This window comes from Archocentrus centrarchus, chromosome 13 (genome assembly GCF_007364275.1).
Source record: "Archocentrus centrarchus isolate MPI-CPG fArcCen1 chromosome 13, fArcCen1, whole genome shotgun sequence".
In the NCBI taxonomy this organism is placed as follows: Eukaryota; Metazoa; Chordata; class Actinopteri; order Cichliformes; family Cichlidae; genus Archocentrus; species Archocentrus centrarchus.
In genome coordinates, this window is record NC_044358.1 from 17,568,721 (window position 1) to 17,841,708 (window position 272,988).

General features: G+C 42.5%; 1 protein-coding gene across 8 annotated transcripts; it reads left to right on the forward strand.

The window, feature by feature from the left end:
• Positions 1-70,303: 70,303 nt before the first annotated feature.
• Positions 70,304-241,355, forward strand: robo2 (roundabout, axon guidance receptor, homolog 2 (Drosophila)). Of its 8 annotated transcripts, none has more exons than XM_030743916.1 (31): positions 70,304-71,020; positions 83,831-84,157; positions 175,423-175,580; positions 175,862-175,982; positions 176,465-176,603; positions 189,927-190,063; positions 191,224-191,235; positions 195,586-195,710; positions 197,243-197,414; positions 201,165-201,370; positions 202,297-202,378; positions 202,481-202,646; positions 202,757-202,923; positions 204,193-204,314; positions 205,812-206,043; positions 208,906-209,030; positions 209,116-209,287; positions 210,268-210,456; positions 211,350-211,376; positions 214,160-214,202; positions 219,282-219,409; positions 220,142-220,414; positions 221,439-221,564; positions 226,793-226,952; positions 229,352-229,615; positions 230,563-230,780; positions 234,742-234,924; positions 235,432-235,590; positions 236,017-236,283; positions 237,742-237,930; positions 238,396-241,355. In XM_030743916.1, coding segments are annotated over exons 1-31 (4,746 nt in total). In that variant the 5' UTR covers positions 70,304-70,965; the 3' UTR covers positions 238,398-241,355. The 8 variants fall into 8 exon arrangements, with proteins under 8 accessions (XP_030599776.1, XP_030599775.1, XP_030599777.1 ...); XM_030743915.1 differs by having other exon boundaries at positions 70,306-71,020; positions 237,739-237,930; XM_030743917.1 differs by lacking the exon at positions 191,224-191,235 and having other exon boundaries at positions 70,306-71,020; positions 237,739-237,930.
• Positions 241,356-272,988: the final 31,633 nt, after the last annotated feature.

A 272,988-nucleotide genomic window follows, 5' to 3' on the forward strand; every position in this document is an offset into this window, starting at 1 on the left:
ATGGACTAAACCACAGTCTCTATTTAAAGATGCTATTTGGAAGATGTAAACCCTGCCTTTGTGGACACATTTTCAATATATAGAGGTAGCAAAGCTCTGTATAAATACCCACTTAAGCTGCTTCTCAGGATATTTGCACCCATGTGGTGTGTCTCCTAATCACTCAGCGATCAGGCCAACCCCACTATTCCAACTTTTTTTTTTTACCCAAGGACAGTGGCAATTTAGCGGTGTCTGTTCCTGACGCTGTGCCAAGCCATGCTCTTCTTTGTTGTCTTATTTTTCATAACACCACTTTCTTCCAGGGCTAAACAATAACAGAAGGGAGGGACTTTAATAAGCCTCCATCTCAGCACTGTGCAGCTCAGGGGCGTGTGGCAACAGTAACTGTGTGTATTTATTATTGATGGCTGGCACCTTGGCCCTATGTTTGCAGTGGAGGAATGGAACAGCAGAGAAACCAGGTCATCTACTGCACTATGGAGAAAGTGCCGGAGGCCCAGCTGAGTCACCCAACCAACATTATTGCATTATTATTGCATTTCTTTCATTACTGCTATCACTTGCTTTTTCAATACCCCTGGCTTGGAGTCACAGTTCCCAAAGAGTTTACCTTATGGCCTTACGGAGAGTCACTCCTCACGAATACACCTGTTCTGCTACACACACAGATGCCCTACTGTTTCTGCTCTATCTCAACAGCCCCCTTTCTTTTTCTTTCCTCCCTTCTGTGAAGTTTTTTTTTTTCCAAATGTTAGAAGAAGCGCAATAATCTGCCTTGGAAACGCATCGCTTCTATTCAATTCTGTTAAGTTGCTTCAAGGTATAATTTGCTGGACCAGAAATGTTTTGCTGCAAATATTTAAACAGTGTTTTACTCTAGGGTAATATTTCAGCCTAGTAGACGGTTATTTGCTGTTTATTAGCCTGGTTTTACACGTGCATTTGTGTTATGGGATGCAATTAGGATGGACAAAATGTTGTTGTTCAGAATTATGTTTTGAGGTCAAAAGCGCAGTAAACACCTCAGATATATCACACTGACCCTCTGAGTGTTTTTTTGTTGTTGTTGTTTGTTTTAGAGGGCTGCATTAATTTGTGCTGCTGAAATTATATTGCACTACATGTAACACCCACATGTTTAAAGTGAAGTAATTGTAATTTGTGGGTTGAGCAGAATGGTCACGGAGTTTGTAAACACTGATGCAGAGCATTTGTATCTTAGTCATATTGCTCTTTCTGTCTCCAAGAAGGCAGCCGTGGGTGTTTGATCTCATTAATGTGGTGATTAAGTGTTCATTGTCTCATATTTCTCTACTAGAAAAGATTCGACTCTCTTTATGCGCCTGTGAATTGTAAATGTAATGGGACTAAATGATACCATCACGTCCTTCATGAGCCATTACTGTTTCAGGGTAAATGTGTTTCCCAGAATTAGCAGTAGGTCAGCCCATTGTATTATCACACCTAGTGATCGTGGGGGTGAATGCTGCAATGAAATGTTTTATTCAAATGGTTAAAATACACAAAACTGTGTAACTGCAACTTGATTCAGTAAAGTATTCAGTTACTGTCCCCATCAGCCTTGATATTTATATGTACAGTACATCATATACTCTATGTCTGTAGTAGGGATGTCACGAGAGCCCAAATTTAGTAGTCAGCACCAATACCAGAGAATTACATAATTCTAACAAAATGATTATCGCAAATAAACTCTAACCATTTTAAATCACTGACATGGTGGTGACACTGTTAACGAGTAGACTGAAATGTTGGTTGCCGAGTCATCTGCTAACATTACAATGAGGTATAACATTAGTTACATTATGTTAAGCATTTACCGTATTTTTCGGACTATAAGCCGCTACTTTTTTCCCACGTTTTGAACCATGCGGCTTATAGCCCGGTGCGGCGTTTCTGTGGATTTTTCTTTAACCACCAGGGGGCTCTTTAGCAGGATATGAATCATGGGACGTCAAAGTTGGAAATCAAAGAAGAAAGCGCCAACAAGTGCTAGCAGCAGGCACAAAAGAGATTTTTTTCAAACTCCCTCATCATGGAAACCACAAAAAGAACTTCCTATGATGCCGCTTTTAAGTTGAGGGCTATCGACCTGGCACTACAGGAGGGAAATAGAGCCGCTGCACGTAAGCTCGGCGTGAACGAATCAATGGTGAATTGACTTGTTATAACTCAAATTTGGGGTTGTCTGTCCCCCTCTGCTGAGTGCCGAGTAATTGTGGAAAACCGAGAGCGGCGGAGATACCAGCGGCTTATAGCCCGGTGCGGCTTATATATGTACGTTTCCAGTTTTTTCCAAAAAATTTGTAGGTGCGGCTTATAGTATGGTGCGCTCTATAGTCCGGAAAATACGGTAATGTTGGCCACATTGTTGATGTTGTTGGATTTCAAATTGAAACTCAGTTTCACCTCGAATTCTTTGAATATGTGTCGGTGTCAGCCTTTTAGGTGCTTCGCTAAATTGAAGTATTTCCTCCCTTGGTTTGAAAAGCATGATAGCATTGTTCACATATTTCTAAGCAGTTATTACCCAACTCTTACTGCATTTTTTTTTTTTTTTTTTTAACAGCAAGTCAGGGTGGAGCTGCACTAGTCACCATCTTCCACGTGTAGTTTTTGCCTGTGCTTGTGGGCATCTTTCGTCTTCTTCAATATGTAAAGAGAGACCAGAACACTTTCAGGTATAAGGTGCCCTGTTCAGTTCCAGAAGAACTGCAGCCTAACTATGGACAGTACCCATGGTGCCTACATTACTAAAAAAAACCAAACCAAAACATTGGCATTGTAACATTTTTAGAATTTTGGCATTGTACTGCTGCCATCCTGTGTGACATCATCAATGAAGATTAATGAGCTCATCTCAGAAACCATGCAGGCCCAAGCCATGACATTACTTCCACTGTGTGTCACAGATGAGCTCGTATGTTTGTGATGAAGAGCCGATCCTTTCCATCACATTGGAAAGGCTAAAGTTAAAAAAAAAATAATGATAAAGGTTAATCTTTGTCTCATCAGTCCATAAAACTTTGTCCCAGAAATTCTGAAGATGTCCAGGCTGGCAAATTCCATCATTTTTAAAAAATGATTTGCTGCTTTTCATTGTTTAACATTCCCGTGTACTGAATATCTTCACAGTTTAAAAAAAAAAAAAAATGCAACATTGTGAAAGTGGGATATTTCCTATTTTCTGATGTTTGATGGACTATTATTTTTTTTATTATGCTCTGGCTTTGCCGAGGTAGTGGCTGCTTTCTTTTATTTATTTTTATACTGTGTGTGTGTGTGTGTGTGTGTGTGTGTGTGTGCGCTCTGTCAGACACACCATTGCTGGCCTTGTTTAATGGAAGGGTCACTAGAGGCCATTCAGGGCCAGAGCTGACCATTGGCCACAGATTCCTTGGGTTCCTCATAATTACCCGGCCCGCAGCCCGGGGCGGCACCATAAAAATAAGATAGGCTGTCTCAATCTCCACTCTTCTTGACCAAGCTTTTTTCTGCACTATTTTTAAGTGTGTTCAGTGACCCCCAACAAAATACTTCCATAAACCACAAAGAAGTGTCCCTGGGCTGTCAGTCATGTTTTTCTATTTTTTTTTTTAAGCTTTATCAGATATGATGTCGGAAGTTGTATATCAGCCCTGTTCTTTAAATTATATGGACATCTGCTGAATATGGATTGTTTTAGTAGTTGTGTATAGTGCTCTTCATCTTTATTAGAAACCTGCATAGCTCACTAATAATTGATAGCATCAAGGCAGGGTTCTATCAGAGGAATAGCAATGAGCATTATATAATACAAGCACTGTGTCTTACACCTTTTATGGGGCGGTAAGTGCTCAGGAGATGTGTTGTTTTGCATTTGATCATTAGGGCTATGATGAGCTCTGCACAGCAGATAGGGTGGGGTTTGTTTTTTTTTTTTAATAGTTTTCATTTACAGCAGCCAAACAAAAGGATCTAGTACAATAAATTGGGTAGACAAATAGCTGCAAAAAGGTAGATGCAGAGGATAATTATGTGTTTTACATGTCAGAAAATGTAACTGAAGTTAAAATAAACATCTGTGTTGGTGGATCAGGGCGGCGAGACTTCAATATAATGGTAGACCGATCCACATCTTCAACTTTACATTCAAGACTTCAGATATTTCATGAGACTATAGTTGATTTTTCCTCAAGTACATAATTTTCTTTTCAAATCTTCGGCTCTTTGTTGTCTCGTTCTGACTCGTTCCCCAAATGTCATTTTCTGTGTGTCTTGCTATGCTCGTCATCTATCTTCAGGCTCCCATAAAATTCAGACAGTGATTTCTTTTATGGCTATTATTAGGAATGGTGTCTGTCTTCAGAAGCTTGCACAAAAGTGTGAGTGGTCCCTTGTGCACTGTTTCATATCAAGGTTAACTTGTAGTGATTAGAATAAGGAGATGAGTAGTTGCCATGGGGATGAAGGAAATGGTAGTGGAGAGGATGATAAGCTTCGAGTGTCAGAAGTCTGATGTTTGTGTTGCATTGCAAACAAAGCTGATCTTAGTGCTGTTCATATGTATCATATGTACTTTTTCTTTTGCGTTGTTATCCCTGGTGTGATGACATAACAGATTCCTCTTACATAATTATGATTAAAGTTAAACCGTAGTCTCTAATATGTGATTTTGTATTTTTTATACTTGAGATGGTGGGATTTATTTCAAGTTTAGACAGACAAAACATAGTGTTAATCCTTTTATGAGGGCTGGTGAGTAATCAAATTTTGTTTTATATTATAAATGCTGGTTTCCAGTGATGATAAAACCAAGATAATTAAGAGCAAACAGTTATTGTACTGCATTTGTTTGCACAATGATGCTCTCATTTTGTCTCGTTACGAATCCTGTGCACACTTTTTCTTCGCTGTAATGCACAAAAACAGTCGAACCTCCTGCTTTGTAGGCTGTGCAGCACACTGATTCAAACCCCCCCCCCAATAATCCAGTTACATGATTTTCAGTTAAACTCGAAGAACATCTGATGCTATAAAGAAAACGTTCAAACCAAAGATCAGTAAATGGATAATGTTTCTAATGTTGAGCAATTATAATTAAATAAATTATCATGATCTTAATATTTACTGTAATTGTGATGATGACTGTGGCCATAATTGAGCAAAGCCAGCTCATAACGCTTCCCATTAACTGATTAGTTTTAGTTCGCCATCTGAACTGTTGCTTTGGGAATTCTGACATCTGTTGTTAGCCTTTTGCTCTAGAACAGTTTTACTTGGATTCTAGCTCTACATTAACTTTTTGAAGAGTGCTGTGTGATCAGTAGTGGAAAGAGTGGAAAGGTCAGTAATCTACAGCCTGTCTTGGATGAAGGTTTTTGGTTCTTTGACTTATTTTTAGTAACTATTTAGGGGTCTTTATAGAAAATCCCCTTGAAATCATAATCCCAAATTATGCAAAAATTCTAATCCCAATCTGTTGCTATCAATTGGGTCATCTTCAGTCATTACAAAAATGTGCCTTTAGTGAATTTAAGTCTCAAAGTTGTGTTCATTTTATCAGAAAGAGTGCATAATACGTGATTTTGACCATTTATATAGCACTGTGGCACCCACTTCTTCTATGGAGTTGAGACAAAATCCTCTTCAGTGTACGTTTCCCTTGGCAGTGCCTTGAACACTCAATCTATAATCCTTGGAGGAAAGGGCTAATGCCCCATGATCGCCCCCATGAGAGGCACTATCCTCACATCCCTAATGCGGCGCTCTCTCTTCTCCCTGCCGCTGTCCCCAACAACACAATAATTAATGAGCTCAAACAGCCTATCACTGTACAAACCTCCTCGCCCAATCTCAATTATCCACATCATGCAATGATAATTTGACTTACGTAGGTGCTAATTTCATATAAGTTAAAAGGCAATTAGGAAAATCTGTCTTTTTGACGGGCAGAGGGATTAAGGCTAAGCTGTGATGCCAGCAGTCTTCAGAGGCTGCAGGCTTATACTGGGTGTGGAGGCCCCTGCTTGGCAACACCATTATCGGTCATCACATTAATAACCCCATATTTCACATCTCCATTTGATGTGCTACATTTAATTAAAATGTGAGGTTGTGTGACGAATTAATGCCTAATTGGAAAGCACCTTTTGAACATTCCCTTTTCCTTATTCCAGATGTGGTTAGTTATGTGGTGAGATAAGTCTTTTTTTGTGTGTGTGTGTCCAAGGCTAAAATGTATCCTCCTGGACACATTTTATATAAGCACATGTTTATTTTGATACATTACTACAGGATGTCACCTGCAGTATGCACAGCTGTTACAGGAACTAAGTATTTCAGAAACAGTAGATGCCGTCAGTGATGTAGTTATACACAGGATTGTGTTTGTGTGTGTGTGTTAGAAGGTTGGTGCATACAGGATTATCAGCTACACAGGCACCGCTCACCTGTCAGCTGAAATTAAAGGTAAAAGGTCTGCATGCATTGATAGCACACATTATTGAAAATGTGGACAACTGGACCCCATCTCCTGTTTAGAAACCTCAAACATCAGCTATTCCACATCATAGTTACAGTGTAAATCTCATAAAAATGTAAATCTGCCATAAGTTGGAGGAGAGCGCGTAGAAGATGATTTATAAATACCTCAGACATTCTGTGTATTTTCCTTGCATATATTTCTCTCTTTGAAGGTTGGTGGATGGGAATTGGAGCTAATCTGACATTTCATACACCTCCGACTATTTTTGGGAGATATTTGAAGATAGCGGTTTTCTCTCCTACCTCGGCGTTCCCAGAATGGAGGAAGGATGATTATTGTGGTTTTGCATAGAAGTGTTGTTAACGAGTTTACTCACACTGTTTAGACTCTAAAAAGCAATTTTCACCTAGGCTTTAACCATGCAGGATATTGAAGTATGATCTATGCGCGGTGGAATCTCGTGGTTCTGCTTATTCCTGAGGACATTTTGGCTGTTGTTACTCTCTTTAGATCCAGTTTTCCGGCCCAGACCGTTTGTCTCGTGTGCGTTCTGCTCTAAAGGAGACCTAACAAATTGAATTTGTTTAAGAGTGGCAGACAAATAACTCGCATTACAAACAAGTTAGCCCCATTTACCCTTTGCCTTGTTTCAAATTAAAGCATCAATGTTACACTTGAGCTTGTCAGTCCACTGGACTCCTTCCTGCTGCACATCATGCAGGTTTTTATTGTTTCATTGTGTAGTTGTTTATCTTTACAGCATGTTATGTTTTCGTGCCTGCGTGTTTTTCATCATTTGTACCTCACACTGTAGTAATGGCTCCCAGGAACTTGATTAATTCAAGTATTGATTTCGTTGTTAAATGCATGGACTCCAGTGTTGTTCATCAAAATGCAGCCGCATATAATTAAATTGTCTCTTTATATTTAAGGGCTCTACACAATTATAAATTATTAAAACTCACGTTGGTATTATTTTACACAGGATAATGATGCTGTCTGTGAATATGTGTGCTGTTAGAAATGTAGTGAAGGTTCATCTGAAAGCTAAATATAAGCAGATGGTCTCATTTTAGATGCCTGGTGCTGCAGGGGGCATTCAGGGCTACATGAACATAGTAAAAATGACAGGTAGGAAGATCAGCATTGAAAATGTTTACGTAAAATAAGTCTCTTTATTATTCAAGTGGAGCTTCTTCAGCATTTTTTTTTTTCAGGTGGCCTGGTGGATATTTTTATATTACTCTCCCTTTTTAATATACAAGCGCTCAAACTGTTTTGAGGAAGAGGGGACGTCACTGGGACCAGATTAAAGTTTAACGTGACATTTTTTTTTATTGCATATTAACAAAAGTATTTTCCTTAAGAACACAGTCTTTAGGAGCATTATAATATAACCCAAGCTGAATTTGTAAAATAAAAGATAATAGAAACTACATCATATTTAGAGTCAGCTGTTCTTTTTTTTCTCCAAGTGAGTCACCTGATCCACTTTCCTTTTCCTGATACCCTTTTTCTACTCGTACTACTCTCTCCCTTGTCCATCATCCCTACTATAGCTATAAAAAAAAAAAAATCCCACACATATCCACCCCCACACATTCAGACACCATTTCTGGGTACTGGGATTATGGACTGTGTCCCAATGCATCCATATTTCAGAGTTGTATCTCTAGTGTCACTCCACATCTCGTCTGTGGAAGCAACAAGGATTCAGCTTGTGTTTAAGCATGTTTATGTTGCTGACCCAGTTACTGAATTCTTGCAGTGTTAGATATGTGGGCAGGGTGGGGCAGAACGTAGGCATTATTTAGTTCAGTTTAGCTTTGCATTGTAATAGAGGGTTACACATGAGCACCAATGTATGCCAATACATAGACTTTCAATGGTGAACACACACATACACGCTTTCTAAATTATGTGACAAGCGCTCGATCACTTGACCAGTCCTTGAACTTTATGTGAGTCACATTATTGTTATTAGAAAAAGCACAAGTACAGAGCTTCTTCAGATGCTTTAGAGCAGCTACATTGTAAAAATACAAATTGGCTCCCAGTGGATGGGTAATGGAATACCTACACTGTACAGAGAAAATGTTTAGATAACCAGGGGAACGCAAAACCATGTGGAATGCTTTAGAGTTTCATTTAAAATCCAAGGTATTCAATAATGTAGGGGAGAACTTTGAAAGCTCAGTCGAGTATTCAGGCACAGAGGATGCCAACAATGTTGGGAAAGTTAAAGGTACAGCTTGTTCTGAGCAACGACTGTGGTGGGTGTGTAAGCCTGTGTGTGACGAAGATGCAGACACAGAGAAGAGTGTGTGGGAGCGGGGACTTTGTTATGATATGGTGAAATGACATGAAACACCAATCTAGCATACTCTCATGCACAAGTTTTCTGGCATTTCAGTCGCGCTGCCTGCACTCAGTTTAAACCAGTGGATCTTATGATGTCATGTTTACCAGAATTACTGCTCCATCCGTGTAGTCGGCTTGTTATTCAAAGATTCCAGGCATAAAGTCACACAGAGCTCTTATTGAGTCATCGCTCATTTTCAGGTCCTTCATTACTGTCCTGATATGTTTTAATACCACCATCGTTTACATCTATATCAGAGAAATGTTTTTGTGAAGTGTGTTTACAGGTTTTGTTGTTCATTGTGATGTACATTTATCAGCCGCTTTAAGTGCACCTCAACTGCATCAACTGCTCATTAATGCAAATAGCTGATCCCCCAATCACATGGCAGCAGCTCAATGTATTTATGTAGACATGGTCAAGATGATCCAGTGAAATTCAAACCAAGCGTCAGAATGGGGAATAAATGTGATTTAAGTGACTGAATGTAGCGTGGTTGTTGGTGCCAGACTGGCTGGTCTAAGTATTTCAGAAACTGCTGATCTACTGGTATTTTCCCACAGAACCATCTCCATGGTTTAGAGAATGGTCTGAAAAAGAGAAAATATCCAGTTAGTGCCAGTTCTCTGAGCTCAAAATGAAGAACATCTCTGAACACATGTTAAACCTCGTACCAGATGGGCTACAGCAGCAGAAAGCCACTCCTGTTTGCCGGAAACAGGAGGCTGAGGCTACAGTTTGCACAGACCATCACCAAAATTGGTCAATGGAAGATTGGATATGGGGGATATTTTCTTGGCACACTTTGGGCACTTAAGTAAAACTGAACATTGTTTAAATGCCACAGTCTACCTGAGTATTGGTGCTAGCTATACCCATTCCTTTACTGCAGTGTGCCCATAATCTGATTGCTGCTTCCAGCAAGATATCAGACCATCTCAAACTGGAGCCTATCCCAGCTGCCATAGGGCATAGGTGGGGTACACCCTGAACAGGTTGCTAGTCTGTTGCAGAGCTAAAACAGAGAGACAGACAACTATTCACATTCACATTCACATTTACAACTATGGGCAATTTAGAATAACCTAACCCTGCTAATTGAATGTCTGTGGACTGGAGTAGCCCGAGAGAACCCACGCAGACACAGGTACAACATGCAAACTCCACACAGAAAGGCCAGATGGGGGATTCAAACTGAAGACTCAGTGCTAACCACTGCGCCACCGTGCTGAAATAAATGAAAACAAAGGAAGTTTGCAAAAATTCAAAGAAGCCATTTGTATTTTAAGTCCGGTCAGTGTGCAAAATTTTGAAAAGTTCACTGTATCCAGCTTCTCCAATGTGAATGTTTGCTGGTTTTCTGAGTCTTCAGTGATACTAAACTGTAAATGAGGGACAGTGCTTTAAGTCTGTCTTTAGATTAAAAATGTGTTTTGCCTTTTTTTGGCAAATTATTTAAAATGATAATACAATCTATTCATTGTAGAGAGTCTGTAATGGTAATTGTACAAAAGTATCCAAAACAAAATCACAACTGCTCGTTAATGATATTATACGTGCAGTGACATGAAAAAGTAATCGCTCACTTCCCGTCTTTTTTGTCTCACACATTTCACATCATCATACTAATTTTAATATTAGACAAATAATAAAATGATGATTTTAATTAAAGTGAAATTTGTTGTTCACAAATGGAGAAAACTTGGAGCAGTGGTGAACGTTCCCAGGAGTGGTTGGCCTACCAAAATTAGTTCAAGAGTGCATCGACTCATCCAGGAGAAGAAGCCAGATCAACATCTAAAGATCTGCAGGCCTCTTTTGGCTCAGTTAAGAGACTGAGCAAAAATGGCATCCATGGAGAGTTCCAAGAAGAAAACCACTGATGACTTAAAAAAAAACAAAAAAAAACACATTTGCCAAAAAACATCTTGATGATCCCCAAGACTTTTGGGAAAATATTCAGCTCACTTACAAGACAAAAGTTGAACTCTTTGAGTGGAGTCCCATTACATCTGGCATAAAACTAACACAGCATGCCATAAAAAGAGCTTGTGCTTCAGGAGCTCGACAACTTACTGTATTTGATGGAACTATGAATTCTGCTCTCTACCCGGAAATCCTGAAGGAGAGCATCCGGCCATCGGTTTGCCCTGAAGCTCAAGCACTCTTGGGTCATGCAGCAGGAGAATGATTGGAAACACACCAGGAAGTCCACCACTGAATGGCTAAAAAAAAAAAAAAAAAAAAAAAAAGATTTTGGAGTAGCCTAGCCAAAGTGTGGACTTAAAACCGATTGTAATGTTCTGGCATAACCTTAAACAGGCTGCTCATGCTTGAAAACCCTTCAATGTGGCTGAATTAAAACAATTCTGCTAGGAAGAGTGGGCCAAAATTTCTCCATAATGATGTGAAAGACTCAATGCCAGTTATCACAAACGCTTGATTACAGGGGGCAATTAGTTTTTCATATAGTGCCAAGTAGGTCTGGATAGTTTTTCCCTTAATAAAGGAAATCATGATTTGAAAACTGCATTTTGTGTTTATTTTTTTAATTCCTTTGTCTAATATTAAAATCTGTTTGATCACATTTAAGTGTTACAAATATTCAAAAAAAAGAAAAAAAAAAGAAATCAAGACTTTTTTTTACTGCACTGTATGTGCACATTGTTGATGCAGTATATCAATATAATCTGTATTGTCAATATATACCCATCACTACACCTAAATATTGTGACAAAATCAGTATCTAAGTTTATTGATTTGAACCTTGCCAGCTTACTTAGGTTCTGGTATTGTAAGCGTGCTCAAATGTGACAATTTGAGTAGAAACATAAAGCAGAAAACTTCTGGTGCAAAAACTCGTGTCTCTTCCCTTCAGATTCTGAATATTGATATGTATATAAGTTTATATTATGTATATCAGAAACCGTTCTTTCCTTTGTCATATATTGCCCTTTTCTAACTTGTCACTTCAGTGTTTTCTCTAAACACTCTAAATCTAGTTGCTGAGTGAGTAGCGCCTTCAACTTTCTGTAGAGCCCTGATAGACTGCTGGATCCCCCAGTAATGAGCCATGTCACCACAACATGTGAAGAAGCTGCTGTCTCTTCTGTGGAGAGATGTTCTGCTGCACACACTAGCGCGCAAACACACATGCTTCATCCACCGTCACTAAGAGTTCTCTTATGAATCTTAAAAGAATGATGCTCCCTCCTAAACAGGTGCAATGTCTCATGTGGAAGAACTACATCAAACCCAATCTGTGAAATCTGTGTATCAGCTTTCAGACACGTTTTGCGCATACATGTCTACACATCTAATTATTAAATGGTACTAGCTGCATACTTTACCTCCTTGATCTCGCTGACAACACATCCATCTGTGTGTCCTTCATAACTCTGCTGTCAGTGAACATGTGACACCACTTGTCCTTGTTGCGAAGCTTGTTGCTCTGACAGTGCTGTGAGATTGATGTATTCACAAACCTTTACTGATGTCTCTCTCTCTGTATCGGCCCCATGAAGTTCGAGAGCTCAGGTCTGTGGGCGTTGTGAATGTTAAGAATAGTATTGTCTTTACTGGGTTTTGTCTCTGAGGCTGTGTTCAGGTTCCCTTAGGTCTCTGCAGTAAATCTCATGATGATTTTACTCTGAAGCTAACCCAGGTAGCCAACATAACTGAGCAGCCCCCCCCCCCCCCCCCCGTCTCTCTTCTGCTGTCGGGATGACACTGTCCATCCTTCCACTCTGAGCTAAGAAGAAGACAAAGGCAGTTTGCTGGTCTTGGCAGGGTTGGCTGTGAAAGTAATTAGAATGCACACTTTCTAGTTCCTTACATAGATATGCTAATTCACTCTATTAATCTTGTCTCCCTCTATGTAAACATGGGAGCCAGATGCTACACCAGTTGCTCCTTGCTTTCAAAACTAAGCTAATGCTTTGCTGGGATAGAGCAGTCTGCTGGAAACTAATCAACGCTGCCTGACCAGAACATCACTGTGGAAAGTCCCCGTGACCTCTCTGTCTAGGGTCAGAGCTCAAATATCTCTGGAATAATTAGGGTGACTATGTATCTTCCCCATTCCATCAACCTCTATCAGAGGCTTCACCCTGTTCAGTGGTTATACAGTGACACTTTAATTGGATGTGTCTTCACTGAAAGAGTAGGACATCTTACACATTAGATGTTTATGGAAAGACTGCTCAAAAGTGAATCTGTTAAATCAGTTTTCAAATGCTGGCCGTGAACTAGATGCTTCCCGTGGAGTTCAAAGAGAGCCGACTTGATTGGCTTCTCTCATAATGTAAGTGAACACACCTTTGTAATCACGCTCGCAGTATTGTCCTGATATATGGCATAGAAGCTGAAAGTTTAATGTTATTTCCACAAAACTGTCCTTTGTCTCACCGTTTCACATTTAAGTTTACAATAACAGACTACACCGCACTGGGGGGGAAATGAATTACAGTAGATGTCTCTTTGAATTTAATGAAGGGATTTCCCTTATTTATTTCCTTCAGTGCCATGCGCCCACAGTGCAGAGCAGCTACCTAAACTTTACTCTTGTTATAAGTGCGGCAGCCTCCCAGCATCCAACACCTTTCTCCTCTAAAAAAGAAAGCACCAAATCAGAGAGGTTTAAAGCAGATAAAGCGTAAGCTGGAACTGCCTTTATTAGACTTTCTTCTGGAATGCAAGAATAGCCTGTTACTCTTTAAAAAAGCCTCTGTAAAAGTTGTTCATCTTATTCGTCAGTCATTGAGGGAAACAAGAACCCTAGCTTTCTTTTCAGCACTGAAGCCACGCTTAACAGTCTTATTGTATGTAAGTAATAATGCTTTCATTATTTTTTTTTCCAAACAAAATTTTAACAGTTAGACAAAAACAAATCATGGCCTTCACATGGCTGCATCATTAAGCACAGCAACTTTAATAACTTCAGTGTTTACTTCCTCCAGACCATCAACATGTTTATTAGAAATTTTATTACTAATATGTGCTGCAATTTTAAATGGATCCGTTTATCTTTATTAACAGGTCACATACCACAGGCTTGCAAGGTTGCTGTAATTAAGCCACTACTTATAAAGCCCTTACTTGAACCAGCTGTCCTAGTTATTTATATACTTATTGCCAAACTTATTTTCATTTCAGACATTTTAAATAAAAAGATCCTGTAGTCCCCAAACCAGGCACAGCAGATGGCTACCCCTCCATGAGCCTGATCTTGCTTGAGGTTTCTTCCTGTTAAATGGGAGTTCTTCCCTCCCACTGCTGCCAAGCGTTTGCTCACATTACATTGTGTAATTGTTGCCATCTTCTCTCTAATATTGTAGGGTCTTTGCCCTGCAGTATAAAATGCCTTGGGATGACTGCTATTGTGAATTGGGGCTATGTAAATAAAACTGAACTGAATTTATCATATAGCAAATAAATGAACATGTCTGTATGGGCTAGAACATTTCACAGTTACATAAAACCACAGCACTGAAAGATAAACCTGTCACTACTCTGGAAAAAAAAAAACAGCATTTATGCTGTTAAATTTGTTCTTATTAATTAATGTGTCATTCAGCAGCTGAAATACATGCCAATAAATATATCTGCGATGAATATATTAACTTTAATCATTCAGACTCCAGCAAAGCCGTGTCTAGCAGTACAGCAGTGTTGCCATATTTGTCGAACTAAGCAAGAGGGAAGTAAAATAAAACTGTAATGGAGCTGTCATCAATATGATTAGGAAAATTGGCAAACTTGTTATTCCAGGTCCATTCCTTTCAATATTTCAGACTGACTAAAAAAAAAATCACACACACACACACACACACACACACACACACACACACAATGGATGGATGCATGCACTGAGAGAAGAAATGTGTAAATCTCCATTTGAATATCATATTTTGATCAATGATCTGCTCTAATGCTAACAGAAATGTTATGCAGTTACGCTTTACCATAAGGCCTCCTGTTGCTGCTAATTATGTCTATGCTGCTTAAATAAAAGTTCCAGATATATCTTATAAAAATCTCCTACACGACCTACAAGTAGCATAAAATCATATCCATGTTTTGTTCTCTCTCCGGTGGTAATGACAATAACTGCTTCTGAATGCATGTGTAAGATCGCCATAAAAATTAATAAAGTGGAGTATAAGGTTTATTTGAATAATTGCAAACTGCTCATTAGATAGCAAACATTGCCCTGCTGTTTATCCACTGTGTAAATTCTTGCCACCGGTTGCTGCATGATTTGTTTTAGCAGATGCAGGTGGAACGTATACGGAGTTCAGATTTACTTCAGTGTGCGTACATTCCCACTCCACAGTGTTGTAACTACTCTGGACCACTGACCATCACTGGTAGCTGGTCATGTCACTTTATCAGCTTTATCAGGTGCTATGTCATGTCACTTGTTTGGTGTGGGGAGTGAGGAGGGGGGGTGTTTTCTTTTTTCACTTCATGCTTTGGTAGCCACGGCTTTGTTGACCAGGGTCTGCCTGCATGTGTACTTTGGGCTTGACACAACGACTGTGCTGGATCAGTGGGAGAATCACTGGAACAGAACTTGACAAGAGAACACGAAGGATCCCTCTGGAGGACGTTAGACAGAAAAAGACTCTCTCTCTGTGGGGGAAACATTTCATTCAGTGTTTGGTTGATCCACTGTTACCTCTTGTTTTACCCCAGATAAGTCCTGATGGATGATTGCAGACATTTCAAACGTCACTAAGATATAGTGGACTGCTAAAGGCTAAGGGTAAACTCTTAAAGGAGAACTCCACAAATTTAACATGTGCTTAATTAAGCTGTCAGTAGTCACAATGCAGCCATGGACTGTTCAGAGTTGTATATGTTTTTGGTACATATTTTAGTGAGTTATTCAAATTTGGAATTTTGGAAATTTGAACTGGATTATCAGGTACAAGTATAAATCTTGTTGAATTTCAAGTCCTTTTTTTTCTTTTGGCCCATCAACAATAATCGGGTGTTAGTGGCTACTAAAATATGAGGTAGGTCAAAGGTCAACAACTAAACTCTCTAATGTATCAGCATTTGTGGTTTCAGTTTTGGTCAGTATGTAGCATCTCAGAAACAGAAGCCTAGTAAGACGTTTATTTCAGCACCAAACTGTACATGAATGTGGCGCCCTGAGCAGAACGTTTATTTTGCTAAAATATGAAGATTTTTTTTTCTTTATAGAGCAGGTGAATTCTTTAAGCTTTTTTGAGATACTGAATATTGTTTTGAGTGGATGCTCTCAACAGTCACACAGCTTATCAAACTGATACGATGTAGCCGGCACCGATGTTAGTCTGAATACTCATCGTTGTCTATGTACAACAAAGGTGTAACTAATTTGGGAATGTCTTTAATTATATTCGAAATGACAGTCTTCCGTCTTCCTCTGTTTCCTGTCGTCTCTCTGTGATTAGCGTGTTTAGGGGGTCTCGAACCTGCGGCTCCAGAACTGCATGTAGCTCTTTTGTCTTGAGTTGCTTCTAATATCAATAATCATGGTTCTTTATCATCATTGGTTCAATAAAATGCCAGAAATTTCGGTATTACATTTGACCAGCTTTGATAGACATATTAATAGCTCTGTGCGATCCTGCTTACTACATTTGTGAAATATTGCCCACCTCAGTCGAATGATGTCTAAATTGGAATTGAAAATAATTATTCATGCGTTTGTCTCTTCATGATTGGACTATTGTATTTCACTGCACATTGGTCCCAGTAAGTCATCTTTGGGTCGCCTGCAGTTGGTCCAAAATGCGGCCTCGAGGTTACTAATAGATCTCCTAAGTGGTCTCATGTGACGCTTATTTTGTCATCTTTGCACTGGCTCCACATAAAGTTCAGAATTCAGTTTAAGATCTTGTTGATCAATTTCAGAGCTCGGCGTGGTCAAATGCCTGCGTACATTAGCGACCCATACATACAAACGTACCGACCACTGAGGTCTTCTGACCGACATCTGTTGGTGGTTCCTCGCTCTGCACTGAAAACTAAAGGAGGCTGTTTATTCGAGGTTGCGGCTCCTAAACTTTGGAATGCACCACCATTACACCTGAGATCTGCAGACTCTACTGAATCTTTTAAAGAGCAGCTCAAGACATATTTGTACAGGCTTGCTCTCAACTAGTGGTTTGTGTGTGTGTGGTTGTGTATTACTGTTTTTTTTTACTGTTGTGAAGCACTTTGTGATGCTTATCTAGAAAGGTGCTATATAAATACATTTTACTTATTTACTTACTCCCTGTGGCTTTAACAAAATACTGGATGAATAAGAATCTGAACATACACAGTGGTTATTTTTTAACCTTTAAATTTTTATTTATTATTCCTTTGAGTAATTCTCTACATTCTTCAATTATAAAGATGTGTAACCTACACACCGGATTATTTAAAAAAAATAATAAAAATTTGCGTCATAACCTGCACAGGTCACCTGGTGCCTTATCTTCTTAATTGTTCTAAACCTCAAAAGTGTTGACTATTATGGATGTATACATATAGCTCCACTTTATAATTGGGAATAATTTTAGCTCTATAATTTCACAAATGCAACAAAAACATAACAGAGTATTTACGTGTTAAAAGATTAATCATAAAACGTCAGGTATGTGTTTCCTTTTTTGGGGATAAAAATCTGCTCAATAATGGCTCATTTAATCATAAAGGTTGCCAAACTCTGGTCTAGTAGAACAGGATCATTACTAGTTTCATATTCAAATTATGATTACCTTTTGAAAGTTTACTGACGTGCTCTGACTGCAGAAACACTGTGAACACTGACGTGTGTGTAAATATAATCTGTTCTGCAAACCCAGATTTGTCACTTGGCTGCAGGATCCCTTGTACGGCTGGCAGTGTCACTGTGTGAGATGGCTGCTCTTGTGATGGGTAGTTGATTATGGCTCATCTGCCTGCCAGCACCCTCAATCAACATCCACAACTAAATGGATGAGGAAGAAGGATGTTTATTTGGGCCTGGATTTTGTAAATGCTATAGTGTGGAGGCATAAGCCCTGTGCCTTATTTCTAAGCTCAACTTTCTCTGCTTTCCCTCTCTCCGACTCAGTCTTTCACACTTCTCCTCATTCTCCCCCTGTCAACTTTCTACTCCATTTCCCCCTCCTCAGTCCCTCTGCCACAATCAGAGAGAAATGTTTATGAGCCAAGCTTGAAATCGTGACCCATGCCACCCTGTCCCATGTCTCCGTCACCTGCTGTATTTTTCTCCAATCTCCTGTCTCGATGCCAGAGTCAAATTGGCGAACCCTTAACATCTCCTACAGCCCCACCAGACAACCTGCTCCCTCTCCCCCTAGCCTGGCTCAACCTATTCTGCCAGTCTGCTGTGCTGTTCTGTGCTCTACACGCTCCAGTGCGCTGTCGGCTGGTGACAGGCTATTTGGGATTTACCCACTGCTGCTGTGCCTGTCTCTTCATCTGCAGCCTTTCATGGCAGTAAAAAGCAGTCTCTCCTCCCCCTTATCCTTTTCCTCCCTTCTCTCTCCCCCCCTCACCCTTCATCTCAACTCATTTCAGCCATCCTCCCCCTCCCCTCCACCCATCTCTGCTCCTAATCCCATCCTCCTAAAGACTGTAATTGAGCAGTGCGGCGTGCTGGGATTAGCACTGTTATTGGGGGTATTATCATTACAGGAAAAATTTGGGTGAAAGTATGGGCGACTGGAATCTACGGACACCACGAGGCGAGCAGATGGTTGGGGATTGCGGGGTGTAGGCGCGGGAAGGAGGGCGATGCATATTCAAAGGCGGGGTTGGCTGAGGGAACTGCCATCACTGGACCCCAGTTCTGACAAGGTTGATCTCCAGGTCACTGCTGATATCCAACAAACTGACAGAAAATCCATGAAACCATCACGCTTAAACAATATAACATCAGCTCCTACAGGCCAAAATGACATTATATCACTGCACAATGATGGACATACAGTATTCTCCATATAGTATCTAGCATTTGGAACTGCATTGTACTTGACATGGGGGCTATTTGAGTGATGGATATCTTTAATAGCAATTATGAATCCATGTCATGCCACCTGATGTGCTGTGTAAAGAGAAAAACGTGCGACCTGGCACAAGTGGCTCTGTGGTGGAAATTTACTGCTTAGTGAGAGGAGATGATTGTTGTTAGAATGTGCTTGCCAGGTCATATTGATCATGCCTTTGGGGCTCGATCCTGTATCGTGAGGCAACCTTGTTTTTACTGTTTTTAAGAGATGAAAGAGAAAGTTACTTAAATTGCCCGAGGTGGTGTTAATTTTTCCCTCACTTCCCAAGTTAATTGAGGGATTTGCCATGACCCACATGGAGATTGATTCCTAATGGAAACTAAAGATCAACTGGCAAGTAGGTGAAGCAGGCCACTGAAGCAGTCAATAAAAAAATAGAGCTTCTATTTATCCAGTAGCATCCAAAACAATCAAGCATATTTAGTTCAATTGATGATAGCAGTTTTACATTTTCAGTCAAGTGTGCAAGTTTTTGATCGGCCAAATTGTCGTGCGGCCAGCATGAGGTGGGATGCGTATTTAAACTCTTTAGGATTTAAAAAGTCTTGCAAACTGCTGTGGAATCATCAAGTTTATTTCCCTGTACTTTGTAAGCTGCTTAAGTCCTGTGCCAGCTTAGCATTGCCATATTAACATCACCCAGTGAGACAGCTCTGACAAGCTCCCTTCCTCCACAGTTGCCTTCTGCTCCTACTGCCTGACTGGCACTGCTGGGGAAAAAAATAGTCTTAAAAAATGTCTTATGAACTGATACACGTGCATACACACACACACACAGACACACGCCTTTTGCTGCACACACAAACGCAGATGCACACTTAAATACACTTTAAGCAGACACATCTTTTTACTTTATATTGAAGCTTTGCATTTTGATACTAAACAACATTTGTTCGAGCTGTAATGTTTGCCAGGATTAGCACCTAAATGGTAAAAAAATATATATATATATATATTATATATATATATAGCTGAGGTATGTGCATGTGATGATTGGCATAGCTTAAAGTCATTTTACCAGATGATCAACACCATTTGCTTACCCTTGTGTCCCTGGCTTGGTTCCAGTTTCCTCACTGTTGAGTTTGTACTCCTGTGTAAAAGTAGGCATGCGGAGAGTGAGGATTATGAAGTCACTATTAAGGAAATGCATGAACACAACATAGTCGAATGCATTAGGCGATTAGCTAATGACATGTCATTAAGTAGTTTGCCTTACATCATCTTAAATGGTGAAACCAGCTGCCCTGTGACTTTGATAAGTCTGCCTGTTAAGTCTAGTTAGCTGTTGGATACTCACTATTACTTTATACCTGTGGTTTGGTTACAGTTTGGGAATGACAAACCCTTAAACACTCTGCCATAATAAATAAGCATCACAGTCTATTAGATGTAGTTAGACTGTAGCAGCTGTTTATGTAAAGATTTACTGAAACATATTCCTTTCAAAAGTTTGACACAAAATACTCGATTTCAGCTTTCATCTAATCTGCATCTCAGCAGAGTTCTGCTGAACAAGTACGTATTTATTGGTACTACTTATTCATGCTACTTTAGATTAAATTGTGTTTCACTAAGACAACATATGTCAGGTGTCTCTGGGAGACGAGCTTGGGTAAATAGTAACAGTTATTGATTGGATGGCTGCCAGTTTCTGTCAGATGTAGTGTGTCTTTCTGCACTTTGCCAGCTTTTGTTTGCTTTTACATGAAGATGCATTTACATCTGAATTGGAGTCAGGCCTCTATCTTGGGGCATATTTGGAACATGGGATATGCTTCAGATAGTGACGGGTCCAGCTTTTTGTCAGTGACAGCATTTAACAACGTGCGTAAGCCTCTTACGACTCCAGCGGCAAACAAGATGGACCTTTATTGGTTGGATAGAAACAAAGGTATCATTATTATTGCTTGAAGAAATATGCCTGTGAAATTATGTTCGCCTGTCAGACTGATTTCTGAGGCAGCGCAAAGCAATAAATTTGGAAACTGAAAATGTAATTCTATTCATGACATTGTATATTCCCCGAGTAATGTAACATTTATATTATGTAGCAGTCTGGTTTTTCTCTCTCACATCAAAGCCTTCAGTTTTCATAATAAAGACCTTATAATGGAATAAAGAGTACTCACACATTTTGATGTTGCCTTCTACAAAAGCGTTTGCCCCTTTTAAGTTATTGCTATTGGCCACATTTTAGCATAAAACCAAATATTTACTAGAGAGCGAATGATGGTGGGCACATTGGAGGCCCGGGTCGGTGTGTAATTTATAATATGGTATGTATGATTTATCTGGGTAATGAGAACAGAGCTCTTTTCTAAGCTGTTCCACCCACCGAATGCCCTGATTGATTAGGCCCTGGCAAAACAAACTCAGTGGATTCATGTTCCCGTAATGCTCCGGACCCCAAGCTTGAGTATTAACCTAGATGCATTACAATAAAATATTCACCTTCTTGTGCCTTATAAATCACAAAGTGGGCAGAGATTACAGTGAATGTGCCGCTGATGTGATCAGGGTTGGTCCATTTTCTGCTTTCTTACTGCGTCTCATCCTTCTCTTGTTTGCTTTCCTCGCTGCCGAATCGGTGAGAGCATGTCATAGACAGACCACAGGGTGGGGTAGGAGGACACACAAACAGCCATATGTCTTCACTCTGCAACACAGCAGCCCTGGGGGGAGATGGGAATACAGCCTAATGCATCACACAGTTTGTGTAGAAATGGATATGAAGATGTCATTTGTTATTCTTTGTTCTTAAAGGCTGTTTTTTATGTTTCTATTTGCCTTAAATAGAATTAATAACATGGAATTGTGTATTGGAACTTTGGTTTAAGAAGAAGTAATCAGTCATCTGTACTTATTAGGTTTTGATAGCCTTATGCATTCCTTTTATTTAGCAGTATTTCCCATCATGTGGGTGCTACATGGCGCCCTGAGGCTGTATTGTAGGTGAATAATGGGGGTGTAAATCTAAACACTGGGTTTGGAAAGCAATCATGGGCACACCTTTAATATTCATCTGGAATTTCAGTTTGGCATAAACTTTCATAAAATTGACAAGAGAGACATATTAACACAGCCTTTCACAGGAAGGGAAAAAAAGAAGCAAAAAAAAAACAAAGAGGGCTGAACAATGCACAAACACACACACAAACACACACACACACACACACACACACATGCACAGAGAATGAGACAGGAAGACAAACAGTTTCCCCAATGAGCGTGCAACATTAATGCAATTTAGAGATGAGTAACAGCGAGAAACAGACAGCATATTATCAACTAATGGCTTTGGTTTTGCAATCCATCTCACAGTGAATGTGCATGCTGATATAAATAACATTACTAACCGTGCTTGGAAAAAAAAAAAAAAAAACACACTCGCCAAAGCAAAGAAATGATCATGAAACATGAAATAAAAGAACAGGTTTTAAGAAATGAAATTGATCGCTGAGGTTCTGCTATAATGTTTAAATTAGGCCAAGAAAAAGATGGACGGGATGTGGTTAAACTCACACTTTTTTTTTTTTTTAAAGTGACTGCCTCATGTGTGTGATGTGACTTAGACACCTAACATCAAAACAGTGTACATATCTTGACACCAGTCAAATCTATCAATCAACAGTATAGATCCCTCGAGTTCTCCAGAGTGACAGCTTTTATTGCTGTCTCACTGCAAGTTGTTGCCAGCGATCATCTAATAGTCTGCTGTTATCAAGCTTTGTTATTGTGTTTAAATATCCCTGCTTTCTCAGGAATGATTGTGTTAGAAGTGCACTGCTTAACAGTTGTTTCAGTGTTTTATTTTGACAGATATCAAATATTCATTTTGCAACATTCCTGAGGGGCACTTTGTAAAATAAAAATTGTTTCTCTGTAGGTAGATTTTCTTCTTGGCAGCAATACGAAATTCTGCAGTATGTATTTTGGTTTTCTTCCACTCAGGGATCCAGCAATCAGCAGTATTCACTGTAGTGCACTAGACTACCATTAAAAAGGAGAAGGTAAAAATGCAGAGTTGCATATTAACAAGAAGGAATGAGATGTATGTTTCGCAGTCTGACTTTAAGCCTGCAGCAGTGAGCATCCCTGAAAATGAGTATTTGAGTGTCTCTGGGTTATTATTGTGCCCGTCCTCCCAGGATGGGAGCTGGTGGTAGGAGCTGCTCAGAGGTATGAAGAAACTAACAGGATTAACAACTCTATCCCCCACTCATGCACTTAGGTCCATGAAGTGCGTGCACATGGTCATTTCTGCAGAAATGTTGTATTTATTATGTAAACACTGGTTGTTTTTTTTTTTTTTGGGGGGGGGGGGGGGGGGGGGGGTGGCATTTCAGCTGAAAATGAAATTAATATTTTTCCATCGTCACCAGATTGTTGTTAGCTTTGTTTCTGTTTTGGGTTACTTTTGGAATAAAAATTGGTTTCCACAGTCTTGATAATGCGGTCCTTTAGGGTAGTAAATAACCGGAGTGCAATCTCACCATCATCTGAGGGCTCCATTATAAAAGCTTTGTATGTATTCATATTTCCAGACATAAAAATAATTCTTCTTCTTCCCATGTTCTTGGAAACATCATTTTTGTAAATGATTCACCAGCACATGCATATCAATCCTGTTCATGGTTTTCATTATGTGGATGTAATCAACTATAGTCACATGTAATGGACCCCAACGAAAGACCGAGTACACACTGATGCGCTGGGGGTATCACAGAGAAACCACACCAGTGGGGGGTGCACACTCGTTGCAGTAAATTTAATTCCAAACAACAGATTTAGATTGTTACTGAGACAAGGCTCAAAATGATTTTTGTGTATTTATTTTTTTACAGTTTTCTATCAGTTTGCATTTCTCCGTCAGCTGTCAGATAAGTATGGATATGTGACACATGTGCAAGGAGACATGTTGCAGTGCTAACCATGCACCTGCTGCCTGACCACATTGCTGCTTCACAGAGCACCCTGACATTCTTTGTCATTTTTTAAATTTAGTTGCAATGTTTTAGCCCGTTTTGTTTGCACTGTAAATGAGAGCATTGCCTCAGTTGCTGTCTCGACTTCTTGCGTGTTGGTTAAACAACCCTGAGGGCTTAACCAGGTTGGCATTGCGCCACATGGAGGCGAGACTGGCGAGTTGGCTGCTGTCATGTCTGCTAATAAAGACATCACATCCAATGGGCACGCGCGCTCACGTCCTTGGTTGGCATGACAAATAATACCATTAACCCTGCCTTCCCAAAGCAGCCATTTTGATTGATGGCAAGCCGAAGTGAATGGTGCATGTGTGTGTTTGTGTGTAATAAACCAGCAGTGGTATTTATTCTTGACCGTTCAGTTTTTTTTGTTTGTTTTTGTTTTTTTTATTTAGCCGGTCAGCATTTCAATTAAAAGCTGAAATGTTGCGCGGGATCATTATCCAGCTGAGGCCCAGAGCAGATATTTGTATGATAGTCCACAGATTTACTGAGCAGTTTTACTGCAGGCACATGGGGTGCCTGTAATATATCACCAGGTGGCAGTATTTATGTACAGAATACGCAGGAGCTGCAGGGCTTCTGAATTCCTGCACTCTGTAAACCCCTCTTCTGCTTGGCAAGGATATGGCGTATTATTTTGCACATTTCTCACAAGAAATTAAAAATCTAATTTCTGAGGATGAAATACTCCAATGTCTCATAATTAAAAAATGGGGGACATTTAATGTGAATAAAAATTTAATGGCTCATTCATAATTTACAGAAACAGATGGGCATTCTGGCACATGGGATTGGCCGCATGTGAAATGCTGTCACTTTTCAGGAGGTGTCGTGTGCTTTGTATGATTTGTATGATTATAAAGCGATTGGGTCATTTTGTTTTGTTTACTCTGAGCATATCCGCACTCCCAGGTCCTTTTTAAGTGGGGGAAATTTTAGAGTTGCTGAAGGTCACATAAGAACTTTTGATGTAAATGCACGATCACAGCTGGTCACATTTATACAGCTGTGACGGGGAGCAGTCCTCTGGTTCTTCGCGTCACATGAGCAGAAACTCTCTCCTAGACTTAGTAAATCATTGAAGAACACACTCGCTAATAGGAATAAGCATTTTATATAAGATAAAAATAAGAATACATTTAAAATTGGAGCCACTGTGCCCAGTTTAACGCCTGTTGTCATCACTAAGCCAGCAGATGCATTCACATTTTATTGACTTATTTACAAGCAGAATTGTGTGCACTTCCAGATCTTTGTGTGTACCTGCAAAACTGCCATGAAACAGACTGCCAATTAACATCTCCTGAATTTCACCCCCATAATGTCCACCCCCCCTGACTGCCCTTCGCTCTGTGGATGCTGTGCGACCCTGGATCACTGAACAGAACTGAATGTCTGACTGTTTTAATAAAGGAAATTGCAGTCAGAACACTCTGGACCCAGATCAGATTTGAGTGATGATGATTTGACTTGCGGTGTGGCACGCTGAGGACTCTTTGTGTTCCCGCGCCGCATGCGTGTGTGCGCGGACACTTGCTCTCCGTGTGTGCGATTTCAGGGGCTGATTGCATTAGGTGCTAGAAGTTAGTCCCTGTGGAGGAGCCACATGCTCGTTGTACCCCAGCTGTAGCTGAGATCTAATATTCGTCCACCAGCACCATTATGTCCTTGATGGGCCAAACCCAATCTTCTGCTCTTTGTGTCTGCCTGGCAGGGTGGAGAACAGAGTGAGGAAGCACACTCTATGCAATATTCAATTGCGATGTAGACTTGCAACACTGACTTTAAGGCAACTTCACCTGAAGAGCCTCTGGTTCCTTATACTGGCATTTGGGTTTGTGAGAAGCAAGAGAGGTCAAACACCAGTCTGAGTGAAGAGTGACACTTTAAAAGATTCACTATTGCTTTCTGTCTGCCCAGGGAGACAGAAAACCTTTCAGTCTGTCCTGTTAATTTTCTCAGCTCAGAGGACAGGGGTGCATCCATTTCTGTTTGTTGCTGATATTTAGTTGATGGGGCTTTCTGTTGTTTGTGTTTATTTCTCTCTTTTGGCAACAGTTGATGCAGACACATGCTGTTGTGTGAAGGGGTCAGACAGTGGGCACTCTTGTTACCTCTCTTAAAATGGCCACTGTGAAAGCCTCTATTAGACAGCATTCAGCTTGTGCTCAATATCCCCGTCTACCAAAGCAGCAACCCCGACAAACACAGAAGCCTCATCCTCAGTGTGTGCACATCAGTTTCAGTCGGCCAATTCAGTCTTCATTTTAATATGCCCCACCATGCCAGATGGTCTAAGTGCAAGCTATATTCCCCATTTAGGATTAATTCTACAGCTGTTGTGTTTGTTTAGCATATAATGAAAATCCTGTCTTTTTTAACAGACGCAGCCTTCTCTTATTGCTCTGTATGCTTCTGTTATAGAGGAGAAATTGACCTTTTCAGTCTGTAATCTCACTCCATTGTCTCTGCTGATTACCGTTATTGTCATCAATTCATAAGCTGTTAAGATGGTGCCATGTTAGATTGACAGTAGCAAGTGGAGAAGCAATTAACACAAACAGCTGGTTAGAGAAAGAGATTCATTCATGGGGGACAAAAACAAACAGTGTCAATGCAAATGCTTTGTCATACTGGAGCAGCTTATGCAAGTTGCAAGTTTACATTGCACATTATGGAATATATATTAAAGTGTATAGAGTAGCTGCTGTGTATATTGACTTGTAGCGTGACTCGTGCGCTCGTATTTATGCTTGAAAGTAAAACCCACGGCAGTTTTTCAGAATTTGTATTGCAACAGACAGAATGACTGGATATTTTCAGCACTGCAGATTAAATTTAGCCGTGTTATGTTTTATTTATATAAGGAGGCAGCAGAACACCCCGAGTATGTCGAGTAGGTTTGGTGCATTGATGCAAATGTGATTTAGGTGCTGTTTATCATAGAGTTAACACAAAGGTACACACGCACAGCGGTGCATTGTGTCTCCTTGAAGGTGGTTTCTTCAACAGCAAAGTCCTAACAGCCATCCTAATCATGGGTGGCTGATTGTATGCACAGCTTGGTTTTTTTTTTGGTTTTTTTTTTTACAGCTCTGCCATTTTAGATCCAACACTTAACTTTTGTATTTTTAGGGCCCGAGCACGAACTGTGCGAAGGCCCTATTGTAATTGCTTCGTTTATTATTATTATTTATTATTATTATTTTTTTTTTTTTTTTTTTTTTTTTTTTTTTATTATTCAGGCAAATGAATTGGCTTTTTGGGGGCTTTATCATATTCAAAAACTCATGAAACTTGGCACATGCGTCACACCTGGTGAAAATTTAAGTATTTTAATGGGCTTGGGCAAGGGCGCGCCCAAATGGCTCGCTAGCGCCCCCTAAACTGGAGCCCCACCGCTGTGTTTCACGTACATGAATGAAACTTCATACACATGTATATCATGTCCAGGCGCACAAAAAATCCTCTTGGAGCCATGCCCTAAACCCAACAGGAAGTCCGCTATTTTGAATTAATTATGCAAATTTGGCGATTTGCAGCCCTCACACTTTTTCTAATAACTCAGAGGTTTTAGACGTTATCATCTTCATATTTGGTTTGTCTAACCTACACCCCCAGGGGAATGTAAATCTCGAAAATGGTGAGTTTTTGCCAAGGGGGAGGGGTCCTTATGCCCCTTTGAACTTTGATCATTCGCCATGAAATTTTGATTGCCTCTCATTCATACCTACATGATCCAATGTGCATCAAACTTCTCCAGTAGGATGAGGGTGCCCCCCTGAACACATACATATGACAATATTTAATATCAGTCGCAGCGCCACCTAGTGGGAACAGGAAATGTCATATTTTACACTTGGAGGTCCAGCTCCAAGGTGGTTTAGCAGAACCATCTCAAATTTCACCTGGAAAGCCTTAAGAAGTTGGACTTACTGTGTTTTCAAAACTGTGACTTTTTGACAAAAGGGCGTGACCCTTATGGGACGGCAAAGTTCGATGATTCGCCATGAACACAAAAATGGCTGTAACTCAAAGCCAACTTGCCCAATCTGGCTCAAACTTCAGTGGTGTGATAAGCATGCTGCCCTGAACACATTCATATGCATAAAGTCCATAAACGTTAGAGCGCCGCCTAGTGGCAGCTCGGAATATCTTAAAATAGCATGTTTTTTGAGTAGCCCCGGAGCTACGTTTTATCTACATGTATGAAAATGTACAGGCTCATGTAACATCCTAAGACGTACAAAAAAGTCTCTTGGACCCATACCCCAAACCCTACAGGAAGTCGGCCATCTTCAATTGAAGGTGTCAATTTTTGCAATTTCCACGCCTGCTATTTGAACGAACTCGTCCTAGGGCATTTCACCCACTGACACCAAATTGGCTCCAGATCATCTACATAAGTAGCCCATCAAATATTGTGGAAATCTTTAAAAAATATTAAACGGCCTTGTCACACCAGGCCATTAAATTTGGCCTTTGTTTTTCTCCCTCACCACCAAAATTGTTTGTGCACTTGTTCGCACATGCTTTGTCTGATCAGGCTGAAAATTTAATCACTCATGTACACACCCAGGCTGAATCCATAACTACAGATTCAAGACTGTAGGCGCAATAGCGCCCCCTACAGAAGCAAATGAAAATTTGTATGACCGTCCACAGAATTAGTTTTGCTCTGAAATACATGAAATATCTTTCACCATTCCTTACAAAATCCTCATCTATTTGATAAGCCTCCTGCCCTGAACACATTGATATGCATAAAGTCCATAAACGTTAGAGCGCCCCCTACTGGCAGCTTTAAATATCATAATATACCATGTTTTTTAGCTAGCCCCTGAGTTACATTTTATCTACAGCTCTGAAATTTTGCACACTCATGTAACATCCTAAGACATACAAAAAAGTCTCTTGGAGCCATACTCCAAACCCTACAGGAAGTCCAGCATCTTCAATTGAAAGTGTCAATTTTTGTCAATTTTTGCCATTTTCAGGCCTGCTATTTGAATGAACTCCTCCTAGGGCATTTCACCCAGTGAGACCAAATTGGCTCCACATCATCTAGACAAACAGCCCATCAAATATTGTGGAAATCTTGACAAAATATTAAACGGTGTTGTCACACCAGGCCATTGAAGTTGGCTTTCATTTTTCTCAATGGCGACCAAAATTGTTTGGGCACGTGTTCGTACATGCTTTGCCCGATCTGCCTGAAAATGTAATCACTCATGTACACAGCCACTCTGAACCCATAACTATGGATTCAAGGCTATACGTAGCTGCAAGAGCGCCCCCTACAGAAGCAAATGAAATTTTGTATAGCATCCACAAACTTAGTTTCTCGGAAATGTATGAAAATGTGTTTCAACATTCTTGACATCATCCTGATCAAAACAGTCTATCAGACCCATGCCCTATTTTGCATGCTGGAGCCGTGACCCCACCCCCAAATATTCCATTGCGTCTATGCCGAGAGCAAAAGATATCTTTTCCTATAAAAGAATTCAACTTTCTTCAGACCTTCTGTACACCATCACGATCAAAAGACCTCCGAGTGCGGCACGGGTCGACGAGCGCCACGGGTCGACGCGCAGGGAGTGCGAGGGCCCGATATCACCGCTTGCGGTTTTAATTTTTAATTATTCCTGTTCATTTATGTGAGAATTTTTAAATAGGTCCTTATTCACTGACATGACACAGGCTATTCTACTCTATATGAAATATTTAATGGTAACGGTACAGAATAAAACGTTGATTTATATCAATCATTTTGGGGGAATAATTCCCCCTAATAGTAACTTTGTTGCCATGGTAACGCTTCATTCTGGCAGTACATCAAAAGCCATTGAAGAGAAATTAAGCCACCCATTTGCCACATGTTGGCTCTTTTGCCATATGTGCGCGTTTCTGACACCAGATTTATGTGCTCGTATGAGCAGCAGTTAAAATACTGTCTTTTTTTTATTTTGAGGCGCTGATTCATTTCATCAGTGACCTGCTTGTTTACCAACATCTGCTTAATTAACCTCCTGCCTTGGCTACAGACTAGTGACTGCCATCTCCCAGTGCAGGACAGCTGCCAACTGGCCGGCAGGTGACTGCATAAACCAATGGACCCAGGACAAGATTGATCACTCCAGTAACACCTCTGGATTCAAATGTGCGAGATGATTGCTGTAGTGATTGGATGCCTCTGATAAACAGCGGGCTTTATTTGGGAGCTCTCCTGCTGGGTCATTTAGAGTCTGCTGGCTCCAACATGGCAGCTCTGTGTCCAGATGTTTGATAAGTGAATGCCCTTCGCTGGCAAGTTTTTTTAACCTGTTTGGTTTTTGTGGTATTGGTTTTTTCATGTTTTGTTCTCTTTATTTGTAGATATGAATATCTTGCCCTAGCCTGTCATAATGCATTCCATAGATCGGACTTCTTATGGAATTAGATATAATGACAAATCCTTTATTGCTTCTAATCATGGAATATTAAAAAGACCGGAATAATTATTGCGAAATGATCACTCTCAGTATTCACTTCATGCGCTGAAATCCTATAAAAATGATTTAAGCCCCCCTCAAATGTTTTGATCGTTGCTTTAGGACATAGATGTACTTGTACTGATTATAAGAGAAAAGGCAATGAGAACAAAAAGTGGGAAGTAACCTTTGAAGATGATCTTCTTTGTCACCTCTCTTTGCTACCGGCAATGTCTCTATTGAGGCAAAAACTAATTTCATTAAGACGTGGGGGGATGGTTTGTGTTTGCCTCACAGTCGAGACCACATTATATCATTCAAGACTTCATCGATGTTTCAGAAGGAGGAAAAAAAAATAAAAGATCAGTACGTAGTTCTGAAACAGTGTACCTGGCTGCCTGAAATCAAACTGCACGCACACGGTGTGACCAGTGAAATCACAGCGAGTGGGGGACCTCACCAATTCAAGGTGTCCATGTGGGCAGTGGAAGCAGTGAGAGGCTCTGCTTTCTTTAATCTACTTTTTTTTTTGCCTCTCACACTTCTATCATTGTGCTCCCAGCACTCTGCTGAGCAGGGCGAGGTAGATTGGAAGGCGAAAGCACTCAGTACATGACTTTATCTCTTTTCACCAGCTGCTCTCTGCTCCCATCTATAGAGGGAGCAGGGGAGGAGAGTAAAATGCAGGCGTGTGGTGCAGTAGCAGGCCGAACCATGAAAAAGGCTGTCAAACGACAGCGATCATAAACCAGTGGGGTTTAATATAAACCAGTCATTACGGCTTACCTACACCGTGTGCCTCGCTCCCTATTTTTATTATGTTTACCTGGGCACATTGAGCTTAGCGTACGCAAAACACGGCTCCAAGTTGGAATAACATTAATAGAAGTTATTCTGGTTAATTCGCAGGCTTGGAAAATGATGAGCTGCTACAGTGAATTAAAGGGCGATCAGCGCTGGTGCCGATAAATGCTGCACAATTTAACATCAGTTAAATTTATAAATATTGTAATTACTTGGTTAAAAAAAGTGTTTATAATGTTACTGTAACTGTGCATGTGTGTGTAAATGAATATAAGCCTGCAGATGGGGATGGGGGAGGGAACGGTGCCCTCTGCTACTCCTAGTCAACACGTTAATTAAAGAATTATTAGCACTGTTCCACATGTAGTCAGACATTGGTGATTAAAATGAAAAGAAAAAAAAAACTATGTTCAGCCTTTTTTGTTCTAATCTATGAAGCCAAGCCTCTGATATATAATTAAAGCTGTGGTATCATTTAGATTAGAATTTTGCTGACATTAAAACATCTCATTTAAATGCTGCCACTGTCAGAGCCAAGTTTAGTTTCATCAAAATGTGCTTTGCTTACGCTGACCTGTCATGTTGCCACTCACAGTGGATGCAGATGGAAAACTCTCGACATCAACAGCTGAACCTAGAAATGTATGTTTTAGAGGGGGAAACTGTACCCACTGGGATAAAAAAAAAAAAGAGAGGCTAGATTCTTTTTTATGTTATTTGATAATGTGTCCCTGAGTGTGATAAACTATTAAGAAAATGGATAGAGGGAGGGATGGACATGGAAAGCAAAACTAGCCTTCATGTGCTTGAGGCCAGCCGGCACCCTCGAGCAGGCCTGATTTTGCCCACGGGCCATAAATTGACTGTCACTATACTATAAGTAAGGCAGATATGTTTTTGCTGAGCACTCTTTTTTCTTTTTTCTCACTTAAAATATGATCAGTATTCAGAGTAAAAAGGAGCATAATATGTTGAGCATTTTAAGTTTGGGTATTTATTTGAATATTTTAGCTTAAAGGCGGGCGATATTTTTGGATCCTTCTTCCATTTAGGGTTAAGAAGAATAGACTCAGCAGAAATGGGATTGAGAGTTATTACTGCTTTAACATCACAGGATTTGCTACTTAGAGTAAATGTTGGATTAGTGCAGAGAATTAGCAGTAGCTTGCACAAATTTTCTGGAATACAAATATTTTAAGACCAACATGTTGTCTGTGTTTAGGTTACACTTGTGTCACTATAGATTTATAAGCATATGCATTGTTTTGTGTGTGTGTGTGTGTGTGTGTGTGTGTGTGTGTGTGTGTGTGTGTGTGTGTGTGTGTGTGTGTGTGTGTGTGCGCGCGCATTCATATTTCTACTGTACCCATGTGGGCAGACTGTCTTGTTTGCCTGGTCATGGCAGAGCGGCAGTCACTTCTTGGCTCTCACACCAGCTACTGTCACACTCTGACTCATTCACTTTGTGCCCTTCACTCCCCGTACAGCTCCTCAGGCTTTTCACATCTCTTACATGTTAGCAAACTGACATCACTGAATATGAAGATAATAAACGTGTGCGGTATACCAGGGTTCATCTTTTTAAGAAGATTGAGCAGAACTTCAGAATCATAGCAATTAAACAACAGCCTGTTTACATATCAGCAGACATGAAATGATCATTCAGAGCTGTGTGCATCTCACAGATACACAACCAACATTGGCCAACACCCAGGGAGGCCGTCTCCCAGGAAGTAAAGCAGGTCGCCTAGTAAGTGTGAGTCATTTGTTCGTCAGATCCTTCAGTCTGCATTTTTGAGCCTTACTATAAGTTGTAGCCATGCACTCTCACATAGGTAGGTAGATAGGTAGGTAAGTGGCATAAATAGAAGCAGGTGAGATCGAGTTATCATTCTGTTTTCAATGAATCACATAAACTCCAGCCCATTTTCCATAAAGAGGGACAAAAAGCTAATATAGATATATATATATTGCTTAATATTGTCAGAGAAGCTTTGGGGATTTGATGACAATAAGCAGGTTTTATTGGTATAACACGACTTGAGCTGGAGTGCTATAGGTTATTTAAACAAACCCCCTCCAACCAAACAGAGCTGCGTTTCTGTTTACCTGCATTAATGCTGTGTTATTTAGTGCCACAGGCCCGCAGGGAACAGGGTTTGTCTACAGGGTGAATATGCATCTGGGACTGACACCTGAGACACACCAGCTTATTCTTGAGCCCATCCTTATTCTTCATTAGAGATGCAGAGGATGCACACTATTGACTGCATTCTTTCAGAAATAGCCGCTATAATCAACATATTAATGTGTTTATAGCTTTGCAGAGATGTGTTTGATAATTAGGATATATTGTTGCATATTGTGGCTAAAAACTAAGCTACGGGAATACTGCTAATGTTATCATTAGGAAAGGTGACTCAGAGCTGTGTGTTATCATACGGCATTGAGATTTAAGAGTATTTCCTTTGTGTTACTGTACCCCAGTGTGCTGGGAAGCATAGAATTGCAGGGACCATGCGTTTGAGCTTCCCCAGTCTTCTTTGTGTGGAATATAATGAAGGCATTGAGCGCTTTATGAAATCCATTTCCCTCTAGATCAATCTAGCCTAATGTCATCTGTCTCATTCACATCTAACTGCCGAGGACTGTATTAATAATTGCATCGGCTGTATTGATTTCTATTGACTGTCAGAGCAGCCTGTGTGAAACACTGTAGACTTCAAGCTCCCTGACCCTAAATCAAGTGACATCTCATTAGAACAGACAGTGGCTTTTAAACAGATCTTTTTCCAGCTATAAAAATGGAAATGGGGAAGGGCCACTAACATAAAAGAGGATTGTTTCTTCATTCTTTGCTGATATGTCATCCCCTGAATGAGTCAATACATCCTCTGAGGCTGACAAAAGCCACCTTGTTCTGTTTTTTTTTGTTATTATTATCAATTTACTACTTTTTATGATACACACTGGTGACTTTATTAGGAACACTGGCCTTCTGTTTTATGCTCACTTTCAAGGTTGGTTTTAGGAGACGGCTTTGTTTTCAACACGTTTCCACAATAAACATGCTTTTTTTTTTGCTGTCTTTCATTCCACCTGATAGAAAACATTGCTGTTTTACTAAGATCTTGTTTTTTAAGCCATTGTAGTGAATATTTTATGTAAACTTGCTGCAGGGAATGGAAAATCTAGAAAACCGTTCATGTCATCATGAACATCAACAGTTGAATCAAATACGCTGAATATTTTGTCGTCATCATTTGAGATTGATTTTGTTTGAAGTGCAATTGGGGGTTAATTAGGAAAACAATTAGAATCACTCATAATTACCATTAGTGGTAATGTTACAGTCATGCTAATGTGCACAGCACGCTCTTTGCTGAGGCTCAATCAATAGATTTCTTGCAAAATTTTGTTTGGCAATTAGTACACGCATTCTGCACATTAAGAAATAGTAAGTATTTCTTAATGTTTGACAGAAAGTAGACACAGGAAGTAATTACCTGAATATACTTTTTTTATGATTAAATTTCATGGCACAGTGGTGCAGTGGTTAGCATTGTCACCTCACAGCAAAGGGGTCCTGGATTTGAATCTGTTGGCCGACTGAGGACTTTTTTGTGTGGAGTTTGCGTGTTTTCCCCAAGACTGCATGGGTAACGTGGCTTCCTCCTGCTAGACTGCAGGTACGAATGTGAGCATGAATGGATGTCTCTGCGACCTGTCCAGGTTGTACTCTGCCTCTTGTCCTATGACAGCTGAGATGGGCTTCAGTCTTCTCACAACCCTGAATTGGATAAGTGGAAGAGGATGGATGGACGAAGTACAGTAAACAGAAAAAGGGGATTGTGGGAGGACCACACTTGAGTTTAAAAAGCAGTGAGCCCTTTATTTAGCAGTGATCACCAGCAGTGATTACTCCTTCAGTGTTCAGATTGGCGCTCTTTGGGACGTATGTGTTTTGGGACTGTTCACCTTGGGCTGTTTCTTTAAGACTGGTTGTGTATCAGAAATCATCGGCTTCAGCTGCTGAATTAATGGGTACTGAGCCTCATTGATGATGTTGCATCTAAACCTGCTTAGGTGCCCCAAATTTCTGGGACATCATACTGAACTGTACAGAGGTTAACTGTTCACGTCCACACAGCCGTTTGTTTATATTTGTATACATGAGGAGTCTGATGGAAGTTTATTTAACTGTTTAATTGGGAACTAAATGTCATTTTAGGGGCATTGTTAGTTTATGTTGGTCATTTAATTGTTATTGAGTGCTTTCAGCATAATCACTGACATTCACTTCTTCCTTTGTCTTTTTTTTCTCTGCCTGCTGATCACTGCTCCTATGGACCTTTATCCTAAACAGGTAAGACCAAATATACATTTACCATATTCCATTACTGAGTGAAGTATTTCTGTAAATAATCAAAGGAAACAGTAGAAGCATGTTGGAAATTGATCAAATATTACAGTGGAAATAGGGCAGGACCCGTGGTTATGAGGACTGTTTTTGCTTGTTTTATTATTTTGTTTCTTTGTTTTGCGATCTGAGGAGTTGCTATAATCTCATGCAGGTTAGTCTCCATTTCCTAAGCAGCTTCGTTTTATGTGTTTCGAATTTGTACCATCTTTGTTGTTGTGCAGTATTGTTAACAAGCCGAAACAATCGCAGCAATTAAGAATTTTAGACTTGTGCGTTAAAAAACAAGTTCTCCTTTTGTGTCCTGGTCCAAACATCAATACATGCAGAGCACATTTCATAATTAAATACAATGTCCGTTTCACTCTGTGTATAATGGATAAATTGAAAGATGCTACATGTCAGAGTGATTGACAGAATAGATGTGGACTTGTCAGGATTACCAGATATTCATTTTGTACAGTGCGGCCTCGGCCAATATAGAGGAAAATCTGGTCCTGGTGCTAAATTAGTGTTTTATGATTCAGTGTGGTTCTCCCATGGCTGAGCTGCATTCAGTAATGAGCTGGTAATGAAATTTGGGTTGGTGGGTGCTGGGTAATGTGGCTAAGCAATGCGCTCCGGTCCGTGGTGTATGTTCACTTGCTTGTTGGGCCCTGGGCTCGTATGAAACCCCCACAGGTTTTAATATTAGAGCAGAGGCCAGCTCTGGGCAGTTGGACTAATACAACCTTATTGCCTTCTGATAGAGAATATTGACAAAGAGAGACATTTTCCACATCTCACCGAGGATACGCGTGAGGAGTGATTAATGAATAATGAGATAAATAACTTATATAATGTCTAAAATATTTCTCTCTGATCTAACATTATGTCCGTTCGCTCTTCTAGCTGCCCTTTCTATCACTTCTCCTCGCTCACTTTCCAATCTCTTCCATCAGACCGTTCTGCTGAAAGCAGCAAAATGGGAGCCCTCGTTTTCAACTTTAATAGTCATTAGATTTGTAACAGAGTGACAGCTTCATGAATCCAGCGTGCTCCTTTATTGTGTTAGTATGCTCAACCTTGTAAATTCCTTTGTGAGTCTTTGTAAATTTAAAGCATCAATTACACTGTGCAGTGACGATCTGTGATAAATCTATATGGCCAAAGTGGTGCTGTGAGCTCAGAAGGAGATCGCTGTTGTTGCATATATCCTGCAGCTGCCATGCATCCCAAAGCAAATCTTACCCTGCTGTCAGTATGCAAATGCATTTGTATTCGTGTCACTGTTTTGGTGACTGATTAACTATAACATTTAAATGCCTACCTTTGCACAGTTTATTCACAGCACAATTTAAAAGTAGTCTTGTATAGAGCTGCGTCAAACCTGAAGTTATTGCACGTGCTCAGTGAACAATATGGTATCACTTTGTTGCATATAATTAATGTAATTACCTCTGTGTTTTTTGCTTTGTTGTGCATACAATTTCTTTTGAGGACGAGAAGCTGTTTATGTTAAAGTCAAGCTTATATCTAAGTACAGGATTCCTCTGCAATCCTGTACTTAGATATAAGCCACTTTCCTGCATTGCCCAAGTCAATTCCACCTAATCCTGTGTGGGTTTGCCCGCCTTCCTAGTTTGCCACAGCAGTGATGGTGTCACTGGAGTGTATACAGCCCAGGGCCACATAAAGAGTACTTCCACCTAAGGGAAAGAGGAACCCCTGTAATGACTATTTGAGACAGCTGGATGAAAGGAGCACAGCAGAGAAAAGAAAGCAGAGAGCAGAGCCTGGCTGACCTCAGGATCACGCACTGCTTTGGCCCCTTGGGGTTTAGATCACACCCAATTGTAGTGGCCCCACTGCCCTGGCCTCACATGCAGCATATCCTGAGCAGGGCTGTTCACAACCCTTCTACAATACTGGCAGTGCTTACAAGCAGTGTTAAAGAAGAATTATACCCTGATGCTTCTTGGAAAGATGATATTAGTATGTTAAAACTGGGCTTTGTATTTGTCACATCATTAGAGTCTAGTTTATTTCCATCTCACTGTAGTGTTTCAGAAGGCTTGGCTTTGTTAATGTTTTGTTGCATGACACTGTCAATGCCCAGGCAGGTTTGTGCTCCAGCCGTGTTCTGTGCTCCTCATTGAAATGGAAATTGTACAGTTATAACTCCCGTGTAACTCTACCGCTGTGATGAGAAAATTGAGACTTTTTTTTTCTTCTTCATGATTTAGAATTTCTTCCCTTTTTCAACAGGAGGGGAGACTGCTTAAGGTGGATTTTGCCTCTAAATGCCCTACACCAAAGATAATGGCAACTATCAAGCTATCAAGCTTTTTATTACATAGGGCCCACACACAGGGAGCCCTTAATATGGAGTTCCAGTAATCTTCTTTCCTGCGTGACTCCAACCTTTAACTAGGTTTGGCAAGTCCTGCTGGCACAATAGCCTCAACACTTATCATAACCACCTGCCATTTACCTGCAAACACAATTCCATTCTCTGACTAGGTAATTACTCTGTTTGCTTCCACATTGTTGTGCCTCCACCATGCTGATAGTCACGTCTGAAGCTGACAGCTACTACTGGTTCTCCAAAGTCTCTACAGCAATGTGCCATATGTGCCTATCCAGCACTGTTTATCTTTTTGTTGAACCTAAAACCCCCTGAAGAGACAAACATGCGTCTCATCTTGTTTTTATACTAGTTTACAGCCTTTGCACCTCTTTCCATTTTATTGCTTTTTCTGTAAATTGAGTCAATGAAGCAGTGGGGGTTGTGAAGAACTATGAGTGACCATTCACCTATTACACCCCAGGACTATTCACTCCATGGATAGATGATTCAGTCAGAAGTAGCATGAGGGACTTCACAACCTGTCTTCCACCCAGCAGGACCACAGCTGTAAGATGTGTACTCACATAAATATAAGTCTGTACACCGGTTGGGGATTAGCAGTGTGGAGAGGCGAGGTTGTACAAAAAGGGCTGGGAGTGGAGTGCGGTTTTGAGGGGTAAAAAGCAGCTGTTTGAAGACTGTAAAAGCCTCCATGATGCAGGCCCTGTGTACTTGATAATGATGACCCTGCATCCCATTACTCCAGAATGAGGGAGTCAAACTGTCATGCCCTACCATTTAGATGCAGGATTCCAGTGTGTAATGAGAGGCCCCTGGTTTTGAGTACATCCAAACAGCCATGTGATGCAGGAAGCCACCCTGGCTCCAGGTCACACAGCAAACACACTGACTTTAGCACTTTTAAATGTGATAACTAAATACAGTTTAGCTATTAAGTGTTTGGTTATGGACACAGACATATGAACCTTACAAATCCTATAAAATATTTAAGATTGGTCATATTTTAGGGTGATTTCACATTCTCTAACACTTACTCGGTTTAATGACTTACTCACAATAAGCAAATCATTCTCTCTTGATGGCAGTGGTCATTGAAGGCTGCCCCTACTTGCCTGAGTTTTATCCAAGTGTTCTGGTTTCTCCCTACAATCCAAGGAATTGCTTGTAGGCTGATTAGTGATAGAACTGTAGATTTTAGCCCTGTAATAGACTGGGAACCTGCCAAGAGTGTACCTTTTCACCTGTGTCAGGTGAATTAATTTTTTTTCTGCTGATAGAATGAATAGAACACTTTTATCTGTTAGTCATTTACCAACACAAAAATCCACAGGTAGCTAATTGGGAGCAAACAAGTGTATTATATTACAAATTTTTAAGTGGCTAGATTCCCAAACAAATGCTATTCTGTAAGTAACCTTATTAAAATGAATCACAGAGCAGTGTTTTCAGGCTGTCAGCCTGTTTGTGTCATCTCAGAGGGAGGGAGTAGGGATGGGGGATGATAAAATAATTTCAAGGAAGGACAATTGGTCTCTGTTGAATTTTGAAACTCATTTACTGTCTTTTGCCAATTCTTGACAGATGGGAAAGCTGATGTTAAGCTCCCCGGGGACCAAACGAATAAAATGCTGTGAGGTCACTGACGAGCTCCTGTGACTGAATTAACGGCAGCCTCTTCATAATTGTTGTAGGTTTCAGCCCGATAAACATTGCCTTATTGTGCACACAGATTTAGCTAGAGCCTGACCCCCCCCCCCCCCCCCCCCCCCCACACACACACACACACACACAGCTGTAATTCACATCAGGATTAGATTTTCCCCACATGCCTCTTCCCTGTTTTTATATATTTGAAACTCCATCTAGGTGCAAGCATCACCCACAGTAAGTTGATAATACAGTTTATTAAAACCCACCACGGTGGGTTTGGTGGAATGGAGGTCATATAGGGGAGTCTAACCTGTGTCATCTATAATTCATTGTCAGAATATGCTCTTCTTAGTGGGATTAAAGTTTAATAACTTGACAGACTCTGTAAATACCTCTTTGTGCAGAGCTAGTGTCTTGCCTAGTGCAGGGGACTGTGCAGGAGCTACAGCTTGTGCTGAGTAGGGGGCTGGGAGAGATGGGGAGTATCTGCTATGGAAGAAGAGGTGCAGTAAGCCCAGGTTAAGCCCTAAGAGCCCACCGTCAGCAGGCCGTTCTTCTGCATGACGACAGGCCTGGCTGAAATGTGTTTCCCTGCAGATAAGGTCCAGTCCAGAATGGGGGCATGGAAGAGATGTGGCCCCTATCTGTTATGGTTCTTATTGTGTGGGCAAGCGATTAGGTTAGGGGAAATGTAATACCTCTGTGAAAGAGTTTTGCTGCATATCTACCTACTGTAGTAACTTTAGGTGAGGTTACACAGGGTTGAGGACGTGCGTGTGTGTACAGTTGTTAAATTCGTAGAGTTGCAATTTTACAGCCTCATCATCACAGCAGCATGTATAGCAAAACTGCAGGTTGTGTATAAAACACGCTGCACTTGGCATGCGTCTTTGTTGCATGATAGAAGATAAGTACATGTTTTTTTTTTCTAACATGTTGTAGCTGTTTCTGATTTTACTGTCTCCAGGGAGTTTGGCTTTGCAGTGAGAGCTGTGATTGCCTTTGGCTGACCCTATCATTTGTAGATAAGTCTTGTTTATAGCTACATGCAGGCTTTGGACTAGGTGGGGCACAGAAAGGAAACAAACTCTATTTGGCTATCACTCAGTGCTCATTAAAAATTACAGCTGTGCTCCACCACAGAACACATTTTTCCTACAGCACAGTACTACTCAAGTATCAGTAACTGAGTTATTAGTAACTGATCTTTTATATGGCTGCACTTCACAGCAGCGCTTCAGTGCAGCGACCTCTTTCCTGTATCGTTTTCCTGTTGAGTAGTGTATGTTTTTGATCAGACTTGTGCAAATGTAAGCGTCTGAATGCTAACTAGTGGTGATTCTTCACTCTTGGAAATAATATTGAAACAATTTCTTACAGCATGTGCTCAGACTTAGACCTTCACTGAATCTGTTTGGCACCAGACCAAGCAATTAACCTCCTTAAATGGCAGTATGGATTGTTTGAAATCCTTTTTGTCACATTTAGACCCCCTGTGGTTTCTGTCATGGAACAACAGGGTAAGGGGTGAAGTCTGAGTGCATTTGGTGTGTGTGCGTGTGTGTTTTTTTTTTTTTTTTTTTTTACATGCTGCTATTCCACATAGAGTATAAGGCATAGTCTCACAGCTATGGTCTTGTAATTTCATTTTCTCTTTAATATAGCTTGAACTCCCTTTAAAGCTATGGGCATATACATATATTCCTGCCATTTCACCCCTCAGTGGTCCCTCTTTCAGGTTTATGGAGCACATTACAGTCTAATTGCTTTGATTTGGATCCCTCTTGTAAAATCAAACCTGCTGTAGTGCATTTCAGACCATCTACTCACTTCAAAGAAGAACAGTCTGTCCCTTCCAAATGCCCTGTTTACTATGGTGGCGAGGTGAGCAGAAGGAAGTGCTTCCCTTCAGACTCATCTCACTGATACATACTAGATTGCAATTATTTGTGATGGATGGGTTAAAAAAAAAAAGAGCTTTTCCTTTTTCACAAAACTTCACCACCATCCTGTTGTTGTGCATTTTGTTGCGCGTATTGTAAATATATGTGTTTTCCTGTGTGTGTGTATGTGTGTGCACGTACACGCAGTGGTGGTCTTGTGATTTAACCACATAAAACAACCTGCGTTCTTGGTCTCTTGGGGGCTGTCCTTTGACACTGGATAAATTAAACAGTGGAGGAGATGGTTTTGTGTGCTCCATTGGGCAAGTGTTACAGTGGTCAGGTAATGCTGGTGTAATGCATTCCCACCACGCCTCTTTTACAGCTCTGAGTATATGGCCAGCAGCAACACTGCAGCTCTGAATAAGTGTGTAACTGTTGTCTTGTAATTCGTTGCGAGCTTTGTTGCTCGTGTGGTGAATTTACCAGCAGTGTGTTCAAGGACAGCGTGTGAAATATTTGAGTGAAAAGGTCTCAGCCTGCTGATATACTTTCAGCTGAAAAAGCCTTCTTTTATAATCTGCAAAAACTCGCTGCCTCGCACTGACTCAAAGATATATATGTGTGTGTGTGTGTGTGTGCGTGTGCAGGCAGGAAGCCCAATATAAATGTGGTAAAATAAATAGAAGGATGTGATTACATATGATACATTCGCCAAAGGGAATGAATCTTTCATCGATATTATGGCAGTTAACACTCACAAGACATTAAGATTGCACCACTTTTTCTAAGGGCTGTGACCCTGTGTAGTGTATAGCGATATGAACATGTGCACAATTAAAAATGCATTGAATATTGATTTCACTGTATTGATTCATTTGCACTTTCTTTTGCATTGTGTAAACAGATCTTAGCCTTTTTTCCGCTCAGGGAGTCACTGATTCTTACCTTTGTTTTTGAGGTTGGTCGAGTGGGATTGTTTTGTCAAAAATTATGGCTGGTTGTTTGTCTTGATTCGGTGAACAATTGCAGTGTAACCAGGGGGCTTCCTGTCGCTATTGTTTGCTTCAGTTTTGTTCGTTTTCTCATCTGTGGTCATTTTTTTCCTCAGTGTAGGGATTTTGTGTAGGTACACAAACCCCCAGAATGCATTGAAACCTGATTACATACTCGAACATAGATAATAAAATGGAGTAATTCCTTCTGATTGTTCAAATGTGATCTGCTCTGTAGCATTCTTTGTAAACATTACTGTCAGAATCCAGTAGAGGGCATATGTTACTGGCTGCTTTCTATTTCTGCTCGCTTTGTTTTTAAATGTTCCAACACTCTGCTGTTACTAAATAACTAAAAGGAATATTTTTGAACTCACAAAGCAGGTATAATTGGGTTAAAGCATTTTTAAGCATTTGAAGCTGTCAGCATTTTGGTTTTAATAGATTTCTTCTTCAGACTGTTTCTGGTGATGTTTTTCAGTGTTTCTGTGTGAGAGAAGGTGAGAAGTTGTTCCTCGGATGTCACTGATTGTAAATCATTTCTGGTGTCCCAACATTTAAGTTTAAATGTGAGAAACATAGCAACCACCTTGGTCATTCTGCGTGCGCACACACACACACACACACACACACACACACACACACACACACACACACACACACACACACACACACATTAGATGTATGACTGAAGTCATGGAACCCCTGGGAGAAAAGTTCAACATTTTGTCAACACCAAACAGGAAGAATATATCGCACTCTCAGTCACTGAAAGTTCAATACTTGAATCTTAGGGAGAGATTTTCAGTGCTGAACTTCAACATCCACAGAATATATGTGTGCATCCAGCCTCCTGCGGTCCTGGTTTCTTTTAGTAATGCTGTGTTGCTTTTTTATAGAAGAGAAAGGCGACTAAGAGATCATGCCACACAGATTTCATGGCACTCATTAGAGGAGATTCGCTGGCCTTTTAAAGGGATATTTGTGTGGGTTGCAGCTCTGCCTAGAATTGCAAGTACAGCTGAAGTGTCTTTCTTTACAGTATGCTTGGTTTGGTTGTCTTTTACTGCATTTACAGCAAATTAAAGATACCAACCACAGATATTTTTTTTGTTCTGAATGGCATCTTATGCTCAGAAATGACTTAGCCCTCTGTGCTCTTTCTTTCTTTCTTTTTGTTTGTTTGTTTACTTGTTTTGTTTTGTTTTTTGTTTTTTTTTGGGGGGGGGGGGGGGTATTTTTCACTCACAGATTGGCTGTAAAAACTGAATTCATGTTAACATTTCCAAGAAGGATAAAAGTCCTACCTCCATCCTGTTCATTCTTTGTTTCTGTTGTTGGCTAAAGAATCTACAGATGTTAGCAGCATTACTAAATAATGTTCTGGGGTTGCTGAGTCATCCTCTAACATACAATAAAGACTCCAGTGTACTGATGCCTGTTTTATTTTTTCATCCTTTTTTTTTTTTTTCTAAGCAAAGCTGAAAAGCACTTTGAAAAATAAAAAGGGGGCAAGGCAGCTTATGTAATATAATGTTTTTTAAGGAATAGACTTAAATTGCAGTTGGAGAGATGATTGTTTAGCATTCCAGTGATGAATAGTAAAGATCTGAAAGCCTGTGGCGTTGACATCCTTTATCAAAGCCAGCGTAAAGGAAAGATGGCACGCTGTGAGGACAGGATGGGGCAGCAGATGAGGTACACTTAAAAAACAAGAAAAAGAAATGGTGCCAAAAATAACAACTTGAATAGGATGCAGTTTGTTGTAGAGAACATGTCCAAAACATATTTAATCTAAATGTAGACTTTCTAACAAGAGGTGAAGTCAGCCTTTGTATTCCAGGTCTGTGAATATTATATTAGGCAGAGCTCAGCGTGTTTTAAAGTGTTTGATATTTGCATATACCCCTTCTTAAGTGCAGTGCTTGGCTTGTAATAATAATAATAATAATAATAAGAAGAAGAAGAAGAAGAAGAATAAGAATGATGAGATGAAAAACAAAACAAACACTATAGAGGCTGTTACAGAATGACACCCGGGATCTCTGGAGAGACATGAGGACCATCATTGGTTACAAGGTCCATCAGTCAAATGGTAGATGGGAACATTGACAGAGCCAATAAGCTAATCCGTCTATTCAATAAATTTGACATGCATCCTCCCAACAACACCACCACCTCCAACCTGCTAACTGCTTCTGCTGAGCAGGTGCACAGGGAGCTGAGAAAACTTCACCGAGCAAATGCTGCTGGTCCCAATGGCTTCTTCCCAAGGTTGCTCATCATATGTGTCACACCACCAACACCTGTTGTAGCTGATGGGTGTCCTGGTGAAGCCATGTACTGTGTACAACCTCCTTCCCGGTTCTAGTCTGGTGCCAGTGCCATCAGTGGCTACTTGTCATTAGCGTTAAACTCACACATTGGGTTTTTAAAAGAAAGGTCCTGGATTCCCCTTTAAGCCTTCATTGGGCATTCTTCAGTTAGCCTACCAACCAGACTGAGGTGTTGACAGTATCATTATAAACCTACTCCTTCGTGCCTACTCATCGGGCAGGCCGGTGGCTGCTGTCAGAATGATTTTATTTGATTTCTTTACCACCTTTTAACAGATTTTAGCCTGCACCACTGAGGAAGAAGATGATTGCCGTGCAGGCTGGTGCTGCTGTGTCTTGGATCATTGGCTACCTTACCAGTCTTCCTCATTATGTGCACCATCAGGACTGTATGTCAGACATGATGTTGAGTAGTACCGAGTACCACAAGGAACTGTCATGTTCCCTTTTCTCTTTATCCTGTATACTTCAGACTTTGAGTATGACACCCACAGAAATTCTGTGATGAGTCAGCAGCTCTTAGATGTGTCAGAGTACCAGAGGGTGGTGGACAGTTTGTGGACTTGAGTGAAATGAACCATCTGCAGCTCATCATCAGCAAAACAGGAAAGCTATTGATAGACTTCAAGAAATTCTCTGTCTACTGGGGGAGAAATAAGGATGGAAATACTACAGGATGACCAATGCCCATGAGTCCTCTGAAAGAACTCTGTGGGTCTTTACAGCAACGGCTAGTGTCAGCTTTTTTCCCCCCCTGTCCTGTCCTTAAAAGTATTGCACCCTTTCTGAAGATGTGGGGAGTCTGTGGTACCTCATTTTTGTCATCTTTTTTTACACTTCGGGCTGAATGACACAGTGTTCTTGTTAAAAAATTTTTAGCCCAAACATGGGTTTGCAGCTGGCTGGACAGTCTGTACTCACCATTCACTTTGTTAGTGCCCCCATTCAACTGCTTGTTAAAGCAAATATCTAATAAACCAATCACATGGTAGCAGGCCAATGCATTTAGGCATCTAGACATGGTCAAGATAACCTGCTGAAGTTCAAACCAGGCATGAGAATGGGGAAGAAACATGGCAGGGTTGTTCGTGTCAGACAGGCTGGTCTGAGCATTACAGAAACTGTTGGTCTGCTGGGATTTTCCCACATAGACATCTCTAAGGTTTAGAGGATGGTCCAAAAAAAGAGGAAATATCTAGTGAGCTGCAGTTCTCTGGGCAACAAATGCCTTGTTGATGCCAGAGGTCAAAGGAGAATGGCCAGACTATTTCAAGCTGAAGGCAACATTAACTCCAAAAACCACTCGTTACAACCGTGGTATGCAGAAGAGCATCTCGAAATGCACAACACAATAAACCCTGAAGCTGAGCAGCAGGTCTACAACAGCATAAGACACCTGGTGTTCCTTTTTTCAGCAGAGAACAGCAAACTGAGGCTAGAGTTTGCACAGGCTCAATAAATTGGACAACAGAAAACTGGAAAAACAATGGCTGCTCTGAGTGCCAATTTCTGCTGCAGCATTCAGAAGGTAGGGTCAGAATTTGATGTCAACAACATGAAAGCATGCATCCAAGCCTGCCTGCTGTCAGTGGTTCATGGTGGTGGTGTAATGGTGTATTTTTTTTTGGCAGACTTTGGGACTCTTCATACCAGCTGAACAACATTTATATGTCACAGCCTACCCGAGTATTGTTGCTGACCATGTCCATAACTTTATGACCACAGTGTACCATCTTCTGATGGCTTCCTCCAGCAAGATAACACACCTTGTCACAATGTTGAAATCATCTCAAAAAAATATTTCCAGCAACTTGCTGAATCTGTGTCCTAAAGAATCAGGGTAGTTCTGAAAGCAAACAGGGGTCTAACACAGTACATAATAGCAAGGCGTACCTAATTAAGTGTCTAGTGAGTGTATATGAAGCAAAAAAAACAAAAACATGTTGTCAAAAACTCCTCCCTGTGTCGGACAACCTCTCCCACCAGAGGAGCTGCTTCAGCAAGAAACTAATATTGACAAAATGCTTCACTGAGTATTGCAGGAGGTTCGTCTTTCTTCAGTTATGTACAGTAATTCCATTCCAATATCAGAAAATATTATTTGGTTTGTATTAAAATTAGTGCCTCAGCACTGTTTTTATTTTCATAGCACTTCTCTAAAGACTATCAGTGCTTTATAGCCAGTTATTTGTGTTACTTTAATTTTACCATGCTATAAATGTGTGAACAATTGTGTCATCTGGACTGATTAATCCTTTTTATACTGCTGCAAAAAGTGTGTTGAAAGTACAAATGGAAGAATGTATTTTTATTCCTTTGCTGATGTTTGTCTCAAGGCTGCATTGTTGAATTTGTTTGAAGTAGGTCACCAAAGCAGAGCAGTCTGCACGCAAGGATCTGCATGAAAAGCTGTGTGCGATTGAGATCATCTACATACTGTAAATGTAAACATCTGTTTATTTATGCTGTGAATCCCATTTATGATAACAGAGTTTATTTTATGCATATCCCTATATTTGATTATATTTTCTTTATCTGGGATGAAAACGGCACCATTATTTCCGCCTCCTAGTGGACTTCTCTGGGCGCTAAACTTTTTTGTAAATATTCGCTCATTTACTTTAATGCTTTTTAGTTTTTCGTAAAAAAAAAAAAAACAACAGTATGACCGATTTTTACTTCCAGTGATGGTCAAAAGCACTTGTGTTATTATTATTTTTAATCACAGAAAGCATCTAGAAGTATTTATCTTCATAATGACCAAGTGCTTCTGTCTTGATGGTGATCACTCTCACCTTCTAAGTCACGTTCACAGGACAACTGCCCTTTTTCCGCATCACAGTCCGTAATCTCCGTCTCCAAAAAAAGCATGTATCCCATGATGCCATTACAACCACCCTGCTCACATTACTACAGCAATAATGCCACTTTTTAGTGCTTGATTATATCCTTAGGACAGATCAGACAGTGACCACCTTCCTGCTGCAAACTAATCAGCTCCAAAAAATTACTTATTGATCCCAGGCCAAACCAAGGAAGGGGGATTTAGTGGTGGGGTCAGTGGGAGGGCCGGTGGTGCCTGATTGCCAGCTAGCTTTTGTGAATCACTCACCTTGCTATACACACATAAATACACACACATTCTTGCAACATGTACATTTTCATTTTCCCCCCAAAATGAATCAGGTACAACCCAAACATGTACTTATAAGTTTTTCTTTCACAGAACATCATGATAGATGTGACAGTGACTGGAACTGGTTTCATATAAAATACTCCCCAGGCACAACGTCTCTTCCCCTTAAAATACATAAATTGGAAATGGATTTTTTTATATATACACTGTGCGTGGCATTTAGCTGGGGAAAGTAATATGCTGGGACTGGAAGTGAAAAATCATCTCCAGCGGTAATGCTCACTGTATGATCCTGTCGAGTTTTGTAATAGCTCACTGCTGGAACTCAGACAGATATTGTTTTTCTGCTAAACTTATTTTTGTGTTATATGTTATTGATGTTACATAGTATATGGGCTAATACGTGCCATTGCAGTTCACCAAATTAGTGTTTTATCAATAATTTCTTTCAGCCTAGTTACAGCTTTGACCGAACCATGGTCTGCATGGTTTTCCTGTACTATTCCCCTGGCATGGCATTCCAGACAGCATTGATCGGATCTTTTAGAGATGAATGGATTAATTACAGGCAGCGAGAGGAGACGAAATACAGTTTGGCGTGGGGACGAATGGAATTGAGGGCTGGGATTGAGAAAGCCATTAACTCAAATTGAGGGCATTAATGACTGTAGCACTGCCAGGGGGCCCCAGCGGCTCACCCTTTTCCTTGGCACTATGGCTCTGTAATGGCTTTCTCGGGTGCTCTTTTCGGGGATTGGTTGAGCGGTGGCTCTGTGGTAGTGTGGCTGACATGATGTACTTTTCTGCACCTCTAAACCTTTGAGATTTTACAGTGTCCCTAAAAGGCTGCTGTCAGAAACCACAAGACCCACCTGCACTGCTCCTGTGTTAAGTATTTGTTGGTGTATTTATTGGTTATGTGGGTGCTCATTAGATATATAGATTGGGAAAGCACACTGATTATTAATATTGTAAAATTATACACTGTGCCTCAAAAAAGCACGGTTAATATTTTTAATATTTTTTTATTTTTAAAAAGGGACAATTCACATTCACATTTAGTACTGTGCAAAAGTCTCGAACCATCTTGATTTGTTAAGATTTTGCTTCCAGGGAGCCGGACTTAATGTTTTCAAGCTTCCTGAAAGTCTTTCCAAGTTTTTGTTTGGACATTGGCTGCTTTTTCAACCATTTTCAGTCCAGTCCTTGTACCTGAGCATTTTCAGAGAAATCTTTTGTTTTTGTTAACCCACTTAAAACTGACCTGTGAATCATACAACAATGAAAATGGGATTAATTCTAACTCAAGGGACGAACCAGTGCTCATTCTTAAGGAAGAGAAACAGGGGGAAACCAATGAGTTATGCCAAGTTACACAAGAACTGGACTAAAAAAAAAATCAGTGGCAACAGGTCTTACAGAGTGACAAATCCAAATCTGACATGGTTTTGATCAAGTCAGTATTTCCAGAGGAGGTCAGGAGACAGATACAGCAGAGACTCCCATCATGAAGTCTACATTAAAGAAATTACAACATCAAATATAAAGAAAAAAATGTGTTTCGCTTACAGGCAAACACACCAGACTGGCGCCTTTAAAATCATCGAATGGCAATTTACAGTTCAGTCACATTAACAAATAAATACATTATAAATACTCGTTGGTGCTTTATGCCACCAAATGTTATGCACATGAGGTCCAAGTATTGATGCCACAATCAATAATAATAACAATAATAATTATAATAATCATAGCGTTTGTGCTTCTCTTTGTTCTTCCCTTTTGAATTCGTTTCGCCCCTTCTCATTGCCCGGGCTGTTTAAATCTAATCTAGCTGAACACATTACTCCACTCACACGGCCGCCAGCTGAATGTAGCAACTCATAAAAGCCCAATATTTCAGCCATATTGATTCCTCTGGTAAAATTGGTTTGAGCTATGAATGTGCTGCAACGCTGTTCACTGAAATGTTTTGCTGCCCTGGGGGGGAAAAAAGAGCGAGGGTGACCTTGAATGTGCCCCCCCCCCCCTTACTTTCATATGAGTTTTTCTCATTCTGCCTTTGAGCACTGTTTCATGGTTTTTCTGATATCCTTACATACGCTCTAACTGGAGTGACCTATGGTACGCTATTCACATTCTCTCAACCCTGAATTACACTCTCTATTCATGCCTTCTCAAAAGAAGAAAATATTTGGATTTGTTCCTAACTTTGATTGAGGAAATGACATGGAGCAGCTCTTGTTTGATCTCTGGTTCAGATCATTTGTGTGATGGTTTCTCTGCAGCCTTTCATCTTTTTAGCTCTTTCAGCAAGAGTTCACTCAGATGGAAAGTATGTTACGTGATCTTTGACCAGTATTTCAATAGCATGCTGCTGCGTTACAGCTTACAGTACACTGACTACACAGTATGAATTTGAGATAGGGAATGTTGCATGGAAAGACACCTAATACCAAACAGGTTTTCAGCACTGAATAACCCTTAAAATGTCCTACAGTAAGCTCAAACGTGTGTAAACATATTTCTCTGTATTTATCAGCAGCTGTAACATCATTTGCACTTTATCTTCCTCTTATCTTGGTTAGTGCATACAATGAATGATCACTGCTACAGCTGGCTGTTTAATTTTTACAGTGATCCATTCAGTCTTTAACAGCCACAGCTGCTGTCTTATCAGTGCTAAGGATGGGTCTAGTTAGGATTTTATAGATACTGGCATTTATACAGATATTGTCAATACTGCACTTAGTGCCTTAATGCTAAGGGCTATTGAAGTTCTTGTTCACAAGGGGATCGTGACATACAGTGGAAAAAAATAGCATGTGGGGCTTATAAGGTGAATAGCTGAGGGCTTATACATTGAATGAAGTTCAGCACATATGCACACAGTTTTGATTATCTAATTTAAGTCAATTTAATTTTATCCATTTAGCACCAATTCATGAGTCATTTCAGGGCACTTTATACAATAGTTACAAGAAACCAAATAATTTCCAATGAGCAAGCACTTGGTGACAATGGGGGGAGAAAAAAAAGCCAATTTTCTTGAGCAGAACCAGGCTCAGCTGGAACAGCTGCCTGGCCCAAATGATGGCTGGGGTTTGGGGAAATAAAAAAAAAAAAAAAAAGTAAAGAAGAGTGCAGAGAAACAAGGGGCCATATGCAACACATCAGATATAGGAAAATGGATGAATTCCATGTTTAAGAGTAGAGTTGCTTAATGCTAGAAGAGCATTAGACAACATATTACGTGCTAACGTTACCATTAGCACTTAAAATGTTTTGTTTGGGCTTTTTGTTTGGAGCTTTTAGCTCATCTGGCCAAAGGACCGATGAGCTTTATGCAATGGTGTGTTGTCCACCATCCATCAGTCCATCCATCCACAAGAATCTCTACTCCTCCTAAATAATTGGTCAGATTTTAGTGAAACTTACATTAAATAATCACCTAATGGGTTTTTTACACAAACTGCAGCCAAGGTCATACAGGCACTTGTTCATTTTCACAAGAGTTGCTGCTCCTCCTGGAGTATTGGTCAGATTTGAGTGGAAGAGATGAATTTGTCCTGGCTTTGACTGTTTGTGCGCGTCCTTGACTTCTCAGTGGATTTTAATTATCACTATTTTGTAAAAACAGCCAAACAGTGCCAATAAAACGGATAATTTCCTTTCTGAAGCCTGCTCCACACATTACAATAACCCATGAATCGTGATGAGCTACTGCGTCACTGACCTTTGCTCAGAAAATTCAGAAAAATATGACTACATGGTTTTACCCCATTGTGTGATTGTTATTCAAAACAGCAGGGCATTTGATGTTTTTTCTTTCTTTTCTTTTGCATTGTGTGCATCCATAATGTATCATCTAAGCATGCAAAAACGGACTGCATTCTACACATTGAGAAAACTTGGAAATGCCTAATATTACACCAACAATGCTTCATCACTGCCTCTTTTAATGCCAGTAGCTGCTTGCTCTCACCTGCAGAGATGCAGTAAATTTGACAGTGTGCTGTTAGTCGAAATACAAAAAAGGTGCTTCAACTTTTTGCTACAGGAAAAAAAACCCTCAGTTCGTGTATTCTTGAACATGTGCTGCTGTAGGGCAGACTTGTAAGTATAATGCTGAACTGTAATAAAGCAAAGGGGTAAGACCTAAACTCAGTGGAGGCAGATGGAAGGAAGTAGGAAATTGTGTGCCGGGATCTTCAGCAGCACGTCCATTGTGGCAAAATTGTGCTGCTCCAGAAAAAAGTTCCACCTGATGGAAATAAATTGGCTGCGGGAGTCAGTGCTGGGCTGGAGTCTCTGAAGACAGAGGCAGCTTCTAAATGGCTCAATTTAGCCTTTGTGGGAGCCGAGAACCAGACCAGGTCACTGCCCCACAACCTGACACAGTGAAAATCAATAGGTAGTTTCAGAACAAGGGGCCTTATTAAAACAGGTCCTTTTTCAGTGAGGTGTTGGGATGACACCGTCGCACAGAAATCATTAAGCTCAGCTCAAACTACTCACCGCGTTTAAATTGTTGCAATCCTTTTGACCCAGACATCCTCTTGTGTTTTCTCTTATATCCTCTATTTGATCCTGAAGATAGTGGGAGTACAATTACGATCAACTGTAATTGGATACTTGAAGCTGTATCATGAATTTTCTAGTTTATCGCCTGGAAACAATCAGGGGCATAAAAAGATTCTTCTACAAATACAGCTGCAATAAATATGAGCAAACATTATTTTTAAGGAGAAGGTAGGTTTTACTTTTATTTCTTAAATATGAAAAAATTTCCTAAATAAAAAGCGGGACCATGGGAGAGTTCACTAAAGCAGAGCAGGTTGTATGGTGTGGTAATTCTGTCATGTTAATAGTAATGCCATGTTTGGCAGTTATCTGAGCCTCCAGAGCCCTTCAAGTGTCCCAGTAAAGTAAAACACTCATGACAGGACAAACATACCTTAAAAACTCTTACCTGCAGTGCTTTAAAGCTTTGTCAGCAAACAGGAATTGTGGATGTGCAGCTGCTGAAAAAATCTTAAGGAAAATGCTGGATCTGTTTTTAGTACCTTCTCTTTGTCTTCTGTCCTTGTCTGTCTTTCTGTTGCACAGGTAACCACCTCCTGTTTTGTAGAGCAAAGATGACCTTTTTGGATTTTGTGTGCGCTCAATAGCGCACAGTAAAGTCTCGAAGCAGGCAGCACTGCACATCAGGGCGGGTGTAGTAAAATCCAGATAATGTTGTTGACCAAAGACCGTATGCCTGCACACTCTCTGTTTACCTTGTAGCATCAGTCACGGCAGCACAGCCTGTGTCTTGGACGTGCGGGAGTCTTCAGCTCCGTGAAACTCAGAACTTTTATTTTCTTGATCATTTTTTCAACAGATTATTTCAGTCACCGACTCACCGCAGAACACATTCGCTCCCTGTTGTTTTTTAAAAAAAAAAAATTTGGCTACCTTTATTCTGAATTCATGATCTGCACCTGTAGGAAGGGCATTTATAATAAATGTCTGCGTATTGTAACATTATTGCATGTCTGTGTCTCCTGTTTTCTGTTAGCTATAATTAAAAATAAACAGAGGCAAAACTGGAGCATTACATTAACCTTAGCCCTAATACTAATAAATGCTTTTTCAAGTAGTGTGTGGACAGATACAAAGGCGCATGCTGGGCATTAGTCTGTCTGATATATCATAACACTGCCCTGAAGCGCTTGCCAAAAAAATGCCAATTTTTCCGCCTCTGTCAAGTGCGGGAAAATTGTATTTCACTCAATTTCTGCTGTTTCCGTGCAGTGTTGGGATGGGTAAATTTAGACATGAAACACATTCATTGATATTCATAAAACTTGCACTGAATATTAACCTACTGTCTGGGTGAATGTGCATGCACTTCTAGCTGAATCTAAAATACCAGTTTAAGTTTTAAAAAATGTACTCATCTTTCAACTTGATATAGGACAGGGGGTTTTTTTTGGGGGTGGGGGGTAGTTATGGAAGTGTCTTAGACACAGCAGTTAGGTAAGCATCTGTCAGCACTACAAAAACATGAAATCATTCCTTACGCATGTTCCCTTTGCCAAAACATCAGCATGTGCCTCAGAAGTGCTTGGAACATAGCAGCCGAGAGTAGCTGTGGGTCAACATTGTGAAGGGAGGGAGACGGGGTTACACAAAGATGGTGCCAGAAACCAAATGGTGCTGAGGAGGGTTTAAGTTGTAACAACAGAGAGTCATCCAGCAAAATCAGCATCTAATTTTTATTGGTCCAGATGTGTCCGTCTTGTACTCGGGTGGTAGCACCAGATGTCTATTTTCCATTATTTTTCTGGTAGTACTTTATTTTGCTTATGCTGCTCAAATAATCTCCACTGTGTGAGGTATATACCCGTGTCCAGTGAGAATCACTAACTCACTGAATTAATAATCACATATATATGATGATGAAGTTTCTATCTTCACCTGTTGTTCTCTGGACTTTGTACTGTATGCCAAAAAATATCCAGAAAACTTGCCTTCATTGTGTGAAAACCTAAACGCCTTCAAATGCAATCTGAAATGAGAAAACAGCTGATGTCTTTACAGCTGTAAAAACTGTAAACTTTAGCAGTAAAATGTGGAGCCAGTGTAGTAAATAGAACAAGTATTTGAAGCAGAATTGGAGAGCGATCGTCTTTTGTCTGCTCTGCCAGCTTAAAACTGAAGAAAGGGCTATTCTTGGAGGTAGACATATTATAATACTGCATGAGTTGAAAGTAAGCCAGATTAGACAAACAACGGCAGCAAAAACAGTAATTTATTGGCGCATTAAAGCGGATTATAGAATTTGCAAAAATACTCTTTGATGATTCGTTGCAACTGTGATGTTTACCAGCTCCAGTTAATGTATAATGTACAGTAGCTGTAAAAAAAAAAATAACATCTTTGATGGATGTTAGATTTAAGTAGAAACACTGTCTCACTAAGCTGCACATTGTTTGGCCTCATTATATTACCTTTTACTGTGCTCTGCCATAGAAATAAATTGAGAAAAATGCGGCATTGCCTTTTCTTCCTGCCATTTCGGTATGGAAATGAGGAGTTTAACTAACACGCTTTGTTTCCTTTTCTAATTAGGCATCCTGTGCACTGCATGAAACAACTAAAGTTCCTAAATATCGCTCAGTATACGTTCTATAAAATGTTTGAAGAAGATTGCGGTATTTAAAATACAATAAAACATCATAAATAAAGTGAAATTATGAGTAACGTCCCATGTAACCATAAAGCCTTCTGAGTACGAGAGTAGCATTTCTGTATCGATGGCATCGTGGATTTATAGGCTTCCATGCAGCCTTTGTGTATTCATAGCTTTCAGGTCTGTTTGGCTTAATGTCCCTGTGCTGCCGACAGTATTTGTGGCACAGTGCGAAATCTGACTTCTTCGGTGCTCAGACCAGGCCTGTAATGGCTCTGCTGGGACAGAGGGAAAGTGCTTCTTCAGCGCTCATTAATGGAGCAAATTGAACAGGTCTCCTGGCCTAGCTCTATAATGAGGGCCTCCCTCTTTTCCGCCCCCCTTCCTACCATCATCCCGAAGTCTATTGTTCACCTGCAGTTAGGGTCAGAGCTTCCGAACCGTAATTGTATCACTCTGACCCTCTTTTGGTTTTTATTTTGTCACAGAGACCTGCTCTTTATTGGGTGCCGGCCATCCTTCAGGTTGTAAAAGCCACAGTGCCCCTCCTCCCACACCTAGGGACAAGGGTGCTGCCTGCCTGCCTGCCTGCCTGCCAACGATCAATATGCCACTGTCGTTAACTGGATTTGTTGCTGTGGCGCTTGCTTATGAGGCAGCAATTAGAGTGTGAAGTGGCAAGGCCGGGGTATGAGGCAGCGGCCATGCGAGGGTTGGCCCTGGGGGATGGAAATGTCAGGGGCACAAGCCCAGTTTCATTAGGGCCTGAAGAGAGTATGACGATCCATACTGTCCGTGTAATTCATTCTGCCGGGAGGGTGGGGGGTAGAATTATTTGTGGGAGACAGTTAGCAAACACAGAAAGAGGTCACAGGTTAGGAGTAGCTGTGGACACTTGCTCACTGTGAAATCCACTTACACCCTGTGAAAGCCACTTACATGCCTCCATTGTTTTATTACCAGATCAGTGCTTTGAGGGGAGCTTAGTCTGAATGATGGAGCTGAGCTGCAGCCTCTTTTTATGTCCCAACTCAACTGTCATTTACAAATCGATCTGTTCTTCATCATTCGTGTGTTTATGTTGAAGGTTTTGGGAAGTCAACTCAGTCTGATCGTTGATATGTTTTGTCTTTCTGTTAGTCAGTTTTTGAGTTTCTGCTCAGAAGGGCCAGCGTGGTCATGCCCAGCGTCATCTGTGAGAGACCATCACTCATCTCAAATTGGTGACATTGAAGACTTTATGGCAGGAGGGTGGCTGGGGGCCCCTTGTCTGGATATCTTCCTCCCTCAAAGGGGTCATGGTGTCCCTGGTCAGGCATGGGGATGGGGTGCCCTAATGTGTCATTTGGGACTGACTCTGACCTGAGGCTCTAAATCACTTTCCATTTTGGGGGAGAATTAAGTTTGAACCTCTGATGTGTATGGCCTTAGGCTGACTCTGTTGATGGCACTCAGAGGTTGGGGCAGATTTTTTAAATGGATTTATTTATTGATAAATGTCCATGTGCTTTATTCACAAGGCGGTCAAATATTGTTAGCCTCGTAGCGTAATTCCACAACTTTTTTTTTTTTTTAAAGTTTTGAGGCAGTAATGCAGGGTGAATCTATCGTGTTAGCACAGCAGCATTAGGCAGTGGATGAAGACAGCGAAAACATTTGAGTAGGGGTGAGAGAGAAGCTGCGGGAAGCTGTTGAGAGTGTAATGGGTCACATATTTTAAACATAGTCTAGACTGTGTCCAAAAAATGTGGTCTTTTCACAGACAAAAGCCGACATTCATAGACATTAATTTTTTCCTCATAATGGGCTTCTACTGCAATAGGTGCATTATTATGTTTACGATTAAAGTTTGAACTCCAGCATACTGGATTTAGTGCTGAAATTTATAAAATATCATGTGCAATATGTAGTATAAGTTAATTATAATAAGAAATCAGAGCAGTTAGAATGACTGGAGGTTCACCATTCTCATATGTCTTCTTTCTTTCCTGAAGAATAAAGCTAAAAGTTGAGCATCATCACCATCGCTCCATCATAAACCTCTGAGTTATCAGCAGATTTGTTGCAGCTGCCCTGCAAGCATAAGTCTGCTCCCATTTAGGGGCATTATTTATGAAAATGCTCTTAGATATATATATACACTTGAAGTTAGTCTTAAGATCATTCCTAAAAGTGTGATTATGTTTGATTAATCCAAGCTATTTAAGTTCTAAGAATCCAGTTTTTGACCATCTTACGACTGAATCAACTGGATTTGAAGGCTGGCTGTAAATTCCTTTCATAACCAACTTTAAAGTCATTTTGCTTGGAGCAGCAGCCTTTTCCGTGTCAAAATAAAGTTTAATAAGTTTCTACTTATAAACTATACAGACAAGAGTGTTGAGCCATTCCTCTTAATTTTTTTAATTAGATATTTTCAGCCCCTTTGCCAGAAGTACAGGTGTACAGGGTTATGCAAAATATTGAGCCACAGCTCATTTTTTTTGATTTTTTTCTAGGAAAATGGGAAATAGGTGTAGCAATTTTTTGAAACATGCAAACATAAATGGAAATATAGTATATATCTTCAATGCAGCCTGAACTCTCCACCCCTGTGTGCTTTTACTGCATTGGCAGTGTGTTTGAGATCATTGTGATGCTGAAAAATGACAAAGTGCGTTAGTGCTTTAGACACTCTGTCTGCCGTATCTCTCTCCTGACCTCCTCTGTACACACTGACGATGATTTAACCAAGATTTTCAAATTTGGATTTGTCACTCTATATTTTCAGTCCAGTTCTTGTGTAATGTGGCACACCTCAGCCTCTTCTCCCTGTTACCCTTCCTTAAGAATGGCTTCTTGACAGCCAGGCTTCCACTGAGACCATTTCTGATGAGGCTTCATTGAACAGTAGATGGCCAGATGCATCTCTCAGGTCCTGTGTCAGGTCTCTGCTGGATATTTTCCTATTTCTTAAGATTGTGACTTACAGATACTGTTGATCTGCTGTAGACGGAATGAGTGCAAATGATGTCTTTTTATGGTAACAAAGTACCTAAAGATAGAATTTAGAATTGGTTCTTTGCTAAGTTGTCTGTTACTGTATGTGTAGACACAACACAAGTTCAGAAAGTGGAGAACCAGTGCTCAAGACCACTTTAAAAAATTCCTAAAAAGTCTGGCTCCCTGGAAGCAAAATACAAAGAAATGAGGCATGACTCAAGACTTTTGCACTGTGCAACACAAAATCAAGCACCTAGCCATGCAGTCTGCCTTTACAAACAGTTGTGAACGAATGGGTCTTTCTAAAGAACTCACTGAGTTTGAGTGTGGTACTCTAATACAAATTGTATTATTGCTAAAGAAGCCTTCAGGAACCACAGCACCTCAGGCACAACATGGCAGACCACATGAAGTTAGAGTGGGGTCATTGAGTGCTGAGGTGCATAGTATGTAAAAGTCGCCAACGCGCTGCTGACTCAAATACCGCAGAGGTCCAAACCTTCTGGCATCAACATCAGAACAAAACGTGTGCGCGGGGAGCATCATGAGATCGGCTTCCATTACCGAGCAGCTCCTGTAGGTGTAACGTGTAGGTGGCTCAGTACTTTTGTCCTTATATGTGGTTTTCTTCATAATCAAATCAAAATATGCATATCTTTTTAAAATATGATCCATTTGAGCTGTAAAGTGCAGGTAGTGAACAATGAACATCTGCACATTTTATGTGCATTTGTGCAGTGAATGTCAAATATACAGTTTAATATAATTCACACAATGCATACATGTACTTACATACAGTATATGCAGTAATACATTTAATAATAGCATTTAAATACTGTGTAAATGTCACTATAAAGTTATTTCCACTATTAACTTTCTATCCTGACTATCAACAACGGGACCGTCCTGCAAACCTTAAATACTGTTTATTGATCAGATGCCACCATCACCACAAAGGAGGTTTAATTAAACCCATAGTTCATGTTCACACCTACTCTGCTTCCTCTAACGAAGGATAAAAAAAATGTTTACAGCACCTTTACCACACACGTCTCTTTAGTTGCTGTGTAGCAGGTGAAAGGGATGTTATGAAATAGATATATTTATAACACAAGCTACAACAATATACAAGGCTTGATAAGCTGCAACAAAGATGCAATAAACTACTGTAAGTCAGCACATCCATTTAGGGATAGGAATGAAAATACTACCAGTTGATATCAATGCACATATGTGCTGATAATACTGGCAAAAGACAAAGTGCTCGCAGTCATAATAGCACTGCCAGTAGATCTGAACAGCTTTCCAAGATGATGAAATTCTATTTTTTACTTAAAGACATACTTCTTTTGTTAAATTACTAACCAAAAAAACCCCTGTAGTAGGAAATATTCAGTAAGTGTGCTTGGATGATTAAATCATGTGAGAAATAGTGGTGTATTTGATTAAATGAGGCATAGCATACTTTTGAATTTATCATTTCTGTCTTGTAAAGTTTATTCTACCCAGCAAAACTTGAAAATTACTTTGTCCTGGTTGAGACTTCTTTTGCCAAGTCACTTGGCAAGAGAGACTTGGAAAATCTTTCCAATAATAATTTTAATGAGACAAAAGGAAACAACATTGAATAAATGTTGATGGAGTAAAAAATGTATTTATTTTAGATTCTCAAGTGTTTATGAGACCAACTTTTCACAGAATTCTTTGCAGATTAAAAAAAAAAATTAAATTTGAACTGAGACGTGTATATAGGATTGGGTTTCTCATGTCAATCATAAAACCTGTCTTCACTTTTTTTTTTTATAGTCAGGTCCTTCATGCATGGCTAAGGGATTTATGAACCAGCGGAAACAAAGTCTGCTCAGAGCTTTGCTAATGATGGGTATCGCTGTGGAGGAGGACTGGAGAGAGGAAGGACAATGTCCTAACTGATAAGCAGGTTGGAGAGATACTTGAGAACCTCCCTTCCTCTCATTCCCTCCCTTCTTACTCGTCAGGGCTCAAGTATTCACCTCTCACTCATTAGTCGCTGCTGCTCATCGCTCACTGGACCAAACTGTTTACCCTGTACTGTCATGACAGCGACCAGCTCCCAGTTGCCAAATGCTGCCCTAGGTGGGGAGTGACAGTCGTGATGAGTTTCCACCGAGGCAGATTAGGCTGCTATGTTCAGGAAGAAGTAGGGCAGCTAATTAGCTGCAGCGCTCAAGACCCTGGGAGTGGGGTGTTTTTTCACCTAGGCAGGGGAAATTCCATAAATGACAGGAATGTGGTTAAAGAAGAGGGTCTGGAATATCTAATAAGAGTGGGAGGAAAGGAGAAGATGACACAGAATAGAAAAAATGAAGGAGGGAGGCAGATTGTACTGGAAAGTTTACTCTGAAACAGAACTTATACTGTCATTTAAAGAGTTTTTTTTTTTGGCATATGTGGGTTTGTTGATAGCTCTTTTGAAATATTTTTTCATGAAAAAATTCATTACCAGTTATGTTCAGGTCTAAATGTAAAAGTTTCTGTTATTCATGAAATATTAGTTTTTTGTTCAGACATTACAGCTGAACTGATGTTTTAAATTTCACTTGAAAGATAATTTTGTTAGTCCTTATTTCACTTGTTTGATGTGGACGCGGCTCAGTGTGTAACGTCACATATTTCTGTTCAACACAGTTTAATTTAAATGTGATTATCTGTGGGCCAGGCCACCGACAGCCAAAACCTGATCAGACAACACCCCAGAGCCCAGATGAAGTGTATGAACTATTAAACCCTATCAAATAAATATCTAAGGATGTTTTCTTCAGACTTTCTTTGATTGCTGCTTATTTAGTCATGAATTTTTGACAAAGAAATAAAACTCGTTTTATGTTTTTCAGACTTTATGTACACTGCTGTAAAAAGTATTTGCCTGTTTCCTGATTTCTTAGGTTTTTTTTGTTTTTTGCAAATTTGTCCCACTTACATGTTTCAGATCATTAAACAATATTAATATTAAACAAAGAAAACCCAAATAAATACAAAATACAGTTTTCAGTTGAGGATTTCATTAATTAAGGGGTAAACAGCTATTCAAACCAATGTGAAAAATGTAAATTTTGAATCAACTGGTTTTAAAAAAATGTTATTTTTTTTTTTTGTTTCACTAGCCGCACCCGCGCCTGATCACTGCCAGACTTGCTGCATCGAGAAATCACTTAAGTAGAACCTATCTGACAAAGTGAAGTAGGCTAAAAGAAAAGCAGCACATCACACCACGATCTAAAGAAAATCAAGAAGAGAAACAAAGTCGCTGACATCTATCATTCTGGAAATGGTTAGAAAGCCAATTTAAGGCATTGGGACTCCAGTGAACCGCAGTGAGAGCCGTTATCCACAAATGAAAAACACTTGGAGCAGTGGTGAACCTTCCCAGGAGTGACCAGACTACCAAAATTACTCAGAGCGCACTGACGACTCATCTAGGAGGTCACAAAAGAACCCAGAGCAACATCTGAAGAACTGCAGGCCTTACTTGCCCCAGTTAAGGTCAGAGTTCATGATTCAACAATAAGAAAGAGACTGGGCAAAAATGGCCTCTATGGGAGAGCTAAAAGGCAAAAACCACTGCAAAGAACACAAAGGCTCGTCTCACATTTGCCAAAAAAGCATCTTGATGATCCCCGAGATGTTTGGGAAAATATTCTGTGGACTGATGAGACAAAAGGCCTGAGTCCTGTTACATCTCTTATAAAACTAGCACAGCATTTCATAAAGAGTCAAGCATGGTGGTGGTGGTGTGATGGTCTGGGGCTGGAACCATAAATTCTGCTCTACTAGAAAATCCTGAAGGAGAATGTCCAGCCATCAGTTTGTGCCCTGAAGCTCGGGCACACTCGGGTTACGCAGCAGGAAGATGATCTGAAACACTGCAAACTGCTTTTTGTATTTACCTGGGTTATCTTTGTCTAATATTAAAATTTGTTTGATGATCCAAAACATTTAAATGTGAACATTTAAAAGTACTTTTCCACAGATAGATATTATATGACTACATGTATTTACTCAGGATAATAATAAATAAAACAGTTTTATCTGGAGAAAAATTAAATACTTGAAATGCAGCACCTGAAACTTTCTGCAGAAAACTGCAATAAAATCTTGTAATTCTCAGTATTCCCTCAGTAAAGCTAAAAACACCACTGCAACACTCCACCTGAGGCTTTTTGGGAATACCTGTAAATCATAGCCATACCGCTCACCAGCATAAGCTAATTACAGTTACTAAAAGAATGGTTGTCACTACACAGTTCCTGGTTGCCAGAACTAGTAAATTAAAGTTACCAACTCCGTCTTTCTTCAGTCCAGTCATCAGGGTGAAGTTATGCGTGCTGCTTGTTTAAGTTATCCATTCTAATATTGAAAGGTTTGGGCAAAATCTTTTACTACATAATATGTAGTACAAATAATACACTTTTTTCCCATCTCATTCTTTTTTTTTTTTTTTTTTTTGTCTCCAGTTTCTTTTAATGCTCTGAGCTATTTAATTCTTTCTTTGTGGTTTTCATAACTTGATTTACATCATCAGGTTTATTTTTCTTTTCCCTGTTTCTGCTCCTCTGTCAGTGCTTTTCTGCACTTGCTCTCATCTTCTGTGATCCACCTCAGGTCCCTGTTCTTTGTCTCCAGTGTTTTTTCTTTGCCTCTTCAAGTTCTGTCTTTTGCTTACTTTCCTCATCATTCTGAAATTCCTTATCCTCCTTTGTCACTTCTTTATTTCCCTCCTTCAGGGTTTCTTTTCTTTTTTCACTTTCTTTTCTTTTTTTTCTCCTTTCAGTTTTTCTTTCTTTATTTTTTGATTACCTTTTCATTACCTTTTTGATTACCTTGCCTTCTTCTCATCCAGCAGTTTTTCCTTTTCTTATTTTGCTCCTCCAAAGCCGCCTTCTGCTCCCCCAGTTTTCCTGTCACCTCCTTTCTCAGGCTCTTCTCCGGAGCGCTGCATTTTGGCATCCCATTTTTGAAGGTTTTGAGTTAGCCCTGCAGAGAGGCTCTCCATCTTCTTGTTGAGTTCTAGTATTTTACTTTTCTTCTCCTCGAGCTGCTCTTTCAGGGTTTTTACCTCTTGCTGGCAGACATCGGATTGATCCTCAGTCTCTAAACAGGCCTTTTCTTTCTGCTGATTGTTTGTTAAGTTCTTTCTTCCTCTGCCTCCTGCAGCGCACTCAGCCTGTTCAACTCCCACTGGTATGATGCCGTAAGCTTCTCCAGCTTGTCTGTTTTCAGTTTGTCCTCATGCAGGTTGTGGCACAAAGACACCTTTTCAGCCGGGGGGGCATCCTGTTTTAACTGGTCATTTTCAGCCTGGGTGGCATCAAAGACTTTCAAAGACCTCATTTAAGTAGCTGATGATATTTTCCTTCAGCAGTGCTCACAAATCCTCCTTTGCATCATTGATAGGTTTTGGGGGGGTTTTTGGCAGCAAATTTAAAAAAGAAGAAAAAGCTACTTTGGCGAACCGAAGAAACAAAGCAGTCATTTCCTGTTATTGTATCTGTAGAAGACTGTAGTTTTCGACCGCATGCGTGCAGTACAGTAAAGATGGGTAGATGTAAATGAAAAATGAAATGAAAGCTGTAGAGTCCTAAGACAGTTGGTGCTATTCATCTTTTTTTGGAAGTTTGGAACAGGTGCTGTAAGACGCCACTCCTGAGAAACCCTGTGACAGCTGCAGTTGACATTCGGGTGAACAAAAAGTGAATAAAATGTTTTACTCAGCAGAGAAGTTAAATTCAACCAGAATGAACAAAACTGAGTGTAGTCATTTTTTTTTTTTAAAGTAGAATTTAATAAAAGAGTATGCATGACTGTCCTACTGGAACCCCTGTAAGTGCTACATAGTTGCTGTTTGTTTATATAAAGCAAAACCACAAACTGATGAGCATTTTACCCACAAATTTGCTCTACATGAAAATGAGAACGCCGGCAAACTCTAGGGCTGAAATTGATGTTAAAAGCAAGAATTCCCTCACAGTGAATCTTCAGTTTTCCAACATTTGATAGGGTTCCCCTCGCTCGCTCGCTTCCTGCACCTTTCAGTGAACACAGAGGAAGAACAGGCGATGCATTACATGCGAGGTTTATGTCCTGCTGATGGAAGCCTCTCTCTACACTCAGCTCAAGTGTCATATCCTCCACGCTCTCTCCATCTGTCTGGCCTCTTACTTAAGCTTCTCTGAGGGAGTATCAGAGAGTACGGATTTTAACTGGTGTCACGCTGACTTCCATTAAAAGTTTTATTGTCCTGAATAAACCCAGAATTTGGGTACCTATAAATGTCTCCCTGGGTCGTGTACCTTATTAAAGCTGTAAGCAGGGATAGAAAAAGCAGCCCTAGTTGAGTCTTAGCCAACATTTTGGGAATATTTGCTTTTAGCTGGCCTCGTTTCTAGAGATTTTATAGAATCTGCACTCAGTAGCCATTCAGTATGACCTTTTTTATAACCGCATGGGTCTTATTCACTGGCGAGTCAAGTGATTTGCATTGTTGGACAATACATCATAGTGAGGGGTTTGTCACTTTTTCAGGCTAATGTGATACTGGGTTGTGTGCATTAAAGAGAAGGAGAGGAGGGAAACAGAGATATCTAATAGATCTATGGACTCTTTGTCATGCTGAAACAGAATCAGTAAAACTCGCTAAAGAAGGAAGTAATTTTTCAGCAAATGTGAGCGCACACATAGTGATGTGTTTGTGAGTTACGCGTGTGCCACGCTCTGCTGTGTGTGTTTGTGTCTGTCATTGTATTGTACAGAAATGTGTGCGTGCCCGTGTGGGCGTTATTGCCAAGGCTAGTGTGAAGCAGAGCACAGCTTAATATCTATGTTTGACATAGAGGCCCATTAATAAGGGCCGGATCCGAGCCGGGTGACAGGACTGCTGACAGAGGAGGATCATGGGGAAGAATCATGCCCTGCTGAGGGAGCCTGGGCTGCAGGTAGGCCCATTCTGCCTTCCCCAGGTGTCATTACGGATGCTGGGTAGGGAGCATAGGAGGAAGGGCCGCTACTGACATCTACATTAATCACCCCTCCATGCATCAAACCCCCACCCCCCACTCTCTACACACCATCTTCTCCCACCTTCAGCTCCTAATCATCCCCACACAGAGACCCAAACCCAGTAAGGGGATACTCAGCCATGAAAGATATCCAGCTAAGAGCTCCCCAAATACCACTCTGATCTGATCATGAGTGATGTTGCTACCTGAACCTCTGACCTGGCGCACAATTAAAAACACTTTTCTTTTCCTCCCTCGGACACGCAGGAGAAGCACTTCTGCTGAAACTACTCACTTTGTCACTGTCTGCGTGTGATCCATAGTTTGCATTTGGATTGCGCCACAGTTACATGCAATTAAAATGCTGCAAATATCTCAGCTGGAGCGTGTAGTCTACAAACCCCCAGAGTCTGCTGCTGCTGTACACACTCCTGATTGTCTCGTAGATATCACTTTGTCCACTTGGGGGACCCCCCCCCCCCCCCCCCCCCCCCCAAATTGATTCTCAGGTATGCTTTTATCTGCAGAAAACAGCAGAGGTGGCAAAAGTACTAACATTCTGTACTTAAGTAGAAGTACAAGTACTTGTGTTAAAAAATACTTTGGTAAAAGTCGAAGTACTGGTTCAACTTCTTTACTTAAGTAAAAGTAAAAAAGTACAGGCTCTGAAATTTACTCAAAGTAAGAAAGTAAAAGTAGCTCTTTGGAGGACGTTTCTACCTGCTATTTTTGTGTAAAGCTAAATGAAACTTATTATATATTATTGTAATAATATAAAATAATACATGAGAACACAAATGTTATTCCAATCTAAATTTTAATTCTAATGAATGTACTCAGCTTGAATCACAAACTGTGAAAGTGAATTTAAACACAGCTCTGTTCTCTGTGTCCTCCATAGTAGAGGGTGACTGTGCCTCCACCTAAACACCAACATGAGGATACTCAGGGGTTACAGTGGGATTCAGAAGCTGGAGGAACACTAAGATCAGCTGTAGTGGTTCTGCATGGGGAGAAGAATCACAACTTTCTATTGTAGCTGCAGTAAATGATGTTGGTGTGCAGGCTGTGATCAGCTGACCTGCTGCTGCTGCTCTGAGGTTTACTGCTCTGTGTGGATGAACTGAACTCACAAAGATGTAACCCAGTATTTCACAGCTATCTGAGCTGATCTCCATCCCCTACACTGACAGCATACAGGCTGCATAAATGTTGGATTCAGTGAATGAATCTCAGTATCAGCAGCTTTGATGCAAACTCATCTCTGCTGCACTGATGTAACCTGTAACTCCGACCATGAACACAAAGTGCACCAACACAGAGCTATACTGTAAATACAGTACAACAAGATAACCTGTTTATTACGTACTAAACTGCAGTATTTTCATCCAATCTTTGAATAACACAAAGTCAGCATACTTCAGTTTATTTTCCAGTCCTTATCTTTAAATCTAACCTCTCTTCTTCCTCTCCTGTCCTCTTTCTCCATCTCTGAGTGAACTTCTCTCTCTTTGCTCTCCCTGAAATACAGCAGCTCTTCTTTTAGCTAGCAGACACACTGTGTGACAAACTGCACACACTTTGTGTGTTTGCTGATATTTGTTGAGCATTTAAAAACGTTGCATTTACCTGCCACACGTTACTCCCTTCATGCTCGCTCCTCTTCAGTAGCGCTAGCTAAGCTGTTTATGTCCTGCGAGCGTAACTTACGGACTCGGTCCGGCCCGCTGTGACCCCTGATTATAGCGCTATAAATGAGACATTAATTACATGGGTTTGTGTATTTAATCCCTTTGTGCCCGATAAGCCGGTGATGGAGGATACGCCAGTACGATTGTCTCTTATATGTTAATATTCCTCCGTTTAGGCTCAGATCGCTTGATGACTGACGGCGCACTGACCGGAAACGCAAACTTCTCCCTGACGTGTTAAAAAGTAACGAGTCTGTTTTGAAAATGTAAGAAGTAGAAAGTACCGATACTTGTGTAAAAATGTAGGGAGTAAAAGTAAAAAGTACTCAGAAAAATAAATACTCAAGTAAAGTACAGATACCTAAAAAATCTACTTAAGTACAGTAACGAAGTATTTGTACTTCGTTACTTCCCACCTCTGGAAAACAGCAACACTGTAGCACCCTGCACTCACAGTGCTTTAGAATAAGCGGAGCCTCTTAGGACAATTCTTTGCAAGAAGAAAGTTCATGATGCAGTAATTAAAGGGTGGAGCGCTTCAGATTTGATGGTGATCACATCAGTCGTCTTTGATGGTTCTCTTTGTTGTGCTGACTTGTAAACTGATATTTTGAGTACTCAAATTTGCCATTAAAGTGGACTTGACCAGTTATTGTCGTGCCATTTGAGAAGTGGACGAGGATGGATGTAGGGCAATGGCTCCCCCCCGTGAACCAATCAATGAGCAGATGTTTTGGGGACATTAATGGGTAATTAGCTGATTGATTATTAGTTTTGATTTAATTAAAAACATGTAATTGCACAAAAAAACATGACAGCAATTGCAGTGTGATTAGTTCAGGTCAAAACAAATGATTCATCTCAGCATCTGCATTTGTGTATTTTCTTCTCTCTTTATAGAAAATAAGAAACACTTGCATGTTTTTAAGATATTGTAATGTTAATGCACTCGTTTCAAACCACCGCTCTTGATTCGCTTTCCCCTCAGTGACGTCAGCCTCATTCGTTTGTGGTTGCAGCTCATCTGCAAGCTTTCAGTTTTTGAAATGAAAGAACTAATCAACCCCTAATGAAAGATTTTGTAATGTGTTTCCATCAGTGGATTGAGGCATTAGCTTGTATCCTGGTGTCCATGAGTTATCGGTCCATTGCTTAGCCCCCCACCCCACCCCACCCCAAAAAAATCTAATTTTTATGTAACATACCTTGTCCTGAGTAAACACAGCCTCCAGTTTAATTAAAATAAATCCACTTTGAGCTGATATTTAGAAAGCCACAAAATATCACTGCTTCTGCTACAGATAAAGTGATTGAGAGTGGGGAATAAAAGGCTGGGCTTGGGGGAGAATTACACTCTACTTACTTTTCCATCAATGAAGCCATACACTCCATTGTTTATGTTTGAAGTGGGCTTTTCTTTTTCGTAAATTACCTTTCTCCAGTCCCCCCTTTTTTCCCTCTCCCTCTCTTTTATTTGGCTTCAACCCTCAGCAACACTGATGACACAATAAATTTCTGTTTGGCTCTTTGTGTGTCTGTTTGTGGCTGCACACATCTGCTAGAATCTAGGACACTAGAGAGAGAGACACACGGAGAAGACAGCATTTGCATGCAGCTCACAAACATATTAAAATATGAAGACAAATTGCTGCGTCTGGCCAGCTGACAACACTGCCTGCAATGAGAGCCAGCTAGCAAACTTACAGCATGTCGCAGTTCCCCGTAAGACCTTTACAGGGCAAGCTTCGACATGCAGCTCAACAAACAAACAGAAGAAAAAAGGGGGCCATGTGCAGTCAAAGCTATTATTAAAGGCGCTGGAAGTGTTTCCTTCTGCCGCAGCCTTTCTATCATGTGCCTCGGCCTGTATATTGTTTTTTACTGGGAGAGCAGGGCTTTCAAAGACATCTTCAGGGCACATATGTTGGGCTTTGTTGTATGGCTGACTTTGATGTAAATCACAAAATGAGAAATCCAACCCTTTCAGCCCACACTGCTGCTAACGTGGTGTCCATTCAGAGCAAAAACAAAGAATCAACTTGTTAGATTGTACTTCACATCTTTTTACGCTGGTGTGCCCAAAGCTCTGTTCTTTTGTTTGCAAAGATGCTTATTTATCGCTGTGTGTAGTGTTTGTCTTATGAAAGCCGTTTGAATTAAACAAACTGACTGGGGAAATTAAAAAGATAATAGTTTGGTAGAAAATTTGGAAAACATTTTGTCAGAGTAATCATAACTTTTGGAAGTAATACAGCACGTTAGTTTTGTTATTTCCTGCATGAAGGATTTGACAGAGATTTATTGTATATTACTCTGCTGAAATAGCCCCTTAAGTGTGGCATTTCTCAAATCATCTTAATGAATCTGCTGAATATAACACAACAATCCGAGCAATCTCCCAGTTCTCTTACATCAGGCACGCTGCTGCTGTTGGGTCTGCATATGCTGTCCCCCTGGTCGCATACCGCTTCATAGGGCAGTATTTAAAAAAAAAAAAAAAAAAGTACAGTGACCAGACGATAGCCATAGTTGACACCAGTAGGGGGAGCTCACAGTTCATAGCTCCCCCTTAATAAACCCTGTACGGAAACATGCAGAAGGCTGCTGCGCAGTAGCTCAGACCACGTACACGAGCCTCCCCTCTGTCTCTGAGCATCAGCGCATCTCAGGTCCTCCGTGTTGTTCTCAATCATGATTTGGCTATGATTAAAAATGTGATCGTAATCATCTTGTTTTCCGTATTCTGTGTGTGCGCCTGCATATTCCGCCCTTTTAAAAAGACATTTGTGTGTTCATTTGTTGGTATGCGGAGCTGCTTCTCTTTTCATCTTGGGGCAGCGCCTCGGTCAATCAGTCATTGATTTCTGACAAAGATCATATTTACAATTCTGCCTCAGTATCTCAATGGATTAACATCCACATACCATTCAGCTTATGATTTCTCGGCAAGTGTCATTTGCCTGCGTTCAAAGATGGGGTATATTGATTAGCAGTTGTGAAATAATGAATTCCATTTTAAAAATAATTTTATTCTTATTTTATCCCGTCTCCGTTCTTCCAACCCTCTGCACCGCCTGTGCAGATGTAGTCGCACCCATCAGGAAATGTTGCAGCAGATAAGATGGTTAAACTATCTGCATGATTTTAGATAACATTGTTCTCCGATATTCAGCGCGGTTTGCTGAACAATGACTGCACTTGAGGCTGTAAACGAATAAAAAGTTAAACTCGTGATGTGTAAACACTCAGATCTGCGTAAACCGTAAACAGGTTTTTATGGTTCTATTCTGCCCTCTCTGCTTGAAATGCTCTTCTCGATTTTCACGACTTCAGAGAGACTTGGGCTGACGTCCAAACTCTCCTCGTCTTCAAACCGCTTGGCTGCTCGCTCCGCGTCTCGCACCTGATTTCGCGAACCGATCGTTGTTTTGTGCAAGCGTGTCGCGCTTCAGTGTGGTGGGCTGCGGGCTGTGCCGGGTGCGCAGAGACCGTGCGCTCCTAGCGGCCGCGCTGTTGAAAGCCAAAGGCAGAAAGAGAGGAGGATGTTGAACTGTAGTATGACTGTACATTTACAGCGCTAAGCACATGGGTCTTTCGGGAGCTGGTTCCCGCTGTAATAACACAACTTTTTTTTTTGGAAACGCACGATAGCTGAAGTTTGCTTTGCTGCCGAGACATTTATCCAACTGTGGAGACATCGCTGAAGATCTGAAAGGTGCCATAGACGCGTCTCGAGAACCTGCGGAGAAGTATAGAGCCTAAACGTTGTGGTTTCCAGTGTGGACTTAAATTCCTTTTCTTATAGACTCCGTGCGTTACAGCGTGTACAGTAGTTCATCTCGGAAGAGCAGCAGAGACTGCAGATGAACTCCCGGGGCAAGCAGGGATAATATTCAAAGACCGAGAGTTTGGATTCAGGGTTTGCTGGATATTTACATCCCGCGCCGCTCCGAGTAAACTACACTTTAAATGGATCCGCTCTGTTTCTGGACCTTAACACTGGCTTATGTCAGTGAATAGGACCCATCCATAACTCCTAGAATCACGGAATAGACTTGATTATCATTTTGGACACATTTTTTCCTGCAGTGAAATCGAGGATTTACGCGCCCGCCGTGGATGTTTAATATGCTAGTATGGGTCCGCTAGGGTTCATCCTTGTTAGTGGACTACTGTATTTTCAAGTTGATGGTAAGTTACTAAACGTATTGTTGTTTAAATCTCCTTAAACATACTGTGATGTTCTGTTCTGGACTGACAAGTCCCTGCCTTCAGCACCCTGCAGTCATATGGTATTTATTAAGCCACTTTTCTTTCTCATTTATTTTGCAGTGTCGGTAAAAGACTTCCCAACGATTCTAAAAGTAAAATAAGTCGGCATCAGTACAGTTTTTTTTTTTTTTTTTTGGGTGTTAACATGGTGAGCTTGTGGAGTTTTGATTTGAATTTAATTTGCATAAACTCTTATCTTTCAATTTCTCCTTTTTTCATCAGTTTAAATCAAATAAAAAATAAATAAATAAAATGAAGAAACATTTGACACCAACAGAAAGCTCCTCCCAGGAGGTTAAAATCAGAGTAAAGATATTTCTTTCTGTGCAACAGATGAAGAAACACTGAAATACTGAATCATAGCTCATAATATGGCAGAAAAAAAAATTAAACTTGTTTTGAAACACTTCTGATTTCCCTGAGACCCTCTGACTGCAACAGAGTCGGTGTGAGAGGAAACTGAAATGATTTCCAGGTTCTGTCACGGTGGCTACAGGTATTTCCAATTCAGAGGTGAGAGAGAGCGAGACACTTTTGGTAAAGGAAAATAAAATAAAACTCAGACATTTTGGATTTGGTGTGGTACAGGTGGAAGTAGTACTGTGTAAAACAGCAGACAGTAGCCTAGTTCAGATCTGGAGAGTTGAGGTTCATTGGCCTGCTTCTTAAATGTGTTAGGACAGCACAATACTCAGCGTCTGCGCTACATGGTGTTTCTGTGCCTCAGGATTTCAGAGCTGTGGCTGTGCATTGTGGTGTAAACTGACTTAAACCAAATCTGGAACACTGCCACAGTTTATTATTTCCATTTGTTTGATTAATCTTTAATGATGATGATGTGAATTACAGATGAGATTGATTAATTTCTGCAGCCAAAAGCCCCTGCCCTCTTGATCCAGTCTGCCACTGAGTGCCCAGTCAGCATCTTTATATTACAGAGCTTCTCGGGATTCACTGGCCTACAAGAGAACTGGTTTAATAGAGGAATTAAAACAGTGTCAGCTGCAGAGTTAATGTAATGACTCACAGCAATCATCAAAATAGGACAGCTTAGGTGACGGAAATCGTGATTGGAATGGGTCCAACCTGTGACTGGCAAAATGATAATCGGTATTAAGATGCATTACCTTCAAATGCCATGGTCTGCTTTCATTTTAGTGCTACTTTTGAAAAGGACACACCTTTTTTTTTTCCCCAGTCGTCTCGCACACATAAACCTGCACAGACAATCAAAGGCTCATAATCAAAGAATGAGGAAAGAATGCTCCTGACTAGTCTCACTCTGGGACATTATATCATCACATGTGAGTGATGACATATGTTTGTATTGTATTATTTTGCTCAGCGTATCTGTTTGTGAAGCAGGCTTTTTGTTGCCCCTGAATGCAAGAGCCTGTAAGGTCCCAATTTTTTTCTTTTCTTTTGCCTGTCAGCCCTCGCTGTTGTTCCTCACAGCTGCAAGTTTTGGTTCTGAAGCTTCTTAGTGCAGTGCCCATGCTCTCTGTAGTTTGCAGATCAAGTCTCCTTTCTGCTGGGAATAGAATTATTTTTTTTTTCCCCCCTTTTGCCTTTTTTGGTGTGTTTTTCTCTGTTCAGCCACTGGTTGCTAAGCAGTAGCTGATGGCATTGCAGGCTGTACAGAGGGAGAGGGTGCACATCTCCCAGGGAGCAGTGGATCTTCCCAATCATTTGCCTGTCACCCTCCCCCCCCCCCCTTGCTTTCGTACTCCATCCCAGCAGAACTCACCCATCACCCAGCCTTTTAAGAGGTAATCTGAGGGGTCCTTGGAGAGGGAGGAGCTTCCACTAAGAGTCCACTTGGGCAGACAAAAAGGCCTGGAGTTGTATTCACTGGGCTGCATAGCCAACAAAGCCAAGACTTGTGAATGGCATCAGTCACTGTTTAGTGTGCTGTGATTAATACTGCTAGTGTGCAGGAGAGGATTGATACTGGGAGGGAATAGGTGGAGAAACGGGATGTGTGTTGGCTGTTGTTGGCCAGAGCTGGAAGACATTTAGTGACCTGAGACCAGCTGTGCATCTGAAAACAGGGTTAGAACAGTTTTTTTTTTCTTCTATGAAACAAGCTCGCTGCAGTAGAACATACTTCCAGGAATACACCAGTCTGCAGCTGTTTTTGTTATCTCATAAACTCCGCTGGGCTGCTTTTGAAGCTGGATTAGAGCATGCTTTGCATAGTGGACATGCACTCCTGACCCTTTGCTATTTTGAGATCTCCTGTGTCTGATGTAGGAGCTGGTGACATCACATCCATCCTGGGTGATCCGCTGAGAGGTGCTGAAATATGGTACAGCTTAAATATGTCGAGGAGGCTGTGGAGACGGCCACTTGGGGTTTGATGGAGGGGGGGGTCTTTGCTGTGGATAGTGTGCAGTTCTCGATTCGCCGGCAGGTTGTGGTATCAGTAACGCTGAGTCAAGAGAAACTCAAACCCGGAGAGCGTGTGTGTTATGGAAAAGGAGGAGGGGAGAGGCAGAATAAGTGCAATCAAATCTAAAAACTGAGAGAAGAGTTGTTTAACAATACAACCTTTTAAAGATAAATTGCAAGGCTGATGCTTTATTACCAAAGGACACTGCAAACTAACAGCTCTGTTGATGGTTATGATTAAATGAGAGAGGTTTAAAGTGCTGGCCTATAATGGAAAGTAAGCCCAGATTAAAATAGTCTATGTGAATGATGAGGCAGGCTGAGGTCATTGTGTAAGAGCCGCTGCGATATCTGCCCCAAATGTGATTGTTCTGCTTGAGCTGGCAGTGTTTAGGTAGTGTTTATTGTAATGGTGGTTCATTTGCTGGAATGGGGTTGCTGTAATGATGAACCTTCATCTGAGATGTACAGGAAAGTCCTCTCCACTGTCTGCAGTAGTCTCATCACTGTCAAGGAAGTCGCCTCGCTCTGCGCCAAGGAGCGCGACTGTTTATTCTCTGATTAACATCAAAAATGAGTTAAGACAATAAGACTGAAGCTGGAGATGATGATACAAAGCGACTGAATAGGGAACAAAGAAATAGGATGCAGTGAGCACTTGTCCGAGGAAAATCAGCTCCCAGGTCCTTTTGTGCCGTCTAACCGATAAGTGTTACTTGACCGATAATGTTGGCATATCATCTCCAAGTCTGGCTACTCTGTGGCTCACGTTTCAACAGCCATCACTTCACACGTTCGAGACACGGGAGAGTAAACTTTGAGCTCCCCATAATTCATTTAAGTCACAAGAATGCTGCCCTATGATCGCTCAGATATAAGAGGGGTCACAGCCGTTTTAAATTCTTGACTCACAATGGGTAGTGTCTTTACGTTTTCATAGCGCAGATGTGGGAGAGAAAATGTCAGCATCAGACAATGCACATGGTTGGTTTTTCTGTAAGACCAGCAAAATGGAGGGAAGGTAATGCCACTTTTCCCTGTTTTACCTCCGCTTTATTAAGCTCCAGTCAAGCATACCCCTGACATTTACAGAACAGAATTGCACAGAGGAAAAGACAAAATAACTGAGAGATTACAGCAGGGCCATGTAGAGGTTTAACGCTATTAGGCAGGCAGCTAGTATCTTTCCTCACACAATATATATTTCCAAACTTCCCAAGCCTTGTGCTTCTGCCTGGATCTCACGTACACACATGCTGTCATTGGTATCCCGTCAGCGGCGGTGTCAGTGAGGGTGGAATTCAAACAATGAGGGTATTCGTTGTACACCTGTGATAGGAGTAAATAGTGGGAGTGTGTGCAGGTTGGGGTCGGGGTGGGGGGAGGAGTGATATGATGAATTGAGCATGCTGACTAAAGCAGGTAAAGCAAGTGCTGAGGGCCTTCACCTGTCTCACACACCTGTACTTATAGAATACACACCTGTGCTTACGTGCCTGGGCCCCCAGAGCACAGATATAATCCTCAGTCTGTTCCGTCCTCGTCTTTGTTTCCCAAACAGCGGATTAAAAGTTTTGAGGAGGACAACAGAAAATAAAGGTGCCGTTATTTAATCCCGGACGCTTAATTGATGAGCTCTCAGTGAATATTCAGCCATCGGTTGCAACCCATGTACTGCAGGACGTATTACTCGGTTACGCTGCGGATGTGTTGAGCAATCCTCTCACGCAAAACGTAATTATCGTAAGAGCACGCCAAAACGACATGAAGTGAGGACTGAGCACAGCAGAAGCCTTAGCGCTGTCTGAGTGTTTGTCTTATCTGTGTTTTCATGTTGCAAGCTGTGCTGAAATGTTGTGTTTGAGGAAGCATCTATTTACTGTACTCTGTGTCCCGTTGCCCTCACCCTGCCCTCTGTTTGGCTGTCTCTCAGCAGCCTTCTGATAGGAGGAAGGGATGTCAAGGTTGAACGACTCACAGAAGTACATAGAACTGTATAATCCGTGCTCATAGGATAAAGCCTCCCTACACACACACAAACACAGTTTACGTGCACTGCAAACTCACAGAGCATACAAATCTATCCTGGCAAACATAAAGTGATTGCAGGAGGATAAAGTAAGAAGAATGTGTGCACAATTACAAGTTATAGAAATAAAGTATTTGGCACATGCTGTTATAGTTCACATCATATTTTAGTGGACGTGTGCACTCACAGTGCATTTTTAGCCCTGATCAGATATAAAATTCCTTAGTGTTTTTTCCTCTCTGTGTTTTCACTCAGTAACATACCCTCTTGTTCTTCATTGTCACGAGTTTGGGTGACAGTTGTACCTGAGCCAGTATCTCACCAGTGTCTTAAAGATGAGGTCAGGTCTGGTGATAAAAATGCATGAGCTGTCTCACAGTGTGAGATGTGTGAAGATGGACAGCCAGAGTACGACACTCAAGCGCACATCCATCACGCGCAGCAGTGGTCCAGCACGGCTGTAACGCCGCTCAGAGTGTCTCGTTCCACCGTCTTCATCTCCTGCTCGGTCTGTGGATCACCCAACCGTGCCGGCTTAGAAACCTTTTCTTACCTGCAGCTAACTAGAGAATAAAACCCTTTTAAAATACATAGACTCCAAAATATATACCATCACCTAGTTAGAGCAGTGTTTCAGAGTAGAAGCTATAACTTTGAGGATTTCTGAGCAGCCTGGCTTCATGTAAACAGACCGACATTTCCTAGTATGTCAATTATTTCAGATCAGCTATAACTGGGTACCTGGCCCATCTTGTGAAAGCTATTTATTGCTGAGGGTTTGTTTGTTTGTTTCTTAAAATGTCCTAAATTAACTTTAGTATCATTTCAGTAGCTAAAAATGACCAAGGTGACTGGATTTCACTACCTTCTCAGTATAAGACTTTTGGGGGGTGATCACATTGATGCACAAATGAAAAATGCACTCTGTGCTCAGTGCTGCAGGAATCTGTTCTTGTTGTGTCCTTGCTGGGAAAAGGGGAAAAAAATGGCACCCCACTGCTTTGCAGACCAAGTCACCATGACCCGGGGCGAGTTGATTTACTGTATGTAATGACTCCTGGTGAGACTGGCTTCGTGGTGGAAGTTTCAGTGTGGAACGTGGCATCAGCCAAGTGTCACAACCATTTCGGTGAGCAGGACAAAAGCCCTAATCACATCCTTGAACATTTGAACTCTCCACTTTCACTTCCAGGATGGTGGTGATTTATTTATTTTTTTTCTGCATAGCTGCTCACAGGCATTTGTCATTGAGAGGCTCTGCAGCACAGAGCCAGCTGCAGAATTATGAACTGTTGTAGGTGTGTGTGGATAAATGTGTTTTGGGAACACTATTAATAACCATCAAAGTCTTGTTTTGTGTGAGCGTGGATACACGGGCCTCAATAAACTGAGTCCTCTTACACTTATTGCTGGCACCCTTGACCCTGTATCCCAAAGCAAGACCACACTGGATGTCTCACGGTATAAAAATTTAATAAATCTTGTGTTGACTTTCTTGGCTGCACCTTTAAAAAAAAAAAAAAAAAAAGTGAATTCTAAGAGCCAATGCTCTGAGTCTGTCAGTTGGATGTTGTGGTTATAACTCTTATTCCTCATGATAACAATGTAGCTATATGGAGTTTTTCGTTTTGTTGTTTTATAACTGGGTTAATAAATCCTATAGAAAGATTTTGAGGTTGACCCCTGGATTGTGAAATATCATTATGAAGTTTGACAGATTGTTTTTGCTCGTGTTGTCCAGGTCAGTCGTTTATCTACCTGATGTCTGCGCGTGACACAGATACGCTCCTCCTGCAGGACTCGGCTGAGTGAAAGAGAGATACGGTTTCTGATTGCATCACATGTCGGGTTTTGAACTCTCTGTTTTAATCTCTTTTTGTTTTCTCCTGGAAAGCTGCACTGGATTTTAAGCTAAATTAATGAGGTTTCAGTCATTTGAATAGCTTATATTATTCTGTGAGGTATGTGTGTCAGTAGCTCCCCACCTAACCGTGGGCGGCTAAATAAGTCTGTTTTGGATTAGTCAGTCCACCTACTGCACACCTCCAATTATCCAGTCACCTCTCAACAGTGTGTCATGGACAACCAAAAAGCTTCTCCATCTCCCTCGGCATTAAAAAAAAAAAAATTTTTTTTTGTTCTTTTATTTCTGTTAACATTTGAAAGTGATTTATAGCCAGCTGTGTTTACAATACGCACTCTGCACACACCAATATACGGATACAAGGATAGAAACACTTTTTAAATCTAATTTATAGAACATCTGCAGAGATTAAAATGAGCACAGATAATTGGGCTCTACTACAAAAGCTTAGTACCGGTGATCACTACATGGCTGAAGTAAGTGGACATTACCTTAACTGTAGGGCTTCTCTGTAGTACTGGAACAGGAAGCAGAGACTGTGGATCATAAAATGTCACCTCTAAAATGTTTATTACTTGTCGGGTATTGAAATCATCGAGTTTCCAAGCACACAACTTTAATATCAAGGTTACTGTCATGGTGCACAGCAAAGGCAGACAATCAAATGGTGGAGCAGAGGCTCTTCAAAAGGATCTGCAGGGAAAAAAAAGAGGGTTGAAAAAGGTGGGGTGGCGCAGTGAGCTACACGCTTCACTGGCCGAGGAATCGGAAATCATTTAATCTGCATCACACAGTTTAGTATCCCTACCAGTGGCCTGACAGCCCCACAGAGCTGGTGCTATACTCCTTGTACTAATCAGCCCACATAAAGAGAGGAAGCGGCACTCTTGTCAACACTTTTCCCTTTACAGTAAAGCAGTCTTAACTGTTCTCACGTTATCCTCCTCTTCCTCCTGTAGTGTCTTGTTGTAAATCAGCGATCACAGCTCTTTTGAGACAAGGTGAGTGCTGAAAAAAGAGCTGGCATCACCTTTTCTGTGCATGGCTACTGGCAGTAGGGTGAAGAGTAAGAATGAGGGGGGAAAAAAAACAAGATTGAAACTCCTTGAAAGCGAGCTACGTGAATCAGCCCTTTGCAGCAAAATCAGATATTCTGTTTCCCACAGTTATCTATTTATATATTCCATCTGCATGAGGGAGAGAGAGTAAATAAACGGATGCAAAGTCAATTTGACCCCACCTCGACACCGCTTGAAATACACTCGGAGTGGAATTCTATCTGATATTTGTTAGAGGCAAGCATGGATGCATTGAGAGGTTGAGAGCAGCTCATAGAATTACCCCTGTGTTTGCTTTCAAAGTATGGATCTTAGCAGGAGAAGAGAGGAGCAGTATGCTGAGCACTGAGGTGGAACAAACCCCATCATGTGAGCGGGCTAGCCAGCTACCTAGTTGAACCCCCTCCCTCTCTTGAAACAGAAGATGAAGTGGAGGAATCTGCTCTGCACCTGTGAACACCCTTCATTTCACTCTCCGCGTCTTCACTTTGAGGATTCTGGTGTATCGAGTGACTGGCCGGATGCGCCGGACTGTGCTGGACTCCAGCAGATACAGCAGGATGTCTCCAGTGACACCTCACTGAGATGAGCTGTTTGTCTGGTATTGGAGTATGCTGGCGCTCATGCGCTGTGACGCCACTGACAGCTTGGCGTAAAGAAGATGAATTTCGGGTGCGGAACGAGCCGCTTGGAAGTGTCACGGCAGGCCAGTGCTGAGGCGTGGCGGGCCGGTAACATCAGTCTTTCACCATCCCTAGTTTCCCCCTGCTGCTCTATCACATTTCCCCTTTGATGACATGACGGATATGACTCAGTCACCCTCACAGTGAGGACAGCATGTAACAGGACAGGGAGCAAGTGAAATGGACAGAGCGATATGGGGAGGTAAAGGTGGAGATGCACAGAGGGAAGGAGATGGAGTGGGAGGTTGAGGAGAAGTGGAGAGAGCTGGGAGAGTGGGAGGCACAGGGAGAGTGTATTTCAGATTGGACAACATGGATCTAATGCATAATTCATTCCCTTTGAAAATTCTTTGAGGTTTTCATATTTTTTTTGGTACAATTTTATATTCACTCAGTTCGCTGGGTTTCAGCACTTTCTGCCCGAAATATCTATTTCGCCATTTCACTGTCTGCATTATAATATTACTGCATCCTGGCCTGGACCTTGGTTTTTCCTGTCTGATGTTTTACGGAGCCTTGGCGACTCAAACTTTTTTTTTGCCTTGGTCTGAGGTTGCCATTGGTTACCTCTGATCAGCACGCATCTGTTGGTGGAATAATTAATATCTCTTTGGGGAGCCCTTCCTTCAGTGCTCTTCCTGAGACTGGTGTGTGTATTGATTTGGTTGGTGGGTGAGAATTTCTCCTGGGAGCTAATAAAAATAATTACAAAAAGATCATCAAAGGCCTGACCTTCTGTTGCACACATGAATAAATATGTTACAAAGATAACAGAAAAGGCCAGTTGTATGTGTGTGTGTGTGGTCAGTGGTAATGCAGGACAATGAGTATTGGTTAAGCTGTTTTATCTTGGATTTAAATGATAAATGTTACCTATTTTAGTCTGTTTAACGCAAATGTTTTTCAGCTACATTTTAATGCTAATGCCATATATTGTTTGTAACATTATAGCGGGAGAAAATGTGCTCAAATGCTGCACATTTCTTGGATAACAGCACAGCGAAATTGCATCCATTTCAGTGAAGCTGACATAAGTAGACGGGAAGAAAAAAGGCAGAAAAGAATCAGCTTCTGGTTCAGTAATCCCTCTCTGATTTCATTCCCTGTCTGTGTGCTTGTTTGTTTGTTCTGCGGTTCCTACTTTTCTCCAAAAGTGGATGACTGCACAGCAGTGGTGAAAAGTAATGGTGGTATTATTGCAGACAGGGGGAAACACAGCATTTTGATTGGAGCGTGTGCCCTGAGACCCAGTGAAGTGCACTCGCCTCAGCTCAGAGAGCACTTGATTGCACAGCACCAATGATCGCATTAAAAGGGCAACAGAAAGCCCATTTACCGTAAAGAGAGTGGGAAAAGGGGCCCAATAGGAAGCTGAAAATTGACTTTCACTCCTGTGAGGAGCTTGGTCTGATGGCTCAGCAGTGGGAATATATATGAAGTTTTTTTAATTTAATATTTCTGGACAGTACACGTTTAAGGGACATCACGAGTTCATGGAAGCCGCACGAGGGCTGTAAAAGACACACACACTTAAGCTTGTGCAAATATTTTTGTTTGCACATGTTGAGGTTATCCAGTACTGAGATTAATGGGTCTCTTTTAAACCGTATTCTGCAGCATATGGATGCGCTTTTAACCTCTACACCTGACTCTCTCCAGTCAGGAAGGACACTGACCAGTCACATCTTGCCTTCTGTGCACCCAGCTTAGCTTTTTTGGCAGTGAAAGGACAATTGTAGAGGCATCTGCTGTGTTCATTTCCACAGGAAAGAGGAGACCAGATGGAGACTCAAGGTTTAAGTGATTAGAAGGCAGTAGATTGGAATACAAATTGGATTCAAAGAAATTAGACTGATAGAAATCGAATGGAGTCACTGCAGTTTAGTGCATGCCCGTTGGCCTCAGTGGAAAGCCACCGCGAGGTTTGTGGATTATTGGGGAAGCAGATGCGCCAATGAGATAAGAATAAATGTGCGTTCGACACTGGATCTGAGGGAGAAGGGGGTCTACGTATCTGTCCTTTATCTTGCCCTCCATTTATCAATGTCACAGTGTTAATTACTGCTTAATCTATTAAGTCACTTATTCCCAGAGTACGAACTTGCTCTCTGCCCTCTCTCTGACAAGAAAATTGGCTGCTGGTAATGTTACTGTTGCCTACTATTGGTCAAAAAGATTGGATGAATAAGTGCAAGCACCATACTTTGGGTTTTTGTTTCAAACCCCAAATATACCTCTTCAGTAATGAGATTAGATCATGGACTCTGGGGACAGAATATCACCAGCCCCTCTACTACAGATCCTTGTCTGTGGACCCAGTTAGCACAAGACACCAGGCCTGATCACTAATCAATGACAGGGAAATGGAGGGAATTAGCCCAAATTAGGAAGAAGAGAGAACAGACTGCCTCCTGTTCAGGGGTCAATATGCTCTTGTCTGATGCCTGATTCCTGACACTTGGTGGACTAGTGCACATTTCCAGAGTAAATCTGTGTGTATGTGTATACATGTGCGCACACATCCACCACAGTCTTTGAGGTGCATTTTGTGCTGACCAGCGGCGTTTTTCTACCAGGACTTGTCCCTTTGCCCGTTGACTCATGAGCAGAAAAGACCTGGGTACAGCTTGTCCTGGTTTCCCTGGGGAGATTCAAGTGTAATGGGTAGTGGGACATGTGCAAACCCAGCCAAACAAAGAGTTGGAACCACTGCTGTTTTGCCTGCATCCCATGTTGAAATTAGCCCTTACATAAGCACAAAGGCCTGTGTGGTATACTGCACTTCTGTACAGCAGGCATCGTTCCATTACCCCGCTGTACTGCCCCCAGGGAAGGGCACCATCATCAACTCAGCTCACTCACGTGCACACCTGCAAGAGCTCATTTTAAGACAAAGAGCTGAGCTCTCGACTTAAGGCAACAATGAGTGGTTAACATTTGGCTGCCGACTGAAGTGGAGTTATTGATGAGGTATCGAATGGTTCAAAAGAAAAAGGGTTGTTTGGAAACTGTGCCTCATTCCTCATTCCCTTTGCTGAGTCTTTGACTGTTTGATGCTGGATCAAACTATTTGATTGTTGCATGGTTCCCATGGCCTCTGTGATATAAATGCGTGTGTGTGTGTGTGTTTGTGTGGCCGACAGCCTCTTATCTCCATGGCTAAGACCTGGTCACAGACACACACACAGCACTCTGACTCCGGGAGCATTATCTTAACTGCCAGGCTCCACAAGCTTACCCACTGCAAGCTCTAATGAAAAGGAGCGGGCCAAGGTTTTCAGCCACAGGGGATTAGCATTTGACATTAGTCTGGACCCCAACATTCATATTCACATCACATGCCTACTTTTGCACAGTGAACTCCCAGTTTTCCTGACTTTTGCTGAAAACCAAATGTACAAGGCAGATAAACAGAATAATTTGGGTCTCTGTGTGTAGTTCTAATGTAAGCTAACTGTATGCCTCACCCATGGGTTCCATTACTCGCAAGCCCTTGCATGGACGGAGAAGAGCAGATAGCAGCTTTTTGACTCACCTGAAATGGTTATTAAAAGGTTTGATAGGTGTTTATAACATGCCTCCATCTCAACACTTGGTCACATAAATATTGGTCAGAGATATCCGTCCACTTGCAGCTGCTATCTGTGCAAATAGCAAGTGAACAGAACTGCTTTTGGCCACCTGGTTGTGTGTGTGTGTGTGTGATGTGAGTGTAGGTTTTGGGGTTAAATGCAGATATATGTAGCCAGATTAGCAGGGGGGCTGCTGTTTTTTTCCCCCCGACTTTTATTTTGCGTTGTCTTTAAGTGGAATTGTAGTTTTATGACTTCACTTGTTGTTTAGTGAAAAGAAGCCGCGTTTCTAAATTCTATACTGTATATTATATACATAATAAAATGGGGCTGTAATGTTATCTTCTAAATTTATTTTGTATTTTCATTCATGGCGGGAGGATCTCTCCATCGCTGATGGGTCTGGTTATTTTAAAGTATATTGCCAGAGTTTTTGCTTCTGTGGTTACTATTTGTTTGGTTTTATGGGATTCTTAACACTTAAATATATTTATCCATCAATTTTCTTATCCGCTTATCCAATTCAGGTTTACAGGGGCACTGGAGTCTATCCCAGCTATCAGGGGTAGGAGGCAGAGTTCATTTTTGACAGGTCTCCAGTCAATCAAAGCTATTCATGCTGACATTCACACTTATGAAGAGTGCAGAATCACCAGTTAAGATAGCATGTGTTTCTTTGGACTCTGGAAGGAAAAGGGAGAGCACACGTGGGCATAGGGAGAGCATGCAGGCCTCCGCCGGCCAGTGGATTCAAACCCAGGGCACTGTTGCAGGGAGGCAGCAGTGCTAATCACTGCCTCACTGTGCTGCCACTTTATATATTTTTCTTCTTCAAGATTAAAAGTAGTCAATAAATGTTTTTCTTCTAGTTTTTAACTGATAAAATTGAGACTGCGTCACAGCCACGTCACATTCTGTGGACAGAAGTCTTTCTAAGCTACTTATTTATTTATCTCGTTGCTATTAGTTGTGCTTATTAATTCAAAACCTTGCCACAATTTTTCGGTTTGTTATGAAAGAGGTAATTGAATTAACAAAGCTTATATAATTTTTAAAAAATCACAGTAACAGGCTTTAAGGACTTTATGGTATTTCTCTGTGATTCATTCAGTCGTTCCTTTTTCTCTTTCAGGATCCCGTCTGCGCCAGGAGGACTCCCCGCCCCGGATTGTGGAGCACCCCTCTGACCTGATTGTATCCAAAGGGGAGCCCGCCACTCTCAACTGTAAAGCAGAGGGGCGGCCAACCCCAACGGTGGAGTGGTACAAGGATGGAGAGCGGGTGGAAACAGACAAAGATGACCCACGTTCCCACCGCATGCTGCTGCCCAGCGGCTCGCTTTTCTTCCTTCGCATCGTTCATGGACGACGGAGCAAACCGGATGAGGGAGCCTACGTCTGCGTGGCCCGGAACTACCTGGGAGAAGCTGTGAGCCGCAATGCATCTTTGGAAGTAGCATGTAAGTCAAGGCCCTGTCTCCTTTTGCTTCACTTCTCCTCTCTGCTGCCTTTTAAAAATGATTCTGCTCATATATTATAATTGATATAGCTACTGTGGATAAAGAGAAGTCTTGATCTCGCTGCTTCCAAATGCTGGAAAGACTGGATTTGCATTTAACATGTTCAAAATAAATGTTTTTCCTAATGAAAAAAAAAAAAACATAGTCTCTCCTGTAGGTATTAAAGTAAACAATCAACATTTTCCTTGAGGCAGCTATAATGGCACTATTTTTAGTTAATTTCATTTTTCTTTCAGTGTTCTCCGTTTGCAAACAATACTAATTTCCTGCTGGTCTACTAGAGCCATTTAAGCCCCATTGTGACCTCACAGTGTGAAATATTGGTGGGAGGTTTAGAGTTTTTTTTTTTCAGCCACGTACCTGATAAATTTGATCCATTCTCAGGCCGAGAGATTTATATTAAAGTTGTGTGTGTGCCTTTGAGTTGCTGCTGTGAGACTTTATGAGGGGAACATGACGGCATGGCTGACATGGCTCTCTCACAGGTGAGTGGGGTTCGAATGACAAGCACAGCTTGTGATGGACATTTAGCGCAGGCCGTCTGGACTCTGTTGGGGAATGGTGACAGGCATAACCTGAGCTGCGGGTCGAATTACCTTTGAAGATGAGCCTACCCCCCAGCGGTCTCAGGATGGGCTTCCTATGCAGCCACTCCCAGGCACCTCAAAATGCCCATAAGGTGGATTGGAAAGCCCCCCTGTCCTTATGCTGTAGAAGAGGATCAATCTCTTATCATGAAAGTGATAAACTTTAAACAGTGACAGCTATATTACATGTAACTTTTATCAGCAGTCTTTCAAAATGTTGAGCTCGGCTCCTTTGCTAACATAAAACAAGCAAACAGGTTTTTAGACAAAAGAGAGAAAATAGAGCATCCTCCCTGTAATTAAGTATCAGTTACTGTGTTTCTGAGGTGATGACAGTAAAATTCACAGTTAGTTTTTGATCCTTAGGAAATGGGAATGGAGGGGGGTTGGTCTCCACTTCTGATCCACTGCCCTGCTTCCCGAGGGTCTCCCAGTGGCCCCCAGGTGCTAACTGTGTGACAGCAGCTTGATCTATCGATTGCTGTAAGAGGCCTCTCCCCCTCTAAATGAAAATTCATGAAAAATTGATGAACCCTCTAGATTATTTTATTTTTCCCTTCTAACACGGTTTCTTAACCTTTCTTCCTCAGTATCCCCTCTCTCGCTCTCTCTCTCAGGTTCTCATGTAATACGGGCTGAGGAGTAGAGGGGGTTGAATAGAGGCATTCACTGCTTGAATGGCTTAAAGGTGAGGGGTGAGAGGTTAGGAGGGCAGGAGAGGAGGGGATGGCTAGGTGAAGAAATATGAACACACATCTGATGAGTGTTAGCAGTGATACTAGGTTTGAGAGTGAGGTTCAGTGCAGAGGCTCAGGCCGCAAAGTTAACAGAGGTGTGCATTTTTGTACATTTTTACAGGTCTTTACTCTTTGGAACTGCATTCAAATGACAGTGAACGCCACCCTTAATAAGACTTCTTACTGGACTCTGGTTTATACACTCAGCAGGGGCCATTTTTTGGCAAAAATGCAACTGCAACCTTAAGGGCAGCAGACTCACTCTAAACTAAAGCCGAGTCTTACTTTTAATTGTTCATTATGGTGACCGCATATTGACCTACTGACCGCATAGAGACCAAGCAGTTTGAGAATGACAGCAGTGGAGGCCTGACAAAGATGCTGAACAGAGCTGGTTACTGTATTACTTGATTGCAGTGTGATGGTGCACAAATGTGACTTTTTGTTAAAGTAGGGTCATTTTGATATGAATTATTTTAATACTAGGAGATCAAAGCCCTCAGAGGCATGTTGCAGAAAATGGAAAAGGTGAGGAGAAGGAAGGGATGTTTAAATATTCAGGTAGTGTGTTATATTGAGACATGAATTATTTGTTTCAATTTTAATGATAGTTGATCCTCGGGATTTTCCTGAAGCTGAATGGCAGCGTTGCTATCTGAGCTAATCGAATATCTGGCTTATGATCAGAAACAGTGCACTCCAGCATTGTTTGCCATAGTAGTTTTATCATGGTTTGGGTGCACCATCTCTTTCCCTTTATTTTAAATATATACTAGTGTTGGACTTTTAAATGTGATTAATGATCAAATTATCATGTTCAAAGATACGACTGCCATATATCCCAAAGAAGGGGGGGGGGGCATTTTGTGGCGCTCTCCATGCCTGGTCTGTTTTGGGCCCTGGGCTTTCTCAGTTTTCTTTCTCAGCCAGCTCTTCAGGGGGCTGCGGGGGCAGAAGGGGGCGGTGTGCTAAATCCCTCTGCATTCGCTTTACAGCAGTGATTAGCTTTATCAGGTCCTGACATCCGTCTAGTGATTGTAAAGCCAAAGCTAATCTCACAAGAAAAAAAGCAGCATTTAAATCTATGTCCATGTTGAACTGGATTTGTGTTTATGATATGTCTTGTAACCCCCCCAACCTCCCCCACCCTCTGCCTCTGCCTCGATCTCCCCCTCCATTGTATTGAACGCACCTTTGCCCCCCTTCCATTCACGAGTGGTTGAACAGGACCCTGGTGAGATAATTGAATTGCAGTTCTGAAACAGATTGAACTCTGTGTCCACTGAGCAGAGTGGCGCTGCTGCATGCTGGACATCAAGCTGGGCAGGACTCACCACTCTCTCTTTTAGAGGAGGAAATGTGGAGTGAGGGGAGGGGGGGGCTCCAAGAGGTGCCACTGCATTATTAATGTGGGCCAGACTGGGCAGGAGGACTTGTGCCTTTGCTGGACCTGGGTCTACAACCTTGCTTCCTTTAAGCGTTGGATGTTGAGCACAAATTGACGGACAAGAACATGAACTCTATGAGCTTCCTTGTGTTATCTAGCTCCGTGGTGCATGTGCAGAGTGTAAGGATAATGCCCAGACATCACTCTGCTGCATTTGAGGAGCGATTTCATTATGGCTGTTGTTCACTGTCCTGTACTTCAGAAGATAAGAGAACTTGTAAATGTGTTGCCTAGAGGGTATCGAAGCAGCCTGCCTTGTAATCTTACTCCTCTTCAAAACTGACTCCAGGCCAGCAATATGGGATACACTGCATATAAGAGAATGTGCCCCTTTTCTCTTTTCAGGATAAACTAGGTCAATGAGCAGGTTCATAAATCATTGTGAAGCCTGTGTCAGAAATGCAAGCTGCAGCAACCGCTGCCGAATAAATTGCTAGCACTGCGAGTCTCTGTGTATATGTAAGCGTGACAAGGCACACCTGGGGCAATAGGATCCCAAGGAAAATGTTAATTAGCCCTAACCCATCAGGTGAATGACACATACTACACATCCACCTGAAACTAGCACATATAGGAAACAGCATCACTTTTAATTGAGTGCCAAGTGTGATGTGGCCCTCCGACACATCTACTTGTGTATTAACTGTGTGTAATCATCAAGGGAGCGGCACCATATATAAATGAAGAGAAAAACATCAAGAGTTTTAGATATATACCTTTGCAGCTTTGTTCAGTTTTAACCTTTAAAAATGCAAATGACACTGAAATGAAACAGATGTCTTGGGCTGGTTCTAAATGCCGCTTGGAATGGGATTGGATGACTTTTAAAAAGGTCCTTTGATATCATCTAATGTACCACTTCTGCAATTAAGTGAATCGTTAGGTAGCAGTTGGTACTCGTACAACAAGGTAATTAGCAGGAAAATTGAGTTGGGAAAGGTGCGAGCGTTGAAGAGAGGAGGAGGGTTACCAAGCTGTTGCTGTTGTGTCCAGCATGAGGGGAAGCTAATAAAGGGACGGGCCAAAAGGAGCAAGCCAGGTGGGGAGTCAGGATGAGCTGCACTGCTGAGCTCATCTGGACTCATTATTCCAGTTCAGAAATGAGAAAACGGGGTGACAAGTGCACGCAAACAACAGACACTCACGCACTTACACACGTGTTCACAAACACCTGCCCTCATGCTTGTATAAACCCCGGTAGACTGAGGTTTAATCTGTGTGGGAGTCCTTGAGAAATAATGAAGGGTAATGAAGAAAACAGCAACAGCGCAACCATTACAGCGCATTAATGATGCATGCTATAGTTAGGAAATACAACACAGTCTCAGAAACTCTCATTTGTAAGTGTAATTTCTAAGTGTTTTGTTTATCCCGCGCATCTCGACGTGTCTGTTCTCAGACGTGTGAAACACAGAATTCGGGGTCCATCTCAAACAGTTGGTATGATTTCTCAATAACTAACTTAATAAATAAAAGATCAGTTGCTCACATGAATAAAATAAACATAATTCTGCTGCTTACATCACTAAAATTTTTTCTAGCTTATTGCATTTTGATACCAAGGGGGGTGTTTCATGCTGGAGGTGACCGTTTTCTGGGCTGAAAGAAGCAGAGATGTGACGGGAGAAAAGCTAAAAACTTAGATGCAGGAAAAAGTGGGAATGTTGTCCTACGATAAGAGAGATGGAGAGCGTGTGAAACACATCTTCTCCTGATAAAGTGTTAGAGAGGAAAAAGTCCCTGATTAAATGTGTCAGCACTGCCTATGCAGCTGGAGTTTGCTGACCTCTGTAGAGCGACGCTCCTTTCTATCGGAGGTTTACTCACGTGATGTTCTCACACACACACACATTCAAATGCACGCGTATAGTGTTTTTCAGCCACATACAGCATCGTGCAGCTTGATTGTTTCACCTTTATCAGTCACAGATGGCCACAGTAAATGAGAAGTTCCCATCAATACCTAACTCCTGTGCCATGCTTGGAAAGAGGCCGGCCTGCAGAAATGGAACAGAAATTTGGAAAGTCTCACAGGGAGATAAATCATAGGAATACATTGCGGTCACTACCACAGTCACTGTCTCACACATACACAAACTAGCACACACACACGCACGCGCACACACTCATCCTGAGACTGCACTTTTGCTTTCCTCAGCGGGCCTCGTGTCCCAGCTCTGACCTCCCCGACTCCACCTAGGGAAATAGATTGCCCGTGTTACCTTTAGATGAAGCGACAGCATTGCTCTAGAAGGGAAATACTGCGCACATACATTGTAGCACTCTGCGGCTGAATCACAACAACAGTAATGTAGAGATGTGGCAACGGCGGCAGACAAAGATGGAAAATGTGGTGAGCAAGTAGCAAAGAGATGGAGGACTTAGATCCAAGTTTGGGATGACCTTTGACCTTCTTTCCCAGCCTATTATCAGTCTTTGTGTCTCCTTTTCTTTCAAACTTCACCTTTCTGCTTATACTATTATGTTGCCTTTGAGTGTACAAACTGGATTAAGTAAATGTGTGGCGCTCTGTCATGGACGCCACGACCCGTCACTGAAGGAGTGAGCCATCAAGCTAAGAGTGCTGAACCAGCCGCTACTCACGCCCATTAGTGGCCGGCAAGATGAAGCACCAGTGGCACCAGGTTTAGTTGTTTCTTTTATATATCGCACACTCGCTCCTTCGCGCTCTCCCCATTTCTCCCTTCATAGTGACAATTTTATTGATGGCCTCTCCACTCTGACAATGCAGGTCTATTGCTTTGTCTCTCCTGCCTGCCTGTGTTTTGCCTCGTTCTCCGTGCTTCCTCCACCACCGCGTCTCTCTCATCACCCATGCTTCGCTACACGGATGCTCACTCACCAGGAAAAAAAAAAAAGTCTTTGCATTAACATAAAGTCTATAAATTTTTACAAATCTGACAGCATTGTAGAAAGTGAGCACTTTCAGATGTGTATATTATATAAATATAAACTACTTTTATTCTCATCAGGCAGTTTGAGGTGTACACTGAGCTATAAATTATTGAAATGTGTCTGCAGGCTGATTATTGATTATCTTTAAAACAGACAGAGTGAGAAGGTCCTGCCTGTTTTAGTGTGCCGGTCTTTGATTGAAGTGATGGTTCAGATTTATTTGTGCAAATTTATTATGATGAGCATCAGAATATCTTCCATAATAAACTCTTATCACTCTATTAATCTGGTCTTCAGCCTCTGTTTGTCAATAATCTAACACATGAGGTTTCCAACTCTGAGTCTATTTTAATTTGTTGCACAGGTGTGCCATTTACCAGATTTAGATTAATATGTGTGATACCACTCTGTTTGCTGGCAAGTGGGCGAAAGGACAAGTGAGTGATAATAATATTAATCAAAAATGTGACCCTGAGTTAAATCCCTGTAGACTATTGCGTTTTGAGGGTGGCTTGCCATTGAGTCCAGCCGGGATTGGATCCTCTGACCCCTGAAAGCCCCTTTGCCCTCTCCTATCCACCCCAGATCTCTGTCATACCATAATTCCTTAACCCAGCGCTCCCTTCCGATGAATGTGTCCCTGTCGTAACTGACCTCCCCCACCCACCTTCCCTTCTCTCTAAGACCCTCTGAGACTGCCAGAGATCGTAATCCATCATACCGAGCGCGGGGAGGAGGTGACAGGCTGGAAGGCTGAAGTTCAGTCACAAGCTGATGTGGGTTTCAATCGAATGTTGCCGAAATTGATTCACCCTCTGTTGAGGTTCCTCGTTCAAATGCCCATTATTTCATATACTTTGATACACCCCCTTAAAAAACACATTTATTCATATGCATGCATGCCTTCACCCAACACTGCAGGGCGCACAATGCTGCTGGAGATTGATCTTGTGAAAGGGTCAGGACTCAGCCAGGCCCACATTTCAGCCTGTTTATTTTGGGTTACGACTGTCACGCTGCACACCGGTGCTCTGACGGATATGTCCGGTTAAATACTGTTGTGCACACACACGTACACACATACATTTACACAAGTGCATAAGCAAACTCCAAAATGCCTAAGGTAAATGGCTTTTGTGACTGTTTTTCTAGTTGTTCAAACATTAAGGACATTCCCTCCTTAAAGTATCCCTTGGGGAACTTAGGAGATGCAGCAGTTCAGCGTCATTACATTCTTAACTGAACTGTGAGAGAAAGAAGGACACGAGCGGAAGGGAGGAGGCGAGAACATGGGGCACAGACTGCAAACTGACTGTAAGAAGCACAACATTCACCATATATTACTTTGCCAACCTTGTGGTTTTGAGGAGAAAACAAAAAAAAACAGTCACCACTGGAAGATCATTCATTATTAATTTGTATTTTTATGCAGTTATTTGTTCTTTTTCGCAGCTCCTTGTAGTGAACCGTTACCGAGGTTTGTTTGCCCCTGGATCATGCTGGAGTAACTGAGGGTCTGGATGTGTTATGACTGTGATTTTTTTTTTTTTTTTCTTTCTCCATGGCGTAGACAGATAATGTGTTTCACTCCGATTACGTTTGCTGTAAGGGACACCTAGAGCCCTCAACAGCTGCAGACCAGAGGTGAAACCTAATCATCCAGTCTCTGCTGTCTCCATCTCTTTCCTTCCCTTTCCTTCCCTCTGTGCTATCTTTCCCTTTTTCCACTCCCTCCCTCGCTCATTTCCTTTCCTGCTGTTTGAAACTGATACTGTAAGTATTTTAGTCACTTTCAAAAGTGAGCGGAGACAAGATCAAATGTTTAAGAGTACTTTCTAAAACAGCTGTGGTTCCTTTCCACTTTGCAGCTTGGCCCCCTACATGATTGTGCTGCTCCATCCATTGGGCGTGTCAGCAAAGGAAGTTACATAGCTGTTGTGTGTGTGTTGAAGGTGACCTTGTGTGTTGCAGAGCTAATAGCTTCCCATTTTGATGTGGAGTGTGTCCTAACTGTTGCCTGTGCCTGTTAGACTGCTCTGGGATCATTCCCAGGCTTGGCCAGAGTGCAGAGGATGCACAGAGATTCAGTGTTGTTCGTTCACTCACCACCAGTGCGCTGCAGTAAGCTGCCCATCAACTCCACTAAGAAACAAATGGCAAAGATTTGGGGCTTCAGGGACAGACACATGGTTTCACAGAGGAAAACTAGCTACCTCATTTATATGTAATGCAGTATGACCAGGTGCAGTGGGATGACATCACATGGCGAATGAGACTGGGAGCTGTGGCATGTGTGGCCACCTGCTTCTGCAGCTGGGAGGATGATTAGCAGCTAGCCAGGCTGATTATTAACCGGCCAGACACTGATCCAGCCAAACGGATAGACAGACAGACAGACCGGGACACTGACAGACATTTGCACATTGCCAGATATGAGCCTGCATATTTGCTGGCACAGTGGAGACCAGTCACCAGACAGACTTGCCCAGACCACTTCAGTACTAGCATGGCCAAAGGCCAGCTGAATAGAAATCAGAACTCCCCATTCAAATGCTAAGCAGAATCTTATCGCAGTGCCTCTTGCTGCTGGCCCTTGTGCTCTACACTGTACAGGGCAAAGCTATTAGTGAAAATGCAGGTGCCGAAACTGTCTCTGTTTCACTGTGTGTGTCTGTGTGTGTGCAGATGGTTGTGTGGTTGGTCGTCTTTTTGTCTTTGCTTTCTGGTTTGGTTAAAAAAAAAAAAAAATATGGAAAATAGATGATATTCATGTCATATTGTTGGTGTGTATTTCAATGAATCTTGTTAGTGTAATAGTCTAAACTTAATAATGCCACACGCAACGTTACTCACCACCCAGAGAGGCAGAAATGAAGGCAGTGAATCATCTGAAGTGTAGCTATTATTGCAGGGATTTGTCTGGGATCTACCAAGATCCTCTTATTCCACAGGAAATGAAATCTAATGACACTAAGTGATCACCAAGGGGGGTGTGTCTAACTGATGAGTGCGCTCATTTGACTCCACCAATCTTTAGAAGCCATTAAGGTTCTCCTGTTTCATGCACAAATTAGACCTCCACACACAAAGGCACACAGGCACAATGGCACATAGACGTTTCTCATACACAAGGCAAGGTTTGTAAAGGCACATATGCACTAGCGCACTCATGCCTGTGCCCACACACTGTAACAGACTCCAAATTCCCTCTTTGTCGTCCAACTGGCACAATCAGCGTTTGCCCATTTGAGCCCTAAATGGCACAGTAAGGGAAAAATGAACCCCAAGACACAGCGTTGTAATGGAGCTGAAAAGAACAGCTTAATTGGCCAACATAAGCCATGCCCAGGCATTAACTGTGAAATTTACATGTTAGCTGTGCTGCCATCTTTCTTTTGAAGGTCCCTGTGGTGTTTGTGTGGAACAGACACATGAATCCCAATTCTGACACTTCATGAATATCGATCTAGGCTTCTGTTGGTGGGGGTGGGGGGTGGGGGGGTGGGGGGTGGAAAACAATATTATTCAAAACATGCTGAGTGGGATACATCTGCAATTAGTCGGTTGATAATTTATGCAGCTAATGTGCTATTAGTTTAATTGCCTGTTTTTGGTAATTTACTTATCCTCCCTTACACAAAACCCCAGGAAAAAAAAATTAAAAACATCCTAAACATTAAAGAATTAGCTACAATTTAGAAATGCCAGCTTGTTGTTCTCAATTTTCCACCATAAAATATTAGTTTAAAGATAAACTGGTGGTCTTATCATTTTCTCTGACTCCAACCAGAAGGCAGTTGTCCACATAATTCAGTTCCATTCATAGCAGTTAAGGGGTTGATAGGCCCGTTGTACCTTTGGGTCCAGATAGGCTGACCTTTGGCCAGGTCTGGATGTGACCTCCCATTGATTGACCATCATCTGACCCCATGGCTTGAAAACAGAGCAGCATACAGGTCCATTTGGCAGGCTGGAGAGTATCTGTGGCATACACTGCTAATACAGTTATGCTAGTGTTATTGGGAGATGTATGAAAGGAGAAATGGCTCAAGAAGGCAGGGTTATTCCTGTGTCAGAGGAGGAAGAGCTCAGGTAATTTAATTATAGATTAAAGGATATGAGCATCTGACAGCTTTTTCATTCTTATAGTATACCCTACTCAAGTTCTGTTGTGGGGAGTATAATCTCAAAACTAAATTGCTGCTGGATCTTTGATTCTTATTACCAGCTTTATGACTGATTGGGCTCAGACAGGTATTAATGTTCTTTACCAAGTCTTATTTTTCCCCCCACAAAGACAGTTTGTGAAACTAAAGTTTAACAGCTTTCCTAAAGGCTAAACTGGATTTGGTTATCTTTCCCTCAGCATCTTGCAAGCCTTCAGCCCACACTCCTCTTCCTCCATTTCTTCCTTATCCCTTAAACTGATGCTCGCTCACTGGCTGTAGATGGCAACAACATCAGCTCAGCAGCCAAAATGCTGATCCCTTTCCCCTTCTTGCTATGAAAATTCAAATAGCCACCTTGAGATTGACTGCTAACAGAATTAGCAGAAGTTCTCATAAACCTTAATTAGTAACTCGACTCGATATCGGATGCTCATGAAGTCGTGAGACGGCCATGTAATTAGGAAGAAGAAGAAAAAAAGAGGAGGGGGGTACACTGTATCGTTCACGTCAGCATCACTCAATAGTGCCAACTTGGGTGTTGATTGTCATAAATGTTATCAGACCCTAAATTTTCACTAACATGCCACACCCCGTCACCTCACAAGAGCATCTCACCTCTTCTCGCTGCTTCCATGTGCCAAGCAACACCACCCTCGGTCTCCTCTCTCTGTCTCTCTTTTCTCACACGCAGCAGGGGGATGGTTGGCCCGAGAGCGTGGCATCATTAACTTACTTGAGTGGCAGACGTTAGACGTGCAGAGGGCTGTCCTGTCCCACCCCCCTGCTGGGTGTCCCTCAACCCCCATCACTCCTTCCTGTCATCCTTCATCTCTGCCTTTCTTGATTCTTCACCCCCCCAAAAAAAAAGCCATCCGCGCATTTTGTACACGTGATGCTCAGTCAGCCGTAGATGACCGGATGCATTAAGGCCTGCATATCCAATTTCAGCCACATGATTATTTATGTTGTTTCTTTTTGTTTTCTAATAAAATTTGAATTATAAACATGAGTATATGTGGTAAATGTGTTTTTTCTATATATAAATGTCAGTTTTGATATTCAACCTATTGTGAATGGCTCCTTTAAAGTGTGACAAGTCCATAACCCCTCGGTGTATGGAGTTTTTGTTATTGCCACCAGTGCGGCACGTGCTGCTGAGCTCCTTGTGGCGCAGTGCCCTGTCTCATTAATCACAAGACCTACGCTGCCTGGAGCCCTGACAACTCACAACCTGGTGGCCTACCACCTCCCCTCGTGTAGACTGTGAAGGCTGCACCATTATCAGCTCTCACGACGAAGGCACCACACTAATGACAGCTGCTGGTGGTATATGAGCCAGCCCCCTTTTTAAATTGAAACTCCTCATTCATGTATCCCCCACCAGGCTTTTTGGTTTTCACTTGTCTCGGGTTCACAAGTTTTGAAGCACCGGGGCAAAGGTCAGTGGATTTGCCCGGTCGTCACAGCAACTCTCGACAACATCAGATGTCAAGAGAGTTGGTCGACCATAACGGAGGCAGGCAGAGAGCTCTGCTCAGCCAGCCACTTCTTTCTGGAGAGCAGAGGAAGCGGGACAGAAGGGGAGAGAACCATCTTTTGTTAAGCATACTCTCTCCCTCTTCCTTGGCTTCGGTCTGTGTCCGGGGTAATGGGAGTTGTGGTAGATGGGTATTTAGGATTTTATGGGTGGAGTGTCAAGAGCTTGTTGGGGTCCAAGTCAGGCTTGTACTGTGGGGTGCTGGGGCTCAGAGCAGTGCTGTGGTCTAGTTGTGTCATGACCGTGTAGCTGAGCTGTCACTTGTCTCTAATTGGCTTAGATCAGCCCACGAGAGGCTCAAAGCTCACTGACCCACCCTCTGTCTTTCACTGTCTCCCTCTCTCTACCCCTCTCTCTTTAGCTATCTTTCTTTTGCCAACCTAAGACAACGGTCTCCTACGTGGTACTTACCATCACTCTGTTTGATCCAAAAGCTCTCTGTTGTTCCAGAAGGCCTCGCACTTCCTCTGCCCCCAGTTATGTCTCGTTATGAGGAAGAATCCTTGTGATGAGCAGGGTAGTAGAACGATGAGGGAGGATATATAGAGCGGCTTGATCTAATCTTGATTGGAGACCTCATTGATCTGGAAGCTGAGGTCATCACAAGGTCATCATAAGGAATGATGATATCATTGTTCATCTTTAGGAAATAAGCATATCGCAGCACTTTCACATGCCGTTACTTCTCAAATCTGTCCCAACAACAACTCGTCTCTAACGCTACACTTAAAGATTTATCCTGGAACCACAGCTAGTGAATTTTCTGTGTGCCATTCTGAATCCTGCCAGCGTGGGGGCTCTTTCTTGAGCTGCGTAGGATTTACTGTGTTGACCCTGTCGTGTGCATCCCTGATGATGATCTAATTGGATGAAGTGACCTTTCCTCACTGTAATTTTGAAGCGTCCTTGGTCTTTGGGGGGTGGAAACAGATTAAAAAGCAGCAGGAGCGGGATGATTGATGTGTGCTATGGGTGGTGTGGTTGCGGATGGACAGTGGCAGGTAGAGCGACAGTAACATATGAGTCCACAGCTGTTGAACGAGGACGTACAGACTGATACATGGGAGGTGGCCACACCCAGCCTGACTGATGACCGCCTTTTGGTACATCAGCGTTTTCTAATGGCAGGAAAGGCTGTGTCTGCTTTGACTGAGGAGTGATGAAGGTCGGTGGTTTGGTTTGAGTATTTATCTGTGATTTCACATTTCATACAATTTCTTTTTTTTTTTATCCAGCACCATTGTAATTTTTAATGTGAGGGAATTTTCTTATATTGGTTGAAGTTCACAATGGTGAATGTAGGGTGGAAGTGGTTAAGCTGACATGAATTGGTTGCTTGAATGAACTACATTTTTTTTCTTCATTGTAGTAAATCAGAGAAGCATGTCAGAATGTTGGGGGGGGGGGGGGGGGTTGAAGCGTTGCTTTGGGAAAGAGAGGTGGGGGTGAGAAAAATTCACCACACACATTATATTATTTCTTTGGCATACAAACTGTAGGCATAAATATTTGCAATATAAAGGAGTGTGTTTATTCTTGAGTTTGCCTGTTATTTTGCTGTGTGTGTGTGCATGTGTGTGTGTGTGTGTGTGTGTGTCAGTATGACATTTATTCTGCTTTTCTTTATAGCCAAAATGAACTGAAGTGTGGTGAATGGGGTTGTTTTGGTGCATTGACTGGTGGATCCTATTTTAACAGCGTATGAAGCTGGAACTAATTCCTGCATATTTATTTGGCCTGGTCTTAGCAAACTAAGCACTTACCCTACTTGAAATTCTACACAATGCTAACAGGAGCAGACTGTAGTTTGATAGCAAAACAGCTTTATACAGCCTTTGGAAGACTGAGCAGAAACATTTAGGAACCTCAGAATGTCAAAATCATTTCCCTGTAAAATGCACAGAAGTATTTATTAATACAACACTTTAGAATTTGCTCCAGCTCTTTTAATTATTATTAATAATGTAATATAGTCCCAACCTCATCTGAAAGCTATGCTAAAATGTAGCGTAATGGATTAACAGAATTCAGAATTGCTTGATGAATTCAGTTTAATCACTTAAAATCACTGAGTGACTTTTCTCTAAATGAGTTGCTTTGTCTGGGTTCAGCCAAGTCCTTTGTCTTTATAGTCTCTGCATTTCATCCTACATGAACAGACAAAAAAAAAGTAAAAAAAAAAAAAACAGCGTGCGAGGAGGAAGGCAAGTCTCATCTTGTTCCCTCAGCCATCTCAACCAAGCTTGAGATGCTTTTGTTGTGGGCTGCATTTGAAAAGATCAGCTTTAACAACCAAAGCAAATATCCATGGAAAGGCTTGTGAAGGGAGGACTTTGAACCTTCTGTAGAACAGGTGTGTTTTATAGCACTGTGTTTCTCCTTTGGTCTTTAATGCTCTACAGTCCTACATTGTGTGTGTGTGTGTTTGTGTGTGTGTTTCTCAGTGGTTGAAGCTCCACTGTAGCGATGAGCCAGTCCCTGCAGGAGGGCCGCAGTCAACCCTGTGCCATGTGAGAGCTGCAGGGAGCGGGGCTAACGAGGTGTCCAGGCAGCTGACAGCTTTGTCCTGCCGCCTGCGAGTGGCGATGGCACAAAGAGGGTCCTGCAGAGAGTACTGTCTGTTCTTTGTGTCTGCCTTTCTCCTCTGCCCAGGACTTGTGCTACAAAAGAAAGCCACGCAAGACCGCGTTATGGCATCAGGTGGATGAGGCACTGTGCCTGTCCTCCATTTCCCTCCTCCCCATTTGCCTCCACTCTAGACCAGAAAAAAAAAGAAAGAAAAGCATATATTTTAGCCTGGGATTGGTAGCCTTGTGCTAATTTTTTCCAAAGCTTTGCCAACCAATTTTATCATCAGTTATATAGTTTTATTGGCTCTCTTCTCTCTCTATCCAGCATTTCTTTCTTCCCCTTTTCTGCCACATTCTACTAAGTTGAGTGACGAGCCAAATGGGAGACAGTTTTCTGTCATGTGTTTGCGGCTTGTATTTGCTCAGTCTCCCTTCTTCCTCTCTTTGCTCTTGTCTTTAATTTATGAACTGCTACACTTGAGTGGGCCTAGTGTCTGTTTAAACCAGCACAGCGCCTGCGTTTGTCCTCGCTGTCCCAGCTCCACAGGAAGCTCATCTAGAGCCTTCAGTGCTTAATGCCACTGCAGGAGGTGAGCAAGAAACACGCAGACTTGTGCGGATCCTCTGCCCACTGGAGGGAGAGGTTTGACGCTTCTTTTAAAAGGCCAGAGTCATTTGTCTTTGTTGCTTTTTGTCTCCTAGGAATTGTTTAGAGAGAATAAGACAACCAGAGAGATAAAGGGTGAAAGGAAGAAAGCGTGAGCAAGAAAACATGTCTTTCTCCCAGGAATTTCTTTGTAGATGGTGTGAATGTTTCTCATCTGGGCTACTGCTCTGAAGCTAGGTTCCACTGTGCTCTGTATTCAGGGGCCTTTGATGAGCGCTTCTATCATTATGCATTTTCCCTTCTTTGGTTGTGCACCGTTTCATCCTCAGAGTTTAAATCATTAGATTAAAAACAACCGAACAAACTTTTTCACACAATTTTTTTTATCACCTTGTAGCTTTACTTACTGCTGTAAAACAAACCTAGTCAACAGCCAGTGTGTGTTTGTCCCGCAAATCTCTGCATGATTAACAATTAATCATGTGGACGGTAGGTCTGAATATTGTTTTTAGGATTTTTGGTCCATCAGAACAGACATTCGTGACTCTGACCTTTCTGTTATATTGTTCTCGAGTGGTCAGAGAAGCAGCGTTTGCTCTGTGAGGCAGCATCACGAGTCGAATATCCACGTTAAAACCGGACCTGCTCAGTTAGCTGATAAACAATCCACACCTTTGGCATCAGCGAGCAACATATTCACACAGTTCACAGTATCGCTGCTTTGTTTTATATGTGAATTTCAGTTTCTTAGCTCAGCCGAGTGTTTCCATATTGCAGAAGTAATCGGATTTAAAACAGAGGAACACGGGGGCAGACAACCAAGAGAGACCCACAAAAAAATCACAGAAAGGTTAGGATGGAATCCCGAAGGACTACAAATCCCTTCTCTGAAATCTCATTGTTTGGAAACCATGAAACCGGATTCCTGTAACAAGTCTCTGATCAGTGGAGCCTCGGCCCAAAGGACTCAATTAGACCAGAACGGCCCTTTCTGACCAGGCCTTTATTTTGCTTCCTTCTCTCTCCCAGCATGCTGCTGCCACTGCAGAGGAGCTGCCTAATGCTCCAGACTGGGAGCAAAGCCATACAGCACACTGAGCAATCACATCACTCAGCCTTTGCCCCTCTCATTACACACAAACAGTATAAGTCCGCACCAGAATGTGTGCATGCCCGTGTCTGTTGCTTCACAGCGAACCCGTGGCACTCCTCTTGACTTAGTGTTTTAATTGGCGGAACGAGTATGGTAAACATATATTAAAAAAGCTGGCAGAAAATAGCAGTTACTGAAACATCCCTGCAGTTGGAGGCAGGAATCCAGAATTTAATTTCAGTCATTTCGCCCTCCTTCACTTATGATTAGAGTGAATTATGATAATTTCTTGATTATGGTTTGGCCTCTGCCTGTGAGGACACCACTTGTCTGAGCTCAACAGAAGAGTGCAACCGACTGGATCTGCGGCGTTAAACACTTGCCTCTGAGATGCTATAAACACAAGCTGTACTTGGTTCTGTGTTTGTCTTCAACTTGCCCCACAGTTATTGAAGCACATTTAGCTAATGATGCAAGTATATTCTTTTATTCGGCGCCATGTTTGCAGATGCGTTTGGCTGTTCATCTGCAGCTCGACATCCGAGTTTTGTAAGTCTCATCTAAAGGTGCAAACAAGGAATGAAATGAAAGCGGCAGATGAAAGATATGAAAGCGCTCGGCTTGCATGCATGAATTAATGTATGTATGTATGACAATGAGTGAGGGCATGTGGGACACAGAGGAGCATCAGCAGCCGGGTCACCAATCTTCCATGGTGTGCAAACACAATGCCATATCACTAATTCACATTCAATCGGTGATTCAGGTAATACAAGCTGGGTGAGCCGCGTGGCTTTCTCCACACGAAAGTCAATTAGAGCTCCATTTATAAAGCAAAATTAGTTGTTATAGATTTAATAAGTGACCTAGGCTGTGACAGACTGGGCAGAGTATGGGAGACAGTGGCTGGAGGTCCATGGGGAAATGAGCGCCACATCACCAAAGCCCACTCGTAATGACTTCTGTTGAGTCTTGATAATGTCTACTAATTAGTTAATCAAAGACAATGGCCCTGTACATACACCTCCCACCTTAACAGCTTCTGTCTGCTTCATTGAACAACGGCTCAGAGTGTAAAGCCTTGAAATCCCCATTCACTCTCATCACTGGCAGCGGACACACCTGGTTGGACTTGGTGTATGCCTGCAGTAAGATGTACAAGACATTAATTTGCTGAATTAATGTTAATGGATGCATGCACAAAAAATATGCGGTGTTCAGTGTTATAAAACATGTAAAAGGATAATGAAATATAAAAGTAATAACACTTCATCTCATACGTGGTGTCCATGCTGGTCAGAAGGTCGATATAAAGACCCTCAGGGCTGGACAGACTGGGAAAACAGTGCATTGACAAAGTGTCTCAGCATCCCTTGGAGCTGCCATCATAGGGTGAGTAATACTCTGTTTTCTCCCTAATCAATTAGTAAGCCTTCATTAGCTAGGCCATTCATTATAGTGCTGTGTCAGGGACGGGGACATGGTGCAGTGGTTGCCCCTGGGATGGGCACGTCAGTGGGTGCTGATACATGACAAGGCTCTCACAATTGCTCTTGCATCTAAAGAGGACACAGCGATTACTCTGTTCCACAGTGAAGCATTAACTGTGAACAGCCAGATCAACATTACTTTGTTGTTACACAGCCAGCCAAGTAAACATTATTCATTTTAATCACGAGCACAGGCAAATATTATTTACTGCTCTTACGCAGCCAAATATTCATTACACTGTATTGTTTCAGCCATTTACTGTAATTTATTTTTCAACTAGAAATGCTATTTCCGTCCAACGATGTAGCTATTTATTTGGGAGCCGAAGCCTACAGTGCATACTTGGGGGATTCTTAACATGGAAAAGTGCAAGAGGCCCTGCTTTTAGTTCAGTGCTACATAGTTACACATCCTAAACATATCCCAATTACTTTCCCATAGCCCTTGTGAATATTACAGTGGCTTGTGAGCTGTGCTACGAATCATTAATATAAAACAGATGTTAGGCACATTCCCCGGTGCACCAGCTCTCATTGCTGTAGTCAGTACCACCGCAGCAGTGTCAGCAGTGCTTGTTGGATGCATATTTAATAGAAACACAAATTATTGTGCGATGCAAGGGCAGGAGAAAGAGCTCATATGACCCCGTTTTGTGTGTGTGTGTGTGTGTTGGTGTGTCAGTGTATATTTGTGACCAGTGTAAAAGATGCCCACAGCACAGTGTGAGCCTTCTCTCCATGTTTAATGACCTGTGCGGTGGAATAATGTTGAGGGGCAGACAGAGATTAAAGGAGTAAGATATTGAATAGCCCTATGATGGATGAGACCTGTTTGGAGATCAATTAAACAATAAGAAATTAATTCTGCCACGGACATGCTCATTAGGGACTTGGTGAAAGGAGGGGGTGGTGGGTGGGTGCATTTTTATATTCTATTAATTTTGACCCTTCTAAGGTTTTCTGAAGAATATAGATGACGTTCATTTACAGTTTTATTGCGTCTCATTTCAACATTTATTATTTACTAACACCGACTCTGATCACATAAAAATACTCAGAATAGGTCGGCGGCGTGACGAATGGTTTTCTGCCACTCTCCGGAGCTTTCCTTTATGTTTACCATATTGCTGATCGTGTTTAAAGGCCAAAGCTTCTGGCTTCTTTTCCTCCTTGCACTGAGAAGAAGGAGCTGTTATCAACCTTGGACCCCACTGTGCAGTCTCGCCTTTGTGCTGTCCACTGCAGCAGATTTGGCTAAGCGCAAAAATAAAGGAAAGTCAGCTAATTACAGCAGCGGCTCATATCAAAGGGTTGCTGTGCGATGCAGGAGCCAGCAGATGTGAGTAACAGCTGCCATGTTGAGTGTCAACCTTCTCGCTGCTGTCATTCTCCATTTGCCCTGTGCATGAGTAAATAACGTGTTGTCTTAATTCATTTGCTTCCACTTGCAACAGCCGGAGCGTAATGGATTCTAATATTAAACACGATCCCATTCCGGTGTGCAATTAGTTTGTAGCTCCACCTATTAACACTTACATATTAATGACATCTCCCAGGATTTGCTGAATGGTTGTTGTGGGCCTAGCTGTTGTACGAGTGGGACACAGCAATTGGCAGGTGCCAGTGGTTGGGGACCCATCAGTCTAGCTGCCAGTGGAGACACTGTGGAACTTCTGTGGTCCTGTGGCAGAGCCAGCCTCTTCCCCCTCCACGGGGAAGACTAACCTGATGTGCTGGCTCAGGGGGTGAACACACAGACGGACAGGCGGAGCTAGTTGCCAAGCTGGGCCGGCTCTGCTCGGTATGTGGGGGGTTTCCAATGTGGATGGACTACTAAGTGGAAGTTGAAAAGATGGCGTGGGGGTGTGGCTGCTAAGTGGTCAAGGGTACACTCTGTACAGATGGGGGATGCTGAACAGATGTTTTAGGGGTGTATGTTTGTCTTGAGGGTGTGACATGGTCAGCGAGCGGCCGTCGGGGGACCGCACAGAGGACATTTGCTGTAGTGTTGGGGTTATTTGTTGCCTGCTGTGTTTCAGAAGCTATTCAGAACATGTTGAAGATTAAGCTTGAGACTTGATGTCTGTGGGTTAATGGTGGCGCTGCAGTCAGCAGCTCTGCACACTTTTCTGACATGTGTATTCACTATCTGCTGTTTTGCCATGAAGATGTTAATGCTGCCGCTGGCTTAACAGGCAACTTGCATTTTTGTTCTTCTGCCTTGTATTGTAGGGCATTGATGAAGTGCATTCATCACAGCACTCCTTTCATCCCTAGCCTGCCTGTCTGACTGTTTGGTGTGCTTTTCTTTGGTGCGTGGCAGAAGAAACAGATTGGAGTTTTCATTAAGGCAGAAAAATGTCAGATTCCTGACAGCTTTTGGTCTGGACATATGCTCTGTTATAGCAAACACGAAGCCTAGAAAATCTCTCTCTCTCATCTCTATCACTCTTTTTCCATCAGCCTGTTGCGCTCGGTTTCTGTCTGCATTTTTTGCTTCACCTGCAGATGAGGCGAAATACTTGCCTGAATCTGTTTTTCATATTTGCTGAAGCTTTTTTTTTTTTTTTTTTATAATTGGTAGATAGAGATGGGTCTTTGAGTATGGATCATGGCTCTGTAATGACTCTCTCCATGTGTATGGGTGTGAGTGTAGGGTGTAGACTAGCACTGAATGGGAATGAGATGAATGCTGGGTGGAAATGAATTTCTAAAGGCCATGGTGCTTCATCACTAGCCTACCACTGCCTGTCCCACTCCTGCCTGAATAACACCAGAATTATCACTCAGAGGGAGGAGAGAGCGATGAATACCTCCAGCTACTACACCCTGGGGACTTGGGTACCCCCCGCCTTCCCCGGTTGCGTTCGTTTTTACAGATATGTGCATACACACACATGAATGTGCTGCACACTCAAACAGGTAGAGATTGGGAAGAGGGGGCTAACATTATCCACTAATGGTGTGCTCCATTAATCATACAATGATGAAGGCCATTTCCTTTATTTAATTGGCTCCCAGTATCTCTGTGCCTTTGTTGCATGTCATTTCAGACTCTTGCTGGCAATATGCTTGTGTGTGTGTGGGGGCCACTCTTTGAGCCAACAGAGTGCAGCATCAGGGCGTGGCTGAGAGCTCAGGAGACATATCAAACAAGTGTCTTTTGTATCAGTTCACAGCATATCTCTAATAGACTTAACTATATCAGGAAAACACCTTTCATGTAGTATTTCCACACAGTGTGCTAGTATTCACTTGTTCTGACAAACAGTTCAGGATTTTCATTTATTTCCTTGTGGTAAATATCTGCCTGCCTTTGTTTAAAAACAGAGCACATACAGTACGGAGCAGAGTGTTTTCAGATGTTTCGATCTTATCTCAGATCTTACCCATCACATAGTATCATCAGCAAACAAGGTTAAATTCATTCTGTAACACCAGCATCAACCATACAAGTTGTGCTTTTCAACAAGAAGTCCTGCAACAGACGGTAAGGCGCGACAGACAGAGCCCCGATCTAAACATCGTCTTGTCAGTCTGGGATTACCTGAAGAGACAGAAGTAACTGAGACAGCATCCACATAACAAGTGCCTGAAATAACCCACCTGCCTGGTAGCCTGAAAACATGTCTGCAAATGTGACAGTTGTGGCTGTTTCAAAGGCAAAAGGTGGCCACACCCAGCATGGATATGATTTCTTTGTTGCTGTTGTTTATTTTTTAACCACATGTTGTATAAGATTAATTGATTTTAAAACAATCATTTGAATTGGAAGACTTTGTAAAAGCATCCTCCCTCTGCTTTAACACTAACGCTAACTGAATGCTAATATGCAAAATGAGTTCTTTTCCAGTGTAATAAACGTATTAGGTATTTAAACTTAATGAGGTAGTGGACAAATTAAAGAAACCCCCTGGAATGAAACGTGCTTTGGGGACACGGAGAAGACACAGAATGAATAAGCGATAACCGACAGATGTAAATGGATCAAATGTGCGCTCAGTAAAGTCAAACACAGGGATCTTGTATTGAAGGTATTTCTGTATTGCTGCCATATGGAAAGCAGTTGCTAGTATGTATCTTCTGTACTAGTTATACCCTCAAATACACATAATTTAGTGTGTTGATTTTTAACATCTGTAATTTATGGCATACTAAAATTGATTTTTGGTCAGATCTACAGTCTGGTTGTGGTCATTAGGCTTTATCCAGTGTTTGCACAGCAGAGGAAATTTGTGCCGCTGAACAGATTATTCTTGATTTTCAGAGAGCATATTTACCACTGCTGACCCACTTATGGATCCTCAAGTTAATAAAATGATATTGTTAGTGAAACGTCTAATTGTGACTACAGATATTTATATTTTTCTGATTCCACTTTGACCATATGAAAGTCAAATTTAAAAGGATGATTATTAGTATCAAATATTTCTTTTTTTTGATTTTTGATTAAAAACACAATAAAATAAAAAAATACTTTATTTTTTAGGCTTTAGCTACTTTCTACTAATAAGTAGAAATGATTTCAGAAGCTGCCATGGATCAAATTGCTTCAAAAGACAAGTAAGACAAATAAAACCATTAGTAAAGGATGTTACATAGTCAAAACTAGTTTAAGAGAATCACTGCTGGTGTTTATGTTACTTTCTGAAGCTTTCAGTCTACTCAGTCCTTTGTGTTGCCACTAATTAGACAAGACAGCTCTCACACTGCAACAATGAGGGAAACAAAAAAGTATGCTGTTATGTACTGCTTGCTAAAGCCTTTTTGATTTACAAAACCCAGCAGCTTTACACAGGCATGTCTATTACCATAATGCCTACTGCCTGTTCACTGTGCAGAGAGTAAAACAAGACAGGCAGAATGCTGCGGGTGGCTTGTTTTGCTCTTTGAAGGCTGAAGGAGGGCATGGCAATATTTACTGAGAGAGTGCCCCCCTCTGTCCCACCCTGCTAGCCTTGCGTTTGAGCTTCACAGCCGGGGGATGTGTTTTGCACTAGTACATCGCTTCTCCCTCCCTCCCCTTCCCTCTGCCTTGACCCCCCCCACCCATCCACCCAAGCCCTCCATGGGCACACTGCACAGGGACACCCACTTCCTCATTAAAAAACCAACAGCCATTAATGTTAGATGAGGGCAAGAGGAGCTGGAGGAGGTAGAGTGGGGAGAGAGAGAGAGGGAGGTGTTTTCCCCTTGATCGACTCCTAAGGATGCATGATGAATCTTCACAGACACACAGGCCAACATGCTGAGAAAGGGGAGGAGATGAGAGGCTGCAGACATTTTTCCCAATGATAGACTGACAGACATAATCGAGGTCCTGTAAAGTGCAGAATCTCAGAGAGACACGCGCAGTTTGACGTAGTGATAAATGCATCAGAGATTCATACAGAAGAATTGTAAATTGCAGGATTTGCATGACTGCAGGAAGCATAATTAATGGCAGATTTGTTAAAAAGCACTGTCTCCTTCCCTGTCTCCCTCACTCTCGCATACACAATGAATATGGAAGCACCCAGTGCCCTTTGAGATGCACTGTTAATACTCAATATACCCCTGCTGCGAGGTCTTAAATTGGTAGGCTGCCTTGAGTGGAAAAAATGGCAGGGGGCGGAGGGGGGGCAACACCATCCCAGCCCATAAGTCTTGGGACACAGCAGTAAGACATGGCTTAGGCTTAGAGCTTAAACATTAACAGTCAAGCTTAAATGCAAAAGAGCGGTTCACAAACGTCTGCCGTTATGTGCTTTCTCGTTATAAGGGTGTTGAAGGTTCCTCGTACCTGCAGCTATCCACCAATGCTTGCAATGATCAATTCTCTCAGACCCTCCACTCAATGCCATTTCTACTTGTACAATTTTTATAGACAGTTTGATCCAGGTAATCAATCCCGTCAATCTTGGGATAGTCTCCAGTTGTGCAGTCTGAGACCTGCGGGCTCAGAAAACGAGAACAGTTTCGGACATTGGCGTTCCACTGCTTTATGTATTTCGTTGAGATTTGCTGTAGTCATAGGGATCTTCACTCTGCGCTGTGTGTGTCTGCTGAAGTGTGTACGGGGAAATTGGGGTCACTGTTATTCCGCTGTATTTACAGAGCTCCTCCAAGAAGAAGAGATTACAGCCCAAAGCAATGTGGGTGAATGTTGCAGAGGGTGTGTATTTAGTTGCTGTATATGTATGTGTGATTATGTGTGCGTGTTCATCTTTTCTTTCCACATATTCATCCAGAGTTATTGGGGTTGCATGGAGAGTTCCAGAGCCCTGATGAGCTGCAGAGCTGTAGCCCTATAGCAAAGCCTGGTCTGTGGGGAACCTACTTTGTGTCTGTGTGGTGTGTGTGTGTGTGTGTGTGTGTGTGTGTGTGTGTGTGTGTGTGTGTGTGTGTGTGTGTGTGTGTGTGTGTGTCTGCAGGCCCTGTCTGTTGCATAGAGCTGGGGGAGACAGAGACAGAGAGCGCGGGCAACAAGAGCTATCTGACTGGGTAATGAATTTACTCCTGCGGCACTCTTTAAAGCATAATTACACTCATCAAAGCCAGGAAGGCCTCTCTCGCCCACTGACTCTTAGCTAAAACAAAGGCAGAGAAAAAAACACCACTGCTTAATGTTCTTTCCATATTAAGGTACCACAGTCACCATTACAAACCACGATATCATTTTTATTTCTTTATTTTGTCTTTAGGCAGAACACAGACTGGAAGTCAGATTTTTCTGTGTAGCAGTAAATGACTGTAACGACTCGTGGTCAAAGGGCAGGAATACTCCAGAGTTCAGTTTAACAAATTTAAATGATATGGACCGTCTCTTCATTCATAACGTTTAACCTCCACTTTTAGTTGATCATAGTTCGCATTTTAGCTTTAATTCTTTATTCCCAATCTCTCTGTTTGACTCCATTCTCAAATTCAACCTCACGTTTCTCTTGAAGTCACTGTCTGCCCCCCTGTCTGCTTTGACCCCCCCCCCCCCCCCCCCCCCCCCCCCTTCACCTCCAATTTCTGTGGAAAAAGGTCAAGGTTGTGTGCGAACACTTAGATGTGTGTCCACGCACCTGGGGGGGGTGTGGGGTTGGAGTGTGCGGTTAGCATACAGAGAAACCCTGCAGGGAGTGTGTAAGCCCCGTTACACCTGTACCAGCTCTGGTGACAGCAGGGGGGGGCAGAGACAGGGGAGTTTAGCACAGCATCCAGTCCTCAGACAAACCAACACTTTTGGGACCAAGTGTGCTGCACAGGCACGTATCGCTGAACGTTTCATTCATCCCTCTTTGCAGTTTTGTTATGAGTTTCTTTGCGGCTTAAAATCATTGATTTCAGAAATGCGTAAGTGTGCTGTAGCAGCAGTGGCTTCTGTTGAATGTTTGGTGTCATTGAGGCACACATTAGCAACCTGTCGTGATGATGATTACTAGCCCCACTACACAAGCAGCCCACAAGAATTTTGCCAGAGTACAGATGTGGCAGACATCTTTGAGAATACTACCATTATACCGCTTCGGGTAAGTGCGACTCCTTGAAGCCACACTTGTAGAAAATGGAGCAAAAGAACCGCAGCTTTGATCCCTTCAGAAACAGCGAGTTTATGATTTGAGCCGTTATGATTCAGCATAATAAAAGTCAACATTTGCAACACGAGGAATGAATTATAAACAGTAACTTTTCAGCTTACGCAGTTGTGGAGAGAATACTGTATGTTGTGTGTGAATTACTGCAGTGTAGTAGTCGTGTCTTGATCATACAGTGTCCCGTAAGCTTTATCTAGACTACAGGAAAGACATTAAAAGCAGTGAATATACTGTGTGTGCTTTTGTTATGTGTGTGTACGGGGTGTTTGTCTAGTCTGTATTTAGTCTAATTACTGCAGCCCTTCTGCTCGGGGGTGATTTACACATTGTTTTTCTCCACCAGGTCTTTTGGTAAATTTGAGATAAGCTCTCTCTCTTTCTCTCGCCCTCCAACTCAACATAATAAACAATTTCATTGTCTTGTTTTCCTCTGCGATGCCCGTGTCTCTTGGGAATTTATCATCTGCCTACAATATTTTAGGGGTCTTAATCTCCTACCATTTGATTACTACCAGCTAATTAAAGAGAGGGGATGCCAAGCAGGTGACAGAGCGGCAGAACAGTGAGGCAGAAATAGTCACTGCTCAGATGACGGGAGGCGGGGGGGCCTTCTCTTTTGTTCTCTGTTCCACTTTCCACGTGCATAATATGACTTTACTTGCAGAAATTTTAGTTTGCACAGTGAAACACGGTTTATCTTCAGATGTGTTCCCTGAGTTGTTTTTCTTTTTGTTTAGATAGACGCAGTCTTTATTTTGCTTCACCCTCACTGCCAGACTGCCAGGGGCCTGTGAGAGGGAGGGGTGCTGGGTTTCAAGGCTCTGTGGCTAGAAGTAAAGAGCTGCTGACATCAGCACCCGAAAGCTATATTAGTGAGAAGAAAAATAGTACAGTGGAGGGAAAAAAAAACTGCTTGTAAATTTGTTTTTGTAAAATAATTGAAATAAGCAAAAAAAACAGAAAGCTTTTGTTCCAATTTTCTCACTCAGAGGGAGTATGGATGGAACGGCTCTTTAGCTGTGACACCTTGCCACCCATGAGGTTGCTTGAATTGAGGAGGGAAATGGTGGTTTGCAGATATGAGGAGGACAGTGATAAATGTCACAGATGACAATGAGTTTGTCACAGCGCGGAGATGCCCTTTTCCCCAATCCCTCAGCAGAGATGCTCACTTCACAGGTCTCAATCCCTTGTCAAGTGGTTGAACCTGGACATACATATGCATGCTGCTACACATGAAACAGAATGCATCTGCTTGTCGTACTCCGCGGCTGCCCTGGCAGACAGGCAGACAGGATGTTCTTAGCCGCAAGGCCAGTGAGACGACGCACGAACTGCTGACCGGGAGAAAGAGGCCACGAAGATCCTCGGGGCAGACGGGTGCACTGCAGTGACTGTGGATGAACTACTGTGTCTTGTTGACAAAGTAGACTCTGTCAGCATATCAGCAGAGCGATATTCAAAATGACCTCTTCTGGCAATGCACCAATTTGCTCTCATATGGGTATGCACATTTTTTGAGGGGATAAGGATTGTGGTATTTCTTAATGTAAGCATGCTGAAGGGCCTCAGGTATTTTAGAACTATGTTCTCATAGAAGGCAGAGAACACATCTTTATGTTTAATTATAGTCACACAGATGAGTCGTATCCACTGAAGAGATATCAAGTTGTTGGTGTTTAATACAGCCTTTTCTGGTGTTAAGTGTGAGCAATGAACCTCTGTTGTTTTTTTTAATTAGAACAAAATACTTCTCCTCTCTGCTGTTACAGTATGATGCTTTCTATTTTAATCGTACAGAAGATAAATATTCCTTCCACTTTTGTTTCTTTTGTTTAATCACAACCAGAATCATCTGTCATAGCTTGGATTGGTACCCATTAATCACAGGAGAAAACGGGATATCTTTTTCATTGGAAGTATCTTGAAAGCGATGATTTATTGAATAAAATTATAGTTCAGCTTTCTAAATGAGTTCTCTTTAAATTGTTTTGTATAGCGCTTAAACGCGTTGCTTTACTGATTTAAAAAAAAACAGTAGTTTAAATATGAATTGCTTCAGCAACACTTAATTAATCTTAATTGCCTTGAAACAAGCCAGCCTGCAGAATCACCTCGTTTTTCTAAACGACTCTTCCCTCAACAATATTGCATACAACCATTTTTTTCCCCTTCTCTCCCGGTGTGATGAAATGCGCTTTTCTTTACTATCTATTCCTTATCCACTCTGTTCCGCCACACACTCCTCTCTCCGGCTGAGGAAAAGCTTTCCGAGGCTGCCAGAGCAAACCCGTCATCTGCTGGCAGTCTATTTGCTGTTGTTGTGGGGGATGAGTAATGGCAGTACCACTGTCCTTATCACCAGTCCACACACCTGCACTTCTGCCTGTGCCACACACTTAATTGCTCCCCATACCCCCACCCCTGCTTCAGGCCCTGATATCTGCTTATGCTCTGCATTCCTGGATAGAGGCCTTATGTCCATTAGTGCCATGGCTGCATGGGGATTTATAGCTTTTGCTAGAAATCCCCATGCAGCCAAAAAGCTAGAAATCAACATTTCTGGTTTGATGAGGCTGGAGAGATTTTCATCATGATGGAAGAGTGTTTCTGGAGCATGAGAAGGGGGGGGCGGTGTTAACCACTTTTGCTGTGAATTTGCTGGAGAAAAGCAGTGGTGGCATTTGCCTTGATTTTCACAACTGACAGATCCCTCGTGCTCAGGGTCAAAGCTGTCACGCCACCGAGGAAACAATGAGGGACAGAAAGCATCAAACTAATAATACCAGAATTCCTGAAGGAGCATCGAAGTGATGTCCACATAGGGCCACGCAGGCAATCCCAAGGTTGAGGGTCATGACTAGGTGTATGCAGATATAGTATATGTTTTTATATCCAAAGAACCATGGAGTTATGGGCTTGGCAAAACAAGGCCAACAAGCAGAAAGTGCTTATAGGCTATAAGATATATCTTGGGGAACATTGCTTTGGGCTGTTGAAAGGTAATTGGAGAGCTATTTGAAGTCCTGCAGTTGTAGATTCCTCAGCCCACTCCACCAGTGACAGGCCTTTGATAGCCTTGTCTCTCAGTAACTGTGAGACTAGTGGAGTCATTCTTTCCACAAGAAAAGAACTCTCACAGGAGCTCCTGATTGTACCTTAAGAGATTATCTCTCTATATTATTTGTCTTTCTGATAATGGGGGACTTGTATGGAGTTATTGACCTGGATGACATTTTTTTTTTCTACTAGTAAATGCACTTGAATGCATTTATTCTCCTTCACTTTTCTTTCCTCTGTTAAATTACAAATGTCACATTTGGGAGAAATTCATAATATTGTGCTCTGGCAGCCTCTCTAGGTGTTACTACACAAAGAAGATGGAGTGAAAACTTGAGACATGCAAATCATCCCTGTGTGTACAGACTGATAGCAGACAGTTCATTCAAGCAAGCTGCCTTCTCAAATAGAGGCAGAGGTAGCGTGGGCTGCAGCTTTGGCCTATAAAAATCCCCAGCAGCAGCAGCAGCAGTAGCTTTATTTAAGAGTATCCATCCTCCTCTGGGCGAATACCCCAGGGGGAATCTCTATTAGGGCTGCAGCTGGATACAGTAGCAGGCACGGTTATACTCTTGTCCTGCAACCAGCCTCCCAGGTCAGGAGGGTGCTAAGAGGTTCCTATTGGCAGCTCACCCCTCCCCAGTGATAAATATCCACAAGCCTACTGGATGACACCAAATTTTTCATCATTAATCCGGGCCATTATGAGGCTGTTTCCCCGGCATTGATCTCCAGTTGAGTCCAGCTGACGCAGCCACTCCAGGGCTGATGGCGGGGGCTGTGGGGGGGGGGGTTGTCACTGGTGTAACTGGGACACAGCCAGGCTGCCCAGTCAAGTGCAGGGTGGAAAGCAAGTATTAACATAAATATGAAGCTTTGTTTGTGCATGCTAATCATATACACAAACACAGTCAGGTAAACACATTCATACAAACATACGCATAAATCTAAACACAAAATGCCTCTGTGAGGAATGGGGTATTATGAATCAGGGCCAGATGTCCAGGTGTTTGCTGATAGTGAAGTCTTAATTATATTCACATGGGCTACAGAGAAGCTGTTACACACACACACACACACACACACACACCACTGAGCTCAAGGGGGCAGATGTACAAGCTATTGTCTTAATTTCATTGCCGACTTTTCCTCGATTTGCTCTCCTTTACCCTCCCTTTCTGGCCCAGTTGCGACTGGCCTGCTGTTGCACACTCCCAGTATGTCAGAAAATGAGATGAACAGAATGCATTATGTCCCACTGGAGAGACACGTAGAGCAGGGAGCTTTACCATATTTTTTTTTTTTTTTACAAATGATATCAAAATCAGGGAAAGGAAAGTCTGTCAGCTGTGAAATTACTGATCATCCGGGTCTTTCTTGTTTCTGCTCACTGAGAGTTGCAGAGAGCGTAGAGAGAAGCAATAGAGGCAAAGAGGATGGGAGGTATTTGGCTCAGCATGTGTTCCTCATCCCTCATTTTTCTCTTATTTGTCATTAGTTATTGGGGACAGGCTTGCCAGGGCTGATAGTCTGCCCACGTTCTTTGATGAAGCAAGGCACAGAGATTGTCCTGGGGGGTAGACAGAGGCTCTGAACTTCACCTCCAGGTTGACAGTGGGGAATGCTGAGAGTCACACCCCTTTAAATATTTCTCTTTTATAGTTTCTAAGATAATGGCTTCATGTACTTCATGATAGCTGAAATGAGTGTTGTTTCCCAGTTGGCCTCTTTAGTCTTAGATTATAATAAAAAAGAAAACATGCAGAGATGATTTCATTTTAATAGAGTAACCATATTATCTATATAGCTCTCGCAGACTCTTCATTGCAGTAGTGACAGCCACCTCGGTCAGAGTGGTGTGGAGGTGGTGTCGTGTCTGTGGAGAGGGGGTCAGATGGACGAGGTAATTACCCGGATCAGTGAGCATGAAGGTGGGGCCATGGACCGCTGTCATCACCAGGCTAACAGCTGGAGGCTAAAGCCCCTTCAACAGCTGGGTGATTACATACACACTCCACCACAAACACGCACACACACATACAAACACATGAGCTCAGTCCACAGGAATCATCTTCACCTGTACTGAGAAGAGTTCAGAGCTGTGATAATTGAAGGCAGAGTCAGCCAAGTAGTTTACTCTTTCTTTACTGAGCTGGGCACTCCATGAAGAAATCAGTGAACACACGAGGTCCTCCCTCTGTCCTGCTGTTCATATCGTCATTAAGATTGTATGAGAATGTGACCTCCCCCCATTCTCTCCCATTTTCTTGTGTTTTTGAGCTATTGACATCCCTGTCGCTCTCTTTTTATCCTCCTACATGTAGAAAATAGAGACATTAATGGAGCAGGCAGCCCTACTGTGTGAGTTATTATACTGCTCTTTCCCTAATGGAGAAAAATTTAATTATCAGCTAATTTGCTGTGTTGTCTCTGGTGACATGAAGTTCCCCATAGTGTCGGCTCCCATTAACTGCTCTGCCATGACTCCTTTATTCAGACACTGGTAGTGAAGAGCACAGGTAGGCACACTAAAGTGATAAGCTTTTTGCCTTTTGTAGTACATGCCGTGTAGACCTGCATGCTGGTATGCGGGCACTTCTGGGAAAAGAAATAATTCCATCCTCTGTGAGGACCAACCACCTTTAAAAATAGGGAACCTGTATTAAACCTTTCACGTAGTTTGTCGTATTGTTATCCTCTAAGCGTGCTCCTCATTTATCTGTCTGTCTCTGCTCATAACCACTGGGTATAATAATAGTCAGCAGTGGAGCCGTCTTGCTTGCACATATAACGTTGATGTCATCCAGTGGGACCATTAAAACAATGTGTTATGATTGGGCGTCTTCAGCGGTGAAAGGGATTGATTTCCATTTACCCCCCATTAAATCCTCAGACATCTGGCATGCCTTTGCCAGCATGTTACCAACTCCTCCTTTTTGTTTTCTGTTGAAATATTCAGGAGTACCTCTTGCTTCCTTGCACTTACTACCTCCCTGTCAAAATAGGCTCACCCTAATTTATTTATATATTTAGTGTTAGGGTGCGAGTGTATACTATGCGGGCTTTGTGCATAATCCGTTGACAGCTGAATTGAAATCAAGTGATATTATGTGATTACGATGTGACTCCGTAATTGCTCCCCCCCCCCTCTAGTGTGTGAGTGTGGTTTTGTGTACCTGCATGCGTGTGGTGTCTGTAAATGAGCGAGTCTGTGTGCGAGCGGTTGCGTGTGTGCTGTAGTGAGGCTCTGTAGATGCTGGCATTGTGTTGTTGTATGTTAGACCTGCAGGCCAAGCGTAAAGACTGAGAAGGCACATGAAAAAAACATGATTATCATCCCACCACAGTGCACACAAAAAACCTAATTGGAGAGAGGGACCCCTTCTTTATCAGTGTACAGAGAGGCACCAAAAGAAGTGTTACAGCAGGTTCGTTAGGCCTTAGTTTTTATCTTTATGCCAGCTAAACAGCTAAAACAGCGGATAATGAATATTGCAGTATAGTGAGCGTGCAGTTTAACAGACATTATTTGTGTTTTTGAATTGTTGTGTATCTTGTTTCATCCAAGAAAGCACCATTTTACTGAGGACAGCGCTCCAGTTTCACCATCTTCAATCTGAATATTCTAGTGGCTCTTATTGAATTTAGCTGGAGGCTCTGTCAAAAGGGGTATAAATATGTGGGTCAGAAGTGAGAAGTGTTTGGCCACCCCCGTCTTTGCTCTCACAGCCATTAGAACAAACACCACACAGATGTTTATCCATGCGTATCTCGCCTGCAACACAATATCTTATCAGCAGAGAATCCACACTAACCAAATCAATTAGAGCCTGTGAATATCTATGGATCTGCAGTGCGAAAGCATAAACATCCCCCAGCTCCTCTTGAGAACAGTCAAATTAATAACTCTAAGTGGATAATGCCCTTGTTCCTATCAACATCAAAATTGAATTTTTGCAAACAGCTGAAATATAGCTAGGGCTTTCTGAATTGTGGTAGTCAGCAATACAGGCATTTGCTTTGATAGTTGGGTATCCTAGGGTCCCGATCTGCACATTGAAATTCAAAATGCAAATTCTTAACAGTATCTAATTGGCAGGGGGTGCTTAATGTAAAAGTGTTCCTGGAGCCATTTCTTTGCAGACGCTCTCAGTTCTGCATCGATTCTCCACTGAGTGACAAAGAGACTAGGAGCAGAAATCTGCTGTGTGGCGAAAGAGTCGTCGTGAGCAGAAATGGGTCAAACGGAAGTCAGGTCCACTGGTTAGCTGTAAAACTGGGGACTCTTGGGGATTGGAAGCAGCAGTGTTTTGAAAATGAGCGGAAAGGACAGCGTAAGTGCTTTTTCATAATACATAGTAACACGAGGGCCATCACAGCCCCCCCAACCTTTTTTTTTAAATGCCCATTGACTGTTGATATCTCATGGCAATCTCTTATTTGTGCTGTTTTATCCACTGTGCACCATCTACAGTATAGTGACAGGAGCAAAATAACACACTCATTTAGAGAGTCCTTGTGCTGGCACCACTTAGACTTTTTCCATTCATGTTGCTGTGATGGTATGGTTGGGAAAAACGCATTTGAATAATCAGAGAGATAGAGCCGTTGTGCTTGGTATTGTCAACAGTCTCTGAAGCAGCAGTACATCAGCCTGGACTCCCTCAGTTGTTTGACCCTGGAGTTTGTTAAAGTAAATCTGGCTCTGATTAACTCTTTTAATAAGATAAAGTGTCTGCTCTCTGGAGTGGTTCATTCTTCCTGGGAAACAGGCTTCTATGGGTTTTCTGTGTTGTACTTTCCAAGGACTTTGTCGTATTTTATTTCCCATCATAAATTCAACTCAGTAGTGACCCTGATTCACACGCAACCTTTCTTATCCTTTTCAGACTGTTTTGCTCAGTGGTCTTTTGCTCATTTCAAGGCCATTTCATAGCCTCCCTGATTACTTTTTCTACCTCCTCCTCTTCTTTTTTTCTGCTTAGTCCTCCTGTCCCTCTCTTACACAGTGTCCTTTTTGTCCTTCTTCATTCCCTTCATCATTTGACTCCTCTCCATCACGAGTGGGTAGTTTGACTAAGTAGTTCTTGTCTTTGTCCAGTATGTCATCTACAATGGCCCTTGAAACGGCCAAGAAAATGGATAAAATGTTAGAAGCAGCAACATGGACTCAGAGGGCACTGTCCTCTTTCTTTCAATGTCAAATACTGGAACTGAAGTAGGCAACGTTGAAATAGAGGCAAATAAGATGCCATCCAGAACCATGCGAACCCTTAATTATGTATTAATTTTCTCAACGTTTTCAAATGTTTTAAATGCACATAAACACAGCAGTGTTTTTAAAGTGGTCAGTGAAATGCATCAAAGCTTACGAAAGCTGCTGTCTCTTCTCTCTTTTGTCCTCCTCGTACCGCAATAGTACGTGAAGTTATTGGGCTCCACCGTGATCTGATACAAGGGGAGATGGGGTCAGGTAATCCACTAGCCTGCCTGCAAACACTCTTTCATGCTAGACTACCTTTCAATAAATAAGAAATGTTGTCTCTGTCTCCAATATAATATTAACCCGATCCCTCCAATGGAGAGTGTGAGGGGTGGGGGTGGACACCTCCTGGGTTAGTGGTGGAGGAAAGGCCTCCAGGCCATGCTGCTAATGGATACACACGTATACGGTGTTTGAGGATTAGATGGAAACCCATCTAGGGGGAATTTAGTCCAGGAAAGAAGAGGAGAGGAGTACAGGCATCTCCTTTGTGCTCATTTCAACAAGAAGTCGTCATCAAACTTCACGTACAGAGTTCGCAATACAGAGTCAAGACAAATATGTGTGTCAGATGGCATCCCTGTCTCTGCAACACAGCGAGCAAGTCAGGAACCCAGAACTGCTCCCTATCACTTAAAAATATATATCAGAAGTGAGAAAATTATTGTCAAACTGACTTTGGTCCATGCTTTTATATCAAGCAAGTTAGGTTATTCTTACACTCCATCTGCAGAACTCTCCAAATCATCAGTAGGACGACTTCAGCTCATTCAGAATGCAGCAGCCAGAGTCCTTACAGCTATGCAGAAATTTGACCATATTACCCCAGAATTAGAGACACTCCATTGACTCCCAGTGCAATATAGAATTACCACTATTAGTTCACAAAGCTCTCAGTGGTTTGGCCTCCCAGTACATCTGACTTTCTCTCTGTTTATAACCCAATCAGACTTCTCAGGTCATCAGATGCAGATGCTGTCAGTTACTGTGGTCCTGTTCTTTGGAACAAGCTGTCTGCTGACCTGAGATCAGTTACAGCTGTATAGACATTCAAAAGCAGACTCAAAACCTTTTTGCTCACACAGACCTACACTCGAGTGTGTGTGTGTGTGTGTGTTTAAATTTTATTTAGCTGTTTTCACTGCCTTAAGGCACTGTAAAACCTACACAGGTTTTTATGTTTCTATCTTCTGTGTTAAGCACATTGAGTTTACATATAATTACATATAATGAGCTATATAACTAAAATTCCCATTACCATGTGTGAGTAAGGCTGGTGAAAATGAAATGTCAGTGTGGGATCATGTGGGCATTCCTCTGCTAGCTTCATGTCTTATTGATTATAACTTAATGCTCATTTTGTAAATTATATACCACAGTAAAGTGAAAAAGGGCAATCAAGGGTGTACGTTAACTTAGACAGATCTGACTACCATATGAGCGTGCGGTTTCCCTGCTCTTCATTCATCTCATCTGGCTACAAAATACCAAAACGCCCATCTCGAGGCTTCACAGCAAGACTTCATTAACTAGTGGGCGACGTCACCGTGACCATGTTGGTCTTTTACCTCATGAACAGTTTCTAGAACTAACTTCTAACTCCTAACGTGACTTTCCCGGGAGAGACCATCTAGTGGTCACACTTAACACCACACAGCACAGCTTAGCCCACAGTAGATGAGATCCATTCCAACCAAATACTGCTGGGCCCATTGTCATTCAAAGAATGCCCCAAATACCAGCACTCCAATTCAGACGATTCAAATGATTTTGAGGATTATACAAGCTAAAATATTATGCTGGAGACACAAAGAATAATTGCTAATGGTGGATTTAGAATGGCCTCATTCTTGAAATGAGAATGAGGCTGACAGATAATATTTCAATTCTTTATCGTGAGCTGTCATTAATGCAAGTTTAATGGAAAGGATGCTGAGATAGGAATGTTAATTATCACTATTCATTTTTCACAGAGCAGAAAGCCGGAGAAGGTTCCACTGGATCAAAGATGATTCACACTTGATGTTCACGTAACCTGAGCTCGCGTACCGACAGACCTAGTCTGGCTTGTTACATGCAAATGCTGCCCACAATTTTATTTTATTTATTTTTTTATAAGAATCCACATTGATGCATTCAACTCTTTATCTTTAATCCAAAACCGACTTGCACAAGGGTTTTTATGCCCGTGCTCAGTCAATAGTTATGTGGAATATTGAACTATTTTGTGAGCTTTGAGAGTACAGAATCCTAACTGCGTATCTTTTATTTATGTCTCCAGTGGGCTTTGATATATAAAAAAATTGTGTGTTTGTGTGTTGGTCTGTAGAGGAATGCAGATGCAGTGGTGAATGCAGAATTGATGCACCATTGTTCACTGTGTGGAGCTTGTCTATAATTTACAGGGTCTCCACCCCTCTCTGTCACTAATGGATAGGGGTGTCTTCCTGAAGACTGAGGGGGTTGAAATAGGCTCTAGGATTGCCTCTCGAAGACACCCCCCCAACACACACACACACACACACACACACACAGCAGATAAAGAAAGCCCACTTCAATTTGGTGCATGTCTAGTGCATGCAGTGGGTTACCAAAGATACCAAGACAAATCTTGAATACATCGCTAAGGTTCTGAGGTGGGACAGGTGGTAGATATTTGAGGGAGGGATGATGGAGGTACGGAGGGGAGGGGAGTACAATGTGGAGTATACACAGATCATTACCATCTCCTATAGCTCCGGGGCTTGTCATGCTGAAGGCAGGCAGATTGAAAGAGCTAATGGGAGCTGGGGTGATGCTGTGTGAAGTAATTTAGTGCAGGAGGCGTGGTGGTTGAGAGAAAGGCAGGGGGAGAAGGAGGCCCTAATCCTTCCCATTAAAAAAAGAGAGATATACCCTTTCACCTTAGCGTGAAGGAGCACCTTTGATACATTCAGGACAGGTGCTCAGCTTTGAGAACGAGGGAGGCCGCTGTGGCCCCTGGGCTACATTGGAGTGACTGTGCACCAAAAGCTGCCTATCTTTCTCTGTGCAGCATCAGCTCAAAAGAGGACTTTGTTGTTGGCTTGTTCAGAGCCTTGACACCAGATGTGAGTGTCACCCTCAGGATGAAGAACAGCTGCTGTGGGGTTGGAATGGTATGGCCTGGGTAAAAAAAAAAAAAAACACCCTGCATGTTTGCCTGTGAAGTTCAGTTGCTATATGACAACAGTGTGTGGATGCTGGTACGGCTCAACTGGGCAGGCTGGACTAACATTTGGGCTCAGTTAGATTTGTTAGGGATTTACTGAGCTAGCACGAACAGCAAGCAACACAGTGACCAGAGCCGTCAATGGAAACACATCTCAAATAGCTTAAATGTTACTATACACTCATGCTGATTGACATTTGAATTTCCTTTTATTATTCATTTATTTGCCCTGCTCTTAGATGGACTAACCACACTCTTTACTTATTTATAGAGAGGGATGGAGACGTTTCTCTCCTGCTGGCAGAGGATCAAGAAACAGGGGTTCCATCCAGATAGCTTTAGGCAGAACGGTGTGATGAGAGGGTTTGATGAAATCATTGTTTGAATCTGAAGGACACAGAGGAATCTGTCTGAAACAGTTAGAATCAATTTAATTTGAGCTTTGGGATCAAAGGCAGGCCTCTGGGCTGCTCAGTATTTTTAGTGCTGCCTTTAAAGTCATCAGTCATTTTCAATCCTGATTAACTTATGGAAATTGTAAGCTATTTTTGAGGTGTTAATTCTCATTAGATTATTGACGGGTTGATGGTGACTGATGCATAAGCACACCATTGTTGACTGGGTCTCTGCTGAGCCTCGATTCTGTAATATGCACATGATTCTTTTTGCATTTAATAAAAAGTTTTCACAGACTGCAGGCCCATGTGGTTTTATGTTTAGTAATGCCTCTGGCAGTGGTACCAGTGTGAAAAGGGCTTTGCTGTAGTCACTCATTGATTCATAAGAAATTGCTCATAGTGCCAAGCACCCTCAAATATAGAGTAAAAGCATTCCTGTTTTAAACATAATGTTCAAGTTATTGCATGTAGTCTTTTTTCTCAAGGTCATTTGTTGTATCTGACCTATTAAGAGGTGGCCTGAGGACACAATGCTCTTTCTTGGGAATGACTGTGTGGTTTGGGAAAGCTGCTGATATAATCTCCACCACCTTTGAGAAGAGCGGAGGTGTCACTGAATGTGTATCTGAAACCAAACAACGTAAAAGTGTGTTAGTATTTATAAAAGAGAGTGAGCACACTCCAGTGCACCAGGATTAGCTTGTAGGGCCTTGTGGGCAACCTGCTGTTTTCTGCATCATTTCCAGCCCGGGTGTGTTTAGAGGAAGATTAGGACGAGACCAGACTGTTGAGTAATTGGTGGAGGGAGGCCACAGCTCCCTATGATCCCATCACTGCCGTCACACTTCACTGGAGTCCCCCCGAGACCAGTGTCACACAGATAGCACGAGAGCGATACATGTACATGTGTGTGAATGTTCATTTGTATTCATGCCTGCGCGTTTGTGTACATACCGCAACAGTGACATGGCACACAAAAGTGCAGACTGAATCATGTAAATAGTGTTTTAATGGTTTTGGTGTTGAAACCATCTTGTGTCAGTGCTGGAAGTCTGTTAACCTGTGTTCCTGTCCCAAGGTTCACACCTGGATATGTAATCTTTCCTCAGATAGATCCCATTGCCCCCCCAAGACCCTTTCCCCTTTTGATCTTAGACAGATAAATTCTGCCTGGCTGCCCCTCCGTCAGAGAAAAACCCAGTGGTGGGTTAGCCAAGGTCGCGTGGAAAGGAGGACAGAGAGAGAGTAAAGAACAAGGATGGAGTGCAAAGAGACAGAAATAAGAAAAAAGTTTCACCTTGCTTTACAAAAATATTGCATCATCAGAAGACATTAGTTTCATTGCAGATTAAATGTTAAGACTTTCTTTGCAAACAGTGAATAGGCACAAAGTCCTTGTTAAGCGGATCACACAGATTAGCAGGGATAATACTAATAATGGGCCAAGGGAATATATACACTTACCCTATCTACTTCACTTACCTTATCTGCCCCCCCCCCCTTCCCTGCCTGCCTTACCTGCCAGCCCATATTGATTGTCCTTATGTATATTTGCTTAGTGGTTAAAAAGACACTGAGGCCACTGTCATGCTATCATCGTGCTTTGCTCTGTATTTATTTACCCATCTATCCTTTCTGATGCTGCTCATGTCTTCCCTCTGTCCCTGACTCTGTTTCTTTTGAAGTAGGTCATTTTATAGATAGGGAAATGTCATTCCCCTTTTTTCTCTGCCCCTCACTGTCTCTGTGTGTGTGTGTGTGTGTGTGTGTGTGTGTGTGTGTGTGTGTGTGTGTGTGTGTGTGTGTGTGTGTGTAAGAAAAAAAACAACTGGTGGGAGATAGTGACAGAGAGGGAGACTGAAACATGAAATATTATTGGAGAGCAATGCTACTATGCAGATAATGCATATATCACTGTGCAGTAGTCCTGGTGGTGAATGAGTGACTGTCAGGGCTCTACTTCTCTGACAGGCCTGTTGACAGCAGCTGTACAAGTGTGTGTATGTGCGTGTAAAACAGGGGGCAGCTTAGCTTTGTCACTCTCTCAGCACCCAGCCTTGTGGGTTGGACACATGGTCGCATGCCTGCAATTAGCATCACACGGACACAAATATATTTTTATCTCCTGTGTGCGCACACATGCGTGCTTTGTGTCAGGCATGCAGGCCATTTGTGTGGATACACAAAAGCACACAAATTCCTGTGTGCACTGGTAATAAGATATACAGACAACTTAAAAAAACAACAACAACAAACAGGTTGTCATGGAAGGCTATGTGTCGTGCTTTAGATAAATATATTTGAAGAGTATTTGGAAAGATTGTTGAAATTCCACTCATTTCTAATCTGTCATTAGATTTTATGTTGGTCATTCTATTTTTAACAGACAAACAGATTATTATAAAATCTCAACAGACCCCCCCCCCCCCCCCCCCCCCCCCCAAGATTTTGTAGTACTTTTCTGCGAGTCGACAGATGCAGACGCAGATGAGCCCTTCTTTGTCTGCTGTTTACACTAGGAGCATTTCTGCACAGCTACAGGCAGACAGGAAGACACAGTAGGCATGAGGTTGGAGGTTTGACCCAACCACCAGCAGCTCCATGCCCCCTCCACCTGCCCCTCAAGTCCTCCTCCATCCTGACTGACATCCCTCTATGGACCTGTACCCCCAGCAGCAATGGTCAATAAATCCCTACCTGATTCAACACTTCAAAAACAACCAGCCCCAGTCTGCGCTCAAGCCAACAGCATCATGAATAACAATTAACACCCTCCGAAAACAGCAGTAACCTCCGATAACTCCAGTCTATCTGGCATCTGGGGGTGCATTTGCATTAATGATTTCTCTTCCTTCCTTCTTCTCCTTCTCTGAGGCTCATTTGCTTTGTTTCGCGCTGCCTTTTTGTGTATCTCTTTCTATTTTCTTTTTAAAGCTGCGTATCTCATAATTACAGCTTTAGGTAGATTGCAGTGTTGTAGCTACACAAATGCAGTGATACGAGTTGTTGTTGGGAAGACTGTGCCCTACCACCACCACCTTAACTTTGTGTCAGGAAAGACCAAGTAGTAAACAATTTGAAGTATTTCAGAATCTATGCAAATCCAGTCTTTTCCACAGCAGCAGGCAGCAGCGGTTAGAATGTGAACATAAAATACTTACTGACACTATGTTTTCAATACACTGCCTAATTTTTAATCTTGTCTCTCCTCCCTGCCACTCTTGCCCGGTGATGCTGTTTCATCTTCCAAAATCTTCTCATTCAGGTAAGTAATTTAAAAAAAAAAAAAAAAATCCCATTAAGTCATTTCATGTTTAATTTACAAGTAAATGCTCTTAGAACTAATTGTGTTTCAAGCTTCCTGATTAAAAAAAAAAAAAAAAAGGTCTTGCCAATGTGATGAGCTCCTGCTGAGTAAGGATTCTGTTAATCATACTAAACAGGTATAGTTCCAGTGATTTTCTAGCACACTGGCAGACTCAGAAACACACACACAGTATGTGGACATGCACACCTCAGGCACACCAGTGTCCATAATGGCTTTCTAAATAAGCCACTAGAGTTGTTTCATGGGATCTGGCTGAAGGAACGGTGATATGCCTATGAAGGCCCCTTTAGAGTACAAAGAAATGAACGCTCTCACCATGGAGTCTGCTGTGAAATTGTTATGAATTAAAATGAACAAGAAGGGGTTCAAACTGGCTTTTCAGCAGAAACAAAAAGTCTCCACTCCACACCCACTGCACTTTTTTGTTTTAACAACTTTGCCCATCTACCTCTGGTACCTGTTCAGTCCTCCTTTGTTTCCACTTTTTCCATCTCTCCTCCTGCCTGTAGCATCTCATTTCTCTCCCTCATCCTTGTTTCCATATTTTTTTTCCCCTCACACATCTCCCTTGCTTACTCTTTATCCTCTCCTCCTCCCCTCCATCCTCGTCTCCATATGCTGTGTCTGGGCTTGTTTACATGGCTGGAGGAAAGGAAAGGAGAGGAGAGGGCTACTCTGAATTATACATGCAGCAACAGTAGTGCACCAATCCAGTTGGGACCCACCAGATGCTTGCCCTCCAGATTCACTGCTTTTGTCTCGGTTGCCTCTCTTTACATGCACTCTGTGTCTCCTGTGTTGTGTATGTTTTTATGTGTAGCCTTATTAAATAATTTTAGAATAGTGGAAGTATTTATAGTATGAGGACATTACTTCTTTGACCAAAGTGTCCTTTTGTTTGCTTTTCAATCACCAGCCACACACAGGACAGAGATTATACCATAATTGCATTTCCTGTCATATAACTCCACTTCTTCATGTGTATTATTTGCATTAATCCAGCCTTTCTGCAGGGTCCCGGGGTTAGTGGCTCCTATTTCTCAGGCAAATGCGATTGGGGGGACCCCGTCACCCCACCTTCTCAGATGTGTCTGCAGCATGTGTGTATGTGCACGTGTGCCTATATGTGTGACAGGGAGATTTACATGCTCTAATGATGAGGGATCAGGGTGAGGACGGGGCCTGTCAGCACCCCTAATGAGAGAGGGCCTGCCTGTAGCCCGGGGCCAGGGAAAAGAATTGGAGAGGAATATGGGCAGGGGCTGGGGGTTGCACTTTGGAGTTGTGGGGGGTCCTAGGTGACAGGCTGGCATCTGTCTTCAGTGTCACTGCCCTCATCGGTAATTCACAGCATCCTGTCCTGAATTCCTCTGTACAGAAGTGATGTGCATACGAGAAGAGGTGCCTCTGCTCTGTTGAGGAGGACTGCTGATTAGGGCTGTGTTAGACTCTGCAAGGATTGAAGGCTTTTCACTCGTGCACACAGTGTCATCCTGCTGTCTCAGCTCTGATAAATTATGCTGCTTATTGATTCCAAAATTCAGCTATAACAACCCCATGCTGGGTAACTGAATTCAGACCGAAAAATACAAATGAATCAAATTAAGGATCTGGAGTGACTTCTGCTGTTTATAATATATTAACAGTTACCAGTTGTTATTGATTTCAATCAGATGTGGATCCACCATTTTTAGATGAAGGGTATTTTCTTGAATTGTTTTCTAAACAAGGCAGAATCCCAAAGATTAGCTGAGTCTTAAAGAAAGCCTCTAAAGATGCCCTGTAGTGCTGAATTGCCTCTCTACACACAGCGCCACCTGAGGGACTTCCCAGCTCTGCATTAGTGTGAGGTGCTGGTGTAACATCACACCTATGGTATTTCTCTACTTGAGCTACTTAAGCCAAATGTTTTCAACCCAGAAATGGCAAGACTGACCTCCCCGTAGGCTCCTCTACCCCAGATAAATCCATAGCTCCAGAGTGCTGCACACAGCTTTAAATCAGATTATTATCTTCCAATCATTAATCATATCCCACTGATAGTCTACATTTTTTTTCTTTTGTCATCTGTGATAATCTCGTCAAAGTTATCAAAATCACCCTAATGCCTTTAATGGTATAGTTGACAACACATTAATACGGGCCATTGACTTGACCTCTGACATCAGGATCATCCTTGGGGCATGCCCTGGCTGTTTGAAGACCTCCCATGACACACTGAGGCTGCTCTGTGTCCACACATGTTGCAGGGTGGCTCTGCTAAGTCCATTGATAATTCAGCTAATGAGCGTGACAGGATGACCAGGATTAACCCTCTTTAGCATCCCACTGTCTACCTGCCTATCTGGCTCTGCCTCACTGAGCTGCAGCAAAAAGCTAATCAATAGCGCAAGATGTGTCACCCAGGTCTGTGGATGTGATCCAAAACAAGAGGCATGTCCTGGTAAAATAAGCATGTGTTTTGCTAACAAAAAATGTGACACACATTTAGACACTGCCATGCTGGATTTACAGTCTGTTGAATTTTCGCCCCATAGTTTGGTAAAAGCCATAGAGGATAAGCATTAGGGAGCTTTTTGCAGAGAGCAGCCCGGGGTTGCCACATGCAGCAGGCAAGGCCCCGTTCAGGGATTCGCTCTGTGCCTGGCTTTACCACATCAGTAGAGGTGGCCTTATTCAGCAGCCCTGCCTACTCACTCCTCTCCACCTCCTAACCCAGAGACCAAACCCAGGCCCAGCCTCCACTGCTCTAATTATAACGGGAGCTCCACAATCTGTAATTTATAAGTCTAAAACACTGTAATTAACTACAGCTTTTATAGGGAGTCATAAATAATGCCAGTCCTTTTTTTTTTTTTTTTTAATAAAGCTAACTTCTCTACTCTGCTCTTTTTGGCCTGCTCTGGGTTTGTTTCGAGGTAACACGGGGAGACCTGAAATAATTTTTCCAGCCTCCCACCTCATATAACCCGCTCACATCCTACTAATGCAGACAACCTCAAGATCTTTTCTGACTGGTATGGGGGATTTTGTGGGGTTACCCAACAACACTGAGACAGAACATTTTGTCAAGTCCTGCCAGTTTTGGGATGTTTGACTTGAGTTGGAGGCGGGGGGGGGGTTGCAAGAGGGACAGCTTAATATGTGTTTGGTGTTCCTGGAAATGTTTCTAAGTGTGGTGAGGGATCCCTCTGTATGATCCTGATATACTTAAGGATAGTGATGTAATTAATGACTCTAACAGAGCAAGACATAAAAGCACGAAGGACAGGAAAATGTTACCATATGGCTGAAGTAAAGACAGATTTCTCTGTAGGGCTCTGAGAAAAATATAGGACAGAGTGACAACACGCACAGTTTCCAGGTTAACAGTTAAGCAGCAGTTATAGCTTATGTGGCTGCAATATAGTATGGTCTCTCTGTAGTTAAAAAATCCCTGCTGCCTTCCCGCAGCCACCTTCTTATAGAAGTTTTGCTCATGCAGCAGCAGATTTTCCAAGATAGCTGAGATAGTCGGATATGCAAGGGATATGATGGTGCATATGGATGATGGTTCCTGCTGTAATCAGTCGCATTGTCTGATGGCTGTTTTCTTCCCCGCTTGTTTGGGTGGCTGGTGATTTATGTGGTGGTCTTTATATTCAGTCCTTAGGGAGGGACTGCCACCAAACAGGCGGGAACAGCTAGGCTCAGCATTCGTCTCCTGTCACTACCAGCCTTCTAACTTGTTCCTCAAACAACACAGAAACAGCCTATCCAGAGAAAAATGACCCCCAGCCCTCCTAAAAAGAATAAAGAAGGAAAAAAAATCTTTTAAAAGTTAACAAAAGCGAGATACATAGTGAGGCACAAACCAACAGCAAACAAAACAAAGTGTAACAAAGCTAAAGAGTGAGGGGAGGCATAGAGGTGAAGTATGGGATAAAAAAATGGGCCACCCTGGGCACAAGGAAAGCTCTTAGCACCCACTCCCCAGGACTCAACAGACAATAGTCCATCTGCTGGAGACACACAGGCGCTTTCAATCTGCAGAAAAGCCCCCTCGTTTGGATTCAGCCTCCGACTATCTTCCACTCCCCTCCCTTTCGACCACCCAGACACTGCCGCCGCCATTTCCCTGCTCTTGTACATCGCACATATGCAGGAGATGATTATAGTCCTCCCTGTCTTACGGCCCTGCCTCCAGTTTTTTTTAGTATCCACTAGAGACAGATCCTGCTGATAGTTCAAGGCAGACAGAGGCTCTGTTCTATTGCTGCTTAAACCCTTGTCTTTAGCAGACTATTCAGCTTGGAATCAATTAATCTCAAGCCTGCCTGGTAAAAAGCCTGCAGGTGGGATTTTAGTTGAAACCAACATTTTGGGTTTTTTCCAAGAAAATTCACGGCAGAGAATTTAGTTTTAGGTGTTATGAAAAGCTAAATAGAATACTGATCAATTCCACAGTGTGTCTCAAGAGATTTTTTTTTTTAATCTTTTTTTTTCCTTCGTTACTTTTGAAGATGCATATAATGAATGTGCACACATGTCTGTCTGCCTGGCAGTCTGTGATTCTGCCTGTTTGTTTGGGCCTTTGTTTGAGCAGTGCTGTGGCTGGAACTGAGTGTAGTCCTCAGCGGAGTACTTAGGCCTCCTGAGATGTGGCTCTGGGGTTTCCTGTGCTCCCTTGCTATGCCAGGATCTTTAATGACAATATGGTGGCCCAGGCAGTGGCAGCTCCTCTGAGGGGGAGAGAGGGGGGGGGGGGGGGGGGGTAAGGCACGGCAGGGGCTGATTAGCGAAGAGGCCAAAGATGTTTACGAGGCTTTACTGCTCACTGTTTTAACCCCTATCAGGCACTCTGTGGAGATTAGGCATCATTTTGACTCCACCAGAGAATATGCAGATTATCTTAGCTTAGGTTTCTCACCTTTACTGGTCCCTCATCTCTTAGGAAATAATCACATTTCTTTTGTGGTTTGTTGTTGAAAATGAGCAGATTTTTATTTTAGGTTAATCATAGCGATGTTTCCTAATTTACACTCTGTCATGTTCAGAGCAGTACTCGATTTGCTCTCTGTACCATCCACGAGGCTCCTAAGGAATCCCAGGATGTAGTGGCCTGGATTCCAAATGTTTTTAGTGGGTTTACAAAAAAAGGGTTTTAGTCTTAATGTGGTTGGCAGCTTGCCACCAGTCCCGCACTGATGCGGTTGAGGATAACTAAAGTAATTGTGTGTGTGTGTGTGTGTGTGTGTGTGTGTGTGTGTGTGTGTGTGTGTGTGTGTGTGTGTGTGTGTGTATTCTTGCGGCTGTTACAACCCGAAAGCTCTTGACGTGAAGTAGATTTTAATCCTCCCTCTAACTAAGCTGCCAGCTCTTGGGTATAATTTGAACCCATCCAATCTAAATCTCAGCGTGCCTCTTCACTAAGTGGTAGGCTGCGGACTGCAGTTTCTTTCTGTGCGTGGCAGCTTTTCTCTGGTGACATAATGTGTTGACCCTCCTTCTTGTGTTTTATGCAGTGGGCTGCTGGTTGTACAATCACATAATCCGGAAATAAGTAAGTGGCAGGGAGCGGGGATGTTCTCTTTAAAGCTTAGCTGTCTGCGTAGCAGTGATGAGAGGTTTCAGTGTGAGTATGAGGGGAGCTCAGCATATCCGTGTGCTCTTACTCCTGCCATAGCCACTTTTCAGGGACAGAATCAATGGGTGCTAACAGGACCCCCCCCCCCCGGTCACCTCATCTCTCTGTGGCAACATGCACCTGTGGGAGTAATAGGAGCTGCTTGTTGACTGCTAATATTGTGTTTACCGGCAAGCACAACAAGCTTCTTATCACTGCACTGTATATTTTATATCTCAGATATAAATGCAAATGTATTCTTCATGGAGTCTAAATAATTCTCTACTCTTTTATGAAATACCAACAAAACTGCGTAGAGCTTTGATGGATTTGTGTACGACGTTCAGTGATGCTGCGGAGTAGTTCCTTGTATAATAACCATAATCAAATCAGTGCCAGTAAATATGTCTCTTGAGCTGAGCAGACTTGGCATTAATGTCAAAAGTGTTGAGATATAACAGGATGTTGAAGAAAGGGACTAGATGATTTATTTGCTGAGGAAATCGCTGTCACAGCAGCCCTGCTCTCGGCTCTTTCCCTGGTGCCCGGTGGGCCAATTAGACCAGCTTCTAATCCAAGGTACAACACCTAACTGTGCCACCAGAGAGTAGAAGCATACACAACACAGACCAGCTGCTGTCACACACATTTCAGTCACAGAAACAATCCCGCTTGTCTATTTTGCATTCTTATCCGCCTCCCTTCCATCTCAGTTTCTTTTCTCCAGTTTCTCTCCCCCTGTGGTACCTGCCGCACTGTGGGCCAGTCAGGCAGTATGGCTGCGCGGCCAGTGCCGTATGGTTGCTGCCATGCTCAGGTGATTAGGCCTAATTATGAAGACATTTGTGCTACACTAATTAACGAGCCTGTTGTGTTGCCTCTCAACCTCTTCTCTCCTTCCCTCTTATGTCCCCGCTTAAGTTCAACCCGTGGTCTCTCACCTGCTCCACAGCCTGACGTTCGCCCTTGCACCGTAGCAGCAAACAGATTGCAATCTTCACACTGCGACTACACTCCCATGACCAGGTGTTGACAATTAATTTTGCTTCACCTTCATCAAGAGCAACAATAAATCTGAAATGCTCAGACAGCCCGTCAGCACGGACTGGCAGTGTGTCAAATAGGATTGCGGTGGTGTTTGACTGTAGCTTATCAGATATTCATCTGCATGCTTTCATCCAATGAACAGCCAGTGTAGATGTACATTTCCAACTAGATATTCAAACAGACTGTCACTGCCTCCAATAGCTGCTGTCAGAAAAGAGAGATATCCCCATAATCACTGCAGTTCTACGTACACATAAAAAAAGAGGCCTGATCTTGTCAATCCAGGCCATGATGTATTTGAATATACAAAAGAAGCTTAACAGAAGGTCCTCAATGTTCTCTTGTTGCTACTGGCTTCCTTGACAGTGGCACTATTAGCAACTGGTGTCAGGGTAAGGGCAAATCTGGGTGGGAACGGGTGGTCTCCGGGGAGAAAGCGAGGAGCCGTATAGTGGCTGGGGATGAGGGGGGATGGGTGTCATATTGCAAGTCATCAAACAAAGCAATAAGATTACTGCCAGTAACTGGTTTTAATATCAGAGCTAGGATATTGCCAGAATCTCCACTGTGGCACCTTAAAAATGTCAGACATGATTTAAAAGGTTATTCCACTGCCCAGTGGAGATGAAGAGACAGTCTCTCCTTTTTCCTTTCTGCTCTTCCTTTGTCAGCTGTTGGATTTTTATCTATTTTAGTGTATTACCTCCACTTTAGCCATCTTGTCTAAATTCTGACAAGTGTACCAACAGTATCATTTCTGAAAGGATTGATCTGGGAGGAAAATGGGGGGAAAAACATTTTAGCCTCATCTCATAAAAAAAAAAAATCAGTGCATCTGCTGTATCGCTCCAAAACAAGTATGTCAATTGGAAGTCTCAGAAAAACTTAACAATATCCTGCATTGATCTCAATGTGTGGTCTTTGTAGTCTTATTTTGGCTCTTGTTGTGATAGGAGGCTATTGTGTTCCCTGTGTGACTGTGCTATGATCTAAATTCATAGGGAGCCCTCAATCCTGTTGTCTCCCCATGTTGTTGCCGAGGGGGGCCCTGTTGGAACCAGCCTTTCCAGGGGCAAGCTTTTGATACTCACAGGAACCATTAGATGTCTTGTTCAAGCACATTAGTTCCAGTGTTGACTGGGGACGACTCAAGAGGACAGGGGTGGACTGAATCTTAATGTTGCGCTTAGGAAAACCGTAGTTTGGCTTGTAAAACAGGTTTAGCTTCTGATGTTTTGGTTAAAAAAAAAAAAGGCTTTAATTTTGATGTTTCAATTAAGCATTGCATTGCCGTATAAGATACCTTGCATATATGATTTATGAATGCCCATGCACCTGCTCTCCTATTCCCCACTGCTCCCACATATCTAGGCCCCTCGGGGAGGAACGAAACTGATATTCTTGGCTCCCCACCCTCACCCTTCCACCTATCACTGCCAGACACCAGTCAGTCACCCTCTCCTCACTCATTTTTCTCCTGCTGGAAAGCAAGTACAATATGCATTTGACAAAATACAAAAACAATTAAAGCCGCAAGCGGCGATGAGCGGGCCCTCGCACCCGGCGCGCGTCGACCCCTGGCGCGCTCCAGCCAAGCCGCGCGTCGACCCGTGGCACGCTCCAGCCGAACCGCGCTCGGAGGTTCTCGCAGACGAGAGAGTAGCTGGCTCACCCGGCTGCTGACAGCTCAGCAGGCTAGCCGTACTTCGCGGCGATCGTCTCCCGCTTCCACTAGGTGGCGTCGGTGAGTGCCCACTAATTAATATGTCACAATGCTCTATGTAATGCCTGCAGCCATCAATGAAACTGTAATGACCATAGGATGATGAGTATCAGTGTCCTACTGATTTCCTGTTGCCACTAGGTGGCGTTATGAGTGTGAAACAAAGCTGATAGAGGGGTGTGTCCAGTCTCCCTTACCCTCCCATTAAGCCTGTGAAGTTTGAGGCAGATCGGACAATGTATGTCAGAGATGTAACAATTTGGTGCACTGTGGTATATGAGTAAAATCCCACATTTAGAGGGTTGCTACGGCAACACCGTTCAATATTCTACAAAACCATGAATATCTTTGGATGGGCTACTTGTGTAGATGATCTGGAGCCATTTTGGTGTGACTGGATGAAAAGCTGTAGTAGAAGATGATTCAAATAGCAGGCCGGAAAAATGTGAAAAATGCTGCAAAAATGACACCTTAATTAGAACATGTCAGGCTTCCTGTTGGATTTCGGCTATCGGTCCAAGAGACTTTTTTGTACGTCTTAGGATGTTACTTCAGCATGCACGATTTCAGGTACACAGACCAAGCACTGCCCTGGGGCTGATGTTTAGAACCTATCTGGGCCTGAAATGGAAAGAAAGTCCAAATTCAGAGGGTTGCTACGGCAACACCGTTCAATATTCTACAAAACCATGAAAATCTTTTGATGGGCTACTTGTGTGGATGATCTGGAGCCATTTTGGTCTCACTGGGTCAAATGCCGTAGGAGGAGTTGAGGCAAAAAGGCCTGAAAAAGGCGAAAAATGCTGCAAAAATGACACTTTAAAGTAAACGTGGCTGACTTCCTGTTGGGTTTGGGCTATCGGTCCAAGAGAGTTTTTTGTAGATGTTAGCATCTTACATCAGCAGGCACATTTTCAGGTACATAGAGAAAGCACAGCCCAGGGGCTGATGTTTAGAATCTCTGTGAATTTGAAATTGAAAAAAGTCCAAATTCAGAGGGTTGCCATGGCAACACCGTTCAATATTCTACAAAACCCTGAATAACTTTTGATGGGCTACTTGTGTAGATGATCTGGAGCCAATTTGGTGTCAGTGGGTGAAATGCCCTAGGACAAGTTCGTTCAAATAGCAGGCGTGGAAATCGCAAAAATTGACACCTTCAATTGAAGATGGCCGACTTCCTGTAGGGTTTAGGGTATGGGTCCAAGAGACTTTTTTGTACGTCTTAGTATGTTACATGAGCATGTACATTTTCATACATGTAGATAAAACGTAGCTCCGGGGCTACTCAAAAAACTTGCTATTTTAAGATATTCCGAGCTGCCACTAGGCGGCGCTCTAACGTTTATGGACTTTATGCATATCAGTGTGTTCAGGGCAGCATGCTTATCACACCACTGAAGTTTGAGCCAGATTGGGCAAGTTGGCTTGGAGTTACAGCCATTTTTGTGTTCATGGCGAATCATCGAACTTTGCCGTCCCATAAGGGTCACGCCCTTTTGTCAAAAAGTCACAGTTTTGAAAACACAGTAAGTCCAACTTCTTAAGGCTTTCCAGGTGAAATTTGAGATGGTTCTGCTAAACCACCTTGGAGCTGGACCTCCAAGTGTAAAATATGACATTTCCTGTTCCCACTAGGTGGCGCTGCGACTGATATTAAATATTGTCATATGTATGTGTTCAGGGGGGCACCCTCATCCTACTGGAGAAGTTTGATGCACATTGGATCATGTAGGTATGAATGAGAGGCAATCAAAATTTCATGGCGAATGATCAAAGTTCAAAGGGGCATAAGGACCCCTCCCCCTTGGCAAAAACTCACCATTTTCGAGATTTAGATTCCCCTGGGGGTGTAGGTTAGACAAACCAAATATGAAGATGATAACGTCTAAAACCTCTGAGTTATTAGAAAAAGTGTGAGGGCTGCAAATCGCCAAATTTGCATAATTAATTCAAAATGGCGGACTTCCTGTTGGGTTTAGGGCATGGCTCCCAGAGGATTTTTTGTGCGCCTGGACATGATATACATGTGTATGAAGTTTCATTCATGTACGTGAAACACAGCGGTGGGGCTCCAGTTTAGGGGGCGCTAGCGAGCCATTTGGGCGCGCCCTTGCCCGAGCCCATTAAAATACTTAAATTTTCACCAGGTGTGACGCATGTGCAAAGTTTCATGAGTTTTTGAATATGATAAAGCCCCCAAAAAGCCAATTCATTTGCCTGAATAATAAAAAAAAAAATAATAATAATAAACGAAGCAATTACAATAGGGCCTTCGCACAGTTCGTGCTCGGGCCCTAATTAGAACAAATTCATGCGTAATGATAAAACCTCCCACCATTACGCTAGCAGTTTTAAGTAAATGCCTCTTCTTTAACACCTGCATTCAGTGTGTAGTGTGCCTTGGCACCTGTGCCAGGCTGGTTTTTGTCTCAAGCTTGATTTAATTTCATCTCCTTAATGGAGAAGTACATGATACATGGAAGCTTTCTACTTCCCCAGAGACACAAATGTATGTCTGCGAGTTTGAGCCAGCAAGCTGCGCACCGCACGTTCGCCTCTTTTTGTCTCCCATCAGCAGGTTTGTGGTGTGGCAAGTTGAAGTGGTGTATGCTCATTTACAAATTTGTTTGCTTCATAAATCATTGGCTTTCTTCATGGTAGATGTACTATAGAAGGGAAACTGGCAGGGAGTGAAAAAGTGCTCTTTAAGCACCCCCAGCTGCTCAGCTGTCCTTCTCATACACAAGTGAAAACTGAGGCAGTGCAAATTGAACCAATCCATCAAATAGGGTGCAATTTGTTTAACCCTCTCTATCAGATATTTAATAGCTCAGTTATTACATGTAGGAAAAGGCCACATATACTGTTCAATCAGCTTGAATAGTTACAGGTATGAATACAGGTACACAGATGTGCATTGTACTGTATGCATGCACACACTGTGTGACTAATGCGGTACCATTAAAGGGAATAGGAAAGTGCTCCAGAGAAGAGTGTTCGACAAGAACCAAAGAGAATACAGAAGAAGACAGTATGCAAAGAAATGGGGGGAAAAAAGTCTAGGAATAATAAAACAGTTTCTCTGGCAGGCATCCAGGCAGAGTGTGAGGGCAGGGTTCAGATAAAAAGAGGAATAGGAGACTTGGAAGTAAGCCAGTCAGATTTCACAGTTTTTTTACTCCCCCTTCTCCACCCCCCATTTATTGTCAGTGCCAAGATCTTTTGCCAGAAAGTAATGGAAACTCCCTTGTAGCTAGCGTTCAAATTGTGGAATAGAAGAGCAGGTCTGCTGAAAGGCCATTTTTGATTCTCTTGCATGTTCAGCGCTTTGCTGCAATAATCAAGAGATTCTCCACTGCACCCGAAACCCTTTGACCATTTTGTTTTTAATGCATGAGCCGTAGTTTAGCTGTCCTCTTTGCATGTCACCAATGCTACCCTGGCTCGATATGCATTGAAGCAACCCAGCAGATTTTCAGATAGGGTTGCTCTGCTTTTCACCACATGTACCACATTGAAGCCTTAAAGCCAAAAAGTGGGAGCAGAACCCAAGGGAAGAGAGCGTGGAACTGAAAGTGGGAAAGCAAACAGGCGATATTCAGCAGACATCACTGGGATAGAGACTTTAACTCCCAGCTGTGGAGTTTTTCTATGAAAAACAGCAGCACACTGGGCAGCTTCCATGTGTGAATGTGAAAGTGTGAATATTCAGCAGAGGGGTCCTGGAAAAGAGCACGCTCGGTTGACCTTCCCTGTATAAATAAACGATAAAGAGGAAAAAAAAATTGTGCATCCCACTTTCCTCAACATGCACCATTAAAATGAGGAAATGCATTTTACAAAAAAAATTGCAACCTGCTTGTGCGGTTGACATAATGCTCCCACAATGACACAATTAAATTATAACAAGCATGCCCTTGACACCCCGTCTTTGCCCTCACAGCCTCCTTCCAGAGCCCAGAGGTTTGTCTGAGCACCAAGAGGAAAATGCTGACATTGTGGGCTGCTGCTGTTGCTCGTTATAGCAACCTACATCTCAGAGCTGTCAGGAGCTAGCTCGTGGTGACACGGGGAAATTGGACTGACTGATTTCTGGAGGGCATCCCCCCCCTCCATGCTCTGACCTGAAATCTGAGAGAAAGTGCACTAGTCAGTGGACCATCACCTGCCTTGAGATACAATGGCAATTGTACCTTAAGCAGAAGCAGCAGTAGCCGGTATTTGGATTGCAAAGTTTGTCTAAGAAGGAATCCTACAGATAAGCAGTTTTTTTCCCTTTGCATTCTCTTTCCTTTGAGGCGAGAGTGGGAGGATTCTTGAGAGAGACGGATATTGAGCAAAACTCACCAGTGGAAAGAATTTATCAGCGATTAGTGGAAGATTGAATGAACTAATCCTGGGGAGCTACTTCAGGACTCCTCAGTCCCTTCTCCTTGGGGACAGAGGCCTGCTAATATGCTAAAATCCACATAAACACACACACACAGCCCCCAACACACACTCTTATTAACAGAAATACAAAACGAAAAGGTTCAGTCTTTAAACTCAGCTTCACAATGATGAAAATGTATTCAGATAAACTCATGTTCACACACATTCACACAATGAGTCACACACACTTATGCACTAGCCACAAAATCCTTCCTCCACCACCTGCTAACCCACATCCATAATGTTTTCCTCTCCCCTGCAGCTCATCAGGGATTAGGGAAATTGCCTGGAATGAAAGAAATATGTTCTTTGATGGCCCCCCTTTCATGCATATGGTGGCACAAGACGCAGCTGGAGGTTCTTTCTGGAGCCAAAGAAAAGGTTCAGCTGTAAAAAAGCCAAACAGTGAACGATGAGGCGTCATGTCCTGTTTCCTCAGTGTTTCAAGATGGGCATTTTTAGGGTGTGTTTACAGTAGCAGCGAATTTATCCACTGTTTATATTCAGTAGAGTGGTAATAGTATGGATTATGCATCAGTTGTCGGCTGGTGAAGTTGTGCCATGCTCTTTCAGCAGATGTTAAGTGAATTGGGACATCCTGTAACCACAGTTTTACATTGGTCTAATCTAATTGGCCTCCCAGCCTTCCGAGCTGCTGGAAAATTTTGCTCCTGCATTGAACGGTGCTGTTTAGTTTTCACAAAGTGCACATGGCTTCCCCCTCAATTGAACCACATGTAGGCACCTCAGCTCATAACCAACTGGATGCCAGCAGCCTGATGGTGAGGGTAGAGGTAATGACCCCCCTGTTCATGCGTGGGTGGGGCTGAGAGGGCAGACAGCAGTGTAGTTGCCTATAATTTACCCAGTGTGACTACATGTTGAGGGTTTCATCTGTACTTGATGGTCCACGAAAGCTGTGCATCCTGTTGGGGACGATGAAGGCTGGGGAGTTAATTGAATGGTTTTAGCAAGGACTGCCGTTCTACACGCAGAAGTTCAGGCTTATCACCACAGGAGCACGCGGCATAGGACCTTTATCAGAGGAGTGTGAGGAGCCTCTTCGTAACCGAACCTCACTGAGAAGGATAATTACACTAGATTAATTTCCAACTGAAATAGTGTGGCCATAGAAAGTTAAATATCTTTAAGTTTAATTATTTAAGTCCTAACCTACATCAAGCTGCTATCTGGGGTGGCTGTGGCTCAGGAGGTAGAGCAGGTGTGAATGGCTGAATGCAAATGTGTTGTAGAAAAGCGCTATATAAGAATGAGTCCATTTAAAATTTACCACACCATTGTATACACGTTGCTGTGGAGTAATGTGTACAGACTCTGATGATGTTGGGGTCATCATTTAATCTTATAGAAACTGATCTATCAGCTGTGGGTGCATCTGAGTAATACTTGTCCTCAAATTATTGCCTTTGATATCAGCTTGGCTACTGATGAAATCTGTTTTCTACTATTTAGGTCTAATTAGCAATTAGGTTTCCTTGTGTTTCATTTTGAACTGTTCTTTGCTCTCCTCTGCGTGCCTCCCTTTCTGCGTTTTTCACTTAAGGATAAACATACCACTTTGTGTGTCTTTCTGTGGGTACGACTTCGATCTTGGCTTTGTTTTAACCACAGCAGAGAGGCTTTGATCATTTTGAGATGGACTCTTATTTTAGGACATGTCTGTTAATGATCAGCACAGACGCAGATGTGTACAGCACATGCTACTATATGTACAAAGAGGGCAGAAAGAGTAGGTATGTGTGCGCATACATTTGTTTCCTTGTTGGTCCTTTTTTTCACTGTGAAAATGATACAATCACAGGGCCTCTCCAACCCACAGTGGGGCTGTTTCATTGTCCCCTTCGCCTGAAATGAAGGGAAAGCAAGGCTGGATTTGAAATGGACTCCCAGCTTAGGACCCAGGACTTTGTCCAAGAACCACAAGCAAACCAGAGTTACTCCTCTGTGGTCAGCCCAGCCTTGTAGCGTCCTGGCACAGGCCAGTGGCACAGAAATAACAGCAAAGAAAAGGGAAGTCATTATGGTGCTGCGTTAGTGTTCACGTTGAATTATTATGATGGTATCCAAAATAAACACGCACACCACAGTTCGTTGGTTTATGTGAAAAGGGAAAAATAATCAAAATGGAAAAATGAATGTAATTATAAAAAAAAAAAAGTGGCATCGTGTTTCCTTTGAAGTCTGTCATTTTCTAATTTTGTTTTAATTTTGCTCTTTCAACCAGTTGTCAGTAGGTCCCTACATTTCTAGATATGGTGGTGGAGTGCTGATTACAGAAATGAATTGTGCGGCAGAGAGCTATTACAAGGCTTTGAATGGATTTGTAAAGCCGTCAGTGAAGAAATGTTATGTATAGTTTGGCAAAGGAGCGTCATCTAAATGTCCAATAAATCATATTCCAGTTCTACCTTTTTATTCTGAACTTCAGGCTGTGTGGCAGACGCATAATCCCTCAGTAACAGAGACGCTAAATCCACAGTTTACCCTACTGTGCTAATGGAGCGATCATATCTTCTTAGTCCCACAGGAAAGTTGTGCCGTATACCTTCCCATTGTGAGGCTAATCTCTGGTTTATGGGCCAGAGAATCTCTCTGCAACCACAACAACTACTCCCCAAAATCTCTCCCACAAACCACACAAGGTCATATCTCAAGCAATTAACTGAGCTCAGCCCAACACATAAGCTGCCTCCTCCCAGGCATTGAGAAGCAAAAAGACAGCACTCGCATGGGGTCCTGGGATGGTGACTGCCCTGGGGGCTATTGGAATTGATTGGCTATCCTTACTTAGGAATGACTGAGCTTCTCTAAGTGCTTAGCATTCTGACCTAAGAAAGATGAGGTTAGTGTCCTCTTGGCAATTTCCACACAAATCCACTTCACTTTACTCCGCTGCAGCACTCGACTTCAGTTCACAGGTTCTATTCAGTTTAGTTCTCTCTGCTCTGAGAGAGAGAGAAGATGCATGAAATGAGATTAGGTTGGTGGCGCTCCCTTTTCGTCTATCCTGCTCCTCTTTTTGTTGTGGAGTGCCATAATACCCACCTCAGGGTCACAGCAGCAGAGAGCAGTGTGAAGGTAAATAGCTATGGAGGGTAATGAAGCAGATGAATAATAAACGTGGGAGTGTGCCATGTGGTGCCAGGATTCTGGGGCAGCCAGGATCAGTGGGTCGTATGAATGAGCGCCCTGGAGTCATAGTCCACGCAGCTGGGCAGGTGCCAGGCAACCAGATCACAGCAACAACAGGAGCATCTTGATGTTCCTTGTTTCTGTTCAGCATAGACCTCAGTGAGGGTGTCTTTATCTTCTGCTTCTGGTGAATGGATGATGTAGAATCTGAATATAGTCTCCAAATTAGTGAGGATCAGTTTGGCTTTTGAATCTGTTGAATTTCAATGCTGCATTTATATGGTTTTAGGCATTATGCGGCAGAGGATATGGAAAAACATGAAAAATCATGAAAAAAAATATATTACAACATCTTCATCACTTCAGCTGATGTGAATCAAAGCTTTCAGCATTTCAGAATCTATTTTGCCACATTTTGTGTCAAGTAAATGTGACCAAATGCAGTCATTTTACACGCACGCCGCATTGTGGTGTGTTATTTGATGTTAGAGCTATCTGCTCTTTCCTTAGAGATACAGGTGTAGTGCTTTCATCTGTGAATTATCTACTCAGTGATTGCCTGTGACATTTTTAGACCATTGACAGCTGTCTAAATTTTACACTTTAAAAGCTCAGTGCAAATCTCTCTTGCCCTTTCTTTCTCTTTTTTTTTTTTCTGTGAGTGTTCAAGTCCAGATCCAAGAAGAGATTAAAAAAAATCTTCATTTTTTTTAAAATTTATATTTATTGATAATGTGTTAAAGAATTCACATGCTGATCCTTGAGCAGCTGGAAAATAAGAGAAATATGCAGGCATTTCGTTCTTAGGGGGCAAAATGTATGCAACCTACTCACAAACAGTATAAGCGTCATCGAGGAACTTCATTTATATGAAAATTCCTGCAGTCTGCAGGTATTAAGTAAAATGTAATTCCTATAAATGTATGGTGGAAGTGTGGAAGATGCATTTGACAGCCATAAAATATAGAATAAATAGTTTTTTTCCTCTTGGGTCAAAGGCACAGTACATGCTTATCATTAGGTTTGGTAAATCACACAGCCTGACTATCACACCACGCACAAATCATCTTTCAGCCCCACATCCCAATACACGGCCCTTTTTTCCTTTAGCCTGCAAACGGATGTCAGTTCACGGGAATTTAAATTGTTTTTCTCGGCCTCAGACAATGGAATGATAATGGGTAATGGCAATCCACCAGGCATAAAAAGGGGAAAAAAGAAAGAAAATGGTCAAGGTTGAGAGAGTGAATTTCCTGGGGTCAGAGGTCTAGGGATTAGCAGATGTCAGTAGGAAAGCTTGGAGGATGGGGTGATACAGGCAATGTGGTGAAGAGATGGAGAGGGCATGTAGAAGTGGGGCAGGGAATATGATAGTGGCCTCAGACGGGATCCAACAGTAACCCCAGGTCACAGTTGTTCCTCTTAGACCTACACGAAATGCATTGCTTTCTTTCGTACTGGACGTTACTGTTGCTTTCTATTTGCTTCAAACTAACCAGTTTTCTTCTTTTGTTTCATCTCTCTTCCTGACCATCCCTTTGTCTTCTGCTGTGTCCCCCTCAACCTACTGTGCACTCCGCAGGTGAGTGAACAGGTTTTAATTGAAGTAACATTATGGGCACTGAACTCTCAACAACATGAACAAAACCAAAGCAAAAATAATTAACTGGTTGATAGAGATGCATAGATGGTGACACCTAGTGAAAGCCTGAGAGGAGCATTCACTAGATTTAGAACTAATGCCTTAAACAGGATTTTCAGCATATGTTCTCCTGCTCCTCAAATGACACACTTAAACAAGGATCCCACCCAATCCTCTCAGGCTGAGCTGCTAATATTTGTTCTGAAGACCCGTCTGTGTGTGTTTAAACCCAGCTGGGATCCTGCTGAGTGCAGAGAGGGGTGAAAGAGGGATGCTGAAGAGAAAATAAAATGTAGGAAAAATCAGCTTAATTGGCTTAAATTAAAACAGCACAGGAGAAATTGGAGCGGATGTGGTGTGAGGTTATCTGGAACGATGCGCTTGTGCAAATATGTGTGCGTATGTGTGGGAGGGCACCGCAGCACATTGTGAGTACTGCCTCAGTTCCTTCCTCTGGGTTGCTTGGCACCAGATGGCCTCCCTGAGTGAGGAGCTGCTGAGGGGTTTGACGAGCCCTCACGAGGCCATGTGCAGAAAAGTGAAAGAGGCTCCACCTTTCTTACATGTAGCTCTACCAGGGGGGTGGAGGTATACGGGCCTTTGGAGAGCCATTAAACTTTCAACTGCAGTCATCCTCCCACTCCACAGCTGGTTCAGCCCACATCCGTGGTCCCAAATTAGGCCATGGCCAGGGTCACAACCTCTCTACATCCATAAAATATACATTACTCCCACAGAAGGAGTTTCTCTAGTCCATTTTCCGATCCCATTATTCTTGACACGATTTTCTTTGTACACAAAATGATTGGGAGCAAACTTGTTCCTCTTGATATATTGGTCCTTGTCTGGCTTTGTTCCACCTCTGTTCATTTACAGTGTGCATTCACTCCCACCATTGCAGGAAAGCAAATAAAGGTCTCTGCTGTCGTTTCCACATGTTGAGTATCTCTGTAACTCTGTTTCCTTCTGTATCTCAGTTTCTTAACAGCAAATAACATTCCTCAGGGTCACTGTCAAGGGGGAAAGGGAGGTGATTCAGACAGACTAGATCTGGTTGGATTTCACTCTGACAGCAGCAAGCGGGGGCATCCTGGGATAATGTAATTCTCTCTGAACCAGTGCACTATTAGAAACATTAAGACATAAAGGAAGCTCTTTGTGTCTTTTGCTGTCTTAGCGGTTGACCTGACTGTGCGTGCTGTTATTACCATGTCTGTGAACTTCACTTAGGCAGGTTGTTCAGCACAGGTGGCTCTAGTCACCAGGCAGCAGAGGAGCATATACTGAAGGAAGTGTCTCAGTCCAGAACAGATTGCATGCTGGCAGCTTACTGATAAAAATACAGCAGTATGGCAGCAGAGTTGATGAGTCAGGATACATTTCTTTTTCAGCTGAAGTTCAAACCGCACTGGCAGCCCGGCTGAACTATATTTGAAAAGAAGTACTGAAACATTGTCAGTTTCAACAATGATTGTTAAGGCTAAATGTTGACTATGTAGTGGGAAACATCCAAAAATGCAGCTACCCTATCATGAAATTAAAAAAAAAAAAAAAAAAAAAACTATAAAAGTCAAAAGTCAAGCAACTATGTTTGTCTGCAGCCATGCACAATGAAGAGGGGGGATTTATGAAGTCTGGAGTTGTTCTTACTTCACCCCAGAGACACTTGATGACATAACCAGAGCAAGTGAGAAAAAGAGAGAGGAAATGGCTATCCATAAACATAGCATGTTTCATCTGTTATGCTTTGTTTATTGGAGAAGGCAGAAGAGGTCGTCTGGAGAGCATCTTTAACAGCCATCTTCTCGTTTTTGGTCAGGTTTACATGCTGCATCACAGTGAAGCTGTCCAAGTCTGCCAGCAGGGATTCTTAATGTGCGTCTGTAACAGACTTTTACAATATTTGAACAAATTACTTTTATATGTGGTTAATATTGAAGCATATTGGCCCCAAATCTTAGCTGTGTGCATAAATCATGAACCATAACTTCAAACATACAGGAGTTATGCTTCACAAACAAACACAGACTAAAGTGCACAGTCATGCTCTCCACAGCTGTCTTACAATGTTGTGTCTAAATAAAAACTGAGTAGATGTATTACACAGGAAGTATTCTAATTAGAAAATTGCTCCTGCTTTGATTTGCAAACCAAAGAAAAGTTAATGTGTTTTTCACCAGCTATGGCCGGCCATGTAGATCTTTACTGCAGCTGCTACTATTAGTAATAAATTAAAGACACATATGTTAATTTATTTGCAGATTTTTCATCAAAATGTGTAACTTTTGCAAACCAGTATATCAGTCCAGCCTTAATGTTTATGTGTGCATTTGTTAACATGTTTATGCAGCACAGATGCAAGAAGGCAAAAGATTGAGTGTCACTCTATTAAGTTCTCATCTCCATCATCTTTTTTTTTTTTAATTGGCTTTCTGTGTTACACGACACTCCTTTTTGCTTGAAAAGCTTCCTGCTAAGAAGAACCACATGCTTGTTTGTCATTTCTGCCAACTCATGCCAGCTTCTGCTGTTGAAAAAAAAGCTTGCTAAAGGTACTTCGGAGCTCCTGGAGTATCCTTGTCTGTTTCCTGTAGCTCCGAATCCTCATCCCTCCCTGACAGATTGAGAGGGCAGGAAAGGCTCTTAGGTTTGAACAGGTTTTCTCTCCCCAGCCAAGTTGAACTGTCTTGAACTCTTGAACTGTCTGCTAGTGAATCCTGTCAGGACCGGACAGAGGACCGTGCTGGAATGAGACCTGAGGATGACTCGTGCGTCGCTCTTGGCTTATATCGGCTCCCTTTACTGTTTAAAAGCCACAGGCTTAGTGATGAGGTATGCTGAAACACGCTGTGTGGGGAGCAACATTCCTGACATTGTTGCCTCAGCCAGTCAGAGGTAATTGTTTATTTGAATATTCTGCAAGACAGCTTCAGCATGTCAGCTGCTCGGAAACAAATTGATGAGCAGCGCTGTTGTGAGAAATTGGCTGACGAATGGAGCTGCAAGTCCCTGTGTGCAGAACTTGGCAGAAAAACCCGCAGTTCATATGCCACAGTTGTATATACAGACTGGGGTTTTTCTTCTACATGAAATGTAATCAAGCACTGACCTGAGAATTTAACCCAAACTTCTTACTGACTCCACATACTTCCACACTTTGTTTACAGAGTTTAACCTGCAGGGTAGGGAAAGCACACAGAGTAATCAGCAAAATAGTCCGAATAAACACCGGAGGCCTTGAATTGCGGCATTTCTGTAATGGTTAACTGAACTTCACCTGGGAAGAGTTGCCCCCTGGTCCTTTCTTTGCTCTGATGGTCATGTCCACATAGAATGTCAGTGTCTGGCAGGGATCACATCAAAGACTGTTTACCCATCAAATAGTCAATGCAGACTGGGAGATGTTTATTTGGCCCTGGGCTCTCGTTCGGCTAATAGGCAGGGCTGCACTCTTGATGAATTATCAAAAAGAAAGTGCCACATTCCTCCTCTGATGGCACTTTGAAAGTGTTATAGCTTTTTTTATTGCTTTCCTCCCTTAATGAGTAGAAGGGAGCCCAATTACCAGCAGAGGCCATCAGGTTTCATCTCCGTAACACATTTCAGCCGGAGAGTATTATTATTGTTCATTAGGTTAGGGCCAGAGTCTGCGTAGCTAATGACAAAGCTCAGTAGCCAAAAACCCTCATGTACACCAACAAGACCACAATTCAATTAATCATAACATATTGCCTAATAACGCCTTGAGAGAGAAGCGCGGTCATCAATTATTATGTCCTTTTTCTTCTTCCTTTAAAGACACATCATAGTAAGCCGCGCTGCGAGGAGTGTTTGTTTAAAGAGCAACTCTCAGAAGGAGTTGAGTCCAGTTGAGTACTGTTGAAAGAGAGCTCTTTGTGTTTGTTGGCAGCGAGAGGAGATTGGGACTGTAGGAGGCCTGCCAACACTGCTGTTTAAGTACATACAGCGTTATTGGGTTACTCCAGAGGGGGGTGGGCGTAGACTCGGCAGGCTTGGATTAGCACGGGGCCAGAGAGCAGACAGCTGGGTGTTTCTGGTGGCACAGAATGGGGGTAGGCATTCGTTTATGTGCGTCCCCGAGAGGAAAGCATGGAGGAAGACAGTGAAAATTTAGAGCACGCACAACCGCCGCTCAACCATTTTCTCCGCGACATTTACTCCTTTTCCTTTTGGGGCCGTTTCTCTTTTATAGTCTGTGGCATAAACAGGGAACTGCTTCTCTTGGTGTGAGAGGGCTTCAGGTGAAAAACAGAAGTTATTGCCTCCATCTCCATCCCCAGTGACTCACCTCATCTCCCAGTCCCAAGTTCCCAATGTCTAATTAGCTCACCGGCACAGAACACAGGCAGAGTAATTGCACTCAGTGTGGAAACTCAGCCCGTAGCAACCTGGCTTGTGTACACACAAGACTGCTCAAATAACGCGATGCTGTGGCAGGCGGCCACCGCAATCTTCTCTCCTTTATTTATTCACTTACTCATCCATTGAGTCACTTAGCCCTGCTTGCCATCCTCGCTGTGACGCTTAATCAGATTTACCACGCAGTTAAGACGGTTTCGGTCTTTATGCTGTTCTCTGTGGCTTTAGTGCTTTTTTTTATTTGGACCTGTCAATCGTGCTCGTCTCTCCTTTTTACTTTCTTGTTGCCACAAGCCTTTTTTTTTTTTCTTAACTGTTTCCCTCTTTTTGATGATAATCATATAATTTGAGTCACGCATTCAGCTCTCTTTGATCCATCAGGACTCTTTCTCACCTGATTGTTGTATTCTGTTTGGAGAGCCCACAGTTTGACTCACTGAACAGGAGACCCTGGGGGCTGTCAGCCCTTTCAGGGAGGCTCAGAAAGTGAAATCCTATTTCTTACTGGCGTGGGTTCACACAAATATTAGCAGATATTTATACAACTCTGTCAGTGTTATCACACAACTTTTTAGGGATTACAGTGAGGGGAAGTGAAGTGTACTTAGGAAATTACATTGTGGCTTTGAATGCATTTTGTAGGCTTTGGGGTTATGAGAGTTTACCAAATAAAAGACCGCAAATCCTTCACATTTGTGTATGTATTGCAGATACAGAGGAAGACAAAGTGCAGACTTTGTTACATACAAACACAAATACATGGGGGCTCCTGCTGAATAAGAGACGGTAACTCTTCTCTGAAATAAATGGAGAGACTATTCACTTCCCTCTAGACAGCAGTATTTAGTAATGTCACCTGGGGCAAGCGGGGAGGGGTCAGGAGTCAGGGGGGCTGAAAATGGACCCATCTAACCTTCACCATCGTTCATCATGATGGCTGGTTTAAGGGAGGAAGAAACAAAAAAGGGAGGCTAGATTGGAGAGGGAGACAGCTTGAGCATAGGGGTTCTCAGACCAGGTTTCCCACTATGATGGATAGAGGATGTTTAAAGAGTATAGTGCACTTGATGCTTGTGTGGCTGAAGAGCAAAGGAATAAAAAAAAAAGAGACTGAATGAAATGATTCATCACTAGTGAAAAGGTATTAGTCGAACTGAAGGGCCAGTAAAGAGGGTAAAAGATGGGGAGGAGTGGATTTGGGGGGGGGGCAGAGGGAGTGACATAATCTCAGAGGTGTAAAGGTGAAGATTTGGTTAAAGAAGGGAATTAATGCCAGCTAGCAGATGGAAGGCCTGCCAGGCAGTGTTAAATAATCATGCTGAGCCTAAAGAGAAGTGGGTGGAATGGGTATTGTTTCGTCTTATCCCTCACTTTCAATTTTTTTTTTTTTTTTTTCCCTGCTGTCTGTCTAGTGGTGGGTCTTGGGTGTTACGGGGATTATGAGTTTTGCCAGGCAGGCCGGGGTTAAGATGAATGGTTGTCCTTTTGGATCCAAGATGGTCATTATCATTCCCACATGGTGCCGCCAGATAAAGGCCCCAAAGCCTTTTTGATTCACATGGGTTTGTTGTCCGTCTCATTTTTCTTTTGTTTCTTTGTTTTTAAGTATATGCAGCACTGCTTTATACCACCTCTTGAAGCTGAGCGAAGCCCCCATAGCCCTTTAGTTAGTCTTACATACATCAGTTTTAGGGCTTAATGAGTGATGGCGCCAATAAATGGAATAACAGCACTTTCCAAAGTATCAGTCAGGCATCAGTTTTAGGGGAAAACTGTGTGTCAGAATGATTAATCAATCACATTTTGAGAAAACTTTGTTTTTTTTAATATCAAAGCATTTGTCATTTATTAAATAAATTAGATTTAGCTTTATTCATATTAATAAAATGATTACTAAATGCATATTAAGAAAACCTTCTTGTATTCAGCAGGATTTTGAGGACCTTAGAGAGGTTATGATGATGTAAATAGGGCAGCATGCTATATATAAATTGGTTTAAAGTAAATTTCTTAAAGAAGATATTCCCAAGAAAAGGTGTTCATCATCTTTGTTGTGTGCGGCATAAAACACGACACAGACGGTCCCCGAGCAAGCGCTGTTTTTTTTGTCCGTAGCGAGACACAACAATGCGTGTGTTTCCATCTGTCGCCTTGGTAGCAAATAACAGGGTTTAAAACCATTTCTCACATGGATTCCCTTAATGGTTATCTCTGTCTCATTCTTCTCCAATCAGAGGCCAGTGTGATTAGCCATGTCAGTCACTGGTAAAAGCCCCTCATACACAGTGGCTCTGCAGTTTTCTGTATGAATAGACTTGGGGGGCGGGGGACTCTCCAGTGGCAGTCTGAACACTGGAGACATTCAAATTCACATCCGCTTTTGTAGTGTCACTTCAATATTGTAGTATGGAGAAACATGTTGACATTCCTCTCCACAGGATTATTGTCAGTCTTTGTGCTGTCCATTAAGGCCAAGCTGCACATTATTCTGGGCAAATAATAATGCACCCAGGCTCACTGCGCCACTCTCTCGGATGGAAATGGGTTTTAAATGACAAGGAGATGAAATGTCAGCTTGTCTGGCCAGCTCACTAGCAAATTTAGCTAGTTTGGACATTATCAGTTCAGAAGAGTTTTGATTGGATCGTGTTATGTATGCAAAGCTGTCAGCTAGTGGTGGTGATCTGAGTACACGTGCATATATTAGGTCACGCGTGCTGATGTGAGGCGACGTGTTGATGTTAAGGAGACGTACCGTCCACTCTCTCTAATGCAGCCTTTTGCCCACGCCCTACCCTCTTCCCATGTTCGCCCATGTTTGCACAGCAGTGGACACAAGTCCTGGCTAAGATCTAGGGTGCTATGATTAAGTATTAATTCAGGCATGTGATCGATTTCCCTCCAGCCTCTGAAAAAGAGCTGAGCACGGGGGGCAGTGGTCAAACACTGACTCGGATTAGTGTTCTTTTTTTTTTTCCTCCCTTATCTGTTTTGTTCTGGGTGCAATGTAAAGTAAATGTAAAGTGCTGAACTGACCAGGCAGACCACACACACATAAAGAATTATGCTCTCTTTAATCACCATCATATGATGCTCTTTAATTTTCCTTCTCCAGACACAAACTTGTCAGAAGGGTCACAGAATTTTACTGCTGCAGTTGTTTAATTTTGATTGTAGGGTGAGACATATGTGTCACTCTTTCTGAGAGTGGCAAACAGGAGATGCGTCCCCTATCTCTTCACATCTCTCTCTAGCAGATCGCTTGATCTCTGACCCATGCTCAGGATAGATTGACAGTCATGCCACTCAGTCAGTGGAAAGGCCTCTCTAACCCATTTCTAACCCTGCAGGTCACCAATTAGGCTTTACGTCCATCATCCAGCTGGCCATTCTAGACCCCCCTTTTCCTATAGATGATAGCTTGCCACGGGGAGGCCATATTGGGCCTGTCCATTTGTCTTCATCAGGAGCTATCGGAGTAGAGGCCTCCCTAACCCCAGAGGGGCCCCTATCTCTCCTCATGTCTCACTCACTGCCTCTAACTTTCCCTGAAAGGTCCATGCATATTCTTATAAACCATACCTTGAGAAGCACTTGATGGTCTGCAGAATGGCACCCTATTACAATGAAGCAGTTTGTTTTTAGCATGACAATGAAGAGTGGGAATGGGATGCAAGCTGCAGACAGCACACTGAATAACGATAGCGTCAGAGGGGCCATGGTGCACTGAAGCGTTCAGTAGGGCTTCGCCAGTATATTTCCCTGGAATTGGACAGTGTGAACCAAGACTGAAATGGCAGTCAGAGGCCAGTTAATGGGTCTGTCAACACAGCCAACATTGAGTTTGAGTTTACTGTTTTAGAATCATTTTCTGTGTGTGTGTGTGTGTGTGTGAGAGAGTTTTCTGGCCATCTGCACGTGTGGACATACAGTTCGTGTGCATGAGGGCCCGCTTCCTCATCACTCAAGTTGAATGGACATCAGGCGGCAGTGAAATTAGACTGTCTCTCCTTCAATGGTGGAGTGTCACTACTGAGATGGAAGGAAGGTGAGCAGTCTGGTCCCAAGGCACTTTTAGTGGGGGCCCATTTTGAAGCATTTAATGTTTGACAGACACTGTCAAAAGCACGATGACCTACAAACAGACATACTCCCTATAAAGCAGGTGTGGCAAGGCAACAGCATGAAAGTCACACACCTATTAAATCAGGCCAGCAGTTGCTCTTTATTTTATCTGAGAGCCTGTTTTTGGCAGCGTTTAGCTGCCCGGCATCCAGTAAGGCAGTTGATTTGGCTGCTGTGTATAACTGAGGCCTATTTTTAGAGAAGTTTTGCATAAATAAATGCATATGCCAGCAGGACCTTTATGTTACTAAGTTCTTAAGATATAATTATGCTTACGCAGGCATGTGCATGCGCATGTTTTTGCACATGAATTTCAAGGTTAATCTGAAGACCGCCCTCTCCCTTTACAAGCTTGTGATTATAAGGTTTGGTAATTACTGTGGAGGTAATCTTCATACTTTTCTGTCTCTCTCACTGTTGGCATTCCCCATCACTCTTTATGTTCCAGACATGTAATATACGACTGTGTTTTACTCCTTATCTTTTTTTCAGATCTACAAACTAAACACTTACTTCTGTAAACATTCCTTGTGAAAAGCTTTTTTTTTTTTTTATTATTCCTTCATTTCAGTGTGCAGTGGGCTGCCAATACACACAGCATGTTGTGACTTTATGGTGATATTGCTCATGCACTCCCTGAAGCATCTCTTTGTCTGATGTCTAAGTGGAGTGAGGTTACAGTCTCTTTATTTTATCAGGCTTTTACCACTCCTCCGCTTCCCTCTCTCCCATTACAGGTCATCCTGCAGCATCTCCTGCCGCTGTGCTTAAATGTTTAAAAGCCTTTTCCCCTCCAGCTTTACTGTTTGTTTACCTATTTATTATTTTACCATTCCCTTTATACGGTTTGTTATAATATTACTCTCTGTTCTTTTTCTCTCGTTATTTGTGACTTGTTTTTTTTTCCCCCCACTCTGTGCGTGCACTCTGATAAGTGTCTAGCCAGGTGCTTGGCCTCCACAATCTGTCATTGGTCCTAACACTCCCAGCAGATCAAATATGTCCACTGAGAACTGAAACACAGCGATATCTATATCTTTCCTCGCGCCCCGTTCTGAGCATGCCCTGTGATCCTCTAGTTTATACAAGGTCTGGTTGTCCTTGCAGATTTAGCCACTTTAATTTGCGTTTGCCCATAAATGCTATGTTGATTCACGACTGGTAATTTAGCGTGTGGCCACAAGAGGAGTGGACAAACCCTGGTTCCCGGCCATTAATGCTAGAGCTGCAAGAGGGTGAGAGTGGAAAGTCCTCCAGACTCCATTGATTCGTCGTCTCCGTGCTGCATACTGATGCAAGCGCCCTGCCTAATGCTGCAGTTCAGCAACCAGTGGGTAGGGGGTGGATGAAAAAAAAAGATGGAAAAAGATCTTTTTTAAAATAAAATGTCTTGGATTGACACAGATTACAGTCTACACTGAGTAGCTCTGCTGCTTGCAACTCCAGTTATACCCCTGCTCTCCACAGAAGTGATTGCATTATAGAAAGGCCGTGTTTTGGCCTCTTAAGTTTTCACCAGCTGTCAGTGACTCTTACTCATCTCATAGTTGTGTGCTTAGACAGAAGGCTTCAGAACAAAGCGGTGTATATGGCAGGTGTCGTCCCGCATGTAGGATTTAATACCTCTAGTTTGTAATGCCTTAGTAGTGCATTTGTAGAGCCAGTCATGATGAAGATTAATAGCTCATTCCCGTCCACTAATCACTGTTGATGTGCAGTGAAAACAGTCATGACCTTGATCGCCCAGTCAGACACTCAGAGGGTTCAAGCAACTTAACCCTGAGGGGTTAAAGGTTGACTAAAGCGGTTAACAGAGTACGGAGTCACACCTGATCTAACCTCACTGTGACCCGAGACCAAAGATTGGCCACCAGTTGGAGGCCTAGTTAATATGTCAGTTGGACTTTCCCACATTGTTTAAGCGCACACATGTAGGTGACCAGGTCAAGGATGCTGAAAGAGGCTGCAGTGGCTCGCTGCTTTGAATAGCATGAATAAAAATTGGAGGTACATAATGTTTTGTGGCAAAAAGGAATGCAGAAGGGCTCTAATGTACATAAAACTTACGCTCAACTGAGGACTTACAAAAAAGTTCAAAAGTCCAATATTTTTATTGCAAAATGTTTCTCGAATATTATCTTTAGTTGTCTGTAAAAAAGCAGAGACTTTTACCAGTAAACTCAACAACAGATTAAGCTGAGAAACATGTGCGTATGTTTCTTATAGAGGCCCCTTTCTTCTCAAAGACTCTGATGGTGCCAGCTTTGTTGAACCCCTGTGCTCCAGAACGGTGGCTGTGTGTCTAGCTGGCCTATGCTGCTGAGGCCCTGTCTCCTCTCTGGGGAGTCTCCTTCCACTTGCTCACTTTATCCTCCTGCTGTTGCTGCCTTGTGGGACACAGGCACACAGAGCCCAGATTGAGCCACTCTTGCTTGGCCCTGCTCCATTCCTCCAACAACGCTAATTACATCTCAAATGGTAATAGATGAGGCCTCGTTAGCAGCTCTCACTCCCTTGAAAGATTCACAAACATACATCAGAGGGGCCACTGATCGGTCTGAGCTGCCTCCTTCAAAGGCCGGACTTCACAGGGAGCTGGGGGCCCGATTCGCTAATTACTCCTGCAGTTCCACACTGCTGCCCCGCACACCGCCTTCACAGAGAAGACAGCTCTTCTCGCATCACCAGTGCTATTTTCAGTCATGCTTACCCTCAAACCCAAGCCAAACTACATAGGCGTGTTAAATCTATAATTCAATGATCAAATTAGTTCACTGTCTATTTTTTTTCTTTTCCATAAGCCAGCTGCTTATGGAATGACGTTGCAGAAATCAGTTTTCTCACAGTGGTTTTAACCCTAATTATGGAAACTCCAGCTTGTTAACAAGATAGACAAAGAAAATATGACATTATAATAGTTCGTGGGAAAATTCTGACATCTCAACATTAAGTGTCTCATGATCTTACCGCACTGTGTGCATCAGTCTTGCATAAAACTGATGTAAAATTCTGGTTCTTCGTTCAAGTATCTCATTAAAATACATGTGTCCGTGTTCACGCAGTATAAATATGCACAGAATACTGCATGTTTTGTGCATATTATTTAGGATTACTGGATTATTGTTTGCATTTCCTACTGTTGCCGTACCTGTTGAAAGCTGCCAGTCCAAATGATGTATCACCATGCAGAAAAGCTCCTCTGCAGGCTTTTTAAGCCTGGGTGCATATAAGATATTGATTGGTATATACCCCTATGTGGCTGGATTCTCTTCATTGTTTAAGTGATTTAATTCCACAGAATCCCATTAGATTTCATTATCATTTGTGTTTCATTCGCTGGCTGCTGCGAAGGAGATGAAGTCAACAAGAAGATTACATGCCGCTCTAATTGTGGTGTGGTTTACAGTGAGCCTGTTTGACTGCATCGATCCGCTGCGAGAAATAATAATAAAATGAAAGTAAAGCAATGCAGGGAAGGAAGAGGAGGCAAACGAGCGGGGCCTTGTTACTGAAGGAATGATATATTGATCGCGTCTGACAGGGCGCTCTGGACTGATCAATCCTGATGGGCAAGAGGAGCCTGTTAGGAGGTCTCCTGGGTCATCAGGGTCATTCAGGCAACAGGCAATTTGAGAGAAATTAACTCATCAAGGAAAAGGGGTAGATGGATGGATGCATGATTAATTGGGATAAAAATGGGAGGATTATGTCGAAAATAATTTATTAAGTACCATAAGGTGAGCCTGTTCATTTCTGTATGAATGGATGGCTGGGCCATGAAAGCCATACAAATGAACCTCCTACTTTTTACCTGTTCAGTAGAGTGTATGGACCCACACCTGTCTTAATTTTCAGATGTGTAACTGTGTGTTGGAAAGCAGCCTGATGGAAAAATGTATGAATTGTGTCAAATAAAGGTAAATTACTCAGGTAGAAACAATGAACCCCTGTAGTCTAACAGAAGAAGAAGAAGAAGAAGAAACAGCCTTTATTGTCCCACAGAGGGGAAATTTGGGTGTAACAGCAGCCGCAGTTATTATAAATATAAATAAAGATATAATAATTCACACTATTAAGAAAAGAATATATATAAAATCAACAAACAATATTAACCTTAATACTACTAATAATAATAACACTATATACAATGTGCATGATGTGCCGGACTATTTACAGTATATTATATATTATCCTACATTGTGTAGGTTATTGTGGTTTTTGTTGGGAGCAGTGATGGTTATAAAGTCTTACAGCTGCTGGGAGGAAGGATCTGCGGTAACGCTCCTTTGTGCATTTAGGATGCAGCAGTCTGTCACTGAAGGAGCTCTCCAGCTCAGCAACAGTTTCATGCATGGGATGGGAGACCTTGTCCATCAGTGATGTTATTTTGGTCAGAGTCCTTCTGTCTCCCACCACCTGCACTGAGTCGAGAGGACATCCTAGGACAGAGCTGGCTTTCCTGATGAGCTTGTCTATCCTCTTCCTCTCAGCTGTAGACAAGCTGCTGCTCCAACATACTGCTGCATAGAAGATGGCTGATGCCACCACAGAGTCATAGAAGGTCTTCAGGAGTGTCCCCTGCACTCCAAAAGACCTCAGCCTTCTCAGCAGGTAGAGTCTGCTCTGACCCTTCCTGTAGAGCGCATCAGTGTTATGAGTCCAGTCCAGTTTATTGTTTAGGTGAACACCCAGGTACTTATAAGAGTCCACTATCTCAATGTCCACTCCCTGGATGTTCACCGGTGTCCGTGTGGTGGGTCTGCGCCTGCGGAAATCCACCACCAGCTCCTTGGTTTTAGCGGCGTTGATCAGGAGGTGGTTCCGCTGGCACCAGTCCACAAAGTCCTGAGTCCACTGTCTGTACTCTGAGTCATCCTCACCTGTGATGAGGCCAACTATGGCAGAGTCGTCAGAGAACTTCTGCAGATGGCAGCGTGGGGAGTTGATGGAGAAGTCTGCAGTGTAGAGGGTGAAGAGGAACGGTGCCAGCACAGTTCCCTGTGGGGCCCCCGTACTGCAGACCAGCCTGTCAGAGACACAGCCCTGTGTCCTCACGTACTGTGGGCGGTCAGTGAGGTAGTCCAGTATCCACTCGGAGATGTGGTGGTCAGATGAGTAATTGAAGCTGATGAGAGAGAAATCACGTGGAAATATGAGTTGTAATGATAGTGGAGACACAGTGTTTGTGTCTGCTGTCCAGCATCTGTCCAAGAATGCTTTCCCCTTGCGTTCACTCCGCCTGGTCTTCCGATCTAATTGATAGCCTGTACGTTAATTTAAGTCAGACATGAGTGGCTGCTATTAATGAACGTAGAATTTGCTGGCCTGACACTGAAGTGAGGGCTCACGGGAGAGTGATCTACAGCTTGAGGCGCAGTCTGGAGGCAGATGCTGGAGTGGTGCAGAGTAGAGCAGCCATTACATTTCAAGAAGGCGTTCACTGTGAACTGAGAATGAATCCATTTTCACACTAAAATTGCTTCTATAAATTGGTCTAGGACCCATTTTCTGCATGTAGAGCAGAAACGTGAGCAAAGTTTAACTCCTCGATTGCTCGGACAAAACTCACACAGGATAATGATGCGGCGAGCAGGAGGGGTCACTCCACGGTGGCAAATGTAAGATTGGGTCTGTTTATTGCTTTATGCGCTCAGATCGATAGGTCCGTCCACACCGGCACCCCATTTGCATTTAGCCTGCGTAATTGCTGGCATTAATAGCACACATTTACAAAGTATTGTCAGCCATGAAGTGATTATGGTAATCAGCAGACGGATTTGAAAAGGCAATTTTAAACTGCAATTTTTTTTTTTTCTCTCAAATGAGTTGATCGACTTCAATCATCTGAGTGCTATGCGGAAGAGTGGCCATCAATTATCTGTGTTAATGACAGGTTTTTAGCTGGACAGGGGTGTTTGCACAATGTTGTGATAAAAGCAGTCACACACGTGTCGTTTTCTTCGTGTGTGTGTGTGTGTGTGTGTGTTATTGGCACAGTGCTGGAGGGTTATGTTGATATAAAACATGCAACAGTTACCTGGTGGGATCACACTTCTGTGGGCACGGTGAGGTCAGGGGTCCCCGTCCATAGCAGAGTGCTTACATGTCACCTTTCTGCTATTTAAACTGAGGCACTTTGCCCCATCCCCCCCCCCCCCGGCCCTCATATTTAATTCAGCAGCTGCCCAGGGAGCAGGAGCACCATGTCTGGGTGACTTCTCAAATGTTGCACTAAAGCAGGGACAAATAATTTTGCCCTCTTCCTGACAGTAGCTTTAATAGCTCTGGTTTTCCCACTGACCAAACAATCCCTACTGACTCATTAATAAAAGACAAATCTCAGAAGTGAATACTTTAACTATCATTATTTACTTTTTGTGTTGACTAAAGGGAGGAGGTGCAGACGTCCATGCTCAAATTGAGGAAGCAGTCGAGCATAAGCGGGAGCTCCTAGCTCTATATTTAAAGACCGTTTTTGGAGGAGGAGGATGCCTTCTTGTGGCTTGTTATGCTTCCCCCACATTCAGACATGCTGTATGAAAATACGGCTCTCCGTCCCTGCTATCGTGGATTCAGTTATTCAGTTATTCATAGCTTGAGGCTGAATAATGAAAGATGGTGAAAAAACACTTCAGTCTGCTCCTCTCTCTGCCTGTCTCTCCCCTTCTGCCTCTTGACTGGATTGCTGCTTAGTTCTTAACTCCTATTAAGCAGCGGCACCTCCAAGTCACTAAAATGACATTTGATATTCAGCTGCGTTAATGAAATATTGAAAATTAGTAGGTAATCTTTGCTAATCAAAATGACTAAATCGGTGTTAAACAAGCATACAAGCGAGTGAATCCTCCTCCTACGTGGATTCCCACAGACTGCAGAATCATCCTATATATATCTTTCCACACTGTTTTTCAGCCATACAGTATGTTATGTGGGAGCCTTGGCATCTTGACAGTGATCCGTGCCTTCAAAAAGCCCAGAGTGATGCAGCATATGCATACAGAAGTAGCTCTTTTGATGGCTGCGGCGGAGCAGAGGCTTGCACAGCACGGCGGCTGCAATTTCTGCCACTCTGTTCTGCTCTTTTATGTGGCTGCGAGAGATGGAGGTGTTAGAAGACATGGATAAGGCTGGGGTTGTGACACTGCCAGCCACTGCTTCATTCTTTGGCTGTGGTCAATTTGTTAGGATCCCTATTATTTTTTGTCCCATAGTCCAGCTAGTTTCCTGGGGTTTAGGTTTAGAAGGAAAGAATAGATGAGTTTTTTTTTAATTACATTTTTTTAATTGTGCAGCTTTAAATTACACATCATTCAGATCATGTTGTGTAGTGACTCACATCTGTTTTCTTGTTGACACATTAATTCTATACTTATTAATCTTAATTAAGCCTCCTGTGGAGAACACATTACCCCAGTAATTTATCCATCCATAGTCCTTATTTTTCCACTTGTACCTGCTTGGCTGTATTTGTCCAGAAGGGGGCAGACAACCAAACAGGCACAACAATGTTTTGCAGGGTGTTATCTGTGTGTGCAGCTCAGAGAGAACTGATAAAACCACACACACTAATTGGGTTTTACAGCAACCACAATCTCACAATGCTCTTTCATTACCCAGGGGACAGAGTGTCTAGTTGTTTCTGTGTTCATACAGGGGGGTTACACCATGTGTGCAGGCAAGTTAATGTCTGTATGTGTGAGTCTGTATCATATGTGATGTGCGTCAGCCCCCGCTGATCCGAGACTGCTGTGCCTGCGTGCAATCAGGGATATCAGTGGAGGCAAGAAAAACAGCTCAAGTGGTGTCTGTAGCCACGCTACAGTGACTGTCCACCCCAGCAACAGGGGCTCCTCCTAATGGCGCCACAACAACCTGCTTTCTGGGGTTAGACGCAACAATTTCAAATGTCATTTTATCACAGTGACCTTTCAAGGATCTCAAATTCATTAAAAAAGAAACAGCTCCTAAATAGCAAAAATACTCACCTTTGAACTGAGTATTAGATGGTTTGTCTTAAGAAATTAGGGGATTTTCAGATGGTTCAAGGTCTGAGACTAATCCTATCATTAACATATAATATGTAACGTATGTTGATATACACCAAATGAAACTTTTTATATTGATCATAATTTCCTAATGATTTTCTTTTCTAAAAAGAAGCGTTTCATTTTGTAATTTTAGGAAAAACTATGATTCTCTTTGTAAATAACCAATCCTTAACTGTCAGCTATCCACTAACAAAAAGATAACCCAAGCAATACATGCAGTTATTTGGAAATAATTACTCAATAATTACTCCTTAAAAATGGATACTAATTACATGTTCCATATAGTAATAAATTAGAGCTCATTGTTTGGAAACTTAAAATGAAGCTGTACAGATATTTCTACATGTTCTCTGTGGTGGAAACACAGCAGAGTATAATATTCGCATATTGCATTTTCTTGTTCTTGCTGGACACATGCACATGCAGTCACAAGCATCCTGTAGAACTGACATATTGTGTCCCAAAGCTGTACCTCCTTCCCAGCTTCTGTTTTTACCTGTTCTTGCTCAGTAGGTCTGCTTCATTTAATTATTAGCTAATTGCCCCGTTCAGTCAGTATTTATTGATTATTTCACAGCAGCTCTTGGTTAATGGCATTGTATTCCTCTTGGTGGCCGCTAACTGGATTCCCCGATGTGGTCACATACATGTACGGAAAAATGGGAGCTGTAAAGATAAAGGACACTTCATGGGTGGATGTGGAAATGTATGTCTGTGCACACCCACGCAAACACACATACAGTATCTTTTCACTGCTCTGTCTTTGCTGCAGCATCTTTGCCCTGGAGAGTTGTGGGATCACCGTGCCGTGCTGCTGGTGAACCACTGTCTTGTCCTTGTAGGTCATTGGTGCCCTCCAACGATATCTTATCCCATCTGCAGTGCAGTCGATACTGCTGACGGAACTTCAAATAGCTCCTGATTAGAAGTTGCCTCATTTGCTTTGTCTCTTTGCCTAAATAATTAACCCCACATCTCCAGCCTACAAAGGTGTTTATGGTACCAACACGGTGTGAAGCAGTGCTGTTTCATGTGCCTTTTGAAGGGGGAGAAAAATGGAGAGGCTCAGGAAAGGGAGGGTTGAGGGATAGAACAGGAATGGTTTAGACACACTGCTCTGCACTGATCCTGAGCATGGCAGCCAGTGGTGTGTTTCAGATTGTTTTCCATTTGCATGATAATATAAGCATGGATTGACTCACACACACACACACACACACACACACACACACACACACACACACACACACACACACACACACACATAAACGCACACCCGGGTTATTACATACAGACTGCTTCATACAGGGCAGATTACTTGAGTGAGCATCCTTGGTTTTACTCCATGCCCTGGAATGAATTAAATTTCCACCATTAGCACACAGGTTACATAAGCCTGGTGTGCAGGTATATCCAGCTGCACTAATGCAGTAAGCTGATTACAGATGGAATTAAGACAATTACTCCTCTGTACAACAATTAACATGAATTAGAGAGTTGGGGGGAAAAAAAGAACTGTGATATGGATTCTCCCAAAAATCCACAGACTGACATCAAAGAAGCTAAAACTTTGTAAATCCTTTAAATGCTCCACTAAGCTGGTTAATGTCAAACATCTCAGTGTTTTGTGTGCATTTATAAGTGCAATTTGAGATTGCATTCATATGCAATTGCAGTGAATGCATTCAGAATTATAAAAACACAGACGTGAATTATGTCTGTTTCTATTTTGTCACTATGACCTCACACCACATAAGGCGGTTTTGGTTTTTGGGGGGTTTTTTGTCCACAACTCAAGAATCCGTCTGCTAATGTAAAAAGAATTTAATTTAAAAGAATGTGTAACAAAACAAAAAACATGCGCAGCCATGTTACAGTTTCCCGGCCCTGACTAATCATCAGGAACAAAGTGAGAGACTGTGACCTTATTTTACTCTGGATTTGTTAACACTAGTCTTCACTGTCGACGTATTACATTCCTTCAAAATCTTCACATCATATAGCACCAGTCAGAAATTTGGACACACCTTCTCATTGAATGTTTTTATTTTGTTTTTTCCTACATTGTAAATAATATTGAAGTCATCCAGACTACAAAGGAACACATCAGGAATCATGTAGTAAACAAGCCAAAATGTGTTTTAGATTCTTCAAAGTCGGCTCCTTTTGCTTTGATTACAGCTTTGCACACTCTCAGCATTCTCTCAATCAGCTTCATGAGGTCATCACCTGAAATGGTTTTCCAACAGTCTTGAAGGAGTTCCCAGAGGTGCTGAGCACTTGTTGGCTGCTTTGCCTTTACTCTGCGGTCCAACTCATCCCAAACCATCTCAGTTGGGTTCAGATCAGGTGATTGTGGAGGCCAGGTCATCTGACGCAACCCTTTATCACCCTCTTTATTGGTCAAAAAGCCCTTTCAGAGCCTGGAGGTGTGTTTGGGGGTCATTGTCCTGTTGAAAAACAAATGATGGTCCCACTAATTACAAACCAGATGGGATGGCATGTTGCTGCAGAATGCTGTGGTAGCCATGATGGTTAAATGTGTCTTGGATTTTGAATAAATCGCCAACAGTGTCACCAGCAAAGCACCCCCACACCATCACACTCCCTCCTCCATACTTCACGGTGGGAATTACACATGTAGAAACCATCCGCTCACCTTTTCTGCATCTTACAAAGACATGATAGTGTTTAGAACCAAAAATCTCAAATTTGGACTCCTCAGACCAAAGGACAGATATTCTCTGGTCTGATGTCCATTCCTTGTGTTCCTTGGCCCGAGCCATTCTGTTCCTCTGGTTGTTCTTCCTTAGAAGTGGCTTCATTGCAGCAATTTTGTCAAGGCCGGGGAGGAAACAGGCGAGGAATGGCTGACACGAAGGACTCCAGAAGTCAGCGTAACATAAAAGGGGATTTATTTCAACGGGGGAAACACAAATACAAAAATCTTGGAAGGGAGACGACGGTCAAACACAGGGAACACACGGGCACACAACATCAACGACGCGACAGAGAACAAATGAAAACTGAGGGCTTAAATACACAATGGGTAATCAGGGCAAGAGGAAACAGCAGGGAACAACAGGTGAGGCAAATGAAACTAATTACACAGGGGAAGCAAAGCTAAACACAAAGCACAAGGAAATCACATTGGCAAAATAAAACAGGAAGTGATAAACCAAGGAACACGCAGACAAGTCACAACACTGGGAACATGACAAACATACAGGGAGGACAAACTCAGGAAATAAATTAACACAAAACGCTGGGCCAACGGCCCAGGACATGACAGTACCCCCCCCTCAAAGGCCGGCTCCCGACGGCCAAAACCAGAAAACAAAACCAGACAAGGGCGGGAGGCGGGGGACCAGGAGGGAGGGCCCGAAACAAAAACAAAGACAGGGAGCAAAACAGAAATCACAGGGCGTGAACAAAACAAATCAAACCCGGACAGGAAGAAAACAAAAACACAGGACCAGAACAAAAGGCGACGGCACAAGGCCGGAGACAGTCCAACAGGGGGCATCAAAATGAGGCAGAGCAGAGGCAACACAGTCCAAACAAGAACAAAACACGGGGACGAGAAGCAAAAAAAAAACAACCGGATTAAACAAAAAGCGACGGCACAAGGCCGGAGAGCTCCAATGTCCAAAACAGGGGGCCGAAACAAGGAACAGTCCAGGAGCTATGACAAAACAAAAAACAGCAGGGGAAAAAACAGTCCACAGTTCAGGGGAGTCAGTGGGAAATCCAAAAACAAAAAACACACAGTTCAGGAGGCCGCAGAGGCCAAGGGGCCACAAAGCAAAATCCCAACGAGGGAGGCCGACCGCGCTCCCAGCGGCGGCGGCGACGACGAGGAGGAGTCACTGGAGGCCGACCGCGCTCCCAGCGGCGGCGGCGACGACGAGGAGGAGTCACTGGAGGCCGACCGCGCTCCCAGCGGCGGCGGCGACGACGAGGAGGAGTCACTGGAGGCCGACCGCGCTCCCAGCGGCGGCGGCGACGACGAGGAGGAGTCAGTGGAGGCCGACCGCGCTCCCAGCGGCGGCGGCGACGACGAGGAGGAGTCACTGGAGGCCGACCGCGCTCCCAGCGGCGGCGGCGACGACGAGGAGGAGTCACTGGAGGCCGACCGCGCTCCCAGCGGCGGCGGCGACGACGAGGAGGAGTCACTGGAGGCCGACCGCGCTCCCAGCGGCGGCGGCGACGACGAGGAGGAGTCACTGGAGGCCGACCGCGCTCCCAGCGGCGGCGGCGACGACGAGGAGGAGTCACTGGAGGCCGACCGCGCTCCCAGCGGCGGCGGCGACGACGAGGAGGGGTCACTGGAGGCCGACCGCGGGGCATGCGGCGGCGGCGACGGGGAGCAGACACTGGCGGCCGACCGCGGGGCATGCGGCGGCGGAGAAGGGCGACCCCGGGCTCTGGTGGGGAACCCTCGGGTGACGTGGAGCGCTCGGACTGAGCAGAGACCCCCACCGGCTCGGACTGAGCGGGACCCCCTGGCTCGGAGCGCTCGGACTGAGCGGGACCCTCGTGCGCGGAGCGCTCGGACTGAGCGGGACCCTCGTGCGCGGAGCGCTCGGACTGAGCGGAGACCCCCATCGGCTCGGACTGAGCGGGACCCTCTGGCGCGGAGTGCTCGGACTGAGCGGGACCCCCTGGCTCGGACTGAGCGGAGACCCCCATCGGCTCGGACTGAGCGGGACCCTCTGGCGCGGAGCGCTCGGACTGAGCGGGACCCCCTGGCTCGGACTGAGCGGAGACCCCCACCGGCTCGGACTGAGCTGAGCCCATGGGCTGAACGGGGCCTACATAGTGAGGCACCGGATGCGTAGGCTGGGACCGCGGAACAGGGCACACTGCTGCTTTATTGAGCAGCAGGGGCTGCTCGGGGAATAGCCGAGGTGCAGGGGACTGCGTGGAAGCAGGCCGGGAGACGACTGGCTGCGTGGAAGCAGGCCGGGAGACGACTGGCTGCGTGGAAGCAGGCCGGGAGACGACTGGCTGCGTGGAAGCAGGCCGGGAGACGACTGGCTGCGTGGAAGCAGGCCGGGAGACGACTGGCTGCGTGGAAGCAGGCCGGGAGACGACTGGCTGCGTGGAAGCAGGCCGGGAGACGACTGGCTGCGTGGAAGCAGGCCGGGAGACGACTGGCTGCGTGGAAGCAGGCCGGGAGACGACTGGCTGCGTGGAAGCAGGCCGGGAGACGACTGGCTGCGTGGAAGCAGGCCGGGAGACGACTGGCTGCGTGGAAGCAGGCCGGGAGACGACTGGCTGCGTGGAAGCAGGCCGGGAGACGACTGGCTGCGTGGAAGCAGGCCGGGAGACGACTGGCTGCGTGGAAGCAGGCCGGGAGACGACTGGCTGCGTGGAAGCAGGCCGGGAGACGACTGGCTGCGTGGAAGCAGGCCGCGAGCTAGGGAGATCTGGCTGCGTGGAAACAGACCGCGAGCTAGGGAGATCTGGCTGCGTGGAAACAGACCGAGAGCTAGGGAGATCTGGCTGCGTGGAAACAGACCGAGAGCTAGGGAGATCTGGCTGCGTGGAAACAGACCGCGAGCTAGGGAGATCTGGCTGCGTGGAAACAGACCGAGAGCTAGGGAGATCTGGCTGCGTGGAAACAGACCGAGAGCTAGGGAGATCTGGCTGCGTGGAAACAGACCGAGAGCTAGGGAGATCTGGCTGCGTGGAACAGACCGAGAGCTAGGGAGACCTGGCTGCGTGGAAACAGACCGAGAGCTAGGGAGATCTGGCTGCGTGGAAACAGACCGAGAGCTAGGGAGATCTGGCTGCGTGGAAACAGACCGAGAGCTAGGGAGATCTGGCTGCGTGGAAACAGACCGAGAGCTAGGGAGATCTGGCTGCGTGGAAACAGACCGAGAGCTAGCTGACACTGGGGCCTGAGAGGGAGCTGACACTGCTGGAGCTACAGAAGGAGCAGGAGCTGAGGGAACTGGGACCAAAACCGAAGGAACTAAGACAGGGGCTGAGGGAACTGACTGAGAGGGCACTGAAACAGCTGACACTGGGGACCGAGGAAGAGTTACTGGAGCTGACTGAAGGCGAGGGAGAGCGACTGGAGCTAGAGCTGACTGAGACCCTGCTGCTGCAGCTAACACAGAAAACCGATGCGAAGGCTTGGACCTGGCTGCCCCCACCCGCGGAACAGGTGCGAGTGCCGAGGTCAGCCCGTCCGTGGCCGCCCCCACCCGCGGAACAGGTGCGAGTGCCGCGGTCAGCCCGTCCGTGGCCGCCCCCACCCGCGGAACAGGTGCGAGTGCCGAGGTCAGCCCGTCCGTGGCCGCCCCCACCCGCGGAACAGGTGCGAGTGCCGAGGTCAGCCCGTCCGTGGCCGCCCCCACCCGCGGAACAGGTGCGAGTGCCGAGGTCAGCCCATCCGTGGCTGCCCCCACCCGCCGAACAGGTACAGGTGCAGGGGAAGCTGGAGCTAAGGGAGCTGGAGCAGGGTGAACAGAGGGAGCTGGAGCTAACTGAGGGGTCTGGGACTGCGACTGAGGAGGAGCTGGAGCTACAGCTGACATGGAACACTGCGACTGAGGGGGAGCTGGAGCTACAGCTGACATGGAACACTGCGACTGAGGGGGAGCTGGAGCTACAGCTGACATGGAACACTGCGACTGAGGGGGAGCTGGAGCTACAGCTGACTTGGAACACTGCGACTGAGGGGAAGCTGGAGCTACAGCTGACTTGGAACACTGCGACTGAGGGGAAGCTGGAGCTACAGCTGACTTGGAACGCTGCGACTGAGGGGGAGCTGGAGCTACAGCTGACTTGGAACGCTGCGACTGAGGGGGAGCTGGAGCTACAGCTGACTTGGAACACTGCGACTGAGGGGGAGCTGGAGCTACAGCTGACTTGGAACACTGCGACGGAGGGGGAGCTGGAGCTACAGCTGACTGGGAAGACTGCGACTGAGGGGGAGCTGGAGCTACAGCTGACTGGGAAGACTGCGACTGAGGGGGAGCTGGAGCTACAGCTGACTGAGGCGAGGGTGGCTGGGGAGGAGCACGGCGACGCCGGGAGCGCTGCTTCCTTCGCGTTCTGTTGGAGTGGGAAGCACGATTCTCAGCATCCAGGATGTCCACCAGCAGAGGTGAATCAATAATCTCCACATCATCTGGCAGCCAAGAGAGGTCTGGGGAGGCGGTGGGCTGTGGGTGAAAGGATGAAAATGACGAGGTGGGAGAGGTGAGTTGAAGGGATGACGGCGGATCCGGAAAGCGAGGCAGCGCCTGTGGTGCTGAGCTGCAGTGGTGCGGAGGAGACGACGGAGGTGAGATGACCGGCTGCAGGAGAGGTGAATTAGTGATGGCTTGGAGGAAAAAGGTTGTGTCTTTGCCCTGGACAGGGCGACCAATATTATACAGTTTAGCTTGTAAGTTTTTCCGGAGCATGATTATGGAATGGGCAAGGGAGGCAGTGTCAGGATGGGTGAGGAGCCAAGTGGAGGAAGAAAAAAGTCTGCAGCAGAAAATTGCCTGAATAATCTGACGGGGTTCATCAGTGGCATGAATGATGTTCCTGGAGAGATCTATGAGCTCCAAAATCACTTCCTCTTGCTCGGAGGGGCTCCTGGTATCCGCGGGGTCCATAGTCTGGTCGCGTCGTTCTGTCAAGGCCGGGGAGGAAACAGGCGAGGAATGGCTGACACGAAGGACTCCAGAAGTCAGCGTAACATAAAAGGGGATTTATTTCAACGGGGGAAACACAAATACAAAAATCTTGGAAGGGAGACGACGGTCAAACACAGGGAACACACGGGCACACAACATCAACGACGCGACAGAGAACAAATGAAAACTGAGGGCTTAAATACACAATGGGTAATCAGGGCAAGAGGAAACAGCAGGGAACAACAGGTGAGGCAAATGAAACTAATTACACAGGGGAAGCAAAGCTAAACACAAAGCACAAGGAAATCACATTGGCAAAATAAAACAGGAAGTGATAAACCAAGGAACACGCAGACAAGTCACAACACTGGGAACATGACAAACATACAGGGAGGACAAACTCAGGAAATAAATTAACACAAAACGCTGGGCCAACGGCCCAGGACATGACAAATTTGACCATAAAGTCCAGATTCATGCAGTCTTCTCTGAACAGTTGATGTTGAGATGTGTGTGCTACCTGAACTCTGTGAAGCCTTTAGGTGGGCTCTTATCTGGGGTGCTGTTAACTTGTGGTTTCTGAGGCTGCTAACTCTGATGAACTGATCCTGAGCAACAGAGGGAACTCTTGGTCTTCCTTTCCTGGGGCGGTCCTGATGAGAGCCAGTTTCATCATAACGTTTGATGGTCTTTAAGACTGCACTTGAAGATACTTTCAAAGTTCTTGCTATCTTTTGGATTGACTGAACTTGACTGGACTGTCGTTTTTCTTTGCTTAGTTGAGTCGTTCTTGCCATAATATGGATTAGAACATTACTCAAATGGGGCTATTCACTGTATACCAACTCTACCCCTCCACAACACAACTGATGGTCTCAAACACATCAAGAGGGAAAGAAATTAACTCTTGATGAGGCACAGCTGTTAACTGAAAGCCATCTAGGTGACTGCCTCATAAAGCTGACTGAGAAAAGGCCAAGATGTGCAAAGCTGCCATCTAAGCAGGAGGTGCCTACTCTGAAGAAACTCAAATATAAAACATATTTTGATGAAGACTTTCTTGTTTACTAAATAATTCCATGTGTATTTCTTCATAGTTTGGATGACTTTAGTGTTAATCTACAATGCAGACCATTTTTAAATAATGAAAAAACAAAACAAAACACTGAATTAGAAGGTGTCCACACTTTGGGCTGGTACTGTATATGATCATAAACAGCTGCTTGACTGGTTGGTCTTACGGCCTCAAGGTGTTAATTCAGGAAATTCAAGGGACTGTGTATGAGAGCCGTTTCTGCCATTTCAGTGAATTATAGAGCGATCACGCTGTTATTAGTGCTGTTGGTGCATAACTCTGGTGTGTGCAGGGCAACTGCTTTCCATGCAAACTGACAGACTCTGCAGCACAGACACTTCAAATTTTAATTTGTATATGTATGAGAATGTGGTACTTAGGTGAGCCTAATGTAGCAGTGATTTGCTGAGCAGGCAGCAGCACTGCTACAATTTATTCCACGTATTTAGATGTTATGTGCAGCATTCAATCATGCTTCAACAGACACACATAAAACGTATTGGGGATAATAGTTGTGCTGGTTGTACAGAGGGGAGTTTTCAAATGCACCGTCTAAATGGTGAATTGCTTTTCTCCCTCAGTCATAAACAGCTTACACATATATACAGTGGAACATGGAAATGATTAAAAAAAAATACCTGCCCATGGATGAGGCTGTTGTAAAGGTCATCTCTGTATCCAGTTTAATTTTTGCTCTCCCTCAAGAGTTAAGATCTATAAAGCGATCAATAAATCTCTTTAAATGTCTCTGCATCTAGGCTGTGTGTGTGATTTAACACCCTGCCTCTCCTGCTTTCTGTTCACCTCACTGACAGACCTCAGCTGTCCTCTGCTCACAAATCTAACTGTATCACGTCCTGCCCAAGCCACCCAGATAGAAAACGGTCAGACCTTTGCATTTGATGGATAACAGAACTGGTTCAGAGTCCTCCAGAAGGTTCTGATTCAGAACCATCAGATGGTTCCCGATATGAAAAATGTGTCACCTGTGATGTACAGTGGGGAACAAAGTGTCCTTAGGTGTGCGATTCTTACTTTCAGGCAGTATTGATTGAAGGACAGATGATCTGAAGAGGCCATTAGGAGGATTGAGGAGGGGAGAAAAGGCAAGGGGAGACTGTGATGAACATGCACCCCTCTAATCATTATGCCACGCACAACACTGCCTACAGCATCAGCCTTACAATGCCGATCTATACGCACACGGGCCAGTAAAGTAGAATTATTTCAGAATTTACAGCAGCACTGAGAGTGTTCTGTTGAATGCATTTAGATACTTGTTTGTAGCCATTAGCTGCAACCATGTTGTGGGGCTGGCTCTTCATCTGCACCAGTACACACATGACTGCACAGCACTGATGGGTGTGGCTCTGTCACAATGAGCACAAGGAGACACAATAATGGCATATACGCACAAAAACACCACATTTTGTCTTCTGGTGTCTTCTTGGTTCAGACTGTAGATTAGTGTCTAGGGAGGACAGCTGAGTACAGTAAACTGGGTTATCTACAGCTGTTGCAAAGACCTCCTTTCCTCCTCCTGCTTGTCCTGCAGAATGTTATGAAGCACACTTGCACTTGGGGCTCATCAGGCCAAGCTAGATAAAAGCTGCTCAACTCCAGCAGAGAGCTTAATTAAAACGGGGCTGCCATCGCAGGGTGACACCTTTTACAAGCTCCTAACGGCGCTCTGCTCGCCGTTACTGCCAATCCAATTATAGAGCAAAACAATAAAATAGACACATGAGGAGCTGCAGTGAACAGGCTGGCATAAAGAAAAAGACAGGGATGCTGTTAAAGGTTTTATAAAGATTTGCAAAGTGGACACAGCTCTAGACTGCAGAGGTTTCCTTTTTCCACAGAGATGCCGATGTAAGTATGGGCCATGCCGGATAAGAAACTACTTCTGTGTGTGTGTGTGTGTGTGTGTGTGTGTGTGTGTGTGTGTGTGTGTGTGTGTGTGTGTGTGTGTGTGTGCACGCACTGTGTCTAAGGTACTCTAGCACTCTTCATTCAGCATGGACACAGTTCAACAGCATCCTGGGGATTATATTTCCCTGTGGAAGGACACTACCTCAATGTCATCAGGCCAGACCCTACACAAATATGATGGAGAGATGCACGCACAACACCACCATCATCACACACTAGTACACACAAACAGCATTTCAGATGTTCATTTTTTTCAGATCCAGTAATGGAGCCACTCTTTTGCTTTGACAGCGTGTCACAGCTGGACTTGTGACATCTGTTACACTTGAACAGCTACATGAAGAATACTGTGGGTGTAATACATATTAACTCCAACACTGCGGGTGAGAGGAGGCGATGGGGAGGATGAAATGTAATGAGACATTATTTGAGGTAGTATAGAAGGAAAAGGAGATGACAGGCAAAAGATATGCATTTTAGTATTAGAGGCCCGGTGAACTCTGAAATTCAATTTGTATCCCGGGCACCTTGTTTTACAGAATTGTATCCTTGATGAGAGCTAATACAGTCTGACTCAGCTAGTGAGTGGGAGCTGCTAAACTAAGTTTGCCTTTCTAAGTGTTCGAAAATCCGACATGAGGCTCACTCCATGTCATATATAGTGAGATAGGCCTGAAGCAATATGAGACTGATTTCTCCAGGAGGAAACATTAACAGGATCACTTTCCTGCTGCACTACGTCCTCTCTTCCTCTTTCGCTTCTCACTTTACTTCCTCTCTACTCTTCCTTTACCCGATGCAGGAAGCAGACCCACCTGCTCCATCATGATGCCTCACTACCTCTGTCCGTCCTGTCTCTGTGCTGGAATTGGCAGAAAATCAATCCCACTCTCATCTCCAACCCCCCCCCACCTTTCATCTCGTTCCTCTTTCACGTCTCACTCCCCCTTCTGGCTGCAAAGTGTCCATTCTGGACTGAGCACAACCATCAGCACAACATCATGCCTTATCAGAGGCGGCACAAAGGCCCATGGGCACATTGTTCATCAGTATCAGCCAGCTCCAGTTTCAGCACTGCCCACATCTGCCAAGCACCCCCCCCACCCCCCCACCCCCACCCCCCCCACTCACCCACCCCCAAACATAGTCATGACCGTAAACAAGACAACAGACTGAAAACTGGAGCGGCCACCGAAATCATTTTGGGGTAAAATGAATCTTTAATTGTAGTGCCTGTTAATTACGGAGCGCTATGAGAATAGGAAAAGATAGAGATGAGGATATAGCCCATCATCATTTATTATGTAAATGTATTCCATTTTAGACACAATTAAGTGATTAGAAGGCTGTCGCTCTCTGCTCTTTCTTCTCCTTGTCCTTACTTGTCTTTTTCTTTGCTTTTCAGCATATTACTGTAATGAAGCCATTACTTCTTCAAGTGAATTTTAATGAGTTTTTAAATAACATTTTAATGAGCTATACATTACCATAAAGCATAGATTAGGCTAAATTGAATTCTGTGTGTGTGCGAGCGTGTGTGTGTGTGTGTGTTGGTATTGTTAAGGAAAGAGGTTCATTAAGAGTTAATTATATCGTTTCTCAGGAGCAACACCACAGATTTTTCTTGGCCTCAGATTTGCCCACTGTCCTCTTACTGTCATTACTGTGCTGCTCAGGGGCTTGTTAGGCCAAATTAGGGGTGCCGTTTGAAAAATTAGCTTTGAATGGGGCTGCTGTTTAAATAAAGATATTTGTTTAGGCTTATCTACTTAATCAGAGGTCAGAGCTCCGTATGAGGTACGAGTGTGATGGAATGCACTCTGTTCATTTATATTCAGCCCCATCTATTTAGCGCCTTTGTGCTTCTCACCCCCTCTTCAGTTTGACCTTGATCAGGCATCCTCTCGTTATCCCCTGTTGTGTTGTGTTATGTCTTCCTTCTTTTTTTTTCTTTCCTCAGCGCTCTCACCGGGGCACAGGAGCGCGGTCTCTTTTATTCCCTCCAAGGCTCTATTAAAGATCCACATTTCATACGGTATCACCACCTGTGATTTCCCCCCACTATAATATCACTGGCAGCCATATGAGTCTCTTTACTTTCACTATTTTCCATATTTCGTGAATCTTATCTGTGAAAGTGACAGTGTTATTTACAATCCCTCAGCACAGGATTTGCAGATAGCGAGAATGGAGCTGGTGATCATATCAGGCTTGGCCATGGTCTATGGAGAATGACTGGGTGTGAATGTATATGGCTTCATCTGCAGAACCTCATCTGCAGTCAGTACATAGAGAGAGCACTGACAAGCCAGTGAATGTGAGTGGAGGGGGCAAGATGCAATTCATTGGACAACACTGTGGGATTGGAAAAAATGATTAACGGAGAACACAGTAGAATGACCCCTGATGACGGAGAGAATAAGGCAGACAGAGAGATGGATATTATTTGTGCTAATGATGAGAGTCTCTATTACGCTCTCAGAGGAGGCACAGCCTTGGGCATGACCAGACAGTCATATTTTTGCAGCTGTTTCTCTGGTCTGACCTGCAACCCCTCAGTGGAGGGATATGGGGGGATATGTGTGAACCTGCTGCTTGCCTGCCTGCTGAGGGGGTAATTTCTGCATCTGGATGAGGGGCAAAGGTCAGCTCTGGCCAGTGGGAGGGCAAATGAGCGAGTCAGACCTGGAGAAAAAGCTTGCATCCAGACAAATGGAGCATATCTCCTTTCAGTGTGGGATTATATAGTGTGGCATTATCCTTCTCCTGCCTTCAGCATCAACAGCAACACAAAACATCACAGGGCATACAGTAGGTTTAGTATGTTTTGTCAAGTGACATATATATTGTCTATCTTCTCTCAGGGTGGAATAGAAAATGGTGGCATTGTAATGGCACTCTACCAGATGAACCGCAAAAACCACTCAAATGAAATGATATTATGGCTGGGAGCTACATTTCTACAGCTCTCCTAGTTTGTGTGTGCATGGTTTATTTTCTAATCAGAGTGTGGGTAGAAGGTGGCGGGCTTGGGTGCTGGGGTGTGGCCCCAGGCTTCCAGCTATTGTAATCGCTCTGTGTGTTTCTGAGCCCCTGACCCGAGAGAATATCTGTGCAAGCACGGAGGGTCTGTTCTAATGTAAATGGGGAAGTAATAACAGCCGCACAAACATACACAAATATTCATATTTGCATTATTACAAAGAGATATGAAAGCCTGCAGCTTTTAAGACTGCTTTGCAGTTTGTCAGGATTTGTGTGTAGTCATTTGTGTCTGTGGTGAACATCTATCAAGGTGATGCGAATGTCATGAATAGGTCCTAGACGTCTGTGGTGTTGTGGCAGTGAGCACAACCTTTGTGAACCAAAGCGAGGTGCGCTCCTGTAGGTGAATGTTTGTCAGCACTTATCTCGGTATGCAGGCTGGACGCTTCAGTCAAGGCCCCCCCCACTAATCTTTCCGACAAGCAGTGTCACCCTCCGGTGACTAATATCTTAGGTGGGAGAAGAGGGGGCACTGCACAAAATATTTCTCCTCGTGCTGTCCTTGCCCTGCCACCTCTGCGCTATGATGCTTGTTGTGTGAGCTGTCATCCATCTGCGTCAAGCTGATTTTTGTGCGCTGAGTCTATCTTAGCTAAAAACACACCCGCATAGACCTTTCTAATGGTTGTTGGCACAGGCCCTCCCTGCCAGTGTAGCACAGTCTGGTTTACAGAGTAACTGTGTGGGTGTCTCCTTTTGTGTTTTTGTGTTGGCAAAGACCTCCACTCTCAACCCTTTGGCTGTTTTACAGCACAAGTTGCAACCTGACTCCCTCCCCTTTAGGTTTGAGGTGTTGAAACCGTGCCAGCTGAAAGAGCTGCAAATTTGCCATGCTTTGCCCCCTGCCTGATGCTCTTTCATTCAAATCAGCCCACTCCTCTGATACTAAGGAAATAAATAAATAAAATACGAGCCGCAAAGGCATATTAATATTTTTCAGACATGGGTTCTTTTTGCCTCCAGCCAGATCGACAGATGTAGCACTAGTCAACTGAGGGGAGTAAATGTAAAAAATATATAAATATTAATAAGGAAGTAAGCGAGCAAGCGGAGTTTGGCTTTCTGGTACTTCATGGGAGGTGAGATCTTTTCGGCTGAAGAGGAGCTGAATGTTTCAGGGGAAGAGAAAGGTAATTACTTCACGTCTGTTAGCTGATTCAGGCCTGAATGCCTGCAGGGCCTCAGAGTTGGAACAAGAGTTCAGCTTCTGACAGCGTACATACAGACCCACTAAATTACACACATGTATCAGATGCCTCACACATATATTAACAGAGAGTACAGTCAATGCTAAGGTGCTAATATAAAATCATTCCCTTACAGTAGCAAGCATTGTTCCACCCACCGAGGTGCCTCGAGGCAAATGTGGAACCGTGATAGAGGTTCAGACTGTAATGAAGGAGGGCAAATGTTAAACTGGGAGGATGAAAATTTGGGCTGTAGGTGTGTTTTTCAACCGCGGGCTGATGACCTTGATAACTATGGCCTTGTAGTTAGGATTAGATAGTTCACTGAAGTGTATTTGAGTTGGCCCATCCCCTCATTTACTTAGTAAATGTATCTGGTGAGTGTTTTCTTGGTATCGGCGAGCCCCGAACCTGCGCACAAAGCTTAATCCTCTCATCGGTGTCATGTCTGTTTATTTGCTCGTAGCTGTTTGTAACCTCATGTTTATCCTGCCCTCAACAAGTGTGTGTGTGTGTGTGTGTATATCTGTTGTTCTTTGTTTGCCGGAGTGTGTGTGACTACTCTGTTTTTATTTATTTATTTTTCCATTCCTATTCATCGCATATTTATTTAGATTGCAGCGCAGCGATGCATTTACTGTGACGTACTGCGCCGTATTAGATTAGATTAGATGGCGTGGCACAAGCACCGTAATGATGCACCTAATGTGTGTTTCTTTTGTCACTGTTCTGTTTCAAAGGAAATTGATTCTGACAAAATCCCATGGGTGCTATCAGCAATGAATGGAAAGGAGCAATTAAATCCAATGTGATCTTGAAAACAACAGCCTGTGTATGGCCCAAACCAGACTATGATTTTAAACAGCAGGGCATCTGTTTGTAATGCAAATACAGAGAGAGACCATTGGTGGTGGCTGTTATACGCACACTGGCTAGGGGGTCCGGCACGCTGGAGCTTGCTAATTACCTTAGCTCTTTAGATTAGGGGCCAGCCCTGCATAAGAGAGAAAATCTCTATCTCTGCCTACTCTATATTCTCTCTTATTACCCCTGTGTAAAGGTTTCATTTGAATTCATGTCACACTAAAGTCCCACTCTATACCCCTGTGCATCCCCAGGATAATTGGGTTGAAAGCTTCCTCTCTTCCTCCACTCTCCTTCTCCTTGGTGTAAATAAATAAATAAGAAGACAATAGCTTTGTGGCTTTCTGTAGAGAGGGTAAGAAAAGTGAGTGAAGAGATGAGAAAAGCTTGGAGTGCAGGGACCAGTTATCCCCTCTTAAAATCCTGGCGCTCCCTGCCATTGTCCCTTGTGCCACATGAAATTTACATAAGGACCTGTGGTGCTGCCCTTAATTTAGCCCTCCTGAAGCATCTTCAAATATCTCCCATCAAGCTCAGTCCTTTCATCAGCAAACTCAGTCAGTCATCAGAGGGATCATGCATCCCTCTATGCTGCAGTGATAGTTACACTGCTGACACAAAACTTCCTAAAGTGGTGCTACAGCGATTGGATTTATTCTAAGATTAAACAAGGAAAAAAAAAATCACAGCAATGTTATTTTCATTCATTCACATGGAAGGTGTGTTGTGTTCTGGTGTATTCTGTACACCACTGACTCAGGGTTTAATTTCTCGCAGTTAGTTTTGCATGTTTGCGTGCTCCTTGGTGTGTTTCTGCGTGACAGCAGCTCTCCCTTGTTTGTTAATGAGCTGCTGCTGTTGTGTGTTTCACTGAACACTTTAGAGGGAGAGAGGCTATCTCTGCAGTGACGGGCCTACCTGGGGGTGATTAGATGCGAGGCCACAGTTGTTCAATAGACCACCCACTGTTTTTGTGTGTTAGAACATATGTGGCTGTGTGTAAGAGTACATGCCAAAGTGAAGCAGTGTTGCACCCCTGTGAGCTATCACAAGTGAGTGACACCAGGCTTTAGGGCATTCAGACTCTGTTTGTTCTGCTCCCTCCACAGGGACCTCCATTAGCTCCAATTAGCTTTCACTTGTGCTCTCCCAGTCAGATGAAGCTGTGCATCCCATTTAAATAGCCCAGATAACTGACGCATACACTCGCACTGTGCTGTGCAGTTAACTTAATACACAGAAAGGCATTTTCAGAATGGTAAGCTTGATCCTTTAGTTAATGAAATCCAACCGTACTGTATGCACACGCACTGTACTCTTACTGAACTGCTGCTCTTTTCTCCCTCAGTGCTGAGAGATGACTTTCGACAAAACCCTACAGATGTCGTGGTGGCAGCGGGAGAGCCAGCGATCCTTGAGTGTGTCCCTCCCAGAGGGCATCCTGAACCCACCATCTACTGGAAGAAAGACAAAATTCGAATTGACGACAAAGATGACAGGATCACTGTGAGTATTGTAGCTATTTATTTTAATAACGGGACAAAATACAAAGTACTATTTTCAGTGTGTACTGTGAATGTTGCTGTTAGTGTCTGGGAACATAGGAAAGAGCTTTTTGCTTCTGGAAATGTCTGCCACTGAACACATTTGGATGCACATCACGTGTTGGAAGCCAGTGAGGGGGGGAAAAATGCTGCTTTTGTGTTGTCTAATGGTTTGACAAGGACAGGATTCCAATTTCTAACATGTACAAGCTTTTAATTTATCAGGATTTTTTTTTAATTTAGATTCGAGGAGGGAAGCTAATGATCTCCAACACAAGAAAGAGCGACGCAGGCATGTACATCTGTGTGGGCACCAACATGGTCGGAGAAAGGGACAGCGAGACAGCACAAGTCACGGTGTTTGGTAAGGTTTCTTTCTTCAGGCCTCCCCTTTTTACCGATATGGCAGAGTGACATCCATCCACTGCATCGCTGCATATTCCTGACTAGAAATACTTTGATGCCAAGTTTTCTCATAGCTTAATAACAATGTTTTTTGCTGCACTGTCCCTGCTGAGTTGTTTGCAGTCTGGAGCACATTTTTGTATTAGCCATTAAGCTGTCATGAGGTTATAAAGAGGCAGAGTGAACTATAATAAATAGGTTGAATTCAATAAACCTCAGTTCTTATATTACCAAATAGTTATGGGTTCATTTAGTGCTGTATATTTTTGCCTGTTCGGGGCTCATGGAAGACCAGAAATATCAGATAATCACAAGATGCTAATGAGCAAAATATGAGTAATTAGAGGGATAATTATGTAGGAATTGGCCAATGTGAGAAATAAAGCAAAGCCAAATATTATAGCCTAATGAAACTGTGCATTTTTTGTGCCCGTGCTGCAGAGAGACCTACCTTCCTCCGGAGGCCAATCAACCAGGTGGTCCTGGAAGAGGAGACGGTAGAGTTCCGCTGCCAGGTGCAAGGAGACCCCCAACCCAATGTACGCTGGAGGAAAGACGACATTGATGTTCCTCGTGGGAGGTATGTACTTTTACTGGAATATTCTCCAACTGGTACGTTTTAAGTAATGAGATGAATATGAGCAGCCGGTTTAAATTGCGTGTGCGTGCGTGGCTGTGTGTCTGTGTGTGTCTTTCTGTCTGTCTAAATGGCAGTCTATGTGTTAAGCTCTAATGTGACAGACTGCACTTACTGCAAAGGAGCTGTGAAGGCACTGGTGTCAGTCTAAGTGATTGTTTCAAACTAATGATAACTCTCACTGCCAGCTCTCACCTGGTGTGGCTGCCAGAGAGCAATAAATACCCTTATTAGGCTGTACACAATGCACATTAAACATTCAGAGGAAAAAAAAAACAACACTCCACCCGTCAAAGCCAAAGGAGTCAGACAGTGTCTCATGTCATGGAAGAGGTCTGTACAAAGACAAACAGATATGGAGCTAAACAATTAAATCTGACTGACAGGTAAGTGGGCAGGGGAGCTTGAAATCTAGACATTTAGAGAAGCAGAAAAAAGTCTGCCAGGTTGTATAACAGACAGGTAGAGACAGAGACAGATAGAATGACAGGAGATACAAAGAGACAGAGTATAGCAGCTGACGTGACCCTCAAGTGTCTACGTGCAGGTGCAGCTGTTCAGGGGAATTCTTGGCACAGGCACGAGAAACCTGGAAGAAAATCACTGCCTCCTATACGCGTTTAACCCCGTTCGCTCTGTGTATCGTCACAGACGTGATGCACGTGTTGACTCATACTTGCAGAAACAGAAACTGATGGAAGGAAAAAGCAATAAAAGTCTGTAATTTGGAGAGACACTCTAGCATCAGTGCCAATTCTAGACTCACTTCCTGTAAAAAGCCACTGATGATATAGTGATACAGTTCTTTCTGGGTCCTGTGCGGCGGCCTGTTGCTTCTCTATGAGTCACTTGACTTACAGTCAACAGCAGCACCATTGTTAGAAGTGGACTTCAAAGAGACCGGTATTCTGTCCCCAGCCAGCAGGCAAGTCACACACTGCTTGGATCACCTCATAACACGCACACTCAGTGGACCTGACTTCTCTCAAGGCTAGCTGCAGAGCTGAGCGTAGGCGGGTTGTTTGTGTCTGATAAGGATTTGGTTCACTGGGCAGTGGGACATGAGCTCTGTGCCAAAGCAAACACATAAAAGTATTTCACTCGTGTCTTTGATAGGAAGTTGGCTCTGGAAATGAGTTCATTTTGTACACTAATTAACAGATTTATAACGGAGTAGGATGAGTGTCATGTGCCTGCGTCCTTGCTAACTGTTCCATCCCTTTGAAGTTCGGCCTTATTTGGATACGATGCACATGAAACAGATACTGCCAAAATTAATAAGAGATAAATATTGCAGTGTTACTAATTACAATGTGGGAACGGTTGTTTTTCTTGCTATATTTAATTCTCCCAGTTTTGCTTTGAAGCAGGAAACAAGCGTGAAGACAGACGATATTTTAATTCTGACATTTTCTTCTGCCTTTGTTGCCTCCCAAAAAGAAGACTGTATAGTATATTGTTAAGCGAGGATCTGTTCCTGCTTTCTATACTGGTTATCTTCACTTAATAAACATCAAACAGGGTTTTTTTTTTTCTCTCTAATTGACAGAGGAACGGTTAACATTTTCACTCAAGAATAGGCTCTAGTTTGATAACTAACAATTGCTCTGAAGAAGAAGGAATAAAAAGACCGGGCCTTTGGGCCACTCCAGCTGTATCAGTATCCGTCTCCATCACAGGAATGTAGATGACTAAGGATCAAGTAGTTCTATATGCAGTGGGTAGTGGTCTTTGATTGCTCCTTAACCGAAAAGGTTACAGCGTCCTTATTATTATGATAAGCTACAGAAAGAGGGAGACTTAGCAGGGCTGCTCCTCTTTACCATCAAATTGTTTCAACTTGTCTTTGCCGGTGCCTTCACATACCTGCATCTCTCTGTGGAGATCTGTGTGTACTACTTTTATACTATGAAGAAGGGAAATGGTGCTTCAGCTGAGTAAACAGGTTGTTAATATGCTCAGTGGCTTCGGCAGCCTCCCAGGCACACACACTCACACACAAACACACACACACTGGCACATAGACATAAAGCATGCCAGGATGGCACTGGCTTCAGTATCTCTGTGGGATAGAAGAGAAGATAGAGACAGAATGGTTTCAATTAGAGGACAAAGACAAATGTGCTGCTTGTTTACCTCTGTGTGGGCGTTTTACCGCGTTTTGTAATAAATAAATAAATGAAAAATGAATCAGAATCACCAAACAGTCAGATCTACTCTGGGATACTTGTCAGCAGGCTTTGGCACGACAGTGTAATGGGAGAGGTCAAATCTTCCTTTGTCATTTCATTACACATTACAATAACAAATGCTTTGAAATATCCCAGTGAAACCATTTAAAGTACAGTCTGGCATATGTCACAGGAAATTGCCTGAAACTGTAAATTTAAAGGTCAGCGGACAGCAGCTGCTCTATAATGATAAAGAATTCAGATATCCCTTTATCTGCTAACATTTATACTCAGACCTTATTCTAAATAAGATAAGATTTGGGTAAATTTGCACACTTTGGAGTTGCTATCTTCAGATGATTTCTTAAGGGGGGGGGTGTCACATAAGCCCAGTTCAGATAGGACAGATATTCCAGATGGACCCACAGTCACACAAATCCTTCCCCTCCTGAATGCCAGAAGAGCACCACGATCTGTGAGATGATAGTGTTAACTACATTTCATGTGTTCACCACACATGAAATGACTTATAGGACCGTATACTAGCCAAGAAAAACAATTAGCTGTAGCTGAAATGAGATCAGCTGAGCTTTCTCTAGTAATGTTTTTCCTTTTGTTCTTCATCATCTGAGTGGATTTTGCTATCAGGTCAGGAAAAAAAAAAATTCAACTCCTCTATTGTCACGCAGAAATCCAAACTGTGTGCTGAGCTAATTAAACTAAATTTCAAGGTGTCTCTCAGGACAGGACCTAAATTATGAGCAAACCATTAGGTGCGCTGAAAAATTGTGGGTAATTGGGGCTTTAATTATTACCAGGATAGGAAAAGAAAAATCACTTACATGGGCCCCAGGCAGGATTAAAACCACTGACCAGTACATGTAATATTAAAATCATCCAACTTCCCCTTTTTAAATGTGCTTCAATTGGAACTTATTCTTTTTTTCCCCCCAATACAAAGCACTTAAGATTCAGTTCAGATGGAAAAGCAGTGTGTCCTCTCCAGGGAAAACCTCTTGCAGATGTCTTCAAGCAGCTGGATTTCTGCATCTAAAATCCACACAGTAGTACAGACTCACCCATAATTTGGCAGAACTAATGTCATTTGTATATATTTGTTTATGCTTGCTCAGTTCTTACTTAAAGTGTCTCGATGTGGATTAAATTAGTATCAGATTAATGTTCATTAATGTTGGACATTGCAAGAGACTTGTGCCAAAAGCACACAATACATGCTTCTACATCAGACAGCCAGGAGAGAAGTACTGGAGAGCTTCATGTCTCAAAATAGAAGCGATTCTGTTCTATTTACAGTCCGTGAGCCTCAATGAAAAGACTCGGGCAGTGTGTATTATCTCCCGCTGCTTGCTAGCAAAGTGTGTGGCCCATGTCTTTCCCTCCTTGGGTATAACACTCTCTTCATTTGCTTTGGAGCCTCGTGCCCTCTCCTGTGCCTTATCAGAGCCCCTTTGGTTCTGCAGTCCATCTGTATTCAGGGCACCTTTCCCTGTTGACCTCCACAGCACAGCCCTTGCAACATTTGGCAGAAAAGCCTTTATTTCTGACTCAATTCCTTCGTGGTGTGCTCATGTGTGTGTGTGTGTGTGTGTGTGTGTGTGTGGGGGGGGGGGGGGGGGGGGGGGGGGGGGGGGTTAGTGTATGATAGAGATGTGTGGGTCATTCTTTTTGAGAGAGCTGTTAAAGCTAGTGTGACAGGAGTGCCTGTGTTATGCTGACCACCCAATTTCAGTGATTTCTCACCTCTGCAACTCAGCAGAATGAAAAGATGACAAGCTGTGGTTCACGTCTCCATTACTTGCCTTGATATATAACTGGATATAGCTAGTATTTATGAGCAGATCTGGGAGGTAGTGGGTGGGTGAAATATTATTCATATGTTCAGGTATATTACCTTTAAGATTTCTTGACATTAACTGTGTCAACAACTAAGTAAGGTCCATAAAACAAATCACTTATAATTTATGTTAAGAATATGACATGGTTTCATATTATTAGCTAGATCTACTTCTAAGCCAGCATTAATGCCTCATCATATACTGTATATATAAATTTCTCATGTGTTTAGTGAGAGGGAAAGAAAAAGGCTTCTTTCACTCTTTGGAAAGATTTTCCATTAAAGCCACGATGCCTGGTTCAAATGAAGATTGAACTGCTTGCCGAGGCAATGAGCAGAAGAACTATTCAAAATAATAATAATAATAATAATGGTAAAAGGGTCATTTTCCTCCACTAAACTGCCAACCTAATCATAAACCTCTGAATCTTTCTTAACCGTTGCCTGATTATTGTTGGACGCGGTGATGAATGTTAGTTGGACTGTTTTGAAGGCCCTTATCCTGCTAAAGCAAGAGATGTGCCAGGGACCAGGGGAGTGGAGTTCTGGCTCAGGGCCTTACTGAAGCAAGATGAGAAGCAAGAGTGGTTAATTGATTCCCTCTTATGGGTGACAAGGCTTGGACAGGTAGACTCCAGTTCCTTTGATCAGGATGAGGCAAAGTAGCAGTCAGATGGTGTAAAAGTGGATCAGACTGTCAGAGGGAAATGGAGCAGAGAGGAGACTGTATGTTAGAGCAGTGAGGCCAGAGAGCAGGCTGGAATTAGTCCTTTACTGTATCTGGAGTTTGACTCATGTGCTCAGAGTTGGCACACAACCCCTGCTCCTAGTCCTGTTCACATGCACTCGCAGAGGCGAGGCAGATAAGATCCTCCCTTGTTGAATCATTTTGTAGACACACTCATCCAGTCGTACACACAACCGAGATAAGATTCTCTTAATGTGAGCGAATTGGCACAAGTCTGAGGGTCGAACATGGGTGACTGTGTTCCTGATAGACAGTTTAAAGGCAAATCCTCTAAGATGATCTGGAGGATTTTTGAGCTGTAATCCTTTTAAATTGTGTCCAGTAAGGTTTTCATCTCTGTGCAGCTCTCCACATGCAGCAAACACATCGAGTTGACGGCTTTGCTTTGTTTTGCCATTTGCTTACATTCCTATCACTCCTCATCTCCCTTCATGAGTGAATGACTCTGCATATGGGAGGATATGTGTTGGATGATTGTGTACTCTATTCTCTGTGAATGTGTGCTTGCATGTGTGGGTGGGTGGGTGGGTGGAGGAGGGGTGGGGGGTATTTCTTCCATCTCTGCTTAAAAAATGGAGAGTACAATGAGGTGAACTTGGCTCTCCTATCCTTTCCACAGCACTTCTTCATGTGCAATTACATTCCTCCTCTAATAGAGAGCAGAACTCTCCCCAAATCCAGTCACAATAAAGAGCTACTGTTCCCTTACTGTGTGGACTTACATGTGTGTGTGGCCACAACTGCCTCTTATCCCTGAGTATTTCCACTCATCTTGTCATTTAGGCTGATATCATATGGGAAGTTGATTACAGATTGATTGGGCTCATGTTCCTCTAATAAGTCGTGGACCAGCCTCAGGTCCTGTTTTGAGATGAGACCGAGAACAATAGGAATGTTGTCCAACATGTGCATACCTCCGTTCTCCACAAGACTGTGGGAACCTCACTGAGCACCTCAGCTGTTAAACTAGCATCTTTATGGGTGATTACATTATCTGTAGCTTTTTCAGTCTTCTTAATATATACAATGAAAGTGTAAAATCTAGTCAAAGGCAAACATATTGCACACTGCTCAAAAAAAGTATAGCATCAAGTCAGTTAAACTTCTAAGATATTGATGTGGTCATTTAAGTAGCACAGGGGGTTGTGAATCAGTTTCAGCTGCTTTGGCGTTAATGAGATTAACAACAAGTGCATGAGAGGTGCAACAATAAGACAACCCCAAAAACAGGAATGGTTTTACAGGTGGAGGCCACTGACATGTTTCCCTTCTCATCTTTTCTGACTGTTTTTTCACTAGTTTAGCATTTGTCCTGGGTCAGTGTCACTACTGGTAACATGAGGCAATACCTGGACCCTACAGTAGTTGCATAGGTAGTACAACTCCTCCAGGATGGTGTATCAATACGCACCATTGCCAGAAGGTTTGCTGTGTCTCCCAGCACAATCTCAAGAGCATGGAGGATTTTCCAGGAGACAGGCAGTTAAGGCCCTTTCACACCGGACGCGTAAATTCCGTGCGAATGTTTCGTGCGTTAAAAATATTTTTCGGACTCTCCTGTTCTTAATGCAGCCGTTCACACCGACCGCGTCATTTCACAGGACAAATTTGCGGCATTTATTTTTTCGGATCAAGTTCGATTTTTCTGACTTTCGCAAGCGAACAAACAGGACTGACCAATCAGAGTGCTGCATTTAGCAGCATGCGAGGTCATAGCTCAAAACACGAACCGATGTACTGAATATACAGTGATGTGGGAACAATAAAATCATAATATTTTACCTCAGACACACAGCTACACGCTGCTCCGGGTCGGTCGGCTCTCTGATATTATCCTCTGCCTCCTCACATGTGATCCCAACTCTGCCAACAAGAGCTCAAACTGTCCCACTGACATCCAGAACTTTGAGTGAAAGCATCCGTGATGCAGCTTCAGCTCCGTGATCAAACCATGAAACTCTCCCTGCTGCTGCTTTCTTATGAGTTGGATGAACCCATAAACTCTGTTTCTTCCTGCTCTTGTTTAGAAACATCAGGACCATTACATCATCACTTGATGTCGACTGCATTTTTTTTCCACCGTGCGTTATATAGGGAGGATTTAGTCGCAAAAACGCAACGCGTCCGGTGTGTATATAGGTTACACGACAGGTTCGCATCCGAAAGATTCGGAATTTCATGTCGTTTTTACGCAACGCATCCGGTGTGAAAGGGCCTTTACTCTAGGAGAGCTGGACAGGGCTGTACGAGGTCCTTAACCCATCAGCAGGACCGGTATCTGCTCCTTTGTGCAAGGAGGAACATGACAAGCACTTCCAGAGCTACAAAATGACCTTCAGCAGACAACTAGTGTGAATGTCTCTGATCAAACAATCAGAAACAGTCTTCATGAAGGTGGCCTGAGGGCCCAACATCCTCTGGTGGGCTCTGTGTTCACTGGCCGGTACCGTGGAGTCTGATTGACATTTACCGTAGAATACCAGAATTGGCAGGTCCACCACTTTTCACAGATGAGAGCTGGTTTACCGTGAGCACATGTTATGTGAAAGGGTCTGGAGAAGCCACGGAGAACATTTTTCTCTTTGTGACATTGTTCATCATGACTCGTTTGGTGGTGGGTCAGTGATGGGGAGGCATATCCATGGAGGAATCCACAGACCTCTCGATAGAAAGTCGTTGCAGCGACCAACTTGCATGCAACACTTTTGGTTGCAAGGCAGTTGCAATGGTAGGCAACCTGTCTCTGCCTGTCTCCGACTGACTGCAATCACTCTCAAACAGATTGGCAGAAGTTTGCAGTTAATCACCATCTAATTTCTAAATGCAGACAAACTGCCAAGATGTTGTAATTGGTCAAAGCCATTCTGCACCAATGAGCACATCTCATCTGCACCATCAAATAATGAAACCCACAAGCCCAAGTTCCTAAGGTTTGTGGCAGGAAATTTACTGTAAATTGCACTAAATTTAATACCAAAAGCATGTCTTATTTTGCACCCGATATGTGTGTGATAATTGCTTCAAGGAGTGTTCATTTATTTGGAATGAGAGGGGGAAATGTTATCAGAATGAGTGTATAATTGGCTCCACTGGATTGCTCAAAGCTGTGAGCGCAGTGCCAAAACTTTGGCTCTGTCCTGACACTCTTTACTCGGTGCTCACTGAGTGTTAGAGCCAAGCCCCACATATTCCTGCTTCACAATAATACTTTTATTGAAACAGAATTGAACAGAACTTAAGGGAGCATTCTTCGAATGACCCAGGGTATATCTTGTTTTCCTTTTTTGAGCTTCAGGCTTTCAGTCACATTTCTGCATTTCTGTTGGTACACAATGAAGTCATCTCTGCACATCTGCAGTGTGCACAACACAGCAGCATTCATGTTTTCTTCTTTTATGTCCCACAATATGCAATATTACATAACATATGTATGTCAAAATCCAGCTATTATTGGGACTGTGTTTGCTTGTTAATGTCTGAATGCTACAGTGTGTTAGGGTTATGGTTAAATAAATTAATACATGCAATATTCCCCGTCTCACGCTTTCCTCTTCAAATATTTGCAATCGAACGCAACCAGACAAATGGTTTAACATCCCACAATCGCCTGTGTACTTGTGTGACTATTCAGCAAGTTGTGCCACTTAACGTCAGTATTTAACATGAAATTAATGTCAAAATGAAACACCATAAAATACTCTGTTTAAAGAAAGAATTAATATTACACTATAGTAGATTATTAAGAAAACACTCTGCGTTGATGACATTTTTTTTTCTGCTTTAACACAGAGCATTGGCTGCAGCACACCACCCTGTTTTTTTTTTTTTTCTTCTTAACCCACATCTGCAAATTTCCAAACAGGGAAGGACACATCATGTTCCATTTACTGAGATCAACAGCAAACTTTCAGAGTTTGAGAGTTAATAAACACGTGAAAATGACTTGGCTCTGTAACATACAGCAGCATGGACCACAAGTTCTAACTGCGAATGAGCAGCGAAGGGCAGTCAGATTAGTCTTTTGACTCAGGAGTGTGGCTGCTCTTCTCCATTGGCTACACCATCAGTTGAAAAGCACAAACCATGTGCATAACCTTTCTTTAGAAACACCCTCATAGGTGTGGAACTGTGGGATGTGAGACAGCAGCCCTGGTGCGTAACTCCCAAGTCAGTTTGACGCACTGCAGAAAAACCAGAGCAATGAGCGCATTTAGGCATGTAGCTCAGTAACAGTATCTTCATTAATGCACAGATTGCTCAGCATCTGCCCGTAAATAATGTTTTGTGTTCTTCTAAATGTTGTACATATCAGCTGTTACACAGAGATTTCAGGTTTATATGATGGAATAGTTTGTAATAAAGCAACTCTGGGTAAATCCTGTGTCTCAGGACCATACACTTCTATCATAAACATATTTATTTTTCTTCCTGAATTGCCACGCTGCTCTCAGAGACAAACACATGTAAAGTGGATTACTCACACCCTCATGTTTGAGCCACAAATGTGCGCTGCTCTTGGTAGAATGGTGGTCCTTAATGAAATGAATTAGCTGCGTCTGTTTGTTTCTAAATTTCTAAATTATAAATTTGCCCTGTGTAGATGTGGCCCAGTCAGCGGCTCAGAGAGTTGCGCTTGATGTGTGGATTCGGTCAGCCAGTGGCAAGTCCGCCCTCGGCTCCGGTACAGCGCTGCACGTTTGATGTAGACGGCAACATATTTGCAACAGATTTGAAATTTATCACAGTTAATCACTGTATTATTGCAAACAGATTGCATGCAAGTGCCAACTCGACCCTGTTCAGTCGAAAACTGTTAGCAGACTATTTCCATCTTATTGCTGCTTTATCCCCATTTTATCACCGTCCGTGCACCAAAGTCAGTTTGAAGACAGCAGTTGACTGCGAGTGGCCTCAGACCCGATCCCCGTCTTCGAAGTGACCATTTTAAAAGCAAGGAGACTGCAAGTTGATCAATTTTGGTCAAAGAGAGATTCTGACAAATAGCTGAAAGCAACAAACACAACATCAGCAGCTAATAATGTTTTCTTAAATCTCTATTGATTACTGATGAGTCCCTCTGTATAGATGAAACCTTTCAGAAATGATGGCCTGTGAGGTTTCCCTTATTAGGCGTAAGATTGGTTCAGCCAGTATTAGAGTGTGAGACAGAAGGTGATCAGCATCCCTGTCATCAGCTAGCATTAAGTTATGACCTTTGTTGATTGGATAATTCCAACCAAGTGAAGCCCCACAAGGAGTTTTCTGGGGCACAGGAAACTCCTTTGGAAAGTCCCCAGGTAACCCATACCCACTGAATACAAAGCAAGGTCCAGTGAGTGGATAGATTCTGATGGATTAAAAAAAATTTAAATATGTTTTAAGTTCCCAGAGAATGAATTATATTCACTCTGATAATCTTCAGACTGTACTTCTGGCACCACTTAGAGGGTCGACATATGGTTCTGAGTGAAATGTGTCCAAAAAAGCGTGCTAAACCCCAACCCTGCTAACATGCTAAACACAATAACACATATTATCATGAGCAGGTTAGCATGCATTTGCTAAAATCTGTAAAAACCTGGATTATTGTATTTATATTTTACTTATGTGTTTGTTTTTGATATTTTGACTAGAATTAGACTTAACATAATTAAATTAAAATACCAAATGTATAAAAGCAGAGCTGTTTTGCATAGGTTGTTGGAGAACAGAGAAAACTATTCACTTGCTCACCTCTCCTTTTGTTCAGTTGTGTTGTTTTTTTTGCATAAGCCCAAACTTGTCCCACCGCTCTTTCGCCTTCTCTTCCAAGTAAGGAAGTCCTGTTGATCCGTAACATCCGGAGGGCAGGCGTTGGAGGATGCTTTCTCTATTAGCTTGTTTGTTTTTCATCTGACAGCAGGCTCGCCACAGAATGTGCTGCCTCATTCCTCTGGATGCCACGCACTTGGTTTCAACAATAAATGCTTTATGCACATCCCCCCACTATTACCTGAGCTGCACATCCCTTCTCTCTAGAACAAAGCAGTCAGTCATGACTCGGTCAAATAATCATTATGGCTCTTTAAGTACATGTGTGGAGAGGTGGAACTGGCATAGTTGAGGAATGTACTTCAATAAAGCTGCCTTTGAATGCTTGCTGAGGAAATGTCATAACAGCAGGTAAAAAAAAATAGACACGGATAGACAGGAAAAATTAGTTTTGCAGCTGCCGGTGGATAATAAGTGCACCTGATGGTTGAGCAGAGGGTTTTTTTTTCCCCACACACAGGTAAATGGACCATAGTGTGTTTTTACCCTAAAGTCACAAAGTACTGCTGTAAACCACAGTTTGTTGTTATAACCAAACTTGCAATGTGGTATCCACATTAAATGTTATCCTGCTGTCATTTGTCTAAATAACAAAAACCCACTTAGAAGTATAATTTCTTTTTTTTTTAATTGAAGATCAAAAGCCTAACCTTAAAAAATGAATTTACACCACTAGCTAGTGTCTAGTATCAGTACTGTAAGGTTCTATTGCTATATAAAACCTATTAAAAACACATACAACAGTCATACTGTTGGACTGGGTGGTATTTTTCTTCATTACAGAGAACGTGACCAGTGTAGTTTGTTCAGAAACAACTCGGTGTTGGCATGTTCGATCTCTGTAGGGTTTGCTTTGTTAGGCAGGCATTGCTGTTCTTTATGTGTTTTTAATAGTTGTTGGAGTGCAGGTGTGGAGCTTTATGGCACATGGGCATGTACTATAATAAAAGATTAATATGATGTCAGGCTTTTTCTTTAAAGCCCCGGTGTGGATTTGAGAAAGAAATCTGACTTTGCAGACTCCAAATGTTAAGATCAAAACAGAGCGAAAGGCCGAAGGCAACGCACATACAGTGCAGCTAGGGCCATAATTTGTTGGACAAAGGCACAGTTCTGCCTCTGTGCACCACCACAGTGCATTTCAAATCAAATAATCAAGATGTGATTGAAGTGCAGACTTTCAGTTTTAATTCAAGGGATTTTACAAAAAGTTTCTATTTATATTTCAGAATTACAGTCCCCCATTCTAACTGGACGAACTCAAATAATTTAAAATGTAAGGATTGTTTTAAATACTTGGATGAAAATCTTTTGCACATTTTGGCAATGCTACCTCCTCCGCAGTGTTATCAACTGTGTTAGATGTTATAAAATTGTGTTTTTTAACCATGGAAATAATTCTTTCGTGACGCACTTTTAGTTGCCTTCTATGGTCTTTAGTGTCGTCGAGGTGGACAGGGATTTTATTCTTTTACGAATGTGCTAGACATTGTTGATTTGGCCACTCTGATATTTGGCCTCCTTTACTTGCACTGACATTTATTTGGGCCTCATAGTTCAAATGACAGTGAAAAGCTATTAAATAGAAATTCAACATATTGAATCAACTTCAGGTATTATGTGTGCTTCATTTGTCATGAAATAAGAAGGGGACCGCCTCACCTGGCCATGAAACTGCTTGCCAGTCAATTGTCCAGTTCATTTTGAGCCTATGAAAATGAGAGGCTGTGTATAAAAGTGGCTGTAATTCCTAAACAGTTAATGCAGTTTTTTTTAATTACAGCTGAAAGTCTGCCCACATACTGATGAAGTGCTTAATTTAAAATCCCCTGTGCAAAAATACAACAATCGTGTCTTTGTCCAAGAAATTATGGACCTAACTGTGCTGCATCATTTTCACCAGTATACTTTCTCTACATGCTGGTGTTTTAAACTGTTTGTAATCGTGTTTGTCTAATACAGATCTAATGCTGTGGTTCTCACTGATCTCTGTTTTTGGTGTCTGTGACTGACAGACTGTGGACAGAGGAGGGTTGTCAGCCTGACAGACCACCATCACGCAGCACCGCCAACCCCCAACTAACACACTGCTTACACACTGCCAGAACAGGCACCCTCTTCAATTACAGACTACAACAACAAACCATACCAGAATCACCCCCCCCACCCCGTCAACTGCCATATAATTCACACAGTTCTGCAAACACACATCAAGACTAATATTTGACTACTGCAGTGGAATTGAAATTGGAAACAACTTTGCCCCACTGTAGCTGATATATTGATGCAGTCGGTTAACATGTCTTACACTGAGAAAAGTGTAGTGTCTGTATAAAATCATTACAACTGGAGATTCATTCATATGTAGTAGACTCACACACAGTCATAGAGAAACAGCTCATGAATATTGAACAGGTTTTGAGCGTTCCAATTGAATGAATACCTCTCTGGGTACTGCCTGTCATTGTTGAATAATTGATCGTCCTCCTTGCAATCTCCATTTGTCTAAGTGAACGGTTGTGCTTCCCTGTACCTCTACAAGAGGGGAAAACCTTTAATATCTATTGTCAGACAGTCCTGAAATAAGTTTTACTTGTTACAGGGTTAATGTTTTATCTGAAATTTAAGGATTTTGATTAAATGGCAACTTGAATATCAACATGTTACATCTTTGTTGACAGGTATGAGATCAAGTACGACAAGGAGGACTACGTGCTGAGAGTGAAGAAGGCTTCCGTTAATGACGAGGGCGCGTTCACCTGTGTCGCAGAAAACCGTGTGGGCAAGCTGGAGGCCTCCGCCACCCTCACAGTCAGAGGTATGAAACAGATTTATTACATTGTACAACAATTAGCAATACACAGCAAAATCCTGACTGTCCCCGTGACACAAATGGAAATGCAGAATGCTGAGTACCATCGCCAAGAGAGATGTAGACAGTCTATGAATCTGTTTAATTATTTACATTTCCGAGCGCAGCGTCGACACACTCTGCCACCCTTCCCCTGTTGTGGTGGCCTGCAAGCCACACAGACCTCCGTGCTGTAACCAGCCAGTCAGCAAAGCCATTTCACAGATTACTGGTGCACACCACACCTGGGGTTTGCAAGGTTAATAAAATGATTCTAACCATATTTTTTTTTTTCTATTTTCGCCACTCTTCTTCCCATTAAACTCAAGCCTTTAACGTCTCTGTGGAGTGCTTTACAGCGCCACAGAGGACCAGAAGGAGGTAAAACAAGGTCTTGGTTGACTACTTGTTTTACCTTTTTGGAAGCCAGATTTGTGAGAATACCACCTCATTTTTTTCTATTTTACATCACCATGAGAACCCATACAGTAACACAGAGGAACACTGGGAACAACTACCTGTGCCAAATCACCTGTGGGGTCTTCTATGAGTGGAGATGCCAGAAGATTCATCCTTTGAATATAACCCACATGCTGACTTAGCCTCTCAGGCCTTTTTTTTTTTTTTTGGCTCTTTTTCTTCCTCTTCCCTTTTTGGGCTCTGTTCATCAGCAGTTATGAGAAATACATCTTTGCCTCGCTATTACAAACATACACCACCCATAGAATTGTAGATTTCATTATTGCAGAGAAGGTCCAGTTGTGTATTTGTCCCTGAGGAGCAATAATGACTACCCACACAGAGATCTGGACACAATTTAAGACTTGTGACTACCAGTGGGTGTTCACACCAGACTGCCTTTCTCATTCAGGAGTCTGAGAAACAGATGATGAGAGCTCATTAGCAAAACTGCTCAGTGGACAAAACCTGCTGGATCCTCTCTTTGTAATGCTTACACTGTGCCAGAAGTGTGTTTGCCCCGACACAACATGCCATTCATTCTGATTTTGATTTCCTTGTCTTATTTTATTATGTTCTGTTCCTTTTCTGTTGTTTTTGTTTTGTTTGTGCGTCTGTGTCTTAATTGTTTCTTTTATGTATCCACTCCACCATTGTTGTGTCTCCAGCTCGCCCTGTGGGTAAGTACCCATCCTTCTGATTTGATCCCATCCTGCATGCCGTCCTCATACACCCTATTGCATTTTACTGCTTGACAATCAGTAACCATCGCTCTAACATTCCTGTATTTGACTAACACAGTCGCTGCACCAGTTGTCATTTCTTTCAGTTAATCTTTGTAAATCAAATCCGTAATCTCTGCAGATTTTAGAGCTCTGTGTCTTCTTGTTAACGGGCCGTGGATACAGCTATAAGTTTTTTTGTTCATATAGAGCCCAGACTATGAATATTTGGGCAGTTACACTTTTTTTTTTGGTTCTCCTGGCTATGTCCTTCAGCAAAATTATTATTAATATAGCTTAAGGTTCATGTTACCAGTGTAACTCTTTAGATTCTGGACTCTATTCTTTACAATGAATGAGCGGGCTAGTAGTGTAATCTCATATGGTCCAGAATGTGTTTGACTTGCAAGTCTTGAGGCCATCTGTGGATTTCTGGATCACAGAGCTGAGATCTGTTTAGTTTTGACCAGCCTTTTTCCTCCTGAGCCCTACAAAAAAACCGATCTGAGAATGCCATTTTATTTCTCTGGATTGGAGTAGGTCAGCAGAAAACCACATTTGACACACTTCATATGTGAGATTGTTAGCGGGAGTAAGTGAAAATTGGCATCTTGAGAGAAATGCTTGCTTTTGAGAGCAGAAACAGGAGGAATGCAATAATGAGAAATATGCAGGAGGAGAAAGAAAAGAAAAGAATGGCAGAAGTGTGTGTGTCAAGACAAGCTTGACTAGCAGAAAAAAAAAAAAGCAGACACTGCCTCAATGGCAGGACTTTGGTTGGCAAAACAGCAGTGGCTGTTCTGTGATTGTCAAACTGTCAGCTTCCACGAAGATGGAGGAAATTACACATTCACTCTGCCTGTGGGAAGAGACAGTAATTGCTGTCAACTTTTGAATAAAATATGATTGAATGTGGGATTTTAAAAGAGGAAGAAATGTTTGTGCTTGAGTGTGCTGAATGGATCTCTGTCTCTTTGTCCATTTGTTCTTTTCACCCTGACTGCTGTCTTATGCTGAGCCCTCTCCAAGCCAGGCAGATGTGACTTGTCATGAATTAAATATGGGCCCCTGATCATGTGTTTCCTTAGGAGGGAACAGGAAGGAGCTTCTCATATGTCATTAAGGGTCTCTGAATAAAAAAACAGGGCCAATGTGTGTGTGTGTGTGTGTGTGTGTGTGTGTGTGTGTGTGTGTGTGTGTTAGCGCTGTGCCAAGCTTTGAAACTGTCACACACCAACTTCCCCTTGATTTGTCTAAAGTTTTCATCTGTGCTTCTCAGTTGGCCCCTGTCTACTTTTTTGGTCATTCTCAGTCATATTCCCTATGACTTTTTTAATTCAAATATAATTTAAAGAGACAAAGTGGGATGAAAGTTGTGGAACTCATAGAAAACCAGGAAAGACTTAAGCAAAAACATATTTGATTATGTTGCAGCTTTAATTGCAGGCAACAGTTACACAACCAAGTTTGGATGTTGTGTTTTTGTCACCTATCAGTGGATCAAAGAGTCCAGCTGGAAACAATTATAAGCATAAAAATTTCAGGCCTGTTTAACATTACTTTAAGTCATAAATACTGGAAAAAAAAAGAGAGAGAATAAACTTTCCTTTTTTAAGTTTAAGTGTGCAAAATAAGTCTACAGTAATGGGAAAGAAGGAGTCACAAATGAAGACTGAGGAAGTGAGAAAGGACAAGGCTGTGTAGTACAGTTATAGGAGGCATTCTGTAGGTGTGAACCCATATTTTAGTGAGTTGTTAATAATGCAGTGCGCGGTATGGAACAGAGCGCAGAATGAGAGGGAGGGAGCTAAGACCTTGCCAGAGCAGGATTTAAGAGCTCTGTATCAGGCCCAGCATTGTGAGAGCCACAAGATATCCAAGCAGCAGAAGGCCAAACGGCAAAGCAGTAAATCTGTTGCCATCTGTACCATTCCCAACTGTGTGTGTATCTTTGACAAATACACACGCCCAAAAAGGGATTACATGACGAAACCAGCCAAATGGGAAGAGTTTGGCCTTACTGGAACCAGCTGGCTTATCAGTGAAAGGACTTACAAGAAATCAATAGAAACAGAAAGGGTGCAAGATGTTGCATTGCAACAATTCAGATTTCTTGTCATCGAATTTTGCAGAAATCCATAGAAGTCTTAGTGTTTCTTATTTTTTTTCTTAAAGGAAAATGTTCCCTCTAATCCAGCATCTGCACTTATTTGATGCTATGGCGGTGACTCAGGGTCCTTAAACTGTTGACTTTCATTATCTCTGCAGGAACTGTGTTTCTCTTGTAAGAGTTTTTGATTCCCGTATTGGCAGCCGTGGCTCTTGTCCTCATGGCCCTCACTGACTTTCATTGAGGAAACAATTAAAAGCCTTGGGTCAGGCAGTAAATTACTTCAGGGCAATCTTCATACATTTCAGAAAATTAAAGCGTTATCTTGCAGTTCCAGTGACGACCATCTATCAAATGATAGATTATTAAGTTTGGATAATAAAGTTTTTCATGGGTAAGGACTAGGGTTTAATATTTTTCCCGAAAATGACATGAGTCAAATCCCGGGAAAAAGTTTTTTTTTTTTTTTTTTTTTTTTTTTAATTAGGCCTTCTGTAGCCTGTGTCGGGCTTAACCTATTCTGATATTGTAGAGGTAGCTTTCCAGCTACGTCCTGTTATGCCCAGTAGGGGGTAACGTCACTATAATATGACATAACACAGGGCCTTGAGTAATGCACTACGAGTTGGTCATTGCCATTCTGGCAACAGCAAATTTATAACACCGTGTCTGAGGGTTAAAGTAGGTTCGTTGTGAATCGTCTTTTGAAAAACTGGCCAATCCTTATAGCCTAAAAAATATATACATTTTACTCAAGTCCATTTTAAAAGCGAAATATATTAAAGTAATCTATTTCATGATATTTTCTTCACACATTAGGCCCGCATCCTAACATGATTGTTAGTAAGCGTCTGCAAACGAGGAAAAGAAACACTCGAAGTTAAACAGATATTTCTTTATTGTTAAGGGCAGGCATGTTTTATAGGCTATATAATGCAATATAACAATATATAATAATATAAAATTATATAATACAAAATACCTTAGGGTAAACACATTGCCTATGATTTCAACAAATTAAAGAGGAAAAAAGTACAACTGTGTAATACCTCTATTAAAAGGCTTGAGATGAAAGCTGAAGCCTTAAACGGAGGCTGAACGTGCCTGAAATGAAGAGTGATGCTTTTCGCATTAAACGAACCCTTCTCTCAATATTTCCTTAAATTTAACATTCTGAAGCTTTCTTTTCTTTCTGAAAGTCAAATCGACGCGCGCAACTTTTTTCCTGGTTTCCCGTCTAACGTTTCCCAGGAAACCAGGAAATGGTTATGATCGCATTTCCCGGGAATCCCGGATCCCGGGATTAAACCCTAGTAAGGACACATGGTACATTCCTCTGTTATGCCAGCTATGCGCTTGGATTTCTTCAGTTTGTACTTGTTAAATTTCCCATTGAAAACCATTTAAAATATCTCTGAAAGAAAGTTTGAAACCTGCTGTAAAGGAATGGTCAGAAAGCAAAGAAGGGCAGCACTGCACGCCAATAGAACCTGTATCCAGTCTCTAATCTTCTCTCTCTTTGCCGTTGACCTGCATCTGTCAAGCTGTCACTCAGAAATGTCTCACTCTGTCCATCTGGCTGCTGATAAAGTTGTGAATGTTAACTGAGAAAGCTTCACGGTACGATGTCGAACTTTGATAGCTTTTTCAAGTGTTTGTCGTGTGTTAAGCACTGACGTAGTCTTTTCTTTCACTCACTTGCTTTTGATACAGCTTAGATCAGAAGTTGTATCAAGCTGCTTACTTGACTTTTATATGTGATGCGTTCTGATGCAGAGTGAACCCTACATATGGAAAGTCAGACACAATTAACCCTGTCGATCACTGTTGGAGTTTTGGATGTTTCCGGGGCATGGGTGTTCCTGTCTGTTGTCTCAGATCTAAATGCCGTTGCGACTGAGACGCTTCCTCGTGTGAATGCCACAGTGACTGTCATTCATTCAGCTTCAGTCTCACCTGGATGAATGGCCGGCCTTGTTAACCATGGCAGTGAGAGTCATGATAGTCACCGGTGTTCTTCCTCTGTTCAGAGCCACAAACAGATACGATGCTGCATGGAAGCTCTATACGACACTCCCATTTTGATTTGGCCGTGTGTTATACTGCTTGTTTTTGCTTGAAGTCCTTAAACCTTCACGTTGGGCTTCAGTGTACACAACCGATCTTCTAACACTGCTGTTCTGGCCCTTTGACTTCAGCTCCTCCCCAGTTTGTCATCCGTCCGAGGGACCAAATCGTGTCACAAGGCCGCACTGCTACCTTCCCATGTGAAACCAAAGGAAATCCTCAGCCTGCTGTCTTCTGGCAGAAGGAGGGAAGTCAGGTAAGAGAACAGTCTCATTTGATTTGGTGTGAAGAAAACATTTTAATGTTTTTTTAATTACTTTTTCAAAGTATTTCTTGCATGTGAAAACATAGTGCTCTCTTAGTAGGCAGGATTTATTATCTAGTGTATTTACCATTATCAGCACTCGGTAAAGTTTCGGTTCTGCCAGCTGCATGCACAGTTGTTGTGTTCTTCTGATTCTCCTGCATTGTGCACAGACACACACGCAGCACTTCTACACTATCTGCGATCAGTATCTTTACCACAGACACATAGGTACACCTTTGTTCTCAGGAGCAGCCAAACGAAAGTGTGTTTGGCAAAGTGCTAATTGGTTTTCTGTGACCCTGAACTGATAAGAACGATCCTATCCCTCACTCCAGCAGATAACTCATTCAAATACCTGGGTGTCCTCACAACGGTCAACAACAGTGCCAATTAGGAGCCTGTTGGGGCTTGTAGATGAGCCAGAGATATGATTCAGCTCTTGCTAAGGTTGAAACACTCTCACGCATTGCCTGCGGGCCAACAATTAGATCAGAGTTTTCTGAAAACAGTGAACAGAATTGAGACACATGCTTACAACTTCACATAGGTATGATACTCAGAAAAACAACATGTGACCTAAAGCACCGTGAGTCAGTATACTGAGTAAAACTTATACCCGGCACATTGTCATTAAAATTGAGGCTTTTGAAATGACTGTTCATCCTTGCCATCTCTGCACTTGTTTGCACTTGTCCTTGTGTTTATTAATGCTTTATATACCTTATCCTTACTGATGTATAAAAGCTGTGAAGGCATTTGTTGAGAGAAGAAGTTAAAGCTAATTAAATAAATTAATTAAATAACATTTTTTCCACTTGAACTCCTCTCATGTTCTGGATATCTAATATAAAGAATAAAACTGTGCGATTTGTTCCATTTAAGTGCTTAGGTGTAATTAAACCCAGCTCTTTTTGCTGGTTCCCTCTGGGGATTATAAGGAAAAACAGTACAGAAAAGAAAGAGCTGGGACAAGGTGGCAACTAGTCAGAAAGAGGTGTATTTTTTCTGTGTCATTTAGTCCTGTGTGTTTGCGATATTGATGATTTCTTCCTTTGTAAATTAGGATTACATTATATTCAGTAAAGTTCAATTTATATGAGGTGGTCTCCTTTAAAAAAAAAAAAAAAAAAAAAAAAAAAATCTCAAAACCACCGTGGAAATGAAGCAGAGAGGAAAGTAGTCACGAAGCCAACAAGAGCAAAAGTCTCCTTCCTAGGAGTGTGGAGCCGCTGGCTTGGCCCAGGAAGAAGTATGAAACCAAATCATCAAACATGTTTTGCAGTTCAAGAAGTTGGTTCACATAGTCAAAGATTGCATTGTTCATACTGAGATTACTCTAATAGTCGGATGTGTTTGCATGTGAGTGTGCACAGTATATGTGTGGATTCGACGGTGATGGATGCCTGAGCATTTTTGTAATTCTTCCAGCTTGAACTGGCTCCATGTTCTCACTAATTGACTGTTTGTTCCATTTCCTGCAGAATTTGCTCTTTCCCAACCAACCCCAGCAGCCCAACAATCGCTTTTCGGTGTCGCCCAGCGGAGCCCTGACCATTTCATCTGTGCAGCGGGCAGATGCTGGTTACTATATTTGCCAGGCCCTAACCGTTGCAGGCAGCATCCTCGCCAAGGCTCAACTGGAGGTCACAGATGGTGAGGAAAAACTGACGTGCAGCTCCTGCCATGCCAGCACACTACTACACTAACACATTGCTTGGTACCATTGCAAATGTGGTGAGGCAGGTGAACCGTCACCAAACAAATTATTTATAGTGACACTGATGGCATCTGACTTCAGTTTGTCAGGGTTTGACTGCAACACGACTGTTGCCTTGTTAAGTGCAAGTAGGAATTTGGCCTTCAGGACCTGTGGACGTACACAGCAGGTGCACAAGTGCAAATTAATTTTTTAAACTTTCCAAGTGCAAAGAAAATTCAGCTTTCATTTAAAGGTACAGTCACTATTTTTTTTTTTTAGGTTATTTAACAGAAAAAAATTATATTGTACACATAAATATGCATAGATTACTGTGTAATTATGTCTCCAACAAACTGGTGCATTCTTATAAACTTAATGAATCCATTAAAAATACATAGGCTCAGGCACCAGTTTGTGGAAGCGACAGTGGCCAGGAAGGATCTCCCGTCCAACGAATTGCGTTTTACATATGTGGCTAGAGACCAGTCGCAGTGTTGTAGGTGTTAGCCTGCTGAGGAGGGACAGACTCAAGGGTCATAACTATGTTTTAATGTCAGAAGGGATCCCTTCATCAAAGAAGCAAAAACATGAAGGAAAGCGACAATGCGACTGGCATCTTCAGACAGATGACAAGAGCCAGCTAAAACAACAGCAGCTGGTTATAAGCTAACATTACGCCAGCTAACGTTAGGCTAGCGTGTCCTAAAAATCACACTTTCACTCTGATAAACAGTTGTGAGCATTTATTCTCTTGGCGTCAGAGTCCAACAATGTTACATCCCCTTCAAAGACAGTTTCACTAATGCCGGCTAACAGCAGCTAACAACGTCAGGAACAGCAGCGCTTACCGACAGAAAAGTTCCGCAGATCCTCAATAACTCACCTCAGTTTCGCTGTCATCAGTCAGGTTTTACAGCCTCTTCCAGAGCAAATAAAGGTGGAGGCTTCTCACAGCTGAGGTAAGCAGTAGACTTATAGCCTTCCACAGGCAGATCTGGATCTGGTCCAAACAGTAGTAGAAACACGCTGGACGGCTACGGCCGTTATGGGGTACAGTCTAAATTCAATGTTTAATGTCTCTTGGCTGACTAAAACATGTTTGTCCTATAGCAGCCACCGTAGCTAGGATTATGCATTCAAATTGGTCTGAGAAAGAAAACAGAACTCAGTTGACTGCAATCTGCGATCTACTGACACCTAGTGGTGAGAATTTTACACACTGTAACTTTAAGACATGACAGTTAATGTGTTTTTGTTCTGTGCTCTTTGTTTCTGTTTTTTTACTGATGCAATTTAATTAAAAATGCCTTGTCTTCCTTTTGGAAAGGAAATGAGCATTGCTCTTGAGTTTGTTCATTTAATGGTCAGCGCTTTGGTGAATGAGTGAAGCACATGTATGTGTATGAGAGGGAACAGGAGAAAACGAGGGAGAGAGTGACAGTAGCTTTCTGTGGAGTGAATTATTTTGTCCTGCTCGGCGCGGCAGCATCTAATCTGCTCAGCTGTTGTGATGGCAAGATAGACGGTTATCCATGTGTCTGCTGAAGTACCTGCTAGCAGAAAGATTAAAAGCACCACATGAGCACTTTTTTTCCTGTGCTTTTTCTTGAATTTAGGTGCAAAATTGGAATGTCCTTTAAATTCCTGCTTTAGTGCATCTTCACTTTTTAGTAAAGCTGCATTTTTAGTTTTTTTTTCAGGAAATAGAACTGAGCTCAAGCTCTTTTGGATACAGTACACCACAACAGTGAAAGTTTTTCACTTAAAGCAAAGATTTTGTACACATGACAAAGAAATATGACTGATAAGGCTTTAAATCCTCTCTGAGTGACTGTGAATCCTCTAAAAACACTGAATATCTGAGTAACTATGATGGCAAAGGCATATACAGGTATGCTTTTGGGATGTTAGTGATACTATTTCAACTCACAGTTGTTAGTACCAGAAACTAATGGCACTCTAGTGGACAGGTAGTGGCAACATAATTCAATTTAGCCATTATGGTGAATTTTATACTGTTTCTCATGCATTATTTTTACAGGAGAAACACTCTTTGTCTAGGTAAACAAATCCAATTTGAAGTGAAATTTCTAATATTTTTATATTTGATAAAAGTATTTAAACTCTGTCAGGCTTTTACTGTTGCTAAAATGTGCTATAGATGCTATAGATGTGCTATAGCAAAACAAGGCAAAAGGAGGAAAGAGTGTGTGGGGGGGTCAGGGTGAGGTCATGGCCACACCTGCTGCAGTCTTCATGTGATTTACTGCCCGGAGTCCCGCCAGCAGTCTGTGGAGTTCAAGGAGATCTGTAATGAGAAATTCCTGATCCAGAGACCCAAGGCCTTAGTTGAGCTTTGCCTCCTCCCTTTGTCACTCCCACATGCCATGAACACATAATTTAAATCCATCAAAACCCTTGCCCAAGCCACACCTTCTGTTTGCACTTTTTCTTGTGTCAAAACGAGTTATACAGTAGTGTACCTTGTTAAGTAAAGACTGCATTAGAGTGGGGGAATCTGCTTTAAACATCTTTTAACTAACATGAATTCACATTATAATTTAATGTATCTTATCTGTGACAAACTATGCTATAGTCTGTCATAGATAAGACAAAGTGTAGCTTAGCGAGTTCCTGGCTAGAAGCAGGTGCTTTGAATGCTCGCTTGGCTGGATTTCATCTTTACATTATTACTTTTGATTCATGTGATCACATTTGCCCTACTTACTTATTATAGAGGGCTAAAAAACAAATAACTGGAATTCATGGTGTATATTTGGCTGGTGGATAATATATCAGGTTTCTCTCTGCCTTCTTGACCCCAGGTACCAGAGAATAATCTGGAATCACTTCCTTTTGTCAGATGTAACTATGAGACAGAAAATAGGGCTGGAAGTGAGGTGTGATAATGTGCTGAAAGGTTACTGAGGTACTTGGTAATTACCCCCTGCAGGTCTGACATCATTAATCCATACTTTCTAATTAATGTAGGTTCTCTGATGCCAGGGGGACTCCACATTATTCAACTCTAAATATATAAACTGTCTATGTGCTACAGTGCTAAATTTCTCAGAGGTCGCCTCTGACATATCCCCTATTTTACAGATGTTACCCAAAGGCTTTTATGGCACATTAAAACAAATGAATTTGCTCATATAAATGGAATTCATCAAAGTGTTAGCATTTAAAGTGAAACTGGAACAATTTAAAAATAAAAAAAGAAGATTGTCTTCTCTGATTATTTGATATAAAGAGTTCAGTTTCCGTACTTTCTGAAATTCACCTTTTATTGTGCCCCACACTGCACATAATGAAGTATTTATCTGAACCACACTGAGTCAATTGGCAAGTGTCTCACCGCCAAACTGTACCACAGAGTCTAGAGTAGTGTATAAAAATAAAGCTACCCAGGCAGTAACTGGAAACCGCTTAGCATCCCTCTGCCACATCAATGAAAGAAGAAAACACTACTCAGCTTTTCTTTCCTGGAAATACAGGAATCATTGTTCTGTGGCACAATTACAAGACCTGCAGAGAAAATAGTCTACTTTATGGTAGATACCAACATCCGCCCCCCGCCTGTGTGTTTTATGACCGGTGTCATCACTCAGTTTATTTTATAGTCAGGCACATTATATGAACGTCGTCATTCATCTGAACTTCAGAATATGGATAACATTCACATTTTCCTCTTTGTTTTACAGTGCTCACAGATAGACCTCCGCCTATTATTCGCCAAGGCCCGTCAAATCAGACCCTCGGCGTGGACAGTGTGGCGCTGTTGAAGTGTCAGGCTTCAGGAGATCCTATCCCCTCCATCAGCTGGCTGAAGGATGGGGTCAGTCTACTAGGAAAGGACCCCCGCATGTCCCTGCAGGAGCTGGGCAGTCTGCAGATCAAAAACATCAAGGTAAAGGATGTCAGCGAACAGCTGCTGCTGCTAAGTGCTACTGTGTGTGTTTCGGTTGTAGGTATTGTGCTGGCTGTGTAACGGAGCCTGATGCTAGGCTTAATATAAGATGTCTGTACAGTTATTTGCAGCCATGTGGTCATGCTCACAAGATTGTAGGATAGAAGGTTTCTCCAGTGGGCATACAGTACAAGAAGTATCCAACTGCCCTAAAGAGATTTTTTTTTAACCTGGGTGATTGTATCACTTAGTGGCATGGCAGCTCCATTTGAGTTCAGCTGTGTAGGGCTGGATGGAATCCAGCTGCAGGTCAGCATATACACACACACACACACACACATGTATACACACGTAAATGTTTCAAGTAGATTAAATTTAAAAGGCTCGCATCTTCCTTTCTGCACTCTGTGGCCTCAGTGGAATACCTATTACGCTTGACAAAACCGGCGACCACTGACATGTTATTTAATAAATGGAAGGAAGGCACGAGGACAGAAACCAACAAACAACCAAAGTTCCTAAGAGGAATGGAGAGACAAGCCAGCTGTCATCGGTCCAGGGGGTTCTAGCGGCACGCCCTAAATTAATTAGCCCGTCTTTGTTGTGGTCGAGCGGACAGTGAGGAAATAAGGAGGAGGGAGTGGAAAAGTGATGGAAGGGTGGTGAGTAGAAAATGGAATTCATTAGGAAATTAGCGTCAGCACTTTGAGGCACTCACAAATGACACACGGTTTGTCCAGCACGAGGCCTAACTGGTGAAGTCCCCTCTTTCACTGTGACAGCGATGTGAAGAAAACACGTATTCAGTCATTGCTGAAGCTCTTAGATGCTCTTAACTAAAAGTGTTATCAATGGAATCTTTAAGCTTACTGATGCTGATGGCATATTTTCATTTATGCATCTGTCTGTATTCAACTGTATTCTAGCTTTCAGACTCTGGGATCTACACGTGTGTCGCTACCAGCTCCAGTGGGGAAACATCATGGAGTGCTTTCTTGGAAGTCAAAGGTAGGTCAAGGAAAGGTGGCGTGATATTCCCACGTAAAGAAAAACTTGACAGTTTATTGGTCAAACTGGCTGTTTTTTGTATCCTTCACTTAAATTATTCAGAATCAAGTGGAGTGATTGTCATGAAGAACCATGATGATAACGAGCTTCCAGGCCCACCATCTAAACCTCAAGTCACCGATGTCACCAAGAACAGTGTGTCCCTGTCCTGGCAGCCCGGGCTGGCTGGAGCATCTCCCGTGTCCTCCTACGTCATTGAAGCATTCAGGTTTGTTTTATCATTCCCATCAAACCTTCACTCGCTAGTTGGTAGCTTTGATATGTTACAGATTGCAAATATGAGTGTATTGTGAAATAACCCTTTCTCTCCCATTGCAGTCAGTCAGTGAGCAACAGTTGGCAAACAGTTGCAGACCACGTCAAAACCACCCAGTTCACTGTCAGAGGTCTCCGTCCAAACACCATCTACCTGTTCATGGTGCGAGCTGTGAACAGCCAGGGCCTGAGTGATCCAAGCCCCATGTCTGATCCCGTCAGAACACAAGGTACCTTATGTAGCACTGAAATGAAGAGACTTCATTAGCATATTCACTGCATACATGTATAAGTTTTTCATAAGCTGTAAGCGTCTGTTTCTAAGGCTAGGCTAAAATCACTGCGCCACTCAAAACACTGATACTTATCATCCCATCTCAGCAGTCAGTCTGCAGTGAACAGTCACAGTGATACTAACACTGCAGAACTTTCAAGAGGTCAAATTTTTCATTGTAGTTCAGCTCATTAAGGCTGCACTTAAGCAATTATGTAAAATAGGCATGTCTACTTTTGGAAGGCCTAACAGAGTTAGTGCTGTGCCTGCTATGTTAATCATCATAACAGAAGAAAATGACTGTCTCCAAACCCAAAGATGATTTGATTACAGCACTGGACAGTCTGCAGTCAGATTGCATTGATATGATAACACCCTTCCACAAGCCATGCTCTGTCAAATGTAAGCTAATACCATCCTAAAAAAAAAAATAAAAGTGAATTTGATTTGCAGCATCTCTCTTTCATGCTGAGATGAAGACCTTCAGATGATATATAGAAGTGTTGATTGACAATAGCATGCACTGATAATTGATTTTTCTAAACTTCTTTTAACTGTGTTTGGCCCATCCTGCTCCTTTGGTATGTCTGTGTTATTTATGACTGTACTGGTTTGTGTAAATGAGGCATTTTTTTTTTTAAATATAGGAAATTGTATTTGTGGCTTTTTTTCCCCCCTCCACTAAATAACTCAAAATGTGGCTTGTTTTAACCAAGCTCAGTATCTCATACGCTGGAATTTTTTATTGCTTTTAACTTGAAACACATGCACGGGGGAAATGAGCTGGAACATCGTGTCATGGTGTCCATTTGTCTTCCATCCAGTATGTCTAAGGGGGTCGTACATTCAGAGTTCGTTTGGTGATGTGGTTTTTCAGTCAGGTCCCAGTAAGTGCAGACAAGTCACACATCTAAAGAACTTTGCAAACCCAACTCTACTTTCTTTTCTTTGTAACAGAAAAGTGCTTAATACAAAACGGAATGAGGTCATTTTCATGCAGATGAAGTTGCTCCTTTTTAAATGAAGCCGTGATTACCAAGTGTACGCGTCTTTGTTATATCCAACTGGTCTATTCAGTCTTTCTTTTATCATTTCCACTGCTGATGGTGATGAATCAGCGGTTATTGTGTGAAGCTGAGTGAACAGAGTTTAAGAAGAGTGAGAAACATTTTACTTTCTTTGACTTTACTCCTCTTTCTCATTCTTCTTTCTTTCTCTCTCATAGATATAAGCCCTCCGGCTCAGGGTGTTGACCACAGGCACGTACAGAAGGAGCTCGGTGAGGTCATAGTTCGCTTGCACAACCCTGTCGTCCTGAGTCCCACAACTATTCAGGTCACGTGGACAGTAAGTATAACTTGAGTCTGTGCACTGCAAGAACAAATATTTTTGATTCTGTGATTGTGTCACAGATAGTTATAGGTATTAAATATTCCTCTTTGAAGCCAAAAGGTGCTCCTTGAGGCTAACGTTTGTTTTATGTCAGGGAATTTTTTTTTTTTTTTTTTTGTCAGGACGTTCCCTAAAACTACAGCTTTGAAATATTGTAATTGGGAACTTAAAAGTAACTGAACATCAGATAGCTGCAAGATGGTTTTATTAACCGCCGTAACATCAAAAGAGATGTCAGAGACATCGAGTTCATCTTCCATATGTCTTCAGCTGCTTCCCTCGTAAAACAAGGACTGCTCAGATGAAACTGGATTGAAATGAATGTTTGTGGCTGTGAATGAGATCGTGTAGTAATCTGCAAACACCAACCTTTCCTTCCACCATATCCTGTATGCAGTTTTTGATGCTTGCTTCACCGCGCTACAAAGGATCCTCCAAACTACGGTGTTCAGACTGTATGGTATTTGCGAGGTTATTTTGAGTCTGGTCCTATAAATTCCTTGGTGGCACAGGGAGTGCATTTTCAAATCATCCACATTAGCATTTTTCCCGGTGACATCTTTATTGACCCCTCTAGACTCGGTCGCTAATTTAATGCTAAAGCATTGCTTTATGATTGCAGTGTACAGTCAACACAAAACACGGCTGCCTAATCAATCAGGGGTTGGGACCCTTTAAGTAAACAGAGGGGCCCCTTTCAGAGAGCTTTTATATTCCCAAATCATTCCATTAATAAAATCCGTGCACCAAGCTGGGAATCCATTTTGCTGATTTACTCAGGCTACACTGGCGAAAAACAGCTGCTTAACATCCCACTTGAAAGCCCTGCTCACTTCTTCTACTGTTAACAAGCCATTACAGTGAGTTATGCACCCGTTCCTCTTCTGCATAAATTCAGCTTTTTCTGTTTAGCTAAGTGGGACCAAGTTTTAGAGGAAGGACCCTTTGTGGATTTCAGGGGGCTATTACAAATCCTGTCTCTCCATCTTTTCTATGGCACATATCTGCTGTTATCACCTCTGTTGTGTATTCTCCTTATGTCCCCAGGGTGTATGTATTTGTTGCTGCATGACATTCTCATATTCGCAGCGCATCCTAAATGTAGTAGGACCTGCTTGATGGTGTCACTATTTAGCATTTGTAATACACATGAGACATTCCTATGTCCTTTATGGAATGCCTTTTTAATGCTGGAGGGACCACACTGGGCTAGAATCTATGCTATGAGGTAATGTCAAGGTGTTAATGTAGCAAAGTGTGGCATGGCTGGTGATAAAAGCCTCATCAAACCAGTAAAAGCCTCTAAAGTGTTATGCATGCAGTCGTGTAAGGACTGTAGAAAAACATCAGTGCATATTGTCTAGCATCTGTCCCAAAATAGCATCTGTCAGTCTCCTCTGCACAGTTTTTTCTGCACTAAAACCATAATCCTGCCTTCATTTACCTCTTTAGGTGGACCGTCAGTCCCAGTTCATCCAGGGTTACAGGGTTCTTTACAGACAGACATCAGGACTGCCGTCACCAGGACCATGGCAGACCCAGGATGTGAACGTTCCTTCGGAGAGAAGCGTGATCCTCTCTGCTCTCAAGAAAGGCATAGTTTACGAGATCAAGGTCCGGCCTTATTTCAATGAGTTTCAGGGCATGGATAGTGAATCCAGGACCTCACGGACCACAGAGGAAGGTAAGTGGAAGAACTTGCTGGTTATATGTATATTATGTCAGGAGCAATAAAATCAAACTGTCGCACATCCACTCAAATGATTGGTGACGTGATCCCGTAGTTGCTTTTTGGTGCAATATCATTGGTGCCCCTTTCTTTAAAACTGAGAACCGTATATGTTGTTTAAACGTGTTTGCAGGATATGCTCATCTTTTTGACCTTCCGGCTGGTTTTTTTTTTTTTTATTGGTGGTGTTAGTGCCAACCTTTGTCTAATCCATCACCCGGCAGCCACAGATCTGAGCTGTGATTGGGCGCAGCTCACACTTCCTCCTGTGAAGATGATCTGTCACCCAAAGCTTGATTCATACAGGCTCTGACAAGGCCACAGAGCCATGTCTGCTATATTAACAAAAAAAAGGCACACAGACAGATATGTGTTTGGATCAAGTGTAAAACTTATTTTATTTGGTTAAAGTGACTACTTAAAACTACACTGAAACAAATTTGGAATAAAAAAATACTAAACTATAACAACACTGGTTTGTTTTTTCATACTCTAGAACAGAAATGCATCCACCAACCTTGTTTTAATCTTTTAATCCCATAACTTCATCCCCACAGCAGGACAAAAACACAAATAAAGACACTTACTGTAATACTGGAGGCAAAACCTGTCTTTCCACTGCACATTCAGGTCTGCCCAAACAGGAGACAGTTCACATCCTGTTGGGATGACAGGCCCATTTATCTTTCCTTTCTCAGAGGGACCATATCTCCTGTGGTCAGCTAGTGTATGCACTGCAGCAGTGGAACTGCCATCACATTACAGCTGTCCCCAACACACACACACACACACACACACACACACACACACACACACACACACACACACACACACCTTAAAGTCATTCATGCCGAGGCACATCTTCTCCCTAAGGTCTCCCGAACCCACACGTCACAGCTATTACCAATGCTGATAACACTCCCTGCTTGCCCTCCATCTGCATCCAGGTCCTGCAGAATCTCAACAACCTTCTGCCATAACTCTGTTGCTGTGCCTGGTCATAGTTAATACACCTTCAAACACAGGGCTCTAGGCTCTTCAGAATCCCAGGGACTACTTAGAATGTGTGGCTAGACAGATAGAGAGATCTAGTTCAGAGTGTGATTAAAACTTAGGGTGTCCATTAGCTAACACAATTAGAGAATCCCCAGAGCAGGTCCAGGCAGATTCAGGGTTGTAGTATACTCTGCTGTGTCCATCTTTGTGGTCCCCCTTTGCCTTTTTCACACATTCTCTCACTCTCCATCTGGACAGTCATATCACAGCTGATAAATGAACTCTGGCTGCCATCTGATTCCCACTGCATAATTGTCTAAGAAGTCACCATAGAGGATCATCTTTTATGCAAAGTAATTCTTATTTAAGGGGAAGGGAAATCAGTAATGTTTGCATAAACGTTCATTTGTAGACTAATGATCTACAGTACACTGATCTCTGGGGAGACGCCACACCACCCAGTCTACTCTAGCTACTGGCTCCTTTTTTTTGTATGGATGATATGTTTGTATTCCTTCATCATCCAGCACAGCATGCCATGTGCATGCAAGACAGAGGGTCACATTCCTGCCTGCCATACATCACTCTGCTAATGGCTCTATTAGCACAGCCTCTGAGGCCTCTAATGAAAAATGTGTATTGTTTAGCACAAATATGCATGATAATAAGCTGCTAAATCATTCATAACATTAACTTTGAACGACATTGCCTCTGATGACTGCTATCCACAAATCCGGCACTTCGTCACCGGAATGTAATTCAGTGTTGGAGAGCCGCAAGCTTGATGGCTGATCAGATGCTCCCTTGGAAGATTGTTTCTAATCTGGCTAAGGTGTGGGGTTCATCATTGGACCCATTCATCTTCTACCGTGCCAGGGCCTTCTGGCTCTCTGGGGGCTGGTGCGGCCGGTCGCACTGAGAGATGAGCGCAGATTTACAGGGTGACACGTGCCATTTTGGATGGAGGTGAGGTGAGAGAGAGGCAGCACAGGAGTAATTGACCTGTCAGTATTCTGCTGTTGTGCTGCATCCCTGCCAGCCACTGTGGAAATGAGAAAACATTATTTTTAAAATGTTATTTCCAGTTGGGCCAACTGTTATTTATTTTTCCTTTTACCCCTTGTGGGGTCAGAAGATTGTTGCCATCAGAATAACAACAGAAGTTTATGAAAGCTCGGACCTGTCTTGTTTCTATCCACTCCCCGGCTGCCTGTGGATAGTGCACATTCACTTAGATGGGCCTCACCCTGAAGCGTCCCTCTGATCCTCACCTACTGGCTTTAGTTTCATCTGGCTGATCGATGGAATCAGTCAATATGTTTACTGAGACCTTGTTTCCTTTTTCCTAAAATATATTTTTTCATATTTCCTTCTCATCTGCACTTCATCCTATAAGCTCCTTGACGCATGTGCCACCCTGGTCAATCCTAGAGTCTTAGCTCTACCAGAGTGCTTGCCTGACTGTGCCAGGTCATTATTCCACAGATCAATACCAGTATTTTCTGTGCAAATCCACCAGGCTGCAGACAAGGACGATATATTAAACCTCTGAGAGATGTTAAAGACGGGCTATAGTGGTGTCAGATCTGCTCTGGTATTCATATAAATCCCCCTCTAATGAAACATCATGGCGGCCTTCAGTCACCTGGGTCATCCTTACAGAATATCAGGGTTTGCAAATGTGTGTGTGTGTGTGTGTGGATGCATTTGTTTTTGTGTGTATCATCTGGTGTGTGCACACTGTTTGGTGCTTATTCCTTGTTTCTGTTGACTGATGCGTAGTGTATTTGACTACTGACATGGATACACCTCCTCTTTCAGCTCCCAGTGCCCCTCCTCAGCAGGTAACAGTCCTGACAGTGGGAAACCAGAATAGCACTTCCATAAGCATCTCCTGGGACCCGCCTCCACCTGATCACCAAAACGGCATCATCCAAGAGTACAAGGTTTGTCCCAGCATGTTAGCATGGATTCCCATTTAAATCACACAAAACAAAGTGCATCTCTTATTTTTGTCCTTTTCCATTTCAGATCTGGTGTCTCGGGAATGAGACGCGTTTCCACGTTAACAAGACAGTGGATGCAGCCATACGCTCTGTGGTGGTGGGTGGGCTGCAGGTAGGAGTGGTGTACCATGTGGAAGTGGCTGCCAGCACAAGTGCAGGGGTTGGAGTGAAGAGTGAACCTCAGCCTATTATCATCGGTAAGACTGGCGTTAGGGTTTGGAATAATGTTGTTAAAATAATATTGTATTTTAGCTTTAGTGGATAATCTCCAGAAGTCAACAAATATTGTGCCTTTTTTTCATGAAAGTCAAGGAATTACCAAATGGATGATATTGTTGAAATACTATTATTTTGATATGCCGTCTGACTGGATGTGATTTATGTGGAGCCATGGCAGATTGTGCCTGATTTGACCCATAACTGATGGCTTGGCCTGCAGCATGTTCTTATTTCCCTGGTGTCACTCATATAATCCATCTCTTAGAGCAGAGCCCTGAGCTTACAGTTATGCTGGGGATGTGCAAATGGTTGTGTTCAGTTGTGGTTAGTAATATAAAGAATATGAACATTTGAGCATCTTTGCATGCGCGTATGCGGACAAATGTGTGTTATTATCTTTATAAGTGTGCATTTTTTTCCTGTTAGCATGTGGGAACATTAATAGCACATGGTTTGCACTGTTCTTACCGTGCTGCAAGAAATATTGTCAAGCACACTGGTCAGGCTGAGCTGCGATTGGAGATCAATACGGACCAGGGTCCTCTCATCTCCTTTCACAGTGTGTTTTACCAGCTGTGGAGTGAATTAGGGGCTAAACTAAGCAAACAACCTGCTCACCTGGGGGTTTGTTATAAGCTTTTAAGCTTTGTCTTTTTCAGTCTGTAAAATATATTTCACTGCACATCCTTTAGATCTACAGTATGTCCTGCTCTACTGGTCAATATCTCAGCTGAAATGTAGCAGACATACTTTCTTTTTGCTTAATCTAGCTAACCTTTATGTTTCTATAGCTGTGGGAAAAAAGTGAAATATTTTCAAGCTTCTCAGTATTGCTGCTTTAACCTTCACCTTGAAGAATCAGATGATGCACAACAGCATAGATCTTTCCGGTTTCTTTTCAGTAACTGTCCATCCAGCATCGTTTAAATGCTGCCTTTTTTTGTCCCTGCACCCTCAGGTAAAGAGTTTCGGGACGTGATTATACACGGAAACCGGAACAACAGCATCACAGAGCAGATCACTGATGTGGTGAAACAGCCTGCTTTTATTGCCGGTATTGGGGGGGCCTGCTGGGTCATCCTCATGGGCTTCAGCATCTGGCTTTACTGGAGGAGGAAGAAGAGAAAGGGCCTGAGCAACTATGCAGGTTAGACTGATTATAGTTTCATGCATATTTACACACTGCTCTGGTGCCTTAAACTGTGGAAAATTCTTCTGCCCTTAAAGTGATTTTCTTCCTCTTTCAAAGCAAGACTATTTTACTACATCGTCATCATCATTCTTTCAGTCTTAATGAGTGCAAGCTCCATGAAATATACTAGAACATGGCAATGAGGTTGAGATGGCTACTGTGTTAAAGCTCAAAAAGGAGACACATGTCAGTATGAATCATTTCCATTGGGTCACAGATTTGACAAATCCACCCACAGTGTTGGTCATTAGCCCAGGGTGATGGAGCTGAGTGGGCAGGCTGGACTCTCTGCTGGTCACTGAAGCTTGGGTTTGTCCAGCTCTCCTCCCACACACTGACCCTGACATCTTACTGAGAGACCCCCAGTCAATACTAGCAACCACCGAGTCCACATAATCTGCCAGGGGTACAAGATTTAATGAGAGAAAGCAAATGCTAATGAGCTGACAATTTAGTGTTGAATTTTTTTTTGCCTTATTTCCTTATAAATAAGCATAACAAGTATTTATACAGGCATATTTTCTTATGAATTCTTTCATGTCCAGAGGAGTACACACTGTGGCAGCTACTATATGCTGACCTGGTTAATTTGCTCTTCATTTCTGTTTGTTACATTTGCGTTTGTGTGTGTTTTATTTTGTTTGCGCCACCGTCTTTACACCTCTGTGGCCTCTGAGCTGGCTGCTTTCTGGCTGTCGCTCTGCACACTGGGCGACGTTGTGGTCTCCCATTCTTTGACCCTCGGCACCTCTCAGCTCGACCCAGTTCCTAGTGTGCAGATACCCCTGAAGCGCTGCTTACCTCTGCAGGCTTTTAACACACAACTTCTCTGTCTTCTTGTTTTGCAGTTCAGTCCTTCACCTTCACCCCTGCAGGTACTGTTCATTTGTCCCGTCTCCCACCCCCAACCCCCCCACCCCCCCATCTAAACGCAGATTCATCTCCTGCCCGCTTCTAGTGCATATGTTTCGATTGTCACACTTACGCTCATGGCTAATGCAAATTAAAACGTGATGCTGATGAACGCAACGTATAGATTGAAAATTTCAGTTTGTTATTGGCCATGATCGAAGCCCTGCAAACTTAACGGCTTTTTCTCGTGCCCAACCTGCAGCCTTATTCCATGTTGTGTCGTATTTGTGTGTATTTCTACCCAAGCTGTTTCTGAATGACGATACATTCTGATTCTTTGTGGCATTTTTGTGGCGTACGATCAGACTGTCCACTTCCCTTTTCCTTAAACAGTCATAACCCTCTTTATTTTCAAGATTGGAATTGTGTTGGATATTATGCATCTACTTTCCTTTGATGTCAGTTGGGTGCTGTTTTCTTTCTGAGTTTTTGTGTTCTTTATTTGTTACGCTTCTCCTTCGACTCTGACAACACATATTTGTCTTCCTTTGGTAAAATTACATTTTTAATGGGCCAAAATCACAGGTGTATGTTATTATCTGTCAGATTAAGAGGAGTCAAAGCTGTACAAATGATTCATCTGACTGTAACTGGAGCAGAGAGAGATGAGTAGCAGTTTTTATTTTTAAACAGTAAAAATATGTTTTAAAAAATATATTTTAAATCAAGCTGTAGTGCAATTCATCAGGAAAAAAGTGCGTTTTCCTGTGTTTCCTGGATATTCCTTAACTTATTCATTCTTTTCATGAAGTATCCGTGTGCACCCAAAAAAACAACTCACTTTGGGCTTTCCACAGCAGCTCCTAACAGGTCATTTGTTGGTAAAACTCCTCAGAGATGCTAAAGAGAGAGCAGGTTATTTCACAAAAGAGTGTTGAGTAGCAAGAACAGACAAGGGCAAACACAGCATAAATTGTAGGGCGATATTTTGAATGTGAGTCAAAGTGCTGCCGAAGAGCCTCGCAGTGCTCTCCTCTGCATTGACAATTAGTTGATGTGTGGAGAGTGTCCAGCCTCAACCTCCTAAAGCTGCCTCTACAGGAGTGGTAAATCACAACTATGTTGAGGCACGCTGCCAGCAAAAATTAGATTTGATGGAATTTTTATATGCTGATTATGCCACTCCCACCCCCACCTCCACCCACCATCAGTGCTTATTAAAGGGGATTAATCTGTATTCATATTGGGAAAAGTGCTTATCTTGGAGACTGAGGCGAGAAGCACAGCCCTGCCGCCATGTCACTCTGGCTAACATAAAAGTGTTCCACAGCAGCCCAGAAATGTGCCCGAGCACAGATAGGGACTTCAGAGGCCTTCCCGCTGCACAGCCTCCCCCTCGCGCCCGCCTCCTTCTCCTGTCAGTCCTCAGTCAAACAACTGAGTATTCTTTAATGCAAGTTTGCTGGTGGTGGAACAAAGAGAAACGGCTTTGGATTTCACTGAATAAAGAATGCGGTTTCTGTCTTGAGCTCTCAGAGATCTATTTTATTCTGACAGACTTGCAATGTTGGCTTTATCCGGGTAAAACAAAGCATTTTAATTCCACCTGCTGCTGTTCGCTCGCTTAAACCCTAATGTAGTAAATAAACTTTCAACTCTCCAGCACGCATGCTTGACAGAATTCAAATTGTCTTTCTCTTCTTTGAAAGCCTGAAATTGTGGTTATGAGAGTGAAAATTGGATTAAGTAAGCTTCGGTAATGTTAGTGATACATTAAATTGTAACAGTCTCTCTAATCTTTCGTGGGAGGATCCTCTGTCTGTCTTCTGGTACTACGTCACCCACAGAAAAACCCCTCTTTTGCCCGTGCCTGGGCTTGTTGCGGAAGCGACTTGAATGAAACAGAAAAAATAAGAGGGGGAATGTTCAGCCCTCTTCTCTCTTTAATCTCCATCTGTGGAACAAATGAGCCAAATTGCTAACAGCTTTCCTTTGCTCTCTTAAGTAAACCAGCTCTCCTATTTCCTCCCCTTCTCTTTCCCCCTCATTGGTATGAGGTGGTTTCCAAAACTCTTGCTGCTTTTCTGTGTTTCCTGTGATCCATTGAAGTTCTTACATGCTTGGAACGCTCACTGCTGCTTTGTCATCACAAAAGAGAGGAAATGGATCCTTCACAGCCGTCTCTCGCTTTCAGCCGTGCGGTTTCACCAGCCTCCAACTAAGAGCGGCTCGTGTTATCTATAGATCACTGTAATGAAACAGGCCACATGCATGACTTCTGGGGAGCCCTGCCAGCCCAAAAAAAAAAAAGCATCAGTAACTCAGTCTCTGTGCTCGGAGATAGAAAACTGTGTGATTAATGAAGCCTCTGCCTTTTCTAATCTTTTTTTTTTTTTTTTTTTTTTTTTGGTTTGAGATTTAATCACAAATCTGATAATAACACAGCAGCAAAATAAAAAAAAAAAAAAATGAAATGAGTTTTCCCTCTCATCAGGCATCTTGTCCTTGAGGAACACATGACGTCTCCACTTATGCAAAGCAAAGCAATATGCAGTCCTCATCATGGCGGTTAAAAAAAAGAGAAAGACGTTGGATGCGGACAGACATCTGCACCCCTTTGTGAATCCATCAATTATCACGTTGTGCATAAAAAAATGAATACATAGGTATTGAGGAGCAAAAAGGGCAATACTAAAAAAGACAGTATTTCTTATTTGTCTTATGGAAACAAACCCTGGTTTGGTTCATGTTATACCTGAAAACTTAATATCTGGTATTTTCTTTTTCGTTTCTTCTCTAACTTTAGTGACATTCCAGAGAGTTGACGGTGGTCTGATGAGCAATGGAAGGTGAGCATCCCACCAAAGTGAATCTGTGTGCAGTATCATCAGCAAAATGAGTAAAAAAAAACCTTTACATTATTATTATTCAGTTCCCTCTATCATTGGCTTTACTGAACCTTTCCTCCACAGTTACACATGAAGTCCTCGGCAAGCTGCTTTTGATTCTAACGCTTATAAATGTCTAATAGATTGATTGATAGCCAATACCTGTTGTGTGCCTACCATGCAAACATGCATAGAAATATACATCTCGACCACATCTCCATTCATGCATCGGTAGATGAACTCATAAATCTCCTCAACGGAATTAACAGAAACAATTTAAGCAGAGAGTGCTTTTATTTTGTCATTTATCTTCCGCTGCCGGCTACAGGCAACCCCGAAGCCCTCCGGAGTGATAAATTTGCCTGTCACCTTGCGTGGGCGGCTGGGATCTGAGCACATGTAATAATGTAAAAATAATTACCCAGGGGAGAGGTGTGTGGAGGTACCCCTCTTGCACCCCCATACAGTCTGCTCCATTTCAGTCTGTGTTAGTGAAAGAGAGAGGGGGGTTACAGTGAATAGGGCACATCTCAATGACACCAGTTACGGAGCCTTTGTAGATATTCCGAAGGCTCCCTGGAGAGTCCCAGGCTTCTGTCTATCTGCTGCTTATCACACCTGACTAGGTAAAACCTCCAGATCTCAAACACTCAGCGAGAGACTGCATTAAGATCTGACCCTGAGCATATTTGGGCTTTCAGGAGTGTCTCTGCTCTGCAGTCTGGTTGCAACATTTTTATATTTATGCCTTTTTTTTTTTTTTTTCCCCAAATTTTCCCATTTTCTGTGCATATAACTGGATGCTACTGTGGACAATTGTGCTTGTATTGTTCTGTCAGCTGCCAGCAATCTCTTAATGAATTAGCCACGCCACTTGCCGTGCCGTTTCTGATCTACTTTCTGCTGAAGTGTTTTCCCTTCAATTTTCCACATAAGTGGTTCTGATTCTCACTCCAGCGAATGTGATTTGAAATGTCTGTATTTTTGCCACTCTGTATTTGTCATATCTTTAGTCAGAAGCGGTGACTTCCATAATTTTCGCAACACTAGGATGCAGTCTGGAGCCCTAACACAAGCCTCTGATCCATTAGTCACTCTATTGCCATCAAATCCCAGATGTTGCTGCTTCCCCATCTGCCCTGAGAGTGAAAATGTGTAACAGAATATCTTGGGGGGAAAAAAGTGTTCATGTGTTGCATGAGATGTTTATTGCATTAATTAGACAATAGCAAATTAAACCACGTCTGTTCCTAGTTTCTCATTGGCTCCTGCCAAATTGCTCTGACTGAACAATTACACTTAATCGATCACAAAATAAATGATTCATGGAAGATGAATAGGCTGCAGATTGGTAGACCTGGACCATTTGGCTTTGGCTGCTCAGTTGAAATTGATAAAAGCTGATAAGGGTTCATTCCTTATCCCCCTGCCAATAGGGAGATGGTAATTAGAAGGTAGTAATAACTTCCTATCTCGGCACTGATCAATATTTTAGCAAAGCAGATTCACTCCTATCGGCAGGGAGCATGGGAAGAGCGCTGCAGTGAACAGGTTTCACTGACACTGTTGCTATGGAGATCCCTTTGCATCCCAGAATACTAAATTGACAACATGTTCTTTGGAGTTAATCTAGAAAGTAATCTGTGTTTCTCATTGCACTAAGTGTCCGCTAATGTCTAGACTTTTAATCCAAGTTCTATTCACTTGTCTGCGGGACCATAAACACTTGATTTATGAAGTTGCTTTGGAATTAATCGCTCTCACTTGGCTTATTTATGGGAAGCACCATGTCAGGCATCTTAGGCAGTATTTATGGTTTCCTTCCTATTCATCACAAGTAACTGAAACATCTAACAGGAAGAGGAAATGCTCCAAATGAAATTTTATCTGCCAAGGTTGCCATCCGTTCTAGGTTGAGCAGGGATTAAAAGTTAGGTGTCAACTTTTCATTAGATGTATGACCCTGTGTCTATCCTCCAACCTTTCTCCAACACCCCACCACTGCAGTACACACTCACACACACATATATAGCAAGTATCCCTGGTAGAAATCAGTCTTATTCTAATTATCCTTAGAAGAAATGCTGCTTAGTGATGAATACAAGGACGATGCAGCCATTTCCTCTGTCAGCTCCTTGTCTTTCAAATGGTCTTCCTCAAGTGGGCTGGGGGAGGACATGCTGGAGCACTCACGAGTGAGACGAAGGTGCAATCTTTTGTTTATAGAAGCATGCATTTCTGCACGGTTGCTGGAGTCAACAAAAATGAAGAACAATGTCTCTTCTTTTTTTTCAGCTGTTTGTAGTTTTACCCCAACACAGGTGGAGATGTGTAGGGGAAAAAATAAGGTTAGGGAAAGACAGCATGGAGAGAAGAAATAATGGCAATGGAGTAACATGGCAGCCAGAAACAGAGGTAGAAGGACGAGATGACTGGGAAGAAGCATTACCCTGTGAAAGTGCACATGTCTGATGCACAGCCATCAATTTGAATGACTCGTCTCCCCCCGAGGGCCTGTTTTGGCATTCGGGAACCACAACGAGGGCTCTTAGCTTGCCAGGGCTGCAGTTCGTTTAGACTCCCCCGACCCCCCCCCCCCCCCCCCCCCGCTGCGGAAAAAGCTTCTCATTAGAACCTGTGGCTTAAGCAGAGGCAGCATTGCCATTAGCTGCCCTTGTCCTCAGGGCCTGACTTGCTCTAAGTCCCTGAGAGCCAACACATCACCCTTCTGGAGCTAAGGCAAAAAAAAAAATCCCATCAGGCAGCTAGGGTAGCAACCACTGTGTTACACAGCTTCTTAGAGAGCACACGTGTCTGCAGCCTGCTGCTAACTGAGGGGTATGCAGTAGAGTTTAATCCCGGGATCCGGGATTCCCGGGAAATGCGATCAGAACCATTTCCCGTTTCCCGGGAAACGTTAGACGGCAAACCGGGAAAAAAGTCGCGCGCGTTGATTTGACTTTCAGAAAGAAAAGAAAGCTTCAGAATGTTAAATTTAAGGAAATATTGAGAGAAGGGTTCGTTTAATGCGAAAAGCATTACTCTTCATTTCAGGCACGTTCAGCCTCCGTTTAAGGCTTCAGCCTTCATCTCAAGCGTTTTAATAGAGGTATTACACAGTTGTACTTTTTTCCTCTTTAATTTGTTGAAATCGTAGGCAATGTGTTTACCCTAAGGTATTTTGTATTATATAATTTTATATTATATATTGTTATATTGCATTATATAGCCTATAAAATATGCCTGCCCTGAACAATAAAGAAATATCTGTTTAACTTCGAGTGTTTCTTTTCCTCGTTTGCAGACGCTTACTAACAATCATGAATTAGGATGCGGGCCTAATGTGTGAAGAAATTATCATGAAATAGATTGCTTTAACATATTTCGCTTTTAAAATGGAGTTGAGTAAAATGTATATTTTTTAGGCTATAAGGATCGGCCAGTTTTTCAATAGACGATTCACAGCGAACCTACTTTAACCCTCAGACACGGTGTTATAAATTTGCTGTTGCCAGAATGGCAATGACCAAGTCGTGGTGCATTACTCAAGGCCCTGTGTTATGTCATATTATAGTGTAGTACAGTAGTTAACTTTTCAATGACTATTACAGCGTTCCACTGGTGGAGATATAGTGCAACAGATGTCGCCACGACAGCGTGGCTGAGCCTTTATCAATGCTGTGGAGATGAACCGTATTGTTTTGCACCAGCAGTTGTAAAATATCTTGGTATAATTCCATGTACAATGGAGGAATATTCGAATTATATTTGTTAGGGGAGTGTTGAGGAACGATACAACACCGCATAGCTCGATCACTCGAATGTCGAGATGTAGGTTTTATTGCGTTAATCAAGCCGATGTTGCCCCTACTGGGCATAACAGGACATAGCTGGAAAGCTACCTCTACAATATCAGAATAGGTTAAGGCCGACACAGGCTACAGAAGGCCTAATTAAAATAAAAAAATAAATAAACTTTTTCCCGGGATTCCCGGGAAATGGCTCGTCATTTCCCGGGATTTGATTCATGTCATTTTCGGGAAAAATATTAAACCCTAGTATGCAGTGTATATAACAAATATACTGGCTGAGGATCATTTATCTAACGAGGTGCACTGGTGATTACACATTCAGAAATTTTGTTTGCATTTTAATCAGTTTCACAAGTGGCAAGTGGAGTGTCAGTGAATTGAAAACAAAGGCATTTAACGGCATCTTTCATTCTCATTTTACTCCATCTGTGTTACTCATGGTAACGAGCCTTAGACGTGATTGTACAGTAAAGTGGCCCTAATGGCCTCCCAGCAGTCACCCATGACAGGTTAAAGTCTTGATGACTGCTTTTATAGCTCACACCCCCTCAAGAGGGACACAACACCTGTTAAATGGAACTGCCCTCTCCTATATGCAGACATCCCACGAGCGGGTTCCAGGGCTGAAGTCTGTCTCCCCATCAAATAAGATTTAGATTGTCTGGACGTCACCACAAGGGGTTGATGGAAAAACGCAGCAGAAGGGGCAGTGATATTAATGAATAAGGAAACGTATACATGTGGGTGTCAGCGTGTACTGCTGCACTTTTTGTGCACGGAGCAAATGCATGCATTAGTGCGCCCACAGTGCGCGTTTCCATTAATAACTCAGAGAATGTGACAAAGACTCAGCAGGAACAGAAATTAAAGAGCCTGCAGGAATTCCAACTTTGCAGGAGAAGAAATGTGTCTACACAGTGTTTCCTCCATACTGAGGACGTGTGTCAGTGGTTTATACAGAGGTTTATGGAAAGCTTATCTCACACAAACACACATGCTGTTTACATGCTGGTACACATTTAAACATATGTCCACGTTTTTTTTGATGTCTTCACATGTTCTTGTCATGTTTTTGTGTTCCAGTAACATAATGCAGAATTAAAGTGGGCGCAATACATAATTGGGGATAATCTTGTATGAAAACAAACCAAAACAGAAACCCTCTTTGTAGTAATATAGTTTTGCAGCTTGTGTCTAATCTATTGTTTGATCCTATATTTCGGCTCAGCCGCCCAGGCCTGCTAAATGCCAGTGATCCAGGCTACCCCTGGTTAGCAGACTCTTGGCCAGCAACCAGCCTGCCCGTCAACAGCAGCTCCGGGGGACCGAATGACCTGAGTAACTTTGGTCGAGGAGGTGAGTGCCCTGGTGCTTCGAGAAAGAGACCATAAGAGATGAAAGATGACTGCCTTCCTGTTTTATGATGTACATCTATGCATCCTAGATGTATACATGCATGCACATTACATTTGAGTTTGGATATATATTTATCACAACAGAGGACAGCTACGGCATTAACAGCAGGGGCTTCACTGTCACCAGGCTGAGCGATGGCAAATAGTCCAGACTGGTGTCATAGCCCATACCTCAGAGCAAGAGAATGAGAGGGGAGAGACGGGCAGAGGAGCAGGGGGTGGATGGATGTTTGAAAGGATGGTCTTGAGCAGCCAGTCGTGAAGGACAGGCACAGCTTGACTGGCGCAGATGCGGACACTTCCGCCATGGCTTTACATCATCTCCCCTCCACTGGGCATGCAAACCACGCACTACGGAGAGAGGCCGCCTGCTCTCCTCCTAGCTCTCACTCTTTCACACACATGCAGAGCAGCAACATTATCCCTAATGCGTAGGAACAGAGAAGGGAAGTTAGTGAGATACCTAGAAGATATGTGGAAGGAGAACAGGAATGCCTTAATACTAGAATTTGATTGTTTAAAATGTGCAACAGAAGGCCAGATATACAAAAGTTATTGCAGCAGTTTTATTTTGTCAGTACTTCATTCTCATTCATTCATCATTCCCTGTGATGAGGTTGGAATTTTGATAGGGAAGCTTTTCATGTAATCTCTCCGTACTCTTCTTTCCCAGATCTCCCCACTGGACAAGGGGATAAAACAGGCACCATGCTCTCAGATGGAGCCATCTACAGCAGCATAGACTTCACCACAAAAACCAACTACAACAGCCCTGGCCAAACATCTCAGGCCACTCCCTACGCCACCACTCAGATTCTCCACTCCAGCAGCATCCATGAGCTGGCTGTGGACCTGCCCGAGGCCCAGTGGAAGGCCTCGCTGCAGGCCAAGCAGGAGATGGCCAACCTGGGCTACTCCCTGCCCGACAAAAACTCCTGCAACAACAGTAAGTTGCGAAAGTAAACGCAGCCTCTGGGAATATCATTGCTTTTGTGTGTGTGGGAGGCTCACCAAGATGTTTTTTTTTTTTTTTTTTTATAGAGTATGATAATATGTCAGCCAAAGCCATTGTTCCCGTGACATTAAACAGAAAGCCAGATTACAAGCCACAGGTTTACACTTGTAACAAGACAGCCTGTTGGTATTTAAACTTTTCCCTCAGAAGTCTCAGAGGTCCTTGTTGCGCCACTGCGGTGGGGAGAGGTTGTCTTAAAAAGAGCAGTTTCTACCCCAGCAGACATGATCTCGGCTTTTCTCCGAGGCTGAATAAACATCTCACAAAGGAATACTACACTTAAGTGATCCATCCAAGTTCCCGCTGAGTTTTCACGACGGTACTGCACCTCGTTCAGTTTCAGAGTAATTGCCAATCCATTTTAGCTTAACCAATATTTAAGAAAATAATCCAAATTAATTACTTGGATTTGATGCAGGATTTTTCAAGGCCGAATGGAGTTTCACAGTTTAGATGTAATGAGTGTTCTTCAGCTTTATTCTAATACATATTCATGATGTGGTGATTTTCCAACAGTCTAAAATAGATTAATTATAGTTTTTACACTTTGCAGTGAATCTTTAAAAATGTTTTGTAATTCTCCCTGGAATTATTTCAAGGAGTGTGATCAAACGTGATTATGCATGATTATACCTCTCTGAAGCGGGACAAATATTGAAATAAAATCTCTGCCACGGAGTCATTTATCCCCTTTTATGAATTGAGAGGCGTATTGTCAGAGCTTGGCTTCATGTTTTTCAAATCAACAACAAATCAAATTTGTCCAGCAAACGTTTTGTCTGTCGCATACAAATCCGAAAATGAATAAAAGCGTTAGATAATTCAGCTTTGTGAACATATGAATCCTGATTATATCCTGCTTGCTTGATGCTCTAACTGCATGTTTGCATGTGCTTGTGCTACCTGCCAATCACCTGATGCCACTGTGATTTTTGCCCTTTAACCCCCACTGTAGCCCTCCTTTTCATTCCTGACTACCGATTGGCCGAAGGATTGTCTAATAGAATACCACACAACCAATCACAAGATTTCAGCACCACCAGCTCTCACAACAGCTCAGAGCGAAGCGGCAGTCTCTCAGGTTGGTTTACGCGGCAGAGAATTAAGCAGACTGGGACACTCTGCTCCCCAGCCAACTTTATGATTGACTGATGTCTTAATTGCTTTATTGATCTGTTATTTGCATGTACAAACTTGATATGGAAAATAGTTTTTATTAACACGATTCCCTCACCATCACCAGAGAGATGCCTTGCTCACGCAGCTCTCCCTGCTCCTGGTTGATCACATACGAATGGTATGGTGTTATTTTTGTAGTTATATATGGTGTTCTGCCAGGGGGCCGAATACAACATCTGCTGAATGTAGAGATGTGGCAAAGAAGGAGATGGGTTGAAAATCTTTTTAGAGCATAGGGAGAAAGGAAATTTAAGTCATAAGAAAAAAATAGTAATACAATATTCTGACAAATTATGGCTAAGGCTGGGTTCCTGCCATTACTGCCGGTCTTTGGGAAGGCTTTGTCTCTCACTGTGTGAGCGAGCAGACGAGAGTAGGGGCAGAAGGGAGTCTTTCAGACAGAGTGGACTATATACACACACAGACACCATTAGAGATGCTTGGCTGGGTAAAGTGGCAAAAATACCTCCCTTTTTCCCTCTTCCCCTAATGGTGGCCGACTACACTAAAACCCATGTTCAGAGAATTACAATGTCATTTATAGGACACCAGGGCATCCCTCTGCCTGTCTCCCTTCCACTCTCCTCTTTTATCTAGTTACAAGCCACTGCTTTAACTGGTCTCTAATTCAATGCTCAGGCGCACTGTGGGCTGAAGGGAAGGATGTGAAGTGGTCATGCCTTACAGGCAAATTCCTCCTATAGCAACACAGGTGACTTAAGTGCCTTTTTGGACTTGGTACATAGTAGTGTCATTTCATATGATGAAAAGAAATCATTAAATGTATACATTTCTGCTTACAGTAAAAATAGAGTGTGAAAATGTGCTTTAAAGCAATAATTTGACATTTTGGAAAATATACCTACTGGCGTTCTTGCCAAGAATTAAATGAGAAGATTGATGCAAAGGTAATACAATCCACCCAGCACAGAGCCACTCATAAAACCACAGCCTGTTTATTTAGGGGTTTTTTTCTCAGTTTTTCTACTTATTAAATAAGCAGGGACTGGTGTGTCAACCAATTAACTTTAAAGGTGCTGACAAGCACAAATACACAGAGCTGTCTTTGCTCTAGGTAAGCTAATTTCTCCTGGCATAAGATTACAGTTGTGGTAGACAGATTTAGATAATCTTCTTACCTAATCTCAACAAATATTTGCATATTAATATGAAGAGAAGGGCAAGCCTTTTGATACCAGAAGCTTTCTGGTTCTCGCTTGTTTTTTATTTTGAGCAGTAATGAACAAAAGAGGAAAAAAAAGGGAATGCAGTCACCAAAATGCAGTCTTTTCAGTCTCGTCACCTTTTTAATGTTTAGGTAAATAAGTAACTAATGGCCATCACGTGGAACAGGAAGGCTTGGTCCAGATATCTGCTGGTTCGAGGTTAAGTCTTAGGACAACAGCAGACAGATTTTCAGGTCATTTCTTCATGTATGTGATGGCAAGCAAGTGAATACAAGTATGCTCCAAAAGCAGTGTGAATTAAGTCGAAAGAAAGACTATAGAGGCTTTCAATATGTGGATAATTTACTATAAATGTTTTAAGAATCTTTCTGCCTAATGATCTTTCATTTATCCTTAAGTAGATGTCTCTGCCAAAATTACATTATCTAGTTTATATGTATGTATTATACTCAATATAATGTCCAGTGAAATAATAATGCTTACCAGTACTGATGATACTTTAAAAGTAAATTAATCAATAACAGATATTCTGTGTAGTGAAAGTTGCAACAGTGATGGGAATTTGAATCAGCACAAGTTAGGCTTTGATTCAGACTTCAACCAAAGTAAACTCAGTATATATGGGGGGGGGGGGGGCTCTCCCTCTAAGGACATGGAAGGAATAATGAATGTCAGGTCTGAAGGAGGAGAGAGCGGGATAAAAAGAAACAGAAATAGAGCAGCTTTCATGACAGCATGGATCTCCACTGGGACATGAAGCTGCTCATTAAAACCTTTCTTAGTGTAGGGGAGAGAAGGTAACTGTGTTTTCTGTAGCAGCTACAGACCCCAAAGACACCTTGTTCTCTCCCTACACTCTCACCCAGCCTGTGAAGCTACGAAGTCTGTGATTATGCGAAGTCCGTGGTTGTGTGTGACCTGTTGTGCTCCTGAACTCTCTATTGTTGCATCGCCATTCGTTATGTAACGTGTTGTCTTTATTTCTTTTTAACCTAAACCAAATATGATGATACAAGACTTTGATTTATGTGTTCTTCCACTCATAAGTTGTATTTGGCTGTGTAGTCTTTCTTAAGTCTCTCTCTGTGGCTTTCCCCCTCAGCACTGAAGCACCCAATGAAAACAAAGCAAGCTCAAGGCTATGCAGCCCTACAGTTATAGAATGGGAGTGCCCAAACCCTGGGTATAAATACCCAAAGCTGAATCTATATTTAGCATCACTTCCACTTTGAAGCGAGGCCCAGTTTTGTCAGAGGAGATGAGTGCGCTGTGTAATTCTTGTATAGCTCCTAGCCGCAGCTTCTCTCTATATTTTTCATATTTGGGTTGAGCTGTTGCAATTCCAGTGCCAGACCATCCTTCCCTGGAAGAGGCTCATTTACAATATTGATGGCTGGTCTTGTGTAGAGGGACTAAGGATGACTGAACAATCACGTCAGCTCACCATTTATTGGTAAAAGTCAAGCATCGCCCAAAGGTGCGATTAGGAAACCCAATTACTTTCAGACTATACTTACACTGTGGTGCCACCTGCCTTGGGCTTACAGTTGTTTCTTTTATTACTTCCATTCTTTATTAATCTTATTCTGACACTTCTTCTATATCCTCATTTTGTTACATTTTTCTCTTTTTTAACCATGCTCATCTTTCTTTAAAGTGTTTTTGTCATTCTTGAAGGAAAATCTTAATAGCAGCATAATCTATATTTTCTGGATTCAACTGTAGAGTGTTTCTGATTTTTCTGCCATCTGGTTTTCATGAAAATCAGTAGAGATGAACCCCATTGCTTCTGTAAATTTCTTTTGATGACAATTTTATATATATATCTTATATATAACCATTCCTGGGCCAAGTTAGTTCATTAAATTACATTAGTGTGCCTGATGTTATATTGCATAAGAAGCCATATTGGCAGCTTTTTGGGGCAGTGGAAAAAGTGATTACAGGCCTTTGGCAGCAAAGGCTAACCAGCAGATGACAAAAGCAAATGTGTTTAACAGAGATTCCCAATAAAATGGCTTTCACTATTCTGGGAGGCTGGTGATGTCAGGCTGAGGATATTTTCTGGATTGAGAGGCAAGGTGTTTACTTATAGAAAGAAAATTCATTCTGCCCTAAACTGGATTTAAAGATCCAACAAAAGTGCATAGAAGGTCCCAATCTGCTCCATATGTGCAATCCAATACTATATACAATAAAACATATTATTTCCCACATATTAGTTGTGTGCTACAAGACACATGTGTGGTGACTCTTCAGATGAACAAATATTAAGTGTTCTTTTGTCAGAATAAAGCAAAGCTCTACTAACTGCAAACATATTAATGTGACTATTAAGTACATTTTAATTTTCTTTAAAAAACAAAACAAAATAAACATTGTCCATTTTTATTGTAGCATTGAAGGTCAAAGTACAAAACATCATGAAGCAATTTTATTAAGATAAAAATCCTTATAGAAGGCACCTTTAATTCAATTTTATTTATATAGCGCCAAATCACAGCAAACAGGCGCCTCAAGGTGCTTTATATTGTAAGGTAACGACCCTACAATAATTACAGAGAAAACCCAACAGTCAAAACGACCCCCTATGAGCAGCACTTGGTGACAGTGGGCAGGAAAAACTCCCTTTTAACAGGAAGAAACCTCCAGCAGAACCAGGCTCAGGGAGGGGGGGTCATCTGCTGAGACCCGTTTGGGGTGAGGGGAGGAAGACAGGACAAAAGACATGCTGTGGAAGAGAGGCAGAGATTAATAATAACTAATGATTAAATGTGGAGTGGGGTATAAACGCAGAGAGTGAAAAAGAAATACCCCTCAACGGCCTTGGCCTGCTGCCATGTAACTAAGGGAGGATTCAGGGTCACCTGATTCAGCTCTAACTGTAAACTTGATCAAAAATAAAGTTTTGAGCCTAATCTTAAAAACAGAGGGTGTTTCTCTCATGATTTCACAAATACAGTATAATGCAGTTCAGTCCCTGCTATAATCTCAGAATTATGTGGAATTATTGTGTTTCTTAAACGGTGTCTGCAGAGCCTGAAAAAGATTCATGGCAGAGTTGTTGAATCGTACCTAATGAAGTGGCAGATGTAAGGTACATTACATATTCCTATATAAAACATGAAGTAAATAACTATTACAGGAGCCAGATATGAAAAAATACTCAAATAACCATAACCTCGGTGTTTTTCTAAAATCAAATTTTTCGTTTTTTAGCTTCACAGCCAAAGAAAGTCAAATGTGTTTTAAAGAAGAAGAAGAAAAAAAAAGGTTTCTTCCGCAGTGACCAAATCATATAAAACTCGGTATTGACCTGGCTGGCAGATTTATAAAGATGGATGTGACCGGGTAGAATCTGGTGTTGGAGGGATACGAGTGGAAATGGATGGGGTTAGCGGCTCTCCGGTGTAATAAAAGAAATGAAAGTAGTAATAGACTCTCAGTGAATTCCATTAGGGACACATCGACACTACACAAGCCATTCATTATGATGATGCTGTGAAGTGAGATATTTCATTGTGGAACCCAATGCCCGGTGTGAAAGGGGACACTGAGGGATGGGTGGAGCACAAAGGTCTGCCTCAGCCTCGTTTACCGCTGTTCTCTTCTGTTTCTATGGAGATTTGAGGCTTTTCAGCCAATCAATCAATGAAAGCATGCTTTTCATCAGGCAACCTTGAGATTTTCTATGGAAGCGCTGATGGGCAGGAGCCCATTGAAATCTTGTGTTTGAAATTGTGTACGACTTTCCAAGGCTGTGTTCAAACTGAGCCCAAATGTATTTGTAAACTAAATCTTTATAATACGCGTTTGTGACATGGCGAAAGCATCTAAAGTAATTTGCGGCATTGTGCCACTTGTATATTAGTTTTTAATTGATTTTTGGATACAATGTAATTTTCAAACAGTTTCATACTGTACTGTATTTTGCCTTTTCTAGGTGGAAAGGGAGGAAAGAAGAAGAAAACAAAGGCTGGCTCTAAACCTACTAAAGCCAACGGGTCCAACTGGGCCAACGTTCCCCTGCCCCCTCCTCCTGTTCACCCTCTCCCTGGTACTGAGATGGACCATTATCCCAATGAGCACCACGAAGGGGGAGGGTACGTATGCTAATATAGACAAATACAGACAAATTATTCCATCATGAACAGATAATAAAACACATCTGAAGGCATAGAAACAACTTACACACTTTGCAGCTCAGTTCTCAGGAGAAGAGGAAGCTTGATGAAACAAAAGTTTTATTTTAACCAGATTATCAGATACCGAATCTTGAAAGTTGTCTCAAACTGCTTTCCTTTTCAGGTTTTTGTGTGTTTCTCATTAACATTTACAGGCCATTTAACCCAATTATATTGTTTTCTGGATCGCCTCTCCTTTTATACCCAGCCTCTTGTTTTTGGAGAAACCGAACGTAATGCATCTCAGTCTGTTTGAGTCCACTCATCCAACCTCTGCACAGACAATTAGGAGTTTTACAGCTTTTATCTAATTTATGTTTTAAAGTGGGCTCGAAGACAAATCATGCCTTACTGCTAAGAGTTTGTTTGAAAGAGGTCCACTGTTACCAAAATCTTCTGCAGCCAAGTTCAGTCTCGCAGGAGGAATTCAGGAGGCTAAGGAGATATACGCAGGAACATTTTATCTCTCAGTTTTGATATAGAGGAAAACAAGGATGAACACATGTGCAAGAGAAAAATAAATCCTTATGTTCCAAATATATTTAGTAAGTTTTGTGGGCAGCCAGGTGCAGACAAAAATGAAATGTAGAAATAGCAGCAGAAAGCAAAGCAGTGTAGATGATGTCTAACAAATTCTTGCATAAGCCTCCCACTAAATCTGTTTGTATATGAAATAATGCAAGTGCTTTGCATTAATGTCCTCTGACTGTACCTCACAACGCAGTCCACAACACAGCACTCGCTGGTGTGAGCAACACAACACATTTCTGTTAGTAATAACAGCTTTGATTTCTCTGCAAGGAATATCTACAGTACTGTACATCTGGTGAGAAGTAAGGGATCGATGCGTGGATAGTCTCCACAGGCAGCCAGTTAGACGCGCGCGCGATCTTTTGTACAGACTCTAGCACAAAAACTCATATCCAGATGGGTGCCAATCAAACTATCTGCTGACCCGTTCTTCAATCTATAAGATAAATGGAAAAGGAATGAAAATAAAACATATCCGAGCTGTCTCCTGCTGTGGGTTTGTAGACATACGGGTTTTGGACTCATCTGTTTGATGAATTCCATAGTGGGGGGAAAAAAAAAAAAACTCCTCATAGTACTGTTTTATAAAGAGAAAAGTGAGTGGGGGATGGAGCAGAGATTTATATTATCCACACACTAAGGCTAAAGCTGATATAAAAAGCTGAATCCTTATACGTGATTAATGCAGCGCCAGTCATCAACTCTCATGTAGTGTGGGGGTGCAGTGGTTAGCACTGTTGCCTCACAGCCTCTCTGTGTGGAGTTTGCACATTGTCCTGTGTCGGCTTTAGTTTCCTTTGACTCCAGCTTCCCGCCACAGTCCAAAGACAGCTGTTTGGTTAATTGGTGATTCTTAATTGGTGATTGGTGATGCTGTACATCGGCTGCAGGGGTGGATGTGAAAGTTTACCTGATAAGCATTTAAGAAAATGGATGGGAATGGATTTAGTGTAGTGAATACAGTAAATCAACACTGTACTTTAGGTATGAAGTAACTTGTGTAAGTGATTGCGAGAGTGTCTCACTGTGGTCCAGTTGGCACTATGTCCTCTTACTCCCATTTCCAATCTGGGAGAGTCATCTGCTTTAATGGGCTATCTGGCAAATGAAGAGTCTCATGCACTGTAAATCTGAGGCTGCTCTTAATGGCAGCAGATTAAAACAGTTATGTCCTATGGAGTGTGCACTGACAAATTTCTTTAATGAACACCTTCTTTATGGCTGGTATTATTTCAGCATGTATAAGCACAGCTATGAGGAGGTGAAGCTTGACACCGACTGTAATTCTAATCAGGACTGTTGTATAACAAATTGCTGTCCAATGAAAGTTGGACAAGGTCACAAAACCATGTTAGTATTTAGGAGTTTCTTTTGATATATTTATTATTTTATGCCTTCTTTTACCTCTACTGACCGTATCATTCATCACACATAGCATTAAACTCAGTGAGCTGTGTTAAATTAAGTTTGTAGGTTATCATTTTTGGTTGTGGTGGCTGCTGTGTTTCAAATATAGCTGACAAACAATCAAAGCAACTATTGAAAAAGAGTTTTTGTTTTTTTTTAATCATCTTTTGAGCATAAGTACCCGAGCTTTTCTTATTTTGTAATCTGTCAAATGTTTCTGGCATTTTCAGTTAAGCTAATTGATTGAATAATTGAGAAAATAATGGGCAGTAGAAAGTAGTCAATAGTAATCAGTTACAAAAATAATTGCTTATAGCCCTTGCTCAGAGTAAACGTAACCTTAACTGCATTTGTATGGCACACATGCATTTTCCCCTCAGGTATGAGAGTGATGGTTGGGGTCCGCCCATGCCTGTGCAGACATATCTTCACCAGGGCATGGAGGACGAACTGGAGGAAGAGGAGGAGAGGGTTCCCACTCCGCCCATCCGAGGCGTTGCCTCTTCCCCTGCCGCTGTGTCCTTCGGACAGCAGTCTACGGCCACACTGACCCCCTCTCCTCGGGATGAGATGCAACCCATGCTCCAGGCCCATTTGGATGAGCTGACCAGAGCCTACCAACTGGACATGGCAAAACAAACATGGTAAACACAGGAAGCATTAAAAAGCACTGGATATGTTGAAATTAGATACTGCAGTTGTGTATATATCTATCTAGACAGATGTGTTGTTGTATATTGTATATGCATTGTTGTTATTTTACAGTGCTTACTGTACATTCTGTTCCTGTTTATTGCTTCCAGGATTTATTTTGTTCCTGCAGTATTCCTCATGTCAACTGTGTGTGCAGTGGAGATAAACCCATTAATCATTCCATTTTAATGGGCCCATGCTACCACTTAGGCGACTACTGTATTTTGCTCACTCTAAGAGACACAATTTCTTACCCACGGTTGTTTACTCCCCCTACACCCATGCAGTGCATTCCATTGTTGTTGTGCTCATGCAAGTCAGATGAAGGCCATGCTTCATTCTGTCAGCAATGCGAAGAGAACGAGAGACTGGCATTCATTCATAATAGTGAAGTGGGTGGTAGTGGGGGAGCAGGGAAGCCTTGTCAAGAAGGAGATGTCATGTTACCCAGTAATGACTATGTTGGTTAGAGAGCATCTCTGACAACACCAGAGGGCCAGTAATTACAACCAATTCCCACTGCAAACCGCGTCAAAGACTTTGCACTCCTCTAACAAACGTGGCTGTCAGCGGAGCAGGCTGCCACTGAGGTGACAGCCATGTGTCGACAGGCCTGGAGTGCATGCCTTTGTACCATGCACAGCAGCAATTAGTAGGTCATTGTGTTAGCATGCAAGCTGCACTGTGGAATTAGTGAAATTGTCCATATTTATTCAGCGGTCCACATGAAACATGTCTGAGTAGTTAGCTCTGCATTTCCACTTTTACCCTTGAAACCATCTTTCCAAAGCAGTCACTGAATTTTCCCTTTATACTTTCTATAGTCATCACCGCTCCACATTCCCTGATATCAGATCATATGGAGTATTTTTTTTGTTTTCTTTTCTTTTCTTTGCAGGCACATGCAGGGAGGCTCTCTTCCTCCCCAGGCTCCAGCTCCTCCAGTGGGCTACGTGTCGAGCACAATGGTTTCCGACCTGGAGACTGACCTGCCTGACGATGAGGAGGAGGAGGACGAAGAGGAGGAGGAGGATGAAGGCTATGGAGCCAGGCATCCTCGCGGAATTGAGCACACACCGGGGTCGAGCATGGACAACCTGGACAGCTCTTTAACAGGTGAGGCTGTCGGATTCATATCTGGAGCTGTTAACTTAATGCCGTTAACCGCAGTATAATTTATTTTAATTCATCAGTCAATGTGATTCTTTTTTTTTTTGTTCTAATCCCATAAACGGGTATTCATCTCCCACAGTCGTTACATCTTGTTTAATGGTAAATGGATTGTTGTTCATAACACGTTCCTCATGACTTTAGTGTGTTAATTTTTGGCCCTCAATCAAGTTTTTTTTAAGCACCTTTGGCAGGCTCTGGGGAATTACAATTATCATTTTCAAAAAAACAGATAAGAAAGTCCATGAATTTTAAACAGGATAGTGAGAGGGAAATTAAGAGGAGGGGAGAGGTAGGGGAGAGTGACTGTGATTTAACTCGCACACAGCTCCGGAGCCAGAGCCAACCATATCTTCCCGAGGAGATTTGAAATAAATTTCACGTGCGGCATATTCCATTCCAGACTAGAGGCACCATTTCCATTTTTACAACTCACTGCAAACTTTTACAGCCGTCTGTTAGGGGGACATATGAAGGGCATGACATTGCAGTGGCAGAGCTGGATCCTGGATTGCTGCTCTCATACTGATCAGGTCTGACTCTCCATCTGCAATGTAAAGGGTAAAGCTGCAAAAATATTTATGATAAAAGTGACATATGGGGGACCAGGTTTGATAGAAAATTCTGGTTTAGTGTTCACCTGTGACATTGTGTGTCCCGCAGGTTATGTGTGTAAATACTGAAAAATAAAGTCTGTGTTGAGACATTTATGGGTGGTCAGAATAAGGAAGAGAATAGGAAACAGAGAGAGCTGGGCTGCCTGAGAGAGAAAGCTCAAAAATAAAAGGACAAACAGTGCTGTATATTGGCCTGCCCTGTCAGTAGAAACATTAAAGAGTGGTTTTCCATGGGATGATGGAACAGCGGTTTTGGTAGCACTGACACATGCTGCTGCTGATGTATTTAGAGGAATATAAAGCGGTAACGGGGCCCTAATCTGCTGCATCTCTCCTCCACTGTATTACTCTGAAGACAGCGCTATTTCTTTTTATCTCTCTGCAAGTCTGCCTCTCACCCCATCGTTTGACAACACAGACGCAGCCCCGGCTCTGAGGTTAGCGGGAGAAAGAGAGGGGAAAAAAAAACTGCTGAGATTTATTGCAGCCACCATTTTAAGGCTATGCAAACAGGGGAGGGATAGGAGTGAGATTCCTGTCGAGCATCGCTTGATGGATTTGTCATTGTTTTAATAATATGGAAATAGGTCTGTTTTCATAATGTTACACCAAAGGCCAGTAAATCAAACTTTTCAGTGATGCTCCAGGAAAAAAAAAGACCTGCGTTCTCCTCAGGGGCCATTTTTCAAAGGCAGAGTGTCTGCACAGGTTTTCCAGTGCTTTATTCCATGCTCCGAGTTAAGGCAACTTATTTTTAGCTGATAAATGTAACTCCTCGTTCTGTGGTGGTATTGCAGAGCTATTGCTTGCACGAGCTACAGAAATGAGGTGAGCACTTAGGTATTACTCGGCTTTATATAGGTCACGTGCAGCTAAGATGTGGTAGCAGTGAAGCTGTTATGCCTACAACGATTTGAAAGCTTGGCTGTTCTGGGCGATTACTCACCCATAAAGCTTTGCCAGGTTTGTGAGGTGTGGGGTCAGATCTCCTGGTGGCAGGTAGAGATGCCCGCTCATCAGGGGAAATGATTTTCCTACTTAACGACATGCAGATTAGGGTTCCCGTCAGTATAAATCAGGTTTAGTGGCAGGAGGGAGCTCGCTTGGGTATTACTGCCCCCCCCCCCCCCCCCCCCCCCCCCCCCCAAACCATCTAATGTTTACTGGTCTTGCTCTACCAGTGCATGGAACATGGGAGGTGTTTTTTTTAGAGAGCACGGTTTGCCCCGTTGCTCTCATTCAAGACGTGATGAAATGGCAGATATGTAGAGCAAACATTGGTCCGCAGCCATAAAAAAAAAAGTTATATTTCTAGGGCAAAAAGAAGCCTAGATTGAATTTTTATCAAATTATGTTAGAATGATCACAGTTTGATTGGATTGCTGTTTCTGAGAATAGAAGTGCTCCAGAGGTTCAGCAGTAGAAAGTGGCAGTTAGAGCCACTGAAAAGTCATTCTGTGATGTGATTTGCTGAGGCAGTGTTCCTCCGCTGAGCCGAAAGGACTTGGAAGCTTCAGTGCTTTGGCTGGCACTGCCTATACTTCATTATCTTCTCTATTCTTTGTGGGAGGATTGGACCCAGTGGAATTGCTGTCTTTCTTTCTTAGTGAAAAACTCTTAGAGAAGAATTTCAAAGAAAATGGCTAGGAAAGATAGAGGGCTCAAACTAGCTGCCTTCGATTTCAGTTGGCTCTGTAAAAAAAAAAGGGAGGGGGGGGGGGTTGTGTAAGGGAGTACTCTATCTTATGCAAGCCTATATTTTATAGAAGTTCCCATTAATCTGAGAGAATTTCCCTGTAATAGGAGTGAAAAGATGTTGCAATCTCCTCTGTTGAAGGTGCAATTCCATAAAGTCACAAGCAATGACTAAGTTAAAGCCTGTTTGAGAGATCTGGTTGTAGACAAAGGGACTCACAGATGGGGAAGTTGGAAAACCCTTTGAAGGGGATTTCCCAGTGTGTCTGGTTAAATAAACCACAGTGTTATTAACAAGTTTTATGTCCAATTTTTAACGTGATCTATTGTGTCGCAAAGGGAAGTGCCATCTTGAGAGACCACACTCTGCATCCCATTCATGTGTGAGTTGTGTTCATTTGAATCGCAGCCCGCGATATGCAGCAATCCCGGCCAAGAATGCGCCACCCTTTGTATTATCCTGACCTTTTAATGAATCCTGCTGCTAACCTTTGTCCCCATCATTCTCTAAACAACCTTTACCCTCACATCTCCCCACGTCTCTGCTAGACCGGTTTGTCCGATCGCATCGCTCTGTGTGAAGGAAGGATAGTGTGTGAGCTGAGTGCTTGGGTTTATGCCACTTTAGCAAAGGCTGCCAAACCAGTCCCACTGAAAGCTGTCACATTAGCCGACTGTTCTCTCTGTTTTTGCTTGCCAAAATGGCATATTTTTATTGGCAGACTGATGCTTTTATATTTAAAGTGCTGGCCCAGCTTTTTATGTGAAGGAAGAAAAATCGAGGCATGAAGAAGTACAGTAGCGTATAAGCCAAAAGTCTGACAATATATACACATTTTATTTATGTGTGTCCTTTTGATCCTGTCAAATACTCAGTTTTGTTCCAGTGTTTGTAGCTTGTTGAGCAGAATATTGATTAACTCTTCTATAATTTATTCATGTTAAAATCTTTAAAGTGCCGTAGAAGCTTAAACCTGTGGTAGCTGCAGTTTGCTTAAAACTGCTGCACATTTTTAGACAGTGATGGTTGTGCATTTTTAAACAGGACTGAAAAAAGAAATCTGTGTGCGTAGCTCCAGGTGTTTGATTCAATACACCGTTTTGTGAGATGTCACCTGAGGCGGTCGTGTAGCTAACTCCGCTCTGCACAGGTGCGCTCATTGTTCTTTATCAAAAGACGAGCAAAATAAGTTGATGACAGTCCTGCTGTTCCACTGTGTACATTCTGGTGTGTGTTATTGTGCATGTGTGTGTATGCAGTTTGTGTGTTTGTAATAGATGAAAGAGGGCAGGCCAGAACAGAATGACTACACAAAGCGCTCACCTGCAAGAACAGAAATGCCCTGCAGCAAATTTAATTCATTTAAGTGTACAATGTACATACTGATTTTTTTTTTTATGAGATCGCTCAATAAGTTTATTCATCTAAGTTTCCAATCACAGCACAGATGTTCAGAATGTAAGATCATATATCCATAAAGGTTATGGACACTGAATCTGTATGAGCATGGGATTTCAGTGCGAGTGTTTCAAATAAATAACTACTCAGCTACACACACACAAACATCTATGCTGAAACCTGTGGTGTTCCACAGGGTCCATGGTGAATGGGTGGGGCTCAGCCTCGGAAGATGATCGTAATTTCTCCAGCCATAGGTCCAGTCTGGGCAGTTCATCTGATGGCTCGATCTTTACCCACTGCAGCTTTGCCCAGGCCCTGGTGGCTGCTGCAGATAAGGCAGGCTATCGCCTTGAAGGCACTAGTCTCAGCAAGAGAGGTTGGTGTGTGGGACAAAAGATACCTGCTGCTGGACTGGACCTTCTGCCACTGACAATTTATTTGTTCTTTTCTGCTTTAATTGTTCCTCCTGTCATCCATTGGCTGAGGTTTCCTCCCATAATGCTGCCTTGTTTCCTTTTCTTCTGCTTGTGGAGGCTGTGCGCAGGTTGTGCATGGTTCCTGCTCTATAATGGCTACATTGTGGTCTCCTGATCCTTAACTTTGACTGAGCTCTTATGTAACTCATCTTTCTCTGCTTTCTTCGGTTAATTATGGAATATCTGGGCGATATGCTGTACTTGCAACCTTTTAAGGACTTCTACCAAAGTGCTCTGTCTTCTAATAAAAACATTTACCTTTTTTTTTTTCCCCCCTAATAGGCTTTCTGGATCTTGATTAATTATATATAGTTTTCCTGATGACTGTTTGGCCTTCACTGTCTCAGTGTTGGCTCTGTAATATCTTTACTAACCATCTGGCCTGTGGTCCTTTATGCCTCCTGCAGGTAAAGGCTTGTCCCATAGGCCTCGGCCCAGCAGTCCATTTTCAACAGATGGCAGCACAGTCGGCACACACAGCTTGGGCCACCAGAGGGCCACTAGGCCAACACGCAAACCCCGAAGTCAGGGCACAACACCCCACCGGAGAGATGCTGGTGCAGACGGTGAGGAAGCAACTGAAAACAAATTCTGAAAAGTTTGTGGAGAAAGTTCCCCGAAATATGTTTTTATTTTAAAAACATAAAGGAGTTATGGTAATATGTAATGTATATATTCAAGATTCAAGATTCAAGAAGTTTATTGTCATGTACACCGCAAAACACTGTGGTTATGCTGAGCAATGAAATTCTTACTTGCGACTGCTTTACAAACAATTGAAATAAGCAACTAAGTTAAAATAAAATTTAAGAACTAGTATATTAGGAAAGTAAAAGTAGAAAATAAAAATAAATAAATAATAAAGCAAGTGCAATATATACAGATATATACAGATGAAAGAAAGGCAGGTAATCACAGTTTGGTAATCAGTCAATATATATGCACGTAATGCATGCATTCAGTTGACTTACTGTGAGTTTCGCTTGACGCAGACCTACCTCCTCCACCCGAGCCGCCTCCCTGTCAGGGGCAGGGCCGTGTCCAGGGGGCCCGCAGTATAAACAGCATGGCACCCCCAACAGATAGGAAGGCTTCTTCCCTAGAGCGCCCGCCTATGTCAGGATCCCTGTGTGGGCCAGAAGACGTGAAGAGCTCCATTGAGAGACAGACACGCACGTCTATGGAATATCAACGCCAGGTTCAAGACAGGCTGGGCTCTGCAGACCGAGCTGATGATGGCCGCAGGGGTCACAAAACAGGTACAGATGAAAAATCAAGTAGTTAGCTATGAAACAGGGAATTAATGCACAAAGGCTAACACACAGATAATCATTGCAATGTTTAGCATACCACACAAAAACGTAAGTACTAACAGGTTATTGCCACTGCATTTTTAAGCAGTAGGCTGAAAGTCAGCTGAGCCTTTCCATCTGGTGGTTAGTTTTTTTTGTTGTTTTTTTTAAAGATTCATGAGCTAATATAATCACCACCTGGAAATCTTTGATGGAGTTTAGGTGCATGAAGGTGTTGACATCACCGTTAGAGTCTTGTTGCTGTTGTTGTTTTTAAAAAAAAAATTTTTTAATTAGATAAAGGTGTATTAAGTAACAGTTTTACACATTTGCACCACTTCACAACCCCCCAAAAAAATCTATAAAATAGTTTTACTCACATAAAGCCATCAATCGGCACAAAAAAAACATTCCTTTCAGAAGGAAGTGGAAAATTGATTTTCGTTGACTGAACTATTTATTTTAATAGAAATATAATTCCTTTCATTATAGCCAGAAAACAACACAGGAGCTTAGCTGCTGCTGTGATTTGGTGGTGCTGGGGGATTTTTCCTCTAAGTGCTTGTGTCGAAGTTAGTCATGCTGCTTCGAGACTGGGCTCCCATGAACAGATTGCACTGTCTGCCACTTGCTGTGGTTTCCAGAATGCCCCCCTCAGCCCTCCCTCAGCTGCCGTAATGCCCCTGTAACTGTTGCCAGTACTGGCCCGCTCCACTCCAAGTAAGGCAGGAGGCCCCAGCAACTGAAATGCACTCTAATCGCTTCAGCTTTCTTTTCTCACACAAACACCAGCCACTCTACACTCCATCTGTGTGTGTTCATTAATTTTATGTGTGTCCGCGCGCCTGTTTGTTTGCGACCGTTAGAGCTCTCCATGCTGTGCTCCTTGGCCTCTTCGTGCCAGGAGTTTCTCAGACAGTCAATCTGAGACTGTGAGACAAAGACAGGTGTCACAATCAGCATCTTTACAAAAAACACTGCAGGTGAATTCCCTGATGTTTCAGTGCGCTGACTGGTTTGCAGTAGACTCCAGTGAGGTTAGGGAGGGCTCTATTACAGTCATTAGCAGAGCAGTGGGGAGCAGTTTGATGAGATTTCATGCAATGATGGAGACTGCTGAGGGTCAATGTTATGTTGCCCTGCAGCAGGGGGTGCCACAGCAGCCAGTAGTCCCTCTGTTATTGTATTTACCCTCCTCGTAAGGGTGGTGGCTGCAAGGCCATGTGCGAAGCTGCAAATCCTCTCTGTGGCACAGCCTGGCATTGCTCGTTGGCACGGCCACTCTGCAGATGTCAGGAGCACGGGGTGGTGGTTGCAAAGTGCTCTTTGTCTCCATGCATCAGTTGGAAGATGTGTAACACTGTGGTGATAAAAGTTCAAACTTAAAGTATGCCTCTTGGTTTCCTGTGCGTGTGCTTTTAGAAGATGGGTGCCTGCCATACAGTAAACCATCGTTCCCCTCCCCCGGTGGCCACAATTCTGGCACAGGCTCCTCCAAGGGCTCAACGGGGCCACGCAAGACTGAGGGTCCACGACAACCACAGCAGTGGACCGCCACAGAGCACGCTGAATTCCTGGGGACCAACGGACAAGGACAGTACTCAGGAGAATTATGTGAGTAATTTAGTACTTTGATGTTTGACAGCAGTGCTTTATGGTATATGGTGCAGCACATATACTGCAATAAAAAACAAAAAGGGGCATGCTTTGTAGGCCAACAATACTGATTTTAAAATTACTGTAGCGACATCTTGCCAAACAATAGTTTATCCAACCTGCCAGTACTTGTGGTCACTTCCTGTGCTAAGTGTGTCTGGCTGTAGTTTCAGCATATGTTTTCAAGCACAGCTTGTCAGTGTGTGTGTGTGTGTGTGTGTGTGTGTGTCGTGCATGTGCGCAACATAGCTTATATTTTACTGGCGGTTATTGTTGTAATTTGGGAAAGACTCAATCCAGCTGCTTTCTTTCAACTCCTGGCAAAAATGCTTCCAAACATATTTATTAGATTCTTTACATAAAATGTCATTTACACATTTTGACTACCCTCATATTTTCTTTCACTCCCCTTCCTCCTCACAGAGTGATCCGCCTGCAGTTTAAACTGGAGAGAACCTGTTCGGCCTTTGGAAGAGTGACACCCTCTTTGCAGAGGGGGTGCTGAACTTTGTCCTCACCCGTGTGCTCTCAGAGGGAAGGCGTGCAGCAACAGTGCAAACAGTGTCACAGAACTGTAAATGTGATGTATAGACACAGACATACTGTACATCTCACTATGTTTTTGTCCTCAAGAAAATATTTTCCACCTCCTACCTTATTGTAATTTTCTTTTTGTTAGAAAAAGGCAAGTAAAAGAAAAAAATCAAAACATCTATAAGATAACAAATTTTCTGGTAACTGCCCTTTGGTGAAAAAGGGGAATTTTTGTTTCCTGTAAATATATTCTTTAACTTGTTGTTGCATTGCTATGCAAGCCTGATTCAGTTTGAGCTTTTTATTTCCATATACAGGAACAGTTGGGTTTTATCTGGTTATTTGTATTATATGTGAAATGAGTGGCTCTTGTGCCATAAAAATAATTGTTTTATAATCCATTGTTTGTTGATAGCTACCATTAATTATTATCATTATTATTAATTATTAATTATTGTTTTTGCACTGCAATTTTTGGTGATAAGCACAAAAAACATAGCTCCTGCTGACATGAAGAACCGGAAGAATATGTGAAGAGGAGTTTCTGTACTGTAAAGTAGAGAGAAGAAAAATATATGCTAATGTACAGAGAGATATTAAAGAGTAACGCTTTGTTCACAGACAGCAACAAGTGAGGCGCCCGTTTCCACAGGTGAGGCAAATTTGGGTGGCAGACACGCAGGGCTCCTGAGGGTCTGAGGGACGGGTACAGTGCAGGGCCACACGAAGTACAGAAAGCTGCAGTTGGTTATTTAATCCCTAATTAACCTGAAATTATAGAAACATTAATCTTCAGTGTTTTGGGGCAACTCCGAGCATTGTCTCCATTCTGATAGAAGGGTCTCCAAGTGTTTCAAATTCTGGGGTTTTTGTTGTTGTTTGTTTTTACTGCCTAAATAATTTTGCTACCCAGATTTATGCTCCATATTCAGTAAGACAGCACACTTAGAATAAAACGGTTAAAAGGGAGGAGTCGCTGAGCGTGCTGCAGTCCGGACGGAGCACTTAGAGGCAGATTTGTGATTCTTCTAAGGCCTTAATCGGTAGGAAACACAAACACAGGAGCATTTACAGACATTTGAGGTAACGATACTTATGAAATCATCAATGGAGCATCAGCAATTGTTTACATCTTTTGTTTTTTTATTTTGTTTGATTGTTTTTTTTTTTTTTGTTTGATTTTTACAGCACTTACTCTTTCATTTTCATGTTTGTGATGTTGTCGGTGGTTCAGTACGATCCAAGAAAACGACACACCGACCTGCTGGGTTCAGCTGGCCTCCTGCACGCTAAGATCAGCTCAGTCTGGTGTCAGTAATAAGGAAAAAAAAAATGGTGTGTGTATGATTTACATTGTAGCTTTGAGTGGAGTGAAAATGGAGAAATGCCTTGTATATTAACTGGTAGGTCTCACTGCCTCCGAGTGTGGTGCAGAACACTTTCTGTCTGCCTGACTGCCACCAAACACACACACACACACACACACTTATCCATCTGCCGCTTTCGACTCCTCAGCCTCTGATTCTCAGTTGTCGTCTTTTCAAACGACTTGTTTTTGTTTTGTTTTTTTTGGTTGTCCTTTTTTAAAATGAGAAGCTTGTTTCTTTGTATGCCTTTTATGGACTCCAAAACGCTGCTTACAACAACGATATTTTCAATATTAATGTTCAGGATTTTGTGGTATGATGACTGTTTGTTTTGTCTTTTTTTTTTTTGTACTGCTAATGTTGATAAAGGGGGGGGTGGGAAACTAAAGGCCATCAGATGCTGTTGTACTGTTGTCGCCATACCATGTCAAATTTTTTGTTTTTTACCATCCACCCAGTGGCCAGTGTTCTGGAAATGAGGTGCAAAGAGTATCTCAGGTTATTTTACATTCTGGTGGTGTTTATGTATGTGTATATATGTGTATATATCCATATGCATCTCCACTTGATTACGCCATTCCCTTTTCATTGACAGTTTATCCCTCTCATGTCTGATTCTGTCGTCCCCTCTTTTCTTTTCTGCTGTGGACTTTGAGTATAATGTGCTGGTTCATCCACCTTAAGATGTCAGTAAAAGAACATACCAAATTAAGATTGATATTTCTAATGTCTAATGCGTTTTAGTGTCTCTTTAATACTCATTGTTTTTCTTTTAAATCACAGTGTCGTTTTGTATTTATTAAAATGATAATAAAAGTATATTGTGAAATATGCATAAAGATTCGTGAGATATAAAATGTGTTTTTTTTTTGTTTGTTTTTTTTTTTTGCTTCCTTGTAAAGTTTGGTGTCAGAGCCGAGCAGCGAGGCCACAGGGAGGTGAAAGGCACGCCGTGTCCACGGCACGGTGACGTGCCGGGTCGGCAGTCCGAGTCACTTTTCGTCTTGCATGTTCACCGCACTGCTCTCCTCATGTCAAAACTAAAGAAACTTAAAACCCTTTCAACACAAGGAGTAAAAAAAAAAAAAAATGCTCACAATTTGCTTGTCAAGATAATGGAGAAAACGTCTTTTTGGAAGGATGAAAGTGCTTTCCCTCTCTTTTGTTCATTTTCTCAATATTGTTGGTTCTTTGTAGCCTATCTGTGTGTTGCCTTTTTTTGCTATAAAAGAGGATTAAAAAATGACAAAAAGAGAAAGTTGTTGGTTGAAGTCTTTCTGTACAGTTAAGGGTGAGGCTGACGCCCTGATCTGATGCCATTTCTACAGTACGGTACATTCTCCCTTTTTTGTTTTTTCTCCTGTAACCCACCTTCTGTATTCACTTGCATGTCCAAGAAGAGAGTGGATCAAAAAAAAAAAAAACTTTTACAGCTTCATTCCCACGTCCTGTAAGATAAATCCATGTTCTTTTATTTCCTTGTACCTGGATCAATATCAAATAAAATATTTTTGAAAAATGGAAAAATGGCTTTGTCTTTGATAGAAAGACTGCAGCACTGGAGAATTGATAAAGTCCAATTCAACTCAGTTTGACAGAGAAACACGCAGTCAAACATTATTTTTATGGTCAAGCATTCAGTTTTTCTGGGATACTTGCTCTGCAGCTGCAACATTAAAAATGCAAGTCTGCCTTTTTTTTTTTTTCTTCTAGAAAACCTGCCCCTGCTAATATCTCAGCAGCGCTTGACTCAGCAACAACACGAGTGCAGTTATCTTGTGCCGTAGTAGAGATGTTTGGCTCACTGTGTGTTTGAGAGGGTTCCTGACTCAGCTGTGTGTTTTATGTCAAACCAATCCCTGCCTTGATCCTTCTAGAAGAGCAGCTTCAAACACAAACCCAAATCTCCTAAATCACTGAGACAGGCAGCTTGCTTTCAAGCTTTCTTGCACAGAGCTCAAACTAAAACCTGTGAAAATTCTCTGAAAACTTGTGAAAGACGTGCTGCAAAATGGGCAACATGAAACTAGGAACAGCCTCGTAAACAAGCAGGCAGCATGGTGGTGTGCTGTCACTTAAAGCAAGAAGGTCCTGGGTTCCAGTCAGCCAGCCGTCTGGGGCCTTTCTGTGTTGAATCAAGAATCAAGAATGCCTTTATTAGTCCCACAAATGGGGAAATTGCAGTTAACAGAACATCCATCCAAATATAAACATAACACAGACAGGGGGGACAGATGTCTGAGGTCATGCAACCGTTTCACAACGGCGCTACCTTTAGCAGAGAGACAGAAAGAGATACATTGGGATAGTTAGGTTCAAAAAATCATCTCATACTGTGTTCATAAAGAACACCTTACGAGGTTCCAAAAAACACCTCAGCAAAAAGCATATTGCACATATAAAGCCGGGATAGCAGTATGGTGGGTAGGGTCAGGGTCAGGAGGAGATGCAGACGGAGACGAGACGGTGGGGGCATTGTGGAGCCCAGATACCAGCTCCCAGCCAAACAGTTCGCTGATAGTGATGGAAGTTCATCAGCGGCCTTGGTACACCAGATCCAGCTTCACAAATCACAGAGAGGGCTGAGGGGGATAGCGGCCTTCACACATAGCTCTGGAGAGATATGATTGCCAGCCAAGGCCGGCTAGGGAGCCGAATTCTGATAATGCAGATGTTGTTTTGGAACAGGCTGCTTGTTTTTTTCAACAGCCTTCAGTCTCACTGGGAAACCATTCAATAAATCCAATAATCCAAATTCATTAGTTACCGTCCTCACTGTGCAGAACCGTACCTTATCTCCAGATCGAACCCCTCTCACCTGCTACTCCCCAAGTCTACGGCTCAGGTTCATCAGGCTTTGAGTCTGAGTCTGTACCATTCTGGTCAGCCCATCCACCTGGGTCGGCAGCCTCTGCAGATGTCGAACTGCCGTCCAGGTTTTCTTGATTTCTCGGTAAATCAGGTATCCTCCAAGCCCACGTCTTCCACCTCGAGGGCCGAGAAGCACACAGGTCTCCACGAGCTCCAAGAGTCGATGACGTATCCAACCGGGTCTGTTCCACTCGGACACGCAGGCTCCCCTTTCCCAGATCTCATAGTGGAAAAAATTCGATCAATGGTCTTGAAGGCCCAGTTTGCCAAATCCATATTGCTCTCAATCTTATTCTTATTCGAACAGTGTGCAATAGACGCTCTCACAGCAAGCAGCAAGCAGGAAAGATAGGGAGGGCAAGGAGAGAGAACACGTTGAGTTTACGTGTTCTCCCTGTGCCTATGTGGGTTCTCTGCAGGTACTCTAACTTCCTGCCGCAGTCCAGAGACATGCGTTTTAGGTTGCTGGTGATGTTAATCTGGCCATAGGTGTGAATGGCTGTTTGTATGTGTTAGCCCTGTGGCGGACTGGCATCCTGCCCAAGGCGTATCACACCTCTCAGCCTATCACAGATGAGATAAGCTCCAGCCCTCCTGTGATCCTGATTTGCACAAGTGGTTAAGAAAATGTTTTAATGGATATAAACATATTACATTAGCACCTAAATTTATTGCATACCCCAAAGAATAATTCTATCCGTATTCTATACTGCTCAAAAAATTTATAAGAACACTTTTTAATCAGAGTATAGCATCAAGTCAGTGAAACTTCTGGCATATTGATCTGGTCAGGTAAGCAGCAGAGGGGCTTGTGAATCAGTTTCAGCTGCTTTGGTGTCAATACAGGTGCACTAGAGGGGCAACAACGAGACAACCCCCAAACAGGACTGGTTTTACAGGTGGAGGCCACTCACATTTTTTCCCCTCCTCATCTTTTTTTTTCCCACTAGTTTTGCATTTAGCTAAGGTCAGTGTCGCTACTGGTAGCATGAGGAGATACCTGCACCCTACAGAGCTGGGAAGTAACGAAATACAAATACTTCATTGCTGTACTTATGTAGATTTTTTTTTAGGGATCTGTACTTGAGTATTTATTTTTCTGGCAGCTTTTTAATTTTACTCCCTACATTTTTTTTTTTTTACGCACATATCAAATCAGGCTCGTTAGTTTAGGTTTAACACGCCTGAGAAAAGTTTGCATTTCCGGTCACTGCGCCACCAAGCATCAAACGATCTGAGCCTAAATGGCGGAACAGTAACACATAAGAGACGGTCCTACTGGCATCCTCCATCACCGTGGCTTATCGCATACAAAGTAAATTAAAGAGGCAAACCCTTATAATTTATGTATCATTTATAGCGCTATAATCAGGGGTTACAGGGGCCGCAGATGTCCCTAAGTTAAGTTGTCGCGGTACGTCCAGCATCTTAGCTAGCGCTACTGAAGAGCAGCGAAAAAAATTAAAATAATAAAGGGAATAACGTGTAGCAGGTAATTTTAAATGTTTCTAAATGCTCAACAAATAGCAAACACACAAAACGTATCTGCAGTTTGTCACACAGTGTGTCTGCTAGCTAAAAGAACAGCTGCTGTATTTCCAGGGAGAGAAAAGAATCAGCGGTAACTTCACTCGGAGAGGGCGAAAGAGGACAGGAGCGGAAGAAGAGAGGTTAGATTTAAAGGTAAGGACTGCAAAACAAACTGAGGTATGCTAACCTTGTGTAATCCAAAGATTGTATGAAAATACTGCAGTTTAGTGCGTGATGAACAGGTCAGTTTGCTGTACTGTATTTACAGTAAAGCTCTGTGTTGGACTGGTGCACAGTGTCTGTGTTCATGGTCAGAGTTACAGGTCACATGAAGTGCAGCAGAGATGAGTTTGAATCAAAGCTGTTGCTGCTTAGATTCATTCACTGAATCCAACATTTCTACAGCCTGTATGCCGTCAGTGTGGGGATGGAAATCAGCTAAGATAGCTGTGAAATACTGAGTTACATCTTTGTGAATTCAGTTCATCCACACAGAGCAGTAAACCTCAGAGCAGCAGCAGGTCAGCTGATCACAGCCTGCACACCAACTCATAGCAGAGCTGGCAGGTCCACCACTTGCACCTTGTGCTTTTCACAGTTGAGAGGCTGTTCACCCTGAGCACATGTGACAGATGTGAATGGGTCTGGAGAACGTTATGCTGCCTGTAACATCATTTGGCTTAACCAGTTTGGTGGTGGGTCAGTGATGGTCTGAGGCGGCATATCCAAGGATGCACAGACCTCTGGAGGCTAGACACTGGCACCTTGTCTGCCATTAGCTATTGGGATGCAATTCTTGGACCCCATGCTGGTGCAGTGGGTCCTGAGTTCCTCCTGGTGTACGACAATGCCCGGCCTCATGTGGTCAGAGTATGCAAGCAGTTCGTGGAGGATGAAGGAATTGATATCACTGACTGGCTCCCACACTCTCCTGACCTAAATCCAATAGAACACCTCTGGGACATTATGTTTCGGTCCATGTGATGCTGCCAGGTTGCACCTCAGACTAGTCAGATCTACGAGGAGAACCCCCAGGATACCATCTGTCGTCTCATTAGGTGCATGCTTCAGTGATGTCAGGCATGCATACAGTACAGGCATGTGGGGGCCGTACAAACTACTGAGTACAATTTGGAGACGTTGCAATGAAATTTTGGCCAAATAGACTGCTGGATCATTTTTTTTTTCACTTTGATTTTCAGGGTGTCTTTGAATTCAGCCCTCTGTAGGTCGATTATTTTAATTTCCATCAAACAATGTGCTGTTCCTAACACATTACCCAGTCCATATCAGTATAGATGTCCAACATGATTTTCCGATGTGTTTTTAAAGTGTTCCTTTAATTTTTTGAGCAGTGTTTATGAAGGAGGAGCAGCTCACATACAAGAACAGACAGTACAAACAGTACAAACTACCTGCTCTGGTCTCAAATGAGCAACACTTGGTTATTACAGCAGTTGTTGTACAACAGTTCTTTTATTTCCAATGGGGAGTGAAATATGTCTGGTTGAGTAGTCTGTTTAGTTGTCTGTTGAGCGGTGTACTGTGATAATTGGCATCAGCTTATTCTGATTATCACATAAGAAGCAGCACATGTGATTCTCACAGGAGATCAGTCGGGCCTTCTCAGTCAGTGGTTTGGTCTCTGTTCTTACTTGAGCCTCAGTGCTTGCAGGTGTTTTGCAGCACAGCTCTACACAACATAAAAATTGTGTAGTGTCTTCAGAATTGCTGAAGACATTATGGGATGCCGTAAATGTCCTATGAGGTGTAACGAGTTGTGAATCTCTTCCCAATTTTAAAAAATGTGTCCACAGAATTACTCTTTACTACAAAAGTTATTTAAACAATTTGAGCCATTAAAAATGTAAAAATAGGCTCTACTAAAGGCTTTACATTATTTACATTTCAAAATAATCCTAATTTATCTTACACTGGGCCTGAGTGCAGACCCTCGAGGTCATACCTTTACGCTCACTTTTGGTTCATGAGGATTACTTATACACACTGATTTGGGCCATGTTTAAAATGAGCATCCACTGTTGTAGCAGTATAGAGAATCACCAATTAACCGAACCCCACTAAATCTTTGGACTGTGGGAGGAAACCGGAGTACCTGGAGGAAAAACTCCACACAGAAAGGTCCCGGCCATGGTGGGTTCGAACCCAGGACCTACCTGCTGTGAGGAAACATTCCTAACCGCCATGCCACCCATGCTGTTGTCCTGCAGCGTTTGCGGTTCTTTTCCACAGAGCTGCGCGCACAGACAGGATGTAAAAACACCAAAGTGTGCGCAGCTTGTTAGCTTGAGAGGAGCTGAGAGTTGTCTGAAAACTGTCCTAAAACTGCCCGGTGTCTTCCACACAAGTAGTAGCTGCAACGTGTGTTCTTATATGCCGACTGCCTTGAATGCCTGCACATCATCTTAGGATGTTTGCCAAGGAAAAAGATCCTTGGCAAACATCCAAACGGGGGGAAATTCTGGCAAAGGTGAAGACACCATTAAACAAGTGCTGAATCATACTTCTGCAAGAGGAGCAAGATCAGTTTTTTTTCCCCCTTCCTACTATTATTTTCTTGGTCGCTCAGTGAATTGTGATGCTTAAGTATGAAATCAACAACTTTGGTTTCCTCTTGTACATCTAGTTGAACACTGGCTGTGGCACCTTTCATTTTTGACAGTATTTTGTAAAAATGTTCATTTTTTTTTTGGTGTCCTGTGTTTGTGTTGTGGACGCCGATGAACGCCACCGTGCAGGCTTGTGATACTTCATAAGTGGTTTCTCTCCATGAATGATTACTTTATGGCATATGTAAAGCAGACACTTTTAACAGTTTGAACTTTCTTCTTTCTCAGTTCCTCATAAATGTCAACAATTACTCATGTAAGTGTTCTTTTTTTCCCGCCTCTCATCTTGCACTCACTTTCTTCTTGCTGCCCGATTTTTCTTGGCTTGCCATCTGAAAAACATGCTTACGCAGAAAAACAGCCAGTTTCTCTCTAATATTGGTTTGTTTTTAGTCATGCTGAAGCCTGAAGAGTTTATTTATGTATTTATTTGTTTTGGTTTTCTGTCAGAGCATTTGGACTGACGGTGCAGTGGGAGCTCGAGTCCTGCAGTTTCTTTTTAGTGTGCGAGTTTTCAAAAATCTGTCTTTTTCAGCTTTGCAAAATCATCCTATTTATACTTGCTAACTTAGTGTTTGATATTACTTCTGTTAATTTAACTCTTGCTTTCATTTGCACAGCCGTCTCAGTTATAGGTTATCTGCTCTTTCAGAGGCACGCAATGGGACATGCACACAGTAATCATGTTTTTCTGCTGTTTTGGTGCATTACTTGGGAAAAGCATTGAAAAAAATTTATTTATTTTGTTGAGATAAGGTTTTGGAACAGATTCACGCAGCCTCTAAAATATATACATATATTCTTTATGAAATGTTGGAACATTGAGGCATAAAATTTAAAACCCCCCCCCCCCCCCATGCAGAGTCAAAGAATAATGTATAAATAACCAATTTTCATGATATTTCCTTGGAATGGTTGAGAGGTTTCTGCATTCATATTTATGGAAAAGGTTCACCGATCTATCCTGACCTTTTTAAACAAACCCATCAGTGCAGACTAGAAGGCAAGCGCTGCCGTTTCGCAGCTCTTCCTCTGTGCCTGGGGGGTAGGACGAGTAATGACTACTCTGTTCCTTGCCAACAAAGCAACTTTTCCCTTCCAATTCCATTTTTTATTTCCAGCTGTTTACCAGTGTGCACCTCCACTTCTTATTCATTCTCTCCTACAGCAGAATGTGCAGCAAATATTGCAGTTTGCGGTGCAGTACCTGTTTCTTTGTGTAATCCCGGAAGCCTTTGCTTTCAGATGGCTGTAATTGTTGCATCAGGCGTTGGTGGAGATGGTCTGAGGAGAGCAAAAACTGGTTAACCAGCCAGAAAGAAATAAGCTTTGCTCAGCACATACATACTGCAGCAGGATACAAGTTATCAGGGTGTGATAACAGGAGTGAGTGTGCATTTGAATGTGTGCATGCTTTGATGTTGGTACCAGAGTGTTTGTGTGGGGAGAAGGGAGCATCAGTAGGGGTGTGTGTGTGTGTGTGTGTGTGTGTGTGTGTGTACATGTACATGTGTGAGGTGATGAAAGGAAGCATCTACTGCTTGTGCTGCAGGATGTTTTTTTCCTCCTGCTTTTCTCCTCTTCTTTGTCTCTAGACTGGTGACAATGAGTGGAGGTGAGAGGGCAGCAGTACCAGTGCAACACCATTCATCACACATGTCAAACAGTTAGACCAGCTGTGTGGGACAAGCGGCAAAAATTAGCATATCATCCTTCTCCCTCTCCCTCTCTCTCTCTCTTCTGTCTGTCTAGCCTGTATCTGTGTGTTTAGTTCCATTGTATCATCACATGTGATAAATGACTTCAGAGGCTACATAATTTTCCAATTGTTTGAATGAAAACATGGTGTTATTGACCAGCACTTCCATATATTGTTTGTTTTACAAAACAGACTAGCTCTGCACAGTTCCTCTGATAAGGGTGCTGCATTGATGTGTGTCTGAGGATTGGTGGTCCATATGACAATGCTGGTGAATGGTACATTTGTCAGGATGTCATAGACTGTCTCTGTTTATCAGCCATTAGGGAATTCGATTATCTTCTCAATTCATTAAAAAAAAAAAAAAAACAACCTAAAAAAAGTAGGGGGAAAATGCAATATGCCAATGTTATGATTCTGAATAACTATACACCTCCTCTGTGAATGTTTGGAATTTCAGAATAGTTACTGATTATCCATTCATCCATCCATTTTCTTCCGCTTATCCAGGGCCAGGAAGCTCATTTCCACCTCTATACGCGATCTCATTTTTTTTGGTCACTACCCAAAGCTCGTGACCATAGGTGAGGGTGGGGATGTAGATGGACTGGTAAATTGACAGCTTCGCTTTTACGTTCAGCTCTCTCTTTACCACGACAGACCGGTGCAGTGTCCACATCATTGCAGCTGCAAACCCCAATCCGTCTCACTCGTGAACAAGACCCTGAGATACTTAAATTCCTCCACCTGGGGTAGCAGCTCGTCCCTGACCCAGAGTGGGCACGCCACCCTTTCTGGATGAGGTCCATGGCCTCAGACTTGACGGTGCTTCAGTGTGAGATGGAGGCCCCCACCTGATAAAGCCAATAGGACCACATCATCCGTAAAAAGCAGACATGAGATTCTGAGGCTACGAAGGAGGGAGGCTTCTGCAACTTGGCTACATCTAGAAATTCTGTCCATACAAATTAGGAACAGAACTGGTGACAAAGGGCAACTGTAGTGGAGTCCAACACCTACTGGAAACAAGTCCGACTTACTGCTGGCAAAGTGGACCAAGCTCTCGCTGCAGTTGTACAGGTACAGAATGGCCTGTAACAATGTGTCAGACACCCCATACTCCCACAGCACTGCCCACAGGATACCACGAGGGACGCGGTCGAATGCCTTCTCCAAGTCCACAAAACACATGGCTGGTCCAGCATTCCGCATCCAGGGTGAAAACCACATTGTTCCTCTTGAATCCAAGATTTGAATAATGAACAAACTGTCCTTTACAGCACCCTGGCATAGATCTTGCCGGGGATGCTGAGGAGTGTGATTTCCCCCGGAGCGCTCCCTCCAGTCCCCCTTCTTGAAGATGGGAACCACCACCCCAGTCTGCCAGTCCAGTGGCACCATACCAGATCTCCATGTGATGTTGCAGAGGCGTGTCAACCAAGACTGCCCTACAACATCCAGAGCCTTCAAGAAGTTAGGGTGAATCTCATCCACCCCAGGGGCTCTGCCACCAAGGAGTTGGTTAACTACCTCAGTGACCTCACCCCCAGTAATGGGTGATTCTTCTCTCCTCGTACCCAGACTCTGCTTCCTCAACAGAAGGTGTGTCAGTAGGATTAAGGAGGTCCTCGAAGTATTCCTTCCGCTGCCCGATTATATCCTCAGTTGAAGTCAGCAGAGCCCCACCCCCACCCGTGTAAGTGGAGTAATGGTTTCCTCTCCTGAGTCGTCTGATGGTAAGGCAGTCCATGGCCTCACTGAACTCCTCCTACACCTGAATTTTTGCTTCAGCCACTTCCTGAACTGCATTTCACTTGGCCTGTCAGTGCTGTAGTAGAAGTTCTGCCACAGGTGGGAGTTGAAGATCTTGCAGACTGGGGCCTCTGCCGGGCGATCCCAGCGCCCCCTCACTGTATGTTTAGGTGCATCAGGTCTGTCCAGCATCTTCCCCCACCACCTGGTCCAGCTCACCACCAGGTGGTGATCAGTTGACAGCTCAGCTCCTCTCTTTACCTGAGGGTCCAGAACATACAGCTGCAGATATGATACAATTACAAAATTGATCATCAACCTGCGACCTAGGGTGTCCTGGTGCCATGTGCGACCTTATGTTTGAAGATGGTGTATTCGTTATGGACAAACTGTGATTTGCACAGAAGTCCGATAACAGAACACCACTCGGGTTCAGATCAGGCAGGCTGTTCCTGCAGTTATCGATAATGATTACTAATGTACTGCCTCATTTGAAAATGCAGGTTACAGTTTATTTACTGCGACAACAGCTTTGTCCAATCAGCTGTCAAACCTGAAGTCAGTCATCATCAGCTTAACAACTGTAATGTATGCCACAGTTGATTAAGCCTCGGTGGGAGCTTGTTACTTGTTTTATGTTGCTTTTACAAATTGCTTATTAGACTGCTAATTACTGGACCTCCTTTTATATTTAGGTGCCGCTAATTAGCAGTCAATCTAATGGAAATTTTAGTGTTTGCAATTACAAGCGTTCTTCTTGTTTAAGTTGTTGGAATTTGTCACTTTCCGTGTTGTGTTTAGATTATTGACAGTATTTATTGTCACTGTGTGCTGCAAACCCTGAGTTCATCTTTCTATTCAACTCTTCTGGCTAATTTTCCATCCCACGCGCTTCTTTTTCACATCACCCTTGCCTGCCCACACTTTCCTTTCTCTTCACTTATCTGCTCTCCTTGAGATTTGTGGTTCAGTTAGGTGTGGAGTGGGAGGAGGCGTTACATTTCACCTTGCAGTCTTTTCAAAAGGGGCTATTCATGCAAGCTTAGAGCAGAGTTGTTCGTCAAAGCCGAGGGATTTTATTCAAAAGAAAAGAAAACTGCTGGCAAAAATAAGCAGCGGTTGGTTGTCATGTGTTGTAATGGCATCTAGGGAAGGAAAAAGCAGTTGAAAAGAAACTACTACATGCATTATTTTACTTTGCTAACTTGAATAGTTTGTGTGAATGCCTGTCTGCATTACCCCTAGATATTTGAAGCCAAGTACACTTGTTGTGTGCTGTCTGCACCAGTGTTTCCAAAAAGAGGCCTGTAGATGGAAAGCATCCTGTCCTAAGGATTTTAAATGTGCCATTGGCTGCTAGTGGGATGGCTTGATGAACAATCTCTTAATCAAAGCTTAATTGTTTAGCATGATCCTGAGTGACCTGCTTAATGAAAACCCCCCTTGATTAATGATGTGTGTTAACAAACACAGTGGGAGACACCCCAAAACCTTGTCTGATTCTTGTTAATTAAAGACTGGTTCCAACAGTGTCTGAAAGCAGATTATACACCATAATGTAACAAAAGTAAAAACAAAAATAGTCAAGATTTCTCATGTGCCTGCGTGGCAGCAATATATATATATATATATATATATATATATATATATATATATATATATATAATATATATATATATATATAAAATTTCCTGTGGTGTATGTTTAATTGAATGAAGTAGTACAAAAAATACATACATTCATAAATCTTTTTTCTCTTGAACCAAAATGTGTCCGTCTGTGTACCCTTTAAAATTCTGCCCAGCAAAAAAAAAAAAAAAAGAAAAGAAACATTTTTAAAACCTTCAGCTTGAAAACCACGCTGAAGGAAAAAGAAGCAGCTTTGCCAAGGCCAGCTTTTGTCTCTGGTTGTATGAAGCGGGGCAGAAAATATGCCAAACCGTCCTTTTCAGCCCACACACGCTCAGATAATTCATAAGACCAACATTTTATTTTTTTCTATCACTTGTAACTTCTCTGTAAGTTTGCTCACGTTTTTTTCCTCACAGGGCAGCACTTGAACACGTGATGGGCGAGTGTTTGCCAAGGACCTCACTGAAAATCTCACTTTGCCTTTGAATGCTGCAGTACAAGGCTGTGGCTGTTTTCTGTGACACTGCTAAATAATAACTTAATGGTTGTTTATATTAACTTTAAACTTTATCATATAAAACAGATTAAGGCAGTTTAGTGTGTGCTAAACAAGCTTCCTTTTTTTTTTTTTTTTTTTTAGATTTTCTTTCCATGTAAAACGCCTCATTTGACGTCTGCTCTCTGCAGTTAAGGAAATTGTATTTGAAACCTCGTTTGTTTTTTTTCATTCTTTCTTCCTGTCTTGCTGATGTTCTCTCTTCTTCACCTGCTGCCCGTTCCTTTGAAGGACGACAATTGCTGGCCTCCATGCATGAATGTCACCACTCTGAGGCATAATCAGTTAATCACCCCCAGATGGGCAAGGTCACCCACTGCCCCACCACTTATCTTCTATGGCTCAGGCCACACAGAAGGCAGAAGAGAGGCTGGAAATGGAGAGTAGGAGGAGGAATGAATAATGCCAGAGATTATATTATCCTGCATCTATAATCTGTTTTGGGCCCTTTAAGCTAAATGTCAGCTTTGCTTAATTGGTTAAAAAGGCTCTGTCATACTTATTACACAGGTTGAAGAAATAAGTGTGGTTTGACCCGTCTTATCAGCTTTGCAGGGCCTCTGTGTTTATAAGTCTAAGAATGTATGCACATTGCTACCTTTCCAAAATTCCTCCTACACACCTTTTCCCACTCATTACTTTGGTCACGGACAATGGCAGATGGTGCAGCTGCTTGTTTAATTGTTTTTATTACCGAGGCATCTGCTTTCTGCTTTTTTAATCCAGAATACCGTGGCGTCGTCCAGGCGGTCAAGGCCATATTTGTGAAATTAGAAAATAAACGGGGACAAAGAAAAACAGTTTCTCTGTCAGACTGTAGTAATACAACACACTCTAACGTAAAGCTCTGCATGTTAAAGTAAGCCGTCCTGCACCTCGGCTTGTGTTACTTCGACATAATACATAACTGAAATAACATTAAACATTATTGTGTGGGTATGTTTGTATCTTGCCATCTGCCTCACATGTGTTGCTTATGCTGAAAACTTTGTAAATGAGAGAAGGAGAATCCCTGTGGCTCTGTTCAGTTATTTTCTTAGCTGCCTCGATGTGTTGTACCGAGCTGAGGCTAAGGGAGACAACAGCAGATGTTAGGCTCTGACAATCTCTCTGCCTTGGATCTGCAACAACAAAGCAGCTAAGGGAAAATGTCATATACGCATCATCCCTGACAGCCCTGCGTGAATGAATAATTACTCTACTTTGACTCGGGTCAGGGAAAGGAAGGTAAAGAAACCTCTAACCCCTCTACCTTGAAACCCTTTTAAACGAGAAGCTCTGCATCATGACATGCGATAAGACGCCGAGGAGGCTGTGACACACAGATCCTTCAGAAATAAAAAGATTTTTCTTGTGGCAAAACGTTCGGGAAAATGAAATGATTCACCTCAGCAGCTTAGTACGTGCGCTTCCTCAAAAAGATGAGATGGGGACATGGGGTTCATCTGTGAAGAGGATTGGAGGGGAGGGGGTGGTGGTGGTGGAGGATTGGTTGGCTATGTTGAGTTTACTGCAGTCATGTCAGAAAGGAAGCAAGGCTTTAGAAATGCATCATTGTCACCATTATGCTTAATAATTTGAATGACATCTCAGCGCATGACTCAAAGGCACTTGTACAGGGGCTGGCGGGGTTATTAGAAATGACTCCCCCCAATGATGCGTGTCACTGAAGCAGCAAATTAACACAGGGAGATGGAAGCATGTTAAAAGCAGCTGAGAAAGGGAGGGAAAAGCTGAGATGGAGAGAGGAGCGGGAGTGAGATGTGAAGAGGAGCAGTGATAGATGCGGAAAAAGATGTTGCTATTTTCACCCTCTTTGTTAGCTAAGACGCGCTGGCTGCGGCGTTCCAGCTCCTGCTCTGTTAAAGCTTTTTCTGAACACCAGGTGCTCCTATTGTGATAAATGATTCTCAACTGTGCCGAACAATGGCAGAGGCACCCAGACATATCCCTCATCAAACAGTTCCACAGCTCCTCTTCCACAACTACACAATGAGCACACTGGATTGTGCTGGCGGTTGTTTGTCTTGCCACCGCACGCGACTGAAGGCTATTTTTGCTTCCTGTTTACCACGGTGAACAGGAAGTTGCTATTATGGGAGCTGACAGTCCCTTAAGACACCTCTGGAAGACTTTCTTACCAATCGCCTGGCCTTTTTTTTTTTTTTTTTTTTTTTTTTGTCCAGTACAATCGGTTGTTCTTCTTATCCCCTCCACTGCACATTTTACATCCTTCTCTATTTTCTGCTCAGTTACTGTGGGTTCCTTTGTTTCCCTGTCTCCTGTCTCTGACAGCAGACGAGGCTTGATACATGTTCAGCGCCTTCACCTTTTTCCGCCCAGTAATTTATGCTGTCAGAGGTTTTACTCTGTTTGGATGGCCAGGCTTTCTTGTGTGTGCAGCACAGTATTGTGGGTTGTTGGCACATTCCTTCATGTTCAGTATCAAACAGATTGTAGCAGGTAATTGATGGGGGTTTACTGCCACAACACAGCCAGGGAAGAACCCACCAGTTTTCAACCCCACAAATATGGCAAAGTGAGCTCAGCAAGGTGCTGATAATGTAAACTTTTGTGTCTTAGGTAGAGCCCAAATTAAGCTGTTAATATTTATAATATTGTCACCTGTAGTATACTGTTGTAGACTAGGGGTGCAATGATTCTCCAAATCCATGGTTCGGTTCATACCTTGAACTTTAGCAGGTTGGTGGTGTGAATACCTTAGGCACGTGGATCTCTATAATTGGCCTTGGTTTCAGAACCATTACATCCCTAATGCCAGGGTTCTAGCCAGCAGATGATCGCCCGGCGCTGTGCCAATCTGAGGTTGCCTTGCTGACAATTTCACTGGTTCACTATCAGAACTCTTTGCTATCAATACAATTATGCTCGCACTCCGCTCCGTCACCGATACCAAACTGATTTTGTTTGTTTTTTTTTCCAGATTTTTGAATTGTGGTATTATTTCACCGCAATTTGCAATCTACTATCGGGCATGGCCAGTTTTGTTCACAATGTGCACTCGTGATCTGTGACTCCGGTTCACGCTTGATTTTGCGGGGGTACAGAAATAAAAATGGCGACTAGCGTGAAAGCGAGGGGGAAGAAGAGGGGAAAAAGGAAGCAAAAAAAGAATAATTTCGGGTTTCCTATTAAACATAAAATCCCAATAGCTGTGAGAGGGCTTGGAGGGAAAAAAAAAACAACAAAAACCTACAGTTCGCAGCAAAATGATGTCACTTCCTGTTGTTGTAGTTAGTGACCTGCATTAAAAACGTGATAGCTCATGCTGACAAGTGGTTATTCCGATGTAGGAAGTGCTGTTAGCAGCATCAATAAAACACCTGGATCATAATGTTTTTGTTGTCTACGCTTTTTACATGATTTCTGCAAACCCATTAGTGGAAGGGAACAGCGCTCTGGGACACGTTGACTGCGTGATATGTAAGTGTATCTCTTCTGATTTATATGCAAAAAGAATTATCTCCATCTAATTGTTTACCATTCCTGCAATTAGCTAATTAGTATTAACTGATTTTTTTTTTTTTGGCTAGAACCTTGAATGTTATCTCTAATCTAATACCAGTAATAGTAATGGATTCTGCCTTTTGTACCGCTGGTTGTACTTTACTTTTTGTTGCTTACTTGATATTCCAAAGCATTTATAATAATGCAGTGTAGTTCAAAAATGACCATTCTCCCTGTTGTAGCTATTAAGTTGATATATGGGACTTTATGGGGCTTTAGCACTTAATTTTCTTCTCCAGATGGAGTTTGTCCACTTAAATTGTAGATGTTGAGAAGTTTTCTTTGTACACTCTATTGCCAGATGTATTTGCTCATCTGCCTTCACGCATATGGACATGAGTGATATTCCAGTCTTGACCTATATAGGTTAATATGATGTCAGCCTATAAAATTCTACAGTTTGGTTTATATTGCAGTACAGCAGCCACGGTTTGGTCAATTTCTGTTTGTTTCATTTGCATACATGAAAAAGTTATTTCTGGATCAAATGATTTATGTGACTAAAACAAATAAGTCACAGCAAACTTCTTCATTCCTTGCAAACAATAACAAAAAATAACTTTCACTGAAAATAAAAGCCACATTTGACTAGAAAACAAGTGAAAATTAAGTAAAAACAAAACTACGGATCAAGTGATCAGTGTCTACTACACGTCACCTTAGAGGTCTGTTATTCTTGTTATTGTATTGACACAATGCAATACAACATTCCTCAGGAAATAAAACTGACATAACAATCCTCTCCTGATGAGATTCATTAGAACAAAATTTATCAGTTTTTACATGTCACCTTATTATCACCTCATGCTCATTTATTCCCAATGTTGTCGCCGTAACTAATTTTCAGCAGATCAGACCTGCTACCCTCTGGACAGCTGACAGGAGCCGGCTAATCAACAACAGCTGGTTATAAGCTAACATTATGCCAGCTAATGTTAGGCTCGATTGTCCCAAAAATCCCACTTTGATTACATTCTTGCGTCATATGAGTTTATTTGCTAAATTTCTGAGTCATCCACAACATTAGATCCACCTCGAAGAAAGTTTCAGTAACACGGGCTAACAGCGGCTAAAACAGCAGCGGTTACTGACTGAAGTTCTGGATATCCTCAACAACTCGCCTCAGTATCACTGTCATTGCACAGAAATGAGCTTCTCCCAAAGTTTTACAGCCTCCTCCAGAGTAAAACAAACTTGGATGCTTCATGAGGTGAACTGGATAAACACCAGCCAGAGCGTTTGAGGTACAGCAGTGATGAGAGGGCCCCTGCACCCGAGTGCATGTCCAGCCACACTACAATTCGTGGTTGCTATGGTTGGGAGCTACTTGGGTGTTGTGTCATTTGGCTACTGAATGCCTCCAACGCCCACTAGGTGGCGTTGACAAGTGCCCGCTGCTGTATATAATGCCTTCACCCAACAATGAAAATTTCATGCTCTTGGGGTGATGATTGTCAGCCTACTGCTGATTTCCTGTTGCCACTACGTGGCGAATGCACCTTTTAGACAAAACCCCAAAAGCTTTGCAATTTAAGATCAAGATGAAATCTGTAGGATGAGTTAAAGTATAAAGCCTGAAAATGAAGATAAATGAAGCAAAACCCAAAATCGAAGCGTTGGTACGCCAACACCATTTAATATTCTACAAAACCTCTGTCACGTTTGGACGGCCCACTTGTCTAGATGATGATGGCGGATTTTGGTGTCACTGGGTTGAATGCCCTAGGATGAGTTAATTAAAATGCAAGGCCTGAAAATGGCAAAAATTGCCCCAAAATGACACCTTAAATTCAAAATGGCTGACTTCCTGTTGGGTATGGCTTCAAGAGACTTTTTTGCATGTCGCAGGATGTTTCATGAGCCTGCAGAATTTCAGATACACAGATGAAATGTAGCCCCGGGGCTGTTTTATGTATTTTTAATTTTCAAGGTGGTGCTGTGAAACCATTTTGCTATATTGAATGATCAGAGTGATATAGCCTGAAAACCTTCATCACTACAGAGACGTGTGCCAAATTTCATGACTTTTTGAACTTTCAACCACTTCCTGTTTCATGGCAAATCGGCAAAAACTCACAATTTTCGCACTGAAGCATCATCAAGTTCTGATGTTTATTCTGACCATTTTTGAGTGTGACTGTAGCATAAAAGATGCCCTTACTGCTGGGTGGTTGTATTTATTTTAGCTCTATGCATCTAAAAGAGGGGCAACATACAGACACAGCCAAGCCTATACTACAGATATTTATATATTTTTTCAGTGACCTTTAATCATGTATTGTTTATTTTTGTCCTGACAAATCTTGGTATCTGTATTGACCTTGATACAGTGCTGAAATGATTAGTCAATTTATCAAGTACTTTTTTTTTTTTTTTTTTTTTTTTTTTTTTTACACAAATTGCTTCATTTAAGTTATTTCAGGTGGAAAAGGTGTCAGACATTTTCCTGGTGCCAGTTTCTGAAGTGTCAGTATGTGCTCCTTTCTTGCGTTTTAAAGAATGTTTATGGTTATTCTTAAATAACCATAAACATAAATAGTAATAACTGACAAATAATTTAAAAAATGATAATCACAGTTAGTTTCCTTCCCCTCTATTGTTTACCTTTGACCTGTAATAATCCAAAATCTGCTGTACTGTAGCTAGAAGGGAGCTTACATTCATCTTCTTGTTGGCACAACACCTTCATGCCTAATGGCATCAGTTCTCACACACCTCCTTGTCCTCAGAGTAAATCGTCTTGCCATTCATCCTCACTCCCCATCTACACAATAGTCCTGTTCAGTATTCAGCCAGGCATACTGGCCAAGATTCTGCCGAAGTGATAAAACCCCATTTATCAGCAGGAAGTGTTCGCGGACTGCACATTATATCCAATCTCTATGCTTTCTGGTCGCACAAGTATGATTATTACTGCCTTACTGAATCCCCAGTGGTTAACTGCTCAGGCACAAGATCTCATTACCATTTGGTGCTATTTGCTAATGAATTTGTGTCTAATCATGTTATTCGTTAGTTGCCTCACACAACTTCGGTAAATCATGCAACAAGTCTCCAGGAGCAGGACTAGATATAAGCAGTCTCTGTGGATTTGATATTTTTAAGAAAACAACTCTGCAATCTGTATTTTATGTGGTTGATTTGGCAGTTTATTTTGGAAGCATCTAATAGAAATCCTAATTGGAATGCTCTTGAAACAGTTGAGTGATGAAAACCATTTGGATTCTTATTATTTATTTATCACTCATATTTATTTATCACAGTGCCAAAGCCACCATTGTAAACTTAACATTTTTTTCCCCAGCTGATGGTAATCTTCACATAATACTTCACACCTTTAGGTTGATTACTGGACCTGTTAACATTCAATCATAAATGTGTGCACATGTATGTAATAAAGCTTTTTGAAAATGTGCAGCCGCAGCATTGTTTTAATCGCCTTGCAAATATTGCCTCAGAGGAATAAAAATCGCATCACGCTTAGATCCAATTTGTGCTCCACTCACCAATTACTTTCACGGTCCACTTCCCGTCTAATACAGAAAGGCCAGATTATCCGCTGGATGTCTGGGTGCTGCACAACCTAATTACAAACACAAATTGGAAAAACTCAACTTGTGACAAAAAATTTAGCATGTGATTTGTCCTTTTTCCAAGAAAAATATGTGCACTAATTTGCTTCGACTCTGCGTCCTCAAGGAGACGTAGAGGCCTACTTATGTAAAATGTGAAGAGTTTTTGATCTTTCCACTGGTCTTGTAATCAGATAAAGCTGTAGCATCCATGTACTGTGTCTAATTGGGTTGATGTATAATTAATCCAAACACTAGCACCAGTGTTGTTCGTTACATGACTGATTAAGAGGATATACAGAATGAAGAGACAGAACATCAGGTTATCAGATATAGTGGAGTTATTTGAAGAGCTGTGCAACTCTGCAAAGCCTGGATGCTAGAAAATTAGGCTTTCAAAAAGGCTCCGCAACCCAGTGTTAACTGACTGTTTCACTTGCTGCTTGCTTTGCTCTTTCTTGCTGCTGCACAAACTCACTGCAGTTTCTGCTGGCTGCACACATCTCATGCCTGGACTCACATAGGACTCGGGTAGTGAATAAGTCACGGCTGATTGTAGTGTAACTGAGGAACCAACCAGTAGCTTTGAGCACAACATTAATGCATGTGATCTTGAAGTCACATTTAATGGTTTGTGTTTTAAACCGCATCTAGCTCAGGGACAGATCCGAACTAAAGAAGTCACAATGGTGACACAGTGGAAGGCTAGTGGTGTCAGATTAAGTGTAACAAACGCATCACAAGTTTTCAGGAGCTTTCTTTTGCAAGTCTTTAAAGTTGAAAGCCCTTCCAAAAATTGCCACCTTAAAACAGGGGAGGGTTTTGTTTAAACAAGTGATCCCAAGAAGTTGTCAGGACCACACTGCCTCTGGTAGGATTTCCCATTTGCATTGACAGCAATAAGTCAAACTTGTTTCTGGTGGATCCTGAAGTCCACCAGGGCAGAATTTCTAGATGTAGTCAAGAGTTGGAGGGGGTTGGATTTGGTGGTTTCAGGATTTCATCTTTTTTTTTTTTTTTTTTAACAGATCATGTTGTTCTGTTGTTCTGTTCATTGGACCATAACCTCCAGCTTGCACTGGGAGAATTAGCACCTCCAAGTCTGAGGACATGGTTCTATTCAGGGAAAAAACATGAGTGCCCACGCTCAGTTAGGAGTGATTTGTTGCCCTGAGTGGATGGGTTAGGGGTTTTGTTGAGGGGAGAGCGGAGAGGGCGCCTGTCAGATGGATTGGTGCTGCATCTGCAGCGATATGGACACTGTACTGGTGTGTTGTAGTGAAGAGTGTGTGAAAGCAAAGCTGTAGATTTACTGGGTGATCCATGTTAATGCCCTCACCTACAATCACAAGATCTGATTATTGACTGAAAAAATGGGGGAGGAGCTTGGTCATTTGGGAGGAACTCGGTGTAGAACAGCTGATCCTCCACATCGAAAGGATCCAGTTGAAGTGATTCAGGCATCTGACTAGGATGCCTACTGGACACCACCTAGGTGAGGGTTTTTGGGCCTCTGGGCTTACCCAGGCTACACTGGAGATATATCTCTCGACTGGTCTGGGAACACCTTGGTGTACCCCTGGAAGAGCTGGAGAAGGTGGCCAGGGAGAGTGAGGTCTGCTGCCCCCTGGGACCTGGTTTAGTGGCAAAAAATGGATGGATGGATGGGTGGATGTTTCATTTTGTTTCTTTAGTGGTTTTCCACCCTTGATGAGCTGTAGCACAGATTTTGTTCAGCTATAGTTGAGTTTTATGTAAATACCAAATTTTTCCATGTAAAATTAGATTGCTTTTTTCCTCCTTAACAAAAATGACTTTAATACTTAAGTAACTGGTAGTGAACACATCTGGTACTCCTGCTATGTTAGCTTTAAATTACATTTATAGTTTCTAGTACCTAGTGTTTAAATAGAGATGAAAGTGATTGCGAATATTTTGTTTAAACAGCAGTATGTAGGCAGAGTTTTAGCTTCAGTAAGAATATTCATAGACGAGGCATGTCACCAACTCACTTTTGAAGAGCTTGTGACATCCCCTTCATTTTATGCAACTTACTTCGTGTCTGCCAAACTCAAAGAAAACTCTTATGATGCAAGAATTTTCAGAGTAAGTCACATACGGCCCAAGGCTGCAGGTACAACTATGAGCAAGCCAGAGAGTGGGTACAGAGAGCAGCACTCCTCAGCCTTCAAGGAGATAGATGCATCCTGCCACTGTATAAATTGGCTGTCGGAAACATTTTGTGAGGAAAATTTGTGAGAAGTTGGAGGCATGATGACAGTGATGGACAGCTGAAAGAGGGGAGCTGGTACGGTGGATAGGGTGAGGGTCAAAGGGATGAGGTATTCAGGTGAAAAATTGGAAAATACCAAGATTGCCATTAAATGTTATTAATTCTTGATATTGGGAGATACCTGTTTTGGAATGAAAGACAGAAATGAATAGAAATAAGAGATGGAAATGGATTGGGTTTAGTTAATAAAGAGAAGCACAAAGGGCGTCATCAACCACTTTCTATTATTGAATAAATCTGCTGTACAGTCAACAGTGACCATTTATTTAGCAGCAACTGTGATTATTACTGCATTCATAATGACTGTTGTTAGTTTTTTTTGTGTCCTGTGTTTGCAGCCTGTCACATGTGAATTGCATCATAAACACTACAGTAACCTCAGAGCTGAACCATGACTGGCTTGAATTTCGAGTAATAAAGGAAAGAGCCACACAGTAGAATAGTAATTACTCAAACAATCGGGCAGGTCTGATAGAGTGAATAAAAGCGTACGACTTGCCAAACCAGCTTCATGGTTAATTCAGGACTTCCTGGATGGAGTTGGACGTTATTGGAGGATTGTTTCTCTGCGGGATAGTAAAGTGATTTGGCCGTACTCTGCAGATGTCAGTCATATAGAAGAAGAGATAATGGCTGTCCGCTGCAGGATGGATGAGATGAGGAAATTAGAAAGACGTAGACCGCAGACCAGTCTATGACTAGGATGCCAATGACATTATCAAAGGAGCAATGCCAAGAATGTTGAGTAGAGGAAAAATGTGGTGGTTGCATCTCTTCTCTTCTAGTTGCAGGAAGTGCAAGATCATATTCAGCCATTTTGAAAAATTACCCAGTACAGACAGAAGATAAAGTGGCATCCAAGTAATTGCAAGAACAGGAAAGCAGGAAGTGATCACATGACCCTGGGAGGTCTAATGTTTGGCCTCTATCATAGAACAGCTTCATCTATTGACACGCTGTAGTAATGACCTACCTCAGGGCTGGCAGGTTCACAGAGAGTAATGATGACCCATACTTGCCTGCAAGCCACTGCTTCCCTTCTCATCGATGCAATTACTGCACTGAGGCACAGCTGGCCAAAAGCCCCCATAGCAAAGAGGAAGATCACACTTCCCTGCAGTGGTTCTTACCACATAACACTAAGGTAGCGACTCTGTAAACGCTAAAGCTAATCTGTAACAATGAAAGGGATATTGGGTGTGTTCTGCACACAGGCCGTCATGATGCATTAATTATTGTTGATGTTCATATGCATGTTTAGCCCTCACCAGTGAAAAATGAGATGACAAAGGAGGTAATTTCCTCTTTCTCTCAAGCTGGTGTGTAATTGTGTGAGCTACAGTACGGGGGTGGGCAGGGGGGGGTGCTGGTAGGAAGGAATCTGTGTGAGGCTTCTCCCTCCCCGTTCCTTCTGACAAAGACTTTAATTCACCGTAATTATACAGATGGATTGAAATATACAGCAAGACAGGGAATCACTCCAATTATGCAGAGTTGATTAAAACTTGGACCCCATGCCAGGGTGCTGCAGGAGCATGGGAGGAGTCGAGATGTGCACCATAGAAACACTGAGTACATAAGACCAGTTAACATCTGCAGCACAAGGACCAAAACTCAGAATAGGATTTCTGTATCTCTTGTAAGACCGATGTGTTTTTCTTTTTTGTTTGTTTTATCTATCAACAACAAAGATGAACATTAACAATATACACAAAAATTTCTGGCCTGAATCCTTATAAAGAAGTCTTCTAATGAAGATTGATCAATGCTATTCATTTACTGTCAACTGCACACTATGCAGCAAAGCACATCTCCTGCATTGTGTCACCCCGTTTAGCTGCTGTATTGACAGACACAAGTGGAGAAAGTCCTTAGCATCTAGAGGCCATGCCCAGCGGAGGAGAACGAGGAGGAGACAAAAGGAGGGAGGAAGAATGGAAGGTGGAGAATAAGAAACAAAGACAATGAGAAGGGGAGAGACAGAGAGATCACAAATGGGGAGGGATGGAGTGAAAAGGGCAAGACATTTGTCACCATCCCCTACAAGACCATAGGAAGAAAGAACAATATCATTAATCTCCTGACATTTCAATATTGTATTAACCTTTCTAGTGGAATTCTGTGTGCTCATTAGTCTTTTTTGAGAGAGAGAAAAATAATAATCGATAGAACAAGCTCTGGACACGATTTAGAAATACACTGCAGTCAAATAACATCTAACCTTAAGCCAGTCACATGATTTTGGCCTGTCTTTAGCAATCTAGCTCTTTGTCTACGTGAAATTAATCGGTTAAAATACAAACATATCAAGTAAAAGATAAATTTAGGTGAAAGGTTGTTCTCTCTAGTAGGTCATAGTCATAAAATAGGAAAAATGGCCTGGCTGTAAAACAACAGCTTACGATGGCAACACAAGCACGCCAGCCATCTTATGTGAGGAGAAAAAAAAAGCCCCAAGGCCACACAAAGCATGATGTCTCACCTCCACCATGCAGTCTGTCAGTAATGGAGAGAGAGAAAAAGAGAGAGGGAGAGCGAGTGAAGGCTGATCCTAAAGGTGCCCAAAGCCTTTAAATTCCACCAATATGATCCTCCCCTCTCTGTAACACCTCCACGGCCCACTCACCCTTGTCCTCACCTTCCATCTATCAATGCCTGAAGAACACCCGCTATTCAAATCACCAACACTCCCCAGGTCATTTGACTAAGAAAACACTCTAATTTATTCCCATTATGTGCCCTTGCTGAACATCAAACACTGCCAGACCTTTTGTCTATCATCATTTACATTTAGCCTCCATGATTGGTCATGTCAGTGTTTTGCTGAGCGTGCTTAGTGATGCTGTTTTGAAAACATGTGCCTGTTTGAGCAGTGTGTTTGTCGGGCATTCAGAGCCTAGGGGAAAAGTCACAAGGGCTCAGGGTTATTTCAGTACTGTAATTATGAGCCTAACAGGCACCTTGACTAAGACGAGGCAGGGATTGTTTGACTTCACAGGGAAATGAGTGGGAGGCAGATTCACACGCCTACTGTGTTTTTGACTATGCAAATAAGGCTTTTAATTTGTTTACTTTTTCATAATCAATCATTTTTGTATAAGAAGAAATATTATATCAGAGAGGAGCTTGAGTTACAATCTATAAAGGACCGAGGAACACATGTAGAGATTGTTTTACAGTCTCCACTGAGGTGTCTCTCTTTAATAACGCTGGGCAGATTAGGTCATTGCAGAGCCACTGTTGCAAATCAATTATTTGGACTGCTGTGTGGCAAAAAGGGATTGCCATGACTGTTGTATCAATGTGATTAAGCACCTTGGCAGGTATTTACTGCATTAGCACAAAATCATATATTGTAGTAGCAGTATTTTTAAATGTTCCATTTCCAGTGAATGTAAAGCAGTATGACGTGATAATACATTAGTTAACTGGTCAAATGATGGGCAGTTAACCGCAGATTGAACAACAGATTAAACCAATCACAAACAAACCTACCCAACAGATAATGGAGTTCAACAGAATACAGTAATGTACTGTAGTTTCAGTTTTTCACTGTATCACTTCATTCCTGTCTTTAGTCTCTAGCAGTGCCATGTGAAATATAGCAGGCTGTTAATTGCTCTCGTGATGGTCCAGTTGAACAGAAGAAGAAAACAAAGAAAACTGCGAGAGTGATAACGCAGCTTTGATTTTAGCCATTGTCTGAAATGCTGTTTGGGTGCAGGCCTTTGGAAATAAAACTGTGCAAGCTTTATTAGTATAAACGCTCTGGCCGGTGTTTATCCAGTGAGTGCAGGCTGTAAGGTCACAGTTTACCTCCGCGCGTCCACGTCTGTTTACTCTGGAGGAGGATGTAAAAGTTTGTAAAAAATTGTCCGAAACAAGTCAAGGAGTGAGAGAAGCTCATTTCTGTCCAGTGACGGTGATAATGAGGTGAGTTGATGAGGATTTCCAGGACTTCTTTGTCAGTAACTGCTGCTGTTTTAATAAGCACTGCTTTGGCCACAGTTAGGGTTAGGTGTTAGCCGGTGTTTATTGAAGGCAAATAAACTCTGATATGATGTAAGAATGTAATCAAACTTTTTATCAGAGGAAAGATTTTTAGGACATTTGAGCCTAACATTAGCTGGCATAATGTTGGTGTATAACCAGCTGCTGCTGTTATCCTGTGTTGTACCAAAAAGTGATTTCTGATGTTTTTGTTTTTTTTTTTAATATGTGTAATGTTTTTGCCTATATGGGTAAATAGACTGTAGTGAACCAGATTTATGAAGGGCTTATATATAAAATGAGGAAATGACCTGTTTTGCAAGTATCTTTACGACTTTATGGAGCCTATCCCAGCTGTCATAGAGGCGGACAGGTCGCCAGCCTGTCGAAGGGCTAATACAGAGAGACAGGCAATCATTCACACTCACATTCACACCTATGGGCAATTTAGAATCACCAGTTATATCCCTGTACGGCCAGTAATTTTATCAGCTGACGGTAAATGCATGTCTGATCTGCTGAAAATCAGTAACTGCGACAATATTGGGAATAAATAAGCATGAGGTGATAAAAAGGTGATAGATACTGATTAATTTAATTCTCATCAATCTCATCAGAAGAGGATTATTTTGTCAGCTTTTTTTTCTGAGTAATGTTGTGTTGCGTTGTGTTTTGGTAGTGAAACAAATACAGACCTCTCAGGTGATGTGTAGTAGACACTGATCAATTGATCATCAGTTTGTTTTTTTTACTCAATTTCTGTTTTCTAGTCAAATGTGACTTTTATGTTCACTGAAAGTTATTTTTTGTTATTGTTTGCAGGGAATTAAAAAAAAGTTCTAAGTAATGTGTTTTTTCTAGTTCACATAAATCATCATTTGATCCTGAAATAATTATTTCATGTATGCAAATGAACTGAACTGAAATTCACCGAGCCGTGGCTTCTGTGGAATTTTGTACCGTTACACCCTTAGTGCTCAAAGGCAGTTAGTCTTCAGGTAATCGGCTATGAATCATTCACATAATTGGTGCCCAAATGCATATCACCTTTAAGATGAACTGCAAAATAACTCGTGCGAATTCTTTTTTATTTTTAATATAATATTGTCCCTCATATTTTGGTCATTCATGTTTGGGTTGATGCCAGTTAATATTATTTGTCCATCTGCTTTGTTATACACAGCACTGTTCATCAGAAGCTTAATAGATGTGCTGAAACTTTGTCTGGACCTTTTTTTTTTCTGCTTGTGTTCCTCTAAACACACACTGAGTAGCTACACGTTCTTTTCTGACTGATGTGCCTGTAATTAGTTGACCTAGCCTCCTCTTCTAACATTGCTTCTTTAGAGATGTCAAATTGTGAGCTTTATGAGATGCCTTATAATCAGCAAATGTTGCCAGTTGGCGTTCAGTCTAAAATAACCCATATTTGTGGCCGTGTTTGTCGCTTTGATTAAATAACCACACAGCTTGAAGCCTTTTTCCCTGAAGTGTTATCATTTATTTATTTATTTTTTTATCTTTCCTGCATATGAGTTACATTTATACAACTAGTCACTGGGCTAACAGCTGTATTAATAATTCTAACAAGCACTTTGATAAAGTCCATGATTCATTGGGAGTGTTAAATGTTAGATCTTTGAGATCAGCTTAAGGATGCAAAGCAGGGAGAGCAGAGAAAAAAAAGCTGAGGGAGGAAAGATTCCAGGGGAAGGCACGAGGAGGCTATATTCCTCTGGGTTAATTGTGCGGACCCGTCTGCACTAAATAAGGATGGTTGGGATGACTGGCTAAGTGACAAATGGATGTACAAATCATCCAGATTACTTCTTGGTTATTAAAAAAAAAAAAAAAAAACACTTGGATTTGGCAGGCTTCCACAGTCCCTCTCTCATTACGTCTGGCAGTCTCACACCGACAGCCATCCTTAACAATAACTCTTATCAGTTCAGTCTTTGCAAGTTGAAACAGGCTTAAGAGTTTAACACTGATTATAAACAACTTTTTGTAATGACATGTAATTGTGATGGGCTGCTTGGTAAGATTGTGAAACCTAAATGAGTTTTGATTGATCGTCTGAAGAGGTGGCGTTTGACCTGCAGCTGGAGTGTAAATGGCTGTGGAGAGGTGCTGGTAAGCCGTCTGAACGCTGTGCACCTGTGATGATGGCTTCTTCGCTGGTGTTTTCGCAGAGGGTACTGACAGTATAAGATGAGTTGTCAGACAGTGCACAGCTGTTCACTTAATTACCTTCTAGTATGGGAAGGAGGTTAATGAAGCAGTTTTGCGATCAGAAATGAGAGACAGCCTGAATGTGCACAAAAGAAATTAGTTTTTGGCTGCTGGGAAAGCAACAGCAGTTTAAATTATTGATTGCAAAAAAAGTGAAACACTGAAGGCATAAAGCCGGGAAGTTGGAGGAGCGGGCGAGGTTAGTGTGCTTTACAAATTTGTATGTATTTAGCATATTCCTGTACATAGTCACTGGAAGCAATGCAATAGAGCGATGAAAATGAATTCCTTCCCGCATATGAATCATTAACTCATTCACCTGAAAGTTAGGCAAAGGCAGTGAACCTGATGGTTGGTATTTTGTAATCCTTAGAACCTGTAAAGATGACTCAGCTTTGTTTTGTAGTCTATTCACCATAGACTGTGTATAAAAGATGTATGCAGCCACTATGACGTGACCTGTTGGTTTGTAGTTTTGTTATTAAGCCTCGAGCTGAGTGTTTGCCGTCACCATCTTGGTGTTGTCAAACCACATGTGACGAGCGACGGGTGGATCCAGACGCTCACTGGTTAAAGATTTGTAATTGACGAGGCGTTAGTCAGTGACCGTGTACCGGGTAATCTTCCTTTCTGACTTTTGGAATGACCAAAATTTATAAAATGCACTTAAACTAGTGACTGAGCCAATAAAGTCATCAGCAAAGTGTTTTGCTGAGGTCATAGGAGCACAGAAACATGGACTTCTGCACAAGCAAAGTCTTTTTACACCCAGAGGAGTCGCTCCCTCCTGCAGGTTTAAGGCACTAAGGTTGGCTTCATTTTTCAGACTCTGAAGCTCTGTCACTCATCTTTTACTGCAGTACTTACTGCCTTAATACTATGTTCTTTCTACAGGTCAGCAGGATTTGACTCCTCTGATTGGAAAACAATTCTGAATGTATAGCAGTATATAAGAAAGTGACCCTATTGCTTATTGGTCCTATGATGCCAATGAAGACTTTGGCAGATGAGTTTGTGGTCTCAGTCGCTATCATTTTGTATATTGTGGTATTCTTGTTAACATTGAATCCCACCAGGTGTGGAGCGTATGTTTTGGCTCTGGCATGCCTGCAGGAGCTGATCGTACTCACTCGAGACAATACTTAGAATTTCTCTAGATGCACTTCAGTGTCTCAGAAGTGCTTTCCACCTGGCTAAAAATATTGCAGTAAGTCTAATTTTGAAAGAAGCAGCATTAAGCTGTAGAGAGCAGATACGGAGGGAAAGAAGTCAGACGCAGACACGGCAATCGATGTGGTTCTGTGGCTGCTTTGTGACTGACTATAGCAAATGAGTCTGCAGCTGCTTAGTCAGAGCCATCCTTCATTTGTGATGTCACAAATCAATGGGTGACATCATGGTGGCTATGTACAGTGGTCTTTAACCTTTTTTACCATAAATATAATTTCTTACTGAGCATGTGGCTCCATCATGTAGTGGTTTACACATTTGCCTAACAAGTGAAAGATCCCTGGTTCGTTCCAGGGAGGAGACACAAATCCCTTTGGGGTTGCATCAGAAAAGTATGGAAATTTGTTTCCGCCAATTTAAAAAAAAAAAAAAAAAAAAATCGCCATCCATGTTTTCTCGAAATTTCAAGTTACATATCTCAAATTTTTGTGGTAATAACTAAATTTAGGCTTAGTGCTGCCAATCAGGAAGCTCAGAGAAAGAGGTCGTTTCCTTATTACCCAGAAGCGGATGCCGCCAGCGCATGCACACTCAAAACAGGGTGGTGACAGTATCAGTGAGCTAGTAGTTTCTAGCAGACTTGACCAACTTGTCAGAATGTCTTCTAGTGAAAACCAGCTGCATAAAAGGTAAGGAATCAATGTTTTCATGTCGATCTATTGGACAGCTGAAACCTTCAGCTTCCTGCTTCCGGTTAACAAAGAAATGATGTACAGATCACGGAACTTCCTGATTGGCAGCGCTAAGTCGAAATTTTGAGTTATTAACGCGAAATTTTGAGAAAACAACTCGAAATTTCAAGTTACGGATGGTGATTTTTTAAAAATTTATTTATTTATTTTTTTTAAGTGGCAGAAACAACCTGCCATAGAAAGGCATCTGGTGTCTTTAAAAAAATAAACACAAATCTGACAAATCAACCATGCAGAGATGCTCGCGCTGTGGCGACCCCTTGTGAATAAGGGAGCAACTGAAAGTAGCTTTCTCTCTTGTTCTTCACTACTAATGCAAAAGATCTGATTTCTTTCTTCTAAATATACCTGTATTCTAGAGACGTGCGCAACTAGACGACTATTATCACTAGTCGGTACGAGACGTACTAGTTGGTTAGCTTAATTGTTAAGATTTTATTTGTTGCCTGGTGCTGTAAATGGTTGTCCTGAGTGTTAGGCAGCGATCTGCCACCAGATAGAGCTGCAGCCCTGACATCATTATAGAAAAATATCTCAACTCTCTTAATCTTGGTCTGATATTTTTATTATGTTATTTTAGATTATTATTTTATTATGTTAATAATGTAGCTGTTTTACTGGTCAAAACATTTATTTTATAAGCTTGAAACTACATTTTTGCAATCAGGGCTGCAGCTATCAGTTCAAAAAATATTTTTGTGGTCAACTAATCTGCCAGTTCTTGATTAATTAGGCCATTATTTCTCAAAAGGTTCCAGAGTTCAGCGGGTTCTTTTTGCTTAGACAATACCCAAAATATATATTATTTTTCCTATGACATAAGACAAAAATGGCACCAACATATACAAATACAATACAGAATTCTATTAAAGGCAAATACATGCACACAGGTAGAATAACTGTAAGGACCAGACTAAAGACAGTCCACCCTCATTGTGCATATTCATGTCATTGTGGGGTGAATAACCCTGGCTGCCTGGGTATCCACTTAAGATCCTTAATCACCTGCAGTTCATTGTAGGAACAGAACACACCTCTACTCATTAAAATGATGGATGGAGGCATGAGGGGATGCTCTCCACTGTTCCAAATTTGTTCTTGTTTAGAAAGGTGCTTATTAAAGAACACCTGGGGGAATGAAGGGGGAAGGGAGCTCTGAGAGCTGAGGAGGAGGTGGTTGAGGAGTGAGGCTATAGCTGCATTTGTAACATTACTAAATAGTACTGATATGCTTCCAATTTAAATTTAAATGTGTAAATGCCAGAACAGACTATGCTCTCTTATTTCTAAAGGCGTTGCCGGAAAGAGGTTCTCATTAAAAATGTGATTTCAAAATGCAAAAATAAAAAAAACAAAACACAGAATGTTCCTAAACGGTAAAAACTGATGCAGTCTTAGAAACCAATTATTGCAGTAGTGGATGCAGAATGTGGTTTTCAGCAGAGGCGTCGGTCTCTCGATGGTGCAGCATGTTGAGATGGGCAGCACTGCTTATTAGCTTGTAAAAACAGGACTTCATTCCAGTTCTTTGAGGCTCATGAGGGAGTATAAAGGGGAGGAATCATCTCTATTTCTTCATCACTGATGTTTGAATAAGCCAGTCAGACAGTGCTTGACATTAAAGACTCCCATAGGCCAGGTTATTGCCTCTGTGAGAACAAGCAGTAGGCAGGTTAGATGTAATAAACTGGAACAAATGTATTTCCGTCTCCAATTAGGATAAGTCGCCGTCTAGAGTCCCTCTGTGGTGCCAGTGTCATCTCCTGGTTCTCTTTATGGATATTTTGTTTTGTTACATCAGCAGCCACCCCATCACCGAGTGGGTGACGAAAAGGGATGAGTACTGTATTCACTCTCTTATGTAACCTCATTGAATTCTCCTTACACCTAATTGGCAGCAATCTAGGCCTGTCAAATTGGATATAATCCCTTCGCTGTTGGTTTTAGCTTCCGTCTATAGCTCCAAATGACTTTACTGAATGACATGGGATGCTGATATTGTGAGTAATGGAGAACACTAATGGAATTGGCATTAGGTAATACATTTGAATAGCTACAGTACAGAACAGAAATAGCTGTTTAGCGACTGAGCCAAGAATATTGATGGTTCCCTCCTTGACGGTGTTGATGAAGTATGTTGTGTGCGTTTGGTTGAGGCCAGCTCTTATTATTTTTCATTAAATGTATTTAATGTAATGATGCAGTGACACTCAGTATTATTATGATCAATTATACCCATGGTAAATATAGCATTAAAATGAATTGTGACTTTTATGAATAATTAATGATATCAACATAAACAGTTTTGTATACTTTTCACACATTGTTAATGACTAATCAGAAATCTCAAAGATAAAAAGTGATTATAAAAGATGAACTTGTATATGATCCATCCATCCATTCTTGGATGGATGCTCTGTGAAACTGAGGGCTGAACGTTTTCAAATTGCTAAATTAAATTAGATTTTGTGACGTCACAGGATTATTTTAGCTTCCTGTGTGTAGTTGACTGTTAAAAGGCTAATGTCAGTTATAGCTTAGCAACCTAAATTAAATAGTTAAAAGCTTAATACAATTAACATGCTTTACTCTATAAGTATATCGGTATAAAAAAACTTGAGATAACGACGTTTCTGATGATAAAAAAAAATGAATGCTTTATCGATGCGTGCAGGCAGTAAATGAAGGGCAGTTTCCATTCTGCTTTTTTATTGAGCTACTGATGACAGACGACCTCATTTGAAATGTGACCCTACTGAAACAAACACAGCATTATGTCCAGTAACACAACATAAATCATATATAAGCATACAGTAAAATAGCCTAGGTTGTGTTTTCCTTGGGATTTTATGTAAAACTATAACTGCTTAACACTTTAACAGTAACTGAAGTCATTTAACTTTGTAAC

Coding starts and splice junctions, on each gene's coding strand:
- robo2 (XM_030743915.1), top strand. CDS start 70,966: ATGGGTCCGCTAGGGTTCATCCTTGTTAGTGGACTACTGTATTTTCAA. Junction 210,457..211,349: donor GGGCCTGAGCAACTATGCAG/GTTAGACTGATT, acceptor CTTGTTTTGCAG/TTCAGTCCTTCACCTTCACC. Junction 219,410..220,141: donor GAGTAACTTTGGTCGAGGAG/GTGAGTGCCCTG, acceptor CTTCTTTCCCAG/ATCTCCCCACTGGACAAGGG.